General features: G+C 45.8%; 1 protein-coding gene across 3 annotated transcripts; it reads left to right on the forward strand.

The window, feature by feature from the left end:
• Nucleotides 1-88,008: 88,008 nt before the first annotated feature.
• On the forward strand, nucleotides 88,009-209,644 carry RNF24 (ring finger protein 24). Of its 3 annotated transcripts, none has more exons than XM_085642671.1 (6): nucleotides 88,009-88,465; nucleotides 160,860-161,009; nucleotides 188,966-189,008; nucleotides 193,062-193,103; nucleotides 203,705-203,784; nucleotides 208,800-209,644. In XM_085642671.1, exons 2-6 carry the CDS (start codon nucleotides 160,867-160,869, stop codon nucleotides 208,936-208,938), a joined length of 447 nt encoding a protein of 148 aa, XP_085498797.1. In that variant the 5' UTR covers nucleotides 88,009-88,465; nucleotides 160,860-160,866; the 3' UTR covers nucleotides 208,939-209,644. The 3 variants fall into 3 exon arrangements, with proteins under 3 accessions (XP_085498797.1, XP_085498795.1, XP_085498796.1); XM_085642669.1 differs by lacking the exon at nucleotides 88,009-88,465 and adding an exon at nucleotides 88,497-88,825; XM_085642670.1 differs by lacking the exon at nucleotides 88,009-88,465 and adding an exon at nucleotides 88,536-88,726.
• Nucleotides 209,645-288,358: the final 78,714 nt, after the last annotated feature.

The raw sequence follows: 288,358 nt of genomic DNA on the forward strand, positions 1-288,358 counted from the left end.
AGTTCCCTCAAACTCAACTCAGACAAGACTGAAGTCCTCATCCTGGAACTCACCCCTTCAGCATGGGATGACTCCTGGTGGCCCTCTGCATTGGGAACCCCAGACACCCCCACGGACCACGCATGAAACCTCAACATCATACTGGACTCTTCTCTCTCAATGAACCGTCTGATCAACACTGTCTCCTCATCTTACTTCCACATGCTTTGCCTGCTTCGAAATACATTTAGATGGATCCCCACTGAATCCAGAAAAACGGTCACCCACGCACTCATCAGCAGCAGACTCGACTCCAGCAACGCACTTTACGCCGGCATCACCAAGAAACTCCTCAGGAAACTACAGAGCATTCAAAGTGCTGCAGCCAGACTGGTCCTCGACATCTCCCGCCACAGCCATATCATCAAACACCTCCAAGAACTTCACTGGCTCCAGGTCAACAAAAGAATCACTTTCAATCTCCTCACACATGCCTACAAAGCTCTCCATGACGCAGGACCAGCATTCCTGAACCACCGCCTCTCATTCCACATACCCACCAGACACCTCTGCTCTGCCCAGCTGGCGCTGGCCACCATACCTCGGAATCATAAGACTAGAACCAGAGGAAAATCCTTCTCCTACGACCTGCAACACCATGACTCTCCACCTCAGACAATCCCCTTCGCTGTCCCAATTCAGTAAGGATCTCAAGACCTGGCTCTTCGAATAAACCCCAGCGCTCAGATAGTCCAGCAGCTCCCCCACCCCCCGCTTCACTCCCTCCCCAGCACCTTGAGACCCTCACGGGTGGGTAGCCACGCTTTACAAACCCTGATTGACTGAAAATTACTTATAGGCACCCGAGAACTCTAATTTCCTCCGAAAAAAAGATTATCTCAGTGCTGAGTCTCATGAAAGAGCTGTAGGCAACCACTTTTTGGCATCCAGCATGTTTTACAGAGATGGAGACAACCTGACCAAACACAAGACGTTATTCACAAGAATATGCTGAGAAAACACTAGCCCTTATTCAAAGGACAGCAGAAGGCAAGAATAAACCCACAGAACAAAAGATCCACCAACTTGAATATCTCTTAAAGGAATTGAACAATTGACAATTGCTTTTGATTACATTGTTTGTGTCTGGTTTTCCTAACAGGTTTTCTTATCACTGCAAAGGCCCTGATGAAGTGCATAGACGTGAAATGCTTTGCATAATAATTCAATTTGGAGAAAATAAAACATTTTTTGAAGTTACATTTTCATGGGGGTATGGAAATCCTATTTTCTCCAAAAATGTTATCTTCCTTACCACTGAATTGGCCTACAATAATTTTGAAAACAATATTTCAACCAGCAGCTATAAGAGGTGCAAGATGAATTTGGTAAACTATCCATATCACAAGCAGAGAAGGCACTACATACATCAATGGCTTAAAAAGGGGAGGGGAGGGAATAGACAATAAAGAGAAGAACTTAAGAAAGAGGCAAACTACATGTACCTTCTTGCCTCCAGCTTAATGGTGGACTTAAAAGGAAAATGCTGCTGTGCCGGATATGGAACAGGCTGTTTGCTTTCCCAAGCCAGAAAGCAGAGTGGGCACATATCACATAAGTATTGGCTGGTATCTCTCAAGATATTGACCAAGTGGATATTGAATTTCTAACCCTGTACTCCAGTCAAGGCACATAGTGGTAATCTTTACCATAATTTGCCCCATAGCTTACAAAAACCAATATGCCAATAAACTGTGCAAAATATATCGGTGGAGGAGGCATCAATTTTATAATCAACCTGATTACAGCTGGATAACCACCCAAAATGACACAGGGGCAGCATGTCACAAGTAAAACTGGCATTAGAAATTGGGTCTCTGGTTGGTAGAGGTATGCACCCTGTCCAAGCAGGAACCACAATACTAGTCAGGGTGAGTGTAGTACACACTAAAAGTTTACTTGTTCTTACCCTCTGGTAGCTTGGCACAAAGCAGTCAGGGTAAACTAAAGAGGCAATGTGTAAAGTATTTGTGCATGCACACATAGTAACACAGTGGAAACACCACAAAAGTACACCACACCAGTTCAGAAAAATAGCCACTATTTATCTGAGTAAAACAAGACCAAAAAGATAAAGATCCAACATACACAAGTCAAGTTATGAATTTTGCAAGATTAAATCAAAATGCGCTGTTTAGAAATTAATAGCTCCAACTGGGGCTGTCCGGTCACGCTTGACCGGGGAAATCCAAAAGTTCAGGCTGATGGCAATGGAGCACAAGCCAGATACAGGAGTCATGCAGAACTGTTGACAGTACCTTGGATGCATCGAAGATCGGGGATGATGAATGAAAAACGGAGGGATGCGTCGCTCACGAAGTCGGGCAACATCGTTGATGCTTCGATGTCAAGAGCCCCATGCATCAGTTTCGAGGTGTCGATTTCGAACAGAAGGGCTGTAGGCAATGCATTGGCATGAAGTTGCCTAGGACCGGGAATGCGTCGGAGTTAGGGACGGTGTGTCACAGATGTCAGCAATGTGGTGTCCAAGACTCACGCAGCTTCTGGGATTTGGAGACACTGTGTCGGCAAAGTCGGACTGCGTTTTAAGTAGAGGTCATTGCATCATGCTGTTAGCGAGTGGTGTCCACGGGTTTGGTGCTGGCAGCGGCAATGCAGCAATATCACACAGAAATGCGCCGGTTCCAAACGATGCTTCATTGTCAATGCGTTTGTTTCTTGTGTTGCAGACACCAAACACTCACTTCCAAGGGCCCAGGACTGGATTTGGCACCACTTGGCAGAGCAGGACACACAGCAGAGGAGCCCAGATTCAGTTGGAGTCTTTGATATCTCTGAGACTTCAGAAACAGGAGGCAAGCCAAACAAACCCTTGGAGAACCTTTAAAGATGCAGGATGTAGAGAGTCAAGTCCAAACCTCTCACTCCCAGGCAAAAAGCAGCAGGCAACAGACCAAAACAGCAAAGCAAAGTAGCAGTCCCTCCGGGCAGCTCATTTTCCAGAAGTGCTCTGAGTTTATGTTGTCAGAGGACAAGTACTTATACCCATTTTAGCCTTTGAAGTAGGGAGACTTCGAAGAAAGGTCTTTGTAGTGCACAAGACCCTGCTCTTCCCTGCCCTGGTTCCAGACGCACTACAGGGAGGTATGCAAGACTTTGTGTGGGGACAGGCTCAGCCCTATTCAGGTATAAGTGTCAGCTCCTCCCTCTCACTCTACAAGAGGAAGATGGGCCATCAATATCCCTTTCTGTTTAACTGTCTAGAGGGAATGCACAAATCCCAGTTATCACCCAACCCAGACATGGATTCCACAGACAATCAGAGGCACAGAATGGCTAAAGTAAGAATTGCCAACTTTCTAAAAGTGGCATTTTCAGACCTGCAATTTAAAAACCAACTTCACTAAAAGATGTGTTTTTAAATTGTGTCCAGAGACACCAAACCTACTCTTCCTATATTTTCCCAATTGGAAGTTACACTTGTAAAGTGTTATACAGTAGCTCCAATGCTAACCTATGGGAAAAAGAGGCCTTGCGGGAGTGAAAAACAAAATTAGCTACATATCACTACCAGGACATGTAACACTCAAAAGCACATGCCCTACCATATAAACACAGTGCACCCAGGCCATATGATCTACCTCAAGGGTAACATATGTAACAAAAATGGAAGGCTGGGGTCTGGCAAGTAGGAGAACTTGCCAGGTCAAAATGGCAGTTTAAAACTGCACACACACGCTCTGCAGTGGCAAGCATGAGACATGTTTGCAGGGTTACTCATGTGGGTGGCACAATCAGTGCTGCAGACCCACTAGTGGCATTTGATTTACAGGCCCTGGGCACATGTGCAAGGGTCATACCAGTAAATCAAATATGCCAATCATGGAGAAGCCAAATGCCTTTACATTTTAGACACAGAGCACCTGCACTTTAGCAATGGTCAGCAGTGAAAAAGTGCACAGTGTTTGAAAGCCAGCAAAAACGACGTTCAGCTCACAGCCAAAAACAGGAGGTCAGAAAGCAAAAGGTCAGGGAAAAACACGCTAAAAGAAGGCAGGTCTAACACCAGGGAACAGATAAATCCATTCCTGCTGGTTGATCTTTGACTTTGGAAGTTTTCCACAACCTCAGGTTAACCCTATTTTCTGATAGACATGGGATTTATCTTTATGTCCCAAGAATTGTATATTAAGGACACAAACACCAGTGTTCCACAAATATCATTTCTGATATGCATCTGTTAATATATTTATAAATTTTCATGACCAGTCCATTGGCTCCTTGACCACGATAAACAGTCAAGTCATTAGTTTAGCAACAGTTCAGCACCACTTTATATCTCAGACACAGGAATATGGGTGGAAGAAACAGATAGAACACCACGGTCTAAACCACAAGTGTTACGACTCCGCAAGCCCTACCACGCATGCCTTAACCACGCATATGCCTTAATCAAGCATATGCGTGGTTAAGGCAATGCGTGGTCTAGCTGTGGAACGGATGGACAGAAGTAGGAAGCAGGGAGCGGTGAGGTAAGTGGGGATGGGGGTGGGTTGGGGTACATTTGTGGGCTGGGGGCCCGGGGTAGTTTTGTCGTCTGAGGGTGGGTCGGTAATGCTTTGTGGGCTGGGAGGTCAGTCAGGGTTATTTTGTGTGCTAGGGGGTGGGTCGTGTAGTTGTGGGCTGGGGGTGGGTCGGGGTAGTTTTGTGGGTCGGGGGGTTGGGGTCATTTTCTGGGCTGCTGGGTGGGAGGTCGTTTTCATGGCTAGGAGGTGTTGGGGCTAGTTTTCAGGGCTGGGGGGGTCATAGGTAGTTGTAAGGGCTGGGTGGGTCAGAGTAGTTTTTAGGGCTTTGGGACGGTTGGGGTCGTTTTTTAAATTAGGGGTTTGGGTATTAGGCACAGGGGGAGGCGAATGGGTAGTCAGGGTAGTTTTTTGGGTTATGGGGAGGGTGGGGCAGTTTTTAGGGCTGAGTCAGGGCTGGGCAGGGACAGGTTAAGGGACAGGGTTAAGGGACAGGGTTTTAGGCATCAGGGCAGGAGGAGGGCACTGCGTAGATTGGCAGGGGTTGGAGGTACTTACACCTCAAGGCGGGAGAGGAGTGGGGGGAGTTTGTACCTTAGGGCGGTGGAGAGGGGGTGGCGACCTTAGCCACGCATGTCTCTTTACCATATATGCCTTTACCAAGAAAATGTGTGGTAAAGGCATGCGTGGTAAAGGAATGCGTGGTTAAGACGCAGTTGTTACTCAGACCGCGTTGTTTAGGCATGCAGGGTTGGGAAATTTGTGGTTGTATCATACAACCTGGGTGGAGGGGCCAGCTTAAACTTCAGATTGGGACTCTAGTTGGATATGTAGAAGGATTACATGATGGAGCTGATAATAAACCTAATAGTAGAAGCAATAAATAAGAAAGGTTCACACACTCCCTGCAAACAAAAAATCACTGACTGAGCGAGACATTTAAAGCTTAGCGGAACAACAACTCAAACAGGATTGGAAAATTATTACAGGTCAACATAAGGCATCCACCATCTTGAATAGGCAAGTCCAGGCAGAACGGCGGTGGAGAAGTTCCAATCTTCTCCACTGCCCCTCTGCCTGGACTTGCCTCTGTAGGCTGCTGGTCTCGTCAAAGGAGGTGCCATTGAGGGCTTCTGAAGCACAGACCCTTGATCCTTTAGAGTTGGACGCCTTGCTAGGACACTTGGCTCTTCCAACAAGCTGGAGAATTGAGAAATAGGACTGAGGCAATGTCTGACTGTGCTAGGGTTGAATAGCAATTGTGCATGTGTGGATATTTGAATTGGTGAGTAGTTGAATGTGAAAATGAGTGAAAGAGTTGATGAATGGATGGACTTGTGTATGTCGGGGGGAATTGGAATAGCATAACGGTCCCGCTCCGTTTGAGCACAACACTGTTGGTTACGAGGAAGCCAGTCCAAGCGGCCACATTGCTGTTCACGAACTTGCTTCATTCGAGATTAGGATCGTTTTGCTGCAATGTGAGTCTCCAGGATGCCAGGATACCAGGATACCTAGGTGCCAGAGTGGACTACTTGGAGCAAGGAAGCCCCGTTGCTCTTGACTCTTGACTCGGTGGGGTTCTCTGCCGTCTCATTGCGCCAGCGCCCATCCTTAGGTGGGGCTAAGTCCCGTAAACAGGATCGGTGCGGCTGAAAAGACTCTTAACGTTCTTAACGTAAACGATCCCCGCCAACTCAGCAGCCTCTGTGGCGCCATCTACCCGCCGCCACCCGTCCTGTACTTGCGTCAAGAGTGAGGCTTTGCTGCTGCTGTCTGGAGAAGCCTGGAGAAGCAGCGGTGCTGCAAGAACTGCTGAGTTGTAGAGATTGACCGATTGACCGAGCAGAGCGCGAGGAGCCGTGGTGTCGACTTGGCGTGGACCCCCGGGGCACTTTGCAAAGTCTGAAAACGGAACGGACGGAGCCCCCTGTGCTACGCATTACGGCAGCATTAGCAGCATTAGCAGTGCCAAATCGGAGGTGTATGGTGTTACGGTGCCGATTCTGTTTGTCTGCTCTGTAGCGGATACTGGAAAGGGTTAGCCGTGGATCACTGCTCTGAACATAAAGGTACGCTTTGAAAAAAGTAATGCACAGGTTGGGAAGTGTGCTTTTTTGCTGCCAGTGACAGGGATTTGATGATCGTTTGGGACTGGGAGCAGTGTTCATGACCATAGTAATCCCAGAGTTCATAATTTTTAACTCAATCTGGGCTGATTTGCAACTCCTAAATTCGTACAAGCAATCTCAATTAATGAAAACAACAAGTCACCGCATTTATTTCTAGTAAAAGCTTTCCTAATTGTGGAACTCTATACCTGCGCTAAACCTTCAATTTAGAAGGCAAAATAAATACCAATCCAGACCTTGCCAGCGGTCAAAAAAAAAAAACGCCCGTCTGATTTTCCTCATATCCTCAGAAACGGGCAAAGAGAGGGCTTAATGTGCCACTGCGTCCTGTGGAGTGCTGAGTTTGTGCCCATTACGTTTACGAGGAGGCCAGCGGGGGCTCGAGGGGACGCGCTTTCAGACATTGTCATGCTTGCCATTCATCGGAGCCCGCCGTGAGGGGAACGGCCAGCTTCAGGTCCTTACCTGCTACGATTTTCGCCAGCGTTTTACACCGCCGTGAGGGGAACGGCCTGGTAAACTACCACTCCCAGCATCCCTAGCGCCCGACGCCTGCCGCTGCTGTCATCAGGCAGCGCCGGGGCATTACTTGAGGCGGGGCCACCCCTCTAAGCTGTGCCATTCCATCATTGGTCTCCCCAAGGTACTGTGGACTTTGTTTTCTAACGATCCTTTGGCACCATCCCTGGTCGTTAACCCCGTTCTTTCCTGCTATAGATCTGCTGAGCACTGCGGCAGTCGGCCCCCCTATGCTAGTTTGTTCATCTTGTCCTTACCCAGACAGTGAAGCCATTGTCAATTGTCTATTGTGCAATAGGGTCAATTCTGAGAACTTGTAATTACCCCGGGTGTAGCCTGGGCTTGGCCTGTGCCTGCCTGTGTTTGGACAAGGCTGAGTTTGTCTACACCTTTTGGCCCTTCTTTCACATTTTATTGTGTTCTTTATCACCGCTGGCATCCACTTATTACTATAGTTCGGGCTTGATATAGGTATTGCTTGTATCTATTCCATTCTAACATGCCTCTAAGGTCAGGTAAAGACCGTACAGTCCAACTACAAACTTCCAAGGGAATAGTTTCTGGCCCACTAGATGCCTTTATAACTAGAGCTACCGGGATCCTAGAAAAAGAAATAGCATTGACCGAGAAAAGGCTCTCCCTAGATTTAGTCAGTGGTAAGCGTTCCTCCATAGGTGCCCTGGGTTCAATTTCTAGTCCTGCAGCCCAAGCCCCGTCTAATTATTTACATCCAATAACGACAGAGGCACTGATGCATGCTGTGGGAGATGGGGTGGATTCTCTACATTCGACAGACAATCTTGATTCGAGCTCCGATGTTACCCAGTTCAATGGGTCAAATGCTAGTGGCATGGACAGAGGGGACACAATTAATAATTCGGTGCCGAAGCCACCAGAAGTGTCTGACTCCGTTAAAAAAAAAACCTGTAAAAGGAAAAATACCCAAAGCAAACATGGGGGGAGAGTACAGAAGCTGCCTAAATTAAATGCTTCTAATAAAACCACTGCAGCTGCTCTACAGTCTCACAATGCTACACACCCCCCCTTGGTACATCCCAATGTATTGTGCCCCTCTCTAACCCCTATCGGTTCATCAGACCCTTGCCCCACTTGCTTTAACAGCGATGAAATCCTCCTGGTAAAAATGGAGGCCATGTTCAAAACCCTCCTGCGCCCCGTCTTGGAGCAAACAAGGTTGATGTCCATCAAAATCGAAGCCTTGGAATCTGTCGCAAACATGAACATGCGCCTACTCCATAAGCTAACTGCCCCCCCCTCAGTAGTGGGGGCCCCCACCTTTCAGGCAAACATAATCAACAACACAGACAATGTGAGCCTTGGTAAAACAATGGGGGTTGCAAAAACAACATCTATGGCACAGGTGGTCTCCAAGGATATAGATAGCACCGTTGGTGCTGACATCCTGGTCCAGGAATCTAGTAAGACCTCCTCCATGACAACAGTGCAACGAGCTCAAACTAGGAGAGTGGATGACAGGGCAAAAGTTGCACATAGCAACCCCTCCCAGCCCCCTTTAGGAAAGCCAACTACTATCCGTAACCCTACAATTCATAACGGGGGAAACATTGTTAAGGGCGTTTACCCCCGCACTGACCTACCCCCAGAATCTAATCAATATACCATTGTGTTAACTGGGGCAGCACCCATTAAGGAGGGTGTTAAAGAGACAGACAGGGACCTACGTAATAAAGTAGTATATTGGCTGAATAAAAATCGCCCTCTCCCGCCATCTATTTCAACTGAAATCCTATTAGTGAGGAGAGTTGATTGGGTGGGTTTCGGGACTAAAGATTTAGAGGGTGACTGCATTTTGGTATCGTTTAAGGATCCCTGGGTAGTAGAGTCTATTCGAAAGGAAGCAAGGTTTGCAAGAATGGGGGATGTGCAAACACTGGATCTTGCTTATTTTTACCCCGATAGACATTTTAAACTCACACCAGGCCCCCGTCCTAAGCGATTATTAGATAGGAGGCATTCGATTGTGAGAACACCTTATCACTCCCAACATCTTCAACTTTTCAATCGATACGGCCCCCTTTCTGATCTTGAGGCTGTCGATTGACTACATTTATCAAGTAAGGAGTACAGTATTGTGGAGAGCCATAGGAATGTAATATCTGTGCCCGGCAGGGTGGAATCTTCTATGGGGCATGTTGTTGGGGGTGGCCCATTGTTAAATCTTATGGAGGGGTCGGTTGAAGCAACTACTGAGGATATATCAGAGGAAATCATGGGGGCGGTTGGTGCTTGTATGACCCCAAGACTCGAGTTACGGGCTGAACCTGAGAAGGTAGTGGAGATCCCAGCCCCCACTGCGCCAACGATCCAATCATATAAAAGTAATGTAACACCTCCCCACGACATTCTAAAGGTAGCCTCCTGGAATGTGGCTGGGATCAAGGGCCGGCTACACTCAGAGGAGTGGCTGGAATTTATAGATTCCTTTGATATTATATTACTCCAGGAAACTTGGGCTACGGCCCCAATCCACAGGGTTGGGTTCATTAATTTTTCCAAACCTGCAATCAGAGGTAGCAAAGGGCGCGCTTTAGGGGGCCTACTGATCTGGGTGAAGCAATCCTTGGGAGTCCATTTAACGGAAATCTTTCTGGAACATCAAGATCTCATGGGCATCAAGTTGAGCAAAGCTGCCCACCGGGACCTGTTCATTATTAACATCTATGCACGAGGCCTACCTGGAGGCCGCTGCCCTGGCATTGTCGATGTAGTTGATAGGTATCTTGATAGTTCAGGAAGCGATAATCTTTTTGTCCTTGCGGGCGACTTGAACTGTACCTTTGAGCCGCTCCAGGCAGTTGGGGACAGTTGGGGGTCCTCAGAGGATGCAGTTTGGAACATTCCTGACCTATCAATAGATAAAATCGCCAAAGGGACTGAGGCAGCTTTGAATTGGATGGCCCTATGCTTGAACAGGGGCTTAAGGGCAGTTAATGGCCGCTCCTTATCAGATCAATGTGCCTGCAATACCTATGATAATGGTTTAAGGAAAAGCCGTATAGATTATATCTTGCTAAAGTTGGAACTCTGGCATTATATGATCGACATGGAAGTGGTATCCCGCCCAGAAAGTGACCACAACCCCCTGTCGCTCAGTTTAACGTTTCTGGGTTCTGATAGATTGAAGAACCCAGATAATCTTAGGACAGGAGATCTCACCTTGACCAATGACAGAAGAAGGCTGAAATGGTCTAGGATAGTGGGTGATGCCACCCTCCATGAAAGTATTACACAATTGGTTACCCACACGGTGAATGAACTTATGGCCACTGTGCCCGAGGGGGTTGGTCTCGATCATGTTACCAAGACCCACGAAGGTTGTTTTGAACAGCTTAAAATTCTTTTATCCAGTCCATACCTGGCAGGCCCGCCAAAAAAATTAGGTTCCCGTCAGAAATGGTATAACGGGAAATGTAGGGAGGCCTATAGCCAATTAGTTAAGGCGGTCAAGTCACGGGTTATGAGAGATGTCAAGTTAGCCAGGGTCCAGTATAAAAAAAACCAGTGGGAGGCTAAAAGAGAGTGGGAAGATAGGCATTGGTCCGATCGTCTGGATGCATCGACATCCAACAACCAGACGAAATTCTGGGAACTGGTCAAGTGGGGCAGGGACCCAGATTCGCAAATGCCTTCAAATCATGTCCCCCCCGGAACATGGGTGGATTTCTATGCTACCCAATTTAGGTCTGAGATCTCGGTATCCTCTACTTTGCTAAGTTACGAGCACACACTGTTGGACCACGGTGGGGTCCTGTTCTTTTCTGAACAAGAAACAGAATTAGCATTGGGTTTGACTGAGCGGGGGAAGGCTCCAGGGATGGACCTAATCCCCGTTGATCTGTTTAAATCCAACCAAGAACTTTGGATACCGTATATTACTAGGTTAGCCAATGCAATTGCCCAAGGAGCTAGAATCCCAATGAGCTGGAAGGGGGCTGAGATCCTCCCAATACATAAAAAAGGGGATCGGTCCAACCCGGGCAATTATCGCCCGATCAGCCTTATTGACTCTCTCCAAAAGGTCATCGCACGAATGATCTTAGGTAGAGTTCAGGGATGGATGGTTTCAGAGTGCATTTTGTCTCCCATGCAAGCAGGCTTTAGAGCTGGTATCAGCACCATCGACCAGGTGTTTAGATTTTGTCTGATATACTGGAAGGTGGTGCTGCTAGGCGGGGGAAAATTTTTCGCCGCTTTCATTGATCTAAAGGCTGCTTTTGACATGGTCCCGAGGGCTAAACTGTGGTGCATCTTGAGAGACCTAGGTTTACCCTTGGAACTCCTGGATTTAATTGTTAAATTGCATGAGGACAATTTTGCTAGGGTTCGGTGGGGCAGTCAAGGACAGGTGACGGACAGTTTCCCAGTAACACGCGGGGTTCGTCAGGGTTGTGTCCTGGCGCCCACTCTCTTCCTGCTATTTATTGACCAGGTAGCAAACTTTTTCAATACTTTTCCAACAGACGCTCCCTCCCTGGCTGGGAGGAAGTTCCCCATGCTCATCTTCGCTGATGACACTCTGCTCCTCTCTAAGACCAGAAGCGGTTTACAACGGGCATTGAACCGCTTTGAGGAGTTTTTCGTCATCAATGATTTGAAGGTAAACGTGAGCAAAACTAAGTTCATGGTATTCACAAGGAATACTTCGGTTCGGAGCTCGGTAATGATGGGTGGTGCTAACTTGGAACAAGTAGATCACATGTCCTACCTAGGGGTTACATTAGACTTTCGCCTGCGATGGAAGGAGCAGGTAGTCGAACAGCAGCTTAAACTGGCCCGCTTAACTGGCTGTCTCCTTAGGGAACAAAAGAGATCCATCACTAAACGAGTGCACCCCGCGCTAAAAATCTACGACGCAAAGATTAACGCTGCTATTTTATATGGAGCGGATCTTTGGGCGTACATGGATCTATCTAGTCTGTTTAAAGCACAGTGCACGTTCCTGCGGAATCTAGTGGAGCTTCCTCAATCAACTCCATCTATACCCCTTTGTCTGGACTTAGGGTGTAATCCAATTAACGAGATGGCGAGGTTCAGACTGGTCGCCTTTTGGAGACGGATTTGGTCTTCCCCTGACCTCGCCTTATTTGCTAAGGAGCTTGTGGAAGTCAGGTCCTTGGAGGGATCCGGGAGAATTCCATGGCTACGTACGGTTAGAACCATTTTGGTCCAAATGGGTCTGGAACAGCTGTGGTTGTCTCCTGGAACCAATGTGTTTCCCTCCAAACAAGAATTCAAAGCATTGTACTGGGCCTCGGTCCGACAAACCCTAGTGTCTGCTTCCAGCTCCACTAGTTTAACAGGCAGGTTCCTGGCTAACAAGCTGGACCCTTCCCGTGAGAACTACTGGGACATTATCACCAGGCCGCTGGATAAGAAACTCTACCATCAGTTTCGGGTGGGTTCTTTGCCCCTGAATACATTTGTTAAAAATTGGGGCACTGGAGTAACTGAATTTTGTAAATGGTGTCCTGGCCACAAGGAGTCAGAGGGCCACCTTTTATTTGCCTGCCCCAAGTACCACGACCCTCGTAAAAAATGGTTAAAACCTCTGTTTCAACGCCTTACTTGTGGTAGGTCCGCTGAGGCGATTCGGGCACTAAAGACCAATACTTCAGAGTTGTTTGTGGTGAGCACAGCGAAATTCTTGGGCTGGGTTTGGATTATTAGAGCCCATAAATAGCTAGAAATGTTTGATTATACGATTCGTACTTAAAAGTTTTAATCCAAAGTTGGATATTGCACAGTATTTTAAGATGGCTTTATTTATTGATTTTATGTTCTAAAAAGAAACTGTATACATAAACGGATCGTCTAAACATAAATGGGATGTTTAACAAGGATTATTTTTAATGTATAGTTTTTATTGTGTGTAAATTGGTCAGTATGTGGCGTTTGTAATGTATGGCCTCAACTGTTTGTGTAAATTCCGTTGTCTTTTATGATTTTATTATCGAAATAAAGACTTTAAAATCTGAATCTGACTTGTGTATGCCATCCTATGGGCTGATCTAAAATGTGAATGACACTTCCAGCAAGGGTTTGATCTTACATGAGCTCCGGCAGACAGCTATAGGTGTCTTTCTTCAGTCCTCACCAGACTATTAGCGCAAAAGTAGTCACTAGTAGGGGCTCAACTACCGACTCAGAGGGATTCTTCAGTTAGCCATAGGTATAATCCAAGCATCTTGGCCTGGTGTGTAGTCTGTGATTGTAGCCTTTTTACCACATCACTTTGCCTACAAAGCTTGACTTTCTTAGAAATTGGGATCTAATTTCCTCTTATACTCAGCCATCTTCTTCCTCGAACATAGCACATCATCCACATTATCGTGTGTTTATATTCAGGGATTGTTTTCTCAACCATTCTTTCACTTACCATAAAGGATTTCTGAGTGGATTTCTGAAATTAAACTCAAAATGATTTAGGCCTACACATTATAAGCTTTCCTCCTTTACGTAAACAGGGCTTGGGAAGGATGCATATGAGACCACGGTCTGGCTCAGCCTTGCGTCTGTGCACAGGCAGCGTGTTGCAAAATGGATGCTTCAGTGACTGCTGCTGACCTGGTAACAATAAACAATGTCTCAACAGGTAAATCACGTGGGGGGACTGTTCAAAAAACGATCAATCATATAGCACAAGGAAGAACAAGGGAGACCAAGGAGGATGGACAGGTTGTTATTTTTGCATATAGAAGCACAGAATTACAACTAAATTGCAGTAACCATAACAACCAAGGTGCACTGGAAGTGTAATAGTGAATAAACGGCGCAGTGACACATGTGGTGAAAGGACAACGTGAAGCAGCTCAAACAATAAGAGGAACGGTGAAGGTCAACAAAAATATTTTACATTCACAAACATAATTTCATCATTTGTGATTGACCATTTAGTATGCCGCAACTGGCGTTGTGGGGTCGACGGCATTTCGACCTCTCTAACTTGAGGTCATCATCAGGACGATGGTTACATAAATCAATAAGAGTGCTCTGGCGTCAATCAATGAGGGTGGGGGAAGGGGGTGTCAGAAGGTGGATCCGACACTTCTGGTAACCAAGGGCTGGTCAGGGTTACAAGGTGGTGGCCAATTTGAGGTCCAACATCCGGGGAGATGAGCGTGCGTGCAGGAGGACGGCAGCGCTCGAATGAAAAACGGGTTCGCGGGGTAGGGTTGAGTCCAAAACTGATCCAATCGTAAAGAATACGAGCGTCGGCGTTAGTCCAGACAGCTAGGAAAAGAGCGGTGAAGGCGGTACAATGTGAGTGGGCATCAATAGTGTGCCCAGGTATATCTGTAGTGATTACTGAAAAGTGTATGTGCTTCCCTGTATTATACACTGTTGGTGAAATCAGCACCAAACTACAGTTTCACCATCGTGAGGACTAGAGACTAGCATGACGCACTGATCATATGGTAAAAATGAACCTTGAGTGCAGATCCAGTGCCATGTTTGATATATTTGTGCTTGAGCTGGCACTAGTGGATTTGTCATAGTTCTCTGACTCATCTTCTAATGATGTTCCAGGCCTTTGTTTCCTTTGCTGTCCCATGTAAGTACTCTGCTGGCCAGCTGGAGGATCAAAGACCCCCCCAAAAGGTAAAGTCAATAGAGTTGGCTTTAATTTGACAAACAGTATTTGTGAATGCCTGAATTTACATGTGCTGACACATTAATGCCAGATCTTTTGGCTTTGCCAATGCTTGTTTAAGAGGAGACTGGTAGTATGATTCTTCCCTGCAATGGTTGAGCATTAAGTGTAAGAGAATTATGAATACGGAGAGCCATGGACTGGAGTGATAGGGTCACCGTAAAGGTGCTTTATCATATTCCTATTCCCTGGCTCACTCAAATGCCCATCCTTTGGGTACCACCAACAAGTAAATAGAATGTAGAGAGGAGGAGGAAGGTCATATCAGGCAGGTACTGAGTTATGCAAACAAGGCCTCTTGGTTAGCTTGCTTATTGGCTCGTGGGAAGCACTGAGCAGGTAATGCCTGCAAGAAGTGGAGTGGCCCACAGAGCCACCTTCCATATCTCTCAGAAGGAACTGGCTGGAAAGGGCTCTTAGATTAGCTGTGATTGAACATACAAGGACATTCGAGGAACCTTTGCAGGGTACAGAAGTGAAAGGTACAACAGGGAATACATCTTGCAGCAGCTGTTGTACAAGAAGCTTTCCCTCTATCCTTTCAGGTTTAGTGGAAATTCAGTCACAAGAATGGAGTTTCCTGATTCTGTCCAAACTTTTCATAATTTAGGGAAGTAGTGAAGAAACGCCTCTTTAAAGAACACTACATCACGATTCAGTAACAGCCCGTGTCTGCTCCCAGAACCCACTAACTCTTCAAGTATTATGTGGCTTTACTGATGACAATGTACAGGGCTGCAATGCTGTTGGCCAGCTTTGTGCTATACAAATACTGCAAGCTTGCATACCTACACACACACACACACATACATACATACATACATACATACATACACGCATACATACACCCATACATACATAAATACAAACACATTTACATACATAAAAAGAACAGCCAGACATTGATGTTGCATACAACTTCCTCAGCCCAGGAAGAGTGATGGCCACAAAGAACACTAGGGACACCAGAGGTTTGGACTAGCTAGGTAGAGGCTAGCTTCTGGGCTAGCTTGTAGACATATGTAGAGGGGCAGGGAGTGCCTGAGTGCTAGGGAAGTCACAGAAACTCCTTATTTTTTGTTTGTTTTCTTAATGAAGCATCCACTCTTGGGTCCTTTCTCCAGGCGGAGGAAGAAGCGCTGACCAGAAGGTTAGGACAAACAACACCTGTTTCCTTAAAAAAAAATAGCGAATTCCACCAGGGATTTCCTCCTGACTATGGCAGGTTTGCACTCAGCGGCGGTTTTACATAGGGGTATAGGGGCGTTGACCCCTTGACTGCAGCCATTACTTACAAGCAGCGATGCATCACACCATACATACAAACTGTATGTATGCCACCCCACGGAGCTGCCTCTCTCAGCAGACAGTAAGCGTGGCTTTATCACCGACCGTCAGCTAGGGCTGTTTGACTGAACTATGCACGTCAGGTTGGCCGGTATTTTGTTTATGGCCAACCCGACATGTGCAGTTTATGCTTCCTCAGACAAAGCTGTCAGGGAGCTGGGGAAGCATCGACACAGCCCCATCAGTCTCAGATGGAGCGCTGTTGTCACTTGTCCCAGCCAATCCTCGCACTTCTCTTATGCTGCTTACTGTTATAAACAGCATGAGAGAAGTGCTTTCATTGGCTGAGATGCATGGCGTTCTAGTTTCACTTTGCCCGCCCAGCATGCATTGCTCAGCTCTTCATGATGTGTGGATTTCGAAGAGTCTGGCAGCGGATGTAAAGAAGATCTGCTGAGGTAAGTTGATTGTTTATTTGTAAAAAAAAATTATAATACATCTTGTCTTGTGTCCTGTAATGGCAAAGCGCTCCAATACTGTTGGTAGAGTTCATGCTTAAAAACTGCAAAAGCTATGTTAAGGACAAGGTATCAGTAGCAAGTACCCTATGCCCCACCATTTTCGAGAGTTACTAGCCATCACTGTTTGCACTACTGGAACAAATTGTCCATTGAGGGATAAAATAGTTCGATCAACTGGTAAGTCAATAACCTTGTCCTGGACATCATGTTTTAATTCCAGAGACTTTAACCATGTTTATCACAACATGGAGGGACTGGTGTGAATGGACTCTAGTAGAGTTCATGTGAGACCTGGAAATATTCAGTCTTAACTCAGTTTCCTCCTTGCTGAGGCACAGCATAACCTTATACTGAATATTTATGAAAGAGAAAAGTCATGTCTTAAGATGCCTTCTAAACCAGAGAAGACCTTCTATTTCAGTGGAATGTCAAGGTAGCTTGAGGCATAGGAAAAGGATTTGCCACTGCATCTGGCTCTGTGTATTCTGTGCTCTGATACTAGCCTAATGTTGGCTGAGCGAAGCACCCTTCTGGGTACATACCATTGGAATTTGTGTCTGAGAAACAGAGGGCCGGGATTGTGCAGTGCCTTAGGTGCTATACACAGGACTTTCAACAGAATTGTTTTCCTGACAGGGAGCCAAACTCCTCAACTCCTACCAGACTGACTGGTTTTTCGGCATGCCGAGGATAAGCCGAGCTGCCGCATTCTGGGTCACCTGCAGTTTGTTAAGGCTGGGAAGCCTGATTGATCTTAAGATACAACACATTGCAGTAGTCCAGCCAAGAGGACACTGGTGTGAGGTCAACAGCTTTACACAGGTCCGTGGGAATAAAAAGTCAAACTTTTTTCAACGATCTAATACTATGAAAACAAGAGCTTGTAGTCCAGCACACTTTAAAAAATATATATATTTTTATTACGTTTTATAACACATCTCTACAAACCGATGTATATAAAAATATAGATGCAAGTAGCCTTAACTCAGAAGCTAGACATCAGTAGGCAAATAACATAATGAAGGGACAGTCATCAACAATATACCCTGCAGATATAGAACACCATCACTCAAAAGGGGCTAGAAGGACCACAGAAATGAAATATACAAGGTACTGAAATAGTCAAGCAAGACCGCCCCCTACTGAAATACACACCTTGTACAAATCCCAGAAGCTCCCACTTACATCAAGGGTGATTAAACAAAGCAAAGATGTAGAGGGAGGTGAAGGCCATTAAGGGGAGCCAGCCAGAGTCAACGCATCGGCTCCCCGGAGGCCGACATGGGGCTGCCAGAAGGGGAGCCAACTACAAGTACCCATCCCCCTCGATCCATCCATGGACAGGCCGACAAGATGTTATCCCATGTAGGTAAAATCGGCACCTTACGAACCCCGCAAGCCTCCTCCCTGCGGACCGCCTACCTTTCACAGTCTGCGCACATCATCAATTCTAACCACCAGCCAAGACGTCAGGACTGTTGACCACATTGACGTCAGGACCTTAGGCAGTTGATCAAATCATGGTCAACTGCCTACGGGCAAGGATTAAGGCCAATTGAAGGAACCTATCAGTAGCCTTCCTAGCTGTGAACACTCGTGGAGGCCCAGTAAGCAAACTGAAGGTCTCAGAGGAAAGTCTCTATATGTAGCTTTCCAAACCACCTGAAGGACCGTTGTCCAATATGGTAATAAGAGCAGTCAAGACCAAACCATGTGGAAAAAATCTGCGTCCTCAACGGCCCACAAGGGACATTCCGAGGTCGTGGCTGGGAACATAGCATGAAACGTCTGGAAGCCAAATAGGACCCATGCAGTTAAAAGAACTAAATAAGTTTGAAGCAGGCCTTTATAGATACTTTAGTACTCGCTCCTGTATGTTTCTCCAAGAGGCATCAGAGAGAGGCGTCCAGAGGTCCACCTCCCAATGTATCTGGAGGGAAATGAGAGCCAGTTGTGTCCCTTCCATCAAAGTCCTATAAAGTAACATAATCATTTTAATTCGGCACATAAGGAAGACATGACACATGCAGTCATTTTCCGAAGGTTCCTCAACACTGGCACCCTACCACTCCCAGGTTCAGGTTTCAAAGTCTTTATTTCGATTATTAGCAATCATAAAAGACATATTAAAAAAAAAGAAAATATAACTGGTTCATTTAAAATATCCAAAGGGAATCAATAAACATAATTATTATTTAGACACTCACAAAAATACATAAGTCCACAAAAAGAACATTTCTTAACAAGTGAGTAAACAGGATTGAATTTCAAAAAAAAAAAAAAAAAAAGCAAAAAAAATATTTAAAAAGTTAGGATTACAGTTCTAGATTGCGAACAATGAATGCAGTTAATAAGACATAGTCGTAGGGTCGTAGGGTGGTTTATTAGCAGGTGTATACTTAAACTAAACAGATTATGGCAAATAGCAGAACAACTTTTGCACTTAGCGCTAAGACGAGCGCTTTTTTAACCTAAGGAGCCAAGCCCAGCCCAAGTACTTTGCCAAGGCTACCACAAAAACCTCTGAGGTGTTAGTCCTGAGCACCTGTATAGCTTCCATTACTGTTTTATATGGTAAATTTTGGAACAGAGGTTTTAACCATTTTTTCCGAGGTGCTCCATACCTAGGACAGGCAAAAAGGAAGTGACCTTCTGACTCAATATGACCTAAGCAGCACATACAATAAGGTGATATCCCTGTGGACCATTTGTTCAGAGAGATGTTTAATGGCAAAGCGCCCACTCTAAACTGATGGTACAATTTCTTATCTAGCGGTCGGGAAATAACATCCCAGTATGGCTCTCTCAATAGGTCAATTTTGAATGTTAGAAACCTGCCGGTGAGGTCATTTTTATTGGACAGCATCACTCTTTTTAGGCGGGTAGTGGCCCAATATAAAGATTTGAATTCATCTTTAGGTGGGAAGGGATTAGATTGTGGGGATGACCAAAGATGTTCCAAGCCCATGTCTATCAGAATTGTTTTTACAGCAATGAGCCATGGTATTTTCCCTGAACCCCTGATGGACCTAACTTCTGACAATTCCTTTGCAAAAAGGAATAAGTCTGGGGATGTCCATATTCGTCTCCACATTGCCACTAACCTAAATCTTGCCATTTCATTTATGGGGGCGGTGCCGAGATCTAAGCAGAGAGGGAGCGAAGGTGTAGACTGTGGAAGGCCCACTAGATTTCGGAGGAATCTACATTGAGTTTTATACAAATTAGACAAGTCCATATGACCCCATAGATCTGCGCCATATAAGATGGCTGTAGAAATTTTAACATCATAGATCTTAAGGGCCGGCAGGACCCGTCGAGTGATTGATTCCTTCTGCTCTTTAACGAGACAGCCAGTAAGCCTGGCAAGTTTGAGTTGTTGCATATTGATCTGATCCTTCCATCTCAGACGACTATCAAGGGTGACCCCTAGATAGGTCATGGTATCAACCTGTTCAAGGTTTACTCCATTCATCTTCACTGAACTTCGGACTGGGTGGTTTTTTGTAAAGACCATAAATTTTGTTTTCCCCACGTTGACTACCAGGTTGTTGATGGCACAAAACTCCTCAAAGCGGTCCAAAGCCCGCTGTAGTCCGCTGCGTGTTTTAGAGAGGATTAGAGTGTCATCTGCAAAGATGAGTAGCGGGAACCTCATCCCTGCCAACATTGGGGCATCAGTGGTAGTATCCAAGAAAAATTTAACAACTTGGTTGATAAAAAGAAGAAACAGGGTAGGGGCCAGGACACACCCTTGGCGGACGCCTCGGGTTACGGGGAAAGTTTCTGTGACTTGTCCCTGACCCCCCCACCTCACCCTCGCAAAGTTGTCCTCGTGGAGTCTTATGATAAGGTCCAATAATTCGGGTGGGCATCCCAAGGTTACCAGTACACCCCACAACCTGTCCCTGGGCACCAGATCGAAGGCGGACTTCAGATCAATGAATGCAGCATAGATGTTACCACCACCTAGCCAAACCTCCTTCCAATAGATCAGGCAGAATCGAAAAACCTGATCTATGGTGCTCATTCCCGATCTGAAGCCCACCTGCATGGGGGACAGGATGTTCTCCATTTCTATCCAACCCAGGACCCTTCCCAAAACCATACGCGCCACTATCTTTTGGATCGAGTCGATTAAACTGATAGGGCGGTAGTTTGCTGGAATAGATTTATCACCCTTTTTATAGACTGGAACTATTTCTGCCCCTTTCCAGGATTTCGGGACTGTAGCTCCAAGTACCAGAGTATTAGCTATTCTAGTGATATACGGGAGCCACAAAGTGGGATTAGATTTAAAAAGATCCGCCGGGATTAGGTCCATACCTGGGGCTTTGCCTCGGAGAGTAAGTGCCAATGCCAACTCAACCTCAGCAACCGTAAAAATGAGTTTCCCGCTTTCTGGGGTCTGCGTGAATGGATTGCCTGAGGGATTTGAAGTATCATCGTCCCCAGCTCTAAATTGGGCCGAGTAAAATGATACCCAATCCTCGAGTGGCACATTATTTCCGGGTGTGGAAGAGTCAATGTTTTTGCCCCATTTAACCAACTCCCAAAACCTTTTCTGGTTATTAGAGGATGATGCCTCTAAAAGATCTGACCAGAACTCATCCTCCCACTCCCTTTTGGCTTTGCTAAGGGTTTTTTTGTAATGGAGTCTAGCAGTTCTCACTTTGACCATGTCCCGAAATTTAATGGCAGAGATGAGAGCTGTATGTGCCTCTCTACAGTCCTTGTTATACCATTTTTGGGGCAAGGGATTAGTTTTAGTAACAACTTTCCTATATGGTTTGGATAGCATTGATTTTAAGCTGTCAAAGCACTTAATATGAACACCCATCACACTATTTGCAGCTCCAATCTCCACCCCCGACATATCTATTTGCAACATTTCATTGAGTGCATTTCCTACTACAGTATTAATATTATTTAATAAGCATTCATCTTCTATAACCTGTGACCACTTCAATCTCCTCCTATCATTAGTAAGAAGGACATCCCCTGTATAAGTTGCAGATGGTTCCTCCCTTCTACTTAAATCCGGTGACTTCATCGATAGGGACAGAGGGTTATGATCGCTTTCCGGGCGCTCTAAAACTACCATATCAATTAAGAGAGCCCAATGCTCCATGTCCAGTAAAATATAATCAATGCAGCTTTGCCTATGGCCATTATCAAAAGTGCTTTTTCCCTTCGCATCAGAGGCAGAGCGGCCATTACATGCCCTAAACCCATTTTGTAAGCAAAAGGCTGTCCAAGACACTGCAGCCTCTGTAGCTTTAGCCATCTTCTCCACTTGTAAGTCTGGAATACCCCAAGCAGAATCATCTGCCATAGTCCATGTGTCTCCCATATCTAGCACAGGTTCTATAGTACAATTTAGGTCCCCAGCAATGATGGTAGTAATACCTCCGACCATTTTCGTTATCATGTGATCAACAAGGTTCAACAGGGGTGGGCATCGACCGCCAGAAAGGCCTCTAACATAGATGTTAATGATATTCATAGCTTGCTTGTTCCCTTTGTTCAAAACAATGGATAACAGATCCTGATTCTCCACTGGGAACTCTGTTGGATAAAAGCCCAGGGAATGTTTCACCCAGATTAACAGGCCACCTGCGGCCCGCCCTTTACCTCCTTTAATTGCGGGTTTAAAAAAGTTAGAATAGCCCAGCTTATGGACAGGTTCCGTTGCCCATGTTTCCTGCAGCAGGATAATATCGTAGTTGTCCATAAAACTTGACCAATCCGCAGACACAAGGCGTGCCTTAATACCCGCTATATTCCAGGACAAAATTTTTAGATGGTCATTCAAATTGCCTGGCAACATATAGTGTAAGTGCTGTACAGATCCATGAGCAGCCCCTGTACTATCATTATCCACTAGATGCTCAACACAGTCTACCGGGGCAATGATTTTCTCCTTGATCTGGGACCCCTGTATAACTACGTGTGGTCTAGGGCTGTTTGGCAGATATGTTCGGCCTCCCTCCCCGTCAACTAGATTGGTCGGTAGAATTAGGCATACCACATTATAATCACTGGGGACTTGGGCTATCACACTACCAGTCGGAGACTCGCTAAAGGGTTTGTTAAGTCAATCTATAGCTTCCAAGTCAGAAAGGGGGCCAAAATGATTAAAGAGAAAGGGGCGCTGGCAGTCAATCGGGGTCAATGCCATGGGATGTCTTGCAGCAGGACCTTTACGGAACAGAGGATAAGATTGGAAGGGTATATGCCTGCGCGGGTAGAAGTAGGATAAATCTAATGTTTGTACATCCCCCTGCCTTGCAAATCTGGGTACTCGTTTAATAGCATCTACTACCCATGAGTCTTTGAACGATATAAGGATACAGTCTCCTTCTAGATCTTTAGCCTCAGGCCCCACCCAATCAACTCTCCTCACATACAATATCTCTGTAGGAGTGGAGGGGGGTAGCGGACGATTTTTGTTCAGCCAAAAGGTGACTTTATTACGAAGGTCACCATATGATTCCCTAAATCCTGGTTTTAATGGTGCTACGCCTGTCAAGACGATGGTGTATAGAGCCGCTTCAGGTGGAAGATCAACACTGGGGATGTTCGGCCTTTTACGCCCCCCCTCCCTGCGACTGGTAGAAGCAATATTTTGAGTTCTTGAAGAGATTGGTGAAGGACAATTTATATTAGATTGTATTTGAGGACCCATGTGTTGACGCCCAACCATATTTTGTTTAGCCTCTATTTTCGTTTGGGGCTTTAATGTCTGAGTCTGAGAACTAACACCTGGTTTAAAAGAGATGGTAGAAGAGGTATTGGTTTTTTGACCCCCTTTAGCTATGGTGTTATTTATTCCTGTCATTTTATTGAGGGAATTTTTGCCGTTTTCCATATTTTTACTAGTAATCTTATTAGGTGCCTTACTTGGTGCTGGTACATTAACAGTGCCCTTATTATTTAAGCCACACAATGCTTGCAGCATCGCGTGGTTTGATTGGATCAGACCCTCCATACTATCGATCTTTGAGGTCATGAGCCTAGTCTGCTCCAGGACTGGTAAAAGTAGTGTTTTAAACATGGCCTCCATTTTTGCCAGCAGAGCCTCATCACTATTGAGGCACATGGGACATGTGGTGGAGGAACCCAAAGCCAAAAGTGAGGGGCATAGCATATTATTATTGTTAGGCACCGAAGGTTTTAGCAAGCTTAATTGGGGCTCGGGCCCCTGGCGCCATTCCCCTTGAACTGTATTTGCTTTATTGGATGTCATATTTCTTTCCCCTGACATTCTAGAATCCCGTTTTCTCTTTTTAGTATTGGGGGCAGAGTTGGATATAGGTGAATTAGCCTTTACAACAGGATTAGAGATATTGGATTGATTAAGAAGAGGAGTTCCGGATAATTGACTAAATTCCTGCTCCTCATTAATCACAGAGTCATTATCCTCCATCCCAATCTCCTGCGTATCTTTAGAGTCGTTAATACTAAGCCTTTTTTCCATTATTTTGTCTCTTGTGGACAGGCTATCCCCAATATTTTCTATATGAACTATTGCGTCCGTGGAGATGGTATGGACACAATTAAAGGCAGCATGGGGTACAGATGGTACAGGGGAGACAGATGTAGCTAAAGCCCCCAGCGAGGATCGTTTTCCACTAATCAGATCTATTGAGAGCCTTTTCTCAACCATGGCAATTTCCTTTTCTAAGATGCCAGTTGCCCGGGTGATAAAAGCGTCCAAGGGGCCAGAAACGACGCCATTAGATGTATTAATTTGTACAGTACGTACCTTCCCTGATCTTAATGGCATTTTTGGGTGCTCTTCAGAACGTCCAGAGGGAGTGGGCCTGGGCCGGACTCTGCCGTACTCGAACGGCCTCAAACGGCCCGCTCTTTGCCCGGTCTTTGCCCCGGCCGTTGCCCCGCGCGCGTCCCGCGTGCGCGTTGTCCACAAAAGCTATGAAGGAAAAAACAAGAGGAGGGGGCGGGAAGAGGACCAGCTGCGGCCGATCCACGCCGCTAGGAATGCTGGTCCTCGCAGTCCCGCCTCTACCCCTGTTGACCAAATGACAGCTTGCAAGGGGCGCGTTGGTGCTCAAAGCACATGAAGGGAGGCAGAAAGGATGTTCCCCAGAGAGAGTCTAAGCCTACGAGCGGCTCCCGCGAAGCGGGGGCCGCGAGGCGTGGCAAAGTGGCCAGACAGCAACAACACAGGAACAGCGCTCCTTTGCAGGAAGGGTCCCAAGGCTCACTCACTCCACACAGTTTTTGAAGAGGAGGAGGAGGGGGCGGGAAGAGGACCAGCTGCGGCCGATCCACGCCGCTAGAAATGCTGGTCCTCGCAGTCCCGCCTCTACCCCTGTTGACCAAATGACAGCTTGCAAGGGGCGCGTTGGTGCTCAAAGCACATGAAGGGAGGCAGAAAGGATGTTCCCCAGAGAGAGTCTAAGCCTACGAGCGGCACCCGCGAAGCGGGGGCCGCGAGGCGTGGCAAAGTGGCCAGACAGCAACAACACAGGAACAGCGCTTCTTTGCAGGAAGGGTCCCAAGGCTCACTCACTCCACACAGTTTTTGAAGAGGAGGAGGAGGGGGCGGGAAGAGGACCAGCTGCGGCCGATCCACGCCGCTAGGAATGCTGGTCCTCGCAGTCCCGCCTCTACCCCTGTTGACCAAATGACAGCTTGCAAGGGGCGCGTTGGTGCTCAAAGCACATGAAGGGAGGCAGAAAGGATGTTCCCCAGAGAGAGTCTAAGCCTACGAGCGGCTCCCGCGAAGCGGGGGCCGCGAGGCGTGGCAAAGTGGCCAGACAGCAACAACACAGGAACAGCGCTTCTTTGCAGGAAGGGTCCCAAGGCTCACTCACTCCACACAGTTTTTGAAGAGGAGGAGGAGGGGGCGGGAAGAGGACCAGCTGCGGCCGATCCACGCCGCTAGGAATGCTGGTCCTCGCAGTCCCGCCTCTACCCCTGTTGACCAAATGACAGCTTGCAAGGGGCGCGTTGGTGCTCAAAGCACATGAAGGGAGGCAGAAAGGATGTTCCCCAGAGAGAGTCTAAGCCTACGAGCGGCACCCGCGAAGCGGGGGCCGCGAGGCGTGGCAAAGTGGCCAGACAGCAACAACACAGGAACAGCGCTTCTTTGCAGGAAGGGTCCCAAGGCTCACTCACTCCACACAGTTTTTGAAGAGGAGGAGGAGGGGGCGGGAAGAGGACCAGCTGCGGCCGATCCACGCCGCTAGGAATGCTGGTCCTCGCAGTCCCGCCTCTACCCCTGTTGACCAAATGACAGCTTGCAAGGGGCGCGTTGGTGCTCAAAGCACATGAAGGGAGGCAGAAAGGATGTTCCCCAGAGAGAGTCTAAGCCTACGAGCGGCACCCGCGAAGCGGGGGCCGCGAGGCGTGGCAAAGTGGCCAGACAGCAACAACACAGGAACAGCGCTTCTTTGCAGGAAGGGTCCCAAGGCTCACTCACTCCACACAGTTTTTGAAGAGGAGGAGGAGGGGGCGGGAAGAGGACCAGCTGCGGCCGATCCACGCCGCTAGGAATGCTGGTCCTCGCAGTCCCGCCTCTACCCCTGTTGACCAAATGACAGCTTGCAAGGGGCGCGTTGGTGCTCAAAGCACATGAAGGGAGGCAGAAAGGATGTTCCCCAGAGAGAGTCTAAGCCTACGAGCGGCTCCCGCGAAGCGGGGGCCGCGAGGCGTGGCAAAGTGGCCAGACAGCAACAACACAGGAACAGCGCTTCTTTGCAGGAAGGGTCCCCTACCACTCCCATATCTTGCACATCAGGGCACCATGAAGTATGAAATATCCCACCAGCATATTATAGGACTCCTGGAGATCAGAAAAAGGACACAATTTTCCCCCTGCAAAATGATGACCCAGGACATCAATCCCACAGCCGGCCACTGACAGAGACCCAACCTACCCCCTGGAGACCACAACACCTAATTACCAAAAGAGAAGGGTCAGAGGAATACGGGATTGGCGTACAAGTCCACCATAGGGCACAAGCCCATACATAAAGCGCAAACCCCAATCAGGATAATCACAATTCACACTCTGGAAGCAGGTGTTGGCTTCAAAAGAAAACCCTGGAGGCAATTCTTGGAAGGAGAGACACACTCTGCTGCTCCCAAGCCATCCCATAGAAAGGGCCACCACTGTGCCACCCACTGAAGCTGCACCGCTATGTAATATAATTCCAAGTAGGGAGCAGCAAGGCCCCCCTTCAGTTATGGGCAAATGCAAGTTATTGAGGCCAACATGGCAACACAAAGTGCCCCAGTAAAGTGAGAGAAGACCATCCAACTCTCCAAAGAATTTCTGGGGCAACTCCAACAGGAGTGCTGTGAACAGATAGAGAAGACGTGGCAATACAATCATTTTGGAAGCGGCCACTGACCAATACAGATAAAGTAGTCCAGAAAGCAACTGAGCGATATAACCCAGCAAGCACACATCGAAAGTTCCCCTCATGCAACAATTCCAGGGCACGGTAAACAACCATTCCTATGTACCACACTGTATCATGCTCCCACCTCAATGTCGGGCCGTGGTGATAGGACCACACGCAGGAGCATCTCAAGTCAAGGGATAAACACATGACTTGTTCCAGTTGACCTGAAGTCCGACAGCGCTGCTACCACCTCCAGGAGGTTGTCTTCCCTCCCCCTCAGATACAATAACATGTCATCTGCGTACAGAGAGAGATAAGTACAGTTAGAGGCAATGTTCGGGCCCTGATAATGGAGTCCTCAGAGAACTATGCAAGGAAAGGCGTCCAAGGCTAATGCAAATAACAGAGGTGAAAAGAGGCAATTCTGCTGAGTACCGCGCTGCACTGCAAAGGTTTCCGATATCAAAGTTCCAGTATGGATCCTGGCCAGGGGGCCAGTGTAAAGAAGCTTTGTCCACTTGACAAAACGCAAACCCATGCTAAGAATAGTAGCATTTAGGAATTCTCAGTGGAGTGAGTCAAACACCTTCCGAATGTTGACAGAGATAACCAAGGCCTCCAGTGGGTAGTGCTCCTGATGATCTAACTCAAGGAACAATTGCCAGAAATTAGGCATAGTACTATGCGTAGGAATGAAGCCTGTTCGATCTGGATGGACTAAAGAGCTTATATGATGAAGCAACCGAGTCACCAGGATTTTACTTGAGATTTTGTAATCTGCATTAAGCATAGAAAGGGGGCAGTAAGAATCAAAAGAAACAGGGTCCTTATGTTTCTTAGCGCCCTACACCTATAAAGTCGATCAAGTCGAACCTCGAAATCATGTAGCCCAGAGTGGTAGGAGTACACACGAGCCCCTGGGCTGACAAACCCGCCAACAATCAATCAAATCCCACTGTCCAGAGCACAATCAAGGGTAATGGCTGATGAGACCGATCCAAACATAAATTCTCCACACAGTAAAAATTGCCACCACCACCCTCCAGTAGGGGAACAAAAGTGAAAGAAGAGGCACCAAGCTGGTAAGAAGCGCTGACTGATCCACATTTGGTGCATAAACATTTAAGAAGGCAACATCCCTACTATTTAGACTCCCCAACTCTAGAACATTATGACACTCCGGATCTGTGACTGCCCTATTCAAGCAGAAAGGGACCTTTAGGCCTTATCCAAATAAGAACACACAGCGAAAAGGCAAAATAAGAAGTAGCATAAAGTTGGCCCCTTCAGCGTCCCCGAAGGCGCACACCCAGTCTCCGTAAGATAGGTCTCTTGGAGAAACGCAACATGGACCCCCAGGAGCTTCAAGCAGACTGGACCCGTAGGCGAGCTGGGAAGATCAAGAAGTACACCAGCCCCATATTACGCAGCTTCTTCTTGACTCCCAGAAAGGATGCCCTCTGCAATTGTACCTGGAGAGTAAAGTCCGGGTACACAGATACCTTAGTGTATCCACCACAACTGGACCGTGAGCATGGGCCTGCGGCAGGAGTTGATCCAGGTTTCTGAAATGCAGTTGGCCAGCCACCATAGGTCATGGCAGAACCCCAGGACGGGGCTCTTACACCTGCACCCTGTGTGCATGTTCCAAGGTGTACATAGTGGAAAGACCTTCGGGGGCCACCACCTGCTGGAGCCAGGTCTCAAGGAAAGCCAACAGGAAACTCCCTTCAGCACGCTCAGGTAGCCCCATAATGTGAACGTTATTACGCCTAGCCGGACCCTCCTAGTCATCCAAATGGGCAGCCAAGCAGCGAGTCTGCATTTCCAGAGCTGAGAGGCAATGATCTGCCAACAGAACCACTGGCACCAGTGTCTGCACTGTGGTCTCCAAGGCAGTAACCCTTTCTGAAACCTTCTGTGAATCCTCATGGATAAGGCCTAGCTCAACGGAAAGAGATTCAATTTTGCCCTTAAATAGTTCCAGAGAAAGCATCATTGGCAGCCATCCATATACCCATGTCTCCGCCACCAGCGCCCTGCTTGATCCCCTGCAGGGAGACGCTTGCAGCAGCGTTGACTTTAGAGCGTTGAGTGCACCCCCATAATGGCACCAGTACAGAGCGTGGGCCCACAGAGAGCACAAATAGCTGAATGACAGGAAAGGTCACCCACCTCCGATGCCATAAGGGGGACAGATCAGCAGAAGACCAGGGCTTCGAAATGGAGGGTATGAGACCCAAAACTAGTCAGGAGACAAGACCAAAAGCAAGGAAGTAAGGTAGGCACCCACGAGGAAGCATGCCAGTGCCCCGCCTCCAAGCAAACCAAGTGCAACAGAGAAGAAAGAGCTCCAGATTCTTGTAAGATGTCTTGCAAAAGTCAATGCAAGTCCCCACAGTCTCTGTCCCCACAACAGCAGAACAGCATTGGGCATTGCTGCCCCTAATGCAGCAAACCACTGTAGTGAGGAGAAAGGGGGCAGCAACCAAACACTAGAGCTCAAGAATCACAAGGTGGTGGGACAAAGTGGCTGACCATTCCACAGCTCCCCCCCAGCAGAAATAAGAAAGGGGATCACCAGTAAAGGGCACCACTGTCTGTTAATCGGATACCGCATAGGACCCCGGATGGTAGCGGGAAGTAGCATGCAGTATTTTATGGTCACGAGCCATCTGCATATACAACGTAATAGTTATTACCTATTGTTCTTTTCATTATCCGGTACTCGACGCTATCAAGTTAGCTGTTTTCATGCTGTGAATTTGTATGTGTAGATGTGCAATTTTTGCAAATGTCAATTTGTTACACGATTTAAAAAGGAAAAATACCAATAAAGATATTTAAACAAAGAAAGGGGATCACCTGCTCCGTAAAACACAATGCCACGGCAACAGAGTTCCTGCAGAACGCGTCTGGCTCTTCCGGTAGTTCAGCTCACTTGTTTATTAAAGGAGAGCTTTTCAGCAAAAATCACCCCAAGATTGTTGCCCAGCTAACTGGGGAAGGAAAGTGGCCGAGTGCCTCAGGCCATCACAGAGGGAGTCAAATCCTAGGAGGCTGACTACAATGAATGCTGGGGGAATGCAATGATTGCCAGCTGTAATGTAATGTAATGTAAAAGAAACTTGTAAAGCGCAACTTACATCGGACGGTTTCTTGGCGCTGATCACTTGCTTAAGGGGAGGCACGGAAGGGGGGAGAAGAGTACTTAAGTATAAATGCTGCGGAAGAGGTGAGTTTTAAGAAGAGACCTAAAGTGTAGGTGAGAGGGGGAGAGTCTAAGTTCCAACGGGAGTGAATTCCAAAAGGAAGGAGCCAGGAAGGAGAATCTGAGTCCTCCATGTTTCTTGCGCCTAAATTTAGGCGTCTGTAAGAGCGCATGATGAGAAGACCGGAGGTGTCTGGGGGGAACATAAGGGTGCAGAAGGGAAGAGATGAAAGAAGGGCCTATGCCGGCCACAGATTTATGGATCAAGCAACCGAGTTTGAATTTGCAACGCTCTGAAACAGGGAGCCAACGGAGGGCTTTGAGCAGAGGGCGAGCGTGGAAATGTTTAGGTTGATGATAGATCAGGCGAGCTGCCTGATTCTGTATCAACTGTAGTCTCTTAGTTTGATATTGCGGGATGCCTACATACAGGGCGTTGGCATAGTCAATCCGAGAGATGACTAATGCCAGCAGTGCCAGGGTGAGGGCCTCGATGGTCAAAAAGTGAGCTATTTTCCGAATCTTCCTAAGCTGGAAGAAACAGGAGGACACAGTGGCACTAACCTGGTGTTTCATAGAGAGATCATGGGAGATGTAGACACCTAGGCTTTTTACTTTATCAACCGGACACGGAGAGGGGCCAAGGGAAGAGGGCCAAAAAGTAGATTTCCAGGGGTTGGATGGGCCTCCGACAAGAACAAGCTCCGTCTTGTCGGGGTTAAGTTTAAGATGGTGAGCGCCCATCCAATTACTGATATGACAGAGGGTGAGCTGAAAATCTTGAATCGCTTTGTCCGAGGAGTCAATATTGAAGACAAGCTGAATGTCATCTGCATAATTAAATGCAGTGACATTCCTTCCCCGGAGTGAGCGAATAAGGGGAGTGAGGTACAAATTAAATAGAAGCGGTGACAGGGACGAACCCTGTGGAACGCCGCAAGTAAGCTGCATTTTGTCGGCCGAAAACTGGGAGAGTCGGACAGATTGGTGGCGGTTCGTCAAGAAAGAACGAACCCAACTGAGGGCAGTCCCACTGATACCTGCTTCTTTGACACGGTCGACCAAGATGGTATGGTCGACCGTGTCAAAGGCCGTCGATAGATCTAAGAGAATCAAGGCTTGACTAGAGTTAGAATCTGCACCTTTACGAAGTTCCTCCATGACAGAGAGGATCACTGCCTCCGTCGAATGAGCAGGTCTAAACCCAGCTTGCTGGGAATCTAAGAAATTGGATTCTTCAATAAAAGAGCTGAGGACACTGGTCACATGTGTCTCGAGTACCTTACTCAAATAAGGGAGAAGGGAGATTGGGCGGAAGTTACCCATAACTGCGGGGTCGGCATTAGGTTTTTTTAGGATGGGAACCACCTCTGCGTTCTTGAACTGGCTGGGGACCACACCAAACAGAAGAGAATTGTTCAGGAGGGCTAGCGGAGGGGAGGGGCAGGCAGAAAAGGCAGCACGAAGAATCGCAGTGGGGCAGCAGTCCGTGGGAGAGCCGGAAGAAACTTTATTGAGCAAGGTGAGAAAATCTACTTCTTGTATGGGGGAAAGTGGGTCAGGGAATGGGGATTAGAAGAGGGGATGGTCTCTGTGGGGGGCATCACCAAGGATCCAGAGAGGATGCTCTTTTTAATTTTACTGATTTTTTCTATAAAAAAAAGGTTGAGAGAATCGCATAGAGCCTGAGAGGGAAGGGGCTTAAGAGTCACCCTGTCAGGATGTGAGAGCTCCTCCACAATGGCAAAAATTTCTTTGGATTTTTGAGCGGAATTAAGGATTTTTGTGGAGAAGTGAGCAGTTTTAGCGGCTGAGATAGCCTGTTTATATTCACCAGAAAGTTTTAGAAAAAGTAATTTATCTGAGTGGTCATATTTTCTACGCCAACGGCGCTCAGCTTGGCGGAGTCCCAGTTTTAAAGATTTAAGGCTGTCCGAGAACCATCGATGGGCGTCATGAGGGCGTTTAGTTCTGATAAGCTTGAGGGGGGCAACCTTATCACTGGCGGACTCTAGCCATTTGACAAGTGCGGCTTCTTGGGAGTCAATGGAGTCAATGGAGCCGGGGCTAGATGGAATCGAGGACGTTAAAAAGGTAAAAAATGAATTGAGGTCAACTTTATTCCAGTTACGGGCCAGGAGGCTGGGGCCTCGGCTGCGGGGAGGCGGTGGAGGGACCAGGAGAGAGAAAGAGATAAGGGAGTGATCTGACCAATGACAAGGTGAGACCACGAGCGACTTAATTCCCAGGTTGTAGGTCCACACTTGATCAAGAATGTGGCCCTTAGAGTGGGTGGCCGTGTGGACGTGTTGGAGGCCATTGAGCCCACTTAATAAGTCGGTGAATTCCAAGGAGAGAGAGCTTTCGTGGGCATCTGATGGCCAATAGTTGAAGTCTCCCAGAACCAGAAGTTTAGAATAGTTGATGGTAAGCTGGGAGAGTAAGTCGCCGAAGAGCGATGGAAAATTTGGCATAGGTTGGGGGGGACGGTAAACCAGAACGCAGGTAAGGGGAGATACCGAAGATTCAAGGCGAATGACCAGGTAATCAACCTGGGGGATATTGAATAGGGAGAGGGAAGTAAACCTAAGGGGGAGTTTAATAATGGCGGCAACGCCGCCACCAGGCTTCCCCGCGGGACGATTGGCTTGAAGGATATAATACCCAGGTGGAATGGCTGCCAAAATGTCAGGGGAAGAATCCTCATTCAGCCAAGTCTCTGTTATGAATAAAATATCGGGTCGGTTTGAGTCCAGGAGATGGCATATGTCAAGTTGATGGCTGACTAGCGACCGAGTGTTAAGATATATGATTGCTAATTCCGAGTTAGCAGGTACCTGAGTGGACAGAGATTTGGGAGGAGGGAGAATGACAGTGTGTTCAGGGATAAGAGAGGACGGCAGAGTCCTAAACTCGGGGAAGGTCCGGCGGGCTTGGAGAATGCCTAGTTGTTTTATTTTAAGATGACTGGTAGTAATCAGCGGCCAAGGCTTGTGTAGAGAAATTAGCTCCCTGGGGGAATAAGATGAATATTGGGCAGAGTGACAGGCCCCAGGCCCCGACCGGCCGCGGACGGGCGCAGACGGGCTTGCCTTTGGCGCGCCTTCGGCGCGCCCGCTGCACCTGCCCGCTGCGCCGTCTAGGGAACATAGTCATTTTATAGGGAGAGAGGAGGGTAGGAGGCAGCCGCAACTAGAGCGCTACCCCTGCCTTCTCCCAAGATGGCGGCCACCCTGAGCTTAACCCAATGGCAGGTGTCCCAAGCCAAGATGGAGTCCGGCCAGGCGGGAAGCTGAGATGGGAGTGAAGCGGGATGGCAGGGAAGTCGATAGTGCCAGGAGCACAGTGCGCAAGGTAAGGATTAAAAGCAAACAGAAAAGCGAGCGTGTGCAAGGTCACAGGAAGCGAACAGTGACAGGTCAGACAGTGCACAACACACGAGTAATTTAAAAATACAATACACAACGTTGCACTCACACCGCCCCCGGCTTTCCGCCTCAGGGGTATTCACACAAGTAGTCTGTGTGGGGAGTGAAGGAGCGAGGATTAAAGGATCAGAGCGAGCGTGTGCAAGATCACAAAAGCGAACAGTAACACACAAATGTTTAAAATACAATCGGATACACAGCGTTGCACTCACACAGCCCCCGGCTTCCGCCTCAGGGGTATCCACACAAGTAGTCTGTGCGGGAGTGAGAGAGCGAGGATTAAGTAGTCAGGGAGGGCGGGAGGCAGCCGCAACTAGAGCGCTACCCCTGCCTTCTCCCAAGATGGCGGCCACCCTGAGCTTAACCCAATGGCAGGTGTCCCAAGCCAAGATGGAGTCCGGCCAGGCGGGAAGCTGAGATGGGAGTGAAGCGGGATGGCAGGGAAGTCGATAGTGCCAGGAGCACAGTGCGCAAGGTAAGGATTAAAAGCAAACAGAAAAGCGAGCGTGTGCAAGGTCACAGGAAGCGAACAGTGACAGGTCAGACAGTGCACAACACACGAGTAATTTAAAAATACAATACACAACGTTGCACTCACACCGCCCCCGGCTTTCCGCCTCAGGGGTATTCACACAAGTAGTCTGTGTGGGGAGTGAAGGAGCGAGGATTAAAGGATCAGAGCGAGCGTGTGCAAGATCACAAAAGCGAACAGTAACACACAAATGTTTAATGTTTAAAATACAGCTAGTTTGGATTGGGTTCTGTTTACAATTTGCACATTTCTTATCTTTGTAATCCTTAACAACTATATTTATTACTATCCCTAACATATTGGTCATATGGTGAAATATGTAATGTGTTAATCAATAAAAAATAATAGACAACTTTAAAAATAAATCAAAGTAAAACTGAGCTCTTTACTGTCATCTATGACCCCCTCCCCCCCCACAGTGCCATTAGCAACAAAATGGCAGACTAAACTACAAGATGATCTTAGCTCTAAAATTATGCACAATGGCAAATCATTTGGCTTGTATTAGGCAAACTTAACCTAAGTGCACAAATAAATGCCATGGTGAGAAGTGCACACTATCACTAGAACTTATAAAACCTATTAAAAATGTCATGCCTACTGATGATCCAAACATACCATACAAGCATTAGTTAGCTCAGGGGTGGAACATCTTATACTCGCAAGTCTCCCTGCCATTTAAACTATCCCATTAAAAGCAGTGGGAAACAGCCTTACACCGCTGTCTTTACCACGCAATACTTTGACCACACAAGTAATTATTTGTGTCTTTACCATGCATGCCTTTACTGCGTATGGTAAGTATTGACCATGCATAGTCAAGGCATGTGTGCTAAAGGCACAAAAGAATACCTGTGTGGAAAAAGTATTGTGTGGTAAAGACAGCTTTGTAAGGTTGTCGCAGGCTGCTGAGTGTTGACCTCTCACAGTCAGTCTCACAAAGCGCTGTGTGTGCCTCTTGCCCTGGTTATTTGGTAGATGAAGATAGAACAGACTGCCAGAGAGGATCAGCATGTCACTGTGCATGGACAGCAATGGGCACTGCCCCCACCAAAGCTTTCTGCTGCAGCAGCATGGTGTGCCCCAAGCTGCACTGCCCTTGTGTGGTTTACCTATTGGGCCTCCTTACCATCTCTGCACGTGGACGTTGGTGATTGGACAACATGGTGAAAAGGGTTCCCAGATCCAATTCCAACACACAGACACATTTCAAAGGCTCAATTTAAACACATCCTAGGTGTGCAACCTCTGGGCCTTGCTGTCTCTCACGCTCACCCACTTTTGCAGTCAGCTGGTGCTGCCCCTGCCGTCTACTGTCCTATGCCAACTTCAAACCAGCAACTGTATTCTTGTGTGAAGAAGCACCCTCTTCTGAGACACAGGCCAAATGCCTCCCCCTCTTTTGAATGTCAGCCTGAAGAGGGGAGCTTAAAGCATAAGCGTCCTGCCAGAGACAAGAGTTCACAGTTTACATAGGCAAGGCAATCACAGAGGCTGAGTGGGTATGACATCTGGGTGAATATACTAAAACAACCACATTCCCCACCCCAGCATCAAAGCAATGAGACCACCAAATTTAGTTTTGAGAATTAAACATTCTCGTGCCGTATTTATTTTCCATACGACACATAAAGGACATTTTCTGTTTGAAATTTCTCAAAATCATATTTTGGGGGTGGGGGGGTGTTTATATAGCGCAAACTAGACCCGGAGGTATCAGTGCGCTTTACATGAGCACCAATTATGTTACAGACAGACACATTCATTTTTTTTTTGTTAGGCACGGGGAGATTAAGGTGCACATGCATCAAAATAGTCAAAAGCGATTCTTTAATTGCGATTTTTAAGGAATCGCAATTAAAGAATCATTATTGCCTATGCAAGTATGAATCGCAAAATAAATTGCGATTCCTACACATTCCTTAAGTGCGACTTGTAAATTGCGATGCGCAATTAAGGAATTGCTTCCCATTCAATCAATGGGAATTACATGGGCAATTGGCGAGTACCAAATAGGTACTCGCAAATTACGCGTGCAATTTCAAGGGTGCAAGGGTGCCAAAAGGACACCCTGTTGCACCCCTGAAATTTCAATGTGGCTGTGATACATGATATAACTCTACTCAATTTAAAGAGTGACCGAATATACCATAATCTATCTGGAATTGAAAAACAGGCTTTAAAAACTCTCCAAAATGAAGAAAATATTACCATCAAGCCCGCCGACAAAGGCGGAGCCATTGTCATCATGGACACTACCACCTACCGGGAAGAATGTTGGAGACAATTGAATGACACCAAATCATACCGGGTTCTTTCAGAGGATCCTACTACTAGACTGTCCCTAGAGATTCATAATCTTGTCAATGAAGCAAAAGAATCAGGTTGGATTACTTTGCAAGAATCTGAGTTTCTTACTACTAAATTTCCTGTCATGCCGTATTTTTACATTCTTCCGAAAATACATAAAACAACTAGACCACCACCCGGCCGTCCGATCATATCAGGCATCGGTTCTCTTCTAGAATCTTTGTCTACTTTCGTTGATTTCTTTCTACGGCCCATGGTTAAAGAAATGCCCACCTTTCTCCAGGACACCAAAGATGTCCTACGACTGTTACCAGAGATTGCCTTCAACATCGAGACTGACCTATTGGTCAGCTTTGATGTGGAATCACTCTATACGTGTATTCCTCAAGAAGAGACACTGGAAGCAATCAGGGGCCTTCTGGACAATAGAGATCGAGACACCATAACACCTACTCACTTTATTATGGAATGTGCCAGACTGGCGATGATGGAGAATTTCTTCAAATTTGAGGAAACCATATTTCTCCAAATCTCCGGAACATCTATGGGCAGCATTTTTGCGCCCAGTCTGGCCAACCTCTATGTTCATCTTTTTGAACAAAATAGTGTGTTAACTGATCATAATCCTTTTTGTGACCAAATTGCTATTTGGAAGAGATACATAGACGATATCTTGGTGGTCTGGCATGGCACTGTTGCTACTCTGCTGGATTTTCATTCTTGGCTCAACTCTCAAAATAACTTTTTGAAATTTACAGTAACACATGACAAAGCCAGACTACCTGTTGTATCTAAGGTTCTTGCTGCTTAGCCAGTATGTTTGTGTATGTGAATGGAATGATGGAATGCTTGAGGACTTTACGGAATGTTGGTGTGCCTGGCTGACTGGGAGGTATGACAGTTGGAGAGAGGGGCTGAGCAGCAGAGATGCAGTTCCTGGTGGGACCATATACCAACCTGATCTAACTCATCTACTATGTAACTACCATCCTGTAATCAACTAATAAACATCTATTTGGATCTATCACATTGATAACTTCTTTTCATTGCAACACTACCCTTCTTAGATATCTTGATTTACCCTACACTTGGAGTGTTGGGGAGTGAACTGTACAAGAAACCGCAGTCTAAGAACTCCCTGGTTAGCTTTCAGAGCCATCATCCCAAGTCTCTTCGACAAAATCTACCAGTTGGACAGTTCCTACGTATCCGGAGGAACTGCTCCACTAAGGATAGTTTTGACCTCCATGCTGACGTACTCTCAAAACAACTTAAAGCCAGGGAATACCCGACCCATTTGGTAAGACAAGCTTGTAAACGGGCGTTCAATAACAACAGAGACGCTCTCCTTGAACCTCCGACTCTCAAGGCACCACTGACAAGAATGACCGTTGTCACTACCTTTAGTACACTATCTAATAGTGTACAGAAATCAGTACGCAAACATTGGCACATTCTTAATGTAGGCAATGAAAACATTCCACTCCCTCTGTTCTCTTTCAAAAGAGGTACCAGCCTGCGTGATAATCTTGTTCACACAAGACCCAAAACTAAATTAGGCACGAAAATATCGACACTATGGGATCTACCACCCATACAGGGCCACTACCCATGTGGCTCATGTTCGGTATGCCCTCAAACGCAGCCAACAAAATCAGTCGATATTGGGCTAGAGAAACCATGGATTTTACGGAAACATACCAACTGTAATTCAGAGAAAGTCATCTCTCTGATTACATGTCCTTGTTCACTTAGATACGTAGGAATGACAACACGTAAGATCAAAGTCCGTATCAGTGAACACAAAAGTACCATCAGGCGAAACAAACAAGCCACCAGATTAACCAGTCATTTTCTATCTCTCAATCATAAACCAGAGGACCTGAGATGGCTTATCCTTGAACAACCTTTCATTCCATTGCATGTCACAGACATCAAAAAATTTATTTTCACAAGAGAACAGAAATGGGTCTACAAACTACAGAGTGACTGCCAAGAGTTGAATGATCAAATGCCATGGACATTGCTATGATAAACACTGATAGACAAGGTCATCTATCACTCTACGAGTCTATAACAGTCTATTTGTTCGTACTGTACTCCCATGTTTGTAGAGGAATATACCACCTCCACTACTTTTACGCAAACTGATGATTGGGCGTTTTTTTACTCTTTTTTCACCCTTCTAATATGGTTGTGGTTGGACATTTCCAGTTCTTTCACTTTCTATTGGACGGAGTCACTGCACAATATGTGACGCTTCTCAAAGCTAGTGATTAATATTTGAGTGTACCAAAGAAGAGTCCGGTCCATTACAATACGGACACTATCGACAGGGCTTAACCTTTTCACATTCAATCTAGGACGCCCTCTTTATAATGTCGCTGTCTCTGGATTTGACACGTCACACTGATCAAGTGCGCTTTAGTTTAAGACTATAATGCACAGATTGTAAGGGGTATTTACGCTACAGCACCATGACGATATCTTATGATATCGAACGGTGTTTAAAGATTTAACATGTCTCTAAAGACTACAAGCGTTACACCAAAGGACCACAATTCCCAGAAAAAACGGGCTTTCACGTCATAACGTCATGTTGTCATCAAATCGCGCCCTGTCTTTGACGCTGACCGCGCACAGGATACCCTTGCCATGACGGGTTTTGACTTTTAAAATATGGAGCCCCACCGACACTGATCACCTCCCCTTCTAGCTCAGCAGCAGCGAGAGGTACCGACGGAGAGGTGAGGATTGCATTCAGAATCGTGTCTTAGTTTTGTAACGATACGATAGACGCCTCGATCTAGGCACCCTTTCACCCATGCTAGTGGCAACTGCTATGAGAAATTGCTTTTAAACTATGACAGAACGAACCACGCCATAAGTCTTAATGATGCGGTAGATGTTCCGGTTTAGCTTATGCTTTGGATAAACCGTTTTTTCATACTTTGCTTTGCCTGTGATTAAGAGTAAGAGCACTACGCCTTTGGCTTTGATTAACCATCTTTGGCTTAGTTACTGTGATACAGATTGATACCACAGCAAAACTTGCATAGAAGCATGCTTCTTCGGTAGGAAGGCTCCTATGTACCCATTCTTCATGATTTTAAATGCGCGCTATGTATATTAAGTGTCTGACATTTAAAGAACCAGTGTTCAGGTTAAATAATGTTTTGCACCTATATTACTTCCTAGAGCGGTGCCTCCCAACCTGAGCAGTTGCCAGGTGAGGCGAGGTGCATACCCAGAACTTTTCGGGTAAGTGACACAAAAAAATTTTCATCACTTGATGTGATAGATTTATAGTCGTCTAAATACACTAATGGTATTTTGCATAATTGATAGATTCAATCTCTATGCGTGTTTTTGACCTAACTGTGACGCTACACTTTTGTGTTCTTCTTTTGAGGTTGTTCTGCTTCTATTTTCCGTAGGTACATTTTCCTGTACCAACAACAAGGTCCAGGTTGTACATATTTTTTGTGACATTTACACAATATACACCATTTTTGCAGTAGCTTTTTGGTCCTGACGAAAGCTGGGATAGAAATTATCCGTGAGCTGAAACATGTAGACCAGTTTTTTCCAACACAGTTATTTGTTTAAACTGTTATAGCACTGTTTTTATTTTTGGCATCAAGGTAGCACTTTAATAAAAATTCTCCTGTGCCTTGTTAGCCAATTTTAAAAAGCACTTTTTCTTTATCACTTGCACTGCATACATCACCCCGTATCATTTCTAATGCTGTCTCCTTCACTACAAACAACATACTGTTATACGCATCTGGGACACACATTGAACCAGTATCTACGTTAATCTGGTAGAGGATGGTTCTCTGGTTGAGTTCCGGGTTCCCAGATGATGAAGCGAGCCACTTCTAGTGGGTGATGGGAATCCTTTTCATGCATATATACACCCAGTGTGAGATATATACGGCAGCAGTCTGACTCAATTAAGTATTCATTGTGTAGTAGCGTTAAGGTTAAATACAACATTTGACTCACAGCACCACTAACACCACCACCCATAGGGGGCCTGTTGCCCATCACCCCTGCCACCCCCACTCACAGGGCTTATGTTGCCCATCACTCCTGCCACCCCCACTCACAGGCCTTATGTTGCCCATCACCCCTGCCACCCACACCCATAGGGGACCTGTTGCCCATCACCCCTGCCACCCCCACTGATAGGGCTTATGTTGCCCATCACCCCTGACACCCCCACTCACAGGGCTTATGTTGCCCATCACCCCTGCCACCTACACCCATAGGGGACCTGTTGCCCATCACCTCTGCCACACCCACTCACAGGGCTTATGTTGCACATCACCCCTGCCACCCCCACTCACAGGGCTTATGTTGCCCATCACCCCTGCCACCCACACTCACAGGGGACCTGTTGCCCATCACCCCTGCCACCCCCACTCACAGGGCGTATGTTGCCCATCGCCCCTGCCACCCCCACTCACAGGGCTTATATTGCCCATCACCCCTGCCACCCCCACCCATAGGGGACCTGTTGCCCATCAACCCTGCCACCCCCACTCACAGGGCTTATGTTGCCCATCACCCCTGCCACCCCCACTCACAGGGCTTATGTTTCCCATCACCCCTGCCACCCCCACTCACAGGGCTTATGTTGCCCATCACCCCCGACACCCCCACTCACAGGGCTTATGTTGCCCATCACCCCTGCCACCCACACCCATAGGGGACCTGTTGCCCATCACCCCTGCCACCCCCACTCACAGGGCTTATGTTGCACATCACCCCTGCCACCCCCACTCACAGAGCTTATGTTGCCCATCACCCCTGCCACCCCCACTCACAGGGCTTATGTTGCCCATCACCCCTGCCACCCACACCCATAGGGGACCTGTTGCCCATCACCCCTGCCACCCCCACTCACAGGGCTTATGTTGCCCATCACCCCTGCCACCCCCACTCACAGGGCTTATGTTTCCCATCACCCCTGCCACCCCCACTCACAGGGGACCTGTTGGCAATTACCCCTGCCACCCCCAGCCATAGGATGGGTGATGTGCAACACATCCAGCATACGCAAACATCAGGTATGTCCGCAAATTACATCTCCCACGACATCATGACAACAGTGTGTAGTCTGTGACAAATGCCCACAACAGTGAATATGGCTACGAGCATACAATGTAAGTAACAGCACATGTGTGACCAACACATGAGTGTGACATACACAAGGCAAGCATCACCATAGCACTGTGGCAATGTAAAAAGAACACCCCCTCACTGTGTAGAACAGAAGTCAAGTGGGGGCTCACAAAATGCAGCAGATGTGGAGCATTGTGGTGATGGGGACCAACCCCCCCTCAACACAGTGACCAAAAGGTAAGTGTCATCATGGTCAAAGCTGCAAATAACAAACAGCATGTATGATCCCTGCTCCCAACACATCAAACACTTCTGGGGCAAACTAGTGGTTGTGTTCCATACACACAGAGATGTGGTGAGGCAAACAGTGCTGTGAAAACATAACACTCTCGGCCATGTGCAGACAAGCACAACACATGGGGGCTGACAATGCACACAGCGTACAATGACACAACAGCAGAAGTGACCATCACCAAGCATGCACACATCTCGAAAGTAGACACACCAACCAAAACAACATGTGTAGACTGTAGGTGTCAGCTCACTAACTCACATTCCATGCCAGCAATGGCACCCAACAACCAGGATGAATGTACACAATGATATGAAATGACTCACAGGGACAGCATGCAAAGTCATAGAAACAGCATCCAGACAAAGGCCCACAACAGCAATACCAATGCACTGGTGCAGATGCACAAACACAAACAGGCAAACTCACACTGCACATCGGACACAACATGTGTGTGTGTGTGTGTGTGTGTGTGTGTGTGTGTGTGTGTGTGTGTCTCAGTGTCCCCAGGCAACTACACAACACATGAGGGGGGCTGAACCACAGTGACACAGATGTGGACCATCATTGGGATACCCTCAGTGGGCAATCAGGCGTTGGGAGATGAGAGGAAGCACAACAGACACATGTGACACTAGCTGGAAGGAACACCAACTAACACAGCAAGAGACTGACACACAACAGCACAATCCCCAGGGACAAGACATTGGTGTGACACAAGCATGCATGACAGCTCCACTGTGATGACAAAGGCAGATGTCGTACAAACTGGGAAAATCAGACATGTGTCCTGTGCCACAAACGTACATCACACATACACAAACACAAATCACTCTTCATGGGCACTCATCCATGGACAAACGGGAGCTAGGGGACCATCCATGCAAACATTCACATCAGTCCACCCTCAACACCACACACCTGAACTGCAACAATGTGTATCTGTGAAGCCCACATGGACAGGTGACATTGCACATGCCCACATGACAAACACAGGAATGTTGGCAGGAACTAAGGTGCACACACACATCACACAAGGACTGTTTACAACCCTGGGGAATGACAGACACACTGCACAGTATGCGGTACATGGCCATGACCTCAAAGCTCATGTGACCTTCACAATCCCTGCCACAGTCCCAGGACTATGCAGATGCCAAGGAGAAACACAAGGCACCCATGCTGACACCTGCCAGCATCGCTGCCGTGAACCCGACAAGTGGGAGTAGTCACACACACATACAAATGTTGCAATCACTGAAAACTACCACCTAGGGATAACTACATGATATTGCGAACAAACAAGTGCCTTGAGGAACCCTCACTGTGTCACATCTGTGTCTGACAACATCATCAACACTCAGAACTGACAAATCACAATGATGATACACCAATTAACAGTAGTGAGTCATGCACCCACACATCTGGTAGCCCTTTGGAAAAGTAGTGGGATGAACCCAGTACCACTCATCAAGCATCAACAACAGGAACATATCAAGGGAACACTGTCTGTGTATGAACAGGGATGTGGACACACACACATGCACATACAACACACACCATGGGCCCAGGCCATGTCACTGGACAACACACTAACTTGAGGGGACACAACTCCTGTGGGAGCCCAGCTGTACCAAACATATTCACCGCAAGTCCCACTCATGTCTGCAGAACACATGGTCAGTCAGCCATCAGTTACCGCACACTGAAGGCTCTGGTCACAACAGCCTGGGTACGGGAGTCACCCCTAAGTCAGCTGCACAAACCCCAAACATATGTCTAGCAAGTTGCACAGAGGACCCAGTTTCTCCTATTACAATGATGCCCACACCTGTAGGGCCAGTAGTGATGAGCTTGAAGTATGTGGAAGTGACAATTTGAACAATGGGAAGCACACCATATGTGCAGGGGTGCAAGCCACAGATGTGACCATGCCAATGAAATGCTCACAGAGAGATGTACACAAATAGTTGATCCAGACACACCCAGGTAGCTGCAAAGGATGACATGGATACCCACCAGAATAGGATACATATCTCATGGACCACAGGGAGTACCTCACATCAACACATCAGTATGCAACATGGTAAACCAAGCATTACAGGTGCAAGGGCATCTAAAACAACCTCAACATGATGTACAGCTAAATCAAGTTCACAGGGACAAAGTAAAAAGCTTTATTCAGCATATGAAAAGTGAAATGTCTGTTCCAACAAAAGGCCATTGGCCAGTACATGTCCAAAGGGCAAGGAGTGAACTAGAGTCACAAATGCAGTATACGAAATTCGAAACGTCTGTGCAAACAAAAGGCCAATGGCCAGTCCATGTCAAATTGCCAAGTAGTGAACTAGAGTCACAAATGCAGTATATGAAATTCAAAACGTCTGTGCAAACAAAAGGCCAATGGCCAGTCCATGTCAAATTGCCAAGGAGTGAACTACAGTGACAACTGTCACACCTTGCTTGCCTGCACTGCTACGGACCGGGGTCATCCCCTCGGTGGGGCATACATGGGGGCAGGCCAGGCACCGCAGGGACAGGATCAGGGCGCAGCAGAAGGAGGCAGTGAAGAGGTGGGGGATGCAGGCAAGACACTTGCAACTGCAGTGGAGATGACTGAAGTGGTGGGTGCTGTCACAACTGTGGGGCACAAGTCAGATGGGGTGGGGGCCGGCACAACTCCAGTGGGCAGGTCAAATGGAGCGGATTGGCTCACCACTGCAGTGCCCAAGTCAGACGGGGTGGGCGTGGACTCCAAAGCAGTGCCTACATCCATGGGAGCGGAATGGGGGACAGGTGAGGTCTGCAGGGCAGTGGGTGGTGACACGGTCCCCACATCAGTGGCAGCAACTGTCTGACCAGGTGTGGAGGAGCAAGTGCTAGGAGGGGATGGCCTTAGCATTTTGGGGATTGTGTATCTGTGTGTGGGGGAACCCGGGGCAGGGAGTGGCGGGGGAACCTCTGGAGTGGTGGCCTGGGGGATGGAGGACGGAGACTTTGCCTTGGAGCTGCTTGCTGGCAGGGGGGTCTTGCTCTTCTTGCACCGGGGGGACTTGCGGGTGGGCGTCTCGGTCTGACTGTGCCTTTGGGAGGGTGTCCGGGGGTGAGGGGCACTCCTGTGTGTGGGGACTTCCTCTTCCCCTTGTAATCAGGATCTGCTGGGTCAGTGGAGAAGAGGCCAAGGTCACAGAGGGAGAGCTTCTTGGAGGATGGGGTTGCAGGTGAGGCAAGGGAAGGGGGCTGGGAGGGAGAGATCACGGAGGACTGTGGAGTAGTTGTGGATGACTGTGTGTGTGTCAGCAAACCAGCCCCTGTGAGTGTGGAATCAGTCCCCTGCGCTTGCTTGTGTGCACGTCTAGACCTTTGTTTGGGTGTTTCTGTGCTTTGGACAGGTAGTGTGCTAGGAATTGTGGGTGCTGCAGGGGTAGGAGGGGTGTGGGACTGTTGGAGGAGGAACACTGCTGCCATCAGGGAGGAGGCCACGGACTGGTTGGTCCTCTGTAGGGCAGACATGCCCGAGGAAATGCCCTCCATGAATGACACCAGTTGTGTCAACAGACCTGTGTGTGCATGGAGGACCTTCACCATCGACGTCTGCCCCACATGCATCTGTCGAAGTAAGTCCACAGACTCCTCACTCAGGGAAGCAGGGCACACAGGGGCAGGGGGTGCGGTGCCTGGCACAAAGGAGACATGCTCACGAACACGGTAGCCCACAGGGACCTCTGGGATGGGAGCCAATGGGAGGGGGGTGGTGGTGTGTGGTGGTGGTGGTGGTGGTGGCGGAGACAGCCTCACTAGCTGGGGTTTGGTGGCTGCTGACACCCGCCTCCACAGGGGAGTCATCCTCAGAGCTGCTGTGGCCTTCACCTGGGTTGGATGGTACTGACGACTCCTCTGTGTGGCTCCACTCGCCCTCCGTGCCACTGGGTCCACCTGACTCCTCTCCTCCTGTCCCGGTAAGGCTCTGTGGCTCCTCCTGTTCCGTGGAGCTGTCCCCTCCTGTGGCCGTGGATGTATCTGGATAGGAATAGGAAGTAAGAGAACAACATCAGTCACCTGCACCGACTGCACACACCACAGTGAGTACATCACATCACAGGGCAAGCCCTGGCATCATCAGCTGAACACAGCTCAAAGTGCCAACACTGTTTAGAATAAGACAATTGTCATTTCCAACATCAACCATGGCACACATATCCCTCCTTGACTTGCACACATATGTCAGTTGCATGTTGGATGATAATACCCCAATGTGCCAACATGCACTACCCACACATTAGTTGTACATGCAAGTGAACATGTAGGAGTATGTCACTAGACCCACAGCACATCTCTTGCGACTGACTCAGCACAGGTGTCCAGATGAAGGGATGGGCAGAGACTCATTTCACATGCTTGGGATGCATGCCAGCAACACACACTATGATGTACTCATGTCTTGATGGGCAAGGCCACAATGGGGTGCATGGTGAACACTTGAACACAACGCAGGCTCACTCATAGCAAGTTCAATGCCATGGCGCTGGGATGCCCTGTAAGTCAGTCAACACTGTCTCCTGTCACATGGGCAGGGCATCCAGATAACAACAATATGCACTGACTCACAATCCTAGCTCAGGGGCAAATATGACTCTGCAGATGACCGGAGCACTTGCCCTTCCCATGCAAACAACATACCCAGGACCCAGAAGACCCCACATCATGAAAATCAGACATATGAGTCTCAGCAAACACAAATCCATGTACATTAACACATCACAGTCTGCCATGCATATAACCCAGCTGCATGAGGGACACAGTTGCATACACCATTGTGCGCTGTCAGATGCTCACACACCTTTATGTCACACAGGTCTTGTCTCCCACAGTCACATTGCAGATGTCATGCTGACCCTCGGAATCATGGACACCCCAGTTGTACGTAGCAACAAGCCACACCCTAATGACTCAGAGGCACACACCTGAGGGCACATGTCACGAAGCACAACCTGCAATTCCACACACAGGAGTGGGATTACAGAGTGTTTCTGAATGCCCTCGAGGGGGCAGGACTGGGCAGGACTAATTGAAACAGTGTTTTGCCCCGGACAGTAGTCAGGTGGCTAAGCAATTGTGGCATACTTGCTATACCTACTCCTGATGGCCAAAAATTGGAGTATCCTGCAGCATGGTTTTGTATTGAATACCAAAACAACAATTTTATAGGAGGGTCGGAAGCAAAAGGGGACTTGGTTTAAGGACTGAAGCACCTCCAATCCCCAATAGACACTATGAAACCAACAGAAGGTGCACAGTCCATTCAAAACAAAGATAGCAAACTAATAGTTATTGTAAGGGCGTATACGAGATCCTGCGAATAATTGAGACACCCCCCCGCAGGAGATAGGAGTCCATCAGCCCACCCTTACTGGCGGAGCATCGTCATCTGGAACTCCAAGGAATCACTGTCTGAGCCCGAGATCGCAGAACACCCAGGACTCTGCCTGGTGCACAGGCTAGTGAAACCCAGAAGGAAAATATACTCCTGCCAGGGTGTATACCCAAGTAGTCGAGGGCTCCTGTGAAGTGCAGTGCTAAAGAGTGATGTGAGGTTAAAAATGAATACTTGATCAAAAAATTTGTTTAATATGGATTAATCAAGTTTCATATCTAAAAGAACCTATAGTCTGATATGAATTTTGCAGGCTAATTCTTGGTTCGTGTAAAAAGTGTGGTCGACGTGTTTCAGCCGGAGCGGTCACTTGACCCGGCTTTCATCAGGACCGTAAAATTGAAAAAAAGCTACTGCCTAAAGTAATCACATAAAGTGAAAAAACAAATCCATGCAAACCAATTGTGAATGTAAGATATGTACGTGGCACTTGCCACCCTACCAGAAAAGCTCAAGCATTGAGCGTGAGGACAATGTCTTCATTCCCAGCTTTATGTGGGAGTAAAGCCTCACCTCACCCGGCTGACTGCTCGGAGAAGGAGGCACCGCTCTGTCCGTCGATACCTCAGACTGACTCACGAGCAGAGTCAGTCTGAGGTATCGACGGACAGAGCGGTGCCTCCTTCTCCGAGCAGTCAGCCGGGTGAGGTGAGGCTTTACTCCCACATAAAGCTGGGAATGAAGACATTGTCCTCACGCTCAATGCTTGAGCTTTTCTGGTAGGGTGGCAAGTGCCACGTACATATCTTACATTCACAATTGGTTTGCATGGATTTGTTTTTTCACTTTATGTGATTACTTTAGGCAGTAGCTTTTTTTCAATTTTACGGTCCTGATGAAAGCCGGGTCAAGTGACCGCTCCGGCTGAAACACGTCGACCACACTTTTTACACGAACCAAGAATTAGCCTGCAAAATTCATATCAGACTATAGGTTCTTTTAGATATGAAACTTGATTAATCCATATTAAACACATTTTTTGATCAAGTATTCATTTTTAACCTCACATCACTCTTTAGCACTGCACTTCACAGGAGCCCTCGACTACTTGGGTATACACCCTGGCAGGAGTATATTTTCCTTCTGGGTTTCACTAACCTGTGCACCAGGCAGAGTCCTGGGTGTTCTGCGATCTCGGGCTCAGACAGTGATTCCTTGGAGTTCCAGATGACGATGCTCCGCCAGTAAGGGTGGGCTGATGGACTCCTATCTCCTGCGGGGGGGTGTCTCAATTATTCGCAGGATCTCGTATACGCCCTTACAATAACTATTAGTTTGCTATCTTTGTTTTGAATGGACTGTGCACCTTCTGTTGGTTTCATAGTTTGTATTGAATACCCCAGAAACATGTTGCGAGTCAGACCAGCAATTGGTACACATCTCAAGGGCACACACAGTTCACATGTCAGATCTCAGGCATTGTGTAAACAATTGACCCACCCATGAAACACACAACAGAGTCATGGGAACTGATGCTGACTGGTACCTGATACATAGCTGACTGCAGGGACACAGTGCCCTAGTGACACAAGCAAAATACTCTAGGGGCCACACCTGTGGAACAGATGAGGAGGGTGCATCACACAGATGAGGGACCTGATTTTGGGACTACAAGACCTACGTAATGTGGAAGTGTGACCCAGACAAAAGACTGCTATTTGCATGTCAGACATAGTACACAGATCAGGCATGGACTTACCCCCTTCCTGCTGCTGTCTGGCCTTCAGATGCCTATCCAGGTCCGGGAAGACCACCACCAGTATCCGGAGCATGTGGGGAGTCAGGGTCCGGTGTCCGCCCCTCCTGCATGGAGGTGACAGCTTCAGCTGGACTCTAGCTATCCTCCGAGTCCAGCCCAGAAGGTCCTGCCACCTCTTCTGGCAGTTGCGGATGCGGCGCTTGTAGACCCCCACAGAACGAACAGCCCGGGCGATGGTCAGCCAGATCTCCTGCTTCTGGTGGGCATCAACCTGTGAGGAGGACAAAATGAAAAGTACATCAACACACATGCCCCAGATTTGTTCAGCACACAATTAGATATACATGTCATCATCACAAAGGGAAAATTATTACACAGGTTGTGCAACCCTGGGGAATGAAAACTCACATGCTTGTCTGACATGTTAACAATGCATGGATAGTTTACGCTGGCAAAAAATGCACTTTAGCAGCGGGAAAAATATTCAGTACATGTCCCTACACACTTTGGGAGATGAAAGTAGTCAGTGATAATGCTTGCCACTGCTGTACACACTGCTAGTGCTGCTAGTCAGACAACATGCTTAATTAGGAAGGCAGTGGACAGCACACTCACCTGCTCCCCTGGTGTCCCATAGAGCTTTCTGTACTCTGGAAGGAGCCCGTCCAGCAGGGCCTGGTTCTCCTCCTCAGTGAAGGCTGGGGCCCTCTCCAGTGTACGCGCTATAGCAGGAGCCAGAGGATGCATAGACAGCAGCAGTGGTAGCAGGGATGTGGTCCAGTAGCATGAAGTGCAGGCAAGTGAGCTCCCTGGGGGCCAGCCAGCCTTATATATGTGCTGCAGAGGCAGACTCTGTGCCATGTGTCCAAAGTGATAGTTCCAACACCGTTGCATTCTATGTATCTGGCCAATCCATTTAAAAGTACGATTCGTACACGCCTTCCGCATCGTTCAAATCTTCACCTTCATGGAACACTTGAAATTGCAACATTGTTGTAGGCATCCAACTGAATTTCCAGTGCACAACTCGTACAAGTTTTGAATCCGCATCCGTCTCCATGACAGTCCTGAGCCAATGGGTGCGCCCGGCTCGTTCAACTGACTGTACAACGCGTATTTTGAATGTACACATGCACCAGTCTCCATACGATTCAACGGCCAAGGCGTACGCACAGCTCGGACATGACCCGTTCAATGCGTACGCATTGTCACCCGCGTAGGACCTCATTGCATTCAATGCCAAGGCGTACGCACGGTTCAGACATGACCCGTGCAATGCGTACGCATTGTCACCTGCGTCGGACCTCATTGCATTCAATGACAAGGCGTACGCACGGCTCGGACATGACCCGTGCAATGCGTACGCATTGTCACCCGCGTCGGACCTCATTGCATTCAAAGACAAGGCGTACGCACGGCTCGGACATGACCCGTGCAATGCGTACGCATTGTCACCCGCGTCGGACCTCATTGCATTCAATGACAAGGCGTACGCACGGCTCGGACATGACCCGTGCAATGCGTACGCATTTTCACCCGCGTCGGACCTCATTGCATTCAATGACAAGGCGTACGCACGGCTCGGACATGACCCGTGCAATGCGTACGCATTGTCACCCGTGTCGGACCTCATTGCATTCAATGACAAGGCGTACGCACGGCTCGGACATGACCCGTGCAATGCGTACGCATTGTCACCCGTGTCGGACCTCATTGCATACAAAGACAAGGCGTACGCACGGCTCGGACATGACCCGTGCAATGCGTACGCATTGTCACCCGCATCGGACCTCATTGCATTCAATGACAAGGCATACGCACGGCTCGGACATGACCCGTGCAATGCGTACGCATTGTCACCCGCGTCGGACCTCATTGCATTCAATGACAAGGCGTACGCACGGCTCGGACATGACCCATGCAATGCGTACGGACCGCATTAGTGTGACTATTAGATGGATGCAACACACATATTCTCGCCATGGACACCTGCACACACCTGCCACATTATAGCATTGGCCACACAGTGTCCCATGGCATGTGAGGCTGCATTCCCTGGGTGTTTGAGGGGGCCACAGCAGTTTTTTTGTCTGGCACTTTGTGCAGCCACTCCCAGGCTGTTAACTTGTACATGGGGGCAGAGTCCTTTGTGTGTTGTGCACATTAGCACTGTGATGTGCAATTGGACAGTAATGGGCATGAGTGAAGGCCACAGTGTCAGGTTGGATATGTTTGGGGCATGTCACATACACACTGAGTCCTGGGGGTGATGGCATGTACGTCACAGTGAGACCTGTAGCCCCAATACTGATGTGCACCCAAAGTCTGTGTGCATGTTGTGTCTCAGATGTGTCAGATCACATGTTACCAATGGGTGACAGTCTCCACATCCATGTGGTATATGCATCAACCTTGATGGGGTGTGTGTCTAAGAGACGTACATGTAGGGCCGGCATGAACAACAGTGGCTACTACCTGTAGGACTTACGCTTGCCTTGTGGTGTGTACGTGCTACGCCATGTCCATTGCTGTGTTGATGTGGCAATACAGGGAGCCTTGGTTTCTGCATGGCAAAGATCTGTGATGCATGAGTCCTCATTAGTCACTGGGGTGGTTTTTTTAACGTTGCAGCCGCACATAGGTTGGGTGACACAGCCAGATGATTAGCCCATTGCACTACATGGGACTCATGTGGACATGTGGATATTGAGATGTGAGGTGGTGGTCTTGTAGGTGACATATGTGTCCATGACCAACAGCACACACCTCTGGACATTGTGTAATGTCATGAACTAGCATGTGATATTGATGGTGGTCATGGCCACATGGGTGGATGAACAGACAATCTTCCTTTGTGCATCTCTGTACTGCAGGGCACCAGCTGTGCATCGTCCGTTCCCAGACCTTGCAACCATGCAGGAACGCCACAGCATCAGACGGTACCGCTTCACCAGGCCACTGATTGAGGAGTTGGCGGAGCAGTTGGCGCCACATCAGCTACCTGGCCGGACATACCCTACAGCTCTGACCCCAGAGGTGAAGGTGATGGCAGCCCTGCACTTCTTTGCTACTGGTACCTTCCAGTACACTGTGGCTACTGCTGGTGGTATGTCGCAAACGATGTTTAGTTGGGTGCTACGTGATGTCTTGGAGGGGATGTTGCAAAACCTCGACCTGTATATCAAGTTCCCTAGCCAAGATGAACTCCCTGAAATTAAGGATGCCTTTTATACACTGGGGAGGATGCCAAACGTCATTGGATCCATTGACGGGACACATGTTGCCCTGATACCACCACAGGCACGTGAGCAGGCATACCGCAACAGGAAGCACTACCATTCGATCAATGCTCTGGTGGTCTGTCTTGCTGACATGTTGATCACACATGTGTGTGCACGGTTCCCTGGTTCGGCGCACGATGCCTACATAATGAGGAGTAGTCACATTGCAACGCTGATGTAACAGATGCCAGCTCAGCGTGCCTGGCTTGTAGGTGTGTACTGACTGTTTCTCATTGTGTGTGTTTGTCAGTGTTGTATTCCGCACTCCTACCAAAATCATCTACTTGTTCATTTTTGTGTGTGTAGGTGACTCCGGATACCCCAACATGCCGTGGTTGCTGACACCCCTCTGGAACCCTGTGACACCAGCCGAGCTGCGCTACAATGAGGCACATGGTTGGAGCAGGAGGGTGATTGAGCGGACATTCGGCCTCCTGAAAAGCCGCTTTCGCTGCCTGGACAAGACCGGAGGGGCCCTCCTATATGAGCCTGCAAAGGTGTGCAAAATAATACTGGTCTGCTGCATGCTACACAACATGGCGGTGCGGAAGGAGGTGCCTCTCATCCTGGATGAGGATGACGACGACCAATGTCCGGCACCTGTGGAGGATCCCGGCCTGGGCCAAGATGCCAGTGATGATGAAGATGATGGTGACGTCCGCTCCCAGCTCATCAACAACTTCTTCACCTGAAAGTGAGTTTCCAGGGTTGTTATGTGAATGTATGGAGGTAGCTAGGAATGTGTTGAGCCAGCTCTGTTGCTGTCTGAGTGTGACTGTGTGCCACTTGACTGGATGCGTACTGTGATGTGTCCATTCAGGTGGTGTGTACTCCACAATAGGGTAGTACTGCTAACTAGTGTTTGTGTAGGTGTTTTGCAACATGTTTTGTGCATGTGTATTGCATTTCTCTCCTGTTCGTCTGTGCTTTTGACTGTATCTTGTCAGTCCTTCCCAGGGCCCTTTGCCTGTTGTGTGGTCAACACTGACCCCCAACACCCAGAAGCCAACACCAGTGTGTAAGTTGACAATTCCCATCAACTGATGTACCACACACCCTTGGACTTCCATTCTCCAAAACATTGTGAGCGTGTGTCCACTGTTACGTAGAATTACCGTGCAACTATTGTGGAATAAACGTGTTGCTGAGGTGTAATGAACCTGTGCTATGCTTTGTTATGTGCGTTGTCTGTCTTCCCACATCTGAGTGCTATCTGCTTACCTCACCTGTGGACTTGTTACCACTGACTGTGCTTGGTGTTGTGTCTGTGCATGCCAATGTGTTTCAGGTCAACATCATTGTGTGTGATGAATCACATGGCCATGGTGAGTATGTTTTGTGTTGCCATAGTGGTGTGTCTCCCTCACATGTGTCACATCCCCATGACTGACCTTACGTTGATCACATTGTTGCAGTATTTGGCATGCACTGTGTTGTGTAGCAGGTCGACTTCGGCCTGAACATGACAAGTTTGAATCACAACAGAAGCAAGTATGGTGTACTGGTGAGTTTATTTACAAACATGTGTGTGTGAGGTGCACAGGATGGTGGGTGCTGTACAGTGGTTTGGGAATCCAAAGTTCACATTTGAGTTGGAAGTGCTGGTAGATGAAATGTCCAGAGTAAAGTCCACAGTCATCTGATATATTGGCCCAACATGAACCCTCCATGTCATGTGGGCGAGTTGTGTGCGATTGGACAAGGTGAACGGGTTGCGCACAAAGAACTTTGTCCAGAACAGGTTTAGAGTCCCTGGAGGATGTGCTGGGACATCTGCCTCTCACATGTCCTTCTTCGGACGACCCCTCTTCTTCCGGGGGGGATCCTCATGTGCAGGCCCCTGCGGTGCAGGGGACTCTCCGCCAGAGTCCTCCTCCCTCCCTGTGGCGCTGGCAGATGGTGTTGCGACAGATGTTGTGGGCACACAGGGGGGTGGGGACAGGTTGGTGTTGATCTGGCAGAGGCATTGTAGTATGTCCCGATGGACCGCAGTAAGGGCATCCCACTTTGCCTCCATGCGGGCATGGTGGGCGACCTGCTCCTGTTTTATGTCCTTGAGGATCCCCACTACCTGGCCAAATCCTCCGGTGCTATCCTGGTACGCATCTATGATGCGTGCCAGTTGGGGTCATCATGCAGTCCAGACCCCTCTGCAAGGCGTGCCCTGTGCCTCTCACCCCTCCCAGCACCCCTCTCCACACGGGCAGGACCAGCGGCGGTACGCACAGTTGACCCTGGGACTCCTTGGGTGGTGTTGCTGGTGGTGTTGGCTGTAGCTTCCGGGGGGTCCTGTGTCCCTGTGCTGTGGGTGTTGATTATCCTTGGTCTGTCCATGCTGGCGGGGGTGCCCTGTCGGTGTCCGGATGGTGGAGGCGTGGGTACAGGGGGGGCAGATGTTGCTGCTGCTGGTACTGCATGATGGCTCACACCGCAGGGGCCAGGTTGGTCGTCGTCATCCGAAGAGGACAGTGAGAAAGCCCAGAGAGCTCAGTGTCCAACACAGTCTGGGACTGGGTATCCTCGTCACTTGTCGGTGGGTGCCCAGCACGACCTGTGTTTGGAAGAGACACACAATGTGATTTATGTTTCTACATGCATCGTTGGTTCACAAACATGAAATTTTCTGCTTTTCTAAGAGATGCCTGCCTGTACACTGCTTTGTCCCAGCTTGTCACAGACAGAGTTTGATCTTGTTGTTGGCCATTTGCCAGCATGGCCTTGTGCTCCCCACAACAGAGCCCAGTGTCAGACATCTTGTCAGTCCCTTCCCACTCCCTGTGAGGTGGGTATGGTTCAGTTTGATCTTGCTGGGCCATGTGGGTGGGTGTAGGTTGTCTGTGACTGCGAGTCCCATCATACTCTTGGCTACACCCCCTTCCCAGCATGCCCATGCTTCCTCCCTCTTGACTCTGCTTCCCTGTGAGGGGGTGTGACAGCAATGGCAAGATGGCTGACTGTGAAATCCTGGTGTTTGTTTGGCTCGCAGTCCCAGCATGGCCTTGTGCTCCCCACAACAGAACCCAGTGTCAGACATCTTGTTGGTCCCTTCCCACTCCCTGTGAGGCAAGTATGGTTCAGGTTGATCTTGCTGGGCCATGTGGGTAGGTGTAGGCTGTCTGTGACTGCGAGTCCCATCATACTCTTGGCTACACCCCCCTTCCCAGCATGCCCATGCTTCCTCCCTCTTGACTCTGCTTCCCTGTGAGGGGGTGTGACAGCAATGGCAAGATGGCTGACTGTGTAGTCCTGATGTATGATGTTGGCCATTTGCCAGCATGGCCTTGTGCTCCCCACAACAGAGCCCAGTGTCAGACATCTTGTCGGTCCCTTCCCCTCCCTGTGAGGCGAGTATGGTTCAGGTTGATCTTGCTGGGCCATGTGGGCAGGTGTAGGCTGTCTGTGACTGCGAGTCCCATCATACTCTTGGCTACACCCCCTTCCCAGCATGCTCATGCTTCCTCCCTCTTGACTCTTCTTCCCTGTGAGGGGGTGTGACATCAATGGCAAGATGGCTGACTGTGAAATCCTGGTGTTTGTTTGGCTACAAGTCCCAAGTGAGCCCCTGTGCTTCACACAGCAGCACCCAGTACGAGGGATCTTTTGCTGATATTTCAATGAGGTGTGTGTCAATGCATTGCACCCGGTGAGCTGTGTGGAGTTTGTGTTGGGGGGGTCTCCCCATGCTGATTAGAATGGTCAGGGCTGACCGTCCTCCTTCCCATCATGACACGTGCTTCCATTGTAGGGCGTGCTAGTTGTCTTACAGGATGTCAGTCAGTGGTGTCCTGCTTCTGATTTGTGCACATGCCCTAGCAGGTCCTTGTGCTCCCCACAGCAGGACCCAGTGTCAGACATCTTGTCAGTCATTTTCCACTCCCTGTGATGTGGGCATGTTTCAGAGAGGTCTTGATGTGCCAATCAGGAGGGGGAGTATTATCTGAGACTCACTTCACCTGCATCCCCACTATTCCTTCCTGACAGTCAGCTGCACTGTGAGGTGGTGTGTTTGTGGTGGCAAACTGTCTTGCTGGATGTTTTTTTTGGCTAAGTGCCAGTGGCTTGCTCTATTTGTTTGTAGGTTGGTGCATGTCATGACACAGTTCTCAGTCACTATGAGATGGCAGGTATTGTGTTTGTGTGACTGGCATACACATCTTGGGTTGATTATCTATTGGTTAGTGTAGGTTTGCTTGGGGTGCATGGTTTCAATGTCCCCTTGCCACACAATCTTGGGTTTATTGTTTGTGTACTCACCAGTCTCTGGGATGTCTGTTAGGCCATGGACGCTCTCTGGTGGTAGGATGTCCCGCACCTTCTCCTCCCAGGTCCTGAAGTAGACTGGTTTGGCAGGAGGGCCACCGCCGGTGCGCTGACTCAAGGCGTGATCTTTCTCGATGGGTTTCTTGACCCTCCTGCGCACGTCATACCACCTGCTCTGGATATCGTCCTTTGTGCGCAACGTTGGTGCTTGTGCGTTCGCCTTGTCCACAATCCTCGCCCACATCTTGATTTTCTGTGAGATGGGGGTCCTTTGAACCAATGTACCAAACAAATGTGGCTCTACTCTGATGATCTCGTCTACCAGCACTTCTAACTCACTATCTGTGAACTTTGGATTCTTCTTTGGAGGCATGGTGATGGGTGGTGGTGGTGAGGGATGTGTGTGTGAGGGTGCAAGTGATGGTGGGTTGGTGTTGGTTTTGCTGTGTGTATGTGTGTTTGCTTTTGTATGATGTGCTGATGGTGTGTGAGTTGTATGATATGTGAGTTGTGAGTGTGTCTGTGGTTGCTGTGTACTGGTGTTTGCTGCTGGCTGTATCTCCTGTTTGCAAGGGATGATGGTAGTAATTGTAGTCCTTTATATAGTTGTAGTTGTAGGTGTGTCTTTGTCCAATTAATTTGTGTTGGGTATTTATTGGCTTAGTCATTGCTTGTTTGGTCCTTTTTTTGGGATTTTTCCTTTGTGTTTTGTGGGCATGAAGGAGACGTTCATGTGACGGAAACGGATGCTGCTGTTGTCTCGTGTGGGCTTCCAGCCTCGTTCACGCTGCCTGTCTTCTGTGTTTGGTAGGCGTCGTTCGTGGCGGTCTCTATTGCTTGTGTGCCGGGTTGTCTGTGCGTGTCGGTCTTGCGGCTTGGTCTCCGTGCGAGTCGGTCTGGTTTTACATGCATTGCATCGTACTGCGCTAATCGTACATAGCGAGTACAGGTCGGTCGGGTTGATTCCGGGTTCGTGTCGGTCGGTGAAAATAGCGTCGGTTTTTCCGGCCGGATCACTATTTTCCCTCCGGCTCGGTCGTACGGCTTGTATTCCTTATGTGTCGGTTGTAATTCACTCGCATTGCATCGTACTGCACGGGTCATACGGCGCTGGTCCGTGTCGGTCGGTATTCGGTCCGGGTCCGTGTCGGTCGGTTCGTTTTGCGGCCAGAATCGGAATCGGCCCCTTAAAGTAGACAAAACATTACAAAACCACCACATGAATCTCACACACACATACATGAATCCTCACACTATGCGGTAATGCGGTATTAATGGTGACTGCCTTACACACATACATGAGTTCTCACACTATGCGGTATTGCGGTATTGTTGGTGACTGACTTCCTGAAATGCAGAAAATACGAGAAAAGACTGATCTTAAATCATAATAAAAATATATATAATATTATAATTAGAGAGCAATACATACACTATTTGAAATGGTGGTCAGGCCCCATGAGCTTGCACCGAAGGGGAGGTTTCCTCAATTATAGTCACTGTTGGTAAAGCGAGAGATCGGGTAAAGGATTAACTGATCTCACCGTGAAGTTTGTAGGAACTAGTTAAATGGGGTGCATATGACTCCCAGCAGTGGCCTGCAATATGAGGGGTGGGTGCATATGACTACCAGTAGTATCCAGACATATGAGGGGTGGGTGCATATGACTACCAGCAGTGTCCAGACATATGAGGGGTGGGTGCATATGACTCCCAGCAGTGTCCAGACATATGAGGGGTGGGTGCATATGACTCCCAGCAGTGGACTGAGATATGGGGGTGGGTGCATATGACTCCCAGCAGTGGACAGAGATATGAGGGGTGGGTGCATGTGACTACCAGCAGTGTCCAGACATATGAGGGGTGGGTGCATATGACTACCAGCAGTGTCCAGACATATGAGGGGTGGGTGCATAGGACTCCCAGCAGAGGAGTGAGATATGAGGGTGGGTGCAGAGGACTACCAGCAGTGTCCGGACATATGAGGGGCGGGTGCATATGACTACCAGCAGTGTCCAGACATATGAGGGGTGGGTGCATATGACTGCCAGCAGTGGACTGAGATATGGGGGTGGGTGCATATGACTCCCAGCAGTGGACAGACATATGAGGGGTGGGTGCATATGACTCCCAGCAGTGGACAGACCTATGAGGGGTGGGTGCATATGACTCCCAGCAGTGGACAGACATATGAGGGGTGGGTGCAGAGGACTCGCAGCAGTGTCCAGACATATGAGGGGTGGGTGCATATGACTACCAGCAGTGTCCAGACATATGAGGGGTGGGTGCATATGACTCCCAGCAGTGGCCTGCAATATGAGGGTTGGGTGCATATGACTACCAGCAGTGTCCAGACATAGGAGGGGTGGGTGCATATGACTACCAGCAGTGTCCAGACATATGAGGGGTGGGTGCATATGACTCCCAGCAGTGGACTGAGATACGGGGGTGGGTGCATATGACTCCCAGCAGTGGACAGAGATATGAGGGGTGGGTGCATATGACTACCAGCAGTGTCCAGACATATGAGGGGTGGGTGCATATGACTACCAGCAGTGGACTGAGATATGGGGGTGGGTGCATATGACTCCCAGCAGTGGACAGAGATATGAGGGGTGGGTGCATATGACTACCAGCAGTGTCCAGACATATATGGGGTGGGTGCATATGACTACCAGCAGTGTCCAGACATATGAGGGGTGGGTGCAAAGGACTCCCAGCAGTGGAGTGAGATATGGGGGTGGGTGCAGAGGACTACCAGCAGTGTCCAGACATATGAGGGGTGGGTGCATATGACTACCAGCAGTGTCCAGACATATGAGGGGTGGGTGCATATGACTACCAGCAGTGGACTGAGATATGGGGGTGGGTGCATATGACTCCCAGCAGTGGCCTGAGATATGGGGGTGGGTGCATATGACTCCCAGCAGTGGACAGAGATATGAGGGGTGGGTGCATATGACTACCAGCAGTGTCCAGACATATGAGGGGTGGGTGCATATGACTACCTGCAGTGTCCGGACATATGAGGGGTGGGTGCATATGACTACCAGCAGTGTCCAGACATATGAGGGGTCGGTGCATATGACTCCCAGCAGTGGCCTGAGATATGGGGGTGGGTGCATATGACTCCCAGCAGTGGACCGAGATATGAGGGGTGGGTGCATATGACTACCAGCAGTGTCCAGACATGAGGGGTGGGTGCATATGACTACCAGCAGTGTCCAGATATATGAGGGGTGGGTGCATAGGACTCCCAGCAGTGGAGTGAGATATGGGGGTGGGTGCAGAGGACCACCAGCAGTGTCCAGACATATGAGGGGTGGGTGCTTATGACTACCAGCAGTGTCCAGACATATGAGGGGTGGGTGCATATGACTCCCAGCAGTGGACTGAGATATGGGGGTGGGTGCATATGACTCCCAGCAGTGGCCTGAGATATGGGGGTGGGTGCATATGACTCCCAGCAGTGGACAGAGATATGAGGGGTGGGTGCATATGACTACCAGCAGTGTCCAGACATATGAGGGGTGGGTGCATATGACTACCAGCAGTGTCCAGACATATCAGGGGTGGGTGCATATGACTCCCAGCAGTGGACAGAGATATGGGGGGGGGGGTGTACATCATTATCATATGACCACAACTACATGGTAGTATGGACGCATCCCTAACTTTGGACTATGATTTTAGTGCTACGACAACACATCACTGACAGCAGTGTCCCACTCCCAGGAGGATGGATGTCTTTCACACACTGCATGACACACCACATGTGGGTGTGAGGACATATAACACATGCATACCCACCCATGGCTGATGCAGCACAATACACACCCTGATTTCATGCCAACAGACTGTATAGTCATGTAACTGCATACAAAACTAAGATAGCCAAAGGGAACACACACTGTCACACACATCCCAGGAGTGATAGGAATGTTCAGGTGCTGGTCCAGCCACCAAGATGTTGTCTCTCATGGAAGGAATAGGGTTCAATTCCACCAGATACAATGCCCACAATTGTGAGTCAGGTGCCCAAATACCCTGCATAACAAGTACCATTTGTGTGGTAGGCCGTGATTACACACATGCATAGTGCTGAAAAGGGCCAATTTGTCCCTGAAGGCATTCCTACATACCCAAAACACAAGTACAGTGACTAGCAAGGATGGCACAGACGATTCAGCAGGAGACATCAGTGAGCAGGCATGGCCATTGTTGAAGGGATCCGTCACCAACAAAGGAAATGTGGACACGGGTCAGCACAACAATTGTGCAACTGTTTGCAGGGAAAATGTCAGGTGCAAACAGAGGAAGGAACACTCCTTGGGACAATGTCTCCAAACTAAATGAACACACACTACCAATGAATCTTTGCAGGGACATTGTGATGGCACACAGATACCATGGCACACCTCATGACCATCATACAAAAACATTTCTCAGAACCCTAACACATTACCAGAACACCAACTCCAGGACCCTCATCAACAACATCAAGTACCTGAAATGCAATAGTGTTGAAAGTAAAAGAAAAGGCTTTATTCAGCACCAACAAAAAATCAATTAAAAAGAGACTATGTACAAAGGCCAATGCCCAGTCCATTTCTCAAGTCCAAGGGTGGACGTAGGGGACCGCGTCCACCCCTACCTTGCCTGCACAAAGGAACCTCAAGGTTTGTCGACCGGGGGGGCATCATCTGTGGCAGGACCAGGCACCGCAGGGACAGGAGGGGGATGGGTAGGTGTGGTGGGTGCAGGGGTGGACGTCTCCACCACAGGGGGTGGGGCAGCGCCAAAGGTGGAGGTGAGCTTGGCGCTGCACACTGCTGCTAGGGCCTCCATCCTAACCCCTGCACCTGAAGATACCCTAGGGCCGACGGAGGGTGTGGTGGGCGAGGGATGGGGTGCAGCGCTCTTGGGGGAGGGGGTGGACATGGTGGGGGACTCAACTCCCGTGCCCGGGGACTTCCTCGCCCGCTTGTGGGGTGGTGGCTCAGTGGGGGCGAGGCCCAGCTCACCCATATAGGTGTCCTTGGGTGAGAGTTTGGCAGGGGAGCTAAGGGGAGTGGTTTTGGAGGTGTGCCTACATCCCCCTGAGTGTGCGTGCCAGGAGGTGTGCACTGTGCCTTACTTGGGGGTGTGCTGGATGTGTCTGGTGGGGTGCGTGCCCGTGGCTGTCTGGGTGTGCGTTGGGCAGGCATGGGAATGGGCAGTGTGGATGGGTCCGGGGAAGGGTGGGGATGGAGCGCTGCAGGAGAGAAACAGTTGCCGTCAGGGAAGAGTCCATGGACAGCAGAAACCTGCGTTGGTCAGACATCGCTGCTGACATGCCCTCCATGAACGACACTATCTGTGTGAGCAGTTTAGTGTGTCCATGGAGGACATTCAGCACCGATGCCTGCCCAACCTGCAACTGCTGCAGTATGTCCACAGACTCTTCACTGACGGCAGCAGGGGTGACAGGGGCAGGGGGTGCGGTGTCTGGGCCGAAGGAGACAAGGTGGGCCTCTGCACGGACAGAAGGGACGGGAGCAACTGGGAGGGCGGAGATGGTAATGGAGGAGGCGGGGACAGATGTGGGGATGATGCCAGTTGGTGTTGCAGCCTCCGCCTCCTCAGGAGGTCAGCCTCGGACCCGTCGGCGTCGTAGCTGCTCTCGCCTCCAGACAGGTCCTCCGACTGATTCCCCTCGTCCTCCGTGCCACTGGCTCCTTCTGACTCCCCAGCACTGGTGGCACTGTCGCTGGGTCTCTCCTCCAGGTCCATGCAGGTGTCTCTCTCGGTTGCGGATGATGATGCTGTGGGCAAGGAGAAGAAACCGAAATGCATCAGTCACCTGTATACATCTGACACATGAGCACAAGAACAATTGGTCACAGTGCATATCAGGCAATGCATCATGAGTAACAGCTAGATTACTTCACACATATGTAAGCCCTGTACTGCCCAGTTGGTAGACCCACTATGCCACTTGGACACCAGGAAAAAAAGAACACAAAAGGCCACAACTTGAATGAGAAATACACTGAGAAGCTAGTGTCTGTGAACCGGTAAGCACAGCAATACAATGAAGTCATGCCACCTCTTGTTTACCCAGAAAGAAACAGTAGTGGAGCACCCAAGGTAAACTAACACACCTCAATACTCAAGGTGTCACCACACTCGGAGACCTGTAAGTACTTTGGAACACAAAACGAAAAAATGTTGCTACCTTGGGACTCACAATACTTTACACAATCGACATGTTTTGAATGTGCCAATTCGCCTTTTCGTGAAAAGAACACTCATGTGCCTGCATGAAATATGTCGCACAAGGCAGTGCACACAAAAGTACATTTACACTGTCATTGAAGAAGCTGGCACCTTTTCTAAGAAGCCACTGTTAGAAATAAATGGTGTTGCATAAAGTACATATACATCGGCCCACGGAGGTCTTGATGTCTTGAGACTCGTTAGTTAGTATCACCAACAACAAAGGAGTCTCACAAAATCAAGACCACTGTGGGAACATGTATATGGAGAATCTGCAACACCATGTAATTTTACAGTGGCTTCTTTGAAAAGGTGCCAGCGTGTTCCATGAAAGTGAAAATGTCGTTTGGTGTGCACTTCCTTGGGAGACTTCTTTCATGCAGGCACATCAGTGTTCTTAACACAAATCATAAAATGTCCACATTTAAAACATGAAGAACTGTTGACAAGTGCTGTGAGTGCCAAGGTACAATTTTTTTTGAGTGACAACTTGAATTATGTCAGTTGTCACATGGCCATCCGTCACCTCATTACACAGTTGGCTACACATATGACCTACTGCCTGTCATCTGGAGTGGCACACATGTCCACACCCAGGACAATGCATAAGCTAATGGGCCTGCAATTGGGTTGAAAAATAGCCTAGCTGTACTGTGGGGACACCCTCATGGCAAGCCAGAATGTACACACAGATGTCAGCACACAAAGTCCAAACTGCGTTGCATCTGAACCACACACAGGTGCCAAAAATGTATGAGCAGGATTCATGTTTTAAAAAAACTGACACAGGCTGCAAAGCACGAACATTAAGCACTGGCCAGCATCACAGGGGCACTGCACGGTGATTCTTTGTACAGCCAAGTCTCACACACAAGTCAGACCTGGCAATGAAAATTCAGGGTTGCACATGTATGCCTCTCCCGCACCCCCCCCCCATACCTGAGTCAATGTGATTGATACAGATCAAGAAGTGACACCTCGTATTCAGGGTTACAATAACTGTGCAGGAAATATTGCTTCATTTACACAACATCACCTCGTGGGGCTGGCAACACATATTTGTGACAAACAACCATCAACAGATTGTTGTGAATAGCCACACAGGCACTGCCTAGTGTGAGTATGCACAAGCAAAATGGTGTATCTCTGTCCAGTGGACACATGTAGCAAACATTTGCAAAATAAAAACTAGGCCAGGGAACAATGCCACAGAGGGAGACCTATGCTGAACCCACAGAGAATGTGCACAGTGTTGGAGGACACACATGATTAGGAGGCCAGGGTGTCTCAGGGTACTGTAGTGGGCACACTGCTCCGTGGTCCTGGAATGATCTGACTGTACCATGTTCAAACGTCATGGCACTATGCATATCTCCCACTCATGCACATCATGTTTGAGGCCATAACATTGGTCATGCATTCTGCAAGGGTGTTCATTTGAAAGCTCACACTCCTATGTTGAGAATCATCATCAGTGACAACAAATATGGACCCCCAACATAGTGAACAGGTCATGGCACAGGCAAGGTACCAACACAAGTCACAGACCACCCTCCCACATGATGCATAAAGCAATGTGCACTTAGATTTACTGGCACCCTAGATGACCATGTGCAAATGTGATTACACACAAACCAGGAGACACATGTCAAGGAGGGGAAGGGTTGAAAAAGAGCACCAATTGACATTGGGGAACGGAAAATGCACTGCACATATAAACTCTGGGAGTGTATCCAGGCTACAGAGCACTTCCAAAAGCTGGCGACACATAACACGACAAACAGCCATGTACCTACCCCCCCCTTGCTGCAGTCTCTCCTGTAACTGCCTATCGAGCTCAGGGAAGACCACCGCCAGGACACGTCTCATGTGGGAGGTCAGGCGTCGGCTGCTGCCGTGGGGGCGAGGAGGGTCGAGCCCCAGCTGGACCCGGGCGATCCGCCGGGTCCAGCACCGGATGTCCTGCCACCTCTTGCGGACCTGTGGCAGCTGCCGACTACGCTCCCCCTCAGTTCTCACGGCCCTGACGATGTTGTTCCAGATCATTCCCTTCTCGTAGGCAGTTACCTGTCAGGATGACAAAGTGACACAACATCAATACACCTGCTCCATGTCCCAGAGACACACATTTGAACATCATTGAAATGTTGAACAGGGCATAGTATGCAGACAGAAATTACATCATACACAATAAGAAATTGGCCTGTGTGCAAGCCCCAATGCACTACATGGCATTGAAAGTCAACAGGTTGGCATGAGGGGTGCGACACACTCACTGATCATGCCACACACTGTGCAGCACATGCAATAGCAGGCTGATGGCCAGCACGTGCCAAGCAGTCACATGTCCCACTACACTGACGCACCAACAGCATACTAGACAGACACACCCAAGCACAGATCACTCACCTGTCATTGACAACAGCGGATACAACCCTCACTCTGCACATGTGCCACTTGCCAGTAGGGTGTCACAGGTGTCATGCTAGCTCTGCAAGTCAGACACACAGCACGGCTTACTTGTCACATCAGATGGGTTGATCTGTTGCCTCCTCCATGCAGCTGTGGTGCAACACTTCACATAGACACTCACCCACATGAAAAGGAACATTCACACACATCAATGTCCATGAGGTCGTACACATCATTTGGACACTCTCACCACAGGTCCACTCAACTCATACACATCTGTGGGTACAGTCACCTGTCACACCGGGGGGACCACTGAATCACCTCAGGACAATGGGAAAAAAAGCCACCAAGGATTTGCCAGGCTGAATGTGTCATGCACTATGCAGTGAAAGTCACAGTAAGCACAATGCAAGTGAGGAGTGCACACAGGAACTACATCATGCTCTGCATGAGAGACATCAGCATGTCCCCCCCCTAGGACCCACTCTAAACAACATTGCATGTCTGTCCCACATGGACACAATATTGACAGCCACACAACAGGTGCATAGGCAAAGATAGTGGACTCAGCACTCACCTGCTCCCCTGGTCTCCCATACAGCTTGGTGTACTGTGGGAGGAGGCAGTCCAGCAAGGCCTCATTCTCCTCCTGGGTGAATGGCTGGGCCCTCTCCACAGTACGTGACATGGTCCAGAGGAAGCAGAGACAGCAGCAGTGTGGTCGACTGGAAAGTTGTGCAGGCAAGTGCCCTCTCATGGGTTCTGGCTGCCTTATATCTGTGTTGCTGAGGGGCATTCATTTTGAGGAGTACATAGTGATTGGTCAGACTCATTAGCATTGTACGTTTACTCCAATCCCTTTAAACATACACCAATGACAGCATTCGCATCGTTCAAATTTTGAGCATCATGTCAAGTCAACAACCACTTTGCAACATTGTATTTTGTGACCAACTGACTGTTCCAGGACACCTAATCGACACTTTTCAACTTAAAACTCTGTCTCCATGACAACCAGCATGCATTTAGGGCCTAATACTTGTCCCTTATGTGTCCCCTATGTAATTTTGAAATCCACACACAGGTACAGTGCGTTTGACACGTACGGTACGCACTAGTTCACACGTATAGGTGCGCACTAGTAGTAAAGTGCGTTTAACATGTACGGGTACGCACTAGTTCACACGTACGGGTACGCACCAGTCCACACGTACGGGTATGTGTGAAATGCGTACCTCTACGTGTGAACTAGTGCGTACCCGTACGTGTCAAACGCACTGTACTACAAGTGCGTACCCGTACGTGTGAACTAGTGCATACCCGTACATGTCAAATGCACTTTACTACTAGTGCGTACCCGTATGTGTGAACTAGTGCGTACCCGTATGTGTCAAATGCACTGTACTACTAGTGCGTACCTGTACGTGTGAACTAGTGCGTACCCGTACGTGTCAAACGCACTGTACTACTAGTGAGTTCCCGTACGTGTGAACTAGTGCATTTGACACGTACGGGTATGCACCCGTCCACACGTACGGGTACGCACTAGTAGTAAAGTGCGTTTGACACGTACGGGTACGCACTAGTTCACACATATGGGTAGGCACTAGTAGTACAGTGCGCTTGACACGTACAGGTACGCACTAGTTCACACGTACGGGTACGCACTAGTAGTACAGTGCATTTGACACATACGGGTACGCACTAGTTCACAGGTACGAGTACGCACTAGTAGTACAGTGAGTTTGACACATACGGGTACGCACTAGTTCACACGTACGGGTACGCACTAGTAGTACAGTGCGTTTGACACGTACGGGTATGCACTTGTAGTACAGTGTGTTTGACACGTACGGGTACGCACTAGTTCACACGTACAGGTACGCATTTCACACGCTTACAATGGTAATACAGGCACACACATGCCAGGAATGGAGGGCTACAAGTCGCACAAGGATGTCCATCAAGTACTTGTCATTGCATACTGTCATGTGCAGGCCCTAGGTGTGCAGCCAGTGATATTGCACAGGTCATCTCATCTAGTTGCACAATTGATGTGTGATGACCTGTGGACACATGTCATGTGTGATGGGGCACTATGTGGCACACATCACCTTCACACTTGCCACATGTGTGTCTGTAGTCCAACTCTGTCATGCACAGCAGCAGTGGGATGGCACAGTCATCAACACCCGCACCTGTCTCCTGATGCCAGGGACAGGGACACTCTATCAACTGACATGTCACAATCAGCGTGCCCATTTGTGACTATGTCAGGTGTGTGTCATGTGTTCCCATGAGCTTGATGTCAGTGTTCCGTCAACTGCATCTGCTGTTTGTGCATCCAAAATGGGTCTGTGTGGAGATGGGCATGGAACACATCTACGCACACCATGCCACATGTGGATTCCCACAGCTGTAGGGTCTGTGTGCATTGGACATCATATTTTCCCAGGCATACATGTCTGCGTCGTCTGAATGGCTGTGTTTAATTGGTGTCACGTGTACCCCTTCATCGCAATGTGTGTCATATGTACATTTGACATTACATGTGACCTGTGTGTGTGCCTTGCAGTCAAATGTCTGGATGAGATGATATCCTTCCAATGCAGCTGTGTGGATGTGTGTCACTCCGGTGATATCTCTGGCTGTTCACTCAGACTTGCCACCAGCTCATTTCAGGGCATATCATGTAGACTTGACAATCAACAGGTGTATCTGGCTTTTTGTAGGAGTACCAGCAAGTTGGCATGTGTGTCCTGGATGTATTGCACACACCAGACTCCATAGTTACCTGATGTGTAGTAGCAGTTTAGCATGTGCTATGTTCATTGACATTGATGTTGGCAGACTCTCAATCTTCATTCTTCCAAACAATGTCTTGCAGGGCACCGCCTGTCCCAAGACCAATGCCAGACTTGGCTGCCATGAGGGAACGTGCCTGCATCCGACGTTACAGATTCACTCAACAGTTGATTGAGGACTTGACCGACAAGCTGGCACCACACCTCCAACCGCGACACAGGTATCCTACTGCGCTGACCCCCAAGATGAAGGTGAATGCAGCCCTACATTTTTTGCCACAGGTACGTTTCAATTGACCATAGCTGATGTTGGTGGGATGTCACAGACAATGTTCAGCTGTGTCCTGCATGATGTTTTGGCAGCCATGTTGGAGCACCTTGATGAATTCATCAAATTTCCTACTCCTGAGGAGTTGACAGAGGTCAAGGGTGATTTCTATGCCCTGGGAGGGATGCCCCATGTAATTGGGTCCATTGATGGGACACATGTGGCTTTGGTACCACCACAGGCACATGAGCAAGCCTATTGCAATAGAAAACATTACCACTCAATAAATGCCCTGTGTGTCTTGCTAACATGCTGATTTCCCATGTCTGTGCACGTTTTCCAGGATCAGCACACAATGGCTACATCATGAGGCGTAGCAGGGTGCCACAAATGATGCTGCGGCTGCACAACAAACGAGCATGTCTTGTTGGTGGGTATACTCTGTTTGTCCTGTGTGTTGCAGTATCTTTGGCTCTAACGGCATCTCCTGACCCACTTATTTACATGATGTTTCCATGTAGGGGACTCTGGATATCCCAACATGCCATGGCTAATGACACCTCTCCGCAACCCAAGAACAGCTGCAGATCAACGGTACAACAATGCACACGGGCAGACCAGGCGAGTGATTAAAAGGACGTTTGGACTCCTGAAGAGCCGATTCCGGTGCCTTGACAAGACAGGCGGGTCCCTCCCATATGCACTGGAGAAGGTCTGCCAAATCTTCATTGTGTGGTGCATGATGCACAACATGGCCGTTGAGAAGGCAGTGTCACTCATCCTGGATCCGGATGAGCAGGAACATCCACCCGTGGAGGATCCAGGGCTTGGTCACGAGGCAAGTGATGAGGAGGAGGAGGAGGATGATATCCGGAGTCAGCTCATACGCAACTTCTTCTCATAATGGTGAGTCACTGGGTATGAGTGTGCAAGCTTGTATCATTGAGTGGCATGTGTTGCAGTGTGTGTGTCCAGCTGACTGAATGCAAAGTGACTTTGATGTGTGTTCTGATGTGTCACTCTAGTGATGATGTCATGCAACACAGTTTTGCGGAGAGACTTTCTTTGAAATGTACATGTGTCAAACATTGTTCATGTTTTGTAAATGTCCATGTGTGCGGCGAGAATTGTTTTAGGTGACTTCTTGTGTGTCTGTCATTCCCAGGTTTTGGCGCCTGTTGTCTGCTCGTGTCATCGTTGTCCTCCTGCTAATCCTCATGAGGATTGCAACGTGTGCTAAATCAGCGTTACATGCATGGACATGTGGAAATGTCAGTTTAGGTAAGGATTGCAGCAAGGCTTTTTGGTGGTGGTACGTGTTGGGAATGTGTGGGCCTGCTTCTGTGCATGTTGTGGTAACTTGCATACATGTCTTCTCACCATGGAGCATATAACATGTAGCATCACTCCCATGACATGATAGTCACCCTTCTTGACAGTCATCTGTAGTGGAGTGTGGCGTCTGATGAAGGCCTCAATGTGTGTAAACCTTGCCTCTGAAACATTGCGGATGCTACGGGTGGACATAGTGTGGGACATCACAACAACAGGCTCTATGGGGAATTGCAGCCTCTCCGTGTGCAGCAGGATGTGTTTGGCTCATCCCCTTAACTTGTGTGCCAGTTCATTGAGATTGACATCATCCGTGTCGTGAAGGGGGGGTCCAGCGTATGTCCCACATGTTCTGTCAACTGACCTGTGAGTCTGTTCACATGGATGCATTTCCCTTTGTGTGTGTATGTGGAATAAAGGTGTTCAGCACAATCCAAAGTGCCTCATCTCTGTCAATGTAGCTCTCTTGCCAGTTTGCATTGGTCATCTATGGCATACTTGTCAAATATTGAGCAAATGTGTATGTGTACTTCAGCAACATGCATGCAGTTCTTCATGGCTAATAATATCTATTGTGCATGAAGTCCCTGGTTGTGTATGTATTTGTGCAGGTTGCTCCCCACAACGGGACGTGAACGCATGCTGATGTTGTGTCTCCTGTGCGCAGCTCCGCATTTTGTTGCCTGACCCTGTGGCCGTCATTTTTGGTGATTGTTCATACATTTTCTCGTAGTGACCCATTAGTAACCTGACACTCCTTCCTTTACATACACCTGTTGCACTGTGCCTTTCTGACCTCCTTGTCTTTGTGTGCTACTTTTTGCCTAATTTCTCACCCCTTCCACCTGCTGCTGCCTCACCTGCGGCACCGCCCCACCGAGTGGGACACTCAAAACAACACCACCGCCACACCCAGAAACCTCACGCGCTGGATCAGCAACTGATCCAACAATCTTGCCACATTGACGGACTTTCCTGTGATTTGCGTTACAACAAACAAATGATGGACGGAATGCTGACAATGCAGACATTCTCCCCCAGTCAAGAGATCTGGGTTAAATCCATCATTCTTTTGCCCACTACGCCACCCCAGTTTAGACATGGCCATATGCAAATCAGTCTTGACCCTGTGCCTCATGGGAACAGTCCAGCCCGAACTGCCAAGCCATGTCTTCCCTGGACCGGAATCAAGCATCCTAGGACCGGTTTCTGGCTATCAGCCGTCATCAGCCAGGATAGCTTGACTCCAGTGGCGTAGTGAGCACGGGTCCCACGTCTGGGAATACCCATCCCACTTAGGGCGAAAAGCCTTAAAACAAACAAATGATGGACGGAATGCTGACAATCTCCCCCAGTCAAGAGATCTGGGTTGAATCCATTGTTCTTTTGTCCACTACGCCACCCCAGTTTAGACATGGCCATATGCAAATCAGTCTTGACCCTGTGCCTCATGGGAACAGTCCAGCCCGAACTGCCAAGCCATGTCTTCCCTGGACCGGAATCAAGCATCCTAGGACCGGTTTCTGGCTATCAGCCGTCATCAGCCAGGATAGCTTGACTCCAGTGGCGTAGTGAGCACGGGTCCCACGTCTGGGAATACCCATCCCACTTAGGGCGAAAAGCGTTACAACAAACAAATGATGGACGGAATGCTGACACTGCAGACATTCTCCCCCAGTCAAGAGATCTGGGTTAAATCCATCGTTCTTTTGCCCACTACGCCACCCCAGTTTAGACATGGCCATATGCAAATCAGTCTTGACCCTGTGCCTCATGGGAACAGTCCAGCCCGAACTGCCAAGCCATGTCTTCCCTGGACCGGAATCAAGCATCCTAGGACCGGTTTCTGGCTATCAGCCGTCATCAGCCAGGATAGCTTGACTCCAGTGGCGTAGTGAGCACGGGTCCCACGTCTGGGAATACCCATCCCACTTAGGGCGAAAAGCGTTACAACAAACAAATGATGGACGGAATGCTGACAATGCAGACATTCTCCCCCAGTCAAGAGATCTGGGTTAAATCCATCGTTCTTTTGCCCACTACGCCACCCCAGTTTAGACATGGCCATATGCAAATCAGTCTTGACCCTGTGCCTCATGGGAACAGTCCAGCCCGAACTGCCAAGCCATGTCTTCCCTGGACCGGAATCAAGCATCCTAGGACCGGTTTCTGGCTATCAGCCGTCATCAGCCAGGATAGCTTGACTCCAGTGGCGTAGTGAGCACGGGTCCCACATCTGGGAATACCCATCCCACTTAGGGCGAAAAGCGTTACAACAAACAAATGATGGATGGAATGCTGACACTGCAGACATTCTCCCCCAGTCAAGAGATCTGGGTTAAATCCATCGTTCTTTTGCCCACTACGCCACCCCAGTTTAGACATGGCCATATGCAAATCAGTCTTGACCCTGTGCCTCATGGGAACAGTCCAGCCCGAACTGCCAAGCCATGTCTTCCCTGGACCGGAATCAAGCATCCTAGGACCGGTTTCTGGCTATCAGCCGTCATCAGCCAGGATAGCTTGACTCCAGTGGCGTAGTGAGCACGGGTCCCACGTCTGGGAATACCCATCCCACTTAGGGCGAAAAGCGTTACAACAAACAAATGATGGACGGAATGCTGACAATGCAGACATTCTCCCCCAGTCAAGAGATCTGGGTTAAACCCATCGTTCTTTTGCCCACTACGCCACCCCGGTTTAGACGTGGCCATATGCAAATTAGTCTTGACCCTGTGCCTCATGGGAACAGTCCAGCCCGAACTGCCAAGCCATGTCTTCCCTGGACCGGAATCAAGCATCCTAGGACCGGTTTCTGGCTATCAGCCGTCATCAGTCAGGATAGCTTGACTCCAGTGGCGTAGTGAGCACGGGTCCCACGTCTGGGAGTACCCATCCCACTTAGGGCGAAAAGCGTTACAACAAACAAATGATGGACGGAATGCTGACAATGCAGACATTCTCCCCCAGTCAAGAGATCTGGGTTAAATCCATCGTTCTTTTGCCCACTGCGCCACCCCAGTTTAGACATGGCCATATGCAAATCAGTCTTGACCCTGTGCCTCATGGGAACAGTCCAGCCCGAACTGCCAAGCCATGTCTTCCCTGGACCGGAATCAAGCATCCTAGGACCGGTTTCTGGCTATCAGCCGTCATCAGCCAGGATAGCTTGACTCCAGAGGCACAGGGTCAAGACTGATTTGCATATGGCCATGTCTAAACTGGGGTGGCGTGGTGGGCAAAAGAACGATGGATTTAACCCAGATCTCTTGACTGGGGGAGAATGACTGCATTGTCAGCATTCCGTCCATCATTTGTTTGTTGTAACGCTTTTCGCCCTAAGTGGGATGGGTATTCCCAGACGTGGGACCCGTGCTCACTACGCCACTGGAGTCAAGCTGTCCTGGCTGATGACGGCTGATAGCCAGTAACTGGTCCTAGGATGCTTGATTCCGGTCCAGGGAAGACATGGCTTGGCAGTTCGGGCTGGACTGTTCCCATGAGGCACAGGGTCAAGACTGATTTGCATATGGCCATGTCTAAACTGGGGTGGCGTAGTGGGCAAAAGAACGATGGATTTAACCCAGATCTCTTGACTGGGGGAGAATGTCTGCATTGTCAGCATTCCGTCCATCATTTGTTTGTTGTAACGCTTTTCGCCCTAAGTGGGATGGGTACTCCCAGACGTGGGACCCGTGCTCACTACGCCACTGGAGTCAAGCTATCCTGACTGATGACGGCTGATAGCCAGAAACCGGTCCTAGGATGCTTGATTCCGGTCCAGGGAAGACATGGCTTGGCAGTTCGGGCTGGACTGTTCCCATGAGGCACAGGGTCAAGACTAATTTGCATATGGCCATGTCTAAACTGGGGTGGCGTAGTGGGCAAAAGAACGATGGATTTAACCCAGATCTCTTGACTGGGGGAGAATGTCTGCATTGTCAGCATTCCGTCCATCATTTGTTTGTTGTAACGCTTTTCGCCCTAAGTGGGATGGGTATTCCCAGACGTGGGACCCGTGCTCACTACGCCACTGGAGTCAAGCTATCCTGGCTGATGACGGCTGATAGCCAGAAACCGGTCCTAGGATGCTTGATTCCGGTCCAGGGAAGACATGGCTTGGCAGTTCGGGCTGGACTGTTCCCATGAGGCACAGGGTCAAGACTGATTTGCATATGGCCATGTCTAAACTGGGGCGGCGTGGTGGGCAAAAGAACGATGGATTTAACCCAGATCTCTTGACTGGGGGAGAATGTCTGCATTGTCAGCATTCCGTCCATCATTTGTTTGTTGTAGGACTTTCCTGTGAAGCACAACAACAGTTAAGGCACCTGGGACAAGGCAGACCTACTGGACTCCTACAGACCTAGCCGGACTCTTGTGCAAACCTTGCAACACAAAGAGCCATCATTTACCTTACAGGCCTGGAAAAGACCACACACAGACATCACCATATCATCAGCAAGGACAAGTGGAGATCCTTCAGATAGTGCAGAGACACTAAAACACACGACATCAAGGAGCTCATCAGCATTGTGAGTGAACTGACAGCAGATCCCCATCCAAGACACCCCACCCCTGCAAGGCAGATCACGTCCCTTGCAACTTTTTGCTAGCTCATGGCCATACACAACCGCCTTGGCACACAGAGGCAGACAGCACTATTATCCGCAGGACAAACCCCCCTCAGGTTCTGGACTCCCGTCGGCAGCAAGTACACCACCTGGCTCATGTGCACCATCCACTCTGGCTCTCCATCAGGCCCCTTCCCACACAACATCTCAACCACATCATTCCCCATCCTTGAAGCCCACGTCCAGCGCGTCATGAATGTCTCCTTTGAGTTTGCCACATTCCATGGGTGCTGGAGGCATGCAGAGACCCAGGCCCTTCTTAAACAACGGACAGCAGTACCGCGGGATCTCCTGGTACATCACCCTGCTTCCCTACCCAGCAAATGTCATCAGGAAGACACTCAACAAGCAACTGACAAATTTCCTCCACGCAACCAGCTCCAGGCACCCGGCACCAGACCATCTTCCACAGTAATCACACCACTGCAACCGTCATCATTGCCACCGCCAATGACAACTTTGCCCTGCTCAACAATGGTGAGCCCACCCCCCTTGACCACTCAACGGCATTGTACACCATGTGCTAACACACTGTCAGCTCACACATCTCCAACACTGGTATCCAGAGGAGGGCCCAGGATTAAATCAGAAAGTAGCTCACCAGCAAGGCCCAGGGAGTCTGCCTCCACCCTGCAGCATGTAGTACACTGGGGTCATGTGGCACATGCCCCAGGGCTCTTCTCTCAGCGTGACGATATTCAATGTCTCCATGACCCCCCTCTCCACCATCACATGCGCACACGACCTCATCATCATCTCGTATGCCATTGACACCCAGCTGCTCCTCAACCTCACCAAAGACCCAGCCATTGCCAGATCCATCCTTCAAGAAGGCATGAGATCCGTTGATGAATGGCAGAACATCAGCCACCTGAGGCTGGACTTGGACAGGACTAAGGTCATCATCTGAGGATTGTCCCCTTACGGCTGGGTCAGCTCCTTGTGTCCCACTGGTCTGGGCACCGCACCAGCACCCAGTGGCCACGCACACAAGCTGGTGTTCATCATGGACCCATCGCTCACAATTACCATGCAACTCACCACCATCTGTACCTCATGCTGCAACACCCTCCGCATGCTGCAAATGATCCACAGATAGATCCACTCCAAGCCAAGACAGACCGTCCCCGAGGTCCACGACACCAGCCGGCTCAACTACAGCACCGCCCTCTACGTAGAACAACAGCAAAACTGCAGGAGAACTTGTCCACATCCAGGGTGCATCCGCACACCTCTTCTTCAACATCCCCCGCCCCAGCCACATCACCGTCCACCTTAGATAGCTACAATGGCTCACTGTCTGCTGCAGGATCACCTTCAGACTCCTCAACCACACTCAGGAGGCAGTCCACAACCCCAGACCCAAAACAAACCTTGGACGTCTGTCATCCAACACCCCGTTGGCCCAACTCCATGCAGCCCAGCTCGCCCTGGCCACCATTCATCACATCCACATAAAAACCTCATGCAGGAGATAGTTCTCACACCTCGCCAAACAGACCTGGGACTCCCTCCCCGGGCACGTCAACATAACCCATGACCTGTACACCTTCATGATACTCTTCCAAATTGGTGTGTCTGAGCAGTATTGCAAGCCACCCCCCCCCCCCTCAACAGCTTGAGGCCATCACGGGTGAGTATTGGGCTCAATGTCTGTATTTGGTGATACATTGAGACACATGTGTGTCCTCGACCGGACTCAGATCCAAGTGTATGGATGGCTGGACTTAGATCCACACTCAGGCATACTTTGACATATCTCCACACGTATGTTGTGGACTCATGCTAAATGACTGCAACATAAAATGTCACGGATTAATTTTTATTTATAGCTCTGTGCGTGATTTGTGCACTGAAAAAGGCGCAATGCAGTTAACATAGAATCCAAAGTTCACAGGGGGAGATGGGATCCTTGCCATTTGAAGTCATCAGAGTCCAGACCACATGTTTGGCATCATTGGTCAGACTGTGACCAGCAGGTCCATGTGGCAGATGATGTCAGTCAATGAGGTGATGCTGTCGCACATGAAGGCCAGGTGCCAGGCCAGGTGACCTGGAAGATGTGGATGGTCCGCTGCCTCTCACGGTCTTTTCCGTGGACAACCCACCTTCCTCTGGGGACCCTCAGATGCAGGCCTTGACAATGCTTGGGACGCTCCGTCGGACGAATCCTCCTCCTGCCTCCCTGTGGCTGGTGGTGGTCTTCGCCTGGTGGCACAGGGAGGATTGCCCATGTTGTCGGCGATCCGACGGAGTGAATGGCTTATGTCCCTTTGCACCGTCAGGAGCTCAACCAGTCTTGCCTCCATCCAACATTGGTGTTCTTGTTGACTGGCCTGTTGCTCGGCCTGCTGGTTCTTGATCTCTGTGAGGGTCACCACTGCCTGGCTGAACTCCCTGGTGTCACGCCGGTACGCATCCATGATGTTGTGTATGTGTGACATACCGGCCACTTCAGCTGGCTGGTCAGGTTCTCGCCTCCGGCTGCCTCCACTCCCACCACCCCTGCCCACACAAGCCTGGCCTGTCGTTGTGGGCACATCAGGTCTATGGGACCCCTGAGGGATGGCAGTGGCGGTGTTGTCTGCCTCCTCCTGGGTGCCCGCCGCACCTTGTCCCTCCTGGTCAGACTGGCTCAGTTGTTCACTGCGGGCAGGGCTCCTGGATGTCTCCTGTGATGTGCCAGGAATGGGGGCGGTGGTTGGCACAGATGGTCCTGGACCAGGTTCTGCAGGGGCTTGGACACCAGAGGGTCCAGGTCGGTCGGGGTCAACCGCAGAGTGTTGAGAGGCGCCGCTGCCGGTGGGATCAGGTTCCTCCCGGGCCAGGGACTGTGAATCTTCATCACGTTGCCCTGTGTGCGAGAGACAGACAATGTTAATGCTGTTTCATTGAACATGCATGTTTCATACACGTTCAAGTTGGCAGTGTTCCTCCAGGTAGTTTTATGTGCCTAGCATTCTCCTCAATGTTCACTTGTGGATGGGTATGTTGCGGGGGACAGATTGATATGTTCTCCTGAGTCTTTGACATGTAGATTTTTGGCTTGGATGCTTCTTCGGCTATGTATTGGTCTTGTTGTGTTACATGTCCATTGTGACAGTGGGTAAATCCATTGCCTGTCCCGGGGGTGTCTGCTTGTGTAAGGGGTGTGTGTGACAGGGCCTGCTGGTGTGTGTAGTGTGATTTGGCCCTGGGGCTCCCAGGTGATGTAGCTGTCCCCCCATGGAGCATGCTGTCATGACAGTGAGTGTGAGTTCCTGACCTAGATATCTGACCTTGTTGTCTTGGTGTTTGTGTTTGCACTGGTCACAGGAGGGCCTTTGCTGCCTACACCCGGGCCGAGTGTGAGCTATCTTGTCAGTACTTTCCCAATCCCTGTGCATTGCGCATGGTGCATGGGTATGTACCTGGGCCATATGGGATGAGGGCAATTGTGTCTGATTTGGAGTTCAACAATGTGTTTTGTGCCACCCACCCTCCCAGCATACCGGACATCCAATCTTGGGTTGGTGCTTGTGTAGCATGGGACATAGCATGGCCTTGCTTTCTCAATGGGGCTTACACATGTTAGTGGCATTAGCGTTATTTTTGACTGTGGTTCTGGCCGGTGAGGGCTTGTGGGTAGTTGCGTGCATTTGGTGTAGTTGGGGTGTGGATGCCATTACCCCCATGTTACCTATGTTGTTTGTGTACTCACCAGGCTCTGGAAGTCCTTGCAGTCCATGTACTCCCACCGGCGGAAGCAGGGCCATCACCTTCTCCTCCCAGGGATGGAAATGTACTGGTCTGCGGGGCCCACCACCTCCAGTGATGTTGCTCTGGGCGTAGTCATCATTCATTTTGCGCTTTACCGCCCTCCGCAGATCGTACCACCTGGCTTGGCATTCATTCCTGGTCCTTCTGATGGGTGCAACAGCATTCACCCTATCGACGATCCTCTGCCACAGGCGTGGTTTTTCAGCTAAGCTGGTCTGTCTGACCAATGTTCCAAACAGCTGTGGCTCGACTCTGATGACTTCATTGACAAGTATGTCCAGCAGCTCCCTTGTGAAGTTTGGATTCTTGTCTGTGGGCATGGTGTGGGGTGAGGGTGTGGATGGTTGTGGGTGTGTGGGTCTGAATGTGACGGTGTGGGTCTGAATGTGAAGAGGGGGTATGTGTGAAGGAGGTTGTGTGAAGGTGTATATGTTAAGGTAGATGGGTGCAGTTGTTGGTGTGTGCTCTCTAGCTGCAGTGAGTCTATTGCAAAGGCTCATGGTTTGTGTGTGTGGGCACTTTTTATTGGTCCATTTGTGGGTGGGCCTCAGTTTGAATTTTTGGTGGGTGTGTTAAAAGGGGTGGTTGTGAGTGTGGCCCTCTGTTTGCCTGTTTGGATGTGTCCAGGTCAGTCATTTCCATTTTTTGTTCACTGTAGACGTGTTTTGTGGTGTTGTGCGAGTCGAATAGACCCTCCTTGTGCTGTTTTACAGTGTCTGTGGTTCAGTACGGTACAGGGGTACGAGTCGTACAGGCACACACCCCCATGCGTTGTGTATGTACGGTGCGTACATGGACATTGCTATGTACAGTGCGTACACCGCCATTGCTATGTACGGTGCGTTCACCGCCATTGCGTATGTACGGTGCGTACACCGCCATTGCTATGTACAGTGCGTACATCGCCATTGCTATGTACGGTGCGTACACCGCCATTGCTATGTACGGTGCGTACACAGACATTGCGTATGTACGGTGCGTACACCGCCATTGCTATGTACTGTGCGTACACAGACATTGCGTATGTACGGTGCGTACACTGCCATTGCGTATGTACGGTGCGTACACCGCCATTGCGTATGTACGGTGCGTACACCGCCATTGCTATGTACGGTGCGTACACCGACATTGCTATGTACGGTGCGTACACCGACATTGCTATGTACGGTGCGTAATACAACATTGGTGCGTACAACAACATTGCGTATGTACGGTGCGTACACAGCCATTGCTATGTACGGTGCATAATACAAAATTGGTGCGTACAACAACATTGCGTATATACGGTGCGTACACCGACATTGCATATGTACAAGGCATTCCCCGTGTACGGGACGTTTTCCGTACGATTCGTAAATCGGAAAGCCGGTCCGGATCGTACTTGTACGGTCGGACTGTATTTTTAGGCTTCGTACGGAAGAGTGTCCGGGTCCGTCTCGTACACCTTTTCCAGATACGATTCGTACGGATCGGGCAGATCTGTATGTTTTTTTCCCGTACGAATCATACTTCACAGGTCGGACGTGACTTGTACGATTCGTAAAGAATAAATTACGGATACGATTCATACGGGACAAAAAAATACAGGATCGGAATCGACCCCTAAATGTGTTATTTTTACTGTTTTATCATTGTTGCAAGCTGTTTTGGCGTCCAGGAGATCGAGACTTGATAAATTGATGTATTGTTTTAGTTGGATGGGTTATTCACGTTTTGATGATTATTAGCTTATGTACATTTTTGCAATGATTTTTATAATGATGATGCTGTTTATTTTCTTGTATGGCTGTTTTATCAATTGGATAAAGATTTTATGATGATGGTCATAAAGCCACAGCTAAGTCCCTGCATACATAGGGACAAAGCCCTGCATAGATAGAGCAGAATGTATGCACAGATGGAACTGAGCTCCTACAGATATTCTGTTAAGTTTCTTCACAGACAGTTTATTTCTTGCACTGAACCAGAGCAGAGTTCCTGTTTTAGAAATGAGGTTTCTGGTTGGTTAGGGAATAAACTTAAGCCAGGCAGACCCACCACTCTAGTCAGGGCAAGTAAGTTACACACCAAAGATAATCTATGCTCACCCCCTTGGTAGCTTGACAGAGGCAATGTGTAACAAATGTTTACACTCATACACACAGTAACACATTGAAAACACTACAAAATGACTCCACACCAGTTTAGAAAAATAGCCTATATTTATCTGAATCATACAAGAGCAAAACGACAAAAATCAAACATATACAAATCAAGATATCCTTTTTTTAAATTAAATTGAGTATAGCTCTTAGAAATCAACAATAGCTCCAACTGGGGCTATTTAGTCGTGATCAATGGCTCGACAAAGTCAGTCTGACCTCGATGGAGCTAGGGCCAGTTACAGAGTCAGGCAGACCCCATTACAGTACCTTGGAGGCGTTGTGAAAAACAAAGACGATGCAAAAAACAGAGGACGAGAGGCATCATGGAGGCCGGAGTAGTGTCTGTTTCTTACTGTTTCAGGGGAGGTGATGCGTCAATCCCTTATTGCCAGCAGTGGAGGTGATGCGTTGCTTCCTTACTGCTGCAGGGGAGGTGACGCTGTGGTTGCTGGTGCGGTACCTCGGTTCCTTACTGTGGAGCGGCGATGATGAGGTGTTGAGAGTCAAGCTACAAAGCTAAGGCTTCCACGGCGTTGATGTTGGACCCGGCCACAGGGGTCAGAGTGGCGCGCCAAGGACTTCAGTGGTACATTGCTTGAGACTCGTGTAGTGGCGGAGCTTCTAAGGTGCTGCATTGTCGTTGGAGCCTGCGGTGCAAGTCACAGTCGGTGTGTTGAGCGGGACCATGGCTCCGGTACAGGCAGCGGCACGGTGTCAGAGTTGCAGACAGGTGCCAGTTACGAAGTCGATCGTGTCGATGCCTTGAGTTCTTCTTAGTAGCACCCCAAATCCACTTCCAAAGGCCCTGGAACTGGATTTGGCACCACTTGGCAAGTAGGACACCTCAGCAGAGGGATCCAGGGGTTGCAGGTGAAGTCATTGATGGCCCTGAGACTTCTTAACAGGAGGTAAGCTCAACTCAAGCCCTTGGAGAACCTTGGAAACAGGATGTAGAAAGCAAAGTCCAGTCCTTTCACTCACAAGACAAAAGCAACAAGCAGCAGGCCAACGCAGCAAAACAAACAGAAAAGTGGCAGTCCTTCCTGACAGCTATCCATCTCTTCTTCCTGGCAGAATGTCCTCAACCCAGAAGTGTTCTGAGTATATGGTGCCAGAGGTCCAGTACTTATACCCATTTCAGTCTTTGAAGTAGGCAAACTTCAAAGTGAAGTATTTTTCTAATGTGCAAGACTCTGCCTCTCCCTACCCTGGCTCCAGATACACTACAGGGGGTGGATACTTCTTTGTGTGAGGACGTGCACAGACCTATTCAGCTGTCAGTGTCAACTCCTCCCACCACTCTAGCTCAGGAAGGCACATCAGCCTGGTGATGGGCCATCAGGATATGCATGGCATACCTCAGTTCCCTTTGTGTGACCGTCTAGAGTGAATGCACAAACAGCCCCACTGTCATCCTGACCCAGACGTGTATTTAGAGACAGACAGAGGCACAGAATGGTTAAAGTAAGAAAATGCCCACTTTCTAAAAGTGGTATTTTCAGACCTGCAATTTGAAACCGCCTTTACTAAAAGATGTATTTTATAATTGTGAGTCCATTTACACCAAACTCCAAGGGCCCGATTCACAGAACTAACTTAATACAAAATCCTAAACTTACTACCATTTTCATATTCACAGAAGGCACTTACTCACTTCGGTATTCACAGAAGTTAGGAGTCCTAACTTTAGGACTCCTAAATGCCTTTTAAAATTAGGATTTTTCTCAGTTTAGGTGTCCTAAAGTTAGGACTCCTAACTTTACTACTACTAAACTGAGAAAAATCCTAATTTCAAGGCTTTCGGTATTCACAGAAGGCATTTAGGAGTCCTAAAGTTAGGAGTCCTAACTTTACTACTACTAAATTGAGAAAAATCCTAATTTTAAGACTTTCGGTATTCACAGAAGGCATTTAGGAGTCCTGAAGTTAGAAGTCCGAACTATACTACTGCTAAACTGAGAAAAATCCTAATTTTAAGACTTTCGGTATTCACAGAAGGCATTTAGGAGTCCTAAAGTTAGGACTCATAACTTCTGTGAATACCGAAATGAGTAAGTGCCTTCTGTGAATACCAAAAGGAGTAAGTGCCTTCTGTGAATACCAAAATGGTAGTAAGTTTAGGATTTTGTCTTAAGTTAGTTCTGTGAATCGGGCCCCAACTTTCTATCATCTCCCAATTGGCAGGTACATTTGTAAGATGTTAAAAGACAGCTCCAATGCTTATGTGTGGGAAATATAGGCATTGCTGTAGTGAAGAACGAAATTAGCAGTATTTCACTACCAGGACATGAAAATCACAAAAGTGCATGTCCTACCTTTTAAATACACTGCACTCTGCCCATGGGGCTACCTTGGGTCTACCTTAGGGTTGCCTTATAAGTAATAAAAAAATAAGGTTTGGGCCTGGCAAGTGGGTGCACTTGCCAAGTCGACATGGCCGTATAAAACTGAACACACAGACACAGCAGTGACAGGCTTGACACATGTTTGCAGGGCTACTCATGTGGGTGGCGCAATCAGTACAGCACGCCCACTAGCAGCATTTGATTTACGGGCCCGGGACACACATGGTGCACTGTACTAGGGACTTATTAGTAAATCAAATAGGCCAATCATGGAGGAACCAAATATCATTACATTATAGAGAGGGAGCACTTGCACTTTAATACTGGTCAGACAGGGGAAACCACGCCAAAATGTGCAAGGTCTAACGCCCTTTATACATAGAGCTCAGCCTCTGCACAGCATGAGACGTGCTGAGTCATAGATTGTGTTGAGCCAGTTCACAGGCAGAGTTCAGCTCTTTCAATATACTTTACTACAATGTAAAATCTGAACTTCTGTGGGGACTGAGATACCAGTGACCAGCTTCTAATCTGTGGGAGTACAACAGGTCTCTCAACCAGGTTAGTCTCTGACATAGCCTGTCTCTGATAGGAAGTTCGGAGGTAAAGGTGGGAGAGAGGATGAGGATGAGAGAGAAGGGATTGAGGAAAGAAATTTTAGAGACAGATAGACGAGATAGAGAATAGCGACAGAAAAGAGAGAAAATGTGTGAGAGAATATGGAGGGAAGAAAGAGAATGTGACTGGGATAGAAAAAGGGAGAGAAAGTGTGAGAAACTGGAGATGGCAGAGTGGGTGACGTGCCAACATGCAGCTAGCAATGATACTAAGGCAAACTTTACTGCACATTTTGCCTAATAATTGTGTTCTGTTCTTCGCTAGACATCTGACTCTCACCTTGTGAGCAGGCAATGCCACTGCTGGTTGTGAATGTTGCAGGTACAAAAAAACATTTTGGATAACACCTATAATTTTTTTTATTTTTTTTTCAAACCAAGCACTGGGCGGTGGCGAAGGTGTTGCCCACAAAACATAGTCACTTAGCAGCCATTTTTTAGAACTTTAGAAGGTGGTATAACAACTTTTGAAACACTGTTTCACATGGGACATTAAGCATTAACCTTTTGCATATTTTGGGGAGTTCCGTCTTTATTGAGATCATTTCTAAAAATAAACATTGACAAACCAATGTTTGGGGCTTTTGTAAGGACAAATTATTAGAAGGATCACTAAAGCATACCACAGGCGCATAGTCACATGGGCAGTATCCCTAGCACAAAGAATAGGTCCTGTACATGTGGCCGTAGAAGGTGCGGTCAAACAGAGAAGGTATAAAAAGAGCAGCAATTGTGAAAGCTTCCCTGCAGAACAGGTAGAAGATGAGCCTCAGCAGAAATGTGTCTCTCCTTCACAGAACAGGTACAGATGGGACAACTGCAGCGCAAGCTTTGCTTCCTTATAGCGCAGGTGCAATTTAGGTGACAGCAGTGAGAGCATCCCTTTTATACAGAACATTCATGTCCTGGACAGCAGCAACGTAAGTTTCACTTCATATCGGCCCCTATAGTGCAAGCTTTCTTTCCTCACAGAACAGGTACTCCTTAACAGCAGCAGGGGAGAGGATGTGGCGCAGTGGCCAGAGCTGCCGACTCGGGCACTGATGATTTGAGTCTCGACATTGGTGCAATATCCTGTGATTCTGGGCAAATCACTTAATCTCCCCATGCCCCTGGACGGCGCCTGGATACCTTCACGGGTGATAAGCTGCGCTATATAAATCTACAAACTAAACAGCAACAAACATCCTTCTCTCGCTCACAGTAGGTACCAGAAGTGCAATCTCAATATCCATTTAGAACAAACGCAACATGAGAGCTGCAGTGCAAACTTTTATCCTGAGAGGACTGTAAGGCAGAGGATGTATGTTACACACACTTCTTTGAAGCAGATGTAAAATCCACTGAAATGGGTATACTGGTGAAAGTGTGAGTGCTAGCGCCACTCTCACCGCGGTGGCATTCTGACAGTAGTTGTGTAGTCACACTCATTTACTTAAGATGCTGTTAGAGGTGCTTCTGACATATCCTGAAACTTCTGGATCTGTCCCATGGAGTCCTGCTGCTGCCTCAACTCCTACTTGTTCATGTCCTGGAGCCTCGCTGCTGTCGCTGAATCTTGCTTTCAGGTCTCAATGCTGACAGGCTCTGCAACTCATGCTCTTGCCCCTCAAGTTTGTGCTGCTGCTATCGCAGACAAACCAGTTACTGCTGCTGTCTCTCCGAATACTGCTGCTAGTGGATATAACCAATGCCCTGCTTCTTCAGGCCATCATGAACAAGGCTGTAACTCACCAGTGAGCCAGCTGTCGGTCCTTCTGCTATCACCCCTCTGGGCTCGATGGCAGCAGGCAAACACTAAACTCAGTAGATGGATGTGTGTAGAATAAAGCCTGTGAGCGCGGGTCAGACTCAAGGGTACATTCAGCAGCCTCGGGCTCCATTCATAGTTTCCTCAGCAGACAAAAGGTCTAAGCACTCCCCTAGACTGCAAGCTGTAACTTCGATCTTTCTGTGAGAGATCAGTGGGCACCTGCACAGGTGGAGGAACATGACCTCAACCCTGGCTGGTGGTGCAGGTGGTGTCCACCAGTTGAAGCTACAGGATTCCTGTGCAAGGGGACAGCAGTTTCAAGGGCATTCTCACACCTTCCCCCATACATGGTCTATGCCTAGGCCTCCCTCTGGTTATCTCACGATCTCTTTGTCTAATCATGCAGCAGTGCCTTGTGCTGTGGATGTTCACTATAACAAGATATAATGTCATGTTTACACAGTTTCAGCTCATTCATAAACATGACTGACAACATTATTCACCATTATGAATTTTCCAGTGCACCATGCATACATTTAAATGTTGGCATCTCAAGCCAACCCTCTTTCATGTAATTTATTATTGCTTTTGAAAATCTCTTATTTCATATAGGTATTTTCGGTTATGGACATTTTTTTCTGTATTGTCTGTATATGTTCATTATTATGAAAATTCAATAAAACATTTTGAACTCAAAAAAGCTAATGTGACTGAGTGCAAGTTTGGCTTGGGCATGTGTCTGTATTTTTTTTTAAAGATATTTAACCCACAGCTCACAAACAGAAACTGGCTTTACTGGTTGTAATTTGCAATATTGACACTTTCCTGTCACAGCAGCGCATAGCCATTCAAAGAAAGGATTGAAGGACCAGGGACTGAAACAAGATTCATCAACCCTTTGCATACTATTTTATAGTAATTCCACAGTAAAAAAAAGAGATGTACGCGTCATCTGGACCACGATCTCTGTTCCACCCTGATGGGTACACTGGCGATAAATCACTGTTAATAAATCATTAGATCATTGAGAAAAACGTAAATATTAATGTTATGTACTATGTTACACTTTAACCCATAGTTCATATGCACATAGACAAACCTGAAACTTAAACAACAGACAATGTAATAAAGGTGCTACCTCTGTATATTACCTATATACTACAATAATTGGCATTCCGTCTACTCACTAGACAGCATGGGAAACACAGCACAATATCTATGAAAAATGTCAAAAGAATATACGTGTCCACAAGGATTTGTGAAGGTGAACGTTTGGAGCATTTTCAACTCTTAACCTTTTTTTGAATGCTTTATTACACCAACTAAGGAAGAAGCTGTGGTGTTGTGACTGAGTCAACCTGGGGACCAGGCTTTGAATCCAGCTTTCTGCATTTATCTGTAGAAATGAGAAAAACTGGGAGCCACACCCATATCATACAAAGCTCTGTTGCTCCCCAGATAAGTCTTTGCTGTAACAATATAAGCTCATACGTGTTTTTACATTGTGAAGTTATCCTGCTTATTCCACTCTGTGGATGCCCCTTCCTTTTAGGCTTTTTGTGAACACCCCTCATTTTGTGACTTTTACATAGAAGCTCTATATAAGTTTTTTTATCCCAATACATGCGCCACACCTTTAAGAGGGTTGATATAAGTCTGCTTCTCGATGTCTGATAGAGCACTTTCTTGTTTGTTAGGAAATCCCCCCAATAGACATCTTCTTGTTCCCTGAAGCATTTATTATGTGTCTCATGTTACTTTTAGTACGAAAAAACACCTTTACAATAAGGCTTTCTTTTCTGAATGTCAGGTGTGCACACAGGCACAAGATTAGCTTGGTACGAAACATCTTGCAGACACTTGATACTCGAATGTCTGGCGGATACTCTCGAAACTCCAGCAGTGCTTACTGTCTGAGTGGAAATTATTGTCAAAGCCAGTAGATCTTGCTCTTATGTGTGAAAATACAAAGCAAAACCAAAGGGGATGATGGACGGAGTGTTGAACATTGCAAGCACTGACCCCCAGTCAACTGATCTGGGTTTAATCCATCATCATTCTTTAGCTCACTCCACCACCCCAGTTCAGACATGGCCATATGCAAATCAGTCTGACCCTTTGCCTCATGGGAACAGTCCAGCCCGAACTGCCAAGCCATGTCTTCCCTGGCCCGGAAACAAGCATCCTGGGACCGGTGTTTGGCTAATCAGGCGCCATCAGCCAGGCTAGCTTGAATCCAGTGGCAAAGTGAGCAAGGGACCCACGTCTGGGCATACCCTGCCAACTTAGAGCGAACAAAGCAAAACCAAAGGGGATGAAAATACAGGCATGCCTGGCATGGCTGGATACATACAGAAAATATCATGCTTTATGTTGAATGCTCTATGTTATACTTGCAAATAACAGTGAATGTGATGCTCATGATCCCCATACACACTAATAGACCTGGCTTCATTTTAGCTCTCTCCAGCCTAAAATTACCTCTGATTCAATGTCAGTATGCAAACTTCATCCCCCTATATTTTTTCAAAATCTCCCATTTTCCAGTTTTAAAATGCTGTCCTGTATGTATCCCCCTGCGTCAGTGTTTCCTATATGCGTAATGCACGCAGTTGAAAACAGCAATAACCAATAGCTGTGCAGTGTTGGGCTGAGAGTTAAAAGAACTTTATAATGAAGCAAACCGATGAACGTACGATTTTTTTTTACACAATAAAGCTAATTTTTCCTGAGACTATAGCCTATGATTGATAACTTGAATATGGCATCCAAGTGCGAGTGCATCTTCACTAGTGACATAAATATAGAACTAAATTGTATATGGCATCGAAGTGCATGTTTATTGGTGACATAAATATAGAAGCACTATGCTCGTTTTAAAGGAGGACCGGCGCCTTCTACGAGCAACGTGATAACTCCTCGACTGGGCGCTTTTGGTTTCATTTCCTCCCGCCCGCGGTCGCGCCACGCTCGGAGCCCCAGAACGCTTCCGCCCGTGTGCGCGGGAGGGAGACGATAACCCAGAGATTGCAGCCGCGCGAGCGGTAGGCTCGGCAGCTCGCGCGGGGTGTGAGTGGCTGCGGATGTTCCTCCGGCTGTCCCCCGTCTCTCCCTCCCACTCTGGCCCGGCCCTCCCTCCTGCCCCTCCTTCCCTGGGCGGCCGCCTCTCTCGCTGAGCTGAGTGCGGGAGGAGGTGGGTCCCCAGCCGTGCTCTGCGTGCTACACACCCACTAGAAAACCTACAGCCTGCCTGCAGCCCGCGGGAGTCCGGACCTAGCTCGTGGCCGCTGCAGGGACGTCGGAGCGCTCTTGTCCTCACTGAAGCGATCAGCTGGCGGGGTGACCTCGTGCATGCCCCCCATCTGCGTCGTGGCGCTTCTCCCCTTCATTGTCTGGCTCCTCGTGCTCCCGCCCTCTCCGCCGCAACACAGCGGGACTCTTCTGGCTCCGGTGCAACAGGATCTGGCTCCGGGGGCGGGGAGTGTGCTGGCATCCGCGGGTGACCAGGGTATGTATAGCTGGGCTATTCCGGGGTACGAGGGGGTGGTGGGCGGCCTCCTCTCAGGGAAGGGTCACGCATGGAAGGGAGACGCCGCAGGGTGGTCGGCCATTCGGTGGGCTTCCTGCAGGAGTGCCTTGGAGGATGCACTGTGCTCGAGCCCTGCTTCTGGAGCACACAGTATGCCTTCTGCAGGGCTACCGGGCCTGTAGTGCCGTGAAGAGTGCACACCTCAAAGGGTTCTGTGCCCTGTGGTGCTGTTCACACACAGTGCGTCCTGCACGGAGGACTGGATCGGTTGCCTGTGGTGCTTGTCGTGCAGTGTTTCATATGCACGATTCATTCTACAGTATAGTCCGTCTCAGAAGCGTATGTTTTCCATGCATGATGCATTCTACTGGGAGGCTGGGTCTGTTGTCTGTATCCACCAATGCATGATTAATTCTGCAAAACAGTCAGACTCTGTGTCTTGTGTTATTTCTTGCATGATACACGATGGCTGCGGCAGTGCGCTTTAGCGTGGCATAGTATGCAGGGATGTCTGTTCTTTCAGTCTCCTGTGCACTCCATGAAGGATGGTGGATTGGATTGTTTACACCCATGATGCCTTCTGCAGGGGTGGCTGGTTGAGTGGCTTGCATAGTCCCCACCCATGATGCGTTATGCAGGGATATCTGGTTCAGTTTTGTTTCCATCCATAATGATTTCTGCTGTGGTGTTTTCTACAGTGCCTTGTATTGTTTCCACCCGTGATGCATCATGCAGTGGTGTCGGCCTCAGTAACTTGTGTTGTTTCCACCCGTGATGCATCATGCAGTGGTGTCTGCCTCAGTGGCTTTTATTGTTTCCAATAATGATATAATGCATTCTGCAGGGGTTTCTGCTTCAGTGGCTTAAATCGTTTCCACCCAGGATGCATTCATCAGGGATGTCGGGCTTAGTGGCTGTTATGATTTCTACCCATGATGCCTTTTGCAGAGGCGACTAGCTCAGTAACTTGTTTCCACCCATGATGCAATCTGCAGGGGTGTGTGGCTCAGTGGCTTGTGTCCACCCATGATGCATTCTGCAGGGGTGTGTGGCTCAGTGGGTTGTGTCCACCCTTGATGCATTCTGCAGGGGTGTGTGGCTCAGTGGCTTGTTTCCACCCATGATGCATTCTGCAGGAATGTCTGGCACAGTAGTTTGTATTTTTCACGCGCTTGATGTAGTCTGCAGAGCGATCTGGGATTTGTTTCTTACAGTATGGAATGCATTTTGCTGGTAGGTCTGGTTATCCAGGCCATGCTGCTCGCCTCCCACCCTCTCCTCTAATGAATGTCTTGCGCTTTTTAGCAGGGTATGGTGTGCAGGGATATCTGTTCTTTCAGCCTCCAGTGCATTCCATGAAGGATTTCCACCCCAACACATTGGGGGTCTTTTTAAGAAGCCGCAATAAATACTTCGCCTACGGCAAGCCATACAGTTAGCTGTCTGGGTGTGTTCTCATTAACTACGATTTAGCGGGGATGCCAGCGCCATAGCTTCGTCTACAAACCGCGCCGTGCTTCCCAGACAGGGCCTTCCATCGCTCTGTGATGGAGGGAGGGGCCGCAGGGGGATAACATTATGCACTCACCATGGCAGCTGTGCGCACATGGCATATTTAATAAACCTTTGTTTTGAATACATGCATTGCATGTGGGGGAGGGAGGAAGTCAGATTTTGTACCAGCATTGTCATCAATGTCCTTGCATGACCCTTCTCTGGATGGGCCTTCTCTAGAGCAGGGATCTACAAAGTCGGTCCTGGAGGGCAGGAATCATGCCAGATTTTAGCATATCCCCATTCAGATAAATGTAGTTATTTTAAAAATCTGGGACACTACCCGAAAGGCCCTTCCCCTGAACTCCTTGCCTCGTGACCATTCTCTAGAGAAGCCTTCTCCAGAGCACGGGTCACTGTCCCCACACATCCCTTTTCTAGCCAAAGGTTGGGTCCGTATCCCCACATGGCAGTTCCGCGTTACTCTGCCCTTGTGACCCTTCTCCAGAGAGACCATCTCCAGAGCACGGGTCATTGTCTCCACACGTCCCAACTCCAGAGAGACTGTCTCCAGAGCATGGCTCATTGGCCCCACATGTCCCTTCTCCAGAGCATGGCTCATTGTCCCCACACGCCCCTTCTCTAGTCCGGGTGGATCAGTGTCCCCACATGGGCCATCCCCTGAACTGTGACCTTTCTCTAAAGAGGCCTCCTCAAGAGCTTAGGTCAGTGTCCCCACAACTCTGTTGTCTACACAGAGGTTGGGCCCCCATGACCCTTCCATGGAGGTCTCCCCTAGGGACCCATCTCTAGAGGTCTTCTCCAAAGCTTGAGCCAGTGTCTATAGAGGCCTGGCATAAACCCCCGTAAACTCCGTCCTCACTTTCTCCATGTACCAAATCCTGACCTCAGGCTACTGTCACATATGGACATTCTTCTGATCTCAGACTATTGTTCAGATATGGCTGGTGTCCAAACTTCTGACAAATCGCTCCTCCCCCTTCAAGTTTACTAATGGCCCTCTCCAGACCTCGACCTTCATTGTGCCATTCCATACCTCAGGTTAATGTATGTCTATGTGGCCCTACGCCTGCCTGCCTTATCTTCCCTAGGACAACAGATACATTAATGTATGTCATGATCCCTTAGGTAAATGTCTGCCAAGATTCTAGGTAAATGCCTGCCTGCATGACTTTCCCAGCGTCCTAGGTAAATATCTGCCAAGATCTCAGGTACATGTCTGCCTGCATGACTTTCCCAGAGTCCTAGGTAAATATCTGCCAAGATCTCAGGTACATGTCTGCCTGCATGACTTTCCCCAGGGCCCCAGGTAAATGGATGCCAAGTAAATGTCTGCCAAGCTTGTTGGTGAATGTCTGCCTGCATGACTTTTCCCAGAGTCCCGGTAAATGCCAAGATCTCAGTTAAATATCTGCCTGGTTGGCCCACCCAAGGACCTCTGTAAATGTCTGCCCACGGATAAATCTCTGCCTGGAAAGAGTTCAAGTAATTCTCTGCCTGCAGGTCAAGGTCTACCTGCATGCATGTCCCTTCCGTGGCTTGAGGTAAATGTTTGTCTGCCTGGCCCTTCTTCCGGCTACAGACATATTCCTGCCTGCCTATATGACCCTCATGCTACTGTGCCCTCCATTGCCCTTCTACAGAAGTCCACAAATGTCCAGATTTGCCCTATGACCAGAGGTCCCGCAGGTGTCCTCACGTTACCCAACCCTGGAGCTGGGATCTCCCTATTTGGCCAATCCACCAAGCCATCCTTCTCCTCTGGTTGTCCCCAGACCGCCTATCTCCACTGGCTAAGATCCAGTGTTTACATCCCCAGGGCTGGGGCTTAGTGTCACAGCCACTGATTCCATCCCTCCTTGTGCCAGGCTCCACAGCTGAGACTCCCTCCCACCTCCCAATATACTTGATCCAGAGGCAGGAACACTGTGTTCTCCGCTTAACCTGCAGGCCCCTGATCCAGTTTTGCACATGCCCACTATTTAGTGCCAGCAGTTCAGTATATTTCGGGGCGGGGTTAACCATTTTTTTAAGGGTTGGGCATAGAAGAATTAAAGACCACTGACTTAAGGTCACCCCTTTTGTAGCAAGGCTGGGCTTTCCTGTGCAGTTTAGCAGTAATTGGTGTTGGGTCAAAACTGATTTGCATATGCCTGGGTCCAAACTAAGGTGGCATTGGGAGCAAAAGAATGCCAGTGGTTAGACTTATTGCATGCAGCCTCCCACCACCTTTTGTGTTTTTTAAACAACAGCAGCTGCAGGCAGTGGAAATTGGTGAGGCAGGGCGGGGGCCCGGGGGGGTGAATAAAAACAAACAAAACATACCTGCTGTCTGACATCCTCCGCATCTTCAGCTCCAATGCTCACAGGCTCCCAGACTCCCCTGCACCAATCCAGATGCTGCTTTCATGCTGGTATTAACCAGCAAGAGAGAGGCGTAGGGATTGGGCAGAACGGGCTGGTTCCACGCTCCAGCAGAGACTGGGAGCCTGTCCTCCTGACCCTACCTTTATCTCCAAGCAATAGCCTGGAGATATCCAATGCATGTTGGTTTGGTCGGCTCTGGACGGACGGCCAAACCGACGTGCCGACTGAGCCCAGCACTCCTCCCGCTTCTGATAGCCCCACCCTCAAGCCACCCTCAAGACTCGGTTGCGGGAGTAAAATAAAATGATAATAAAGCAGTTTTATAACTGCTTAATAATTTTATTTTTCATACGTCTGCTGGTTCCAGCAGTGGGGCGGCGCTTCTCCGCCATAATGGAGGAGCCGCCCCTGGTTTCATGTACTGCCCTACGTGGCTGGGTATGCCCACTGTGTCACGGGAACCAAGCTGTACCTCACTGATGAGCCCATAACTAGGGTGAAACCGGTCCAGGATTGCTTGTGTTCCGGTTCAGGGAAGACCTGGCTTGGCAGTTTGGGCTGGACTGTTTCCATGAAGAGCAGGGTCAAGACTGATTTGCATATGACTGGGTTGAATCTGAGGTGAGCAAAAGAATAATGGGTTGGAATGCTACGCCAAGCGATTGACAGTGGTTAGACTTATCACAAACCGCCTCCCAGCCATCCCCTTTTGTGTGCTTCCTGTCCAGACAGCTCACTGTCGTAATGTTGACTTTAAGGAACGCCTTGCAACTTCCGCGAAATTAACAAAGTACAGAAAATGTTGGGGTTTACCCAAAACAAAATCTGTTTTTGAATCAACATCAGACAAGAACTTCCTCGACGCGAGTGGCACTAGCATATTGACAAAGTAGAAGTGTTCAAGTAAACTGAAAGCAAAACATTGGGGATGAAGACAATTTTAATTTTCCATTAATTTAAGTTGCTATATGACAGTGGGGCTAACGTGTCGTTATGGTGGTTTTGGACACGTGGCTTTTCGGCAGTGTTGCTAATTTTGGATGTAACAGAACTAGGTTCTGCCCCCAGGTTTCTCTGTGTGAACGAACCTTATGATCCTGGGCACATTACTTAAATTCAATTTTCGTGGGTCTTTAACGAGTAGCTAAAACGGTCAGGCAGAAACCAGGTTAATGGAGGCACGCACACGCAATGAACGGTGTGAGTGAAGTTGCGGTGGTTTGCAGCTGAAGAGGGACCCGTTGTGAGCTTCGTGTTCTTGTCCTGGGCAGGCCTGGGCCGTGCTGTGCATCACGCAGAGTTAGGACTACCAGGGACCACGCTACTGAACGGAAGCTCGAGGGCTTTTGCGGAGTTAAAGCTGTGAATTCTAGGCTGTTTTCTTTTGGCCAGTTCAACCATTTGCATTTACACACCCGAAAAAAACGTATAGTCAAAGCGAGGACTATAACAAAAAAAGTTTTTTATGACTGTGCCAGACCAATTTTCCAGTCCCGCGGCCCTTTTATACATCAGTCATCGGGTGTGTTGTCCAATTGAGAACGGATCAGAACTGCAGCTCCCAGAATGTTTGGATGTGTGAAAAGAAAGTTCGAGTCTAGAACAAGGCTTTCATAGTGAAATGATGAAATGTACGTGCGTGCCAAGCATGTGTAACACAATACAACGGTGTAGTTTAGTGATCCCCTTACAACTCGCGACTTCTGTATGAAGTGGAGGAGCGCACGGACCTGCAGCTCGGGGTCTGCAGCCACTGGGACGAGCACATCTGGCGCGGGAAGGCGTAGAAGCTTCCAGAGCTGAGCTCGGCCCTGCTCCACAGCCCCCGCCGCCCTCCACCCTCGTGCTGTTAGTAAACACGGCAGACACGTGGGCCCGCCGGGAGGGGGGCGGGTCTGGCACGGACGGATGGGGGAAGCGCGCGCAACTGCTCTTCCCAAGGACGACGAGGAGGAGGAGGGCCCATAGACCAGTGGCTTGGTGCGTGGAAGCAGAGGGCTTAGATATCGGTGCAGCAGGTGCAGTAGCACCGAGGGTACAGGGCACGCGATTACTGTCATGGGGACACATGCTCCAGTCATTTGATTGTTTACTTGCATAATGCATTGTGGGAGATGTAGTCCAGGTTCGCCTCAAGTGAACCAATCGAGTCAACTTTACAGATGACAGAGGTGTTGTAGAAGGAAAATCAGGAAAGTAAAATAGCGTACTCCCGTGTTTTTATACCCAATTTGGTGTTTGGCAACCACATTTCCCTTGTTGCTCCAGGGCCCCTTTACTCCACTGTCATCTGTCAGTAGATATTAAAATATGAGCAATAAGTTGTACATTATTAGGCGTCTTGATCCAATTGCTTCATTAGAGGCACTCTGAGACCGCAGTACCCAGAAGGCTTTTGTGGTCCGAATGAAAGCGTAGGACTGTAAACGTGGTGACCGGACGACGTGAGGTCACCACCCCATCACTTCAAGGGTTTGGCAAAGAAGCGGGCGATTTAGAAATTCGTGGGAGATTAATTTCAACCTTTATTTACGTTGAGGTGAAACACTATCTAAGCGGAAAAAAAAAGGCTAAAATAAATTCAATTTTCACTCATTCATTGAAGTCTCTATGGGCTATGTGGCCTTTACCCTGTTCTCCCATAGTAGACAGGGCTGCCCCTCGCAAGAAGTGAGCTTACAATGCCGAGGTTTTGCTGTTAATAATTGCAATATTTTTGTTTTGTGATGAATGCTTATTTTAATTCAGGGAGTCCACCCCCGCCACTGTTGAAATGTCCGAAAGTGCAGTCCAGGTTTTTAGCAACACTGCCGTCCAAGCCACCACTGAACGACCAAACCGCAGTGCCAGCATTTTCCATTTCTATATAACCGCTGTGCTGCGTTGCAAAGGCCTAGAATGTGCTTTGAGTGCATCAGCAATGACCACGTTTATGTAAAGGTCGGGCACTGAGTTGCAGACAAAGATATATTTTTATATTGGCCAGCAAAATGTTTAAACCAGCAAAATGTTCAAACCAATGCGTACGTTTATGGTTCTTTTAACTTTAAGTATCAGTTACCTTCGTGTTGCCCCTCGAAGTATCTACAGAAAATTGTATTCTGGTCTGTTTTTTTCGACTGATTAAGGTGAGCTTATCGTGAGAATATGGCACCTGTTAAAGTCTGAGCCAAGCTTCAACTTGTCTGAGCCAAGCTTCAACTTGAATTAAGTGCTGAGAGCTTACCCGCCTCCTAGCGACATTTCGCACCACCCACTCTCGGTACGCTAAGACTTTGGAGTCCATGGATACAGTATCACATGAAACTAAAACTCCCAGAAGTCTATGTGCTGCTGACTAAAAAGCCATGATTCAATGAATGTGTTAACACCTTGGTTCACTAGGAAGTAATGTATTTTACTATCCAAATGGGGGATTTATAGTCCTAACTGCTAAGCATAAACGTAAATGGTTAAGTCACTGCACAACACAGTCTGTTAAATTCACAGAAGCATTTATGAGTATGGAAATAGATTTGCAGGAGTACCCTTTTACGTACGCTTACGTGCCTTTGTGAATAAGACATGAAACGCCAAACTCCTTATTAGTAAAAGCAGGGGTGGCTCCTCTGTAATTGCAAAGGAGCATCGCCCCACTCGTCCGAGTCAGTCATCATTTTATTTTTATTTTTCTGTGACCGGCTGGCATGCCTGTATTATGTGGAACAGTGCCAGGCCATGAAAGGGAGCAGTGGTGGGCACTTAGAAGTGCACATTTAAGTTTGGCCATCCGTCTTAGGCCGGCCAAACAGACGTGCACTTTTATTTCTGCAGTCCAGCTGTGTGGAGAAAAGTCGTAGGCTCCCAGGCAGTGTCTGAGCGGCAGACCAGGCCACTCAGACCAATCCTGGCACAGCTCTCATAGCATGAGAGCAGCGTGTTGATTGGGTGGGGAGCCTGTACCTTCCTAGAGACTACTGGAATTAAAGGATCGAGGCTGCCTTCCTGCACAGGAGGCAGTTGCAGCAAAAGGTAAGGTTTTTTTTCTTTCTAATCAGTATTTTCACCTAAATTCTCCGTCGCTCCCGCCCGTCTTGTTGCGTGCATTTTTTTTCTGTGTTAAACATTCTCTAAACAAGTGACAACAGAAGAAAGATGGAGTCTGCAGCATGCACGTTATCCAGTGGAAAGGCCATAGTGTGTAGATAGTTAGTTCCATTGGTTCAGCTGGTCTGGTATTTTAATAAAGCGCCCCCGAGATGAGGCCAGTTTATAAAACGGAAACTGCGAAACTACACAGCCAAGAATGTCCAGTGATGTTGCTAAAAGCGCGAGGTGTCTCGTATTACTTGAAAAAGAGAACCAATATTTTGGAAGACTAAACACTCACCAATAGGCTTGCAAGAGATTAGAGCATGAGTAGATTGTGGGAGTAGGGCGGACAACTCGCGGCACTGTTTTCAAGAACTCTGCTTTTAATGTGATGACATCATGTATGCTGGTGATGTCGTCAGGATGTAGTCCAATTGGAGCAAGTAAACTGACATAGCTGCTAGTGACGAATTTTAGGTTGAAACCCATGGCCTGGAAGCAGTGTTCCCTATGAAATGCTCAGTTGGGGACACAGGTCCTCTAGAAGTAGACACCCTGGCATCTTTAATCCGGGTACTTTATCAGCGGGATGCAGGGTCTGCCCATCCTAGGACAGGTACCATCCTCTCCCTGGGTGGACGCGCACAAGTGAACATCTCCTGGTCAGATGGTGCGGCTTACTCCGACAGTAACACATGCTGCAATTGGAGCCCTCTGGACATGAAAATGCCTACTAATCCCTTCTGATTGGCAGGGCCAGATGTTTAACTCCTCTAGCTGGTGGGGGGGGGGGGGCGGTGTGTTTCTAGTAGCTGCTGTTTCTACTGCAGAAATGCTGGATCTCTCTTATTCTTGCAGGGTCACCACCAGTTTTACCTAGGAGCCTGTCAGAAACAAGAAGCGACCAGATATGTTACAGACGTTTGGACTTGGTTTTTACGCATTAAACAGTAATTAATAAAACTAGTTGCTGCTGTTGGTTCTCTGACGCCTTATTAATGCAGTGCTAATTACAAAGGGCTGATCCACTGCATCCGTGACAGAGGCAGACTCTTTCAATGGGGAGGGCCTTACTAAAACTGCTCCAGTAACGCTGAGGCTCTGGGAAGCAGGTCAGACTCCTTACAGTTCCAGTTCTTGCTGTTTTCCTGTACTGCAGAAGGACTTGACCTTCACCGTATAGTCCACAGCCTTCCTGTGTGCACTTCCCACCTGCTCTTAACCCCACCATCAGGGGTGGAGTGGCCATTAACCAGGATTGACTTGGGGGATTCTTAATTTTCCTGGACAATCTCTGTATTTGCATACCTATCCCAACACTATTCTGTATGTGTCCTGGTTTTTGAGACTGGAAATCCACAATTTTGCAGCCACCGCATGTCCGCATAATTGTTTTTGCTGCATTTACCTCATAATGCATAACCTGCTGCATAATCTGCAGATTTTAACATAAAAACATGGTTTCTGGCTCAAGCGGATCAAAAGTTAATACAAATGTGCCGACTCGTGTTGGCGCGCAGTGGAAAACCCTCACAAAGGTTGATTGGTCACATTTCTGTTGCTTATTGCTGTATTTTGGTGCCAAATTGCTAATAATGAGGTGAAGCGTTTGCCCAGATCGTGTTAATATGTGTAAAAATGACAATACTATCACAAAATGTGTTCCAATATGCGGTATAATCTGTGTTTTATTGGCGCATAAATTGATCAACCGTGCCATATAGTTTGTTTTTTCCTTGCCACACAATCTCAGGGCCCTGGACCTAGGGAGGGTCAAGCTAGCCTACTTTTAGCATGCTTACCCTTCCGCTGCCCACCACCACAGGCCGCTTGCCCTTTCTCTCCATCTCCCGTTTTTCCTATGAGTACATTTACCACCATGGCAGAGAGGTTTTAACAGCAGTACGGTGATGATTGAAAAAAGGTGGTAGAGCAACTTCTAGTGTGGAACTGTGTTAATTATTTGTGGTTTTTTATTGATAAATTTGGATCATCTTTATATTGCTGGTGCTTTTAAAACCCCACCAGTGGTGGTCTTCCAACCTAGAAAAATAATATCAAGCAAGCTATGCAGAGGGATTTTTTATATTACATTCCTTATAATTATGATTTCACAAGTCGTAACATTTTGGTGTCAATAATATCCAAAACCAGAATTTAATATTGTCCCGAATGGGTTGATTTACAGTATTGATCCGATCATGGTGTGTTATAAACAGCAGCCGGCATGTGTTTTGCTCCGAGGCAGTTGGCCAGGGGACCACTTTCAGGATTTACACAGTCACTGGTGGTAGGGAGATATCATATATGTGTATCAGTCAACAGGCTACTTTTTAGGTGAGCTGGTCATTAGTCATGTCTGGCGTGCCCACTGTACTGCCTCACTTGGTAGATGGCAGCAGTGCCAGTCAGGTGCTCCAATGGACCCTGGGACCCCGATGTGCAGCGGCCTTAAGTGGCCCAATATGTGTGCCGTGTGGCATCCAAGTCTGACCCAGGATAAGTTCAGAGAGGAAAACTAGATTGAATTGAATAGTTGTACCACCTATATTGTATTTTAATGGTGTCCGGCGATGCTCACACGTACTTTGGATTCCTCGATCATCGCCATGGTGCCTGTTTACCACCCCTGCCCAATAGGCCTTTGACGGCCAAACTGCATTGTTGTTTTATGTATCAGATGGAGATTCTTTTAACTGTGTTTGCTCTACTTTTATGGTTTTGCTTCGTATAAACCAAATAAAGTATTGACTGACTGACTGAATAGTTTAGATTCCAATTTATCTGTGCAATTACTGCAGATTGCTGCCCTGTGACCTCTACGTGAGCTGCCCTGGTGTTGTTTATCTTTTTTGGTTTTTTTTTTTCTTTTTTTTTTTTTGCTGTGGTCTTACTGTAACCAAAATAGATGTCGAATGTTAGTCTCACTTCTCTCTAGTCTAGGGCCTGTCTTTCTTTAATTTTTTTTAGTGGTTTTTGAGCTGTCGGCCTTCATTATCCTTGCAACCAAAGAAGCTAAAGTATTTCTTTTTTGGCATCTGGCCAGCTGTGCCCAGTAGCAGGCAGGGTATTTATTTAGAAATTGGGCTTCAGCCACATCCTGCCCATGCTGCTGTTTGACTTCCTCTCTGCCCCTCCACATTGGCATCATGAAGTCCTAGAACTTGCAAAAAGTATCGTCCAAGGAGTTGGCAGTGTGTAGGGTATTAGGGACGGGTAGCAGCAGGGGTGGGTCTGGATGTTTCAAAACGATGGGGCTGAGTTTAGAATTTTCCATTACTGTTTTTTCCAAATTTTTGTAAAGAGATTTTAGAAACCATTTAAAATGGCAATTCTTGACATAATCCGGTACTTGGTGTTTTTTGTCCAGTGCACTGAGACCTGCCAGAGCACCCACTCTCATTGCTTTCCATTTAGAGTCTCAGAAGCAATCTGCACACCAGCTAATGAGCCACCCGAACCCTTTGCACTACATGTAAGCACCACTCCGGTTGCAAAAATGAAAATCGGGCGCTTTCCCCGACTCTTGCCATGCATACATTTCCTGATCAATGACGCGCAGGCTCGTCACTGCACCCTGGCACAGCGTGATGTAAGGGTGGGGCACGGCGAACTTGGCAGGGAATTTAATAGCCTGTGTGACTTACGACCCAGGAGCTATGATAGATGCGGGCGAGAATGTCTGTCCTGTTTATAGACTGACTGCTCCTTCACCTGATCTCGGGGCCGGCCGATTGGGTTTCCCCCTGGTGCACGTGGCACACGGCCCTCCAAAACCGCGGTCTGTCGCATTAGGGACACACCAAGAGCCTCGTCGACACCACTTACATAGAGGGTGGGTGAGCCAACAGATTTACAGGGAGCACCGCGCCAAGAGCCCGGCTCGGCTCTTAGAGCCCGTGCACGAGCCGAGCCCTGAAAATGCTTGCTATGCAAACCACACAACAGACATCACGTGAAATGTCATCAAGTCGTTTTCAAAATTCAAAAAAGTGTAGTTCTTTAACATATGAAGCTTTGACATGTCACAACATAGCACTGCGAAGTACTTTTTAAAAATGATAGTTTTAAACATAAACCATTAGTGCACTAAAAGGCAAGACCATTGTCCTGTAAACCCTGTTGGTGTCCCAGATTAGTACAGAGCAACATTATAGTCGATTAAATCAAGCGCACTGGGTTGGTGCAGCTGGTATTCTGTACTCACGTTTTTGAAGATGCTTCATACGCGGTAACGAAGAAAAGAGTTTTGGTGAAATATAATTTTTGCCTTAGATCTCACAATTTAAGTGGGGAAGCTGCAATGTATCCAGGTTTTCTCAATTCACTTTGCAAAAATCAGCCAGGAAATGGGTATCTAGTTGTCTTTCCTTCTAGTAAGGCTTTGTTTTGACCTCTTTGTGCATTTTTCTGTTATTTTTAATAGTGTGAACTCGGCCAGAAAGCTGTAGAGAGCTTTACATGAGCACCAGTTACATTACACAAGGCCACATGCATTGTTTATAGGGACGGGAAGATTTGTGTTTATTCAGGATGTTGACCCGAGGCACAGACTTGTGCCTGGTTGTCCAGTTCCAAGGTCCACAGCTCTGTCCGTAATGCCACATCCTGGCTGCAGGGAGGGCAGCAGGCAGAAGCCACATGAAGGCTCGACTCGTAATGGGCTCGAAGTTCCATCAGGACCTCCGGCTGAGCCTGAACCAGGCTTCAAACTGTCGAGCTTGGATCAAGCTTTCAGTGGTAAGCCCACCTCCACACTTTCATTCAGGCCAAAATTGAGAGAAAGTTAAGCGGGCGATTGAGGAAAGTAATTGTGGGCTCAGGAGTTCTGCAGTTTCCCTGATAATGGCTGGCACAGGCCTTCCAAACCAACATTCCAATGTTTGTCTTTCTGTTTCTCCTTTTTTTTAATTTTTTTTTTATTTTTTTTATTAACATAGCTCAATAGACCATATATGACAATAAGCATTTCCAATAGTGCACAAGAAGGCAGGCACAGTACTTCATCAACAGTATGTTTACAGGGTGCTTTCAGGCAGTGGAGGCCCCCAATACCGTTCAGTCCCCCAAGCTCATTCCTCTGTACTTTTGCCAGGGTGCCCATATCTTTTCCCACTTTATAACACACCCCCTGCTTTTGTAGACCTTTTCTTCAGCGCCCTGGCACCAATCAAGGTCCTGTCTCCAGTCCTCCAACGTCGGAGGCAGCAGCGCTCCCCAACCCCGGCGATGTTTCTCTTCGCTATCCCTGCAGCCAAGGCCAACCAGTTTCCCTCGTATCTGGACCAGTCCTAGTCACCTTTTATCATCAGAAGCAACCATTTTGCATCCATTGGAACCACCCTCCCCACAATCCTGGACATAGTGTCCGTGACTTTATACCAGTATCTAGCAATCTCTGGGCATTCCCACAAAATGTGCATGAAGGTTCCCTCGCCCTGGCATCCCCGCACACATAGCGCTGTAGAGGTCCTGCCCCACGTGTATAGGTGGGTCCTTGGGTAGTAGGTGCGATGTAGTACCTTAAGTTGCACTAGTCTAAATCTGGAGCGGACTGCTATTTCTCTTGGGCTCTGAATTGCTTCCTGCCACCCCTCGTCATCTATGGGTCCCAGGTCCTGTTTCTCCCTTTTTGATTTACATTTTTTTACCCTCCGTGGGCATAATGTTTCAATTCAGGGTCACAGCCCTTCTGCCTCGAGCTATTCTGGGTATTAATGTCCCTCTAACTCATTATACCCCCTCACCTGAGGGATGGGCCTATAACTCTGGTCCAGGGCCTTTAACAACTGGTATAGCCATTTTCAGTGGGCTATAATTGGGGTCACTAGAATTATGTGGTTGGGAAGGACCAATTTATGCATGTGATTTACTAAATTATGCGGCATTTTGTGGTACTATTACTGTGTCATTTCTTTCATATGTGGACACTGTCTGGGCAAAGGTTTCACCTCATTAGTACCAGTTTAACATCCAAGTACAGTAATAAGAAACTGAAAGATGACCGGTCAACCTCTGTGAATGGCCTTCTACTGGGCAGCAACTAGTCACCACGATATTAGTAACTTTTGATCTGTTGGAGGTAGAAATACATTTTTTGTTTAATTTTGAAGATTTTGTAGTTCAAATTCGACCCAAAGGAATTGGAGTGTTTATTATGAGCACCAGTTGCCACGAGGAGGAAACAGTTCTGGTTTCAGCCCTTTCTCTTGGGAGTAACAAAAACAGTACTGTGTACATTAGCAAATGTGTAAATAAATAAATGCTGCGCCTCTCGAAGAAGTTTACTTGACCTTATAAACATTTCCAGAAAATGACCATTCGCTCTGCCAACAGTCTTTTATCCGTTATTGGACCTATTTCTTTTCTGACAGTTCAAAAGTTCAGTTTATCCTGCTTTTTTTTTTGATCCCAAAAAGTCTGCAAGGTTGGTCAATTAGTTAACCGCTCACTCCTGACATTTGGCTTGATTAGCAGGTCAAACCTTGAAAGAGGCAGGGCCAACCCAGCCTTTCATCCTTCCTTGTTTGGCAATCTGAGTGCCATTAAACAAGACAATACTAACATCCATTATTCACAATGCTTAGAAACACCAACAGCTGCAGAAAAATAACAGCTGTACAAATAACCAGTTATAATAGAGAAGACAAAATTAACACCAGGCAGCGCAGTTCATCTTTTAGGGCCTAGACTGTGCCTGTTCCATTCATTATTTTCATGGTCATTTATAGCGTGATTTTATAAAGCGCAGCGCCTCTCCTTTTGGTTACTTCAGGTCGCTTCACCCCCAAGTTTGTGTTTTTGTAAGCTGCTTATATTATCTCCAAAATCAGGCCTTGACATAAATGGCTTGGTTGGTGACCTGGATGCGGTCAGAAACAATGATGCCCCTCGCTTGTCAACTGGGCGGGTGCCTGCTCTGATGTTCGCGGATGACACCCTGTTGTTATCGCGGACATCAACAGGCATCCAGAGGGTTTTGGATGGATTTGTAACATTCTGCGCTCTGAGGGGACTTGAAATGAACTTAGATAAGACAAAGTACATGATTTTCGGCCCACCAAAGCGCACCCGCCCCTGCCCATCTCTGAATGGCACCCCGCTTGAAAGGGTCAGAACTTTTGTTTACCTGGGTGTCACCCTGACCGAAGATTTCGGCTGGGGCCCCCAGGTGGCCAAATCTGCCCTAAAGTTAACGCAGATAGCGGGTGGCATTAATAAGTTTCATAGGAAAACGCAATTCAAACCAGTTTCCCCAGCCCTCGAAATGTACAGGGTTCAAGCCAGACCTACCGCCACATACGGCGCAGAACTCTGGGGCCACACTCGTGTATCACCCCTTTCAAAGGCTGAACACACATTCGTTAGAAACTTGCTAGGGCTCCCCCAGAGTACACCTCTTATACCTATGAGGCTAGACTTAGACCTGGAACCCATTTCTGAATTCCTATCAAACCGACCCCTCCTATACTGGAGAAGGTTATGGACAGCGCCTGAGCTCAACGACTATAGAGCTGAATTTTTAGCAATCTGGGACCAACTGAAGGCCAAAAATATACCCTGGCTATCCCATCTTAAAGCCTTAACACATCAGATAGGCCTGCCACAACTCTGGGAGTCTCCAGGGGTGAGCTGTATAGCGGTACAGAAGAAGGAGTTGCTAGCCCTACTCAAACAGCATAAACTAGCTCTGTTATACCGCTCACAGTCCATGGGTAGGTTGACTACAGACTTCCTGCAAGTTAAGATGGTACCCAGTAGGGAGGAGTTCCTAGACCAAATTCAGCCCCCGATTGCTAAAAAGTTATATATTCAGCTAAGGTATGGCTGCCTTCCAATCGGGGACCTGACCTGCAAATGGGTAGGGAGAAGTGAGGTACTTTGTCCGGGTTGTAACGCAATTAAAGAAGATTTAGCTCATATCTTATTCTTCTGCCCTGCCTACAAAGAAATACGCAGATCTTGGCTTGTGCCACTATGTAGAAACTTAGGCTTAAAACAATGTGCACAAGCATGCAGGATATTGCGTTATGATACCTCACCCCCAATTGTGTTCACCGTTTCCCGTTTTTTACATAGTATGTGGCGGAGGAGGTCCGCCCTTATTAATCAAATTAACGATGTGTAAATTTCATCTTTGATAACCCTTGTTTAATAATTTTTTACCTGTATGTATAAATATTTATGTTTTATCTTGTATGTACATATTTTACCCGTGCTTTTATGGTCAACGACCGAAATAAAGCTATCAAAGTGAAGTGACTTCAGGTCGCTTCACCCCCAAGTTTGTGTTTTTGTAAGCTGCTTATATTATCTCCAAAAACAGGTTGGGGGGGTCTTGAGGGGAGGCGTTAGTGCCCGCGGACAAGTCTTGCTTTCAAAGCCTTCATTGTCGGGCCCAAAGTCGGCAGATTAGCCACATTTCGAGTCGAGTATTTTGAGCTCAAGAGGGCGCGATGTTTGGAAGCAAGGGCAGATTAGGCGCTAGAGGAGGTAATATAAGCGCTGTGTTTGAAAATGTCATCAGCACCGATTTAAAACCAGAATAGAGACACGGAAAGCGATGGTGAGTCCCGCGTTACTGAACTGCTGGTGAAAACGCCCCCAGAGACCATCTTCAAGCAGAGACAGGCTAGCAGACAGTGGCTATCAGATCACTTACTGAAACATTTCAAACTTTTATCTTTTGCAAATCCCGCGTTTAGATACCTGGATCTGTTCGAGGAGAATGCCCCCCCCCCCTGTTTGGATTCCAGTAAGGATCGACAGCTTTCGAGCATGCGCCGTTGGGGCAGGCCCGGCCTTTCTGTATTTGCGAACAGTTTCTCATTCCTGCCGCATTTCAGAGATGGTTAGGATGTATTGTGTAATATTTTGAAAGTACATTTTTTCACTGCCCAATTCTGTGGAGCAAATGCTGAAAAATGCACAACATACCGCTGGATCTTTAAAAATATGCACCCCCTCACCCCCCCAGTCATTTAATTAAAAAAAAAAGGCACACAAGTTGTCCTAGAAGTCCAAAATGAAGGCCATGAAATCGAGAAATTCCACGTGCATTGCCCAATAGTTTTACAGGCCTTTGCCACAAATGTCACTCCGACATGGCAGCTCGCTCTGTTATGCAACATGTCTAAAAAAAATATATTGACAAAAGCCAGTACATTTGGCACATTCGAAACCTATTGGGTTTGCTTATTCTTGTTTAACTTGCGATGACGTTAGAACATCATAGAGTGTACCCTCTAACATAACGCCTCCTCTGTGTTTGCATGACTGCTCGTCGGATGGCCTCAGGCTAGCGTCTGCTCATTGGTGCCTGAACGTCTGCTAGTCTGTGTGCACCGAGTGTATTTTTGTCTGGTAAGATTATTCAGTGAATTAAGTGCCCCATACTGACTGTGTGGCGTGCAGGTAACGTGCGAGACCCAGCACGGCCAACTTTGCCTTTTATCCCTCAGATGTCAAGTCAGTGCAATGAGTACCAAAGAACTGGGCAGCAGTAATACTGTTATGTACAGCGTTTAGAAAAGGTAAAACTGCCATCAAGCGCTATGCACCAATCCTACTCCAAAATTCCATTCGTGTATTTCTTTTGTGCCCAGTGCTGCCAGACGGATCACATCCCTCCGTTGAGTCCCCATCAGTGCCCCGCATCGGTGAGAGCTCGTCCGCCACACAGGCGCGTGACACGGGCCACCAGGCAGCCTTCCAGCCCCTTCCACAGCTCTCTGTTCAGGGGTATTGTTTGGTGCTGATCTGGCAGAAGCGCGTGCTGTGCAGTGCTCATCAAGCGCCTGGAATGCTCTCGTGGCACATGCTTTCCCCCGCCCTGCCTGTGCTCCAGGTGAATGCTCCACAGGGTGCACCGCGGGCCCTGCCAGCCGGGGCGGTGCGAATGCAAATGTCGGAGGTTTAGTCTGGGAATATTCTGGTAGGATTGCTCTCCTCGCCCTTTTCAGAGGCTGCAGCGGGGCGGGCATTACCACACCCTGTCACGCTCCCTACAGGTGAAGTCCCGGGTAACTGGGTTAAAGGTGTGCGTTTTTCCAGTCCTACAGGTGCTTATGTAACAGGCTTGGCAGTGGCGCCTGGCTGCTCCCAGGTCCTCGAGGCGCATTCCGGCTGCCGTCCCAGTTCTGGCATGACTGCCGTGTATTGCTGCCAACCTGCGCCGTGTGGCCTGAGCTGCTGAGCGCACCTTTACATAGGTGGCGTCGACAAGTGGTTACATTCAAGCAGAATCCAAAAGAACGCGTTACAGGCCCGGAGATGTCCAAGTTGTACGTAAACTTAGTCTGTTCTTGTTATACTCTTTGGCATGACCTCAGGGAAACCCAGAGAACACACCAGGGACTGGCAGGTGCAACCGATAGGCTGTGCTTATTATTATGTGCGTTATTTTTTTATAGCACCCTGTGCCACCCGTAGGTGACGGCAAAGCACGGGGGGAACAGAAGGAAAAGAGGGACCAGGAGAAACAAAATGTATTCTTATTTTGTTTAATAGGCAGTGCAGGATGGTTCGAAGTTGGCAAAAAATCTTAAGGAATTCAGAGCTGTTACAACTCGAGATGCCAAGGTGAAGACTTGGTTTTGCAGGTTTGCTCACCAAACAGCCCATCCCTCTGACCCCCACTTCAAGCTTCAGAGCCTGTCGTCATGCCTCTGCCCTGCCATTTTGTCCTGACGCCCACCTCGTCCTCAGGTTACCTCTCCTGTCAACTGTCCGTTCTTCTTTGTCCGTAAACCAGTATCTTTCCTCATGGGTCCGTCTTGGCCCTTTCGTCTTCTCCCCTGGCCCGACCGCTCGCTCTTCTGGGCGGACCCTCCTCTCCCGCTCATATCCCTGCCATGAGCCTCCTCTCTTTGTCCCTTACCCACTTTTTTCTGCTCGCCCACCTAATCTTTCCTGACCACCCTCCATGTTCGCTGGACCAAACACAAGAAGCAGTCCTTGCCGTGGGACGGTGGAGGGGCGTTGTAGCCGCTGGTAGGAGTGGACCATTACTGAGGTGTTTGTACCTCACTTGGCGCTATCGCTGCGGCGACTCAGCCGTCACTCCTAGTCGGCCAGATCTGGACCATGTGTGGAAGCCCAGTCTGGCCCAGGCCTGCTTCTGGCTGTTAGGCCTCCATTGCAACCTTGGTGGGCTGGGGTAGGGGGTCTCAGTTCGGCTTGATCGGAGGTCTCTGGCAGTCACTGAAGACCGTCTCGTTCTCATACTCTCTTTGCTGGAAGTTCTTCCAACAGTGTGGGTGCGCAGGACACTGCTCTCAGTTGTTGAAGACGCCCCCAGGGGCAGGAGCCTTGGCATATATCTATCTGCTCGATTAGTACAGGCCAGTCAGTCAGTCAAATCACTTTTCAATACTTAAAATTATTAGATCATAAAAGTACAGAAAACACAATATAAAAAGTACATTCTAAAAATACAGCTTTCACAATTCAAATGGTGACCATTGTTTGTTTACGACAGTGAGTACATGCGATGTAAGCCTCGGTATAGGGTTATGAGGGCTAAGTGGGTATGCAGTATACATGACCGGCAACCCTCCTCCATCATCTTAAAGAACCAGCCAGGCTTGTAGATGCGAGGTCTACTTCCCAGGGCTGAGTTGCATGGAAAAATCCAGTGCGCAATGAGGCTCAGTTGAGCAGTTCGCTTCTTTTCAATATTGTGACTTTGGAGGTAAAGTTGAGCCGTACCTCATAGACCTCTTTGTCTACCTCTGAGTTCCAGGTTGGAGGGTTGCGTGCCAGAGAGAAGCTTCGAGGTGGATTTTGTCGGCCATTACTGTGATCTTCCTGCTGTGTTCTAGGTATTTTGATCTGATTACATCTTTGCTTGGTCACCACTCTACTTTAGATCCCTAATTTATATACCAGAAATAATTTTGTTGAGGTTGCATATAGTGAGCATCAAGGGCGTGCAAGGGCTCTTCAGAAAGTGAAAATGTAAACCAGCCAACCGGCTTGCACAGAAAGTAGATCAAATATAGGGCGTGAAGTCTGGGTGTGTAGGAAACATGACCTTAACTCTATTACACTGTGAAAGGCGCACCCACTGTTGACCACATAGTAAGGCGAGATTATAGCAGCCAGGCCTGCATGCTCAGATACAGCAATGCAAGCACTCCATATCCTTTACAGTGTTAATATTTACCACGCAGCCCCTTTCACAGGCTCTCGGGTCTTGAAATTGATGACGCTAAGTGGCAGCGAAAGAGTATGACTTGCCTCAGATCACACTTTGTGGTGGAGCCTATAAAAGCGAGTATTAAGGTGGCTCCAGTCCTTGTTTCCCAGTTCATATATCAGTCACAAATCCTGCATTCTGGACACATTTGTTTGTGTGTCGACTGAAGAAGCTCCACCCCTCTTGCAAAGCACTCTTTACAAATCCAGGGAAAACATAATGCAGTTTTCAGTTGTGGGCTTTCCTATTACAGATCACTTGTGCCAGGTGCAATAGTTAATTTAGTTTAGTGGCAGTGAACTGACTTCAACTCCCAGTTGTTGCCTACCAACATGGAGTGAGTTGGCAACAGTAGTAACACAACAGGTGTGCCTTGTTGTGCCCCAGAGGGGCGGGGCCTCTATGGCAGTGTCCATAAACATCTGTCACCCTGGGGCAGAAGCCTCTGTGCCTTTGCTAAGGAGATAAACTGACTAATTGGAGAAAAAGAAACTTATTATGGCACTGCCCCTTCCATCTGCCACCGAAGGCTGCCAGTGCCAAACTGATGTGCAGCCTTTCAACTTGAGAGTTTGAAAACAAAAACCCAGGGCAGCCCACAAGCATGGAAGTAGAACTACCATTCTGCATCAACCTAGGGGCACAGAATGTCTTAACAGCATACAAAACACAGACCTGGAGCCACTCAGAGGATATTAAATAGAAGTTTTTCATATAATATCATCTGTGGTAATTAGATTGCTTTCATCAAAGGGTTGCTAACCAATCAAACACTGGAACACACAAATATGCTTTCGTCTGTTGAGACAATTTTCTCTGAAAACCTCGAAATTTGCCAAATTTACTGAAATTTGCCAGGCTTGAAGGTTAAAAAATCGTGACTGTGCATATCAAGAATGCCTCTCATGGTGTCGCCCTGAGAATGTTTATACAATTTAGAGTTAAGAGCTAGTTACGCATCGTTTAAGTGTAGTGGCGGCTGACACAATTGAGAGGTAGCGAGGTGGGTGAGAGGGTGCGGGAGGTGAGTGCGGAGTTTAGTAATAAAAAAAAACACTCACCTGAAGCTGCCGGCAACATTCTTCCTGTCCCAGAAGACACTGGGGCAGCAGCAGACACTCCCTGTGCAATCCCTGTGGTGCTCTCATGCTATGAGAGCGCCGCAGGGATTGGCCTGAGCAGGCTGGTTTGAAGCTCCACTCAGGCACAGGGAGTCTGTGCTGTTTCTCCATCCCGACTGTTCAATACAGCTGGGTTGGAGAAACCTAACTGAGCATGTCTGTTTGGCCAGCCTACGATGGCCGTTCAAAAAGACATGCAGACTTAGAAGTGCACTTCACTTCTCCCTTCCGTGGCCCGGCCCTGCCCCTCCCCACACACGCAGGCTCAGCCAGCAGGTGAAAAATAAAACAATAATAAAATACTGTTTTCTTTTTTAGCTGATGCCTCTGAGCCAGTGCGGCCATTGGCCATTGCGGAGGAGCGGCCGCTGGTTAAATGTTTTTTTTTTCCCTCCTGCCATTAATCGTCATTCCGGCCTCTGCCTTGTCTTTTGACTGAGGTCAATTGCCTTTGAAGTGAAATAAGTGACGATGATTTCAAAGGCCGGCTTTGTGCCGGCCCCGCCTGTGGCACCGTGGCTACAAGTGTGTTTGCTTTGGGATTAATGGTGCTCTGCAAGTGGATTTCCCCCTTGCTTTATATGAATTGTGTGCAGCCAAGCAGCGGAATACCTTGCAATCACAGTCTATTTAAGAGCTTCTGTTAGCCCCATTTGTTATATGAACAGAGCCCACCGTGGGGCTCTTTGTGTCAAGCTGGAATCCTCTTGCGCAAATCGGAGGAAACCCACACACAATGTATTATTAGCAGCCCACTGGTAAGTTCTCATTTGGGTTGCATGCAACAGACCATGAGACTGAATTGGTTGATGTTGCTGGTGTGTATTTTCCTCCAATACAAATGCAAATGACAGTGTGACTCATAACACCCAGTGCTTAAGTGTGTGCATGAACATTAAAATAAATATACAAAAGACACTGTAAATGCCCCTTGGTTTTTAAGCCAAGTTGTTCAAATATACATGTGTATATACTGTAGCACAATGCAGATCACGACTGACCCTGACCCAAGCGGCTACAGAGGGTAGTCCTTGTGATATTATACCGCCCCATGTGGCCACCCAGTCAACCCATTCTTTCCCTTCTGTGGTTTGGTGCCACATACAGTTCTATTCACCAGTTCTATTCACCAGTTGTAATTTGCACAGCACCTATTTCTAAACTTTTGCCTGGAGAGTGTATTAACTCGGATGAAGTTGATTTGTGGCTTCTCTTTCAGACCATCAGCTCTGATCCCTCAGCTTTCCATAGTTGTTCGCTTTTTAGGTCTCGCCTGACCCAGCACATGCGCTGGTCTGGCGAGACTTATTGAGAGGGCTCCAAAAAGTGCTACCAGGCCAGCCTGGAGCTACAGAGCATGTGCGCGAGTGTGTGCGCCGCGTTTTACCGCGATTACTTTCACTTTAGCGGCCGCACGGCCGCTTTGATGTTTGATCGTGATCGCAATCACTTTTACTTTCGCGACCGCACGGCCGCTTTGCATAGCCAATAGGCCTCGCTTTTGGGACCTTATAAGTATTTAGTTATGCAACTGTTGCATGGCTAAACACTTATAAGGTCCCAAAGGCAAGACCTATTGGCTATGCCAATGCTTTTTATTACATGCCCACAGGTAGCTTTCGTAACCTGTTACTTAATATGTTTTCATTGTGAATTGCAAATCCAGTTTCAGATTTATTTTCCTTTTACCTTTGGATGACCCCCTCCGTTCTTTTAAATATAGTGCTTTTATTATAACTTTGTTTATTTTAATTTTATGTGGCCGTGCAACTAATGCCCCTCAGTTGAATTTCAATTTGAACAATAACATTTTTTGTAGATTTCTTTGTAATGTAGATGTTGAATGCACGAGGCTTGCACACGTTGCACCCTCTCCCCACATTAGGTCCTTCAAAAAAATTCTCTTGTTTTCATGTTGTTAATGTTCATGTGAGTCTGACAGTATTTTCTATATTATTTTGTATTCCCTACTTTTGTCCCCCCTACAATAAACATTTCTGAAAAAAAACTTCCCATTGATTTTCATCGCCCTCCCTGTGGTGTTTTTCTCTAGCCCTCAACACTGTGGTGCCACTCCTCTGCTGATATTTTCTCATCCATCCCTCTGTTTAATATCCATGCCATGATGTTTCTTCTCTTTTTCAAAAGAAACTGATAATTGTGAATGGTGGGTGCATGCAGTGCAACACGCATGCGCAGTGTGGAGATAAGCTTGGGGGCTAGTTGACAGAATGTGCTCAGGACACGTATATGCGACTCCGATCATGTGCTTCAGTACTGGGAGGCTGTTTCCTCTCCTAATAGCCAGTATTCCCCTGTACTACTTTAAGACCGCATCCAGTTGCTCACTGAGCAAGAAACTGGGGGTTCCATCACTGTGGCCTGACTGAACATGCATAGTTCATAATCCAAGCAGAGGTAGTTTTTACCCAATTACACCTTTTTAGGTCGAGCCTACGACAGCACATGCGCTACATGCACTGTTGCTTGTTTACAATAAAGGGCTTGTAGACCGCCCAATGCTTACAATTTGTTGGCTTCAGTATCACTTTTCTTTGCTGCCTCCTAATTGCCCAGCACAGGCCAAGCGTCACTTCCATTCTTTTCTGTGGAGCATGAAGCAAGCACAGATTAATTTTGCTTAATTTGTGCCCGTCCGCTGCTCCAGATGCGATTGATATACTATTTATTCTTCCCCTCGTTGTGTGGGGCTTCTTTCTCCTTCCACCATCCCTTCTCTGTTTTGTTGCCCCCGCCCGGTGCTCACTCCATCCTTCCTCCCTACATCTCCCTCATTTTGCTTTTCCCTTCTCCTGTTGTTGCTGTTACCACCCTCCTCCCATGCGACCTCCCTCGAGTTGCTTCCCCCCCTTATATTTTTTAACATATCGCACTGCAGCATGGGCTGCTGTGCAACAGGGCTAAAAAAAAGTGCCTTGACCGGTCAATGCTGGCCGCGTCATGGCTCATTTTTTTCTTTACTTTAAGCCATGTTGCACAACAGCTCGCACTGCTATGCAACATGTCTATAAAATATTCACAAAGCAAATAGATCTCACATAGGCAAGACCTATGGGCTTTGCCAGTGCTTGTTCAGTAGAGTAGCCAAGGGGAAGTAACTTTACATCAAGTATTGGCAGTTTCCCTTGAAGTGGGGCATTGCTTTACTCTTACTGCGGATGTAGTACCACTGAGTGGGCATAATACTGTGAGCCAAGTTAACATGTTGGTCATTAGCTAAATAATTGTTGGCTTTCCTATAGTGCGAGGAATCTTGAATACTTTAGAAACTAGGTATCTTTTAATTACATTCAACATCTAACAAGGAAGGTCCAATATTGGTTATGTTGATTGGCTTTTTAATCACTGTCCTGTATTGTTAAAGCCCGTTTATGTTCTTCTCTAAATCCTCTTGGGTGCTTTGGTGGTTTAGGAAATTTTGGGTGTCCGTGATGCTGCTATCACTCTGTCCTCGGTTCCATTCTCTTCTCCGTCTTTAGTATAGATACTGATTTACTTCCATTGCCAGGAGTCACCTCCTTTACATTTGTTCAGCTGTGGATGTTTTACAATATTTTCCCGAGTTAACCCTTTGCAGATATATTTGATCAATATTTAAACTTTTTCCCTTTCCTTGTCCCTTTAGTTGTTCAAGTCACAAACATGATATGATCATATGTGTTTACCTCATGTAATCCTTGTAATTGTATCTTTTTCCCACTGCTCAGATCTGCTCAACAGCCACCTGTTAGCTAATTTGCCCTGCCCAATGTTAGTGGCCCATCCCTAACTAGTCCGTAAGACTCGCTCATCCCTGTGAGGTTTGGTGCTTTAGAGCAGCTAGCAGCATGAAAGGCTATTTGATGTGTGCTCCTGCAGCCCACAGGATCATGAAAACCTGAAGGAGCCTTAAGGCTATGTGCTTGGATCCCTGTTGAATCAAGTGTCTAGAAATAGAATCTTGCACCCCCCTAAATCCTTGTGATCGGAACGGTGTGCGAGATCCACCATCCCTTCTTTTAGATGTTCCAGATATTGCCCTTACTGAAGACCAAGGATGCCAGTGCCACACAATTTTCATAAAATGTGGAAACTGGTAACCTTGATGTGGACAATCCAATCCACCATACTGCACAATTGATGCGGGCGCTGTTCGTATGGGAGAACCACTGCTGGATGCTGCAGGCTCTTCTGAAAAATTGTCCCACATGCTACCGCACAGCTGGAATGTGAGCCTGGTGTCCTAGACTCCCCATAGGCCACACAGAGCTTGCATTTTTTGGCTTTTTCGTGAATGCTCCTATTTTGAGATAGTTTATATGAATTCTGCAACATAAATTGGCTTGGTGAGTTGAAAGATGTAGAAATTGCAGAGGACGTCTGAAATCTCTTCCTTTCAGTCATAAACCGCTTAGCCGATAACTTTTAAGATGTGTTTCTCAAAAGACCTTGTTCAGGACTTTGTCTCCACTTTCATTGTAAACGACTCCGAGAGCAGAGGATAAACAAAAGAGTTACATAGATACCTTTGTGAGGAAGCTATCTGCGTAGGAGACGACACCAAGACGGGTGTGTGGTCTCGGACAGAGATAGGTGAGCGAACAAAGTTTTTTTACTCGGTATGTGCTGCATGCCCCCCACAAACACAAAATGCCTGTACAAGATTAAAAGTTAAATTGCAAAAATATAACAGAATTTAATTTCAATATTCTTGCATTATTTAGAAAGTCTGCTATTCTGAACATTTAGGGGTCTCCAACCTTTTCTGTAGTGAGAACTACTTCTGATCAGTGAAAATCATTGTGAGTTTCTGAAGGCCAAGCAACTTGTGCATTGTCACCCGACACTTCCATGTTGAGCTTCATTGACTTTATTAAGCCTAATGTCCAGAGAGCCAGATACTATGTTTTGAACAAAATACCTTGACTAGGGGCACTATGAAAGGGCTGTTGTGAGTGCCAGTGAGAGCATGTCCTTTCGAAATGTATGAACATGTATGCGTGTGTGAAAGAAGGGGATATATGTGTATGGGTGACTGAGAACCTGTGTCGTAGGTACATTAGGCACAGGTCAGACCTTTCGCTATATGTGGCACCGTTACATGTGTAAACATACAACCATTTTGTTTTTTAAATGGGAGAAATTGAAAGTGCAGAAAAATGTTCAGCAAAAATTTTCATATTATGGATCATTTTTCAACACTTTAAACTAAATTTTTTCCAGTTATAATAATGGCTGTGTTTTTCAGTTATAAATATGGCCCTGTGTCTACCCTCCTCTGAGCAAGATGCCTTCTGTGTGTAAAGGCATCACTTTGAAATGGGAAAAGATTCATCTGAAGAGTTAGCTTTGTTTATATGGATTCCGTAAAACTCATCATTTAAATGTGTTCCCATTTAAAAGTGTCATAGTTACAAACAGCAGGCATCCTGCTCCTAGTGACTTGTAGAAACGGTGCCATATTTATAACAGAAAAATACAGCCATTTGTTTAAATGGGAGGAATGTAAAGTGAAGAAACATGCTTCATAAAACTTTAAGATGTAATTGGCCTAACCAGGGCCAGCTTTAGCGCTGGTGGTGCCCGATGCGACTGTCTTTTTTTTGGCGGCCCCCAAACCCACTGACCTCCTTCTAAATGAATTCTCTCACTACCACTTGCTAACAGTGCCCCTCATCTTTCCAAAGGCCCTATCTGACAAACATTTAATTTTTATACTGCTACTCATAATTAGGGCTCCTGGTTTTATGGTATTTATTTTTTGGACATTTCCGTCTATATTTATCCATATTAATTTTTTGATAATTCTATCTGTATTTATCCATATTTATTTTGGGTTTTGTGAAAAAATGAAGCTGAAATTAGTGTATTTCCACATTTATGCCTGGCAGGCTCTCATGCTTGAATGCCAGCCCGGTTTCAATGCTGTGAACACCCGCTGACGATAAATCAATGCACTTTTATGAAAATGTGCAAACTTCAGTATCAACCATGTGTATATTTATCTACCACTGTTAAAGCCTCTTTACTAAAATCGCTTTCTTTTCAACCCCTTTACCTATCAATCCACACCTATTGACTTTGCTGTTATAACAGACTATTTAGAATTACTTAAAAAGCAACCTAATTTCCGTTTGCATCCGCATTTAAAAATAAATACAGGCACGAAAATGTTTTCTGTCTGTAGTTATCTGTAAAAACGGAAAACAAGGAGCCTTACTCATAATTCGCTCATTCTCACTGTGATCTGCACGGTACATGCTATTTGCAGCAGGCACATTGATCCTCTGTCCTACTTTATAATGAGTCAAAACTGCCACCAGACAAAATACAGATCTCTCACCACCAGCAAGAACATTATTTATCAATTATTTTGAAACAAATGTTGTTGCTTGAAAAATGCTGCACACACAAGGGAGTTCACGTGCTTTTAAACCCATATATTATTTTTAAACACAGTGACACCCAGCGCCAGGTTCAGCAGCACTAGTCGCACTGCTCTACTGCCAACCCGGGGCCTAATTGAAAGTGGAGATAAACATTTAGGGGCTCATTAGTATGGCGGACGGACTTTGTCCGCCCGCCATAGGCCCAGGAAATGGGACCACCCGCTATGTATGCGGCAGTCTCGCATTAGGATGCCCCTGCCATACTGGCAGGCGCATCCCGCATTCCTGACATTGCGGCGGGGCGGTGCTTTCAGCAGCACCCTCTGCGATGCCAGAAATGCATGTTGTGCATTTGCATGCGCAACGTGGCAGGCACCGTGCGGTGCCTGCCAGCTTTTGCATGCAAATGCAAGGGGGTACCATAGGAACCCCCCCATGTGCCCCTCCACCCCCACAACAGCCCCCAACTTCAAACTTCGCATGCCGTTGCTGCCACGGAAAGGCTGCCTCCCGCCTGCATCCTGATATGGATGGCGGTGTCTAGCAGACACCGCCACCATATTAAACCCGAGTCGACCGGGCGGAAAAGCGGCGGACGGTCTTCCCGTCCGCCGCGGTACTCCCCACCATACTAATATGGCAGGGGGTAAATGGGTGATGAGCAGGGAAGGATGTAGGGCGCGGTGGCGATCCGCCCTACATCCTAATGGACTGCTAAGACTTAATTTTTACAGACATTTTTCTCTTTACTTTAAAATGTCTCCCATTGAAACTAAAAGACTATATTTTAGAGTGATAAATATGGCAATTCAAATAAAAACAGATGCACCTGCAGGGCCTGACAAAGCCTCCAAGGGGACCACACAAGGCACTTCAAGCTCTTCAAAAGGTGTGCGCCCGAACGCAAACGCAAAGTATTCCTCTGTAAAATGTTTTCGTTGTGGGAACACAGGACATTTGGCTAATTTCAAAGACTGTCCTGGGTGGAAAACTATTTGCTCTGTTTGTAAAAGGAAAGGTCATTTTTCAAAATGTTGTAGATCCAATAGGAATCAAAAGAGTGTGAGGGAGGTTGATCTTTATGAACAAGAAGGGGAAGATGTAATTGTTTCTCAGATTTGCTGCCAAGTGAAGGATGGTCCTATGGAAGAAGTGTTAATTAATGACAAGTGTGTTAAAATGTTGTTCGACTCTGGAGCAAAGATCACTTTAATTCCCAAAGATTTTTATGAGAAATATTTACTCACAAAAGTGAAGTTATTTAAACCAGATATTGTGCCAAGGGGTTATGGGGGACAAATAATAAATCTCTTAGGATACTTTGAAGGAACAATTGATTACAAAGGTAGGGTCTCTGCAGGCAAGATTTATGTTTCCATGAAGGGAGATTCTTTGATAAGTTGGTCTCATCAAAGGGATCTTGGTGTTTATTTAGATCCTAATCAAACGCCTTCAGTGTGTCTGAGAGATCTCTCGACTATAGCCTCAATCTCTGACCGCAACAATTGGATCAATAAATTTCCACAAGTCTTTGATAAAAAACTTGGTTGTCTAAAAAAGTACCAACATCTAATTAAGTTAAAGGATAATTCTGTCCCTGTAGTAGCCAAAGTCAGAAATGTTCCCCTGTTAGTCAGAGACAAAATGAAAGAAGAATTGAACAAGCTACTGGATAATGGCATTATCAAAGAGGTAGAAGCTACGGAGTGGGTTTCTCCGGTTGTGATGGCTCGAAAATCCAACGGTGAGGCCAGGCTGTGTATCGACTTTAGGGAACTGAACAAGGCAGTGGTGGTGGATCACTATCCTCTCCCGAACATAACAGAAATGTTATCCTCATTAGGTAGTGCCACGCATTTTTCAACATTAGACTTGTCTTCTGCCTACCACCAGGTCAGACTACACCCCTCCTGCCAAGAATTGACCACTTTTATAACACCTTTTGGAACATACAAATTTCTAAGGATGCCGTTTGGTCTTATATCAGCTGCATCTGTGTTCCAAAGAGTCATGGAGAACATACTAAACGGGATTGGTGGGGTCAAAGTCTACCAAGATGATGTTCTTGTTTATGGTTGTAGCTTGCAATAGCATGATGAGAGAATGGGTCTTATACTCTCTAGATTGCAAGATCATGGCCTTACTCTTAGATTGGATAAATGTAAGTTTGATGTTAAGGAGATTGAATATCTGGGTCATTCAATCTCTGGCTCTGGGATCAAACCCAAGCCTTCTTTAGTTGAAGCCATTTCCAACCTCAATTATCCGGCAAGCAAAGATGAACTTACTAAATTTTTGGGTATGGCAGAATTCTACAATAAGTTTGTTCCTGGTTTCGCTAAAAAAACTGAAAATCTAAGATCCTTATTAAAAAAAGGGAGCGAGTTTGTTTGGAATAAATCGTGTAGTGAGGAATTTGATTTAATTAAGGACTGTCTAAACAAAGCACCCAATCTCTCTAGTTTTGATCCCAAGAAGAAGTCCTTTGTCATGACAGATGCTAGTGGTAAAGGATTAGGTGCCGTACTGTTGCAACCAGGGGAACATGTAGACAATACGGTTTTGTTCATCTCAAGACCACTTAGGGGAGCTGAATGCAACTACTCAGTTGTAGAAAAGGAAGCTTTGGCTGTCTATTGGGCAATTCGCAAGCTCAAGAAATTTTTGTGGGGTAAAGCTTTCTCAGTGATTTCTGATCACAAACCCTTGAAGGAAGTATTTGGGAATAAAGGGATTGATCGGGTATCACATAGAATAAGGAGATGGGTGGTTGCTTTGCAAGATTTTGAATTTTCTGTCTCTTATTTGCCGGGGGCTAGCAACATTCTGGCAGACTGCTTGTCGAGACTTGGTAATTCTTCTGGCTCCGATGGTGAAGAGGATGATTCTTTTCTTGGGAAAGACTTTGGAGAAGACATACAAGTGTGTTTAGTCACTCAAGGTGTGATCACTGAAGAGGAATGGAGTGTGGCCTTAGGTAATGATTCTGTTTTGCAACAGGTTGTTTCCTATATTCGTGATGGTTGGTGTGAGAAACGGTTGTGTGATGAGGAGGTTAAAGGGTTCTGGTCTATCAAGGAGGAGTTATCGATTTCCAGTGATCTTCTTTTTAGAGGAAGCAGATTGATTGTTCCTTTGGTGTTGCGTAAAAAACTGGTTGATAATGCACATGCTAGTCACATGGGCATTGCCAAAACCAAAGAGAGGCTTAGGGAAAACTATTGGTGGCCCGCGATGGATACTTTTGTAGAAAGATTGGTACGTGATTGTCCTCTGTGTGCCAGTAGTGATAAAGTTTTAAGATGTAGAACTCAACCGATGCTGGTGAGGAAGCAGGCTACTGGTCCATGGATCGATATTGCTGTTGATATTTTAGGCCCTGTCAAGGTAAAGTCACAAGATCGGTATGTCCTAGTTTGTCTGGACATGTTTTCCAGGTGGCCATCTATCAAGATAGTGAATAGTGTTGACTCCTCATCGGTCATCAATTTTTTTGATGAATTGTTTGCAAATGAAGGGTTGCCAAATTCGGTGTTGACTGATAATGGGGTACAATTTGTCTCCAGAGTGGTTGAAGAGTTTCTGAGTGAGAGAAGTATCACGCATAAGCGTGCGGCTCTTTATCATCCTGAATGCAATGGAGTAGTTGAGAGATGTGTGAGGGTGTTGAAGGAGGCCATGCAATTAGCCGTCACTTCTTATTATAACTGGGAGGAAGCTATCAAGAAGAAGGTGTTTGAGTATAGGTTCACTCCACATTCTTCTACGGGTGTTACTCCTTTTACTTTGTTTAAAGGAAGGATTGCAAGCACTCAAGTAAGTCCTCTTTGGGTTTCCTCTAAGAGGTTGGAAGTGGGTGGTGTAACTGATAAAAAAGCTGATTGGAAAAACCAGGAGTTAAAGAAAATGTTGAGGAGAAAAGAGATTTTTGATACGAGAAAATCTGTCAAAAGAACTGTCATTCAAGTGGGTGACATGGTCAGGATAAAACTCCCTGAAAGAAGGTGTGGTGAATCCAAGTTTAGTCAACCAATCAGAGTTAACAAGCTTCTGGGCAATGCAGTGAGGACACAGGATCATAGAGTCTGGAATCTCAATAGAATTGTGAAGTGTCCCTCTATGTGTGGCCAGAAGGCTATCTCTGGGAATCCAAATAACCTTTCACACTCTGTAGGTATGAGACCAATCAGACTAAAGAAAGTTCCTCTTCGATTTCAAGATTGATGTTATGGTGCTGGCCAGTAGGTCTTTCTATTACGTATACTTTGGTTTTTTTTTATTTGTTTTAGTTTGATTGATGAAAAGGGGAAGGTAATGTAGTGTTCTTAGTTAATGGATCTGAGCATCCATGTCAAGATGATGATGTCAGCTGCTGTGGGTGTTCTTTTGAAGAATGTTTGGTGAAGAGAATGTTATGGGTTGAAGCTATTGTCAGTTGCACTGGCTTGGCTGGAGGATGAGGTCTCAAGATTACTCTCTGCATTAAAGAGTTCACAACCCATCTACTGTTTCCTGCTTATTCAATTCATCACCCACACCTCACAGTGTTTATTGGCCATTGGGAGCAAGAGGCCTGTTTTATGTAAACGCAACACTTTGAAATGGGAGAACATTAAAATAGTTGGCTTAATCATTAAGGTAACTTTTCATTTTAATTTTCTCCCATTTAAAAGCATTCAGAAACGTCATTTTGTTCTCTTGATCCAATTTGGAGTTGACAAAGACTCTTATTTAATAGTTAAATACCTCAGTGTGTCAGTTCTTCACCTCTGTGTCCCAGCCCAGGTCATAAATCTGACTAAGCACTGCTCATTATCTGACCTGCTATCTGCAGCCTGATGATAATACAACAAAAAAACACAGCCTTCCCTTAACTTCAAAAGGAAAATGTGACCTTGTGCTTATTTAAAAATGAACTTAATGTGAGCTACTGGAAGATCCCGATCAGCTGGTTGGAGACATCTGATTTAGCATCTACCTCCCACCACACATCACTTCCCGGGTTTCTGTGTGTTGATGCCTCGTACTCCTCTCCGCAGCCCTACGCTTTTGCAAGAGGAGCATTTGGTCTCTTGAGTTTCATAGTGGGACATATTAGGTATTTTATGTGCTAGCTGGTAGGAGTGAGCCTTCACCGGCAAATGAATCACTTGGGCTGTGTCCCTTCCACAATTAAGACTGACAGTATGGGTGTTCCTGGTCATCTCCGCCTCCAGCTCACCTGAGCTGTCATTACAACAAATAGGTATCGTCTAAAGCGTGGATCAAACATCCTCTACACATAAGTGCCTCCTCCTCACCTCTTGAATTCTGCAAGAAACTGAAGACCTGGCTTTTTGAGTAGTCACAATAGGTCTTGGGTTTGGGTAGTCTCGCATCTGCTCAGCACCAGGATACCCTCTCGGGTAATAGTGCGCTCATGAATCTGCATAACATAACATTCTGTGCCGGCTGACGCTCACTGCTGTGTTCGTTCCCTACCTCATCCTACAACTCAAGTGAGCTACTATTACAATAAATAATTTGGTGCCCAGAGAGACTCCTTGTTAGTGGCAGCTGCCCAGCTCAGCCTGCGTCTCCACCGAGCAGCTGCTACAATGGTACTTCAGCCACTGTTGGCTGAGTTGCTGAACTATTTTGGTAGCTGTCTTTGCTGCTCCGTCTCCTCGGCTCCGCATTTCATTCTTTTTGATAAATCTGCCAGTGGATTCCCATTGAAAAATTCAATATGCCCTGGTAGAAAATTTGTACAATTTCAAAAATTTACTTTCAAGAAACGATCTTCATTTTTCCTCATAAGAAATTACACCACAGATTTGAACTGTACCTAGAATTGCGTTTCACTTTTCAGGTTGTTTTTCCCGTGTTCTTTATTTTCGAGATTGTTCTCTGTGTAATGTGCTTCTGCTGAGTTTGCCCATATCTCAAACTTGGAGAGAGTGGAGCAGAATGTAAATAAAACATCTGTATAGTGGCTCTTTATATAGAAAGATCAGTGTAAATCTCTTTCCCCTCATGCATAGTTTCCACCTCTATGGTCTGAGTGGTTGAAGCTTATGCGTTTCAGTTCCCTAGAGACCTTTTATTGAAATTCCCTTCCTGAAGTCTTTATAGGCCTGTCGATTCGTGAGAGCTATCCGCTAGCCTGTTATTTAACCTCTTCAGTGTCTCGTCATGGAGCACGGTCGCGCTGTGCCCATGACGAGACTATCTCGTCATGAACCCCGCCCGCTAATAAAACGCCCGGCACAGGAGGGGGAAAGGGCGTGGCACAGAAGGGGTTAATAATACAGATTTATGGCGCACACAGCTGCCCTGCTGCGTCCTAGTGCTAAAATGTGTAAGAGGGTTAAAAAGGTAGGTTTTCATCTCAGTTGATTTCAGGGAAAACCTGATCAACTTGTAATTGAAAAACAAAATCAAAGAACAACAAATCGAAGGAACCCGTCTAATCAGAAGTATGAGGGACGGTAGGTTCAGGATTGGGGTTAAGGAAAAGATTAGGTTTAGGTGTAAAGTTAGGTAAAGTTTAAAGTCAAGGTAGGCGTAGGGTAAGTGAGAAGGTTGGCATTAGGGTCCAGACAAGAGTAGATTATGGTTAGGTTACGGGTCAAGTTTAGGGACTGAGTAAGGATCTGGTTACTGTTAAGAGGAAATGTCAAGGGAGGGGCTAAGGTCATGGGACCCCAAACCCAAATGTTCTGGTTTTCTCCAGGCGCCACACTGTTTGCAACTTAACCGTCAGCGCCATGTCACCGCGGTACCATGCAAGCTTTCTCAGGGAAGCTTACATGGTACTGCGGTACCTATATGGTAAAATTGAATGGTGGATTCTGCAGGACTACCACACTATCTCACAGGAGGGCTGTGCTAGGTCCCACAGGAGGGTATCCCTACTCTGTGCCTTGAAAATATTAAAAATAATAAGGTATTACGGGCTAAGACCAAGTCCTGTAATGGCGGCTGCAATATTTTCTTCTCGTTTGTGGCCAGCCAATCAGATCACTTGGGAAACTGTTCCAGTCCCACAGTGCTGAAATGGCAAAGGTAGAAAGCCACTACCACTGTACTCCCATGGGCCCAAGCATCTGGATGTACCCAGCTTTTTGACCCTTTCAAGCAATTCTGCTTTACAGTCACAAAAGAGAGGCTCTGTTTCTCAAATAAATAATACATTATGTATTGGCTGCGCTCTCTACTGTCATCCACCAAGATTTCTGCATTTGCCCTGGAAATTAAAATCAACCCTCAAATTTAAAAATAAATTCTGTTTTACCACTTTGTGTCAACCAGTCACAAGATATTGTCTGCGCTCTCTACTGTCATCCACCAAGATTTCTGCATTTGCCCTGGAAATTAAAATCAACCCTCAAATTTAAAAATAAATTCTGTTTTAGCACTTTGTGTCAACCAGTCACAAGATTTTAGGGAAGTACAGTTTGCATGAGGTCAGTATCCGGTTACTGGAAAGGGCATGACCGCATTAACAGGAAAAGTATTTGTGTGCATATAGGTGTGGTTTCCTGAGTGACTACATAGTCATTTGCTTTCAGTTTTGTTTGTATGAATGTTTGTTTTTGATGGTGAATTCTTGTCTTAAATGAGTTTTCAATACAAGCGCCTTATCTTTCAGTTTCGACACTGATGTGTATTTTTATTATTCCGATGCCTGATCTTTTAATGTGCTTAAAGTTTAGGCTTTTATGGGTTAGAAGACACTTTAGGGAATATTTGTGTTGAAGATACCCTGGCCATATAAAACTAGTGTCTAGATTCAGGTTACCCAGTGGCAAGTGTTTTCTTCTGTATTCGGGTACTGGCGTATGGGCTTTTGCGCATCTGCTGTTTTGCTGTAGATAACTTTCTTGTAACTCGTTTTCTATGCCTGGTGGTGTCTACTTCATCTGTGTAGTTTTTTTAAAAGGTAAATAGTATTTTTTTTTATGCTTGACATGTATATTCCAGTGTTTAAAAACCTATGTGCTATCACTGGATTCAGTAAAAAAAAAAATTTGCCAATGGTTACCAATAATTTTTCATTTGTGGGAATTTGTTGTGCTGTGTTGAATTGAGGTTAGATTTATAATGGGTTTGGAATGACAGGTTGCATTGCAGTAGATTTTGCTGCTATGTGGTTTTGTCTGTACTGCTTATTGCCGCTATAGCTGCAAAAAATGTTCTGGCTTGACTTTTGCAGGAGAGCAACTCCCTGTTGTTACTTGTGCCTGACGATCTGAGTTTAAAAACATGAATGGTTCAGCTTTGCAAGCAAGCTTCTTTACATGGGGTCAGTGAGTGCATCTTTCCACAACATGGCGGATGGGTCTTCAGTGGGCGTTGCCTCCAGGAGTCGAGTTGTGGGTGCGGCAATGATGTCGCGGTTTATACATCTGAGGATTCTGCACAGGAGCTGTGCTCCATGAAGCTACCAAAGCCACAAGCCTCATCGAGGGCTTCCAGGATCAGGACCACCAGAAGGTTTTTGTTGTCAGGGATTGTTGTTATTTAGAATGACTTTTGTGATGTCCTGAGTATTAGTGTTTCTCCCTGAAGTTATCCTGCTGGCTTGCTGCCGCATTGTCTGAAATGTCTGTATCTGAGAAGTCACATGGCCACATGCTTTGAGCAACTGGTCAGAACTTCTGAGCAGTTGAGTAGCCCATATGGCTTAATTTTGGCCTGGTTTAGAAAGATTGCAAAGCTCTTACCCGCTGAATTGTTACTCCGGGTGTGTTACTTGGTATTACCATGCCAGATTGTGTTACTGCTGTGTCACTTCGTTATACTACCACGCAGTATGAATATAGTTGGGTCAGTCTGTCATTCTGGAAGTTAGTTTAGGATATGCAACAATGGTCATTTTTACCGGTGGACAGTCGTGGTTTTATAACGGACCATTTTTCTTAGTTTTATGTTTTTTGCTTGATTTTACTTTTCCCTGCAGCTGTATTAGCTCTACTCCTTAGAAGATAAGTTACATTTTAACCACGGGCCAATTCTAATCTCTTGTAATGACGTTAGCATAAAAAGCACAGCTGTATCAATAAAATTGGGGGCTATGATGACCGTATTTCTGTTGTAACATTGGATGGGCGGATTGTCTCCGCCAGGGATTCATACTGGTTTCATGGCATGTACAGAAATTCTTGTTCGGTTTTGGCGTTAATCTTGTTAGGGAGATTAGTTTCCATTAATTTGTTTTACAAGGATGAATAGATGCGGATTATAAAATTGACTGACAGCACCTCCAGAGAGCGTACACCACCCACCCGTGTGTCTCTTGAAATTAAGAACCAATCTGTATTCACCACTGCAGTTAACCAACCGCATGCAGACAGACCTCTGACTGGGTGCTCCAGCCGTCTCTTTCAAACAACGATGTATGGCCAAATACCTTTGACTTTTTTCCAAATGAGGGCATCTTTAATTAATTTAATAAAACATTTTCCATTTATTGTGCACATATGAGAAACGGAGTCGCTTGATGTTTAAAAACTATTGGATGTTATGCACATAGCCGTTTTACTGAGCACTGAAGAATGCCACGCCAAATCAGGAGCTAGCTCTTCAGCTTTTCTACACAAACAAAAATTGTATCTAACTGAAAATGCAATAAAAATCAATTAACATTAAAATTATTATTTTGGTATGTTATACGCAAGGAAAATGGAGAGATCAGTAGTCCAGGACGTAAAACTATAGCAGAGACTTGCATGGTGTATTGTAAGGACGAGGCTAGCAGAGCAACAAGATGAATTAAGCATTATTTGTGACTTCCATTTTCGGACAGGGCAGAAGTGTGCCTATTGCGAGCTGCTGTACAGTTGCAGAGTTCTTTGTGGATCATTTTGTCTTCAGGTTACTGTTGAAAGCCATTTTTGTGCCCTGGGCACCCACCATTTTTTTGCTGACATGTACTGTGGTAACTGACTCTGACTGACACTTAGAATACTGTGAAAACACCTACATACACTAGGGCAAACTATGGGTTATGGCACCACTATGATTGGCATGACTTCCTCTATAAGTCCCTGGTACATAATAGGGCAGGGGGATCAAAACTACCTTTAAGTCCCTATTATATAATAGAGCATGGCAGTTTAGAGGCCAGCAGCCCTTTCTGCATTTGCATGTGGGCACTGCTCAGTCCTGAGGTTAGTTTAAAAGCAGCCCTGTGTTGTAGTACCGCTTTTAAAATGCAAATTGTGCCCATACTCTACTTTGGTATTTGGGGCACTTAAAATTAATAAACTGCAATGTTTTGGCATATTAGGTAGGGGTGGGGGGGGTCAGGTACTTATAAGGAGGACCCTTATAAAATAGGTTTTATATGCCTTGGGTTTAGTGAAATTGCACATTTCACTCCCCACATTGTAGTAAAGTGCTTCCCAAAATTGACCTTTGTGCTAGGAGCACTGTGGAGTGAGGATTTGCAATATTTTCACATATTCAGAACCCCTAAAGTCTTCCCTAGGTTTCCCAGGGGTGTGGTGTACTGTAGATACAGGCAGGGGTCATTATAAAATATGTTTTATAAGGCCTGATGTTGGAGAGATTTCTGCTCCATAGGAATGCTAGAGCAAAGGGAAGGGGTCATAAACAATCTTCAATAGCAGTAGGAGATAGGCAGGAGAAAACACTTTCATTTACCTCCCTACTCTTTGAACCCAGCCAGATGGTAGGCTTAAGGAAGGAATGTGCTGATGCCAGGGAGGAAGGAGACTATGGAGCTTAGCCATCCTGGAGGTTGGTTTAGACAGCTCTTGTCTCTCTGCTAAGACTGCAGCCATATTACGTTTTGGAGAAATAGTGCTCTCAGGGAGACCATTGTGCCACACTTTGGAGGAAATGGTCGTGCTCTGGGGTGTTGTCCTGTACCTCAATGGACAGGAGTTCCCTCCTGTGTGACCATAGGAAACACTGAATAAGTATAGGAGAGGGGCAGTGCCTCTCAGCTCTGCTGCTTGAAACTGAGAGAAGGATTGCCAAGCTGGAAACTTAATTTGTATCATTAGGTCCTGCACGACGAAAAGAATGCGTCTGCTGCCTTATCTGGAACTACAGCCCTCTGGATATACCTTGCTTCACGAGGAATAAAGCGGGAATGCCAAGCTGGAAACTTGATTTGCACCATCAGGCCCTTCATTCTGACCTACGGCTGCCTTATCTGGAACTACAGCCATATGGATATACCTTGTTTCAAGAGGAATAAAGAGTGGGCTCCCTGCAAGCTACAGGTTAACATAGCTCACCTGCATCCACTCCACCAAGTGTCCCCTGTTTGGAATGTATCCAGTGGACTTTTAAAGGTGTTGTCCAGGTGCATTGTGGGAATTGTGGTCCCAACCTTTCAAGGATCATCTTGGTGATTCCAGACCCTTGGATTGTGTTTTCGACACTTTGAACACTCAAGAGGAACTTCAGGAAGAAGTTCCAGAAGTTTAGTGAACTTTTGTGAAAAAAGCTCCATAGAGTGACCAGACTCTCTCAGAAAGGCAATCCGGTGACCCTCACCGAATCTGGCCTGCTGAAGGAGGCTGCATGATATCTGGTGAGAAATCCTCCAGAAAATGTTTGAAGCGTGAAGGTAAATGCTTGACCGGGGTCTCCCGGTTAGTGTATCCGACCAGGGCTCCATCGCAGTCGGCCTCAAACTTTGACTTTGTCCCTGTCAGAGGCGTCCAGAAGTGGCATTATTGGCTTCTAAGCACTACAAAGTGTTCAAAAAAATATCTCTAGTTCCCACTGTGGATCTTTTTCATTTTGGTGTCATTTTAAAGATACAAATATTTCCTATTTTTATAAATTGGTGTTGGATTTTTATTGTGCATTCAGTCTTAATTATTTACTGAATTGGTGTTTTTAAATGCTTTACATACCTGTCTCTGAAGTTAAGCCTGCCTGCTCGCTATCAAGGGTTGAGCATGGGAATCATTTTCTGAGACCTATTCTGAGCCCTAGACTGCGTTAGTGGCCTTATTGCCAGTAGCAGAGGCATATTTGCCACTGCTAATAATCCTCTTTCCTACAGTTACAATTTGGAAACCTCTTGGTAGCCATTTTGTTTGTAGCTGGAATGCACCATCGCACTCTTTAACATGCTATGATGGAAATAGAAGAGCTACTGACTCCATCAGTGTCTCTTAGCGTGGTTGTAGATGGCCTGGCATGCAGATGCACTCGGCCCCAAGATGACCCATTGTAATTCCTGATGGAGTGAAGAGAGAGGATCAGGAAGCTAGTGTTCCTACTGATCCCATGCAGCATTTAATGGGATGCCTTCAAAAGGAGCTTCGAACTGTACCTCTAGAGCACATCATTGTACAAGACAAATATAGAGATGGTGGATTTTAAAAGTAGTTTCATAAATTATACTCTTCCAGCTGAACCAGTCTTTCTTAGAAGATTCATTCTTAGAGGTTGCTTCAGTACTTTATATGGGAGTTGTGATGAAAAAGGCTGGTCGTTGGCAGTGGCCCGAGGAGCCATACCAACGCAGGTATGTGCTGCTGTTGAGGAATGCAAAATTGCATAATTTTTTCTGTGCGTAATTCAAATATTTTTACCAAATTTATGCCTGAGCAGTGGTCTGCATGAAACTTGTACATGTATTGAGCAGTCTTCAGTGTGAAATGTTCTACTCAAACCAGTGTCTTGGATGATAAAGTTGTGTGAAATGTGTAAGATAGAGCAAAAATTATGTAAAATATGTCAAAACTAATAATTGGAATGTAAGCAAGTTTGCGTTTAAATACAAAATCACAAGCATTGGTCCAGCTGCTGTTCGATAAGCTTACATGTACTTTCCTAGGAGCAACATCCCTTTTAACTAATGACTTCCTGTTTAGACATTGATGGCAAGTACAGAGTTTTCAGAGAATAACACGACCATTTGGCCTGTGTTTCAGTACCCCGAGCTCTGTGCTTATTACATTCAAGGACCAAGCAACAAACCTTCTCTTTCCGATTGATTTAAGTGGTCAGAGTGTATGAGGAAGGGATGGATTGCACAGGAACATTAAAGGCAGAGAGGATACTGCCACTGCATAGTTTCACTCATTCTTTGATTAAACCATTGTCAACCCATTGGAAGGCCTCCTGTCTTCTCTCACAGGATTATTCTAGGGATATAATTCAACAGCAAAGAGGTGGTAAAACAAATCTTAAACTTTTTCTTTCTGGGACCAGTCAAGAAACTGTGCAGTTGTAAATTCAAGCTCTCGGCTCTTACTCTGCTAATATGCTGCTTACGGCTCATGGTATTTCCAGTGAGATATGTTTATGTATGTGTGTGTGTATATATGTGTGTGTGTGTGTGTGTGTGTGTGTGTGTATATATATATCTATCACTTTGTACTCCGTAGAGAGCATCGACCTCAACAGGGCAGCCTCGGCGTGTGGGGACGGAGCGCTCCACCTAAATTCATCACTACCTCCTTTGTAAACTTTTCAAAGAAGCACGCCGCACACCAGACCTCCAACAATAAGGTGCTTTATTCCTGCATAAAAATGAGGACAGTTTGCTTTAAACTCCAACAGTCCGATGCGTTTCGGCCTCCATTCAGCCTTGATCACAGGTGTGTTATCATGTGACTGCTGCGTAACTTCCTGCTTTTATATGCCAATTGTGACTACTCGATCTCCGTGTGGTCTCTTAAAAACTACAGTCCCCAGAATGCACCTTGACAGTCTCTTTGTTTTAGTCTTCAGTATGCAAAACATTTTCCAATAATTAATTGTGGGGACTATAGGCTGAAATGCGTCAGGACTGTTGGAGTTTAAAGCAAGCAGTCCTCGTTTTTATGCAGGAATAAGGCACCTTATTGTTGGAGGTCTAGTGTGCGGCGTGCTTCTTTGAAAAGTTTACAAAGGAGGTAGTGATTGCTATATATATATATATATATATATATATATATATATATATAGCAATCAAGACCGTACCATTATGCAAAATGGGAAGCAGGGAACTTAGGGTAGATCCCACGTTTAGGTGGAGAGTAGCTCCTTTCCACAGAGCACCCTACAACACCACCGACACTCTGAATCTGCTCATCTCAAAAGTCTGTTTCTCTAGCAGAGTTTTTAAGCATAGGATTAGCAAGTGCCATCCGCGCTGAGCTGTAAAATGACAAACTCCTTTTACCACTCGAGGCACAGTCTTATAGCTTTGGATTGGTAAAATAGCATGCAGGACTCTACATTCTTTTTTTTCTTCAGTCTCTGATCCATGTGCACTGGTTCCTGCTGCAGAAAGCTGTCTGAAGCATCACTTGCCCTCAAAATCTCTTGATATTGAGCTCTTTTGATTGAAATTTGTCAATATTCCTTGTGTTTGAGAACCGTCAAGATCAGCATTTCCTTTTAGCTCGCTTCTATACTTCTCGCTCTGTACATCCCAGCACACATGCAGCGGATCAACGTGTACCACATTTGGAGATTCGACTATTTATATCGTGCCATGTGTTCCTGTAAAGTACAGCGTGTCTCCTCTGCTAAGGCGAGAGTCTCGCGAGTCTGAGATTGGCAAGTGGAGGATAGGAAGGGACAAAAGCACAGCAAGCACTTCCTCCTTCACCGTTACTTTTTACTCCACCTCTGTTAGTGTCCTCAGATGCACACACAGTGCAGGATGAGCTGTTGTACTAGCAAATGGCCGCTATCAGCGAATGGATAAATGGTACAATTTGACCATGTGCTGATCTAGGTCCACTTAAGCACATCATACGCTCTCTTGACCAAGTGAAGACTGTTTGCACGCTGGTTGTCCTTATTAGGCGTCAGTTCCTGGACCCTTGATGGCCTTCCAATAAAAAAAGCGCCCTTCTTTCCTTGTGTGTGGGTTATATATATTACCAACTTGGTGCTGTTGGGAGTATTGTATCCGTGCCGCTGCTTTGCAGAAAAGATTACTTTTGCCATTCTTGTAGGAACCAGGAAGTAGGGATGAAGAGGGGGGCAGCAGGGCGGGGGTAGGAGGCATTGATAGTTGAGGCACATATATCGTTTTTGCCAAAAGGTATGTGCGCTGTTACACACTTGTCTCCGTGGCCGTGTTTGCAGAATTGTTGCGTCTGTCTTCATAACTCTGCAGTTGCCACTACAAGGAATCTGGATGCTCAGAAGAATGTGTACTTCAGTAACTGAATCAGGAATAGATGTACAAGATAGGATCCTCAGCATACCATAATACAGTATTGACATTAACATTACCTTTATGTATAGGTGCAGTATTATTTATTTATTTATTAAGAAGTTTTATCTAGCGCTAGCCTGACCCGAGGGTATCGGAGCGCTTCACAACAGTTTTTTAGCAAGATTCATACAATAAGCAGTATTCAACATATACGTTCGGCAGTCCAAGTGTGCTAAGCAGCATTGAGGTAGTACATGAGACCTGAGATAACCTCATAGAGTGCACGTTGTCTTGGGCTTGGTACAATAAAGCAGGGTTCTACATAATAGGTTCTGAAGTGCAAGTGTGCTGAGCAGCATTGAGTTAGTCTGTGGGTCTTGAGATACCTCCTAGAGTGCACGTTGTCTTGGCGTTGAACCAATTAAGGGGTGGGGGGAGGAGCAGCTGGGGGTCGAATAGCAGGCAGGAGGTACGTTTTTGAGTTACAATGTCAGGAAGAGACGACGAGCAGGGGATACCATTTTGATGGCGGCTATCCATTCGGGAGGGAGTGGTTGAGGAAAAGGACTTTAAGTTGTTTTTTTAATTTTGTGAAGGACGGGATAGTCCTTATACCGGCTGGGATGGCGTTCTAGATTTTGGGTGCGTTTCTGGCGAAGGACCGTGCAGCAGTTTTTTGTTTGCGTGTTTCTCGGGGAGCTGTTAATGATCTTGCACCAGAACGGGGCTATGGAGAGACTCCGTTTTTTGGTCAGTCCGGTGGGAATCGGGTCAAGGACGTGAGAGGCTGGTTTGGAGGTGGAGATCAGTTTGAGGATCTCTGTTTCCGGGATGGGGTTGAAGGACTTCCAGGTTTTTGTGGGGTGCTTGGGCGAGCTATCTACTGTCACTGGAGGCAGGTTTTTGCAGACGAGGTTGACGTTTATGTCCAGTGAGATTTCAATCTTGGTGATTTTCTCTTCGAAGAAGTTGGCGAAGTTTTCACACAAGTCTTTGGAGGCCTGTAGGGAGGATTCCTGGGGGTTTGGAGGTTTGTTGTCTGATGATTTTGAACAGTTCGTTGGGCCTGTTTTTTGTGTTGTCCAGGGCGGCGCAGAAGAAGGTGGATTTTTCGCTGCTGATGTGTTGTTTGTATTTCCTTCGGGCTGCTTTTAGTTGTTTGAGGAGGGGTTGCTATTAGAAAACATATTACAGGGAAAGGAATATATGTGATGCTAGCAATGCTGCCAAAGTAGTGACAAACCAAGTAAATGATGCTCTTGGAGAGTGGGGCATGCTGGTCTTGCTACCTTTCTGTGGTGCCTAGAGTTCTGGTGATGAGTTGCGGCACAGTTCATGTCATCAAGCCTTCATCTGTCCATGATGTGACTCGCTTTCGCACCTTCATTTTGTTGTTACTCACTTTCCGGGTTTCCTCGCTTCCCAGAAATAGCAACCCATTATAAGAAACTTTATTGTGTAGAAATCCTTGGCAGTTTTACAAATGCCTTTATTGTCCCAGGACACTTGCCAGTTTCATTTTAGTCATTCTGTAACCATCTGCATGCTTCATTTACTTTCATTTTCAGATGAAATATTTTTTTAAGTTATCCAACAAGCTGATAAAGAATCAGAGCTGTAAATGTGTTGTTAAATTAAACTAGAGCAGGTATTTGTTTGCCTCAAATTGCCTTTCTATCCTTGCCGTCAATCGTTGATGAGAGGTAGAACCTACTATAATACTTGGGAACACATGGCTACGAAAGATTAAAAATGGCCTTCATGGCTTGTCTTTTCGCAGAGATCAGTTTGTGCCAGTGCCCACCTGTATAGCGAGTGATTGCTTTCTTTCTCAAGTAACATGTTAAGAATGATTGCTCGCAGTTTTAGCTGTTAGCCACAATAGTTAATGATTTTTGTAGTCTGGCACCCTTAATGGACTTCACTTACTAACCATCCATTTCAATTAAGACCGACTGTGCCTCTGTATGCACAGGCTACTCCCAGAAGCTTGGCCCACTGGGAGACATTAATTAATCCAAGCAACCCTGGAGCCTTTGGCCACCGTCACGTGACCTCTGTGGAGGGATGCTTGGCTAGCGAGACGCAGAGCTCTGATTGGAGCACAGAGAGGTTAAAGTCGCATTAGTGTTATTGATTTATCTATTTCACTGCCAATATTCACTAACACAGGATATGTTTTGGTTTTTTTCCTCCTTCGGAATGGATTTGCACAAGTAAGCATAGCTAGGGTCTCTGGAACTTATCAACTATTTGTATCAAACTTGCTGCAGTGCATATTTTATTTTAAAAGAGTTTTAAATCTGGCCTCATGAAAAGCGACTGAGCTAATACCCGCGCTCTTCACCGCAGGGCGGTGATACGTTATCGAGGACTCCGCAGAGTTGGCCTGAGTCTAAGCAATGGTCCTGTTTCCTGAGTCCTTTCCCTCGAAGGTGTAGACAACTTGTGTGGCTGATGGTATAAAGCAAGGAAGGCGGCCCGTCACATCGTGACATAATGTAAAGCATCGTTAATATGATGGATGCTTTACTTGCGATTAAGGCAGGATAAACGACGGGCCTGATTATGGTCTTGGCGGAGGGGTTACTCCGTCACAATGGGAATGGATATCCCAGCCGCCGAAATATAAATCCCATAGAATATCTGCCGAAATATAAATCCCATAGGATATAATAGGATTTATATTTTGGCGGACAGGATAACTATCACCGTTGTGACGAAGTAACCCCTCTGTCAAGATCGTAATCGGGCCCCAAGGCTGCTCACTTGTCTTATGGAAAGGACAACTGAAAATCCAGGACCTGGGGTAACTATTGGCAAATACTTTTGATTCGGTCTAGTGTTTCCTTATTGGGTGCGCCCGGTACAGATTAGGAGTACATGCCTGATGAGCAAAAAAAAAAAAGCATTGGCAAAGCCAACAGGTCGCGCTTTTTATAATGCGAGAACCGAGCTGTTTGTTGGCATTGCCAATGTTTATCTGCAAAGTATTCTTTCAAAAAAATTAAAGAAAAAACATGTAAATCCTACAGGACAGGCAAACGTATATTTCACAGGATCTCAGAACTGTACGTTGTGTTTAGTGTTTTCAATCTTTATATATAGCATGGTTTATTTTTCAAATGCTTCTGACTCTTGGGAGCTCTAATGTTTCATACTAAGTACTCTGCGTTAGACTCCAGTTCAGTGAGTTCAGCTGATGGCCCTTCCCCCAGAGCCATAATAGCCTTGTCTTTCAAAGCTTGTGCTTTCTTGCAATATGTAGGTTGCAGGAACTAAAACTCAAACCGCCCTTCAATTCTGCTCTTCAACCGTACCCCAGTAAAATATCCGTGTTGCTTTGCTTTTAGAGACAAGCTGGGATTAGTGGGGAGCAACACTGCGTGGGGACGGTTTGCGGGGGAAGCGGCACATGAGGGGGAAAGCTAGAAAACCATGCACTCTGAAGGAGTGCTGAATGAAAAAGGAATTCCCTAAATTCGAGCAATGAATGATTCGAGTCAGCCAATCAAAAGGATTGTAAATAGCCTACACTTCAGTGGAGGTACAAACACGAGGAGATGAAGGCAAGCCGATGAGTTAAAAACATGCAAATGAGAATGACAATAAAGCCAACCAGTGGTAAGCAGTGGACTGGCTTATATACGGTCTCCACTGCACGCACTGGTTTACAGAGTTGGGACACACGCTGAAGAGAACCGAGTCTGGTGGCTCAGTGGACTAATGCCTCCACTGCAGGGTCCTGTGTTTGACCTCATGGTCACAGGTTCAAATCTTGGCGGGTCCACTCTGCCTTTCATCCATCTGAGGTCGATAAAATGAGCATTGAGTTGGGTAATAAGAAACATCAGTTATTCAGCACTAAGATACCTCTGGGTAAATGTGCGCTTTACAAATACACATGTTATGTTATGTTATGAGAACACAACCGAGAAACACAGCACTGTGGTTTCAAACTGCCCCTCCAGTATTTCTCTGCAGTAAGGCACTCTTCTGCCTGAAGAGAGTCCTGAAGACTCACGAGGACAAGTGCAGTCCCGGTAATCTGCTTGGTTATATATGGTGGAAGTGTGCAAAAGCACAATGATGTATCTTCTTTGTAATCTCCATAGTGAACATATTTTTTTTCTCTAAGGAAAAATCACCTTCCTTCAACACTCCCTGGGAGGGTTGTCAAATGTAGACCCTGGAGTGATGAATCTATGCAGAATTTTAAGGACATACATTGACTATGTACATTAATTCGTTATAGCTTAATTGTAAACCACTTTTGCAAATTTTGCGATTTAGAATATCTGGCCCTTCTGGACTTATGCCGACACTCCTACCCTGAAATATCGCTGTTCCTCCATCCTCCAACCTCCTATCAAAGTACTTTCTAAATACCAACGTCCTTCCAAATTTGCAGACATAAATTAACTTTTTTGCTAGACAGACAAATGCCCGCTAACCTGCTCCTTGTCAGAGTTTTACTTTAGCGGATAATCCGCATAATTTATGAATTGTTGCAGAAGTACAAATAAAAAAATGTAATTTAATTTTGAAGCAGAGTCCCAAGATGGCTGCCTCTTTCTGCTAGTTGGTTTTTAACTTGCCTCTTTCTGTTTGTTTCTGACCTTAATTCTGCCTCTTTCTGCTCATTTCGACCTTTATTCTGCCTCTTTCTGCTCGTTTCTCGCCTTTTTTTGCCTCTTTCTCCTCGTTGCTGACCTTTATTCTGCCTCTCTATGCTCGTTTCTCACCTTTGTCATGCCTCTTTCTGCTTGTTTCTGACTTTCAATCTGCCTCTTTCTACTCCTTTTTGTCTGTTCCCCTGAGACCGCAGGGTAGTCTCAAGGCCCCTGTGGTCCCATCTGGCTCTCCACCTCCTTTGGAAGCTGGCATTGCTGCTGCTGGAAATGCAGCTCCCTATGTGCAGGAGCAATTGTTTCATCTCTTTCCCTGCATGCATGTCTACGGGCAGGGAAAGAGATGAAACCTCTGCTTCCAGCGGGCAGGAGCACTTTGACAGCGGCCATCAGCTGGAACCGGAGTATTTGCTTTAGCTTGGCGGGAGCTGTCACAGCTCCTGCCAAGCAAACAGCTATGTCCCGAGGTTGAGCACCTCAAGACATAGCAGGAGGCAGCCCTTTGGGGTGGCGGTCCCCAGGGCCATTATTGGCTCCAAGAGGGCTGCCTCGCGGGCACCCCGCCTTTGATTTTCAAGGGCCTTCCCTGGGGAGGTATTGGTCCCTGGGGTCGAACGGCTCCCGCTCTCCATTTTTTAAAGTGTTTGGCCCTGGGGAGGTGGTGGTCCCCTACCCCCTCATTAGATGTTTTTAGACCCGGGGAGGTGGTGGTCCACGGGCTCGGTAGGGGTGGAGGGTCGGCGTGGCACCCCATCTGTGTTTCAATAGCCCGGCAAGATGATGGTCCCCGGGGCTTATGGAACTCATGGAGGCCACCTCCCCCCCCCCCCCCCCCCCCCTGTGTGCTCCTTCCCTTTAAAAAAAAAATTTTTAATATAAATAAAACCCCGGGGGAGAGGCTGGGCTCCATGATCCGTGGGAGGAGGGGGCCCTATCCCCTTCTCCTTTAATCAATGCCCCAGGGACCTGGTCCACCCAGGGGCTTTTTCCGAAACCGCACCTGTTTTTATTATTTTTTATTTCCGCTGCAGTAGTGGATCCGCAGAGATTCTAGGAGACCATCCAAAAAAAGCATTTTTGCCCTGGCAGGGCCCCTCTAGGACCTCCGCACCAGAGCTAACGGATCAGGGTATTCCTAGCTTGCCCCCTTTTTTTCTTTTTTAAATCTTTTTTCAGGGTCTCTGCTGAAGCAGAGTCCCAAGATGGCTGCCAACACTTCTGGTTGAAGTATTGGCATCCAATCAGATCTTAGCACGAGATCGGGAGGGTTTGCAGAGCCTTCACATCCCTAGATATCCAAATTAGCTTTTTCTTTAATATCTCCCAAACTACTGAACGGATCTGCACCACTTTACAAAAAGGTCGCTTTCTGGACCAACAGCTACTTCTCTGCCAAATTTGGTGTAATTCCGTTCAGCGGTTCGGGCTATAGTCGTGTCCAAAATTCCTATGACAATTAACATGGGAAATGCACTCTTTTGTACCCCCCTTTTTCTCAGTCCTCCACTTGACGGATTGCCCGGAAACTCTGCATGCTCTACTAGAATCACCGGCATACGTTTTTGGGAAAATGGTGTGAAGCTTCGTTAAACGGCGCCAAAGATTTAGGAAGGTAAAAAAACGCTTTTTCTCTAGAATCTTGTACTAACTATCTGCCGATCGCTAGTAGGTAATATATTTATAAACATTTAAGTAAAAGGTCTTGGCTAATGCCAGACCTAACAAGAACGTTATGGTGCATTTTGAATCCCATTTTTCCCCCCCAACATATTAGCTAAAAAGCATAAATAGTTCTGGTCTGCAGCTCACTAAATAATGCAATTCTTTGTCAAAAGGAGGATTCCACGTGAGGACTCCAGGCCCCTATTTCACCGTCCCACTACTGTTATTCACAGTAATTCATGTGGGTCCTTCTCTATGCTATGATGCACTCCTAGTATGCTTTGTGTTTCCTGCAGGGCTCCGTCTCTTAACCGCTCTGTTCCTTCCAACCGTTAATGACAGAGGTGTGACACAGTGGCCAAATAAAAGCTACAACTGGTCAGCCAGAGACCAAAGTTTGGTTTGATGAAGGAGGCAAGTAAATGCTCTCTCAGACCATTATATTTGCCATGCCTACCTACCTAACTGCTATCCTGGCCTACCAAAGCTTACCTCCCATACTTACAATGCCTAAACTACCATAAATTGCTTAACATGCCAAACCTGCCTTCATCTCTGCAGTGGATATATCTTATGCCTGCCATTAGATGCAATTTTTGGGGGGGGAAAGGGCATGGATTTCTAGCACAGGCCTAAGCAAGTGGTTCTTAACCTTTTGACTTTTGTGGACCCACACTTAATCCTTACTGGAACTGGGGACCCCCACTGCTCGATTAATGGAAGCAAGGGACCCTGGTCTAAGCATTTTCGATGATTTGACCCACAAAAAATACTCAAATGATTAAACCTTTTATTTAATTCACAAACAAATATGAAGAAATCTAAATTCTATTTTTTTTAAAGAAAGTTGGAGCCTTGATAAATTCAGTTGCGGTGACTTATTGTCCATACAATATTCTGTTTGATGCACTTGCTCTGCACCAATGAATTGATTTGAGTATACTAACTTAGGGGGCAGATTTACAAGCCCCTTGCGGCACTTTTGTGACTCCGCAGCGGCGTAAACAATGCGGACAATTTACAACGTGACGCATCTAGGGAGATGGGTCACGTTGTAAAACCCTGTGTCACATTATACCTGCGTCGGGTAAAATGTATGCAGGGTGGGCGTTCCCATGCAGGAAAGTCTGGTAAAAGTGACGCTGTGAAATCTACAATATACACTTCCAGGACGCAATTGTATGGGATGAGAGGCAATGCATAAGAAACAAGCATCTAAATGCATACAAATTTCTAGAAAACAAGTTACACATAAGTAAATTCAAAGTGTCTTTATTCTTTATTGTACTTCATGAGAAATCAACCAGCCAACGTGTTTCGCCCAAGCATGGGCTTCTTTAGGGCAATAAGATATTGTGAGAGAACACAATGGGTAGCAAGTTGAATCAATAGAGACGTCAAAGTGGAATCCTGAATATCACTAGTGTGAAAAAAAGTTAAAACTCATGAAGAGTAAGTCTTTGTAGAGTTTCATCAAATAGGGAAAAGGAAGCCAGGAAAAAAACGATACTGTTCCAAGATTTTAAGTCCAAAACGAATTACGTTATGCTGGCTGAGTAATGGCCACTAACAAAGCAGAGATTGCTTAGAGCTTGCGATACGGTATTAGCCACGTGTGACAGTCCAAATCCTTTCCGCGTTAATGGCGTCCCTATGCCCAGAGGGTATTAGCGAGAGACTTCTAGGACGCCACCGCGTCAACACCTGACGCCTGCTTGAAGCAGGTGTAAGGAGTGACACAGTACAATAAGTATAGGCTTCAACATGCATTGATGGAGTTGCGTCGTGCTTGCGACACAACTCCAGCAGTGCGTGACTTTTGGCCCAACAGATGCGTCAGAATTTCTGACGCATCTGTCTGGTGCGCCGTATTGTAAATACAGCGCATGCTGGCACAAGGGTATCACAGGCTGGCGCAGGGAAACTGACACATCTCTACATATGCGTCAGTTTCTTGTAAATCTGCCCCTTAATTTTTATCCTCCAGTTTCAAAACCCTTCATATTTACAGGACGCTTTAAAAAATGTTATATCCACTTCATTAATCCGTAATTATTATTTCCTTTTCCAAGCAGTCGCTGACTCCCCGAGTATGCTGCGTTGGTCCCCATGGGTCCCTAGGTAAAGAACACCTGCCTGTGGTACCGCATTTTGCAGAGGACAGCGCTGTTTACAGATTTTAAAATGCTTGAAAATGTGAATGCAAGTGCGTCTACAAAATTGTCGGGACCGTGTTTATTCTTTCAGAGCAATCCATGTGAACAGCTTCTTATAGAAAGGGCCTAGAATGTTCCATACGCCATTCTGCCCCGGGACACTGCGTAATTCTATGGCATAAGCGCTTCACGTGGAGAGGAGGGTCTGCGTGATTTTTTTTTTTAATTGGCTCCGGTGCAGAATTGGGCCGCGCGCAACATTGGACCGCAGCTCCCCTGTGCCTTGCTGGCTGTGGATGAAACCGGCGCGCGGTGCAGAACTGCTGCGCAAGCCTGACGTCATTTCAAGTCGTGTAAGCAAGTTGGCACCAAGAAAGGGCCGTCTTGAGAAGGTTTCTGCGGTGCTTTCATCGCACAGACGTCACCATCGGCTTCAGGCTGCGCAGCGGGGACGAAGTGGCGCGGGAGCTTTGCAGCACAGCAGTAAACGCAGGTGCTCGCAGGTACCCCTGTCATACCTGTCACCTGCACAGGCGTGGGCTAAAAATGGCACCTACAAATGGAACGCTTTGTTTCATTATTAAATCGAATTTTATTAAAAAGACACCTCGTACTAAAACCGCTATCCATACAGCACGCCTTATTCTAAATGTGTGTCTTATTGGGTTTTGTAGGAGTAGCTCTGCTATGACGTCGGCAGCAGGGTAGCCGCCATTAACTGAACAGTGGGTTCGAAGAGTGTCCCACTGGCGATCCGTATTAACTCTAGTTGTGCATCTTTCTGCTTGGTTTCCAATAAGTATTTTCTTTCTTATAGGAGACCAAAGGATGACTTCTTTTTAGGTTTTCACTTTTAAAATGGATATACTATGATTTCCCCCTCTCCAGCTCTAGAGCCATCATGGGCGCTTGCCTCTGCTCGCAGCCTATGTTTTCACGGTAGTACTTCTTGTAAAAGGGACGAAGGAACCCGGATGTGGATCACTTATCTGTATTTCCGGGTCAAGTTGGTCGCTGCCACCTGCCCCACGAATTTCGAGTAAGGTGCACAACATGGACTACCCTGCTCCTGGGCACCAGGACCCTTGGCATCAAAGGCGAAAAACGAAAATAGTCAAGAGAAGCTGTGTTCTTTTCATTAATGAAAGTAAACTAGTAATATTTTACCTTTAAAAACTCTAGCTGCAGTTGTTGTCCTCCTGTTATTAACAATGGAAAATACCTTTTCTCCTCACTTCTCCATCCTCCAATACTGGTAAAGTTACCCAAGTAGAGCTTGCAGGCCTCCAGTATCCAATTTCAAGATGCAGCTAGACTCTTGGAATGTTCTGGAATGGTTAGTGGCCGCCTAGAAAACATTGTGCCAACAACTAGACCCAGGTGGTTAGGAGTGTAGAGTTGTTAAACTATTTCTCACAGCCTCCTGTAATTTCCACTCCTTTTAGTTTGTGTTGCCTCTCGTCTTGTGCTCTTTAATGGTGAAAGTCTGTGCTTTGCTCAGACACTCTACCAGTCATCGGGCATGCACAGGCCGCGTGCCCTCGTGGCATGATCTTCGCGCGGCTATTTATTCTCCCTTAGTGATGAAACCTGAGGGAAGTTTGAGACTGTGCTTGTCCCGGAAGGCAGTGCGGCATCTATCTTGAAACTCTATACACGTTCTTGCCATTCTAAGTGGCATGGTCAAACTCATCGGCTTCTTCAAAAGCATTGAAACTTTTCACTGATGCCAAAAAACAGAGCAAATCCATATGCACCATTTTTTTCGGGTTGATTATTATTTACTATTTGCTCTGTTTACATATTTAAAGTGTTGACAATATATATCATCTAATTTAGAAAGATGGCGATACTGTTGACTTAAATTTAGGTACCCTCTTTTTGATGTTGCCTTTTCCGGTCTTTCATTTTACATAATTGTGTTGGTTACAAAACAATCTTATTGTTTACAAAATTATCAAAAATAATACAAAACCAATACCTTGCGGGACCAATGTTGGTAAAGATGGGTTATAGCACTGAGGCCGGATGCATGAGGGGATGCGGACAGGAGGGCACTTTTGTGCACGTAATCTGGGAATGTATGGTTATTCAGAGGTACTGGTCTGGATTGGCGGAGTATATGGAGCAAGTAATGGGCAACAAGATTGATTGTAACATCAAGCTATGCCTCCTGAACATTTGGGGCCCTACAGATTTAAACACTAAAGAGAGAATATGGGTGACACTTGGAATGATAATTGCTAAAAGGAATATTGCAAGATTGTGGAGGCGCAGGAACCACCAACACTGGGTGGTAGGGAAAAGACATGGACTGGTGCATGGTGACGGAGAGGACTGTGTACGAATCCAGGGGATGTCCCATTAAATGGACATACATTTGGGACAAATGGAATGAGTACATGGGGAGGAATTTGTGATCCTCCGCAGCCTAGACGGAGTAGTGAACCTGGGTAGACCTGCCATAATTTGATCCAATGTAAACTGTGTGCAATAGGCTATGGACTCAGGTTTGTAGTTAACTTTGTGCCAGCACAGCACCTTTAGACACATGTGTCTGTATTGTGTCTATTTTGTATAACCTAGTCCTTAATAAAAAGTTTTTACAAATGTTAAAAATAATAGAAAACCAATCTGCTCTATTTCTTTAAAAGGGCTATTGAAGGATCGGGATTTATTTGATAGCGCCATTCCAGTGAGAGAGTGAGAGAGAGAGAGATCAAACCGTTCTTGTTTTAAAACTATAGACACTCAATGGTCATTACATTATGCATGGCACAACTACCACCAGTGGGTTTTACCTTTTTCACGAAATTTTAGACACAGATGCAAATACATTTTATATAGTACATGTGTTCAGAAAAAAAGACTGTCACCAAAGGTGTCTTGAGATGTATAGTACATAAAGAAATAGGGAATGTATTGGTCCAGCACATTCATGTACTGAAATAAAAACATTTGACATTTTCATGTGTTGTATAGTACATTAAGTGTTTTATGGAGAACCTTGTGGATAACCATAAAATCATTTTGAATTTCTCAGCTGCGCATTTTGCCCTAGTCAGCTAGCCTTTTAAGAGATACTGACCATTACTTCATCTGTTTTAGTGCGGTATTGACCATGGGTATTTGCGTGTGACCACACACTAGTAAACGGTCATCTTATTCTTGTTTTACTCACTTATGTAATATGTACATTTAACGTGACTTCTTTAATTAAACATCGGAATGCATCATATATGCGCTCTGCACTGAAAGATGCTGAAAAAGACTTTGTGTTGTAATCTTTTAAAATTGTAGCATATTGTATTTCTTCCAAGTGGCCAAAAAAGATTCTTTCATGTGTGTCAGTCAGTATCATATGATATTTGCATGCATTTCATCCATGTACCTTTTCATTCGGTTCACCAAAACCATGCCAAAGTTGCCACAATTATTCAAGTTCCAAGGTTGTGAAGGTCATGCAAAACAGTCTCTAATTTAAATGAGTACCAATAATTCCTCTTCTGTATTTAATCCCTCTGGTATGAATTATTCCAAGTCAATTATATAGTTTAATTCTAGGCATCTTGGCTTTAATCTCCTATTACCTTCTATGTTACTGTCCCGCCTAATATATTCCCTGGTATGATTGTACCTTCTCATTCTCTTCATTCTTGTGGAAGTGTCTAGCATTAGGGTAACTCATGTCTTTGTCATTTATCACTCGCTGGTACTGCTGTATTAATTATTTAACTTCGAAGATTGCCATTTCAACATAGTACTTGTCGCATGTTCTTTCTAGAATACACATTTTATAGTCCGAGTGATGTGACATGCATGCGATGGATTAAAAAGAAAGGAGCCATAAGGTGACAGTGAGTACCCTGGCTCAGGTCGAGAGTGCCCAATAGGACCAAAGAAGAAATCTTTTTGTATATGTTTTGTAGGTTTGTCATAGGGTTTGCACACCTAGAGTGCCTCTGAAGTTCACGAACCCTGGTTTGGCTCCATGAACCTATGGCAAAAAGATTGGATCCAGTTCCGAGTTGAGTGACCCAGGGCTGGGTTTGCAAACCACAGAGTGATCCCAGAAAGGGTCTGTGTGTGTATATATATATATATATATATATATAGGATATCACAACTCCCATTGGATCCATAAACAAAATTTAAAAATTAAATGGGTCCAGCCTTCTGCTTGACTGTCCCAAGCGGGAGTTGGCTACCTGTGGTGTGTTAGGCGCAGTCAGGCCCTGTGGACAACACTGGCTGTGCATGTCCGAAGACTATAACTGTGTTAACATGGCAAACAGATGAAACGTGATTTACAGGTAATAAATCAGTGATAGATGTTTAAAAAGCTTCGGTAATCTAGTTTCTGTTGAATCGCCCCCCGTGCAAAAACCTTTTTTAATAAGGACTGAAGCAAAACATGTCTGCTCCATTCCAGTTACTTCCGCTGCACACTAGTAGGAAATGTGTTGATATTTTTTTTTTACTACTGTGAAGTTTCTGTGATATGGCCACTGGTTTACTGAAAAAAGACCTGGAGGACAAGGGATACCCAGGCGTCCCCAGAAGGGATTGATTTTTGCCTCGACTGCTAATTGTTTTCTGCTAATTAATTTCTGCAGGGATCAAAAAGAGGGCACACAAGTGCACCAGAGTTGAGAAAATGTAAATGCCTGGCTGCACTGGGTGGTCGCTGTAAAATTAGATGAACGCTGTTGGTTTGAAATTCCAAATGGGAAGCCAGAAATAGCCTACCCGAGTGTGCTGCTGTAGCTGATTTGATGTTGTGGTGGTTTGTATTACTCTTCAGCACCGTTAATTGATAGTGTGCGGTCTGCTGCTCTGCAGAGTTCATGCGCCTCTGCAGAGGGTGCCCAGGGGAAGAAAGGCCGCTTTGTCTTCCCTCAGGGACGTTTGGCAAATGGTGTGTATCTGGCAAGTGGCCCCATGTGAAATGTGATACTGCCAGCCAGCCCTGGTATATTTACAGATATTTTTTTGAAACCTTTATTACAAATTTCAATAGATCTACAGGTATGGGCCTACAACCTCCGGGCCGGCCGCTAGTAAACAATAAGGTCATAAACATATAGGTATAAACACAAGCAGCAAGCAGTGTAAGTCCCAAGGATCCGAAATATCAGTTGCGGCTATAGGCCTTGACATCCCAAATGACGGTTTCATTTTAAACAAACAAAAACAAGAAACAAACCCACAAGGCGGCAAAAGTCCGGGTGACATTATGCGCTCCCCTCGGGAGGGACCTACCAAACTACAATGGAAGGAGGGGGGGGGGAAGGGCAGGGGGCAGAGACAAAGCTATCCCGATAACACAGAATCATGGGAATGCGCAGACTAGGGAGACAGGGCCTCAGCAGGGTCACGCGTTAGGGGCGGAGCGCAAATCCCGCCACGATAGGAGTTCCAGGGGCCCCACACCTTTACCCATTTCCCAGGCTTGCCTCTCGCCACATACACAGTCTTTTCTCGGAACATACACCAATCCATATTTTCCTTCCACACCGAAACCGTGGGGCATGCTTGAATATTTAACGACCTATTTAAAATTAGGAAAGGTGAAAGTCCTATGATGCAAAGTGCTGTGGGTTGAAACTCCAAGCTCCTTGGCATCTTTGATGTGGTGGCGATAGAACATAGTGACCGCTTTCTGGGGCTTGCGCATTCTTTGTGTTGGCCAGCGTTTGGTCGGTACACACCTGATATGCAGTAGACTAGAGTGTTGTAGTCTTGTCTGTTTTGACCAAGGTTACACAGTCCACTGGGTGGCTTCTTGGCATTGGTTGGAGGGTTGGAGAAAGGCCAGAGTGGCTTGTGAGGGGTTAGCTTTGCCAAAGAGAGGCTGGAATGAGTTGCGGGCACAGTTCTGTATGTGAGTTGTCGTGGGAGATGTGTTAGTGTCTCTATAGTCCGCCCTGGGTGGGTTTACAAACGTCGTCTCTGTTTTTGGCTGTATTTTTGGGATTTTGGGTTAGAAATTGTCACCTGAGTTGTCATCTATTGGACCAGTCTGTGGAGAGCCAGGTGCAGTCAGGGGCAACAAGCATCATGCAGGGGCAAGCGTGATGGGAGAGGCAATGCCAACAGCTGGCGTTCGGAAGGATGCTAGGTGCTAATGCACAAAGCTCACTGCTGGGCTCAGTGGAATTGAGAATTATGGGACTAGTTTAAAGGCATTGAGATAAAGGTCTACTCCAACCTGCGTCCGGTAGAAACGGGCCTGGGACTAGGGGCATGAAGTATAGCAGTGGTCCCTGCTGTGTAGGGTGATAGTCCGGACTTGGGATGTCGGCTTTACATGAGTGGCAGTGACTCAATTTCGATGGTGGCGTTCATTGTGGACCAAACTGGTTGAATGATGTGCACATTGTGAAAAGAACGTGGGGCGAGATGTTACACTTTGGCCTTGCAGACCTGGTAGTGTAATCCCTTGGAATGGATAAAACTGGAGTTGAGGGCAATGGGTTATTAATCAGAAAAATGGTTGCAGAAAGAAATGTGACAAAGGGCGGCGACTTGGGGGTGGACACTGTAGACTGGTACTGGGGGTGTGGTGAGCCCTCGGTGGCCTTGGGAAATTGAGAGTTCTCAAGCCTCACGCGTTCGGGCACAGAGGACACGATCATTCAGTGGAAGACCTGTAACAGTGGAGGGTAGCTCAGCCACTTTGATGCTTGACGAGTTGGGTTGTCTATGTGCCTCCACCCCAAACAAAGGAGAAAGTAGCTGATCAATGTACCCCTCTTCTCCCAAGAGATGAGTCGGTACTAAAGAATAGGTAGGAAAAATAACTCGAGAGAGAGAGGTTGTGGTGTAGAGTGTCCAGTTCTTCCTCCACCAGGACAAAGAGACCGCAGACTCTGTAGTGGACAAAGGTGACTGGAATGTAGTGGTCCACAGATGGTTGTGTTAAAAACGATACAGTTGCGTTGATGGAAAAGGGATGGGGAAAAAGGGTCCCATGAGGTTAATAGCAACAAATGAGAAGCGGGTTAGTTAGCTGGGTAGATTAGTTTGGTAGAACCTTAACTTTAGTTAAGGATAGTCTGAGTCTTTAAATAACTGAACTTTGGATTGCTATAGTGCAAGGATGACCATGAATGAGACCTGGTCAAGGCAGTTGGGTGGGTCGAGTTAATGGGGGATTATTCAGTTCACTGTTGTGGTTTAGTGGAGAGAGATGCTAAGGTTTTTCATTGGGCTTTCGGCCTAAAGGCAACTCTACGTTTTTCATATATTTCACTATATATTCAATCATAATGACTACAGAGGGGCACCCAATCGGAAAGTGAATGTATACAACTGTATATTTTACATTTATTTAAATTTACATAGATACCTCAGTAAGTCATGGTTATTAATGCTATGGTCAGTGTCTATAGGATGTGCACGACCCCAAGCCTACTACCCTGAAGGTACCCCATTCAGACGAGATGGCAATTTTGAAGAAGGATAGTCAGCAAACGTGGGTCCCTCTTATCAACGTGTTTAAGGATTGAAGTGACATCATGGGTCCTACGCTTAGGAAATCCGGTATCTCCTGTTACGATATGGTTTGTTAGGAGTCCCACAAACATTGGAATTGATGCATTACCAGATAGAGGATACTGGGTGTAACGATCGTAAAAGTTGCTAGAAAGATATATTTTTTACTCGCCTTATGTGCCAAATGGCTACATCTCCAAATGTGAGTTGTATGCAGAAATGCCGGCAGCTGTTATGGGAGGGCTTAGGCATGGTAGAGTGTAAATCGAGGGAGGAGAAGCTAGTAATGCCAAGGGATGTAGCCTAGATACAAGGAAAATGTTTTAAGACCCACATTACTGTGTTGGATGGAAAGCCAGTAGTTCACTCCTCTAGACCAAACCTTGCTATGGGGAAGGCAGCTACCTCTGGCAGTAGTAAGTAGTCGCTGTGGTCTGATAGTTCTTTAATAGCCTTGATGCTGTTCCTCTTAAGCGAGCTCTAGGGTATTAAACCCCGCTGTCCACTTGGTCATTATCCCCAATAAGCCAGTCATGGTATCAGAGTGCAGCATGGCTGCATTGACATGCAGTGTTTGCATCATACACCGCAAATCTTTTAAAGGGACTAAGAGCGGGCGGTCCTCGGAGTGGAAGCAAATTGAAGGATCCTTCTGAGTCTAGACGGTTGGTTTGCTCAGAGCAGTATTACATCTGTGGTCCGGCCACTTTCACAGTGACACTTGCTGGAATGGTAGGACTTGGTTGTCTCATCAAGCAGAAGGTATTATTCCAGTCAACGTAACAACTTTCCATATGTTGTGTGGGCTTCTCGAGTGCATTCCACTGTGTTGGAAAGAAATTGTGGGCATGAGTGCCAGTTTTTGTTTTTTTAATCATGAAGAGGGCTAATCGTACATACTGTTGATGTAAACTTGTTCAGATGAAGGTACCTATTGCTTGCAAAGGGCTTGACCTAGGGAAATTTAGATCCAGAAAACGCTTGCCCCACTGAGATGCGGGTTATTAATGGTACTAAGGCCTGTGGAGGGTTAACTGTTATGGGTTTAAGCAACAATGGATACTCGGATGGATGATTGGAAATTAATGCGCTGGAATAAATTGAGACCCTTGTACAAAAGTGATCTCTGAGAAAGTCACCTGGACTTTACCTTTGTTAAAGGTAGTGATGTAATAAAAGGAATACTCTCTTGGCTCCTGTAAATGCAGTGCTAAACCGGTGTTTAATATATGAAGGGTGTCTTGGGATGTAATACATACTTTGGGTAAGGTTGGTTGCTTCACATTTTGGCTTTCATCTTAAAATTGTGGCTATAAAAATGAAAAATGTCAGTAACAGCCAAATGACAGAGGCGGTGCCTTGCTGGTTAATGAATGCTTCTGAGCTCCGAACCACCACTCTGCCCAATCAGGCGTGCATCATAGGCCTACATATTGCAACTCGAGGTGGTAGCTAATGGCTTCATAAAAGGTTTAGTTATGTATTACTCGGCGCTTAACTACCGACTTGTGTGAACTGCACTGAATGTCCCACCTGGTCGATGACCTCCTGTGCACTGTTACTGTCTGTAGCTGTCTTGTGCGTCTTTCTGCATGGGCGCCCAGGTGTATTATGCACATCCCCGGTGCACTGCACTAGATTCATTCATGCCACCTCTTGGGAACGCTGCTTTAGGAGTTCCAACAGAAACCAAAGTGTGCAACTCTTTTTGATTGCATGTGTTGACAAAAAAATAAAAGTAAAACAATGCAGGCTATTCACGGCCAGACCTATTCGCATTGACCATGCTATCTATTCTAATGCTGTGGTTGCTAGGTTAGAATTTCTCATTTGTTTTGAAATAAAACCTATTTTTAGTGCTAAACTTTCTTGTTAACCTCGTCCCCCAGAATAGCATGTTGATGGTTTGTGCGGCTCCCTGGTTCACCGCTAAACCCTGTTACTGGTGCCACACAGCCAGGTCACGTCCCGGGGTCAGGTTTGGGAAATCATGGCTGCCGTCATTCCCCTTGAGTAGGCAAAAGAACCAGACACAGATGTCTTTAGTATATCCTGCAGGACGCCTCCGTGAGTACTGGCTGGCCTCTGAGCTGATCTGCAGGTTTTGAGTTCGAATCCAAGCAGGGCCGACTCAGCCCTTTATCCTTCAAAGTAATTGGAGTACCATAACATTGGTGAACTATTGTTCACGCGTTAAGCGCTGAGAAACGGCAAGAGTGCCACACTTTGCTGCTTTTTTTGTCAGACTGTTTTTATTTAAATGAAGGGTTACAGTACATACATACGCTGGCAATGTCCTGTCCCCCCCCCCCCCCCCCCCCCCCCCCCCAAACCAACGGCAATGGCGTGCTAATGACGGTTCCAGATTATCGACTATAGTTGGCTAATCTCAAAGATAATGTACATTGCAGTGAAGTCAAAGGAGCACGTCCTAAGCATTAGTATTCATAGAGAAACGAAACCGTTTTTGACCCTGCATGTCTTGTAAGAATAAAAATGAAACCACGCAGATACTCGCCACACCTCCACCCTTCAAGCCACCATGACCACCTCCTCGCCTCTCTAAAGGGTCATTCAGATTCTTTTCAAACCTCGTTCGTGCCTGCATGAGGGGTACGTTTTTAATAGCAATAACCCACTGTCATTCTGGTGGTCGCTCGCCCCAGCCCTCACCCGTTCTCTAAATGTTTTATAAATTAGTGTCTTATTCCAGCTCTCCGGGCATGTCCAGACATGCGTCTTTTCTCAGCGTCAGCAATTTCCTGTGATTGTCCCGGGGTTTTGGGGGGTTTTTGTGCTCTCCCAGAGGACATATGAAACCGGCCATAAAAAGAGCGCTGGGTCTGTCGGGAAATTCCTTTCAGCCTCTTCCTTGGCAGCCAGAGGCGTTTCATCCAGTGGCCAAGTGTTGGATGCAGCTGCGCGAGCGGGTCCAGCGTTCATGCCATTGGAATGCAGCTCCAAGTTCACGTCCACCGAGCAGGGAGCCGGGGGTCAGGCCGTCTGTCTGCTGTGGAATTCTTCCTCGCCTCTGCTTCGGTGATGAGATGCTGTGAAACCTGTCTGGAGGCAGTACACACGAATCCCAGCGGGGATTGGCTGGCCAGCGACAGTGTGTGGTGATGTCACCGGGCATTGAGTTTTCACTTCATCTTTTTATCTTGATCCCTTCCATTTTCCGTGCGATGCAGGGCGGGGCAGATTATCTTCCTGTCAGTAAATGTCAACTGGAGAAAAAAAGCAACGCAGCATTTATGCTATTAATTGACATAAATGGATTTTAAAAAAAACACATTATTTGAAATAGTATTTGGAGGAAAGGTGATTAAATTGAATGTTTTCTTAAAATGGTTTCTCGTCGAATCCGGAAAAGGGAGTTAAATATTTAAATATATGCAGAAAAAATGCACAGTTCTGTAAAAGGCAAAGCAATGCCAATACTTGTTTATATTCTAGGAAGCGTAAATATTATTAGATATATATTTTAAAAATAAACATGGCTGACAAACAGCTGTATGGGTGCTTTTGTCGTTTTGAACTGGAGCATATCGACCATTGAATGCGTAAATAATATTGCTGAATATTTTTTAACGGACATTGTTTGCTGACGGATATGTGAGTGGAGGTTGGCTTTGTGCTTGTAAGAGGCAACAAATGTTGTCGATGAGTCTCTTGGGAGGCAGGTGGTGGTCAGTTGTGTTGGGGGGGGGGGGGGGCTGGTGATGTGCCTGTAGTATTTATTGCTCTATACCAGCATCGTTAATAGTGAACTGAGTAAGGTGTAAGTCTAACCCTGTCTGAATTCTGTGGTGGTCTTTGAAGGTCAGTGATGTGGTTATTGGCACTAGGGGGAAATATGTTTTACAATATGCACTGTGTGTCCCTGTACAAAAAGAAAATAATCTGTGATTCTAGGGTTTGTCCGCACTCTTTGTTCAAGATCTTTGCTCCACATTTGATCTGAACGAAAAAGAAAAGAGAGAGAGAGAGAGAGAGAGAGTATATACACAAATAGATGGATAGATACATATTATGATTTAAAATTCAGATCAATATATAATTTAATATATATTGATATAGTGTTACGTATAATGTTATTTTGTTGTAAAATAGTGGATATATGAAAAAAGAGCATCCATTTTTAAAGTCCTGAGCCACATACAATACAATTCAATCAATAAAAGACGAACTGTGGTTTTTAGACCCAGGCAGCTCTACTCTTAGTGTAACGTGTGGAATGAGTGGGCATGCTCCACGTGGAATAATGAACCTAGAGTAACCTTTGCCCTTTCACACTGGGTTTCACCCTTTGGAGGGGAGGTACCGATTACCTGCAAGAGGCCAAGCCAGGGATTGGATGTTGAATTCGAAAACAGATGAGGCAGTACCAGTTCTCCTGTGTGTGACACGTGTGATGTTTTTCACTGAAGGAAGCAATGCTGTAATTCAACTTGTGAAATAGTTTGGTAATTGTTTGCTGGAGTGTGCTAATCTAGGAATAGACTGTGTGAAAGTGTGAACTTTGTCTTGACTGCCCGGGTCACAGCATGTGTTCGCAATGTTTTTTCATCATCGGTCTGAAATTCTCCTCTGCTAAAAACATTTTATGTTCCTTAAATGCCCCCAAGTATACTGGTGTCATTCTTGTCGTTATTGACTGAAAAAATAAGTAGCCTAGACTTGTGAGTAGTATCTCAACTTTACATGATTGTACCACATTCATCGAAAGAGTTGCTATGTAGCACTGCTTGTCATTATTGCCCAAGATGTTTTAATAAAGCCTTAGAGCTCGATGTAGCAGGCTCTACCGGCCATTAAAGGCCCACCCCAGCGTTAAAGGCCCGAGTCAAAGGCGAGGCCCTTTAACAAGGTAGTGGGCCTATAATAGCCGGTAGAGCTCGCCATGGAGGGCTCTAAGGCTATTGGAACATTCCACCCCTAGAGGGCAGAATGTTCTAATTTGTAAAACAAAGGCTCCCCGAACCCAAGGGGGTTTAAATCCCCTCGGGCTCCCTGAGGCCTTTGTTCACAGCAACAGCTGTAAGCAGACATTGCAGTGTTGATGCTCTGGGCTTCTACCAGGTATTAGAAGCCCAAGGCACTCCATTGTCTTCAGTGGAGAGCTCAACATTTCAATGTTCTTAATAGTCACCATTCACGTAGTTGCTCCTTCCATGCTAAGGGGGATAAAGCACAGGTTCTGAAATAAAGATGTTCGCACATATTCCTAGGAAGCCATTGTGCATTGTTGTCGACTGCTTTGACTTTGCACAAGTATGACCAAATAGAATATAAATAGGCATGCTGTCACAGGACCTGCAACTGTCTTGAACTGTCTCCAAATGGCCGCCAAAAGCAAAGAAGTGTGGGGGAAAAGGATGTGCTAGTAGCTCCCCTCTTGTTAATGTGGGTGAGTGATGCAGCATCATTTCCTCCTGTTCTAAATACACCCATTGGAATAGAGGAGACGGATAGTATGCATAGTCGCTTCCTGCTCCCAGCCCCAATTTCCGTAAGTAGGGGAAGAATGGCCATGCAAGGCAGATGCTTTGTCACTCCGTGGAAGCTGTGACTGAGGGAGTTGTACAAGAATGGAATGCTGTTCAATTTTGCTTTTTTATGTAGGTGGGATAGAAAATGCTGATGGGTGCACTGAACGTAGGGAGCGAGGAGGTGGCACGGAGGGGCGGAACTCATCCAGGAATACATTTATGTATTGGTGGCAATGCTGAGAGAAGTGGTAAGGGTGTGGTATAAACACATCTGCACGCCCTACGTTTTTTAAAATCTTGCAGAGGCTTAATAAAAGTCTGATAGGTTGACGACGGACAAATTTAAGTGCTTCGAAATTCTGGATCCCACATTTACCTTAGATAAATAGAACAAGTTTAGGCAGATATTCTTTGTCCGGTGGAGCCCATTGGGACACATATGTCTCCTCAGAAGGAGCAAACTCAGCCATGAAGCATGCCACCACTAGGGAGTGAGGGTTCCACGTCCTTAAGAATGAATGTCTGGAGTGGCCTTGTAAAAGCAATCCTTCAAGGTTATGTTGGTTTGCTTCACTAAGTTTTTGTTTGATGTGGTTTGGAAGTGTTTGGTGAACCTCTTGCCCTTTTTAGGTCTCGCCTGAGACAGCGCTTTAGCGCTGCTCTGGCGAGACTTATAGTAAGCGCTTTTGGAAGTGGAAACGGGTGCATTTCAGGCCGCCAACTACAGTGCATGTGCTCCGGGCGCCCGCACCATTTGGCAGCCTGAAAGCATTTGTTTTCTTTAACTTTCGCGGCCGCACGGCCGCCCGCGAAAAGTGCTCACCATTTGCCAGCCTGCATTGCCTCACTCCCCTACCCCCTCCCTTATCCCACTTCCTGCGAGAGATTTACTCGATAGCCCGCCGCAGTGCCGCCCCTCTGAAGCTTTGTTCCATTCTGGAGACGGGTGTTGCTGTCTCCAGGCACGCAGAGCGTTACCATTTACTTTCGTGGCGGGGGGCTTGTGTCTATGAAAGGAAGGAGCCGAGCTCCTCTGTTCACATTCCAGAGCTATTGGCCGTCTCCCTTGAAGCGGCGCAATGGCTGGCTCGCGGCCCTCTCAGCTGCTCGACACCTCCGCCCAGGCTGCCTCGCCTCCGACTCCAAGACGTGCACAGGAACTCAGGAACTCATTCAGCACTTCTCGTTATCTCTAAGATTACATAATATATTTGAGTAATATTAACACCGGACTAACCTTCCCATGTGCATCGTAATAATACAAGAACGGTTTATGTACCTCACACTTCAGGCCCTATCGAGAAACCTAGTGAGGCCGTGCGAGAAGAAGATTATGCCACGTTCTGCTTGTGCTAAAAACAGCTTTAACCAAACATATATCTATTCACACGTCGGACACTGGTCTTTGTCACCCCACTTTGTGTGCTGTGGTTTGGTGGTTTTGTGATGTATGGCTTCACTGTAGCGTGAATAACCAGATTCTAACCCTGGGTATTCATTCACTGCTGTGACGCAGTCAAAGTAGAAAACCGGAGCTGTTTCCCACTGTCGCTATATCATAAAATAATTCCGGGCAGCGCTGACGGGACTCTCTCTCTCTGACAGCCCGTCAGCACAGAGAGCACAGGTTCAGGTGGGGCGCGGGGAATGCACAGAGGGTGACTGGCGAGGGGAGCAGGAGGAGACCAGGGTATTTTGTGTTTGGGACTCGAGTCCATGTCCCCGTTATTTCAACTCTAAGGTTTCTCCTACGGAAGAAAGTATCGCTTACACTGTTGAAAGCGCCTGGAACCTCCCACCCCCACATCTTATAGGAAGGAATGTGCAGCTATCCAACTTTTCACCTTCTTGGAGATGTACGGGTTACCGGCCTCGTAAGAAACTGCCAGCAGAATGACTCAGGGCCGGCTTTAGGGTGGTGCGACCGGTGCCACCGCACCGGGTGATGGCTTCCTGGGGGCGCCGTGTATTAAATTTTTTAAAGCTTTTGAAGCACCTGCTGCAGCGTTTCTTTCCACCTGCAATTACCAGGCCTCACATTAATGTCAAGAAAACTCGTGTGATTAGTTATCTTCCTGGAGAGAGATCACGGTTTTGTAAAGTTTAGGTTTTGACTTTGGTGAAGCTAGTGCAGAGGGTTAATATGCCTGCTGCAAAGAACGTGTAGCAAGCAGATTACAGAGTGCATATGATGTAAACAGGTCAGCAGATTACTGCTTTCAAAATTGACATCTTTTTTGTTACTTGCAATTTATAACTTAAAGTCCTAATATAGAATAGTGAGCTATTAACTTTCATCATAGAACTGCATACACACTGCAAAGTATACATTAGAACATTGATTAATGTTGCAAAAAGGGTTAATTTGGCTAGAAATCGATTTTTTTTATTAAAGAAAACTCTCAATTATGCTGTTTCTTTTTCGACTCGGAGTTTGTTCTTCTCCACACCAAACTATACTGCCTACCGGTATGGATGACATGTGACGCCTACACTTTCAGGCCACCCACTGCTGCACACGTAACACTGCTACACGCCACACACTGATGCAGGCCACACACTGCTGCAGTTAACACAACAAGCGTACTGCCAATGCTGCACTGGATTTAAAGAAGATGCTTTTGACCATGGACTGAACAAAACAGTTCCACTATAAACCACTTTTTCCGTTTGATTTTAATCAACAATTGAATTCAGTGCTACATTGACTCATTATTTAGCACGGTTTCATTTCGACAAATAGAACAAATTCGACAAAATAGTAGAAAAAACAATACATCGTTAATATTTACATTACATAGACATATGCACACGACACTACCACTGACATACAAAAATCAATCAAACCACACATACACACTACTCAATCATACTGTGAGACACTTCAGATAAATATTCAATGACAATTTGGAATGACAATTTTGAAAAGGAGGCTATCAAAAATTGGTTTGCAACAAAATAGTAGTAGTTGAAAGTCATTGAATTAGATTGTTAAATGTACGATTAGCCCAAAACGAAGAGGTCTACGCGTTTCAAATCCCTCAAGTTGTGGGGATTCTCATCAGGACCAAACGCTCTCTGTCAACCAATGACAACCAAGGAGAGACTTGAAAATATTGAGAATCAACCTTTCAAAAAAACCTTGTCAGCCTAACGTAGTGTAATCGTCGTGTATCTCTCTGCCGGCGGGAGGGGTTCTTGCGGACAGGATCGTCTGGAAAAAATCTCGGCTATTTCAGATAATGATGTGTTCTAACTTCGGAAGGAGCTCAGTTGTGGTCTTCCGGTATGATTGGTAAAGTTTTACGGGGAACCCTCAGTCCATGCGTGTTGCGCCATTGCAGGTATTGTTCCAACACACTGCTGCAGGCCACACACTGCTGCATGCCGCACACTGCTGCACGCTGCACAATGCTGCACACCGCACACTGCTACATGAAACACTGCTGCAGGCCCCACACAGCAGCACACCGCACACTGCTGCACGCCACACACTGCTGCATGCCGCTGCACGCCACACACTGCTGCACGCCGCACACTGCTGCACGCCTCACACTGCTGCACGCCGCACACTGCTGCACGCCGCACACTGCTGCACGCCGCACACTGCTGCACGCCGCACACTGCAGCAAGCCACACACTGCAGCACGCCACACACTGCTGCATGACGCTGCACGCCGCACACTGCTGCACGACGCACACTGCTGCACGCCGCACACATCTGCTGCACGCCGCACACATCTGCTGCACGCCGCACACATCTGCTGCACGCCGCACAATGCTGCACTCCACACACTGCTTTTATGCGAGTTTATGCTACTGACATTTTAAATGACAATGCCTTTTGTTTGTTTAAAGACAAAAACATAAATAAAAGGAATTGTAATTTTACAATGCCAATAGCTCAAACTCTTATAATTGCGAGACCTATTGCATTGCAAATGCTTGTTCTCCATCCTTTTTATTAGGTCGAGCATTCGAGACCTCTTGTATATACTTTAGTATATACTTGTATGTGTATGTACTTTGTGGGCTCTGGAGATCAGCTCTAGGACTTGTCTGCTTCCGCTTAGGGACTTTTTTTTCAGTTCAACTGCCTCTATTTAACTGTCCTGATAGAAAACGACCAGTAGAGGTCAGTAAGATACCAGAATTGCTTTTTGCTTGGGGACTTTCTTTTTTATTTTTCTGGCAACTGTCTCTATTTAACTTTCATGATAGAAAACGACCAGCAAAGGTCAGTAAAATACCAGAATCACTTTAACATTCTCTAGATTCCAGCCCATAGAAATTGTCTTCCACGAACACCGGTAGACAAAAATCTTTTTTTCAAATCTTGTATTTTCAGTGATATGACCACCGAAGGCCCTGATTTTATAGTAAAAACAGAGCTTTGGACTATACCATTTCCCGCTGAAAGGCAATATTTCTCTCCATGTGTTCCCATACCTGGCGTGTCACGCAGTTTGGTGCCTACTTTCCCTCCATGTTAAAGAACAGTAGATGTTTCAGCACCCAGGCTCATGTGCTGCATAGCTAAATACATATAAGGTCCCAAAGGCGAGACCGATTGCATTGTAAATGCTTGTTTGGGTTGGTTGTCTTGTAGGGTAGGGCACTATATAAGACAGTAGAGACATATGACTGCTGAATGATGCGTCTTATGGCCCTTCCTTTCCGTGTTCATAAGGACAGCACGAGCCTGAGGAAGGGATGTGGAAGGGCGGATGAACAACAAGGAGATGCCTTCCATCTCTGACATCAGGCTGACCTAGCTAGCTCCAGCATCGCTTTACAGGTCTATATTGTCACGTGGACCTCACCGGCAGTAAATATCTTTATTCTTCCTGTATCCAATTCTTTGGTTACTGGTGCAGGGCGCTGTTGCTCTGTTTCAAGTTGAACAGTTTGATTCTTTGGGGAGGACAGGATTTCTGGGAGTCTTCTTTCGGATAGTCCACAAGGTGGTTTGGTTGAGGTTGGAAGGAGAGGGCTGCAGGAGCTGCTGCTGTGAACCTCTTCACTTGGAGAGCAGTATTAAAAGCCCAGCGCCTCCAGTCCAGCACAGGAAGCCTCTGAAAGGCCTTTGGACCGCAGTCAAATATGTAGCGCACTTGAAACTTTCCAGTGGGAATTTCCATGGAGAGAAGAAATGGCCATTGATAGTGAAACCGGGCCTGCGCTGTGGGCATCTGCTGTGACAAGGCTACCTCTGAGCTCAGAAGCACATGAAGGGGAAGTCCCCAAGCCTCCTTGCTGGGACTTGCAAGGGGGTCTTCTGAGGGTGCCATACAGGTTAAAAGCGAAACATGCTTGGCGGCAACCCCAAACTTGAACGCATGTTTTAGGGAACACGGTGCTCTGTACTCCATCTCCGGATGCACTTTTGAAACTATACTGTGAGTATTGGACTACCAGCAATATATGCATTTATATGTTTACCTAGTATCTCACAAAACCTGTTTTACAGAGTTACATTACCAGTAGTAGCAAGAATAAACATTGCTTGGGAGGGCAGATGACGAGTGTGACGTGGCCAGACCATACAAGCGTCTACACTGAACTTCTTTTTCATACATTTTATGTACGAAGTAGGTGGAATATGCATAGTTGTGTGGGTGGGGGTGACAGGCGCACTCTCCAGACGTAGGACGTGTTGTATAAGCAGGGTCACTGGAATTGTGCAGCAGGAGAGGGCCATATTATGTGGCAGGGTTGAGTAAATTATGCAGCAAGAAAAGCAAATTGTGTGACGTAATGTGGCACATTTTGTGATAATATTACTTCATTATATTGTAATTTTACACTTGTTAACACGATCTTGGCATTGGTTATACCTCATTAGTACCAGTTTAACACCCAAACACAGTAATAAGCAACAGAAAGGTGACCTGCCCAGCTTTGCAAAGGGCCTACGACTGCACAGCAACACGCGTCACTGCGTTTTTAGTAGCTTTTGAACTGTTTGAGCTAGAAACTTTTTTTTGGGGTGAAAATCTGCTTATTATGCAGCAGATGATGGTTTATGTGGCTAATCTATAACTATGCAAAAAACGCCGCAGCCGCACAATCGCATAATTCCACTGGGCCTGTCCATAAGTCTATAGTAAAAGTGGTCAGAGAAGTTGCTACGCATTTAACAGCACTGGATCTGGCGCTGATGTTTCAGGGTTGCTGAGGCAGAGTTAAGTTGCAAGTGAGATTACCGTCGCAAGTTGTTTATGAACTTTTGAGTTGAAGCTTGAGCTGGACTGCTAGATGTCTGGTATCGGTGGCTCCTGGAACGGTAGCCAGGGTGCAGCTCTCAATTTTGAGTGCTTTGTCAAAGGAGTGAATGCCCGGCGGGAGCTGGCAAGGAGGAGCTTGTTGAAGTGCTTTTGCTTCTTGAGGATTAGTAATTTGTACTTTTTATTTATATAGCTCTTATGAGATGCTGAAGCACTACTCCAGAACCCAAGGTGGATTCGTGGTGTATTAGAGGCAAAATGTAAAGTGTTATTGGCAGTGGTGGACATGTCTGCCTGTTAGTTGGATGAATAGGATAAAGGGGGGAAGGGTTTGGAGAGGCTTATTGGGAAGTCCATAGTAGTTTGAGAGGTTTGGGATCAGTCAAATTAGGTGGATAATATTTAAATATAGATAAATGCGCACACATAAGATATAGATACTTGGAGATGTTAACATATTACAGATATGCAAGATATTCTAGAAGTATAAAATTGCATGGATAAATAATTTACAAACTCTGACATTCCGTTTTTTTGCTGCTGATAAAGTTCTCAATTACCCCCTCTCCTCCCAATATTTCACTAGACGAGCACTTCTAGATCTATTTCCTATAATCCTATTTACACTGTGACCAATGTGTTATCATAGAATAATAAACCTATAAGTATACACCTTATATGTTATTGATATACTGACTTACTTTTTTAAGGATAAAGATATATATGTATGTATTTATTTATTTCTAGTGCTTTAATCAGGGTCTTTGCGTAGTGAAAGCTAAGAAGTAAGTAGAATTTGCAGATGTTGACCACGAGTTCCTGTAGCGGTGCCGAAGATAGCTCGAAGAGAGGTGCTGGACATGAGCATTGAAATTTAAGCTGAGGGTCACTGCATTCTGGTGGCATAGGGATCGAAGATGGAAAGAGTTTGAGTGCTATGGGAAAGAGATCTTGGTCATGGCTGAACGATGCGTTTAACAGCATGTAAACGTCCGAGAACTGAGTTGGTTAGGGAAGATAACATTACGGTGCCATTGACTGTGAGTAGGTGATAGGAGAAATTGACTTTAGAGACCTCTCCGTGGGATTCGCTGGAGAACAATCGGCTGAGGGACAAGAGTAGGGAGACTTGGAGGCCACCCACTGGTAGATCGGTGTGCTTGAGGAACAACATGGCAGGCTTCCACTGTCCAGTTGTCCGCTGGGCTTCCATTGTCCAGTTGTCCACTGGACTTCCAATGTCCAGTTGTCTGCCGGGCTCCCACTGTAAAGGTGTCCGCCGGGTGTCCACTGTATAGTTGTCCGCCGACCGCTTTGTTGAATAATAGACCGTAGATGGTACTCTTTGTCCGACACTTGCCTACAGTTCACTACGTTGCATCTGATGGGCACCTCCCTTGCATCGATGTCCTCCAATCACATTGATGTGGAGCAGACCTAGGCAGTAACCTTTTTTGTAGTCCCCTTTTTAGTGTGGCATCAGCATTGCTGTCCTTCCACAGCATTGCTGTCCTTCCACTATGTTGCTATAGAGTGAACCCAGGGCTTTGACCTTTTTTGTAGACTCTTGCAATGCAAATCATGTCTTCCCCCATGGTGTGATTCCAGTACAGAGATGTCCTGACACTGCCTTTTTGTGGCCCCTAAGCTGCACCCTGACATATAGACTATTTCCACTTGCGATGTGTTGAATCTGACTTGTCTTGCTCCCCTTAACTAGCTGTCACCATTTCACAATTGGACAATTTTCTGTTTTACGTTGTCCTTACGAGTGCGTCATTGCGGAGCAGTGAGGGCCTCGTCAAAGAATTGTAAAGCACTAAATCTGTAATCTCACTGCTGTTCAGCACTAACCTCTTTTGCTATTTTTTTACGCTATTTTTTTACCTTCTATTTTCTCTCCTCTCTTACAGCCTATCCATGACCTCAGACCTGCACAGCTGCAGCCTTACCATGCCTAACATCGGGTTCCAGAACCTGCCCCTCAACATATACATCGTGGTGTTTGGTACCGCCATATTCGTCTTCATCCTCAGCCTACTCTTCTGCTGCTACTTAATCAGGTAAAATGTCCCCCTCCCCTTTCTTTTTGCCCCCCAGTCACATTGGTGAATTGCAGTGCACACTGCGGTTTTAGGGGGGAATGCCCCAAACGGGACCTTCCTTCCGCTGCCCCATTACCTTCAACCCAAACCTTCTGCATTGATGTCCTCAAGCTGACTTTGCAAAGCTTTTGAAAACGAACTGTCTTCTTTTTACCTAAATATTTGTCCTCTTTTGCTTGTGGCAATGTCTGAAAATTACTCATAATTTGGATGAATAAGGAGTGTACACAAAATGGCGGCGTATTGACTGCTTCTCCACGTACACGATTGACAAGATGCTTTTGACTGTTTTATCACAGGCTGTACTTATTTTTGGGTGCGGCTCATGTGTAAACACTTGGTTGTATAAGAATGGCCATTGTATGACACACATGTGACTACCACGGAGGATAAATGTAGCGATTTTGAACTTGATAGTATACAAAGTAATGGACGTTGCTTTCTAACAAGGTTTGACCTGATGTTCCAGATTAGCATAGCGTTGTGCCAGGAAAGTGCGTGGATTTAGTTTAAAAGTTGGATTAAGGACTTTAAGAAAGTTTGTAAAGGCCTTTTTTTCTGTATTGGAATTGTGAAAGTCAAGCACTACAATCTCTTATGTACTGCTCTCTTTAGCAGGACCCTTAAGGCATCTATAAAATATGTAAAAGCAAAAAAGCGGCACTTCACATGGATTTTAGGAGCACTTGTATCTCTTTGCTGACCGCTCTCTTAGTCTTGTGTACTCTTTCTAAAAGCTCCCACCATTTCGAGGTAGTGCATTACACGGTGCTTTACAGATATTCAATCTTCCTGCTGAGTCACAGCCTCACTTCCACCAGAAATAGGTACCCTCGTCCTCTTTTGGGAGCAGCATTTCTATGAGCGTCAGTGGCTGGATCTCTTTTTCTTAGCATGCAGGTAAAGGCTGAACCAATGCATCCTGCATATGCTACTGCCTCCCACTCATCGAAAGGTAGCAGCCCCTGTATCATTAGATCTCAAAGCTTTTCGCGATTCAGTTCACAACTATCAGAAAGGGGTAAAAACAGGGTAAGTGTGTGATGAAGCGATAAAGAGAAATAGGGAGGCAGGGAAAAAACAGACAGAAGGGTGAGAGCACAAAAATCTTTCACAGCAGGGTAGGATGCATGTGGTGGTGGTGGTGGGGAGTAGGGCCTGGCCAGTGGCACGCACTGCAGCCAACTTCCGGTGCAAATTATCCAAACCGATGCACAGGAGGGATTGGCTACCTGTAGTGGGTTGGACGTTGGGGCCTGGCCTTGGCCATGCACAGCAGGGGTTGGGAATAAAGTGTATTATCAAAACGAATCTTTAAAATTCAACGAAAAACAGTTAAAATTGAGTTATGGTTCTGGTTCAAATGCGTAAACCCACTTTGTCACTGATGGATTGCAATTCACACAGTGCACATCATTACTGTTCTCAACTCACCGTTGCCAAAATATTCATTTGCAAACGGCGCAGGAAAAAAAAGGCAGGCTAACAGAAATGAAACTTGCCGAATGATGTTAGTTATGTATGGTATGGTTCGGTCTCGAATGCTTAAAATCACTGACATTTGCCAGAAATTGAGTGAAACCTAAATTTATAGCTCTTGTCCAGCCAGTTGTGTTTCTTAAAAAAATCAAAATGTGGTTGACAGAAATTGAGTGTTAGTACTCTCCACAGCCAGAGCAATAGAAAAGCTGGTTTGGCAACTTTCAAAACACTAATATCTCAAAAACTACTGAATGAATTTACACGAAACCACACCAGCACGCTTTCTGAGTAAAATTCTAATTTCCTGCCAAGTTTGGTGTAAATCTGTTCAGTGATTGGGGCTGTAGGTGAGAGCAAAACTTCCTATGCAAACTCACTTTTATTTTTTCACTTAGCTCCCTCCCACACATTTCGCCTTCTTTTTAGGTCTCGCCTGACCCAGCGCAAGCGCTGGTCTGGCGAGACTTATTGAGAGGGCTCCAAAAAGTGCTACCAGGCCAGCCTAGAGCTACAGAGCATGTGCGCGGGCGCGCGCACCGCGCTTTACCGCGATTACTTTCACTTTTACGGCCGCTTTGGTGTTTGATCGTGATCGCGATCACTTTCACTTTCGCGGTCGCACGGCCGCTTTGCATAGCCAATAGGTCTCGCTTTTGGGACCTTATAAGTATTTAGTTATGCAACTGTTGCATGGCTAAACACTTATAAGGTCCCAAAGGCGAGACCTATTGGCTATGCCAATGCTTGTATATTGTGTTCCCCAGCTCAGATATGCACGGAAATTGCCATGTTGGACCTTAGCTGACCAAGCAAGTGAATTACTGGATTTTGTGCAAATCTGCTAATGGTCAAAATTCTAGGCACGTCCTGAAGTCCTTTTCAATAAAAAGTGTGTCTTCACCGTTGCTACACTGTGATGACTGCAGCTGTTTAAAAAATACATTATTTACATGAATTTATATCTATAACGTCTATAGATATTGCACAGTCTGTATCTGTGTTTAATTTTTGATGCTGGAAGATAAACTGATAAAAAGGGCTGCAAGATTTTTTTCCCTAAATGTCATTTTTTTTCAAATATTTGTGTAATCTGACAGTGCCAACTTTTAGCGCTGGTGGCGCCCGGTGCGACAGTGTTTCTTGGCACCCCACCACCCCCAACCGTGGTGGAGGTGGTGACCCCCTCAACCAAGGATTCCCTCACCACCACCTATTAACAGTGCCGCTCAAGTCTCCATAACCACTCACTTTCAGATGCATTAAATTAGTTATATAGTGCTACTGGGTGTCAGAGCGCTTTGCATCACACACACACTACAGAGACAATCAGTCATACATGTGTAAATCAGTGTATAGGAAATGCTACATAAGCCAGAGGACTATAAGGTTTAGGAGTGACATGTCATCCATACTGGTAGGCAGTATAGTTTGAGTGCTTGGTCTGGAGAAGCACAAACTCAGAATTGAAAACTGAACACCATATTTGGGGTTCTCTTTAGTAATAAGAACCGATTTCTATCCAATTGAACCCTTTTTGCAACATTAATCTAAGCTCTAATCTATACTTTGTCGTGTGATTGCTGTTCTTTGATGACAGTTAATAATTCACTCTTCTGTATTTGGATTTTAACTTATAAATTGCAAGTAGCAAAAGGATCTCTCTTAGAAAAGCAGTAACCCACTGACCTATTTACATTATATGCACTTTTTGATCTACATGGTACACCTTCTTTGCAGCAGGCTTATCAATATTCTGTGCTATTTTATGATCAGTTAAGACCTCAACTAGTCAAAACTCCGATCTCTTCACAGGAAGAACATTAATCATCAGAGTTTTCTTGACATTTGTATTGTTGCCTTAAAATGGCTGTAGGCATGGAACACAGCAGCAGGTGCTTTCAAAACCAAAATAAAATGCGTCAGCAGATGCTTTTAGAACCAAAATAACCTTGCAAACATGGCACCACCTGAAGGTATCACCCAGTGTGATGGCACCAGTCGCACCGCCCTAGAGTCAGCCCTGTAATCTGACATTGCACGCCATTCACAACATTTAATATCACTTTTAAGAAATGGGGTATATAACATGGTGTGATTTTAACATATTCTAATCCTACCATCCCCTTTAGAACTAGTAGGTTTCGTTTGTTAATCCTTCAGTTTAACCCTGGGTAGCTGTGGCTCCGAGTTTACACAAAGGAACAAGCGTAAAGCATTTAAACAGTACTAAAACAATTAAAGAAGAAATAGACGAGACACTCCAGAAATCCAACTGCGGTTTATAAAAATAGAGTAGATTTAGACACCACAATGAAAAAGATCCACCGGAGGGCTCTGGACATATAGAATTGACAAGGCATAGTAAATCACAGCATTTCACTCAACCACGAACAAGCATTAGCAACTTCAGTGTTTTGACAATTAGCAACTTTTTCATCAAAATGTTGAGCTAATTGAACCGCGGTCACTTAGTCACTTTAGGCGACCAACTCCAGTAGGGAGCCAGACAGGGAGACCAGCAATGTCCTCAGACACAGTTACCTTAGCAGGTGTAGCAATCTTTAGTCCATTCAAGGCTCTTTAATCCGTTGCATTGATTTCCTATGGAAGGGTCCTGATGCAAGGGATATATGATGCTGAAAATGCTCTAGGATGCTGTGAATGCGGCCAATAGGAGTCTTCCTGAGGCTAATCATCGGCCGACAAAGAGGGTGAGTCATCCTTGTTCACATGGTTGACGTCTCTGGAAGGTGGACTGGCAGAAGTCCCATCTCCACTGGGCTACAAGTCACCCAATATCACGATCACAGCCAAATCCTTCCCTGAACGATAATTCAGCCTCTGGGTGGCCAGGCTGAACTCCGATGGCTCTCCCGAAGTGAACCTGGGGGCAACTTTGAGCGCCAGGTCTTCGTCTCTGGTGCAGTTAGCAGCTGTCTGAAGACTCTTGGCTACCAAATTGCCCCAGCAGGCTTCTCAGCTATTGTGGCCCCGTACTGTGAAGGAGGTAAACCAACTGACCTTTGTTGTCTCTTTGCCTTGGCTAGGCTCCAGGAATGACTTCTCCATGGGCAGGAAAGAGCAGACCTAGCCCCTCTTCTTACAAGCCACCAGGTTCAGCAGGTGCAGTCCACTCTGCCCTTCTCCCTATTGTTCTCCATGTTATCTTTGAAGGCGCTTTAGGTTTGAAGCTCGACTTTTAGGCCAACACCAGTATGGCTTCCTGTGGGAGGGAGGTTACCCCTTGCTCTAGTGCAGGCCACTGTTGTCTTCTATCCTGGGAGTCATTATCACGTCTACTTAAGAGGGCATAAAGCTTTCTCGAGTTCAAGCTCCTTCTGTAATCGTTAAGGGCACAGGAGATTGGAAGCAGTGGAAAAGTTGCACACCACGACTAATTAAATTGATTCCGACTAGAGAATGTAGTTGTCTCAATGTAAGGAGTTGTTTGAGACCTTGAAGTTTCCACTTTGGTCACAGGCTTCAGCAGTTAGCACAGCTGAGGGGTCAGCGTGTAACCCTCTGCTTGCAAATGGGACGGCCAAGCCTTTTCACAATAAGAACAGTCTGCACTTTTCTACTGACAGAACATGTAAAATACATATTCTGCTTGTGAAATATGCTGCACCCTGCCATAGGGCTCTGCAGACCTGCCATAGGCGTGACTTACACATATGGTAAAGTCGGGCTAGCAGTCGGGCTAGCAGTGTAAAACTGCTTTTACAGTCTGCAGTGGCGGACTGGGAGACTCGTTTTACCCTTGTCACACCTAGGGAGGCGCAACCAGTTCTGCAATCCCTGTGGTGACGCTTAACCTTGCATGACCTGGGTACCATATATTAGGGACTTATAGGTAAGCTAGTTTATGCCAATTGGGTATAAACCAGTGTAACATACACTTTTTAGGATCGGGACACTGGTTTTGAGGTCTGGTTGGCAGGCCTCAGTGCACTCTCAGAGTCACAAAACCAGCAGCATCAGTCCAAAAACGTGGGCGTGACACTACAAAAAGAGGTATTTCCTTACAACCACTATTAGTGATCCAATACTTACGAGATGAGAGAAAGCTTTTGCATTTTCGTCAGAACCCACTCAAAATTTTTGATTACATTTTTTTTACTTATGTTGTTTTGATATAGAATGCCACGAATATCATTTCTTTTGATATAGTGACTACTATAAACTCTCAAAACTAGACATAAAATTGTCCTTTTCTTATGTATGGATTAGAAAATAGGAAACATTACAAAATATTAAATTGCATCCCTTAGGGACTGGAAATGTTATCTTGGGATGAGGCTATCATAAGCAATTTTTTTTTCTCTTAAAGCTCCCTAAGCGAGTACACGATGCCACATGTTCTTAAAGAGACCATAGAAAAAAATATATAATGTTAAAGCTATTTTTAATCCTTGTTCCATTATCTACCACTTAGCAGCTTTGAAAAGGTTTTGTTTGTGCCATTTTTGACGTCCTGAAACAGTATTTTTTCTTCACCCTAAAAATGCTTTGCCTCTTCAGGAATAGGCGCTACTGTGCCGCTTAGAAAACGCAAGAAAGTTAATCACCCTAGCATGCTACATTAAGTAAGGCAACGTTTTGAGTGTCACCAGTCATTTACCTTATTGGGTTCTGCTACACTTGTTTATTGCGCACCCTGCTACGACTTTGTAAGCAGAGTTCTACCAGTTTGACGAAAGCTGTTATGCAGGAAGAATTGTCTACTTGAATAAGTGACTTTTGTTACATATTACGTGCTTTGGTCTGTCAGTACTTGCTAGATTTTATGTGCCAGCTCTGGACCATATGAACAAAGCCCTTTTGCAGTCATAAGCCATGCAGTTTTCACTTGACCGGATTTGTGACCACAAAAGGCCCGGTGTATCAAAGGGTTTTACCCATTCTGTGTCTACGGGAAAATGTGTTTGTACTTCGGGCCCTTTTTTCTTTGTGTTAAACCCATTTTACAAGTTGGGGATAGCATTTCCGAGATTTGCAGAATGAGTTTTGCGATCTATTCATTTGATCTTTATTCCTCTTTAGTTACTTAAAACATTGCATATTTTAAATACAGAGTGTGCCGTGCATAATGTCTTACGTTAAAAACAGGAAAAGCGAGTCCTCAAAACGTTTTACAAACTAAAGTGACACAGCAAATATCTTCCCAATTCAATGGCTGGATTGCAATCCAAGAGTGTTCCTTACTCAGATGTTTATACCATTAGCTTCTTTTCTGCCAGCCTCAAAAATGTCACCAAACGTGTTTAAAATGGGATAGTTAAGATTTAATGCATGTAGAACACTTTGCCGGCATGTTCGAATACACCTTAGGTCGGACAGTTGCCATAAAAGGCTCAGACTTTCTCTCAAGAGGCATTGGCAAATGCAAGTTAGATTAACCCAAGAGATAGCTGATATATTACATTAACTGCACAGCTTATTTTCCCTTTCATTGGACCTTCTTGAAGATTGGGCAGGGATAACCTAAGCGATATTGCTTAAATTTATGTTTTATTTAACCTGAGTAGTTCATCCCAAAAATATGGTTGGCTACGCTATGCTGTATAAGTATTTACCACAGTCCATGCACGAGACCATGTAGGTAATATCGGTTGGTCCTGGGAGCTTCACAGTATTCTCATATTCTGTTGATATACTTCTTAAAAACTTGAAAAGTGACCGGTGCATTTCAAGGATCCCACGCTGTGATTAATTTATCTATACCTACCTACACACACTTCCTTTGCAACCATTTAGTTAACTTGTATTAACTCTTAATTTTAAATTCTCGCCTATAATTTACACACCATTATGGTTCGATGAAACCAGTGCAATCAGCAAAAGACTGCACATATTGCAGAAAAGGCTGCACCGAAAAGTGATGTGTTGCGCTATGCAAAACTCAAAATAAATAAATGAGCTCTTTTCTTACTGAAAAGCTGTATCTGGCTTCATTGTCTTATAAGTGGCCTTTCAGAGCGCTCTAGCAGTATGCCAAATGCTATTTCCCCATAGGTGATCCACCCTCTTTTTAGCTCCAGGCCTCTCCATCTTCCAAGACAGGCAGGCCTCCAGGACCTTCTTTACTGCTGCTACCTGTGCAAGAACTCAGCAGCTAACTAACCCTCACCCTCGCTCCTCCCCATGAGCACCACTACACGTTACTTACTAGTTAATTGCTGGAATGAACCATCTGTTCAACGTACCGCTGAGCGGAGGCCTTACTATCTCTGGGCCCAGATTCTCAGCATTCATTATATAGTATAAGGTGACTATATTTGATTGTTTTTCTTGGTGCTCGAGTAATCTAACTTTTTCTTTCTTTCTAGTTTCTTTCTAGTTGCCCCCTTTATTGATATCTCCCAATCATTGGGCCTACCTGAGGGGTGCCTTACATGTAAGAAAAGGGAATGTTAGGGCCTGGTAAGTGGGTGTACTTGCCAGGTGGACATGGCAGTCCAAGACTGCGCGCAGACACTGCAGTGGCAGTCTTGAGACAAGTTTACAAAGCTATTTATTGAGGGTGGCACAATAGGTGCCGCAGGCCGACTAGTAGCATTTGATTGACAGGCCTTGCACACTCAGTGCACTTTACTAGGGAGTTACCAGTAAATCAAATAAGACAATCCTGGAAAACGAATCAGAATCACAATGTACACAGGGAGCTAATCACAAGCGTTAACAGTGCTTGTGAATCTCTTTCCATGTCTCCTTTGTTTCTATTTTTGCTGGTGTTCTGTAATGGTTTAAAGATATATATATATCAGGCGCGCAACACCCATTGGACTCACAGGGCTTCACCCCCCCCCCCCATAGCACAGAATTTGGTAACTGTGGTTTAGTGGCGCCTTATGAGACAGAGTCCTTTATCCTCGATTTATTTTGTAAACTTGAGACCTTGTTGTGGCCCAGTCCCGTCAAAATGTAGAAACCCCCGTCACAAGCGAGCTCCTACACCGACTGGTCACATTAGTGAACCCAGAGAGTAATCCTCGGAGAGAGAGAGTCGTTACAAGTAATTTAAACTGTCCTACTCGTTAATTTGTGTTTCTTGTTGCTCTTAACGTCAGAGGGCTTCCATAATGCACGACTCCTTTTCAGCGGTGTTTAAAGATTTCAGTGGCCTTTCGAGTGACCTGCGTCGACCCTGTCGATGACGCACTCTCCCCGCAGCCCGACTGACAGAGTAACCTATTGGTTTGTGCTCTGTGCATTGGTGCACGCTCGCAGGCGTGTTTGTGTCCGCCTCGCGCTGACGTACGTGCAGCAGGGCTCCCGCGCGCGCTGCCTCGTGTTGCTCGTCTGTGGTAAACAGTTGCCTCCCCCTCGTCAGGGGCGACACAAGGCAACAGTCGGGAATGTTGTCCTTCGTCAGCGTTTTGCTGCAGCAGCAGACACAGATGGATGCTGCCCCCCCCCCCCCCCCATTGGTCAGAGACAAAGCGCCTCTTTGTGTCCAAACAACCACACCCACGCCCACCGCTTGGCACTCACTGCGTGCAGGAGGGCGGGAGCTTTCGAGGCGCATGTCCCCGCCACGCTCTGCATCCCTGTTACTGCTTTGAATAGTTGGGGGCTTACCGTGCAGCTAAGGTCGCAAAAGTTGTACACGTCCATCTACATTTGGTCTAGATCATTAGCGCACCTGTCACGTGCCTTATTGTTACCAACTCTTTTAACTGTGCATAGAGTGGACTTTGGTTCCACCCCGAGGAGAATGTTTCTCCTCTCTTGCCCCTATACTTTGGCAGTTTTTATGTATCATTACACTTCCTATAAAAGTATTTGCATTGCAGTGTGTGGGGGACTATTTTCCATCTGAAAAGCGCACTGAATCATCACAGGTTAAATTCTTTATCTCATACATGCAGTGCAGGCAGAAAGAAATAATCTTTGGTTTCGATTTTTTTTCTCCAATGCAGTAGGCTTTTTTATGTAATGGTCTAATAACACTCGGCGTGAAAGCCAGACCTGAGCTTTCTTTTTAATATCTGCCTTCAGGCCTTTAGAATAAAAGTCGATCAAAATCGCTGGGTGCCTGTTGCCTCCCAGCACCCAGGTTGGTATGCTTCTGCCCTTTTCCTTCCAGTACGTCATCAAAGACTTCCACAGACCTATTTGCGTCACTGCTGGTACCTCCACGAAGATTACAAATTCATAACTTAACGTGTATTTGTAAAGTGCAAGTTCACCGCGACGGGTATCTTGGTGCTGAATAACAGATGTTTATTTTTAACCAACTCAATGGTGCTCATGTTATCAACCTCAGAAGGATGAAAAGCTGAGTCGACCCTCCAGGATTTGAACCTGTGACCAAGAGGTCAAACATTGGCTGCACCAGTACACTGAGCCACCAGACCTGGCTTTACATTAATGCTTTATCAGGTCAGAGGGTGCAGTCACAGCCGACATCTGTGCACAAGGCCGCTTTAATAAAACAGGTCTGTGATAGCATCAGTGAAACCTCCTAGCATCTTACTGCATACAAATGTTGTCACGTTTATACATAAATAATCTAACGCCCAACTCCCATTAAGTGCCTTCCATTCTGGACGTAAAGGCAGACACATCTTCAAACTCTTCTTACGCCCTCAAACAAAACCGCTGTCCACCTAGTCTCCCTGAAGCTCTGCTCCCTCGTCACTAGGTCTCTACTCATCCTTGTGCACCTACCTCGTGAAATCTACCTAATTACATGTCCTTGTCAACATTAGATAATGAGGGGTTGGTGGTACCAAGTATACTAGATATATAGTCCTTGTTCGAGGCCGTGTTGGGGGTTGGGGATACCAAGGTTTTTTTGCACCCTGACCGTGAGTGTGTGGGCCCTATCCCCGCTCCTTCTCCTTGTGCACTACCTAGTACGTAACCTAGTCGTGCATAGCTGTCCTTTGTTTAGTAGCTAATTATGTGTCATGTATAAGTTGTATGTATAGAGAGCCACTACCAAATAAGGTGCGAGACTGGGTTAGGCTTAACCAGAATTATTTCTCTGAAAAGTATGAACTTGTCTTTGATAGGAGTGACCACAGAGTAAAGTCACCCCTTCAGATACTCGAGGCCCTTTCCTTCTGCCTGCGTCAAACTCTAAAATAACCCCCTCTCCTGCCTGTGCCATTTGAAGTCCATGGTTTTCAGCATCTTCTTCGTACGTGGAACAATCACTGGACTTTGCACCTCTTTTGCACCAACCCAAAGGTGCAACTTATTGAAGATGTGGCTTGCGTCAGAAAGTGTAATAAATCCTCTTATACACCATGCCTAGGTTACTGTGGTTCTAACCTTATTGTGGCTTTACTGGCTAACCGTAGATGTTGCAGTGAGGTTCACAACTTTTGAGGTCGTTGTCTTTGAAGCTGCACAAAAACCATAACCTGCACGCAGCCTCTGTGGAGGGTTAGGCCAAAAGCAGACTGAACCAAGTGAGCTCGCTTAGCTCAGTAAATATGAGTTTGTCCATCACGACCCTGGATCAAGTTCTTTTACCAGGTGAAGGTAAATGGATGCTGATGATATGCATCCCACCAGTCACTCCATTGATGTCTAAAGCGCCTGACTGCTGAAAAAGAGTTTCCCGTCGCTGATAGTGAAGGAAGGGACCCTTAAATATAATGGGGTTGCCCTCAGAACCTGGGTATACACTTACAACTTACAAAGAGTTCTCTCGGGGGACACAATTCTTCACCAAAAATTGTAAGCCATGCTGACCATTTAATATTGGGTTCGAAGGGTCAAGGAATGATCCCTTCCAGGGAGAGTATCAACGTTCTTGAAAAGGTAAATCACACCAGTAAAGGTTTCTCTTTCTAGTTTGATTTTTTTTTTTTTTTTTAAAGTTGATATTCTCTTTAGAAGGGATCATTTCTTGTGGAATGCTCAGCATTGTTCACTATTCTTGGTGAAGAATTGTGTCACCCAGGCAGAACTCTTTGTAGTTTGTAAGTGAAGGAATGAACATCAGGAAACTTAGACGAGCCAGATGTTGCTCCATCTGCGGTAGTCCAGAAAAGAAATACAAGCTCTAATTTCTAAAGAGAGAGAGTTCCATAGAGAAGGACCAAGACCGATAAAGACCCGCCTCCCTGCCTTACACATTTATAGCTAGGTCTGATAGTTAAGATCAGATTTCTATGGCGAAGAGAACACTCCAGGTGGTGAGGAGTGAATACAATTACCCTAGTCCCCTAAGATAAGGAGAGCCACCACCATACAAAGTCTTCTACATAAGCACAATGGTTTGAAATGAATGTGGTCCTCGACAGTCAGTCAATGAATGGAACAAAGATGAGTGACAACAGAGGGCTGCCCGGGGACATGGCAGAGCAGACGTGCTGCAGAGTTTTGTTCGATCGTCCCACGTGGAAATGACTACTCTTGTTTCCACCACATATTCAGGATGAATTCTACAACAAAGAACGTTTACAAGGCGACACTTGTGCATCATCATCCATTTCTAAATATTACACACTGCAGCATTCGGTTTCTCGCCTCTCTTTGTCCTCCAGTAGGGATTGGTGACAAAACAAAAAGGCTTTGGAGATTTCTGAACTCCACCCAAAGCTGACCTCTATTTAATTGAAGGATATGTTTTGCTAACACTTGTCATAGTTGTCCGCTTATCACTGGCATGCAGGTGTGATCAAAATAGGGCTATTCCTTCTAACCTGTGTTTCTCATTCCATTACACCCACATGTGTGAAGGTCACCCCAGAGACACTCTCTCTCTACGAAAACGAAACTTCAGAAGATCATTAAACTGAATGAGCTTGGATGCCATCATTAACTTCTGGTCCTCAGAGGATAAACCCTTTTCTTTAAAAAAAAAAAAAAAGAAAATAATAGTTCATGTCTTCTCTTGTGTTACAACTCTGCTTTTAGAAATGGTTCTAGGCCATGGTGTTATCTGTGGCTAGTCCTGCACAATTGAAATGACGGCATTAGTGCCATAAATTCTTTGACGCTTCATGTCGTTATGTAGCTTTACAGGAAAAGCTGGTCACTTGCTTTGCTGTCCAAGTCAGGTGTGAGGTTTCTAAGTGCGTTCCACGACTGTTCAGCAAAGCTCTCCACACCAGGCAACTTTACACCAAATAGCTGTAATGGGCTGCAGTGTTTTATGTTCATACTAAATACGCTGCAAGACCAATCCTTTCTTTGAGGTCGAAGAAAACAATTGTGTAGATGCATCTAAAATGGCCTACCTTTTGATCTTCATTGAGCTGAAGGCTTTGACAAATCAAATGTCTTCTCAGGGTATCTCCTTTTATTTTTTCACTAAACGGAGAGGTGGGCTAAATGGATACTTACGCCTCAAGCAGAGAGCCTATTCAAGTTTTGAGCAGATCCGCCTCAGATCTTACCTCAAGCACTAATAACAGTGACACATGTCGGCAGATTCGAAGAGGGGAAGAAATAACCGGGTAGGAGCTCTGTTCTGAATTAGCTGAGTTAAAAGCTGTATGCTTTTAAAGCATTCTTCTTTTACAAGCAAAGCTTGGACAGTATTTTACGGCCCTTGAAGGATGTCCATGGTCAGCTACTTTGGGCTGTGCAAGGTAGTCGCTGATTTGGAACCTACTGTAACTGTTCATGATTTGATGTAATGTCTTGAGACGAAGGCTACACTTCCACATCTGTCAGCTTGGCTGCTGGTAAGCATCACTTTGTACCCTTTAAAAAGCAGGCATGATCTTCGTTAAAGTTACTAGACCATGTTCTTCACAGAACCAGTACCTACTGAAATAGCGGTAGCTAAGTAAGACATCCCCCTCAGACCACGCCAAAAACCTCGGCATCGTACTCGATTCATCACTCACCATGGACCGACAGGTCTACGCCGTCACCTCCAGCTGCTTCAACACCCTCCGCATCCTTCAAAAGACCTTCAAATGTATCCCCCCGGAGGCGAGAAAGACAGTCACCCACGCACTCATCACCAGCAGACTGGACTATGGAAACTCACTCTACGCCGGCATCAACAAGTCCCTACTCTACAAACTCCAAACGATACAGAACGCCGCGGCCAGACTCGTCCTCGGCATCCCCCGGTACGAACACATCAGCCAACACCTGCGGAGACTCCACTGGCTCCCCTTCAAGATCTCACTCATGCCTACAAATACCTACACAACAGCGGACCCAAATACCTCAACAACAGAATAAACTTCCACGTACCTAAAAGAAACCTCCGATCTGCCAACCTCGCACTAGCTGAAACCCCGCGTATCCATGGAGCCAGAGCAGGCGGAAGAACGTCCTCTCACATTGCAGCCAAGACCTGGAAGAAGCGGCCTACAGACATCAGTCGTGCCCCCCTTGAGACCCTCACGGGTGAGTAGCATGCTTACAATTCCCTGATTGATTGTTTGATTGACATCAAGACTTCTGCCTTAGGGTTAATAATCATATTATTCTTGAATGCTGCCATTTCAAGGACTCTAAAATCCTAATGTCTAAATCTTTGTGTCACATAGGGCATACAACTCTCTATAAAACCTAAAGGCATTAAATGGTTACCAGACCAATGTAGAGATATCGAATCCATATCGATTGAGATTGTATCTAGAACTTTAATTTAGTTCCTTTAAATTATTGTCATGGACGCCATGTCAGCAAATTGATCCCGTGGCTGTCCATGTCATCTTTTTTTCAGTAAGCTTGACTTAAAAAGTAAATGTATATTATATATTTTTCCCTAAAACTGACACTGCAAAAAATGGCTTTGCAGCTGTGCAAGTGTTTATATGCTTGTCTCGCCAGCCTTTCTCATCACTATAGGTGGCCAGCGATTTCCGTTACTTCTTGTTTGCATTTGACACCCTGAGAACCACTGGAAAGCACCTGGTGTCTTTCTGCTACAAACGCAACTACCATGATTGAAGAAATTTGAGAGACAAATTCTGCTCTTCTTATGCTTTTATTCTGTTTATTCTTTACTTTTATTCTGTTTTTCCTATACATTTTCTATATTTTTTGTAAACGCTGTTATAACGTTTATTGATCCCGCTTGGTTAGGCTATTTTAGATCCTCTTATGCCGGCATACTTGCCTAAATTGATCTCTCGAAGGGTGGCAAGCGTTTAGCATGCTACTGCAGTCTTCGCCTAGGGAGACTGGCCAATGTGGGCGGGTGGACCTGGCTGGTGGGCACCGCCACTCGTTCTTTGGGACCAGGACATCATCTAACTTTGATCCAGAGCAAAAGAGACAAAGGCAGAAAAGTGAGAAAACAGGAGGAATTGAAACATAGGAAACAAGTGACCAAGGGAGAAACAGGGATGTTAACAAATCCCTGCAAGAATCAGAGTCAGGAAGGGTAGGTTGGTGGAAGGAAGAGGCATCAGTTGGAATCAAGACTAGGCAGCTCTGGTGTTCGGCAACCCCAGCATTCAGCAGCGGGCTTCTGAGAAAAACTTTTGTCTCTCTTCACATATTGTTTCTCAAATGAATCGCTGGATGCCAGTGGGTAGATCCTTACTCATAACGTAGATTCTCATAATGGATTCTCACGGGCCATCACCACATAACTAGATTTTACATCTGAGTGATCATTGGTTCTGAATAGCTGGATGGTCGTTTGTAGTGTCACACTGCAGTAGGACAGTGCCATTTGTGCTATGGAGAGGAGTGTGCATAAGCGCCACGGTGTGTATTTATATCCCATATTTCAAAGTGTTTGCAGGGTGGGGATGTGATGACTGACAGAATTGTATATGAAGTGTGCACTAGTGTACTTCTCTGCATAACTTTATTTTGTCCTCAAATACAAACCCATGACTTAAGACTGCAGACCAGACTATGGGGTTGAATGTCTAACAGCATTCTCAAAATAAGTAGATTTATTTAAAATATAAGATATTCTTATTTATGTTCTGCATAATAGGAAATCTCAACCATCATTACCTATGTGTGGCCTCACTTCACCCCTTTTCCTAACAGTTGGTTTATTCAGCTTGGTGTGTGAAGTGATATCTCTTTGTGCTCTTAGCTTCAGCTTGGTTTCCTGTCTTTTTATAATTACTCCTTTCTGCACTCAGATTTTTATCGATTAGACAAGAATATTTTTTTCCTAATTTCAATCCCGTTTATTTTGCCAAATATAAGGGCATTTTATTTGCAGTTTGTCTTTATGACTGCGTCTCTTTGCTCTGCATATTTTTGTTCTGAACAATTAATGGCAGCAGAACTGTCTACTAAAACTGCATTATTGCCACCCGCAATTAAAATGTTTTCATACAGCTGTAAAGAAGGCTTGGGATGATAGTATGCCCCCAGTCGCTTGACGATGCAAGATGCTCATCGCAAGGGGGCCAAAAGTAGTACCAAGGAGGAGGTAAGAAAATACTTTTTTTAATGAAAAATATTTTAATATACTCCGAAATATAGGGTTTGGAAAATGTTCATTCTGTGTTAATTATCAAAATTCCTATTTCATCTCCTGGGCATCACTGGGGGTAAGGTTGGCCAACCACTAGGTAATTTCTCTTTGTTATTGTTTTCACATTATATTTGACACATCATGGCTGTGGCCTCCGGGAGGTAGGGTTTTAAAATCTTGATTATTTTGTTGAGAATGCCTGGCACGCAAGCTATTGCAACAAAAAAAATGTAAACAAGATTGTAAAATTGTCTGTTGCAGAAATACCTCAATTTGTAGCTTGCTTGCAAATGGTTGCAGAGACTGGAAACATATAATATTTAACAGCCTGAATTCAGCAGCCTCAATCTGATAAACAACAAATACCTCGACATATAAGCTGAGAATGTTACTTAATGGAGACATCTATGGGGTTTTGTAGATCCAGTATAGCCCTCCTCAAGACTTGCAGAATTGTGAACTAATATCTCCTAAAAAACATCATCAGTTTAGTTAGTGTCTTAAAACCCCAATGAAATATAGTGCCCAAATGTGTAATATAGTTTTGCAGCCTCCGCAGTCTAAAAGTATGGTTAAACTTTAAACCTTCAAAATGTCTGTACTATCGGTTTTAGTATGAAGCAGAGCATGATCAAACCAGCAGACTAGCTATGCTTTTTGTTGTTGTTGGAAGTCTTTTGGTAACTATGTTATCCTGATGACTGAATCCGTGCTTGTGACAGCCCTAAATGACTTGAGAAGGCGTGCTGATGGACGCAGTCTTCCAGCTTTGGTGCTGTTCGACCTTGCATGCGCATTTAACACTGTTGACCGTCTCATAGACTCCTTTCGATCGGTATGCAAAAACGTCCTTTGCTTAGCTACGGTTTCCATCGATTTTGAATCATCTAGGAGAGCTCTATCTAACCATCTTGGTGGAAAATAACACAAAACTTTTTGTGAAGGGAGGTATGACCATGAGAATTTATGGCGTCATGTACGATACATAGGATCTTTTTCACCCTTGGATGGAAAACGAGGATTCTCATACTAGGTGAAATAGTATATTGGCCACCACACATTGAAGCTGTTGTTGTAGGTGGCATAGGCTATATTTGGGCAACCCTATATAGACACTACTAGAGTTTTCTGCTTTATATAACCCCATTGCCGCGATAATGTAAAAGTGCACGAGTTGAAAGACCTTACTCGGGGTTTAAGTCACAGTAACCCTAACTGTATTACACCTAACAAATTCTAGGGTGGGTGAGGGACATATATGGACTAAAGTGTGTCTGTGATTACTCAGAAAATTTTAATCTATTATACTGGAAAAGCTCACGCCTCCGGTGCTCATGCCAGGCCTCATCATGGAGCAGATTGGTACATGTGCCAAATGTACATTTTCCGTGGACGCTTTCAATCATTTTGAAAAGTTGTATACAATTGAGATCCCTATATTTTATGGTTGTTGGTTGATTTCTGGATGTTGATCCTTTTGTAAGGGATCTCTCTGAAAGAAATGTTTGGACCATCAGCCCGCCATGCGTTTAAGTCTGTAATCTCGTTGATGATCTTGTGCTACATGCTGAAGGTTACCTTACCAGGGTTCACCTCAGGGAGGGAAACTCTATTTTGTATTTCAGTAGTATTCCTTAGAAGGATCAACTGATGCTTTGGGGAAAATAGAGTGCCGGGATGACAGAAGGCTGAAAGTTTATCCCAGTCCAAGAGTTGCTTATTGGAGCTTTTCTTCACCTCCCATGGTAAGTATCCTGTCGTAGTTTTCCCTTGTGGATATTCACTACCTGTTACGTCACTCTTACAGTCCTCTCAATTTTTGTCATAGAGGGTTGGATAAAATAAATGATACAGTTTGAATGTCAAGGAAACCAATGAGAGGCTCTTGGGCTTCCAAGATGCCAAAGGCCCCCTGCTGCAATGGTGCAGGGTAACAGTAGTGCCTCTTATCACTACCAAGGACATCTCTTTTGTAATTTAGGCTGAATAAATGTTCACTATTAACACACTTGGTACCTTCTGACCAATAAACCTTACAGTATGTTAAGGAGCTTGGTGCGGCGGTAGCTCTCTCCCAGCTAATCAACAAATGTCCATTATTTCCTTTGAAATTCTTGAACAAGTTTAACCTGCTAATTTTCGCTCCACATTTCCACATAATGTGGTCATTCAGTTGATTTGTGGATGGTCTACCAAGTTTTTAAACTTTTGACTCACTGGTCCACGTTCTTCCCCATGCCCCCAGTGTAGTCTTGTCGAGCAGTCTGTCTGTTGTCCATAGGGCAGTCTCTGTTGGTTGCTCATAGAGCAGTCTCGGCCGGTTGCTCATCTAGAGTCGTGAAATCCAAATATTTTCTCTAGTCAGGGCAGGAGTATTGAATCTCTGATCCCTGTGCTTGGCCGCCCCGTGTGTAGAGATGCTCATGGTAGGGTGAATGTCTTCCAAACGTTTTGAAATCCTTGGTGGTAAGTGCTGTATAAAATGTATCGCGATTTGCTAACTCATCTTGGGTTAGATACACAGGAATCCTACCCTCATCCCAGCTAATGCAAATGGAAACTTGTCACCTAATTTGTTGTAATAATCCATTAGTGAACAATTTGGCAATAATTTGAGTGCAAAGGAAATTTTTACTGATGTGAGAGCACATGATCTCTTGCACACTGAAAATTCAGAAAGACTGTATCTGCCGTTAATTATTTTTTATTAAACTTTTATCGTATTCCAGTTTACAAAACATACATAGTACGTATCTGCTGTGTTTTTTTGGTTTTGTTATTAACTTTGCCTGAGCTCGCAGAGTTTGGATGGTCACCACTGATGTCCCATAAAGGCCCCTGAACAAAGAAGTACAATTGGCTGGAAGGTAAGGAACGCCTGCTTGTTAACCTTGGACATTGCCCATGGAGAGCGAGTCTGCACAACACCAGACCTCACTTCAAAACCGATTGCTCAAAACTGAAATGACCAAAGTAGAACAATGTTTTAAATACATTGCATCCAGTGATTCCACGTGAAATCTTACCTGTACATATCTTACATTTTTGGATCTGAAAGCGTATACTATTGTCTAAATTTATAAAACGGCCTTTGATGTACGATACGTCACTGAACATGTATATTACAACTCTTTAAAAAGTCACAACAACATGAACAGATTATCCAGTGAGCTCTGAGATCTATTGATCAAAGCCCTTTTCCAAAGCACTCTCAAAATAGTTACTGTTTTGACTCAGAAACATAGGCATATAAATATAATTATATTGCATCAGTTTGTTTTCTCAAGCTTAATAAATCTTAAAGCAAAACTACTATGTTGACATGTGGTTGAAGAGACGTAACGGGTCTATAGATGGAAAATTCAAACAAGCAGCAGGCCCGTATGGCAAGCTTAAAATGTCAAAATCAACTGACGTGCTGTGTTAATCCTACAGGTTCTAAGTATGTCTCTTAATATATACGTAAAGCAAATAATTTTTTAGACCAGAAATAACCCCGCATCACATTTAACAAGTGATATTCAAAGCATAATTGAAAGTGTCACTTGATGGACCAGTGTAAAGTTAACTAGTATGCCAGAGATTCAAAAGATATATATTCAGAGTGGAAGAGTTATATTGACTCTGTGGTTCCCTTACCAGTACCATTTCTGCAAACTTGCATCGATTGTGGAAAATACTTTAGAAGGGTACATTGCCATCACCAGAGAGTCCTGGCCTACGCAACCGACATACGCATCTGATCTCCATCCTCCTAAAGGGTTTGACTGTATATAAGAGGTGTCCAATCTGTGTTTATATTTTGTGATTGGATATTTTAATCCTATACACTCTTCAGTACATCTACTAACAGATATCACCTACTTAGTGTCCTTCTGGTCGGTCACGTTGTGCATTGAATGTCGTACGCAGCATTATTTGATGTGTAGTATGCCCCATGAACCCACCTATTGCTCAGTTCTATGCGGTTTTATGGATTATTTTGTAATTTCTTGTATTTTCAGTGGAAATATGCCTCACTTATGGGACTGTGCCAGATTTTCCATGTGCTTATAAGCAATAATGGGATTTCGATGAGAATTTATTTTCATTTCTCGTCACTGATCAATATCACTGTAGGCCCTTAATTACTTTCTTTAGTTCTGTCCGAGGGGGGTGATATGTGGCTACCAAAGATACTTATCTGTAGATTTGTATTGTAGCATTTCTGTTTGGAGACCAAATTTCCGACTGGATATCTCAGATCATGGCCATGCAAAGTCCTAATCGGGAAAGCCTCCAACATCTTCCACACAGTCCATGCAAGTGTGTGCTTTATTGAAGGATATCATTTTTGTATGAGATACGATTTAGCTCAGATGAAAAAAGGTCCTTATTGTCATTTGAAAATGCAGGGGGAAGGATGCAGTGTCTCTCTCTCTTGCTCCACATGCTGAGCACCGCTCAAGAGAGCTGATGGTGCCATAAGGTCATTTTTACATTTAAAAACCTCAACATTTAAGGGTGGACTCACAAACACATTTTTTATACTTTGCGAAAGACTAGCAGGCTGCATTCTGAGTCCAGCATTATCCGCCCTATAACATTTCAGAGCTGAGGGATGCAAGGCACAAGTTAAGATAGTGCCTGTAACCAGTCTCAAGCAGCAAAGTGATCCCGTGATCCAATTGTGAACAGGTGCCTGAGGAAACTGTGTACCTGGTTTTGAAGAAATCGCACTGTGTATAGCGGAAGTGGGCTGCGTAGTTCAGAAATACGGAGAAGATGGTAACATGTCCCCTCCAGAGCTCATGTGCTAACTTGTGGCGTTACCAAGTTGTCCATGTGCTGTAGACGCCCAGATGGCAAAAACGGGTGTGCGCGTCTCATGCACCAGCACGTAATGGGATCATGATGGGACGCCTGGTGCTTTCCAATGGTGGGCATTATTTGGACTGAAGGGTACCACAGTACAAAAAGAGTGGTACTCAGACAGCCGGCACAGAGAAAGAGACACTGCATCTTTTAAATGATATCCTGTTGTTTACATGTGAGACTTTGATGAGGTTTTGTCTTCTAGACTGTGCGGCCTGTTTTACAGATTTCAGTCATGCGTCGCCGAGAGTCTAAGGTTTCTAATAACTGAGGTAAATCTACTGAATGTTATTTGGCCCCCCAGACCCATCCCCCATATTTAATAATGCTGTTGTAAGCTGTTACTGTGAAAGGGTACTTATTTTGTGATAAGCCACCAGTTTTAATTCTGCAGACTAATACTTTTCCCTTCAACATACTATTTATACAATTTTTGCGTGATTCCGCAGTTCTACCTGAGTATGATTAAATTCCTTACAATTAAAGTGTGTTTATAAAACAGTGTAAATGTATATTTTGTAACCTAATCTTGACACAAAAAACTGCTAGCATATTGAGCCTAATGTTGAAATCCGTACTTGTTTGACTGTCGACGTGATCCAGTATTAATTTTGTCTTTAGCTTGCAGCACAGACCTGCAAACAAGCTTCAAAGGGTGGAATACCCGCCTCCCCCTCCCAATCTTTATTTGGACGAGCAGAAATGTCCCAGAGTGTTCATTTCTTTCATGTTCTCAAAGGGTAACTAGGCTAGATTTTGTATCTCCATACTCAAAAAGTGGAAGGGAGAATGGAACAGCCTGCTTTTTAATTACCTGTTTGGGGATCTGATCCATAAAAAGCCAAGAAAAAAAAAAGAAAAAATCTACGGATTCTCGATGCTGTTTTGATTTTTGTTTAGCTTTTTAACATTTAGGTCTTCAAATATATCCGGCAGAACAAATGGAAATCTCAAAGAATCATAGATTTCCATGCATACAATCGCACATCGTCTACTTTTTGGTTTTGACCTGAAACAATTCTTTCAGGTGGAATATCCTATTCCTAAAGAAAGTCCTTGTCAATTATAGGGACGTTTGAGTGTTTTTAGCACTCAAAACGCCCACTTACTCCAACATTAAATGGCACTAAATATACCAGCTCCTGTTCCCTTTTTTACACCTGCCATATGACTACCGAAAATCTGCATATTTGCTGACGGTGCCCAGAGGTATGTTCCGATGGCAAACATTAAAGTTTGACATTTACACACACTAATGGCTCTTTATCCAATCTTAAATGTCACTCTGCTACTAAAACTGTTCAGTAAAAAGATTCAAGGTATTTCGTTGTTAAACTTACATGCTTTGTATATCAGCGCTACTTCGTAGATAGAGAATGTGTAAAAATATCTGAAGTGGGCTGGCACCCATACCTCTCCTCTGATTCCACAAGTGAGCAGTTTCAGGCCCTTCTTCTGCTCCAAGGATCCACAAAGATTGATCCGAAGCGGACAATGACACTCTATGTAGGGCCTTTACGACTACTTATGATTGCTGCTGACCACTTGATTGTTGTGCCTGAGATGTCAAGCAACCTATCCCATTCGACTCCTGAGCCCGCGTCCCAGATGTGTCCTAATGCAGCTTAAGCACCTGTATGGAGAACTCACTCTTTAATATACAATACCTCAACTCTTGGTCGTACGAGGCAGCGAAAAAGTACCACCTTTAAGTTCCAGTGGCTAGACAGGCACTCTAAGCGAAGCTCCACGCTAAAAAATTCAACACTTTTATTGGGACTTAGTGCCTATCCAGCCAGACCTGTGCGGGGAACATGTTCTAAAAGCAAGATCACGCAAGTGAGGTGATGTTTAGAGCATTGAGCCTGTGTAAGCATGTCTTCAAATCGCTGACGATTAGACCCTATTGGTAGGGGGATGTTTTAAACTTCTTTCTTAAGTGTAAAGCGATGGGGCAATCCTGATTTGAGGAATGATGTTTGTGCAGATCGTGGGTGCACGGATTGAGAAGACTGGTCTACTGGATTTTCCCTTCAGAAATCTACAATTTCAAGTTCTCAAGTTGCTTTAGCCTCCTTAGATAGTTCATGTAATGCATTTACTGTGTTTTAAACCTCCAAATGTAATCCTTCCCAGAACAGGCCCAAGGCGGTGGGGAGAACACTACTTTCTTTGCACAAAGTGAGCAACTATATCTCACATGAAGGTTGGGCTACTTCTATACAATAGTGTGCACTTTTTTCAAAGAGCACAACTTCCATGCGTCTGCGGATGTGTTGGACCTAGACAAAAATAATTATGCATTGGCTCCCTATGAGTAAATGTTTAAAATGTAACCTCTGATATAGTGGCTATTTCATAACTTCCAGTGTCGCTTCTAAATCCTCATTTTGTTACTGATGTTGTTGCAGTATTCAGTAAACGCGCAAGTAATCGTGCGGGATCCTTCTATCGTAGACTTTTATGTAAGCTGGTGAATTTTCCGGGGAAACTGTGTTGATGTCAAGTTTAGTTTTGGTCCAAGAATATCACTTCTCGACCATGAAATAGGTAATTATTTCTTTGTGGCTGCAGAGAACAGCCCAGAGTTGGACAAATCCCAAACATGCCATGGGATCTCTTCGTCTGCCTTTAGACGTTCCTCTGTTGCACATTCTAGGAAAAGAGGCAAAGGGCTTTTACCCAAATTTTTAGGTTACCCTATTTTCAATTTACAAGACATTCAAGATGGGATTTAAGGTTGCAGTGAAAATGACTATCAATATGTTATTCACTAACACAGTATCTTAAAGGGGACCTCAGACCTTTTAATACGTTTTGGAGCCTGAATAGTGTTTGACTGCTAAAGAAAGGAGATGTCTAGGTCCTGTGTTGAGGTTCAGTTCGACTGACCCGCAGACTACTTTTTCCGTTGAAGCAGTTTTCACTCATCCAGGTGATGATGATTTTGCTCTATAAAAGTGGCTATGACTGGGCGTACCTTTCTTCAGTGGACATCACACACCACCCCTGTTCAGAGGTATGCATTTGAAGATCATATCTCTTTTCAATAAAGTCCCTAAAAATCCTCTGGTAAGGTTTTTCTGGCTTTTAGTTAATACATTTATTTTCAATTTTCCTAAAGTAGTTTGGACTGTTTATTCTTTGCTTTTTTGCTTTATTTTCCCTACTTACCAAGTGTTTCCTTGGAGTTAGACTGTAACCTTGGCCTGTGCGAATGGAAGACATTTTTTTTGTTTACTCATATAGAGTACCAATTGTAAGGTTTTTAGGCAAAACTAGCGTTAGTGGTGAAATACCAGCATCTGCCTACTGGCCCGTTTCCTAGCCCAGCAAGAAGAATTATAAGAGATGTTTTGCCAGGCATGGAGGTGAGCTTGTTGTTATTGTCTTGTAGGGGATTCAGCAGGCCTTGAAGCCGTTGAGCAGGGTGGGCTGCCAGTACAGTTTCCAATGTGGTGATACTTTAGTCTTTCGATGAGGTTGGTAGTGGCATGCAAAAAGACTCTTATCTGTTCAGTGCAGCTAGAGTGGAATTGGGACTCTGGCAGGTGGCCCACTGGCATGGACCATTTCTTCGATGCCTCCTTTGAAGTTCAAGCCTGAGTAGGCAAGAGGTCTGGTATAGATTGTATAAGAATTCTTTGGCACATGAAAAGTCAGAATCGGAATGGTTGTACATTTTTGAGTTGTGAACCAGACCAGATTAATGTCTGACTACAGTCACTTGATCTGGGTTTGTTTAATTGGTATGAGGAGAAGAGTCATACATAAAGAATAAGCTGTTCTCGCACCCCATCCTGGCAATGATTTCCCTTGGTGACAGTGTAATAAGTAGATTATGTTGAATGAAAGGGCAGACTGGTTACTTTTGAAACCCACAAGATTTAAGGTCTAGTTTCATGCATTTCCCTCAAATTGAGGCCCTTAAGGTTGTCATCTGAATATTTTGACCTGCGCCTGTAGATTTCAGGAGTGCGCATAACAAGTGCATTCATGGCGAGTATTTAATGAGCTACAAAACTGTTGTCACAGATAAGTAACTTGTCCTTTTTAGGTCTCGCTTACGAAGCTCATGCACACTGTCCATTTGAGGCATGCTGTATCTACAATATGGGCTTCAAGCACCTCCCATCTGTTTCATTGGTTCCTCTTACTGTCCTTTTAAATTCTGGCTCTCAATTGGTGAAATGGCTTACTAGTCCCTCCTTTTGCAATTCTGTAACCTTCCATACAGACTGCCCCTGTTAAATGTACTCTTACTCTTCATGTTATTTACGATACTTTCGGAGCACTCTTTCTTTTTTTTTTTGGCCTGTGTCTGCTCACGTAGTGAGAATTGTTCATGTTTACTTCATGTGTCGACTTGTTTTGTTTACGACTATAACGCACTTATGTGTGCTCATGCGATCGTTTTTTAAATATTGTACAGTAGGTGCTTTCAACATGGCTATTTACGCGTATGTGCGCTCATGCAATTCTTTTTTTCAATGTTCCTTCGGCGGGTGCTTTGAACGTGGCTGTTTATAGAGCATCGCTCTTGTTGTTCTTATTCAGGCGTCCGCATGCCGGACACTTCAGCTCTACAACTCAAAAAATAACTAGTCCACTCCCTAAATTGTGCATGCTTACCTCTAATGCAACCGGATTTATTCTAGGTTCCACAGTGGGTGCTTTGAATGTGGCTCTAGCGAGCCGCCTGTGCAATTGAACAGTGTTGGGTGCATAAAACTGACTGCAGACAGCAGACTGTGTCCTCTGGCTTGGAATACGTCACTGCTACAATGCCATCAGGGAAGTGATGCCTATGCCTCAACTTCAGAGGACTATCGTTTTTCTTACAACTGGCCAGGCTGCATTCTTGCTAGGTCTAGCATTCAAAATCAAGCGACATACCCTGCTGTCCTCCTCACCTCTGTGCTCTGTGCTCCCCCCTTCTACATTCATCTCTGTATTTCTGCTCTTCCTTTTGTGCACCCATTCATTGTCCCCTGCTCCTCCTCCACTCCCGTTCATGTTTCATCACTGACCTCAGGGCAACTCGTTCCTCCTTTTCTCCATTCCCCTCAGTACTTTTACCCACAGAACTTTCAGCATTCGACGCTACCTTTGCTTGCTTTACAGCAGACCTGCAGCTGCCCGGGGCCAGCAAGTGAAGTGAACTGCTGTAGTGCGGCCTTTCGTGAAGTGTGCTTGCCAATCCGGCTGTTTTGTTAAGTCTCTTTAAAGTCCAGCATCTTCTTGGCATAAACAAAAAAGTAATTTTGCATGCCGAATTCCTCTGTCTTTAAAGTATTTTTATCTCCGTAATAAAAGCAAAGCTGCATATTGCACAATGTAATGAGAAAACATAGACTGGATGACCTTCTCACACGTGGACTTCAAGGAACTCGAGAGCTCTGAAACATTGCGTCGGCATTGTTACTGTGCTAGAGATGTGCAGCGGGTCAAGAGGGGGTTTACCGCACACACCACAAAATAGTGTTTTAGGTTTTGAGAGACTGCACTTTATTTACCCACATTTTCATCTGCATTAACTCATGATTTCAATGGTAATTTGACATTTTAGCAACTGACAAATCATCTTGGAAATCTTTAACGACTTTCCTAATAAACATAAGCAACTGCATTCAAGCAAAATTGCTTTTTAAAGACCATATGAGCCACATCTCTGGATCTAATTATATTTTTCTAATATTATGCTATTTTAGAGATCCCTGAGTAGTCCTCTCTTGTAAGTGGCATAACATGCCTCATGCAGCCTCGGTGTCACTTTTTGTAAACATTGACAAAACCAATAGCTCTGGCTAAGGTTCCAAAAGGCGAGACCTATTGGCTATGCCAATGCTTGTTTACGTGTAGGAGTGTATTTAAACAACAATAGGCAGATAAGTTGGCAAAATAGTACGTTCTCTTGCTGTAGTTTATGGACCATGACCTTAGGAAAACAGCTGAACATGGTGGATGCCAGTAAAAGGATCAACGTCGTACGTATCTGTAACACTCCTTTTAGTTAACTCGGTTGAGAGGGCTGGTTTTCAGGACTAAATCATGCAGCCAGTCTCCTCACCTGGAGCATACATACGTGTGTCGTTTGTAAAATGGATGCTGCTGAAAACATTGAGCTCTGTAACTAAATCCATTGAATGCATGGGGTGGACTAGTACTTCTGGTGTGGCACCTAGATACACTTTACAGATGGATGGTTCGGTCTGCACCATCATTTTCTAACATCACTCAGATAAAGCGAGAAACCTAGAAATAAGAGTGGACTTGGTTGCTAAACTTAAGGAACGTTTTGATGATGAGGTGGCCACGATCTCACTAGTTGCACACTGCCAGCAAAGCTTTGAACACGTTTTTTGAATCCCTGAAGATATCAGTAACGGGGCTTGTCCAGTAGAGCTCTCGATGGAAGACTGGGCCAGAAAAAGGAGAGGGCGATGCAATGGAAGCCAGCAGCTGTGCTCGAAGTTATGGTCATGTAGATGCCTCCAAAAAGCACCAGCTCTAAACCTTGCTCTCAACCATTCCTTCATCTATCTGGCCAAACATGTATCTAAGTGGTCTTCAAATTCTGGGATTGTTCCCCTTTTTTTGGCGGGAGTGAAGGCTGTTCAAGGGGTGCAAGACTCGTAAAAGCAGTGGATTGTCTGTTATTTTATGTGGTGGGCCGATCAAACTGGATTTTTTTCCCTCAATGGTAGTTCGGCAGGAAAAGTTTGAAGACCACTGGCGTACAAAATGAGGAAGATTCCCTTGTGGGTGCATCTATCGCAAAGCTTACACTGCCCTCTCCATACACATGACATTCGTTCTGGAATTGCATTTATGTTTTTTTTCTGTTTGTTGGATTTTGTAAACCACTGACTCGGCAAAGCCTTGCATTAAAATTGCATTTGAATGTAAAAAAATAAAAATAAGCAGAGGCGTGGTTTGCTGCTAGGTATTTTTTCCACAGTTTTCCAAGCACGCCATGCCATGCGACCTCCTTTGTGGTTATTTTATTTCCACACGCAAATAAAATAACTTTTGTTAACCCTGTACTTTATGCTGGCATCACCTTGGGATACGGTCTTACAGCTAATTATATGTATCATATAGTAAGGGTGATTGTTAGTTATCTACTGTGATCCCCTCTAATCGCAGACGCTCAGGATCTCCACACCTAGTAATTGTTTGTACTTTCTTTATCTTTCAGACTAAGACATCAGGCGCACAAAGAATTGTATGCGTACAAGCAGGTAAGGCTATGCATTTCAACTACCTAGTTTTGCCTCCTGGAAATACAGCTGTGCCATTACTGTCAACTTGTAGTGGCATGTTACAAAGCCTTCAGCACCCAAAATACCTGGATTAACTGACAGCAGTTTGACAGTTGTCTCCCAGATCTTGCCCTACCGGAAGTTCAGTTGGCAGTTTTTTTCTTTTTTTTTTTTTTTTTACCGGTTCCAGTTGCAGGAAATGGGATTCGAGGTACTTTTGAATTATTGTTTAATCTAAATACCACCAGAAACCAATTGGACCCCTGAGAGATGTGCAAAGTTCACCATTCACAAAAATTGTGACATTCAAAGTGCCCCATTATACAGTTGTAAGTGTCTCACCAAGAGGCGTATTCCGCTTGAGCCATTCAATTTTGGGTATCATGTGCGACATTGTTACTCGTCACGAGGTCTCCCTTGTATGAAAATACCAGCAAACAAAAATAGCATGAATTTGAACACTCCTAAAACCAATGTGGCGATTTCGACACTAGTTTATACCATTACAGGCCAGTTCCAAAATGTGACTAGAAGGGACTGGAATTTCTTCAAAAGGGTAAGATTATTCTTATGAGTCTCATCTCCATTTTTAATTTTTTTTTATACACCACCAAAAAGTACAGTTGGTTTTGAAAGCTAGACCTAACGTCGTAGACAAAAATATTTCAATTTCAGAACTTTATTCCAATTTCTTCTAAGTGCTTTCACTTCAGAGCCCTCGTTGGACCTGTTAGCAAACAAAGAAGAAAAAACAAAATCTTCCTTTCTGTCTCCGAAGAGTTTTTAACGTCTGACGACAGACTGCTAACAAGACGGCCATTTTGTACGCTCTTTAATGGTGCTTAACACCTGCCTACTCAAAACTGGACAGGGGCCAGCAAACATGAGAAAAGACCTATGTGTCAACAGCAGATTATTTACTGACTAAACCAATGGGATGTGAACTGCGGCATGTGATACACTTTTTTCATTGGTATTTCAAACTTTTTTTTAAAATACTCTGCTCTTAACCACTTATGTTTGTGCCTGTTGATAGGCAGCAGGCTCCAGACACAAATGTTCAGCGAATCCACTTGTGGCAGAGTTCTAACTACACATTAATGAAGTGGCTGCATATGCGTGCCATTCTGTTTCTAGAATCTTCAAGCAATGTTTTGCTTTTAAGACCTAAAGTCAGGGCTTTAAGTGTGCTAGGTCTCACCGGGTCTGAGCACTGGCAGTTTTTTAAAGGAGGCTTCGAAACGGGTCTCTATCGGGCTCTGTTTTGTACCCTGGCCAGGCGGTCTGTTTTTTCCGGACTACAGTGTGAGCACGCACATATAGATGTGCGGTGCTCGCGTCTCACTAGTGAAGAAGTTACGGCATGACGTCATGCCAGGTGAGCGTTGTAGGGGAAGGGAAATCCTTTAAAGAGCGTCATTTTCTCTCTGGATCTCCCTTCTCCTATTGAAACTCAGGAGCAGCGACATTGCCGTGGTGTCACCAGGGCTTTAAGTGGAAGGTTTTTCAATATTATATACAAGCCATAGTTGCTGCTTATTTATCTTATGCAACTAACAACCATTGACAAAGTCAATAGTCCTGACTTGTTGTAGGTGTGATGTTACTTGTTGTATCATATATCTGGATGCAATGGCAGAAACAGCAAAATACAAGTCGGGCGGCACACTATGCTAAGCACAGATTTTTAGCTTACGTGTTTTAACCCACACCCCTAATTACATTGGCCACGCCCCTTTGAGAGACCCCATCGTTTTTTCGTCCCTGCATAAAGTAACAATAGTTTCTCTCATAAACATGCTGATTGAATCGGAGTTGCAATTGTCAGTGCTGTGTTTATATTACTTCATTGAATGCGATCCCTTCCTAAGGTGACTAGATGGCTCCATTTCAGCGGGACCACCATTTTTCCATTTCTGGCTTTTACCCATCATTATCAGGTGTGCCGGTCCATTGAGTTCCATTAAAATGGACCTAAACTACAACTACTAGAATGAGGAGAACCATCACACCTTCCACACATAAATCATCAATGGAAACTTTAGATCTGGGTACATCATCTCCATGAACAATTACAGCCAGTCCCAGACTACTAACTGCTCATCCTCCTCACCAGAAACAACATTAACTCTTTGACGTCTCTTTTCACGTGAATTACGACACACTATCGAAATTTCCAATTACAACACACTTCATACAACCTTCCTTTGTAGCAGGGCACATCTTAAAAGAAGCAATATGGTTTACTGACCCACACCGAAAACATGCGCCATCACAACCAAGGACACTTTTCTTCCTAGATATGAACACTTTGTCACCCTTGCTGTTATTGGTCACACAGTCTCTTTTTCTTCCTGCGAGTTATTTAATACTTTAGCAAAACCATCAATGCTCCAAGATAAGCATCAAGAGCCCCAAACCATTCTTTACATCTAATTGGAGGTTCACCTAGAAATTGTGAAAATGGAGTTGGTGGATTTATGGGCTGCATGTGGTCACTCGAAGTCTCCTGAAAAAGCAAATAACACAGGCTTCAATAATGAGACAACGCTCTATGTACTATAGAGATAATGCTATTAAGGTATACTCCTTACCTTTCCTAGGTCGCTCTTCTGTACTGACCTTGAGACATAATGCTGAAAGCTCATTTTATGGGGCAGAGCCATAACTTTTGTTCAGTGGTTCTTTCTAAGTTCCTCCAATTTTTATCAGGCTACGTACAGGAAATGTGGATTGACGAACATACTTATGCATTTTAGTTCATCCTGGAGTTTCACAGATAGTGGCGGAACTTTACTAGAACGAAAATCAACAGCTAAATGAAATGTACATTTACATTTTTGACGCTGCACAGTGGGACAGAATGAACCTGTCCTTTGATGATTTCTGAGTTATTCGTTAGGGGAACATTTTGTATTTTTAATTTCCAAAGATGAGCTTTGTCAGCTGGAGAGGAAATGTAAACATCAGCTGCGGCCTATTTTTTCATCCTTTACTGAGTCTTGTAGATTATTACCCCAGCTCTTTCTGCAATTGTATAAAGTGGCAAAGTTGGTGTTCCCTTTGGGCAAGATGTGGTCTATAATTAATGCAGGCAGGACTGTTCCTGCTGGATAAACAGACCAAAATGCCATTAATGTTTTTTTATTGATTTAAACTGAGATCATATAGTTTTCGTGTAAATATGTATAAACGCCTCAAGTAGCTGTAAAGAAACTGATTGAACTGATTCATAATTGCCCATCTTTTCTACACTGCCAGCTCTGAAGTGGTATGCTCAACATATTAAGGCGAATGCCCCCTATCACATCAAGCATCTTTGTCAGTAAGTTAAGTTATACCACTTACCTATTCACAAGATAGAACTGAAATCAAGAGAGAGTGACAATAACCTCAGCATGCATCCATTATTATAGCCAAATAGCCCATTGTCGAGAGCGATACAGGTCGTTAAAGGCCCTGAACCAGAGTTATAGGCCTGAACGCAACCAGTATAGCACGAGGCAGAAGGGCTATAAGGCTGTTAGAACATTCCGCCCACTAAGGGTAGTAGAATGTTCTACATTTAAAAGGGAGAAACCCAAACATTAGAATGTTAGAGCAGAAGGCTTGTACCAGCCATTGTAGGCCCGAAGCCACTCCATTGTCTTAAATTGGAGCGCTCAACATTTCAGTGTTGTAATAAAAATACATAGATACACTACACACAACGTGATTTAAAAACAAAGAAAGGTAAAAGTGCTTGAGGGCATAGGGGTTCGCACATGGAGAAAAAAAACACCATTCTTCTATATGATAGTGATATTGACCACAAGAAGGATTTTTCTGTGGAAGTATCTCTTTTTTCATAAAATAAAAAAGCCTTATGTTTAGTTCTTGCCTATGTTATCTAATTTCAACTCCTGTGCACCCTATATTGTTAAACTGTTTTATGCATTTTACAATCAAAGTTTAAGCATGTGCTCTGATGGCAATCGTGAGTATGGCTAAAATATAGAGCTCGAACTAACACTTTGTCTGCTTCTGTTGTAGGTTATACTAAAAGAAAAAGTGAAAGAACTAAACCTTCATGAGGTAGGACTTTCTCAAATCTTATCTTTCTTCTGCTCATATTGAATATCTTGTTTATTTTGAGAGAACTGGGTACATTTTACTAATATTGTAATGCATGTGTAAAAAAGCGTAATTTGTAAGCATGTTCCTCAACAGAAATGACATCAGAATGATAAACTCTTTATAGCAGCAAATTACCTTTTAGGTGGCTGTGTTTGTGGGCCACATTCTGGTGGGTTAAACAGAAAAACACAGTCAACTCCAAAAACTCTGAAGTTTGTGTATATTTATCAACCTTGACAGTGCTCATGGATTTACCCCTGTCTAGGGAGGGTGGGATCCATAGGTGATTTACTAAAGCATACATGAGTATCGGAAGTAGTACTCTTTTAATTACATTTTTATTTTACGTGCCTTTTTTTTTACATTATATTTTATTTTACGTGCCTTTGTGAATTGGCCCGAAAAGTTCTACTTCCTATTAGTAAAAGTGCAAAGAGGGCTCAGTCCTTTACATTTGTACCAATTGTATATGAGTATTCTCTGAATTTCCAATTTCATTTCCATTTTAGATGTTTTGGGGTCAATTCACGGTATGTAGAAGAGCACTAGAGCTTACACTTTGTGTGCTTTAACCACATGGGTGCTCAGGACGGCTCCCGGCCGTCATGAGTCGCGGTAGTCGTGTGCTCATGACGGCCGGTAGCGGTCCGACCGTTGCCGCTCTGCCCACGCGCGGCAAATTCCCCGCCTGTGCGGGCGAAATAATTAGTGGGCGGAGTTCGGACGGCTCCCGGCCGTCATGAGCACACGCCCACCGTGATATATGACAGCCGGGAGCCGTCCAGGGTACCTGAGCGCCACGCCCAGCCCCGCCCCCCCTCGCACCGCGGCAGAATTTGCCGCACGGCGAAGGGGTTAAACTACCTTTGTGATGATTCCTCAATCTTTTTTATGGTCTGTCTTGACAGCACAGCTGTCACCAGACAATTATGTGAGCATCACTAGAGAGGGGCTTTGGCTCCGCCCACATGTTGCGATCCAGGAGTGCATGTTTTTATTGGGCAGAGGTTGTGTGCTTCCAAAAAAAAGTGCTTGCCCTCCACCAGCTGTGATCATTTTGCTTATTTATTCAGCTGCCAAAGCTTCAACTTGCAAGGGCACACACATGGCATGGGAAAGCTATTAATGTGTCTTAGATAAGTAGATAATTTATGTTCTTCTTCTGTGGCAGCAGCACAGATAGGAGGAGGGCGGTCATTAACTTACATGGATTTTTAGGTCTGGCTTGACAGTGCAACTGTCAACTGACATTTTAACCCACACCAATATTATTCTACAGTTCTTTGCTTCCACGTAAATACCTGTCCATAACCATGCAATTGACTTGTAATGCATCACATCACCATACAACATTCCTTTAGAGCCAGACCTATTGGCATTGCCAATGCTTTATTAAGATGGGACTGGTGAGGGCAAATCCCAGAAATCAGAGGGAATGTCAGGGTAAATATTTTATTATTGTAGAAAAAAATCAAGTGTAAATGAACTTTTGAAATCCATTTGAGGATATAGAAATGCACAGCAGCATCTACTTGTATTTACTTAGCAGAAATAGTTATTAATGTGGGTGACCCGGCATAATTGGTGACATTGGCAGAATCCAAGGAGTTGCCTTAGCAATTCTTTTTACAATTCTAACAAGTCAAACATTTAGTTCATAAATAGGGGTATGCCTCTTTATTTAACTTAGAAAGGAGATGAAATAGAGAATACGTTTTGTATTCCATCACTGAAGGATCAGGACAGGCATGTTCTCTTACTGGGTATTATTCCACTATATAATAGGTTGAAACGTTTATTGCGAGATATGTGGCAGATGCATGAAAAATAACCCGCTTTATGTGTACAAAGCATGCTACCACAGTTGAGGAACTGATAATGCTAGTGGTTTTTCACCGAGCATTTAAAACTTAGTCTAATGCTTACATTACAAGTATTGCTTTACAAAGAGCTATGCTATGAACAGTGGGTGCTCAGATAATAGCTCGGTTACCGATTAGCAGCTAAACTGTAATAGTTTCACAGGGCAACTCCATGTTTAACTTTAAAGGGGTTTTGTATTTGTTTGTGTTTCTATCATTATACACCTAACTCAGAGGCCCAAGTTCAACAGAAGTATAATGTCTAACCCAGTGGTGTGAAAACATAAGTTGATGTTTGAATAGTTGGTGGGAGGAGAATTTTTCAGGATTTGAAGAGGCTTTGAAAGCTATCTTTATAGCCTGCAAAATGTTATGTCCATCTATTTCAGTAGTTGAGTTGCTTTTACTTGTGTGTTGTTGGGGTCATCTTGGCTTTGTTGTTAATCAGCTGGCAAAGATGGCAACAAACTCTTGACATTAGTTATGGCCAACTTCAAATCTCCTGCAGTAGAATAAAAACTAATCATAACTCTCTAATCCTTTTACTCTAAGTGAAACTGTGAACTCCTTCACCTTCCTTTGTTTGAAGCCAATAACTTCCCAAGGATCACCGGCACAGCAAAAGTAAAAAGAGCACGTGAAATACAAGGGTGAAAGAAAAATGAAGTAAATCACCTGAAAAACATTTAACAAATTGCTAATTGATCAGCATGCCCAGCTGAAACTACAGGCACGGAAAAGGGATTTGAGTGGCTCTTCGACAATTCGATCCCTCATAGCCAAGCAAATCCCCGAAGCTTCTAGTAGTGAGGTATGAGAACACACATGTTGAGGGAAAGTGAACCAAGATTGTAATCCAGAACCTTGGTCATTAGTGGAGGTTTGAAGGTGAAGATGGGGAAACCCTGGACTATGTGGAAAAATATATTTCTCGTCATGCTATTTTTTGCACGGATTATTAACTGCAAATGTTCAATATTGAAGCCAATTTTTCTGAAGCCATGTGGAAAGAGTATCTCACCAGAATATTTAGTGGCCCTTTTTTATTTATAGACTATGGAAAGCACATGATATAGACTAGCAAGGAATAATAGAGTGCTCCCTGGGTAGAATGAGAGCAGGATCTTTTCACAGAAAATAACACCCAAGTTGCATTAGATCAATTCGCAGCAGGAGAGTCAACCCTTTTTAGATTCCAAGGAAGATCCACTACCGTGAGCACTGTGGTGTTGCTGTGTTTACCTGTCTGTTGACCACCCTGGAACGAAACAGCAAATGGTCATTTCTGGACTACTCAGCAAATCTTGTCATTTTGGTAAATTATTTAGCCCACCTATGGTAGGAAGTATTTTTGTCTATCGGACGTGGGGTAATGTAAGACGGTAAGTGGTAGGGGAGAGGAGTTGGCCTAGCGGCTAGGGCGGTCGACCTCGGATCTGGGGAACTGGGTTCGAGTCTCGGCAATGACGCTGGACATCCTGTGATTCTGGGCAAACCACTTAATCTCCCCATGCCGAACTAAAAAAAACAAGCATTTGCAATGCAATCGGTCTCGCCTTTGGGACCTTATAAGTATTTATCCATGCAGCCATAGACTGAATACAGCATTTCTAACGGACAGTGTCTACAAAAATGCACCAATAAAAAGGAAGGGAAAACTGCAAGATCATTTCAAGGGGCCTGAAAGACAGATGACTAACCAGAATTCCTAAGATTGAGAGACCTTTCTGATCGTAGCAAATCCTCTCGAATGGCCAGATTAATTGAATGTAGACTCTTCATAGGAGCCTTTCCAAGTCGTCTAAGGTATTGGAACTACCCTCCTCCCCCTCAAAGAAAGGACAGGGGTCCTTCGCATACGGTTTCATCACAGCTGAAGAAGATCTGATCGTTTGGACATTGGGGCAAACAGCGAACAACCTTTATGGACGTGACAACGAAGGAAAATAATTATTCACACGGAGAGAGTACACATTTATCAACACACAGAAGGATTGTAGTGAAGCAAAATCCACTCCTTTAACCCCGGAGGCCCAAAACCTGCTTTTAAATCATCAAAAGCATTTGTGACAGTCATGGCGCTCCGTAGTTTGTTACATTTTATAAATCCCTAGAGGCTAAACAATAAGCGAGCGCAGACCCATACAAATGATCAGTAACATATGACATAACTTTAAATGGAACTGTAGTGACACGCTAGATGTATTGACTCTGTACTGTTGTTACCTGTGCTGCTTGCATTCTCATTGTTATTAAAACATCCTTAATCAAACAGTTGACAAGAAACATTTCACACTGCTTCACAAACAAAATATGGTAATGTGACACCGGGGTAACCCGGCTAAATACCTGCAAACATAATTTTCCTTCCAAAGGGCACATAGTCTTTAGCCTCAGTTGCTGAAAGTAGGGAGCAGTGCAGAACAGTCGAGTCAATGACTATTGTGCTGGCATTGTGAGAGCGCAATATGGCAGCTTGTGGTTACTTTGAGGCCTTTTCTTCAGGAGTCAATTGCCGCCTTTGCGCAAGGCGTATTAAGTGCTAATCGAAGAATGAGGCAGCGCAGAAGAAGCAATTAGCCTCTTTGTTTCTCTCATTCCCAGATAAAGGGAAAAGGGTTCCATCCCGTCCCCTGTGGGCGCACCTGCACCCTAATCAGAAGATGAGCACTCAGCCTTTCATCCCGCATGGCTAGATGCGGGATGAAAGGCTAGATGGCTAGATGCGAGGGGAAGATGCGCACGATGCTGCTTGTATGATGCTGCAATGATGGAAATGAGGTTTCATGTGGGGTATTCTAGGCAATATTTTAAGCAATATCACACTGAGGCTGTATATGGGAGGCAGGAAGACTGGACCCTGGACTATAGGAGTTAGAAGAGCTACACGGCTGCTTCAAAATGAGAGCACCACTGAAGCTTTCCGAGAGGAAGTACAGATGGGGGTGGGAGGGGGTCAGAGGCTAAAAGACGAGGTAGATCCTGACCAGAAAAAAACAGACTGTGTTCAACTGTGTCCTGTGTGTCTGAAGCTGCCAAATGGGATACTGAGTCATGGACACAGAAAGGGGACTTTTTTTTGTGAGCAGAGGCGTTATACAACCTCACAGAAGTGGGTGCCATATTGTGGGGAAAAAGTATTCCCACATTAGTCCAACTCACGTTACGAGATGATTATGGCTCGGTATCACATTTCAAATACGAAAAAAAAGACAACAACATTTTCGGTTTCAGTGAAAACATGTTTTCCAAATCAGTATATTATTGAAAAATCGAAGTTACTTGATTCATTTTCACCCCGTCTACCATAATCCACATAAAACAAAGGCATTGAGGTATCAGAAGCATTTGCATAAAAAAACACTATTGCTTAATATTTGGAGCTGCCGGTTTAATCAAGATTATTACTAACCCAGCAATGTGAGACGAGTCCTTTTCTATTTCTATACTCCTGGGCTCTAGACCTGATGGAGGCCAGTGCATTCATTGACGGCGCCTCATTCTCGTTGATTACTAAATATAACGGGAAGCAGCATGAACGTGCTCATTGTGCAAATACAGCAAAATATTGTCTTTTGACTTACAATACAAGCGAATGTTAGCTTCTCAACCATCACGTCTTAACTATTTGGAGCGTTGCGTAACATGTAATTAAAAAGGAAATTGTAGACAATTTTCTTGTTACAATAAAACACATAAAATGAGCAGCTTGGAACCCCGCCCCAAAAGAGGGGAGGTGCAGCGACCACAGAAGACACTGCAAATGAGCTGCGATGGACGGGAAGTGGTGTTAGGGGTCGGGGCGGCTCAGGGAGATTAAGTGGACTGGCAGCAGCCTGGTGGGCCGTATAAACACTCACCGAAGACACGAGCAGCTGCAAGCAGCGCCGTGCACCAAAGAATTAAATAAATAATGCGCTGAAAGTTGGCTAAATAGACATTGTTGTCCTCAGATTTCCAAAATAGTGTTCTCTGAATAAAAAGCCTTTTTTTCGAGGTGTGGATTTTAAACTGAGAACAAGAGTTTGTGTTCTGATATAGCGCTTCCAACTGCAGTTGTCACATCATAGTACTGTCAATTGTAATTGGTAGTGATTTCTCAGTTTGATGGGACATTTGTTATCGATCTTACAAAGGGTGAAAGGCTGAGCAGACCTTGCCAGTGTTTGCCCCTTTGGCCTCCAGGGTGCGCATTTTCACTTGCAGAGTTGTTTCCTGAAAGCTTTTGCTGTCTACCGGATCAAGAAACGAGCGCTGGAGGCTGTGAAGCCCATCTTGCCACCAGCCCCTCGGTGTGGGCGAAATTGCCACAAAGAACATCTCCAACCCCCGGAGCTCGGAACCCGATTACAATTCTGCGAGGATCCCGGCGCCGCCTCGCACCCGAGCGGTGAATGGCCACAGGAGGCAGTGAAGCTTAAGTGGACGGGGGCATTCTCCTCCTAATAAGATTGTAATTCGTGGAGTGAGTTCGGCGACGTGCCTGTGTGGGCTGTTCAAAGTCAAACAAGCATTGGCGCGAGACCTATTGCATTGCAAATGGCAATGCGTGCGGGCGAAGAGGCACGGGGGCGGTGAGAAGTCATCGGACTGCAGGAGGGGGGGCACGGGAAGAAAGTAGTCTGTGCTGTGAAGGGGCCAGTAGCCGTGGCAGGACACAAATGACTGACATGGCTGTTATGGGGAGGGACTAACAAGCTTAAAACCAATCGAAGGGCAGCATTTATAGCCTAAACCAATGAAGAAGATGGGCCAGAGAGTGGGTGGAGCTTTCACGATGCTTCCCCACTATATTGTATACTGCATGCCTCGCAAAGCGATGGCAGTGCATTCGCACTGCAACGCTAGCGAGACCTAAAAAAGAATGTGTCCTCATGTAATGCAACTGGTGCTATGTAAAGCGCTCTGATAACCGATTCGGGTCTAGTTTGCGCTATATAAAACTCTGTTAAGAAAAAAAAGTGGTAGTCTATTAGTTGTGGTTTTCAGTTGGTTTCTAATTTCCAGATGTAAAGGTGGGTCAGTAGTGAACGGGTGCCACAGTATTTTAGATTTGGGAGTGTTGTGGACCATCATTGACTCCTATTGGAGGTTAAACGGATGGCCTAGGCCCAGGTGGGTTGCAGTGTTTTCAGTTTCCTGATTTCTCAGTTTCTGTTATGTGTGCCCAGTGCCAGCATCGCAGTCCTACCCCCGAAGGTTCTATTACCAGCAGTACTTTAAATGGGCCGGTACTGTCCGGTACGGAGTACCGGCACTTTTTTATTTTGAGGAGGAGAGTACCGACACTTCTCTAGAGAAATGCAATACCTTTAATTGGAGAGTACCGGCACTTCTCAGAAACAAGTAGGTACTCTGCTACAGAGTACCAGCACTTTTATTTTTCCATTTCAAGCACTGCTTATCCGCAGGGCTTTAAGTGGGATGGAAAACTTGGGAGTCTCTCAAAGGGGCGTTGCCGATGCAATTAGGGCGTGGCTTAAAACACGTCAGCTAAAAATCCGTGCTTAGCATAGTGTGCCACCTGACTGGTAATTTGCTGCCTCTGTCATTGCATCCAGGTATATAATTCAGCAAGTAACGTTACACCTACAACAAGCCAGGAGTATTGGCTTTGCCAATGGTTATTAGTTGCATAAGATAAATAAGCAACAACTATGGCTTCGTTAATATAGAATATTTAAAATGCTTCAAGTCTAAAATGGAACTATAAGAAGTGAGGGCAAAAACGGAGAGCCCGAAAGGGACCCGGCACAGCACCTGCTTTTTAGAACCCCGGCCCACTTCAAGCCCCTCTTATCCGTGACGAGAGGAACCTCTCCGAAGAGACGGGCGCGCCAGAAGAGAGTTCGGTCAGGAGGCTCCCTTCGTCTGATTTCTGCCCGCTTCTCATTCCCGTTGATATTGACAGACAGACAGAGAGCCCTCCTGTTTGGAAGGCACGCCTGGCTGCGGCTAGATTGAACCCAGCAGCCCCGTGTGGGCCGAGCGAGGCTCCAAGCAGCCCTCGTGTTCGATCCTTGGCACACACGGGCGCCTCACAAGGGGCCATGTGTCTTCGGATCTAGAAGGGAACGCCGTCGTCCTGTGTTGTGGGTTTCGGCGCGAGGGGGCGCGCGGATGCGGGGGTGTCATTTTAGGGGTTAGCTGATGTTTGCTGCTCTTGGCCTTCTGTTGCTGCTTCTAACCACAATGGACTACTTTAGCACGTTCGTCTTATTACAGAGATTTTAAAAGTTAATATAGCTTTAGTTCTAGCGGACTTTAATGCCTGTGTTGGTGCCGTTAGACGTATTTAATTTTCAGCAACCTTCAGGTTTCGAAAAACCTAAAGTGACATGTTCTGTGTGTCGGAAGTAGCGTTATGTTTTCAGTAAACCGGAAACCTGTGATGTCACTTCTTGTGATGTCATCACGGTGCTACAGACCTATGACATCACTTCTCGAAACAGACTGCTTTTTACCAAGTTACCTCACACAGCAATCCTTAGTTTCCCACTTATTCTATGTTATTCCGTCTACAAACTAAGAGCAGTAGAGCGACGTGAAGTAACGTATTTCTAGGTTGTGTTCTCAAATGATGGGTGGCCTCTGAGAGAGGAGGCATGGAGGCTTTCTGTATTCAATGTGATAGGGTCATCGGATAGCTTGCCTTTCACTCTTATCACCATAGGAAGCACTAGGCAGCACCAGTAGGTGAGCTCTGCCACAATCCTTTACGATGACTCAAGTCACCATCTTTGTATGTACCGGAACCTCTTGTGCTACAGTTTCAATAGCACATTTTTAGTGCATCTATTTACATTGAATATAAGGTGGTGTAATCTCTTGCTAAAGTTAAACAGTCGTTTTGTGATGTGTTGGTTTGTGTGTATACGTGTGATGTGTGTGTGTGTGTGTTTGAGTGATCTATTTTCTACTGCACTTAGCTCATTCACAATTTCCCCAAAAACTAAATAGCATTGAAGTTGACCCATGGCAAGTGTGCCACTTTCAGTTAATACTAGCTTTTTAGACAACCGTGTTTTACAATTTGTGGTTTTTAATCCCATATTTATGATGTTAAAGCCGAACAACAAGTCCCAAAATGGAAAGGTCTGTTGGCTATAACATCACATCTAACACAGGGTGAAATACACCACACAGGGGCATTTCTCTGTCCTGTTCTGTTGGTACTTATTGAGAGCTATGACCATAAACTATTCCTAAATGTTCACCAGTTAGTGATAGGAAACCCTCAACCTCCATACTAGGAACAGGTTTTGCTACTTTCTCCGCACCCGTTTTCCTGCCAACAAAGTACCTGCTCCAATCAACCTGGCAAATTTGCGCCGCGACCTACAGAAACGAACCCCAGGGGTAACTAGCAGGAATATTCTGTGGTCTATTCCTGCGTTTTGTAACCTGGGGTCCGAGAATCCCTGGGAGTCCGCAGTGCCTATTAAGGTGGTCTGAAACCGTCTGGAATATTAAATCATATTAGCAGATTTACAAAGTATATATTCATAGAAAAGAAACATTTTAAATTTTAGAATGACCTCGAAATGTGACCAAATTTGAAACGAGGCTAAAAATTAATTTGGTATACTTAGCTCGATTTGTGGGAGCCGTGCAAACATAGCAAACAGAATCTATTTCAGATGGTTGACGACCTCAAATGTAGCTCTGGAATGTGGCAACAGAAAGACAGAATGCCTTAGAGCAAAAAAAGTCCGTGATTATGTTAAACTCAAGCATACTGCTTCGTCTTTTGAAAATTGAATAACGTTTTGAAAAGCTCCAACCTTCACATCCAAATTAAAATTTAATTTTTGTCTATTGTTTTGTCTATTTTTTGATGTGCAAATTAAACACAATATACATAATATATATATAAAATATAACTTGTGTACTTGTTTGATGTAAACTTGTTTCTCTATTATGTGTATTGTTTTGAGGTTCAAAATGTAGAACTTGCCTAGGGTGGGGGGTCCTTGGTTTTAAGATGTGATTCAGTGGGGGCCCGCAGAAGTAAAAGGGTTAAGACCGCCGGTGTTGGTTATACATTCAAGAGGTTTTATTGCTGGATGACTGCTATGTGAGAGTCTTACTATTACTGACTCTAGCTGTGGTATTCAAGACAATCGATGTCTCTGTGCATTGTGAGTGTGAGGGGATGTGATCACAAGGTATCCAAAGAGCTCCTGAAGCAAAGGCTTGGCAGAACAAAAGTTGTGATATTTGGAACCCAACATTGGATGCCAAGCAACTGCCCAGGCTGTGAATCTGCAGAACTGGCAGCTGCAAGCCTATTGCTACAGGTGTAAATAACATTTTCCTCACAGAGGGCACGAATGTATGGGCGGTCATCCTGGATTGATCAACAATCAGTGTACAGAGCATACAGAACTATGAGGCTGTTTGCTGCACAAAACCTGCAAATAAATACACACTTGAGGTGTCATTGCGCTGCAATTTTCCTTCCTGTTCATCTGAAGTATCCGGCTTTGTGGTGATGGAAGCTGTGTGGATTCTAGAGCAACATGCCAATAAAAGACTTGTCTGGCATGGTTTCTGCTTGGATGAATTTTATGCTCCATTGTAGGAGCCCTATTTTGAGTGCAACTTCAGTAGTGTATTAGAAGTGATTAATATAAAAACAGAATATATTTTCATCATCCGCCATTAAAAAATATTTTTTCACTTTTAATTTCCTAGATTTGTGCAGTCTGTTTGGAGGAGTTCAAGCCCAAAGATGAGTTGGGCATCTGTCCGTGCAAACACGCCTTCCACAGGAAGTAAGTGATATGTGTATAATTTACAACTTAATGTACAGTTTTTTTTCCCATGATTGTTTTTTGATATTTATCCATCATCATCTTTGTAGTTTTATAGCACAAATTACCCATAGACAGCAAAGCAATTTGGAAACATCAATAACTCCCTCCAGAAGTTAAACAAGCATTTGCAATGCAATCGGTCTCGGCTTTGGGACCTTATATGTATTTCTATGCAGCACATTAGCCTGGGTGCTGAAACATCCACTGTTCTTTAACATGGAGGGAAAGTAAGCACCAAACTGCGTGACACCCCAGGTATGGGAACACATGGAGAGAAATATTGCCTTTCAGCGGGAAATGGTATAGTCCAAAGCTCTATTTTTAATGTAAAAGCAGGGTCTTCGGTGGTCATATCACTGAAAATACAAGATTTGCAAAATATATTATTGTCTTCGGGTGCTCATGGAAGACAATTTCTATGGACTGTAGTCTAGCGAATGCTAAAGTGATTCTGGTATTTTACTAACCTCTGCTGGTCGTTTTCTATCAAGAAAGTTAAATAGAGGCAGTTGCCAGAAAAATTAAGAAAAGAAAGTCACTCAGCAGAAAGCAATTCTGCTATTTTACTGACCTCTGCTGGTCGTGTTCTATAAAGACAGTTAAATAGAGGCAGTTAAACAGGAAAAAAAAGTCCTTAAGCGGAAGCAGACAAGTCCTAGGGCTGATCTCCAGAGCCCACAAAGTACATAAGCATATAAGTATATACAAGAGGTCTCGAATGCTAGACCTTAAAAGGGAAGACCGTAAGCACCTTTCACAAAGGGAGTAGCTCTTCAGTCCGGTTTAGTTATTCCTGCAGTGCATTCCACACTAATCTGGCTCGGGAGGGAAAGGCACTTTCATCTGTTCCTGCACTACATACATTTTTTGGGTGTTGGGAGGGGAGATAGTAAGTAGTTTCAAGATGGAGTGCAATGTTCTCTAGTCTGATTGATAGAAATACATTTTTAGTATACTCTGACAGACCCAAAATGATTTTTAGGCTAGCTAAAGAACTTTACAATTGACATCTGGCAGGCATTGGCTCCAAAAGAAAAAGTAGGTCCTATTCATTTCCGGCAATCAATCAAATATCTCTAGAGAACATGCGAGATTGTGAATACATAATACCATAAAAAGTCCATCCTGCAAGAGTGTGATGGTTATTCAGTCAAGTGGTTTTATTGGCAGTTCGATTTAATATCGTCGAATGACTGCTAGGTCAGAGACGATCGGTGACTGAATCTGTCAGTGTCAGTGGTGAGGGACAGAGATAATGCTGGTAATTCTGTGAAGTGGACAGCAAGCCTTTTCACATCCTTTACTTCTGTCTAAAACCAAGGATCTATATATAGAGCCCCTAGCGAGAGCCTTAAGTTTCAACCAATGTATTCAGTATATACCCATTCCACTGACCAATCGGGAGTATGGCTTCGTAGCCATCAACACAGCAGGGTCATTTCAGGAACGTCTGCAAGACAGTAGGTTACCAGCACGTTTAGGATATGAGTCCTCCTTAAGTAATAAGTCCACATCTTCTGTCAACAGGGAACCAAGTACCCCTTTGTAGCAGTTGACTCATGTTCAGGCCTCTAAATTTATCAATTCTTAGGGGCCCTGATTTTTACTGCTCTCCCTCCTCACACATGACCGGTCTCCTCTCCCTCCTCAGACATGACTGGTCTCCTGTCTGGGTGCCTGGCATTTCTGTTGTGCCTGAAGCCTTTTGCCGCAGCACCTCGAGGACCTCAAGTCGCAGTGCTCTCCGTACCTGCGCCCTCCAGGTCCCACAGTTTCCTTGGGCCACTTGCATAGCCCGTCTAGGTCAGCGGAAATGAGGAGCCCCGCTCTTGGAGGTCACCTCCGGCAGGACCAGTCCACAGAAGATCCCAGGGAACCCTCTAGTGTCACCTGGTGGCAGGTCCATCTATCTACTGTCCCCAGATTGTGTAGAGGAGGCAGCACCACTGGCCCTGGAGAAACCAGTCCTAGCCCCTAAGTGCCAACTGAAGTACGAAGTTATTGAGTCTGCCTTTGAAGTGGGGCCAGGCATCCCCCATCCTCTCGCTGAACATTCTCCAGTGTCGCTTACCCCAGGTCCAGACTTTTTTTCTTAAAGTCTCTCCCTTGTGCAAGGGTTGTTTTTGGAGGGTAGGGAGAGTTCCAGAAGCTAGGCACATTTTCCCAATCCTAGAATGACACATCATTCCACCCCTGAACCAATCCATCTGCATCACATTTGGGAATTTCCAAGATGGTGCCTTCAAGTATCCCGTTGACGGCCTAAGTCCTCCTCCTAACTGCCACAGCTGCCTGGTCCTTTCCCTTCAAACTTAAAAAAAGCAGCCCCCCTGTTACTGGCTCCAGAGGTCTAGCTGGCCTCCTTGGTGTTTCTGTGGGGTGTTGAAAGATTACAAAAAAAGTCTTCCCGCCAGAATATTACGATTGGCATCTGGATGAATCCATGCTATCTTGAGTCCAACAAGATGCGATATACACTCTCTGTTCTGTTTTAGTGAAATCAAGTTATCGATAAGGTAAATGACCTCTATGTCTTGTCTATTCTTGGCATGATCATGCTTTTTCCGTACACCCGGCAAACCCTGTGTATGCCAGTTCAGCCAACTGAGGCCTACCTACCTGCTTGGTTGGGCTGGAACTGGACTTCTCTCGTACATCACCAAGCCATAAACAACTTTGGAGGGTAGAATGTTACGTGGGCAGCAGGCCAGTGTGGACCGGGTGCAGGCCGGTCTCCACCTGGCCACACCAGAGGTACACCACACCAGTTACCTTCTACAGAGCAGGCAGTGCAAAGGGCTTTACTCGTGTGAATGTTACATTAAGGCGCAAACCAGACAGGCCAACATTATTTCTGTTCAGCTGCTCTTTTGTGTCGGACCCTGTCACAGTTTCTTCGAGGTCGTCGACCCAGCAGCCACAGCATGCAGCACACGACAGTGACAGGTTTATTTGTTTTGTATGTATAAACAAAGCAAATGTAGGGACTAAATATAGGAGATATAGGCGCAAATTTACTGCATTGATTTTCAGGATTCCAACTCCAGAATCTGACGAGGATTAGAAAGAAGCCCTCTGTGGTGTGTTGCACAAAGTCACTGTGACCCGGCTTTTAATAGCGCTCCCAGGCTCTCAGCTGTTCTATTTTTGGCCATGTTCCGGGCAGCTGTTGAGGGGACTCCAGTGAGGTGTCAAGTTGAAGGCCTGTTGGGTAAAACATGGTCAGGTGTAACACACGCCTACAGGGCCAGTCTGTGCTTCTCCGATCTTAAATTCCCGACGATACCTTTTCCTATGAACCTTGTTCAATCCATTTTCGTTATCTTTGTCTGCATTCTCTGCTTTTATAAAACATTCATACAGAAAGAAATTAAATATTCAGATGCTAAGGAAATCTAAAAAAGACACATGGGCCAAAGAGACTGACATACTGCTCAACATAACCGAGACTAAAATGGCATTTAACTCTTTAGTGCACTAACTCCTTTTTAGTTCATTCAGGCTACGGTCTTTTTGCACATTCTCTGTATCCATGAAGCTCCCCAATTTTATCAAGAGCCAGTGTCCCCTTTAATGCCACCGCGCTCTGTGCTGCAGTGGATTTCAGTATCAATGCTTGTTGTGACGCTTAAAAGGGAAAATTACAGCCTACACTTTCAAAATCCCAGCTTTCCATCGACTGGCTGTATTTTTTTCCCTTTTTTTCCAGCTTGGAGAGCTGAGAGTTGGCACCTGACAGTGGCCATCTGTCTCTCTCCTTCCTATTCTAGGACAAACTTCAGTTGGAAGAGAGATACGCGTTGCTTTGTTACTCATACACACAGGTGTTTGTTGCATCCTGCCTTCGTTACATCAGCACATTTGATGCATTATGCGTGGTGGTTGCTTTCTGCTAGTATGTTTAATCATGACTTTTAAAATCATCCTGGTCATTTCAGATACCACACTCTTTTCTTTTCTGAAACATAATTCCCTGATCGATTGTGATCGAGGGTCTGCAGCACGTTTTCTGGGTTTGTCGGGCTCACTGCATGTATGTTGTTTAGGTAAATCATGGCTTTACGGATGGAATGTTGGACACACAGGCTGATGAAAAGCAAGAGGTCTGGGGTTATTAAGCAGCCTGGCTGGGCCAGAACAACCGGCTCAGAGATACGTTTTTGCACCCTGTTGAGCGCTCTCAGTTGCAAACATGAACAGCAACCCGAACCATTGCCTTCATGGTGAGGCTACGCTTAACACGCACATCTAGCCGACATAGTTGTGCGCTGGGAGAATGTTGGGAAGCGGAGACATTGTATTGTATTTTACCCTGAACTGAAACTTTGTATCGTAAATCAAAGGTGTCCAACAATGGTGCTTGAGAGCTAGCGCAATGCCAGAATTTTAGGCTGTCCTTGTGAGACTAATTTACAAAAACTGGATTTAAATCGAAGTCATTTACATAGATGGAGGAAATCTGTGAATCAACATGACGTCTGCTATCTTATACCAACTTAGGGCAATGCTACCATAAGTGAGTTGGCAAAGTCACCTGTCGGGTACATGCATACGTCACAATACCGGATGGCTATGCTGAGCGTGTTCATATGGAGTTTGTATGGATGCTTTGGTTTGCTTCACTGTCATGCACTTCATCGCTATGTTTTGGTTTTAACTGGTAGCCAAAACAGTGCCTCCATTGAGGTAAACATTAACTACTTGATCACTTTAATCGCCATCGTATGCCATTTATCAGCTAAAAGTTGTCTAGGTAAGCAGGGTGCTGTAAAAGTTAAATACCAACTATGTACATGTTTTTAACCGTAAAAGAACGACTGAAAGTTCTGATGCAGTGGTGGTTCTTTGAGTGTAGAAGTTAAGACGCTTTAGGACATGCTGTATGTGATGTCCAAGTTGTAGGCAAACACCAGTAACTGAGATGAAGGGTGGAAGGATGCACTGTTAATGTTCTGTTTCATTTCTTGTTCCAGGTGCCTCATCAAGTGGTTGGAAGTCCGGAAGGTGTGCCCGCTGTGTAACATGCCCGTTCTCCAGCTAGCGCAGCTGCACAGTAACCAGGACCATGGACCTCCGCAAGGACCCCTCCCCGGGGCTGAGAACATTGTGTAGTCTACTGCATTGACCTCCGATCGGGGAAGCAAATAAGACAGTGGTTCGCCTGTGCTGAGAATTGCTGCCGCCGACTTCTTTGATACATCTCACGATGGCTGCGGTGGAGTTTTATAGAACGTAAATGTGAAAATGGATTTACAGTCTTTAGGGCAATGGCATGGCGACCCAAGGACGTAAGACGGGCTTGGAGGAGCACTGTGAAGTATTTTACCGCCTTCACCCTTCGATGACACTTGAAAAAGGATTAATAGCACAGGAACTTCTAAGTGCATACGAACATCTGTCGAGCTGGATGGATAACGTTACCCATAATTCTTTTTTACAGTGAACAAACTCAAAAACTATTAACAAATTCGCCAAAGCCTGGAGTGGCAGAAGTGAATTGCTATGCAAACAACTCTCTGTGCCAGTGCACCTCTTGCACTGATGAAAAAATACCCTTGATCACGTTTCCACTGTCCAACAAAATCTAGTATTGCCAGTGACTTCCATGGAATCCACTGGGCCACTGCAAAACAAGGCTCTCGTGCCAAATTTTCTGAGACTTTGTATCCCGCAGAATCCGACTGATGACAATTTTGTTTCTTGTATAAAGTGTTTCAGTTAACAGAGGTGAAGTGTTAACAATTGAAAGAGCACTTATTTTGTACTAAGCTATATGTATATCTAAATATATATTAATTAAAAGAACTATTTCATATCTCCCCTATGTGATATTTAAAATGCATAAACTGCAAGCAGATAACGTGGGAGTTCAGATGCAGCTCCACGCCGAACCCAATGCTTCAGGTGCTCATTTTATACATGGGGTCTTCACTTGTGTTCTGTTGTCAGCACTTAACATTTAGCGTGTGCAAAACTGAGGTGCTTCTAGCAGACATCACCTGTAGTTTTCAGGTGTGCATCAACTATACCAGAGGGTTTTCCTGTTAACCATTTTTATTTTTGATGACAAAGGGCTCTAAGTTGCACATTCTTCAATCCCCTGCTGTTTTGTGCTCACAAGCCACAATTATGTGCATCTCAGTCCACATATAGGCCACTTAGATTTGCCAGAGCACCGTGGCAAGATGTGCAGCAGTTTTATCAATTTTTTGTACGTGGCATTATAGCCTTTATGCTAGATTTTTCCACTGAATTGTTAAACTCTATAGTAATGTGTGCAACTGTTAAACTCTATAGTAATGTATGCATTTAAAAAAAAAAAACAATCTTAGGGTGAGAGGGGGTAACATAAGTGTTACACTTTTAATATAAATGTTGGTATAGTGCCTGCATTTTGCCTATTTTAGAGTTGATGTGCTAAAATATGTGTTCTTTCTGTGAAAGAGAGACAAATACATCATTATTGAACACAGGGAGCTGGGTGCAGTAGCCAATGACGCTCTCCATTTCTTTGGGTTTAAAACATTCTTTTGGGTCTACAGACACTTATTCTTCTGCATGTGGCGTTCACCGAAAGAAACAGAGGAAAGCACACAAAGTGGAAAGACGGAGGATGATGGAAAGAACTGTCTCCAAGGGATAAAGCAGGAACCAGCAAACGTGAGATAAAGAGGCAGGGAGTGTCTGGTAGTGGGTTAAAGAGGTTGAGGTTGAATCAACCTTACACAGCCTTGCTATGCAGTGCGTCAGCATTCAATAGGACCACCTGTGGGCTGCTGAGCAGAGCTTTATTCTTTAACAAGACCATTTATTTTGTCTTGCATTATGGTTCATTGGGTCCCTCTCTTAGCATTAACCCCTTCGATGCGCATGACGGAGCGGTTCCGTCATGCACGTCGGTTGCGCTGTGCGCATGACGGAACCGCTCTGTCATGGCCCCGCCCGCGCACAGAACCTTCAGCACAGCGCGGAATCCGCGCTGAAGGGGTTAAGGATAAAGTGCATGGTGGGAAAGAGTGGAGAAAAGGTGGGTAGGATTGGGCGCAGCCATGCCGCTAGCAAGTGCTTATCCTGGAATTTGTGTTGCATCCCCGCTCCAAAAGCTTTTCTACTACTTTAAAGTGGTGGCTATCGCAGCAGTTTTTGTGCTGCTAGTTTTTTGGACTTTCAAGCCGCAACCTGTTCTGTTTAAAGGAAGTGGGCTTCCAGAAGGAGTGATGAAGTACTCCAGTGGTCTTCTGAATGAAGTAATCAAAGTTTTTGCCAGTGTCTTTCTACTCTTCGAAAACTATTCACACTCTAGGAGAATGTATGCAATGCTTTAGGTTGATTTTCCCTTGCAAAGGTATTCTGGCTGAAATGTCTTTTTTCATCTGTGACGTCATGTGCTCAAGTCCAACAGGTTGAATCTTGACAAAGCGAAGTTTCTACAACCGTCCCTGCATTGCAAAGTACAGATGTATGTTTACTCGTGTGGATGCGTCTTTTAGACCTCCATCTCCTTAATCCATGAATTCCTTTGATCAGATCTACGTTCTCCTGCCATTTTGATTGTAAAATTGAATGCAATACCTTTTGTGTATAGTTTTGCGAGCCACCGAGCTTGAAGAAAATCTGCAAGAAAGAAACATCTGGAGCGGTAAGAAACAGAAAGAAGTCTGTTACCTCAGTGCTAATCAATATGTGGGTTCCTGTTTGGTCACCTGATTACTCTATGCCAGAAAGACCACTTCTCATCTGCGATTCTGTGGGGGAATTAATTTGTTTTGAAGAAACAAAAAGGTTAACAAACTCAGAAAAGAGACGTTCAAGCAATCCCCCTCACGATGTATGCAATGACCACCCACAACACTCTATGTAGGAGCAGTAAACTGTATTAAGCAATGTAAGGCAAACAATGCACAAACCACATAAGGGTGTTCCACAATGTGAAAAACGGCACAGTGCACATGAAAGTTAAGGTGAGGGCACAATGCAACTTATAAACACCATATATTAATTTCCCCCGTAGCAGTCCATATACATCAAGTTCATAGAAAATTCAATGTTGATGTTTCTAAGCGCATGTGTAAAATTTTCAGACCCATGTCTTTCCTCAGAACAGGAGGGGATACACCCTGAACAACGGTAACAAATTAAATATGCATGTAAGTGAATGTGACAAGTATATCACTTCTTAAGGTGCTTTATCAAGAGCACCTGTTACTTCGAAACCACAAAATGAAGAGTGAAAGGACCTTTGGCAAACATAAATAAAACCTACAGGAAAAGCTTCAGGGTTATGCATGTTCCTGTATCTCATAGGATTGCCTCTGAAGGCCGGTCTTACTTAACATCCACTTTTACTGGTATCTGGGTGAATGGACCTTGAAGATACGCTGTGAATGAAAATTTAAATCATAACATAGAGAACCTGATTGCCTCTACATCACCCTTATCTACTGTACTCGGCGGTTTTCAGAATTTCCGTGGTGTCACAAATGGTTTGTCAACTTACACAACGGTTCAAGTATTGACAAATATCTTAATATGACGGTCCTGCTTGGTAGATCCATTATCTGTTTATGTATTTTGGGTAACGTCGGTTGGGGTGCGTACATGGCTCTCAGTAAGCTTGTTAATTAAGAAATTGTATAGCAAGTATGCAGGCTGTGCAGAGCAAACTTTCATTCCTGGTGAGTTTTAGGTCTCACCTACTGGACAGTACATGCTTATAGGCAGGCTTAGAGCCCATTCATTGCTTACCAATCATTGGCTTCATTGTCACTTTAATATGCTTGCTTCTTATTCATTAGCATGCATGGGCTTTCCTTCCTCTGCTTGTGTTTGTCTCTCCCCTGGACCATTGACAATTAACAGTGTCCTTCCACTGCTCCCTTTTCATATGCTACTGTTTAGGTCTCGCCGGTGTGAGCATGCGCTAGTGCATTCACTTTCGCTTGCTAGAGATATTTTATTGAACATGGGGCTCTAAGCGCGCCCATTGCTTACCATTTATGTGCTACATTGTCACTGTAATTTGCTACTTTCTAATTGGCCAGTACAAGCTGTTTTAACTTATTCAATTGGCTGGAGCACGGGCCAAATACTGATTGCTTCATCTGGATTAGGGTCCTTCTGTTGCTGTGATTGAGGTACTATTTTTTGCATTTCTTGCTTCTTCCCCTCCAAATCTGTATCCTCTACCCCTACATTCCCTCCTGCCAGCCAGGTTGGGAGTCTTCCTTTATTCATTAACTAAAAAATGCCCTCTTTATGTGCTTCTGACTTTTTCTGCGGAGGAATATAAATCTTTAAGTTCTTTTAATGTGTATTTAAAGTTAAGCACCATAAATAGCTGCCACCAAGAGAGCCTTTACTATCAGGGGGTCTGCAAAAAACACATTGTGGAAGGTCAAGACAAAGGACGCATAATACCAGAATGCATGTACTTCTTCCCCTCTCACCTCTGCCCGTGTTGCTTCTTTCCCTCCTACCCCCTTCCATGTTGCTTCTTCACCTCCCACCCCCTCAGTGTTGCTTCTTCCCTTTCCAACCCCCTCTTTTCTTCCTAACCTTGTTTCTTCCCCTCCTACTCCCGCTGTGTTGCTTCGCAGACCCTTCCTATGCCTCCCCTGTTGCTTCTTCCCTTCCCATCCCATCTGTTTCTTATTTGCCTCCCACCAACCGCATCATGTTTCTTTTTTTCTTTCCCCTCCCACTTGCCCCCATCTATTTCTTATTCCCCTCCCCACAAACAACAGAAGTAAAAAAGCTCTATGACGCAGCCAGCACTGACCACTTCATGGCGCTTTTTTTGCCCTCCCTTTCTCCACTATCAGCCACCCTCCTGTACTCCACTCCCACCCAGCAGCCTATCTCTACTAATTCTCCACTACCTCCCGCCCATTCTCCACTACCTCCTGCCTTCCTGTTCTCCAGTCACCCGCCCTCCCATTCTTTGCTGTCACCTCCCCTCCCGTTCTCCACTGTCACCCGCCCTCCCGTTCTCCACTGTCACCCGTTCTTCACTGTCACCCGCCATCCGGTTCTCCACTCCCACCTGCCCTTCCACTCCCACATACCCTCCCATGTGCCACTCGCACCCATAATCCCTCCCTTTCTACATACTCTCCCGTAATCCCTCCCTTTCTACACTCGCACCCGTAATTCCTCCCGTTCCACGCTCACACCCGCCCTCCCTCCCGTTCTACACTCTCCCACCCGCCCTCCCTCCTTTTCTGCGCTCACACCGCCCTCCCTCCGATCTACGCTCACACCCGCCCTTCCTCCCGTTCTACGCTCACACCCGGCCTCCCTCCCGTTCCACGCTCACACCCGCCCTCCCTCCCGTTCTACACTCTCACACCCGCCCTCCCTCCTTTTCTGCGCTCACACCCGCCCTTCCTCCCGTTCTACGCTCACACCCGGCCTCCCTCCCGTTCTACGCTCACACCCAGCCTCCCTCCTGTTCTACACTCACACCTGCTCTCCCTCCTTTTCTGCGCTCACACCCGCCCTCCCTCCGTTCTACACTCACACCAGCCCTCCCTCCCGTTCTACGCTCACACCCGCCCTCCCTCCCGTTCTACGCTCACACCCGCCCTCCCTCCCGTTCTACGCTCACACCCGCCCTCCCTCCCGTTCTACGCTCCCACCCACCCTCCCTCCCGTTCTACGCTCACACCCGGCCTCCCTCCCGTTCTACACTCCCATCCGCCATTCCTCCCATTCTACACTCCCATCCTCTCTCCCATTCACCACCATCACCCACCTGGGTCTGGCATTGTTTCTTCTCGCTCTTTTTTCCTCTCATTGGGTGTCGTCAACCAACATCTTGTGGTAAGTCCTTCCCCCGTGTGAGGTCAGACATACACCCTGGAAGTTTCTGTGTGTGGTCACCATCATCAGATCTGCTGTTGGGTCGGTAAACACAATGAAGGAGCTTCAAAAAATTCCATAAATCAACAGAAAACACCGTGGGTTGTTTCCCACCGAAAACACCAGAGATCACCGGCGACCATGATTTATCGAACAACAGAGGAGTGGACACTACTCGACCTCAACAGGAGACCACGCCAGTGAACTCCACGTTATCGGGGAATGCTAAGGAGGTAAACAGCAATGGGACATGAAGAACACTCTTTTAAAATTCTTCCATAAAAAGTTCCTTCAGAGAGACCCCCATAAGGTTTGTAACTTGTACCTCCTAAAAAGACCGCAGTACTGAAGACAACCAGGTCTGTACTGAATCTGTCTCAAGGACACTGAAGGCGAGACTCAAACAGCGTCTGGCCCAGCACACAATGGTGACACTCGGAGGACACAAGAGTCCCTGAAGGACCTGGGCTTCTCCAGCAAGGAAGAACAGGAGAACATCGAGCAAGTTGAGCTGGCAGAGGGCGAAGAGTCTTATGCCAAAGAATGTGTCATCGATGTCGAAAATCTGGAGGACATGAGAAGGGTGGCGGCGAGAGATACCGAAAAGAAGAAGCAGCAAAAGGTAACGAAGACGCAGGAAGGCACAGCCTCTAAGTCCTCAACGGCCTTGCTGATGTCAAAACCCTCGATAGTTGAAGGTCAGCATAAAAAGAGCTGCACGGGTCCGGAACAAAGGACACCGATAGGGGAAAGTCTTCTAACCAACAACAGGTGCATGAGAGGGGATGAAGGACCTCGAAGACTAAGTTGTCATTGATGGTTGAAGCTGAGCAATGAGCATTCGAGCTCATGCAGAGGAAACGATGGCTTGAAGCTGAAATGGAGGCACTCCTACAAAAGAAGAGTTTGACTCCTTAAGGGAGTTTCGCATCCTAATGAAACCCTGGGAGCAGAGAGAAACTGGAGCTGATCAACCAGACATTGAGGTACCCTTGATGCTGGAGCCACATGAAGAAGAGCAGGATGAGTTCTTTGATTACGACAAAAACAAATCCACTACACTCGAGAGCCAACACAACAGCATGTGGGAGGATCTCAATCCCAAATCACCCCAGGAGATTGTCAACAACGAATCCTCGAGACCCTCACCACTGGTTGATCTGTCAATGAACAACAGACCATGAAGATGGCGGCGGACACATGGGGTCCAACTGGAGAAGGAGGACCCGTTTTTCCTCTTACAAAACACTCATATCATGACCGAAAGTAAATCTGTACCTGTCTATGCTACCCATATGCTGGACCATTGTAAGGAGGCCTTTTGGAAGCCAGCCACCACAATGGCTGTAACCTTCAGAGTGGAAAAGAAATATAAACATTCCATACAAGACTATCAATACATCAAGAGAAATGTGACCGCAGATTCCATTATTGTGGCAACTGCCAGGAAATGGGAAAATGCACCAACATCAAACGGGCCACCTCCAGAGAAGAGAGCAAGAGGATAGACCTGGTGGGCAGGAAGATGGAGTGAGACGTGGCTACAAAATAGAAAATTGGCTACTCCAACGCCCTCAACCTGTATGACCCCCGGAACTGGGATGAAATAGCGGGTCTCATGCAACACCAACCAAAGGAGTTTAAGAAGAGAGGGGAGGCAGTCATCCAAGATTGCAGGAATGTTGCTAATGCCTGCTTAAAGTCAGCAATGGACGAGGCGGACACAGCTGTAGGCAGATGTGCATGGGCACAACGCTCAGGAGGCACACTGGCTAAGGATCTCACGGTTCAAGGTGGAGGTGTAGGCGTAAGTAATCAGCATCACCTTTACAGGAGAAGTACTCTTCAGACTGGCTGTAGACGGGCACTACAACAAATTAAAAAAGATAAAACGGAAAAGGCAATGGGTGTATTGCAGTTCAGGGGCTCCTTCAAAATAGGAGGCATGCACACCAGGAGGCCAGTAGGCAGTGGAGAGGATTCCCACCTGTCTGTCCAACAAAATGGTAAGGTTATAGCCAGCACGCTACGCACCAGGCCACCCAACAGCAGTGGCAGCACCCGGCAAAACAGTCCTTTTGTGGAAAGCTAAGAGGGAGTGGCCAACCGACAGGAAGGGGGTCCTGGCAAATAAGTGACCAGAACACCAGTGGGTGGAACAATAAGGGGATTGCACCAGGAGTGAACGTCCATCACCTCAGACAATTGGATACTGAACATAATAAAGCACGGTTACTATATAGAACACATCAAGAAACTGCCTTCCCCCCAAAGAGAAGACCATTATGGGAGCAAGACCTCAACTGCGGCAGAATGTCAAAGAGGTCGTCAATAAAAGGAGCCATAGACATAGCCCCATAACGAGAGGCTGGGAAGTGAATCTACTGAGTTTCCTTCCAAGTACCAAAGCAGGATCTATCACTGAGACCAATGGTAGACCTTAAATATTTTAGCAAATTCATATAAACACAGCACTTCAAGATGACAACGCTGCAAGAGGTAATCCCACTCCCTAAGGAAGGGTGTCTACAGGGCCACCATAGACCTAAAGGATGCCTACCCACACATACCAATGAACCGAGGGCACCAGCAGTACCCCAGTTTTGTCTTACACAAGATACACTACCAGTTCAAGTTGCTACCCTTAGGTTCAAAATCGGGACTAAGGGTATTCACATACTGCCTAGCGGCAGTAGCTGCTCACTTGAGGAGGCAGGGCAGACAGATCAACTCATACTTAGATGACTGACTAGCAAAGGCAAGTTTGAGACAGAAGTGCCTGCAGAAAATGCAAACATCATATCCACACTACAAAAGCTAGAATTCACCATAAATGATAAGAATTCATCTACATCTCCCACACCCAGAGTAGGAGAAAGTATTCCAGGGAGTGTCACTGAATTCAAAGACTGCACATGCCTTCCCAGCGCTAGAGAGGATGAATACTATAACAGCAAGTTTGCCGCTACCAGAAGGGTAAGACTAACAGCAAGGAATGTTATTAAACTAATGGGCATGATGGCATCTTGCATCCCACTCAAATCACAGGCAAAACTGCACATGCAACCCATTCAGGAATGGCTCTGCAACTAATGGTTACAAGCCACGGGGGAGTTGGAAGGATCTAGTGGTTGCCACTGCAACGTTTCAGAAAGAATTAAAATGGTTGAAGGAATGTAACCATAAAAAGACCCTTTAAGTTACTGACTTTCAGGCCAACCATAACAGCAGATGCATTCCACAAAGGATGGAGCGCACATGAACAACTTTAGAGGTCAGGGGTCTCTGGAGGCCTGCACACCTCCAGCTGTTTCTCAAAGATATACAATGGTTTTTTTTGGTTTGCCAGGTTTATCACAACCTGCTTTAATAAGGTATGTAATATGGTTCTACCGAAATTCATTCTTTCCATGACCATATTTAAACAGTTTTTCCTCTTCAAACATTGCGTCCCGGTTTATTGGCAGAGAGGTAACACGCCTTTGAGGACTGTATTGATAGACTGGTTATGGGAGTTTAAGTATGCTTTTCCTCACATTCCCCTGATACCATTGGTCATAATTAAGCTGTTTTACAGCAGAACCAGGATGATTCTCATATTTCTGGAGTGCCCACATCATTGGCAGTTTCCCAACCTTCTATAGCTATTTGAGTGAGTGCACTGGAAGCTGCTATGCAGTCCAAATTTCCACCATGAGTCTTCTCCTGCAACTAAATCAGTCATATCTACAATACTACATCCCCAATCTGCCTCCAGATTGTAACTGCCTTTGGAGCCAGCCAGGCCTTTTAGACCATTCAACGCAACTATTCCTCAATCCCACATCTGCCAAATTTGCACCTGCTAAGCTGCTAAAAGGCATGTTTCTGGACAAGACCCTCTGGGCCCGAGTCACAGAATTAACTTAAGACAAAATACTAAACTTACTACATTTGGTATTCACAGAATGCACTTACTACTTTTGGTATTCACAGAATGGATTTACGACTACTAATTTTACGTCGGCACTTGGGTCGGCGATTCCGGCCCGAGGCGGAGATTCAGGCCCAGAGGTGGGGATTCCTGCCCAGAGGTGGGGATTCTGGCCGGTGGCTGAGATTTAGCCATGGCACTCTGCAATTGGATTTAAAAGCCGGCATGGGGGTGCGGCCAGGGCCATGGCCTAGAGGCTGAGCATGAGTCAGCACTTGAAATCTAAAAACAATTGGGCAAACGTAAGCGACAAACCGGAGTCCAGCAACTCCTGGATTCAGGCTTCCCTGAATCAGGTGCCTACTGGTAATGGAAAAAATATGAAACCATAAATTTAAACTAACCAGGTCTAGCCCATATCCTACAGCAGAGTGTACCTCCTATAAAGTAAACACTTAAGTGTCTTATTACAAGGAAATAAAAGTTGAACAAAACTCAGGATTCCTCAACTGCAGACGCTGCACAAACGTGCTCTGCAACTGGATTTACAGTCCGGCATGGGGGCGTGGCCGGGGGCATGGCCTTCGGCTGAGCGTGAGTCAGCGCTTGAAATCTTACAACAATTGGGCAAATATAAGCAACAAACCAGGGTCCAGCAACCCCGACACCTGGATTTAGGTCCATAAGTTTTAAAATAACAGGGTGTAGCCCATTTCATACAGCAGAGTGGTTATGGAGCCAGGCACCTCCCATAAAGTAGACACTCAAGTGTCTATTACAAGGAAATAATTAGGGGTTTGAACCCTCCCCATCTTGAATAGCTAAGGCCTATTGTAATAAACTCTCTGGAGAATCTTAAATTGAATGAGCTTCAGACTCCTTTTGATCGCCACCTACCACGGATGCATCATAGCCGCGCCCCGGTCTATATCTTCTATCTGACCTAGATCTGTCTCCCACCAGGACCTGAGAGGGTGCAGTGTATCTGGTCTGTTTGTGTGTACAAAATGTTTGTAAAATGGCCTTCCTGGTCATCTCCACCGAGTATCCTGCATTCAGTGGGATTGCTTTGTTCTAGCCTCTCCCACTCTGACGCCCACCTGTAAGGTGTGTTTCACTTGCAAATATTTAAATCTTGGGTGTTGTGCAACTGATATTCATTTTGGGAGGCCTAGAAGGACAAGACATTTCATTAACATATTTTTTTCAGAACCCCATACTTCCCAGCAAAGAGATCTTTTCACATTCTAGATGTTGAGGGAGTATTGAAGTTCTCTTTAGACCAGACTAAGGACCTTAGATGGTTATAGCGCGTATTTAACTATGGAACTAGTGTAACAGGTTTACCTGCAACAAAATCATCCATTTGTACATGGGCAATTGTATTTTACATAGTTACAAGTTAGTTACTGTTAGACCTGGCATCCTTGGTGTGGTTTCCCACTAACTTTTTGCCTTCAGACCTCCTGTGTTTGCGGAATTTGTTTGCTAACCAGTGCTAAAGTGCATGTTCTCTCTGCTTGTAATATGCTAACATTGGCTTATACCCAGTTGGCATATTTAATTTGCTTATAAGTCCCTGGTAAAGTGCACTACATTGGCCCAGAGCCTGTAAATTAAATGCTACTAGAGGGGCTGCAGCACTGATTGTGCTACCTATTTAAGTAGCCCTTTAAACATGTCCTAAGCCTGCCATTGCAGAGTATGTGTGTGCAGTTATAATCTGCCACGCCAACCTGGCAAAATAAACCTTTTGCCAGGCCCAAACCTTTTTTTTAAAAAAAATGCATAGACATCACCCCCAAAAGTAGGCCCTTGATAGCCCAAGGGCAGGGTGCAGTGTATTTAAAAAGTTGGGCATGTACTTTTAAGTTTTACGTGTCCAGGTAGTGAACTACTGAAAGTCCTCTCTTTCCCGTAGGATAACATTGAAGTTGCCTTATAAGATTTTATAGCTGTAATTTCCAAATGGGAAGAACAAACTGGGTCATGTTTGGTCTCTCTGGAATTCTAATTTACATTTCTAACTTATAGTGAAGTTGGGTTTTGAATACAATTCTGAAAATGACATTTGTAGAAAGTTGCCGTTTTCTTGCTGTAGCAATTTGGTACCTGCAGCCTGGCTCTAGTCAGATGACTGGGTTTAGTTGGCAGTTGAGCCTTGTATAGTCCTCATAGATAGCCATACACAATAGGAGATTAGGTGTGACTAGATGGGCCATCACTTTCAGGATGGGAGAGTGGAGCTGGAATGGAAAATGTTGCGCAATCTGATTCTGATGATGACCTTGTAATTATGTGTGTGGACAAGGTCTCTGCATAACATGATGTGATTTCCAAGGAATGAGAGAGTTTGCATGTTTCTCAGGTTGAGTCTGGGGTTGTTAAAAGACCTTATTGTCTAATACATATCACAGGAGTACCCATTACTATGATGGTGGATTCTGGTTTGTTTTTCACATTAATCGGACTTAAGGAGTGGGAGAAGTTATCCAGCACTACATTGAGAAGTTCCAGTGTTCAACCTGTGGCGTATGTAGGCAAACCCATTGAAGTCATGAGGGAGTGTGATGCTATTTTAAGTTTCAAAGGGAATTGTGCTAAAGGTACTTGTGCTTGTGGTCAAGATTGGCTCATATCTTTTGGGGTGGGTGGAACATCGGAGTTTGGGAATAATTTTGGATCCAAAGAGTTCAGAATAAGGGTTGTTGAGGAAAGAGTGTGGGTCTGTCATGACGGTGGATTAGTGCACATAGGTAAAGATGTTATCCTAGGTGTTTGTTGAAAAATTGGGTAAAATTAAGGGTTTTACTCATCAAATCAAAGTCCAAAGCTCATCCAGTTGTGCGCAAAGTACGTCATGTGTCCATATCAATGGGTGATGAGTTAAAAAGCAGTATTGGAAAGTTTATGTGAGCAAGGGATTATCAAACCCACTGAGAGTTTGGAATGGTTATCTCCGGTTGTGTTGGCTAGGAAACTAAATGGGTCTTTGAGGATGTGCATTTATTTGAGGGATCTTAATGAGAGACTTTGTATTTACTGGCATCCATTGCAAAGCATTTCTGAAATGCTTGCCTCTCTGAAGGAGGTTAAGGGTTTTTCTACTTTGGACATGACGTTGACATACCACCAGATAGTTTTGCATTGAGATTCCCAACATTTGATGTCTTTTGTTACTCCAAGACGCATGCCTTTCGGATTGGCGCCAGCATTATCTGGTTTTGAACGTGTTGTTGAGGCCTTATTCAATGGTTTTTCAAATATGAAGTGCATTCAAGATGATATTCTGGTATATAAGAAGGATGTGGATGCTCATGATAGGGCTTTGGTTAGAGTGTTATCCATTTTGAAAAAGAGAAATGTAACTTTGAAGCTGAGAAAATGTAAATTTGCAGTAGACCATGTGAATGATTTGGAATATAAATTGTCTGGTCAGGGAGTTGAGCCTAAGGAAAGTTTGATGGAAGCTATAGCTGAGTTTCCAACACCTGTGGATAAAGGTCAGTTGGAGTCATTTTTTGGGATGTTGGAGTTTTATTCTCTGTTTATTCCAACGTCTGCCAAGAAAACTCACAACAAGCGTGCTCTACTAAAAAAGAATGCTAAATTTCTGTGGTCCAAGGAAGTCGAAGAGGAGGAATAGATTGCAGGAATTTCAATATCATTTATAACATATTCCTGGTGCGAAGAATATTCGAGTAGATTTCTGAAGTTCATATCTCCTGAGGCGGAAGCCGGGAGACACAGGCAACGAGCACTCTAATTTTAATCTTTGAGAGTCACAACAGTAATTACTTTGTTTTTTAAAATCGAAAGGAAAATCACGAGTGAATGTGTGTGTGTTGAACTAAAGAACCTCACCGTTCCTCATTTCAAGCCTCCTGCCCACAGCCTCGCAGCAGATCTTAGCGCTGCCGAGGACACTATCGATTCTAACATTGCCGCCATTTCCCGCCGCACCCTAAGGCCACGCCCACTTTTACGAGGCCACGCCCCCTGGACTATAAAAGACGCGAAAACCCAGCGTCCTGACAGAAGTTCATATCTCCTGAGGCGGAAGCCGGGAGCCACAGGCAACGAGCACTCTAATTTTAATCTTTGAAAGTCACAACAGTAATTACTTTGTTTTTTAAAATCGAAAGGAAAATCACGAGTGAATGTGTGTGTGTTGAACTAAAGAACCTCACCGTTCCTCATTTCAAGCCTCCTGCCCACAGCCTCGCAGCAGATCTTAGCGCTGCCGAGGACACTCTATCGATTCTAACATTGCCGCCATTTCCCGCCGCACCCTAAGGCCACGCCCACTTTTACGAGGCCACGCCCCCTGGACTATAAAAGACGCGAAAACCCAGCGTCCTGACAGAAGTTCATATCTCCTGAGGCGGAAGCCGGGAGCCACAGGCAACGAGCGCTCTAATTTTAATCTTTGAAAGTCACAACAGTAATTACTTTGTTTTTTAAAATCGAAAGGAAAATCACGAGTGAATGTGTGTGTGTTGAACTAAAGAACCTCACCGTTCCTCATTTCAAGCCTCCTGCCCACAGCCTCGCAGCAGATCTTAGCGCTGCCGAGGACACTCTATCGATTCTAACATTGCCGCCATTTCCTGCCGCACCCTAAGGCCACGCCCACTTTTACGAGGCCACACCCCTCTCCCCCGTCAGCCTCCCACTATAAATTATGTGTATATTTCGGACGCGCAGCGGGCGGGTGCGACGATTGCGCGCCGAAGGCGCGCCTAAGGCAAGCCCAAGGCGCGCCTAAGGCAAGCCCGTCTGCGCCCGTCCGCGCCAGCTCCGGGCCTAGGGCCAACCATAATGTTAGTCCTCATCCCGCTCAGAGTCTAACCTGGACCAGATCACAGCTCCTAGACCTAGGTAAGACATCCTGCTCGTCTCCCACCTCCTGCAACCTCCCCCTACCCAGCCCTTTCCTGCACAAATGCCTAAATTGCCCTTTCTCCCTATGCCCCGACCGGACTCGCCCCCGCAAACCCGCAACCAATAAGCCCCCTCCGGCAAAAACCTATTTCATGGGTTTAGCGAACTGCCGCTCCCTATCCTGTCACGCCAATGACATCTGGCTTCTACTGTCCTCCACATCCTGGGATGCATTATTCTTAACTGAGACCTGGATTAAAGACTCCTCCAACCCAGACATCGCCCTAGCTGTAGCAACCGGTTACAGCTTTACCGGACTAATCCGTGAAGGCACCAAAACGGGTGGAGGAATCGCTGTGATCCTAAAGAATCACCTGAAAATTACATCCTGGAAAATCTCTAACATCAGGCCTATAGAAGCTCTATACTTCTCAATCACAGACTCCTCCACCGCCATCTCCTCAGGGATCTTGGTTTATAACCCCCCCAACCTGCCATTTCAGAGCTATTGGCAATCACGGCAGATCTCTCTCTTAAACATACCCACTTCATGGTATTAGGAGATTTCAACCATCATGTGGATGTAAGCAACTGCAACCGCGCCTCTCAGCTCCTGGAATCTATGCAAAATTTAAATTTGTCACAAAAGGTTATAGGCCCCACTCATTCCGCAGGACACACCCTCGACCTTATTTTTTTGAACTGCGAGAATCTTAAAACCCTCCCCCCCTTACCTCTAACTTGGTCTGACCATCACTTAATACCTTTCGAGGTCCCCTTGGCCCAAATTGTCAAACAGGAGTCCGCCATTAGAACACAAGGCAGGAAATGGCACAAGCTCTCATTAACTACCTTAGAGCAAAAATACCTCAACAGTCTAAACCCCCTACTGGACGATCTCGACGTAGCGGTACGTATATTTGACAACGACCTCACGTCCGCCATAGAGAAAATTGCCCCTTTACAAACCCTTACCTCCCGCAGACAAAAACCTTCTGCCCCATGGTTCACTCAAGATCTCAGGGCATACAAAAGCAAGTGCAAAAAGATGGAACGACTTTGGAGGCAGCACTATGACCCGGAAGCCAAGGCCCTTTACCGACAAGGCCTTAAAGAGTTTCGCAAACTCAAACGCATCTCCATGTGCACCTACTTTTCAGATACTATTGCCAAGGCAAAAAACTCGACCAAGTCCCTTTTTAATATAGTAAAAGATTTCACTCATCCCAGTGGATTGTCCTCCCCTGTTCCTATGTCCCAAGCCCTGAGTGAAAAACTTTCAAACTTCTTTGAAGAAAAAATTGCCAATATTGCGGCAACTATCCTTCAGAATGGCTCCAACATTACCGAAGACCCCGCCTCTAACTGCAATCATGAATTCACAGCATTCCAACCACTAACTAAGGAACTTGCCCTGAAGATTTTTCTGGAATGTAAATCAGGCTCTACCCTGGACCCAGCCCCGGCATTAATTATGAATGAAATCGCCCCCCTGATCATCAATCCCCTTCTCGAAATCTGGAACTCCTCTTTAATCTCCGGTGTTGTGCCCTCCGCCTGGAAACATGCATTACTAATCCCAATCCAAAAAAAAAACAGGCTTAGACCCTTCCTGCCTAAACAACTACCGGCCGATCTCACTTTTACCCAAACCCGCCAAAGTACTTGAGAAAGCTGTTCAAAAACAACTATCACACTACCTAGAATCAAACTCCCTGCTCCACGATACCCAATCGGGGTTCAGACCGGACTACAGTACTGAATCGGCTCTACTTGAAGTTTCCGAGTCGATCCGAGAATGCACGGATAGGGAAGAGGAGACCATGCTGGTCATCCTCGACCTATCCGCGGCATTTGATACCATCTCTCATGACAAACTACTGACTCGCCTACAAGAGAGAGGTATCGGCGGACCTCCCCTCTCATGGGTAAAATCTTTTCTCACGAACAGAACCCAACAAGTTATGTTGGGACCCTTTCTCTCCTCCAAAAAAACACTGATCTGGGGCGTTCCGCAGGGCTCCTCCCTTAGCCCGCTCCTTTTCAATGTGTACCTCCTTCCACTGGCAAAAGTTGTTGAATCCTGTGGCGTCAAAGTAACCTTCTACGCTGACGACACCCAACTGGTGTTCTCTTTCAAAGACCACTCTGAAAAATCATTCGACAACTTTCGCCACTGCATGCTGAATATCGCCTCATGGATGTCTGCAAATAATCTAAAACTCAATACAAATAAGACAGAAGTCTTATTATTCAATCAGGAAACTCCCTTACCCTCCAATCTCTGGTGGCCGTCTAAACTCAACCCTCCTCCGGAACCAGTCCAAGCCGCCCGAAACCTAGGCTTCCAATTCGACACCTCCCTCTCTTGTAAAACCCAAGTCAACAAAGCCACCTCAGCCTGTTTCGGGAAGCTACGAATGTTTAAAAAAATCATCCCCTTTCTACCGCTGGACTCTCGAAAAATAGTAGTCCATGCCCTCATCACCTCCCACCTGGACTACGCTAACAGCCTGTATGTAGGTGCTCCTACCTACATCATTAACCAACTACAGAGAGTCCAAAACGCAGCAGCCAAGCTGATATGCAATATCCCTTACCGCCATTCCATCTCACACCACTTGATCAAACTCCACTGGCTCCCAATCAGACTGCGCATCCAATTTAAAGCCTTAACTCTGGCTTTTAGAGCTCTCAATGACCGAGGCCCCACATACCTATGGCGCAGATTGAGGTTTTCACAAGCCCCACGAAACCTCAGATCTAACCATCTCCGCCTCATGGTATGCCCCCGTTATCGTCTTGCACGCATGGGAGGAAGGGCCCTTGCAGTTAATACATCCAAACTCTGGAACCAACTGCCCACAGAGTTAAGATTTCTGACATCAGAACCCCTATTCCGAAAAAAACTGAAGACCTGTTTTTTTCCCCAGATCTAATACTAAAATCCACCTCTCACACTCCCCTTACTCCTTAGAGATTATGTCTTCAGCGCCGGGACACCTCCGTCGGAGGTAGCTGTGCGCACTACAAAATACTAAATAAAATAAATAAAATTATCCAGGTTACCGTTACACAGATCAAAGCAGGAGCAAGAGGTTCAGGATGAGGTTTACTGCATGGTTGGTCTCACTGGTAATTTGTGGTAAGAGAGTATCACAGAAGTTGAATGGAAATCAGCTGTGTCAGGTGAAGTATTGTTTCAAGAGGTTATGACGCTTTTAAGCAAAGGATGGCCAGTGGGTTGCTAGATGCTTACAAACATGTATTTAATTAGCTGAATATGGTTGATGGCATTCTTAGAAGGTCTGATATAGTGGTGGTTCATTCTCAGTTGCGTATCAAAAGTTTGTAATTGGGAGATGAAGGCCACATAGTTATGAAAGCAATAAAAAAGGCAGTTAAAGGATAGATTTTTTTTGGCCAGGTTTAGATAAGAATTTTGAACATTATGTGAGCGACTGTGTGGCTTGTGCTATGAGTGAAAAATCACAAGTCTCTGTTCCTACTCCTGTTGAGACTGTTCCAGTTTCAGAGAAGAAGCTAGGTTTGTATGTCGTTGGACCCATGAAGGTATTGAGAGAGAGTTGCAGGTTTGGCATGGTGGTATTGGATTACTATTCGTGTTGGTCTGACGTTCGTTATCTCAGAAATGCTGGTGCGACTGAGATAATTGAATTTCTTCAAAAACGATTTTTTAGGGATGGTGCTCTTGATGAATTGGTGACAGACAATGGTGTAAACCTTTCCTCCTGTGATTTTGGTTAGTTCTTGGCACATTGGGGAATCAAGCATGCAATCATGTCTTTGTACCGCATTATCTCTTAAAAGGATTCAGGCCTTCTACCAAATATGTGTGATCATGGATGGGCTAGAAAGGTGGTTTGAACAAAAAACTGTTCTCTGTTAAGTGTAAACGAGAATTAGCACAAAAGAAATATGGGGTATGAATTATGGGTGTGCTACTGTCAGTTGAAGGTCAAAGTTGGAGATTGGGTCGAGATCAAGATATCAGGTTTTGTTGCCAAGGGGCAATCTAAGTGTTCTGTTGCAAGGAAAATAGTGCAAGCCAAAGAGTGTGTGGTGAAATTAGAAGATTAGAAATGGTGGAACAAAGAGAAATTGTCAGTACAAAGGCATGTCCTGGTACCAAGAAGCCATGGTATGTATAACAACACTTAAACCAAAAGAGGACACTGTTCCTAAGGCTGGCTATCGGAAGTTAGCCAATAGCCATAGCCAGGAAAGAACAAGAGGGGAGAGAAAGACCTAGGTATAAAAGGGACCCACTAACAAAGAGGAATAACTAGTCATGCCTCATGTTGCCCTCACACACCCAAAAGGATGTCATGCTTCATCATCGGGCATTGGCTCCTCGTAGGGCCCGGCGCTGCAATGCCCTACGGGTCTCCCGGAGGGTCACTTTGGCGGAGCTCTTTTAAAAAAAAATGCCGTATGATGCCTGAGGGTATGCGGGTGTGGGTCCAAATAAAGAGGGGAAAAGGTGCGTGCAAAATTAAGTAAAAATTTGATCAGGGGTTGCTAAAGCCAAAGCTAAAAATGGGAATAGCGGCCGTTAAAAACAAATTAGAACCCCATGGGTAAACAATGACCCCAACAGGCATAGATATACCTGTAGTAGATCGACATGTTTCGCGCCCCTATTGCCACAAGGGTCGTATGGCGCTTCTTCAGGATCAAAAGCAGAATGTGGTGAAGTGCACGTGAAGTGAGTAATTAAAAAACATATACCCTCATACTCAATCAGGGCGAGCCAGCTTCCTGTTTCCCATACAGGGCGGCGGTAGATTGCAAATGCTCCTGATAGGTACCTAGGATAGAAAAACAGGATAGATTACACACAGTATGTGCATCAGTGCAACTTGATGCATCAAAACGTGCCACAATCGTGTGCATGACCTGCCACAATAAAACTCACACAAGACAGAACCTCGGGACATACCCAGAGTTATCCATTTACCATCTTACCCCTCCCGGGATTCAATAACTCAAAAGGACTAAACCCTATCGAATGTGCGTGTGCCCATCAATACTAAAATCACATAGTTTGGTCGGTATGGCGAAAAAGCACTATGTCAAATGGAGAGCCGGAGCATCTAAAAGATGAACAAAATCCTTGCCCCCAGAGTGGCTGTACATAGGACCGGTCATAAATGGTTACCTAATCACGTCATGCAAGGTTACCTAATTCTATAATAATCATCACAGAACGGGACTCATAACTAAGCAAAAAGGTAGTTACAACAGAAAGTCCTTACCCAGCATAATCAGGAGAATACCTGCTGTGGTCAAAGACGCTGGACTCCCACACCTACTAGGACTGTAATGGGGAGTAATAATAAAAGGGAGCATAAACAACAGAGCCCAAAAACTCTGCAGAAGCCGAGCTCAATATGCCTCGAAATGCCCTTTCCCAAACAGGCACTCGCCTTTACTTACAATAGTCTCCGGGTGCTGGTTACAAAATACCTGCCCCGTCCATGCGTCTGCCACGTAGAGTTCACAAGGAACAAGGCGTAGATTAAATATTCCCAATGGAGATGCCTGGGCGGCAACTACTTCCGCGACTTAAATCTTGGGATACGTCCGGATGCCTGCGCAGGTGTGAGCTCCTAGGGCGCATGCATATACTGGGAGGACTACTCACCCGCACATGCGCGTTGCTCTGAATACAGAGTTAAAGTGTTATAATAGGAACTCTACCCAGGGTGAGTCAGACGTGTACTATGAGGTGACGCCAGCCAAGGCAATAGTGTCAATGAAAACAATAGATATTAAAGAAAGCCAAAGGTGGGGAGAGGGGGGGGTTAGGGACACTAGCCCCACCCCAATGACAAGTCACCACAGGGGCAGGAGGTATCGAATCATAGCCCTGACAAGGGCATAAAAAAAGGGGGGTTACAAGGAATACCCCGGTATAGAGAAGGTACTGGCTTGTGTGTGAAAAAGAAATAAGTAAGAAGAAAAGATAGAAGGGATAGAAAAGGCGTAGGTCCCTCGACTGAACCGCCGTGCTACAACTGAATCAAAAAGAAGGGGGGGGGGGACCGAGGAGCGAATTACGGTCCAGTGTCCTTGCTCCTCTTTCATGATACTTAAACCAAAAGAGGACACTGTTCCTAAAGCTGGCTATCGGAAGTTAGCCAATAGCCATAGCCAGGAAAGAACAAGAGGGGAGAGAAAGACCTAGGTATAAAAGGGACCCACTAACAAAGAGGAAGAACTAGTCTTGCCTCATGTTGCCCTCACACACCCAAAAGGAACAAAAAACAAACATAACAGGGAACACAAGGAGAGTAGGTGTCCAAGGACCCCAGCTGGCAAGAAACCTCCTAAGAGACTGAGATATTATGGCTATGAGTGAGCTAATCTTTCACGTCTTCTCTCGGTATTGTGTTTGAAGTTTTTCTCTTCCTAGGTATTGCACTTATTATTATTTTATGTTTGTATGCATTATTAACATTTGATGTTTAGTGTTGGGTTGGTTTGTGTCAGGAGGAAGATGTGTTGGATATTGGTTCTAGAGTGTTGGGAGTTGTGTGAGTTTTTCACGACGGCAAGGCCTAGCTCTCCCATGGGCTAACATTGGCATTACCTTGTTACATTTTATAAGTGTAATTTCCAATTGGGAAAATATAGATATTTTGAGTTTGGTGTCCCTAGACTCCCAATTTAAAATCACAACTGACGGTGAAGTTAGATTTGAAGTTGCAAGTCTAAAATGCCACTATTAGAAAGTAGGCATTTTCCTTTCTTAAACCATTCTGTGCATTTTGCCTAATTTCTCTACACTTCTGGAGTGGGTGACAGCTGGGCGTTGTGCATTCCCTCTAGACAGCTACACACAAAGGGAGCTTAGGTGGACCTAATGGGTCATTCACTTCCTGATGGCCCATCACCTGGCTGATGGCTCTTCCTGGGCTGGATGTGAGGGAGGAGCTTACACTTGCACCTGAAAGCGCTGTGCCTGTCACCACACAAAGAACTGCATACCCTCCTGTAGTGAGGCTAGAGGAAGGGTAGGAACCTTGGGCACTTCATAACTTTTCTTTGAAGTCTCCCCCACTTCAAAGGCACAACTGGGTATAAGTACTGGACTCCTGACACCACCATTTCAGTACGCTCCTGGACCTGTGTCTACTCTGCCAGGAGGACGCACTGCTTAACTGCTGAAAGGACTGTCACTCTGCTGCTTTGCTGAACTCTGAATTGCTATGCACTTGTCTGCTTTTCTCCTCCTTAGGTGAAAAGGTCTGGAACTGCATCATTTGAGCCCGGAGTGACTCAAGGTGCCTAAGTCTCAGGGACATAAAAGACTTGGAACCCTCCCGTTCCAACCCTTGGGATTCATCTGCTTGTGAGTCTGTCCTGCCAAGTGGTGCTACCCCAGTCCTGAACCCTTGGAATTGGACCTAAGGGTTTGCTCCAGTGGAACCGATGCATCCTCTGCTTCGAGAGCAGAATCTACGCATCAACGCTGTAGCGGGAACCGGCCCGGTGCATCGCACTCAGAACTGCCACAACACATCTGGAACCAACACATCACCACCAACGAGAAGTACACATTAATACAGTCATTAAATAAACTCATACTCACCAAAGATCTCACCCAACATTGCTAGGGACAAACGCACAACATAGGCTCTACCCAAGATGCTAGCATAGCCAAAAATGAAATAAGTATCAACAACATTCTCTCAATCGAATGGTCAGACCACCACATCATTCTGTTTAACATTAACCGAACTGCAGCGCCACCAGTCAGAGCCCAAATTACCCATCAATGGTACAGAAAGCTCATTCCTATCCCTCTCTCTGTCCTAGAAGAAAAATATCATTCCTACTCCCGCCCACCACAGACATCCTCAATACGGACAACCTCACTACCCTCTACAACACGCAAGTCAAAGCCACCCTTGACCAACTAGCCCCCATGAAACACAAAAGGGTCAAAGATACCCCATCTAGAGCTTGGTTCAACAAAGACCTCAACTCCGAAAGAAGACAGGTAAGAGCCGCTGAAAGACTCTGGAGAGCAAACCCATCCACAACCAACCCCTTCCAGCTCTGAAGAGAACGCAGGAATTACAAAAAAACACATCCTCAAGGAGAAAGCCACCTTCTTCTGGAGAGCCCAGAACAAAGCTAAAAACCGCCACAAAGAGCTCTTCAACATCATCTGAAATCAGACCTCCAAGCCTGCCAAGGAAAATCCCCCTGCTTCAGAACTACAGTGTGACATTGTAGCTAAATTCTTCAATGTGAAATTCACCAAAATTGAGCCCTCCCCAGACTATCACCTTAATCCCAACCCAGCACCGCCTCACCTAATACGAAGATAAACCCAACCCCAGTTCACTCCATGATCTCCAAAACCGAGACTCCTCCCCTATTAACCGCCAAAATAAGCCCATACCCAAGACCCTCCTCTTCAGACCCAAGAGCTTGAAGGACTTCAAACCTCTCACAGAAGAGGACATGTCCATGGTGATTTCAAAATCCAAACCCTCCGCCCACTACGCAGACCCACTACCTGCCTCCCTGGCTAAAAACCTCAACCTCACCTTAACCATTTCTATGGACAAAGATCATCAACAGCTCCTTTAAACAATGGGCTGATTCCTGACTGCCTTAAACAAGACCAAGTCACCCCTCTGCTAGAAAAAAAAACACGAATGCTGATCCGAACAATGCCAAAACTTATAGACCCATCACCAACCTTCCTTTCCTAGCAAAAATCCTCGAGAAATGTGCTCTCCTAACTCAACCAACATCTGGGCTCATACAACCTACTTGACTCACACAATCAGGTTTCAGAGAAGATGTAACAAATGTGCTGAGTATAACAGATGTCATTCACAACTCCCTTGACTTAAACAAATGCTGCCTACTTGTCGTCCTTGACCTATTGGCAGCCTTTGATACAGTGGATTACAAGTTACTTTCAGATGCCCTACAAAAGTGTATAGGAACTGATGGCACTGTTCTGAAATGGTTCTCCTCATTTCTACATAACCGATCACAACTAAAAAAAATCAAAAATTTGATGTCCGACATCTCACCCACAACTCGAGGTGTCCCACAAGGCTCAGTCCTCTCTCTTCAACATCTACATGGAACCCCTCACTACCATCCAAAAACAAGTAAATATCTATTATCCCCTCTATGCTGATGACACCCAGCTCTACCTAGAAATTTTCCCTCCATGACATTCACCGACTCAACCCCACACTTCTAAAAGTAGAACATTCAAACCTCAATCAAGAAAAAAACGAAATTCTTGTCTTCTCCTATCATGATCAATCCCCTCAGGTGTAAGAATGGATTAACAACTTAGACTCCCTAAACTGCAAGCTTACCCCAGCAAACTCAGCTCAATCTCTGGGGATCTCTCTGGACTCAAGACTAAACATGAACTTTCACTTAAGCTCCACTGCAAAGGGAGCCTTCCACAGCTTAAAACTGCTCACCAAATCAAGCCTTTCCTACCCCCCAATGATATAAAAATTGCGAGCACAATCTCTAGTTCTGTCCAGGCTTGACTATGGAAATGCCACACTAACTGGAGCAGCTAAAACACACATTATCCCCTTGAGAGCCACCCTAAATGCAGCCGCAAGAATGGTCACAGGATCCAAAAAACAGACCACATCACCCCTGTGTGCAAAACTTAAAATGGCTACCAATCGAAGCAGGCTGCGGTTTCAAAATGGTCTGTCTTAAACATAAAACCCTTCACACTGGCAAACCAGATTATCTCGCAGCCAAACTCACTAAAGCAGGACTATCGGGAAGCCTAAGAAGTTCCAACACGCTCCTTCTCATCTCACCCAAAAGACATAAAAATCCCTCTCCCGCTCTTTTTTAGGCAACGCCCCCCAAATCTGGAACTCTCTCCCAATTCATATCAGAACGAACTCCTCCTTCACGAGCTTCAAGAGACAATTAAAAGAATTTCTCCTCAACCTGCATCTCTATCACTCTGTACAATAGCCACTCTTTGTTCCTCGTAATCCCCTACTAAGGACGGTCACCACTGCCACAAAGCCTCTTGATGATCTGACCCTCAACTCCGCATCTGAACTCCTCTACTCTCCCTGGAAAGGAACTTTTTAACATAATAATGAACTGAGAACCAGCCAGAATCTAGGTTTATTATTGTACTGTGACTGTTTATGTTTCTATTCATGTACGTTGATATAAAGGGCTCTGATATCCCTCGGGGTGTGTAAGCACTATCTAAAACTCGTAAAATAAAATAAAGATGATTGACACATCGCTTCTTCAATGCGTAGAAACGTGGCGCATCACATTCGGAACCACTGCACTTCGGAACTGATGCTTCGCAAATGGGCCTAACGCATCCGCGCAGTTGCATGGAGAACTCCGGCACAACACCCCAACTACGTGGGGATCATCAATGCATTGCTTGCTTGCTCAGTGGGCTATGTGTGGGTCCTGTAGCCGGCCTATGCTCCATCGTGGGCCTCCTGAACTCTTGACTTTGTCCCAGTCCAGCGCAACCAATCAACTCTTTGAGCGCTATTTGCTTCTAAGCGCTGTTTTTGATTTTTTTTTTTTTAATTCCTATCCCGACTTCTACTGGTTGGATTTTTGTAGTTTTGGTCTTGTTTTAATCATAATATCATACTATTTTTTTCAAACCTGGTGTGGAGTCTTTTTGTGGGGTTTTCACTGTGTTACTAGTGTTCAGAGTGGTTAGAACTATCTGCAAGCCACTCCAACCTGTTAGTTTCATGTTGTGGCTACCTTTTAGGGCAGCCTAGGTATAGATAGCTAGTCCACCACTTTGGCTGCCATAATGGCTTCTTTTGATGCAGGAACTGTGTAGTTGATGTATCCTGGGATCGTTGGGAGTTTTTTTTATCCATGTCCCGTGTAGCATGATTATCTGGAAGCATCTCATTGTCTTCTAGTTTATCTAACACGCAATTGATGTTCCATGAACACATTTGGAGCTTACCTGCCTGAACGGACAGTGCTGGTGGTGTAAGACATATTCATGCTTGGCTTTTTGGTTGACTCAAGACCCTTGAGAGCCAACTCCAGTCATTACTTTGGAGAAATCCTCCAGTGACTTTCACAGGCTGCAGGGGAACATGACCCAATGACCACCATGGACAAGTTTCAAAGCTGCATGAAAGACGTGGCCCCCTTGATGAACAACAACTGTCTCAAACTCAGCACCGACAAGACAGAAGTACTCATCTTTGGAAAAGACAAGGAAACCCTCTGGAATAATGAATGATGGCCACCTGAGCTAGGCCCAACTCTCAAACCCACCGAACACACCCGCAACCTAGGCCTCATCCTCGACAGCCAGCTCTCCATGAAGAAGTAGGTCAGCGCCCTATCCTCCACCTGCTTCCTCACCCTCCGAATGCTCAGAAAAGTCTTCAGATGGCTCCCACCCAACACCAGGCGAACTGTCACACAAGCTCTCGTCACCAGTAGACAAGACTACGGCAACTCCCTCTACGTTGGAACCACCACCCAACTTATGACAAAACTCTATACTATCCAGAAACTGCAGCCAGACTCATCCTCGACCTCCCGAGGAAGACTCACATCACCCCTCATCCCCGGAAACTCCACCGGCTACCAGTCACGAAGAGATGCCAGTTCAAGATCCTAACCCACGCTTACAAGGCACTACACAACGAAGGACCGGTGTACCTCAACACTCAAATGAATTTACACCGACCTACGAGCAAACTCTGCTTTGAATCCCTCTTCCTAGCAGCCACACGTCGCATCTACCAGACCAACAGCAGAGGACGCTCTTTTTCCCACCTGGCAGCTAAGACCTGGAACAACCTGCACCTCACAGCATCACCTTCGCTCCAGCAGTTCACGAAGGACCTCAAGACCTGTATGTTCAACCAATAGGAGAACCGGGTGATCTTTTCTCCCAGCTCCTCAAGACCTCATGAATGATGCAGCCGCGCTCTACAAATCCGTTGGATTGATTGAAAAGTAGGGGGCATTGGAGATTTGCTGCGTGCCCTCCGTAAGATCGAACTAAAGCCATTGTATGGGATGATGGGTGCCTGGTTCTGCTTGTGCGTGAGTAGGATAGTAGCAGCTTTCAAAGTGTCAAAAGCCTTCTGACACTCTGGGGCCAATCCAACTTCTTGGGCCTGTTCTTAGAAGTCAGTTCTGTTGGGGGTCCAACAATGGTCTCATCATTTTGAACGACCTTTCTATAGTACCCAGTCAGTCCAAGCTATGCCCTGACCTGAGTCTGGGTAACAGGAGCTGACCAATCCAAAATAGTTTGAATTTTGGCTTGGAGAAGCTGTACATAGCCTCCACCTACCAAATGGCCCAAGTACACCTTGTCTTGCCTTATTTGGCACTTACTTGCCTTAATAGGCAGGCCTGCCTGCTACATGGCCTAAAGCACTTCCCTCGGGTGGCTTAAGTGATCCTTCCAGGTAGAACTGTATACAGCAATATCGTCCAGATAAGCTGCACTGAACTGCTCCATCCCAGACAAGACCCTGTTCACAACCTTTGGATTGTGGCAGGTGCATTCATTAAGCCAAAGGGCATTAATTTAATTTGAACTGATAACGTCCCTCTGGTGTGGAGAATGCTGATCTCTCCTTTGCTCCATCTGTGAAGGCAATCTGCCAGTAGCATGAAGTCATGTCAAATGTACTTGCATATTTGGCAGCCCCTATCCTGTCGATGAGCTCATCAGCTCTAGGTATAGGGTGAGCATCAGTCTTTGTGATTGCATTCAATCCTTTGTAGCCCATACAGAACCTTAACTCCTTTGGTCCCGCCTGGGGATTAGGTTTAAGGACCAGGACCAGTGGGCTGGCCCATGGACTTTCCGATGATTCAATTATCCCCAACAAGAGCATCTTAGCTACCTCTACCTTAATGCTAGCTCTGACATGGTCAGACAACCTGTACAGTTTGTTTTTGACAGGTAGGCTGTCACCAGTGTCAATGTGGGGCACACACCACTCAGTGATGCCTGGGGTCAAAGAGAACAGGTCATCAAACTGCTCCAGTACCTGGTGCTGCTGGTCTGTCAATTTGGGATAGAGTACAAGCCCCTCCACTGACCCATCTTTCACATTATTGGAGAGGAGGTCAGGCAGTGGCTCAGTTTCCTCCTCCAGTCCCTCATCAGTGACCAGTAACATGGTCATATCTGCCCTGTCATGGTAGGGTTTCAATCTATTCACATGCAGGACCCTATGAGGGTTCCTGGGGGTGCCAATGTCAACCTGATAGGTAACCTTACCTTTCTTTTCTAAGACTGGATAAGGCCTACTCCATTTGTCATGGAGGGGCCTGGGAGCCAAATGTCCTAGAGTATACTCAGGCATAGTAGCCTTTTGATCATACCAGTGTTTCATGAGCTCCTGGCTAGCCTCCGGTTTCCTGCTTGCTTTGTTACATCTGCCAATTTGCCATTCTTAACCTCGAGCCTATTACATAATCACGCACATTTTCCTATGCTCCTTTGAGAGGCTTCTCCACACACTCTCTCAGCAGGCACAATGCCCCCTCACAGGGTGTTCAAACAACAACTCAAAGGTACTGAAACCAACTCCCTTCTGTGGAACCTCCCTGTATGCAAACAGTCGGCATAGGAGGAGAACATACCATCTCCTCCTGAGTTTCTCAGACAACCCATTGACCATGCCCTTCAGGATCTTATTGAACCTTGTGGAGATTTCTTTCTTCCATTGTAGAACTTGGTCATGAAATAGAATGACATCACTGAGTAGTTCTAGGAAAGGGAGTCAGTTGGAGAAGCTGGAGGGATCCGAACCCACACGTGCAACGCACAAAGGATTAGCAATCCATATTGTGTTTGCATCGCGTCGTTTACAGGGTACAGAGAGATCTTATTCTGTCATTGAAAAAGAAGCCTTGGGTTGGTGTTGGGCGATTAATTATTTTAGATTTTATTTATGGGGCTTGCCTTTCGTTCTTAGAACAGATCACAAGCCATTGCTACATATTTTTAAAGGTGGTAAGGGTCTTGAAGGGAATGTGATTCCCAGAATATCTCGATGGTTGTTGTTTGTGTTGGATTTGAATTTTTCAATCGATTTTGTCAGAGGTAAAAGGAATGTCATAGCCGATTGCTTGTCGCGTATGCCAATTGACAACACATCTTTCGAAAAACCCACTCTGGTGAGCACACCAAGCAGTGCTCTAGCCACTGCAGGAGCATCTATAGTTTTAGGAGGGATTGCTTCAGGGTACCTGGTGGCATGGTCCACTACCACCAAGATATACCTATTCCCTGATGCAGTAGGTGGGTCCAGGGGACCAACAATGTCCATCCCCACCCTTTCAAATGGAACCCCAACCACTGGCAGCGGTATCAAGGGAGCCTTTTTCTTGCCCCCTGCCTTGCCACTGGCCTGACAGGTGACACAGGAGCTGCAAAACTCCTTAACCTTTTCAGACCTATGGGGCCAGTAGAAATGGTTCACCAACGCGTTCCATGTCTTTGTCTGTCCCAAAAGGGGATATCATGACGCTAGGTCAGGATGAACTCTCTGTGCTTCTGTGACACCACCAACCTCCTGGTGCCCCCCTCCCTGCGGTTTCTGGCCTCAGTATAAAGCAGTCCATCTTCCCATTAGATTCTGTGAAATCCACTGTCATATCCCTCCTCTTGCAAAGAGGTGATCCACCTTAAGCTATCCAGGGTGGGTCAGTCTCTCTGTCCCTTACAACACTCCTCTCTAGAGGGTCCACCTACTCCTATCAGTTCTGCCAAATCTGACAGCTCTGGCAGGAATGGAGTCCCTAACTCAGAGGTCAGATCATCCCCATCAGCAGCAGATTCTTGCTGCACCGCTGGAGTTCCCTGGGCTGGCTCGCCAGACCCAGTGTCCTTGTTGTTGGATGCATGGCCCTTTTTTCCAGGGTCCTAGTGTCCAGCCTTTCCCTTCTGGATAATCTGTGACCAAGTCACAGCACACACCAACTCAGGGAGCTCCAATATTTTCATATGGAGACCTCTCTCCACTTCTGACCACTCAGATGCTTCGAGATCATTGCCCAGAAACACTGGACTATGAGCACAGGAGACACAGATACCTTCATAGAGCCTGTCACACCTCCCCATTCCAAATCCACCATAGCCATAGGATGGAGTTTGGTAAGGCTGTCTGCATAGGTAACCTGGTGAAACTCACAAGGTAGCAGTCTCCTTTGAGGCACTAGCCTGTCCAGGATCACAGTTACACAAGCCACTGTGTCTCTGATAGTCTCCATCTCGGCCCCATTAACTTTAGGCCACTGCCTGTACTTATTCATGTTTGGAGGTAAGGCAGCAAGGGTTGCAATATTCACTCCTCCCATGGACACTAAGGTTGCTTCTACCACTTGCCTACCCCTCTCTGGTACACTCTCCACCCCCACACGTACACTGGCAATCCCTAGGGATGGCCCCTTAGTGGGGGGCTTCTCGGTGCAGACAGCATCTCCCCTTTTGTGCCCTTGCTGATTACATTGAAAGCACTTACCCACCTTTGAGGGTGTCAAAGAACCTTCTATTCTTTCTCTGATACCCCCTCCCTTTGCATTTTGGTTGACTTGCAGCCCCTCCTCCTTGTTCATGTTTTTGTGGGTCTTTGGAGGAGTCGTTCTGTTTTTGACCTTCTTTTCCCTGGGCTTTCCCCTGGGGAGGGACCTGTCCTCCTTTCTTCTGGTCACCCCTCTGGTGCTGATTGGAAACCCTGGTTCTCACCCATTTATCAGCTTCTTCCCCAACTGTCTGGGGTCTGTTAGCTTAGAGTCCACTAGATACTGGCGTAACTTTTCTTCAGCACAATGAGTCAAAATATGTTCTTTCAAAAACAAATTATACAATCCGTCATATGTGACAACTTTATTACCAACAATACAGCCTTCCAGTGCCTTCACTGACACGTCCACAAAGTCTACCCAAGACTTTGAACTCACTTTCTGGGTGTCTCTGAACTTCCCCCTGTACTACTCTGGAGTCAGACCAAATCTCTTGACCAAGGTATGATTCTGTATCCTCCCCTCTCAGGGTCAGGAGCCTGTCCCTCCCAGCTACTAGAATCAACTCCCACAAGAGTGCACCCCAATACTTAGAGTGGATCCTACTCATTATAAGGTTCCTCTCAAAGGCTGCTAGCCACTTATCAATGTCATCCCCCTCTTTGTACTTGGGTACTATACCCTTGGGAAGTTTGTGGTCAAATCCACCACCCCTGGACATTTCTATCTCTTCTTCAATTATGCGGTCGCCTTTCCTTCTCTCCTCCTCCCTCTGCCACTTCTACTCTGCTAATGCCAGTTTCCTCTCCTCTATGGCTAACTCCCTCTCTCTTAGGGTTTGTATGGACTCTGGTGTGGGGAACCGAGCCCTCCTCCCACCAAGTGGAATAAGGAATCTGGTGCTAGAAGCAATGGAGGAGTTATCATTTTTACGCTCTTCCTGTGTGATGTCGAGGAGGTTATCCCTTCCCTCCTCTCCTACCTCTTCAGGAGCCTCCTTAGCTTCAGATGTGACCTCACCTAGCTGACTCACTGCTCAGGTTGTCAGGGACTTCACTAACTCTGGCTTCCTAATTCTATTAGTAGCAGCTAGCCCCCCTCTCCATACACTGCATCCTCAGGTCAGCCACTAGGAGTTTGTTCATTTTAGCCATGTCCAGCTCAATGGTTCCCTAGTTTTGGGTCACAACACTATCAACACAGAATTAGAACAATTTTGGAAAAATCAAAACAATGGATTAAAACAGTTTAGCTCAAATTCCAAAAAATCAAACTCTAAAGTTTTGTTCTAAGGCAATTCAGAGGATTTTCAAAATCTTAATTCACTTTACTGAAAGGTGTACTTTGTAAATACAAGTCCTCATCCACACCACTGAACACCAAAAATGTTGGAATGTGGACTATTAGTAATGGTGAAAATATATCTACCACTGGCAAAAAGGTCACTAACATAATATAGGTCTCAGAATAGGTTTCAGAAAATTATTCCCATTCTCAACCCTTGGTAGCTTGGCTGCGAGAAGGCAGGTTTAACCTCAGAGACATGTATGTAAAGCAAATAAAACACCAATTCAGTAAATAAATAAGGCACAACACACAATAAAAATCCAACACCAATTTATAAAAAATAGGAAATATTTTTATGTTTATAATGACACCAAAACTAACAATCTAATGTAGTGAACCAGTGATATGAAGTTATAAAAATGTGGCGCTATATAGCACATAAAACCTGTGGCGCCTATTGGAACATCTGGTCGCAATAGACTGGGACAAAGTCAAAGTTTCAGGCCAACCGTGATGGAGCCCTGCGCAGCTACCCCTCGCGGTAGGCCTCGGTCAAAGTTTTATACCTTCTGAGCTTTTTCTCCCGGGGTCCCAGGAAGCCCTCCACCAGTCTGTATTCGGTGAGGGTTCGCAGCTTGCCTTGCAACGAGCTCCCGGTCAACCCTATGGAAGACAGACCTCTGGAGTTTTCACCTGGATGAACCAGAGATCCAGGCCGGTTCATGGTTGAAAGTGGGTGGCTTGACTTTCACAGTTGGTCCCAGTCACCTCTTCTACCTTCAGGCTTAGAAACGCTTCCGGAGCTTTTCAGTGGGACGAACCTGGAAGGCAGGCTGGCTCGCGGTTCAGAGTCGCCAGCTTGGCTGACCAGGTAGATTCTGTCCACTTATAGAGCTTTTTTCAAAAGTTGCTCCAAACTTCTGGAAATTCTTCCTGAAGTTCCTTTGAGTGTCCCAAAGTGTCTAAAACTTACTCCAAGGGTCTGGGAGCTCCAAGATGGTCCTTGAAAGTTTAGAACTTCAATTCCCACAATCATCTTGGACAAAACCCTTACAAATCCACTGGAGTCACTCCAGGCTGGGGTTTCTTGATAGTGATGGTCAAGGTGTGCTCTGTTACCCAGTAGTTTGCTGGCAGTCCACTCTTTAGACCTTTTGAAGCAGGTTTTGATCCACAGCTCTGTAGTTCCAGATTGTGCAGCAGGTGCATTCAGTCAGTGTGCAGGACTTGTTGGTGCAAATCAAACTTTCAGCATGGTCCCTTCTTCTTCTGTAGTTAGTTTCAAGCAGCAGATCTGTCTCAGATACTTTTTCAGTGTTCTCTGGGGTCACACAGGAGAACACTCCTGTCATAGAGGTGCAAGGCAACACCCCAGAGCATGACCATTTCCTCAAGTGTGGCACAGGTCTCCCAGAAGGCAGAATTTCCGCAAAATTCAATATGGTTGAAATCTCAGCAGAGAGGCAAGAGCTAGCTAAACCATCCTCCAGGATGGCTCATCTCAAGAATCTACCTCACCCTGGCATCTGCACATTCCTTCCTTAATCCTGCCATCTGGCTGGGTTCAGAGGGGGTTGACATAGATGGCCTTGGCTTTTTCTGCCTGTCCCCCTGGGCCTTTGAAGCTCATGGTTATCGACCCCTCCCCCTTTCTCTGGCATTCCTGTGCAGTAGAACCCTCTCCTCCCAGAATGGTTCTTCACCCCAGTTGCCCCTTATCACTTCATAAAATCAGCCTGGCTAATCCACTTAACTCTGACCAATCAGAGCAGACCACTAGAAGGCTACATTTTGGCTTACAAACAAGAAAGTCTTATAACTTATTTTCTGTACATTTTAGGATACATTCAACAACAGCATGTTGTTGGATTCATCAATACCATTCTAACGAGTCTTTGAATTATATTTTCTGCAAAGCCTAGCATTAGTTGTTAATTAATAATTGAATGCCATGTTAACCTATGTGGCTGGGGATCAGCAAGGGGGAAAATGAAATGGGCAATTTCTTCAACACCAGGGCTTATAAAACATATTTTATAAGGACCCTGCCCATATCTTCAGGACCCCACACCCCTGGAACCCCTAGGAGAGAGTTTAGGGGTTCTGAATATGTATAAATATTGCAAATCCTCACTCCACAGTGCTCCTAGCACAAAAGTCGATTTTGGGAAGCACTTTACTACAATGAGGGAAGTGAAATGTGCAACTTCAATATCCCCAGGGCATATAAAACCTATTTTATAAGGATCCTCCTTTTAAGTACCTGATCCTCCACCCCTGGGACACCTAGGGGAGACCCTGGGGGTACCTAATATGTCACAATATAGTAGGTTGTCAATTTTTAAGTGCTCCAAACACCAAAGTCGAGTTAGGGCAACATTGACATTTTAAAAGCAGTCCTCCAACACAGGGCTGCTTTTAAACTGACCTCAGGCTCTCGGCAGTGCCCACGTGCAAGTGCAGAAAGGTCTGTTGGCCTCTAAACTGCCATGCCCTATTATATACAAGGGACTTAAAGGCAGTTTTAACCCCCTGTCCTATTATATACTAGGGCCTTATAGGGGAGTTCATGCCAATCATAGGGGTATCCTAAACCCATAGAGTATCCTGGTGTATGTAGGTGTTTCACTGTATTATACGTGTTTTCAGCATAGCACTGGACATCTGAGCAACACTACGGCGAACATTCAACTGTGGTTCCTCAGTTCAACATTCCCCACATTCAAATCCAGAACACAGTGACATCAGAAACCCATGATGACCCTAGCGCATATATAATGAGAAGCCAGTGCAAAGACGTAGCACTGACTACTACAGATATTTAACTGTTTGGTTGATGTTTTGTGTTCTTTAAGAAATCTGTATTCTAGTGTTGTGACATCAGTTAGAGAGGGAACACCTTTTGGTAGTGTTAACCTCCCACTTGATCAAAGTATCATTCTTCTGCACACTTCAAAAGATGAACTTTGTACAATCAATGTGGTGCCTCAGTGGACTAATGCATACAATGCAAGAATCTTTGCTGTACCATGTGGCCAAACTTTCAAATTCTGGTAGTTCTCGTAGCCTTGGACGCTTTTTAAGGGTGATATGATGAGGATCATTGAGAGTTGAGTAGCCATAGCTCTGTCATTAGCATCAAGCCACCACTTAAATGTTTAACGTCCGCTTTTCAAATAAATACGTTATGTTATATGGTAATCTTTGGTCACACACCAAGGTAGACGAACAGCTATTTAGAGTCTGCAATTGAGAGTACCTATATCCTGCCAGCTGAACATCTGCCCAGATGTCATTTGGATGCAGCAAATGTTCTGCTCATTCAGAACTCAAGTCTAACAGTACCTATAGAATGAGATGTAGTGAAAGGTCTGATGGCTCAGCCATCAAATGTGCTTCTGTGCAATTGTCCATGTTAAAGATGGATCTTTAGGGTAGACAGTACGCTGTTGTTTGTGGGTTCTTTCATTAGAAGCAAGGCCATCACCTAGTGGCTATCGCTAAGCAAACTTGTCAATATCACTAGAAATAAAAGTCCCTAAGTTTACCTAAATATATATTTTTTTTAACTTGTTATTGATCAGTAGACCATAGTATGACATTTCCTTGTATATATGGGGGTGCCTGGCTCCCATCTGGCTCCTTGTCTCATTTGAGTCATTTATTTTTAGGACCTTTCTTTCTCACTATTGTTCTAAGTACTGTGTCTTTCCTTGTAGTGTGTGGAGGCAAGGCAAGCGAGCTTGACCTCCCATATAGGATCTGCTGGGGTTCAGTTTGTTTTTTACTTTCCCCCATTGTTTTTAATCGTTTCCCTACCAGCACATAAGTGCTCCAGATTTTCTTGCTGCACCCCCTGCCGTGATGGAGGTCCTCAAAAAGGATGCCACTGCATGTCTGTGCCACTTGCGCACATAAGGCATGCCAAAAGCAAGCCCATTTGCACCTGTCGGTGCCTGGACCGCGCCCAGCTCCACCGTTCTAAATCAGACTCAATGTATTATTCGAGAAAGGTACTGCTTGCATTGCAGCCTAAGGGTAAGTGCCAACCTACGGATAATATTTTGAATCTTAAACAGTTTATCTGCCTGCTAAGTCACTCAGTTTGGAATGATCCTCCCTCCCTCGCTCGATCATGATCTTCCCAAGTCTACCAGCACAGACAAGCTGCTCAGACTCTACCTTATTAATGTTACGTCTGTATCCAGACATCCAGACATAAGTTTGAGCACAATGAGCTCATTAATGACCTGAATCCAGATGCCATATTCCTCTTGGAAACTTGGCTTAATGATCGCTCGCACCTGAAACAGCAGACTCTATTCCACCCAGTTTCCCACTATGTCATCTTAATTAGGAAGAGCGGATTAGCGGTGGTTTGGCCATTATTTTTACACAACCCTATGTTTATTTGATCATCACTTTCCATGACAATACATAAACCTTAATTTTCTGACTACAATTCACCCCTACTTAGACTTTTTCAGGAGCTCAAATGTATAGGCCTTTTAGCTATGATATCTCCTTTGCCCAAAAACGTGGCAGATTCATTAACGCCATACTTAAATAGAGCATCTAATTTCACCATTCTTGGTGATTTCAACTATGATATGGATAACAAATCTAAAATTGTCTATAATTTTACCCATTCTGCAGGGCATATCCTGGATCGTATCTTTACTAACGCTGCTAACCTTAATTGTGCAAAACCGATCCGCTTATTTGATCACCAAGTTGTTCACTTATCTCCAAAAATTTCAACTACAAAAAATCAGGGTGCTCCACCTCCTGAATGGTATAGACCATGACGGCTGGTTACAGAACCAACTTTCAATGCAGCCCTAATGGCCAATCTGCCAATACTGGTTGGAGATACTGAGGTAGATTTCAAATTATATCGGAATTGGCTAGCGTCCTTTTTTTAATACGATAGCCCTCACTTAAGCAGATAAAAAGTGTATGGAGAAACGAGTCGTGTCACTGGTGCAAGCAAAAGCTCATATCCCCTAAAGGAAAGTACTGTCAATTAGAGAGGAAATGGCGCAACCCTTCTGACGAGGCCGATGAAATCAGACCTCGTTTAGCTATTAAAACCTACCACAGAGAGATTCAACTAATGAAATCTATTTTTTATGATGGTAAGATTCTTCTTCTAAACATTCCACAAAGGAATTATTTTCTAAAGTGAAATCATTGCCTTACCCAGGTTCCATGAATCAGCAGATACCACACCCTCAAACTTAATGTGATTTAGTAACAGGTTATTTTAAAAATAAAATCCGGAATTTCCAATGTTCTTTCATGACTCGTGAAAGTAATCCCCCTTATTCCACAACGACCTGAGAACTCTTCGAGTGGTAAAGAATTTCCATCTATCTCACCCTTGGAAATGCAGGAACTTAATGCAAATCTGGCACACCAATGCATCCCTTTCCCCCTTCAATCTTGAAAGTGGGATTCTTCACGATTTTCCTGATGGCACACACTATTCTCAACTCATCTAGCTATTCTGCCAGTCTACCTGATTCATGGAAACTGGCTTTACCCCAATTCTCAAGAATGCTAATGCCGATACATTGATACTAGCAAATTATAGGCCTATTTCACTTCTCCCTGCACCCATGAAATCCTGTAAATGCACATAAATCAACAACTTTCTGAGTATCTCAAGTCTAATAATTTATTGGATCCATCTTAATTGGGTTTCTGTGCCTCCGATAGCACAGAGTCTTTACGTCTATCAACATCCAAGTGTCTCAATCATTCACTTGATAGGAGAGACGCTGCTGATCCTATTTTATTAGACTTGTTAGAATCCTTTGACACAATTAGGCATACCATCCTCATTCAGAGACTAGGAGAAATAGGTGTCAAAGGTCCTGTTCTAACTTGGATTTGAAATTTCTCGACCATCAGATCCCAGTCGCTCTTGGATCCTACTCTCTTGGACTGCGTAGTACTGCAGGGGTCATTGTTGAGTCCAAAGCTCTTTAATATTAAATGACCCCTGACTACCCTTATCCAAGGCTTCAGGTTTTGAGGTACTCTCCTATGCGGACGATACACAATTGATGGTATCATGAAAGAGCAACATGGTTTCCAACCAAGATAGGTTCAGGAAATGTCTTCTCTCTGTTTCCTCTTGGATGAATGAAAAACAAGCATTGGCATAGCCAATAGGTCTTGCTTTTGGGATCTTATAAGTATTTAGTTATGCAGCACAACATCCTTGGTGCAACAACATTAAGTGTTGCATGGTTAATCACTTATAAGGTCCCAAAGGCGAGACCTATTGGCTGTGCCAATGCTTGTTTCCTCTTCCCCTTGGTCACCTGACAAGGCTGAGAGGAATGCGAGCAATGCTACCCAGACACAAATCTTTGACATTAAAAATGGACTACATGGTAAAAAGTGGAAACTAAGGTAGGACAAGATGAGGCCCAACACATTCCAAATACATATCTAAAGCTAAATTATCGAACAGCACACTTCTCTTAATATGTTTGAAAATGCTGATGAAAATAAAAAGATACGTTTAAGGGCTAGCGTAGTAAGACGTGTATTATTATTTAAATCATTGTTTACTCTAGCGCTGAATCACAAAGTACACATTTCAAAATGGCCGCACAATAGCTTCAAAGCTATGGCCTTTCTCATCAAAATGAGGACCATGTTGTAATGTATAAACCCTTTCATTATTGATTGGGGGAAATCAAAAGTTTGAATTCGTTTGATAAGCATTCTGAAATCTTTTCTAAACACAAATTATTCCTAATTATAGTTTGCGCATTATTGTTTTTCAATTGAAAAGAGCATATTTGTATACTTTATTTGTAATACTAGGCAATGCGCAGTTCTCAAATATTTATACAGTTTACTGTTTCTGATGTAGATCAGGAAACGTGTTTTTTTTTTTAGTAAGGAGCTCTCTTAAAAAACAACCTTCTTAAAAGCAAACGTACTATTTAGCTCTAGGCGACCGTAGGCTCGTTGGATGTATTTTTTAATCACCTTAAAACAAACATCGCGGCCATTTCAGAATTGGAACATCTTCTTTTTTCGTGAAAGAGAAGAAATAACAATTATGCCTTTTACAGTACAAGAAAGAAGCTTATCTCGGGCTAAAAAGGAAACGCTAACGGTAAATAAGCAAAACCAAAAACGGAATAGAGCATCCAGGGAAACATAAGAGGAGCAGAAGGGTGAAGATAAAGATCACAATAATTTTACTGGAGCACAGTAAGGAAGGACAGGGTATCGGTAATGGTGCCGCAGACGAGAGAGCTAAGAACTTCATCCCAGCAGGCGGCCAAGCGTAGTGAAAGCAACTTGGGCTGAGTGGGTGCCTGTGCCTTTTGCTGCCTCACTCCAAGCACACGGAAAGGGAGGGGATGGGTGTGGGAAACGCTGAGTTTGTTTTCGGAGGGTAGAGGATGGCTCCAAACGTGAAGCGGGAGGGAGATACCTAAAAATACTAATGAAGTACATGAAATGAAGTGATCTAAAATAAAAAGAGTGCAATGCACTGAGCTGTATATACAATGCTGTGAATCATATCCCGCATTGCACGTTAGGCTGCACAGGATTGTGAAAGTGCAATTCAAAACACACAGTTTCACTGCAAGTTACGAGAACAGAAGTTTTGTCAGCATCCAATGCAAACGAGCATGAATAGCGTGAAGCGAGCGCTGCAAGAGGCTCGGAGGTAGCAGCCACCATTTTGCGGGAACACCAGCTGCAATGCCAGCTGCAATGAAGCAAACAAGCATTTAAAATGAATGCTGCTCCCGGAGGGAGAGGTTATGGTTCAGCGGTGAGAGCTGCCGACTCGGGAGCTGAGGACCAGTGTTCGAGCCTTGTTGTCGGCTCAACATACGCAATTATTAGCAAATACTTGATATTAACAAGAAAATTATATGTGTGCGCTTGCCTTGAAGTACAGGAATTACAAATAAATGGACGGAATTATTAGCAAACACAAAAAATATACGTGCGCGCGCTTGCCTTGAAGTACGGGAAACACAAAGTCTGTCAATATCAGCACTCGGAAAAAAATGAAGCTGACGAGGAAGGAGTGGGAGGGGAGTCACGGGAGGGGGGAGTGAGAGCAGAGAGAGAGAGGGGGTGGAGAAGCATTGTAAGACTTAATGGGCCATTACAAAAGCCAGATGGCTCATGTGCACGTTCACGCGTGCGTTGCCGCAGGCTGGAGGCCAAGAAAAGCCTTTGGTTGCACTTTTAAAAGCCAGTTACTAAATGTCTCTCCGAGCAGCGCATGCGCTGGCTCAGCTGAGCCCTAAAAACTAAAGTTTATTATGAATAAGACTGAATTGATGATAGTTGGGGAAAAACAAACATCTTTGAAGTGATCTTTGGTAGCTGTCGGAATTCGGCTCAATTTTAAGTCGCTACGTACCTATACGGGAAGTTTGACTGTCAGCTCTCCTATAAACAGCAGATCTTGTCAGTTTCATTCTCCAGTTTCTGGTTATATAAAAAGTACTTCGCAAAGGTGGTAGATGTATATCCTCTCGAGGATAGAAAGACGTTGATCAATGCCTTAATAACATCTTGGCTTGACTACATAAATGACATATACCATGGCCTTCCCAAAAAACTCACCACTAAACTTCAGCAGGTGCAGAATTGGGCAGCTGGGCCACTTCCTCATTTTCCCAGACACTGTTCGGTGTCATCAAAACTAAGAGGGTGCAATTTAAGATCTTGGCACATAAATACAATGCTGTCTTTCAATTGGTCCCACTAAGCCTCCAGAAATTGCTCAAATATCACACCGTGCTAGATTACTCAGATCATCAAACTCTTATAAAATCTTGCCCCCACCCGGCAAAATATCACACACCTAGATGGAGGTACAGCAGTGGTTGCAGGAACCAAAACCTTACAATGCTCTTCCCTATCCCTTTGTAATGAATCTAATGGAGCAAAGTTCACTAAGAACCTGAAATAGTGATCTTACCAAAAAAGGAATTCTTTACCACCTATTACTATATGAATTGCTACTTCATGCTCTTGTGCTTGTGATTCCAACACATCGAAGCTCTGTTATGTTGTTATGTTATTTAAATTTGTAGGGCCCACAACTACCCCAAGGGGTTTCCCGGTGCCAGCCTGGTAGGAGGCAACAAGGGAACAGAAACGTTACATATTGAACAGCCATGTTTTCAAACATTTGCGAAATCTCTCATAAACCGTTTCCTTTCGAAGTGAAATGGGGAGAGAGTTCCATAAGGATGGTCCTAAGTAAGAAAAGGACCGACTGCCTTCGCATACGTTTGATTCTGGAGACAGTGAACTTAGCCTGTATGGCAGAGCGCAGGGGACGTGAAGGCGTATAGGATTGAGCTAAAGATTGCATATATTGTTGAGCCAGACCAGTTTTACATATATGTTGCAAAGTCATCCTGTGCCCTGGGCACCCCCCAACGTTTTGCTGTCTGATACTTGTGGTAACTGACTCTGACTGACCCTGGGCTCTGCCTAACCAGGCCCAGGGCCAGGGCTATGCTGAAAGAGACACATTAGAATACAGTTAAAACACCTACATACACTAGGGTACACAATGGTATGGTGGGGGTACCCATGTGATTGGCATGACCTACCCTACAAGCCCCTGGTATATAATAGGGGAGCCGCTTCGCCCTCTGTGTTGTTGTGGGGAGCCGCTTCGCCCTCTGTGTTGTTGTTGGGAGCCGCTTCGCCCTCTGTGTTGTTGTGGGGAGCTGCTTCGCCCTCTGTGTTGTTGTGGGGAGCCGCTTCGCCATCTGTGTTGTTGTTGGAGTCTGCTGAGTGCTACGTGGGACTCGAAGTCCCAGGATCCCCTCTGGGTACATTCATCTTCCTCACCGGTGCCGGGGGCTATTTCAGGACCTCGCCGCTCCCGCTGCGCGGGACGCGCGTGGGCGCAGCCTGGGCCAAGGGCGGGCCCGTCTGAGCCCATCAGAGGCCGAAGGAGGTCGGATTTGGCCACCCCTCCAACGCCGGCGTGGTGAACTGGTGGCGTCCCTTATAGTTTAAATTTATTATTTGCATCTTGGTCTCTCTATTCTTGTATCTTCTATTTACTTTTGTTGTGATTTGTTCTATAATGATTAAGAGGGATATGAAAAAGGTTGCCCCGTTTTCGGGGGGAGGGGTGGCGGGTACCCTTGATCAATTCATAATAAGAGCAACCTCAGTGTTGGAAAAAGAGATTGCTAACACGGAGCGACGGTTATCTCTGGAATCATTGCAGAACAAGAGATCTTCCTTGGGCTCACTAGCTACATCTCGCACCCCCGATCACGTCTCCTCACATGCTTCGCAGAAGGAGGCTATCGAAACATCGGGCATCCAATCCCATAGCCTTAGAGAGGTAGCGGAGAACTCTACTAATTCTCCCTCCCCCGAACAGGTAGTGGTTTGTAGTAAAAAGCAAAGAGCCCCTGCCAGAGCTGTAGCCGTTAATAAGATCAAGCCCCCTGAAGTTATTTCTGATACCACAGTTAAAAGGAAGAGGGGTGGTGGTTCACAAAGACCCTCCGTTGCAAAAGTTCCGAGGCTTAACACCCAAGCCAACACTGCGACACTAGATCTGGGTAATGGACAGGGCCTCCCTTCAACTATATTCCCCGATCCGAGCCCTCCAGCCATAGGAGATTTTAGCCCTCGAGGTGGAGAAGAAATGTGGCCTAGACTAGAGAACCTTATGTCTACTTTATTAACCCCCATCACCTATAGATTGAATAAAATAGAGGAACACTTAAATCAGTTTTTTAAGATAGCTAACCTCGGAAACAAGGATCCCTTTGCCAAAAACGGCCAACAGGCCACTTTACAGACCTTCACTAATCTTAGTAATGACAGGCATGATAGCATTCTTCCATACCAGACCTCAATAGACCCCTCAAGAACATCTGCTATGGATCCAAGAACAAGGGGGGAGGGCACCGTTAAGACCCCAGTTTTACTTTATAGGCCAACACCGCCACTTAGGAATCTGGTCGACCAGGGCAATACGTCAGGCGAATTTGCACAAACACCTATGTGCACCTCTGTGGAGTTTAAACCTACCGCAGTCAAGCAGACCAATGGTCAAGCACACAATGGCAGTAGTGGTTCAAATAGTAACCCCCAAACTAGGGTAAGAACTCCCTTACAAGCTTATGAGGATGGTGATGGGGTAAACAAGGACCTTGGATAAATAGTAGATCTCTCCATCTACCGCCGGCTGCAGTACCCTTAGTGGTGATTCTGAGCAATGTGCCCCAGAGTTAGAATGGACACCTCGAATCCACTGGGCAACTTCTTTCTAAAACCAGACATTGGCTTAACTCTAAATTAAAGGGAGCCGGATTCTGGGATGAAGATATTCTCAATCACATGATCATGGCCAGACGCATACCGTGGGTAGGCCCTTTAAGGAAGGAGTTGAAGGGTGACTGCGTGATAGTCAATTTCGATAACACACAGTCACTTGCCCATCAACCTCTGTGACTGGCTATAATCGGTAGCACCAGAACCTAAAATGTGTTTACTAAATATATGGGAGCCCAATGATCTAAACCACCCGGCACAGGACTGGGCAACTTTGGGAATGATGGTCGCCAAAAGAAATATAGCTAGGTTGTGGGGATCCGGATGCCCACCGACGATCAAGGCATGGTGTAAGGACATGGATGAAGCCATGGTAGCAGAGAAGACTACATATATAAACCGAGGTTGTCCACAGAAATGGGGGAAGGTACGGGGAGCCTGGAACAAATACAGGGGCTATATCTGCGAACCACCGGAGTTGCCGAGTGAGGACATCTCCACCTGAAACGGGGAGGGGGTGAAGCGATATATATGGTTTCATAGGTGTGATCTGTCCAGTATTACGATGTAACAGTGCTATGGACGTTGACTTAAGAAAATGTACCAGCAAACTGCAAATGTATGTTCATTTATGTGATTTTGTCATGCCCTAACTTTAATAAAAAATAAAATTAAAAAAAAGTAGAAATTGTACATCTAACAAAATTGGAGTAGAACATGGCTAGTTTCATATACATATCCTATGTCTCGTGCTCACCTCTAACTAAAGACCCACAATCAAATCATTTCATGCCCAAATGATCTAGGTTTAAATGGGAGGCCCTTACCTTTTTTTTTTAACCTTATACTGCATTTTATGAAATGTTGCCTGCACCTTTGTTTTATATGTTTTGTCCCAATCCCTTGTGGACCTGTCTGAACAAAAGTTAGGCAGTCCTTCCCCTGTATGTATTTAGCTTTTTCTTGCTCTGGTGTGCTTCTTGGCAGGATCTAAAGTCCTTGTCACAGTAGTCATGTGCCACCTTGCTCCTCCTTTCAACATTCTTGAAGACCTGGTGTGTTTTCCTATCCAGTAGATTTGTGCCACAAATTCCATGGAAAGTCCACTGCATCACATCATTTTTATCTTTTGTCCAAGCTGAGGTCTAGACTACTCTACACAGCAGTGATCCACCCAAAGGGGATTTTCCTTTAACATGGGTGTGCCCCCACCCCATATTCAGGCTGTGGTGGCCACCGTCGGTGGCATCCGATTAGTAAACTCTGGATATAGAACTTTTTACTGCACCCCAAGTTGGAAAGACTTCCTACTAGTTCTCCCCGGTAAAATCCATACTGTGTGCCACGACTGCCGCCCACTGAGCCCCGGGAAATGAGAGTGCGTATTAAAGGTACTGTATAAGACGCCCCAAAGAATCCGTGAACTCAAAAATGAAGCTGTCTCCCCTTTTGTACAAGTGCAGCTCCAGCTGCTGTTACTTCCCTTCTCTTTTCAGCTGCCATTTCAGATTAGGTGTGAATTCAGTGCTTTAACCCCTTCAGTGCCCCGCCCTTTCTCCGCCCTGTGCCGGGCGTTGCATTAGCGGGCGGGGTTCATGACGAGATAGTCTCGTCATGGGCACAGCGCAACCGTGCTCCATGACGAGACTATCTCGTCATGGGCACTGAAGAGGTTAAATGGGCCGGTACTGTCCGGTACGGAGTACTGGCCCTTTTTAGGTCTCGGCTGCGAAGGCTGCGCTTGCGCAGTCTAGCTCCGAGATTTAATGACTTGGAGAAGAGGGGCTTGAACCCGCCCCTCTTCTCCCCTGTTCTCCATTGGCTGGCCTCTTGAATGCTGGCCAGCCATTGGAGAAGAGGTCAGTCATTAAGATTAGGCCCCGTCCTTTTCGGATCGGGGGGCGTGTTTTTTGCAAGAAGTCTCAAGGAGGAGATAACAGCAAAACACGCCCCCGAATCCGAAAACGACATTGCCTTTCTCCGAGGCATTTCTGTTTTGCCTCGGAGAAAGGCTGTGGTGTTCCTGGCCCTCAACTCGCCCACTTCCAACCCCTCGTTCGCTTCCGCACTTCCTCCGGGTCTCTGCGCCTTCGCCAGGACCTCACTCGCTCTTGCCACCAGAAGAGGCCCTTTATAGACGAAGCCAAGCGCCTGCGGGCCACGCACATGAAGGATTACCCGGACTACAAGTACAAGCCCCGGCGCAAGAGCAAGGCTGCCCTCAAGAAGGACTCGGCCAAGTACGCGCTGTCCTCCGGGGCCATGATGGGCCACGGGCCTACACCTGGGCACACAATGCCGCTTATGCCCCCATGCAGGGCGACTCAATGGCCTACCAGCAGCAGTACCACCGCTACGACCTGGCCAGCCTGCAGTACCCCCCTGGCATGGGGCCGGGGCAGAACTACCTGAACGGAGGCGGAGCCTATAGGTGAGTGCGCCTTGAAGCCTGGGTCTGGGGTGGAGGTATGGCGTTGTAGGAAGAGGTGTTTACAAGTGAGTACACATTGCAGCTGGGGTGGCTTCACAGAGTCGCGGCACCTACAGGCGAGTGCGCCTTTAAGCCTGTACGCGGGGTGAAAGTATGACGTTGGATGTGCTTTCAAGTGCGTGTACCTTGCAGCCGGGGTAAAGAGGGGCTACAGGTGAGTGCGCATTGAAGCCTGGCCTTGGGGTGGAGGAATCGCGTTCATGGAGGAGCCGTGTCTGCAGGTGAGTGCTACTCGAAGCCGGGGCTTAGGGAATGAAGGGGTGCTGTCCGAGGACGCGGCAGAAACTGGGGTAGGGCCCTCTTGTGGCGGCCCCTACACTCCCACCTCTCTACTCCTCCCCCCACCCCCTTTACTTCCTCATCTCCGTCCCCAGGGACCGGGCGCGCAACACCAATTGGACTCAAAGGGCTCCATCCCCCTCCCCCCCCCTCGTGTGTGGCAGCCCGGGATGAGACAGCTTCCCAGTGCCCACACAGCCGCACCCGAGCACTTCACAGGTCTTTGAAAGACCATTTGCATGTTAATGAGGCCTCGCTGGTGTATCACCCCTTCTAAGAGCCCCTGCAGCTCCACTTTGCCTATTGCTTAAAGATTCAGCCCAGCACCCCCCCCCCCCCCGCGAAACAAGCATTTACAATGCAACGGTCTCGGCATTGTTAAAGTTAGAGCTATTGGCATTGCTCATGACAATGCCGTTTCTTTAAATGTTTTAAAAACAAAAACATAAACAAAAATAATGTCATGAGCAATGCCAATAGCTCTAACTTTACCAATGCCGAGACCATTGCATTGTAAATGCTTGTTTATTTTGAGAGGGGAGTACCGGCACTTCTCAAGAGTGACGTAATACTTTTAATTGGAGAGTACCAGCACTTCTCAGAAACAAGCAGGTACTCTGGTACAGAGTACCTGCACTTCTATTTTTCCATTTAAAGCACTGGGTGTGACTCTGTTTCTAAATTCACATCCTCCTCAATTGGATAGGATGGCTTTGTTGTGCTCTAATCAGCTTAGCAGGTCAGCTAGTGGCCTAAAAGAAGAGATCCTCGAACAAAGGGACTATGGCCCAGAGCCTGGCTACTCCAAAATAGCCCATAAAGGTAGCTGGGCTGCCCGTCCAACCCCCACATCCTCTGCCCAGCCCAGCACCATGCACACTGGCTGAACTAGGCTCTGAGTCACACACACACCCAGTGGACAAACAGGGAGGCCGGCCCACCATCGCCATGGCAACCGGAGTGACCGTGTACCCTCTGGAATGCTGGTTTGCTTGGAGGGGCACTTTACCTGCCACTCTTGCTATGTAAGCAAGATAGACCGGTTCATCCTTTGACTCTCTACTTCAAAGAGCTTTAAGGACTGAGCCTCAAAAACAAACCTTTGACGCTTCTCTCGTTTGTCAGAGATTTATAGCAAGCTGAATTGCAAGTAACTATTCCGAAAATGCTTCTGTTTTACCTTTTTGTAAATGAGACTTTGGTTATCTTGAAAGTGGTTCATTCATACTCATTTACAGCAGCCTCGCTATCCTTTGAACTTCTTCTGAAGTTTGGTCCTGTTACCAAAATCACAGAAGATTGTTCTGCTATTTTGAGAAGGAAAAAGATACGTCAGTCGAACAACCCTGTTCGGATCATGCGCTTTGCTGCATGATCCCCCCACAATGGAAAGACCTTGGGGCAGTGTGAAAGAGAATACTGTAAACATCACATGGAAATACTTTTCTCTCCAAAATTTCCCATTGCAGAAACAGGGGAATTCCAGGTCATGATGTAACCGGCGGAAACTTTGCTTTTCAAGCAGTTGCCTATAGGAGAGCAGCGCCGGGTTTCTACAATGCCGCCTCTGCTGTGAAATCCCCCAAGTAGGACTCTGTAGCGGTATTTGCCATTTCTAGCCAGTCTCTTACCTTTCCTTGGAGTGATTTAACATTGCATATCTGAGGCCTGATTCACAAAACATTTGAAAAAATGTGAAAGTTTGCTTGAATTATTTTAACAATATATACAGACAATGCAGAAAGACAGTCTTCTTAGGTTTCACTCTAAGCCAGGCTTCTATTTCGGATTTTTAGGGGATTCACAGAAATTCCTGGAAGTTTGCAAGGGAATTTACATGTCGATTTTCCTTTATGCTCCTACTTACACCTATTGTTTGCCGCGAGGTGAACAAGCCACAGAAGTACGTTTTTCTGATATCTAATTCTTCAAATAATAAGTATTTATTATTTTTATTTTTCAACGAGAAAATATCCTTTACCAAATAAAGGGGTAATGCAGAAAATGTCACCAGACCTTTTAAAACACAAAATGAGTGTAACAATCAATTCGGAGAATGACTACGGGTATCCACGTGTTTCGACTTCCACTCAAAAGTGAGCCCTAGTGTGAATTTTCGGGGCTCATATGTTCCATCTTCAGGTGTAAAGTCAAGTTTTCTTGCAAATTAAGTGATTCTCAGTTAAAAAAAAGTTGTTTGTAAATTGTGCTCACGGCTGCCTTTTATTCGCCCTGTTTTTTCTTGGTATCGATTTTAAATTGACTAGGTAATGCTTCTGAAATTGCAGCCAAAGTCACTTTTACTTCCTTCTAATAATATAGGCTATAGTTAGTATTGCTGCTGAGGCAGACAGCGTAAAAAATGTTAACTTTTAGAATTAATGCATTGTTCTGTGGGTGATGCCCACAGAATTGTATCTTACTTTGTCCAGTCATAGTGTTCCACCCTGGGTGTGTTCACAAGTCTGGGTGTCTAGAAATGGCAGGATAGCTGGTCTCTGGCCAAGCAGTAAACAGTTGTGGCTTGTGTTTTTCGTTCTGACCATCCATGTTCTTGACTCTAAATCCCCTGTAATTGTATGTAAGTCTTTAATGACCAATGATGCCAAAGCGTTCCATATGCTGCATATAGGCTCAAGTTCTTCACTTAAGAGAATAGTTCTCAACCACAGTGCACACATGCATGCATCTGGATTGCTTGAAGTACATTTTTTTTCCACCTGTTAACCCTGGAACTTCCACGAAGGCAGGACTTTAAGTTTCCAGTTCTGCACTTTAATGTAGCAAATTTTGCCATGGTACGTGTCAAATCAATGAAGGGAAAGTGACATTACTACTCCCAGAAGTCATTAGGTTTTCGTGTGACATTCCAAGACAGAAACATGGTACCTTGCCAACTTGAAGCAAGCTGGCTGTAGTGATAGAATATTAGACTTTCGTCTCTTTCAACCAGCAACCTTGCAATGGTACCTGTATTGTATGTATTTGTAGTAAACTCCATGTTGTGCATGCCTTCGCCATGGTTGCCAACACCACTTTCTCCAATTGGAGTTGGGGACTGATGGAGAGAGGGCCTACAGGACGTGGGCTTCTTTACCTGGAATAAAGAAGAATACTTGTTTTGTACCTCATTATTCCATCCTGGTTCTTTGGGGGTACAACACACACTTCACTTCACCCCTAATTCTAGAGATTAAGGGGATCATTACGATGTCAGGCGGAAAGCCTACTCCAGGCAGTCGGAACCTCCTCGACCGCATCTGAGCCCTTCCAACCGACTTTGTCATTTTCATTTTGACTGCCCGATTACAATGTCAGCTGTCGGAATGAAAACCATGCGGTCATTCCAAATCGATTCAGACAGACTCGCCGAGTATTTGTGTCAGTCGAAACCGCATCATACAACCCTACGGACAGCTTTTCCACCCTCAAGATTGCGATGTCTATTTCCAACAGCCTTTCCGCATTGGCCTGTTCGACACGGAAAGGCTGTCTGAAAGTAACTTTGTGGGCCCCTAGCAGGGCCCCCTAGTCTGTGTGCCCTATGGTTGATGGCCGAGGGGATAGCAGAGGGACCCGCCTGTAAAACCTTGCACTGTGTGGCAGGCACCATGTGTGCCTGCGACAGGGTGCAGGGTTTCCATACACACCCTATTTCCCCATAGAAGCTTGTGGGAGCTTGTGTTACGCTTGTCGTAACACAACAGGTTACGACGGGTTTCCCGATTCCTCTGCTGAAGGGCTTCTTCTTTACTGCAGTGTTCGGATGGTTGTCGGGCGTAACACGAGCTCCCATAGGAAACAATGGGAATCTGACTGAACAGTGTTCAGTCGCATCATAATCTGGCGGTCGGAACCATCGACCGCAAGTCCGTTGGTCCCAAGTCGGTGTCTGGGGAGGCTTGCCGCCTGACATCGTATTGAGCCCCATATTTTAAAATTAGATAGAATGCTCATGCCCCATCCAATCGGAAATCAGATCCAAGTTAATACAGTCTTGAAGAATATGTGTTGTGATTTGAGTGCCCAGGGCTTGCTGAAGATGCAAGAGTCACTCTCGCACTTCATACCATTTTTAGCTTGTAAGCCATCAGTGCTTTTCCAAGAATGTATACCCCTAGAATAATAATCTGAGCCCCCCAATCTGCTGAATTTTCTCTCTGGCAGTGGTGGAATAGTGCAGGACGCTGAAAGTGTGTTGTCAAGCACACTTCATCTGTCATTGTAGGGGCAGCAGGACTGCAACAAAGCAGCAGGTATGGTCTGTGTATTTTACTGCTTGAAGCTAAAAAGTGATGAAAGAAGTTATTGAGTTATCATCAGCCACTAGCAATGATTGATTCTGGGCTGTATTCCATTTCTGATAGAGACTTTTAGCCGCAGATTCCTCACCTTTTAAATATCCCCCTAGGTGTCAGACTGGATCTGGAAACTATTCAGCAGTACCTTTGTGTGCCATAAGGTGGCACCATGTGGCTCTGCACTGATGGCGTTGCGCTCCGGAAATGATGTGTGGAGTCTATATAGGTGCCATTGCCATGCGCTGACGTCAGTTCCTTTCTTTCCGCGCAACTAGATGTGGATCCTCTCTTTGAGACCCTTTTACCTTGGAAGATTCTTCTAAACATAGTAATGGAAATGTCACCTCCCAAAATTACAGGTTTTAAACCTTGCAAGGTCTGTCGCAAACAAATGTCTATGACAGATTCTCAACGGGTCCGCCGTGGTGCTTGTGGGCGAGTCACGACCCCAAGGCCTGCAGTGATTGCGCATCAATGAATTTCGAAAACCATGCGAGACCACTTGGCAAAAATGTACATCACCAAAAACCAAAAGACTCCTCAACAATGCCAATCCAAGTTGAAAGGTCGGTCCAGTTCCAGATCCCGAAGTTTCCGAAGTCATTCTAGAAGTTGGTCTTCATCCTCTGGTAAATCTAAGAACAAACACAAGACTTCTAAAACGGGAATCAACCCCTTTCCACCACTCACATTTCCCTAAGAAGGTGCAAGGGTGACACCACACATCTTCATCTCACTCCACTTCAGAGCCTATCCCACAGCTTCTATCAGCAGAGCCCACATTTCTGGGACTGTCAGCAGCTCCCAAACAGATCAAAGCAAACACAAGGAGATGATGGACGGAGCGCTGAGGCCATGCTCCGACTCTGACAAGGAAGACTCTGCTCTCAAGCGGATTAAATAGAACAGGGCTGCGGCACGCTGCCTGGGCATATCTGCCCACATCACCAGTCATATCAGCTCGACCACTCCATTGGTGGCTTTGGCAGGAGTACCCCATACCACCAACCAATCCAGTCTCCACAAGGCACTCAGCAGTTTAGTACTTGAGATCTTGGAGCCCACTGCTCCTGCGGTCAAGTTCACCAGACCGCCCAGTCCACTACCCTTCCATCCCCTGCTGCAGCCACGCTTGTCAAACCCCTTTAGCATAACCTTAGTGGAGACAACTTCCCAGTGGGAAGCAGGATCTGACAATTCTTACCAGGTTGGCAGACCATTATATCTGACAGGTTGAAACTGCAGGTTGATCAGCATGGATATGCCCTACCTTTTGTTCTCTCGCTGCTACTGATTCCACACCCGCCCCCCTTGACTGACTAGGTTCTCTTAATTTTGCAGAAGAAAGTGCAAGCCCTTTTGGCTTAAGGGGCTATCAAGAGGATGCCAGCCAGAAGTGGGATGTGGCTGTTATTCCCACTACTTTTTGGTGCCCAAAAAGGACAAAAGCCTTTGTCCTATTTCAGACCTTCCGCAAGAAGGAGAAATACAAAATGCTCACCCTGACCCGGGTCGTGTCTACCCTGGGTCCTTGAGACTGTATTGTAGCATTGGACGGGCAAGACGCCTATCTCCATATACCCATCCTGCAGGCCCACAGGGACTCATGTATGCCTTTCAGCCAATACCACTTCTGTCCCGAGTTCTCAAGTAGATCAGGAACGATCAGGCCCAAGTCCTCCTAGTGGCTCCGGATTGGGCATGGAATGTACAAGAAATTGCAATTCAGGTTGAGGGCAAAACCCTGCTCAAACAGCAACTGCAATCCTTTTCAGGGTGACGTCACAAGCACACTCTAAATTAACCTCTGCTCGACCCTCCAGTATCTTGGCACAGAGCAGTAAGGCTTAATTCAGAGCAATGTGTAAAGTATTTGTGCACCCCTTTAACCAGTAAAAAGTGAAAACACATCACAACTGTGGCTATCTGGGAGTGGCGGACTGGGACAAAGTCAAAAGTTCAGGATGACCGCGATAGAGCACTGGCCAGCTACAGAGAAACAGTTAGACCTGCTGAACAAGAGTACCTTAAATACTGGTGGTGGAGTTTTGTGAGATCCCGTATTGAGGATGTGTTGCATAGCTGAGGCAATGTTTCGGTTTCGGGGAGCTGTGAGGCTGCGATGCAAGGTCCTGCGTCATTGTTGAGGAGGACATCAATGAGGAAAGCTTGCAATGCGAGGTCCTGCGCAAAGGATGTGTCGCGCACCAGCTGATTCTGTAGAGACTGTAGTGCATTTGGCTTGAAGTCCTGCATCGTTATCGAGCTACCGTCGATGAGAGGTTTGCGATGCAAGGGCCTGCATCAGGGATATGCTGCGCAGTGGCAGTTCTGATGCAGTTGAGGGCTGTGAGGTCAATCCACAGTCCTTGCGCTAGAAGAATCCTTGCAGCAAAGGTGATGCGTTTATCCCGTGTGGGCCCACGCCACTCAGTAGAGGTGAAGCTTTGGGTCTGCTGGATCCACAGGTGGGCTGGTAGAGCACCTTAAAGCCTGCTTCCAAGGGTCCAGGTCTGGGGTGACATCACTTGGCAGTGTAGGGCTCACAGTTGCTGAGTTCGGGTGGTAGTTATAAGAGTCACTCTGGTGATCGTGGATTGAGGTTACAGGTCCAGTCCTTCTCATCCAGACAAGAGGGTGGCAGGCAATAGGTCAGCACAGCAGGCAGCAATCCTTCAGGGCAGCAGTTCAGCAGAATGGCAGTCCTTTCGGCAGCACAGCAGGTCTTCTTCTTGGCAAAGTCTTCCACAGGTCGTGAAGTGTACTGCAGAGGTGGTGTCTGAGGATCAATATTTATACCTGGTGCCTCCTTTGAAGTGGGAGATGCTTCTAGAGGTTTCTCTGTGAAGTGCACAGATTTCCTGTCTCCCCTACCCTGACTCCTGACTAACTACAGGGGGTATTGTTGTGAGGATTAAACTGGCCTTGTTGAGTTGAGTATCTTTATTTACAAGTAAACCTGAAGAGAAATTCAGCAGAAGGGCAGGACACGTCTTCCGCCATCACTTTAACTGCCTCCCGCTGACCTCATATAGATTCCAAGTACATCACACCCCATTATTACCCACAAATAATTCAAACCCGAGCAAAAAAAACCACAACAAATCCCCCTCTTTTATTACCAACTAGAACCAACTTAAAAAACAAAAGACAAATTTATAAAGAAGTTAAGAAAAAAATACCACATACAAAAGTATACAATTAGCAAAAATGAAATATTACATTACAGAAGAATTTCACATATTTCTCATAGACTTAAATTACCATGCACATTATCTTCTAACCACTTATGTGGTTTCCTGCTTCCATAGATTCTTCCACAAAATAACAACTTCCCTAGAGACAGCTCTATCAAATGCCACCACACCGCCCCCTCCTTCATCAGAAACATCAGATCCAGACACCTGATTACCTGTACTATCAGATAATTCCTTAGGTGAATTTGACACAGAGACTCCTCAACATCACATGGTATATCCGCTAGTGGATTCTAAATCCATTTATAACACTTATTTTGAGTATTCTTCCACATACCAGTAGGTATCAAAGCTACAGGATTTACACAATCATGCACAAATGCTACTTGGAATTAATTCCATGACTCAGCCTCACACTCTCCCAAATGTTTTGGCATTCTCAATAAAAAAAAATCTTCTACAACATTATCCTTCCCTGGCACATCAACAATTGGTAGTTGTAATCCTGCATGTGCATGGACAACCAGGCAATCTTTGCTGAAGCATTCACTGAACCATCTGTTGTTAACAGTTTAACAAGGATTTCTGATCAAAGCATAAAGTACAAGATTTTCCTCCCACAAAATCATTAAAATGATTTAAGGCCCACGCACAAGCTAATGCTTCACACTCAATGATCGGATACTTTTCTTCAGTCGGAGACAATGATCTAGAAGCATAGGCAATTACTCTTTCCTTGTTATCTTCATCCTTCTGAGAAAGAACAGCACCTAACCCTTTGCTGCTAGCATCTGTAGTAATGATAATAACCACATTTGGATTAAAAACATTAAGGGAGATGCTTATGCAAAATTAGTGTTAGTAGTGCAAAAGGGAAGAGGTGTGGTGCCAGGGCGAATCTGGGGATCACGGTTCGATCCCCGGCAGCAGATTAGCCCAGCACCATGTGACTCTGGGCAATAGCTTGCTTAATTTTCCCCACAGCCCCCAGCGCCTAGAGACCCTTAAAGGTGATTGTTTGCGCTTTACAAATGTGGATTATTATTATTATCATTACAATTTTGTGTCCGCTTAAATTTATTTCTGCTTTTTAATAACTGTCTCAAATGGTATGCTTTTTGTGCAAATTTAGGGCTATACTTAGAACAATATTCTGCCAATCTCATAAAGGAGAGGACATCATCTCTACATGTAGGTCAAGATGCTTCCTCAGAAGCTTTAATGAGGGCAGGCTTTGGTTTGACTCCACCTTCACCAATAACATGACCTGGTAAACAACACTATTTTCAGCAAATTAACTTTTTTCAAATTCTGCCATTTGACCCTTTGAATGCAGAATTTTTTAAACCTTTTTCCAGTCCTACATCATATTCTTGTCTAGTTTTTCCAAGAATCAAGATGTCATCTTGGAAAAACTGGTAAGTGTAATGGGCAACCCAATCTACCCTTGAGGGCTCGGGCAAAATGAATAAACGAGTAAGTGTGCCTTCAAGGGATTTATTTGAGTACTCAGTTAAATTATTCGTAATCACAGTTGGGGTGCAAGTTTTTTCATGTACTTGCCAATTGATTTCTTTCATCAACTTATTCTCTCACAGCTCAATTTCTTTGTACTTGGAAGTAGATCACAGAAAAATTCATATCAAGCAGAATACATATCAAATAGTTAGAAGTACAGCAAACAATCAAACAAACACGGGTGTATATACAAGTATTCAATTTTTTATCTTAAGATTTCATCGAGGGTACTCATAGATAACACATACAATGACACAAGAAGGTACCGATTTGATATTTCAAACTTCACTGTAGCAAATGTAGACACTTTTTCACAGTAATAATCAAGAAGTATCTGAGAAAGAAGTGTACAAGTCGACGTTTCGGTCTCTAGGTTTTCATCGATGAGACCATCTTCAGGACTGAAATGTTTTAAAGTTGTTGACCCCTGAATTCCACTGTGAAGCAATAAATCATATGCGTCAGCCGTATATTTTTCGGCAATGGCGTAAGACCTGAAGCAAATTAATCTTGCTTTTAAAAGGGGGCACGTCTATACAGTATGTATCGTGCTGGCTCTGTTTTATTTCAAAGCCCTTTCCGATAGACTGGCGTTGTTAGTTCTCAGATGAATATTCTGACTTTTCTGTTTTGAATCTGTAGTCTCCTTTCATAGTTTAAATGCTGGGGAACACTCGATGCGTCCCACCACACCATCTCCCACCACACACTCATCAAATGACTACACCAAATGGAAATCGAAGATGATGCCATTAGATGGATGGCATCTTTTCTCACAGTGCAATCCCAAAGAATCCATCTCCCCCTTCACTTCACAACCCAAATGCACCATCAGCTGCATCCCTCAAGGTTCATCCCTCAGTCCTCCCTTCTTCAACATCTACATGGCGCCACTAGCAGACATCTCCAGAGCGCATGACATCAACATCATTGACTGGGGGGTGAATGTCTAAAAAGTTTCTTTGCTCCGTCCATCATCTCGCTGCTAGCGCGGGGACACTTCCGTTGGAGGTAGCCGTGCGCTCTATAAGTTGCAATAATAATAATAATCTTCTTGTGTTTGCATCAACATCATTTCCTACACTGACGACACTCAGCTCGTCCTCTTGCTCTCAGACAATACAGAATGCAGCAAGCAGACTGATCCTCAACCTGCCGAAAAGGACCCACATCATCCAGCACATGAGAGGCCTCCACTGGCTCCTCATCCAAAAGAGATGTCAGTTCAAGCAATTGACCCATGCCTACTAGACACTCCACGACCAGGGACCTGCATTCATAAACCCCTGCCTGAACTTCCACCAACCAACCAGAAACCTCTGTTCTGCCCACATCACCCTCACACAGACCCTGCGTCCTCCACCTCCGAGAATCACCCACTCTGACAGACATCGGGAAGAAACTCAAGACTTGGCTTTTCGATTGAATACCGCAGCCCAGCACCAGGACTCACTCATGGGTGATAAGCCAAGCTATACAAGTACCTGATTGGTTAATTGAACCCTAGTATATTTCTTGGATTCTGGGGATGAGTAAATGTGATGGAAGGCTGACTGTAGGTCAAGAGTTGAACACCATTTAGCATTCCCAACACGTCACCATCTCGTTTATTTTAGGTAAGGGGAATTGATCAACAATAATGTTGTTATTAAGGTGGTGCAGATCAATACAGAACCTGCTTTTACCATTCTTACACCTGGCGATAACTAGAGGGGAAACCCAATCAGGAAGCACAAGCTGGTTCAATAACTCCCAGTAAAACCAGTCTTTTCAACACTATAGAAAGTTAATCACAAACCATAAAAAGGTATTCTTCTCACTTCATGGACCCTGGATTTTGTATTGTCCTTCACGAGAATTATATGTTCAAAACCTATTAAATTACCAAGATTCTCACTAAACACATCAGAAAATCTACTTAGCATATAAATTCCTACTTGAACATCACCATCCACCACCAGCACCTGATCTTTACTGCTCAGATCAAGCACTGATATGCACCTTCTTCTGGTCAAACCACCCTAAAACCAGGATAATCTTTTTGCCTCATGCAATTTTCCACATGTACACCTATTCTTAAATCTGAAAGTAAGCCAACGGAACCCAAGCATGTCTATTTGTACATCAGTGTACCCTTCAGATTTATATCAGGCGTCCACCTACTTTATCCACAAACTGATTCCTTGGTAACACTTCATTAACAATAGTAAATGGTGAACCTGAGTCTGCAAAGAGTTTTAAAGGTACAGTCCTCCAACATTCAGGTTTGCTTTTAATCATCTTACTGTCGATGTTCAGAACAAAATTGTTACACAAAGTTGCAACACTGGTGCCACAAACACTCTCACCTTGAACAGGCTTCCCCAATTTGCTATTCATGTATTCTTGATCCCACTTGATATCACTCTTTTTCTTCCTGCATACTTCCGCAGATGCCACAATTGCTTCATTTTTGTTTGGCAGCAGGGCAATTCTTGCTAAAAGCCAAATGTTCTTTACTGTCACAATGATAACATCTTGCCTGATCACTGAACTTCCTCCTTTCTTTCCCTTTTTAGATTCTATTATTCCTCTTAAACTGAAGTTTACAAACGTTATCACTTTCTTTCATTTCCTGCTTGAGAACCACAGCACATCTGCTCTAAATTTCAGCCGTACTCACTATAGTTAGTACACCATCCAACAGAGTATCTACAATTACCCACAGACGCTCCTAAATAGCAGGATTCCTAGCATGCATTACTAATCAGTCCCATATGAGATCATCCTGCAAATGACCACATTTACAATTAATCAAAAGTTTTTTAAAATCAGCAATATAATCATCAACAGATTCTTCCTTCCCTTGTTTATGCTGGAAACATTTAAACCTGGTTATGCCAGTGCAAACTTTGGGTTTACAATTTATATATAAATCATGGATAGGTGCATTGAAAACATTAAGCAGTAGCTTTTGACATTTGAGAATACCCTTTCAAGCCTTGAGGTCCAAGAGAATGCAATAATACTATTTTCTTTTGTACAGCAGACATAGAACTTGGTTCATCCACAGCAGCCATGTAATTTAAAAAATACTCTTTCCACTCCCCCCATTTTAAAGTAGGCTCAGAACCAGATGACCAGAATGGTTGGGGAGGACTGATGGTAAAATTCTATGTACACACCTTTTTTAATTGTGGTCTTGTTCACAGTGTCCAGTCTTCACCCAAGTAGGACTAGTGCACTGTCCTTTCTTCACCACAAGGTCTACCACAATCCAATGTGGTATAGCTGCAACATGATGCTATATCAGGTAAAGATATACTCCAGTCAGGATGTTCAGCCAAAACAATATTAATGTGGTGGGCCTATAACAATTTGAATCCAAACACAATTGGCTGATCAATTTTCTTTTGTATATTGCACTGAAACTTTTCATTAAAATAATTTTTGCACGCAACACACCTGATGTCGACCGGTGTTTATCCATTACTAAGAATCTGTCCGACTCCTTCTGGCATTTACTGAATACATACAGGACCAGCCAATTACCCATACGTGTGCACAGGATCTCATTTTCACAATTGACCACACCTTGATAAACCTCACCTTAACAGGATTTGTTTTAAGTAAATCAACTAATCCTGACGGAAAAAATAAGTGTATACAACAAGGACCTGTTCACACTGTGAACGATTATTTCATACATCCGTTGCGGTTGTCATAGACATTGGACACTCTTTACAGCTTGCGATTTTATCGTCTAAGCTACTCACTCCTTTTCACTCCTTTTCTCACAACATTTGGGTGGCGGAGACACAAGGTTATTACACATTGATAGTCAGTTTGACTTACCTCGTACGCAAAATTTCTTTTCTTTCTTTCTTTTTTAGTGAACTACACCGTTGAGTAGCTTAGACGATAAAATCGCAAGCTGTAAAGAGTGTCCAATGTCTATGACAACCGCAACGGATGTATGAAATAATCGTTCACAGTGTGAACAGGTCCTTGTTGTATACAGTGTATTGAGTGGGGGATGACCTGTTCTCTGCCCCTTCAGCTCCTTATTGTAGACTGGAAAAAATAAGTGGCCAGGAGCGTAGTGATCATTGACTAAAGGTGGCGTTGAGCGAAAGCAAGTCAACGACTGCAATTTTGCTGTAGTAGACAATATTAGAAAGAAGTGACTCCTTTTAAGATGATGCTACTCAAGGTCACGCTGCATGACCTCATGCAATGATGTCAGAAGCACCAAGTAAGAATCATCTCTACGTGTCAGCATCTGCAAAGTCCTGTCATCACGAGCACAGCGCTGTTTGAATCCTGTGCCGCAAGCTGAAAGAAACGGATACATTGCCACTGCTGCGTGCAAACAGTAATTTAATGGAAGAAACCATAAAAATTAGCATCAACTTACCATAAAATGGGGCTGTGAGTCAAAAATCCATAGACACTGCATAGGCAAACGTGGTAATAGTAGGAATCTTTCAGCGTGGGTTCCTCTTCGGGTCAGCAGCTCGTTGCCACTCGTTGCAAGGATGAAACTGGCCATGTTGAGTATCTTTATTTACAAATAAACCTAAAGAAAAATTCAGCAGCAGGGCAGCGCACATCTTCCACCTTCACAAGCTTCCTTCAACTGCCTACCTCTGACCTCATATGAAATCCCTGTGCATCACACCCCATTATTACCGTAGGAAAGTGGGGTATTATGTAGTGAGGCTGGTTAGGCTTCACTATGCAATTTCTTCATGTTACCCCAAATAGGTACTTTGGTTTCACACTAAAAAATTCCTAGCTCAGTCCTGGTATTGTGGCACAGAGCAGGCAGGCTTTACTGGACTTTATTGTGTTTTGCATTTCAAAGTACCAACATGGAGGATAAGTAATTGACACGACTCAAAAGAAATCCAACACCAATTTATAACAATAGAGCAGATTTTTATCATTTTAGAGACCAGAATAAAGAGAATCGAATGAGTTTAACCAGAGTTATGAATTTTTAAAGGAAAATAAATCGGTGCATTTAACTCTTGCAAAGAGATAATATTGCAGTCAATGGGAAAGCACACTAATGGCACGAGGTCACTTGCAGGTCGATTCCAGTGGAAACCACTGGGGGGTGGGGGGGTAAGGTGAGGTGGGTCCCAGGACCAGGCTCTGACAGTCAGTTGAATTTTAATTGGCTCGTAGATCCCGGGTGCAGTGATGTCCTGGCGGTCCCTGATGCTGAATGTGGGAGCCGCGCGTGCCGATTTTGCTGCTTGGACGGTGAGGGTGAGGAGAGGGATGCAAAATCACAACAGCAGGGTCGCTGAGGCAGCTGGCTGAGGATGCTGCAGGATTCCCTTGAGGTGCAGTAGTGAACAAAGGTAGTAGTAACCCGACTGGTCACCAACAAGCCATGGCAGTTGCAAGCACAGCTTACAGTTACTTCGACGTCTTGGAGTCCGGGGGAAAATAGTAGGCTCCTGAAACTTATGGGCGGTCAGAACTATATTTCCCACAATGCAGAGGTACTGATTAAAAGTTTGCATATACAGTCTGACGCCTGGGGAATATTCACAGAGCTGAGGAATCTGCGGCTAGATAGAGTCTCTACCAGAACGAAAGTTACCGAAGGTAAGTAGTTCGTTAAACAATGTAAAGGCAGAGAAGACCTCATGTGGGTTGCAGAGGCATGTTTAAAAGTAGTTTGTGGCTTACCAATATATGTAAAAAAGGCCAAAGCTAATCTTGATAATACATTATCCTATGGTGGATAAATAGACATGTGCCCATGGTAAATACAACCCGGTCATAATAAGAATGAAAAAAAACCCAGAAATTATTTTGTCACGTGTAGGTGCTATTAATGATTGCAGTGTGCTTTACTGTAAACAATGCCCACATTAATAAAGTGCAGCTACTTATTGACACAGACAGGCACGAATAGTACAGCATAACTTTACGTCATAACGTTAGACATACTCCATCATTCCATCCCGATATCATGTATTTTAAACCTTATTTCTCATCTCCACATGCAGTACCTTCCCCATTTCAACTAAAATGTACCCGTCTTTTTTAACTTCCACACTCTCACTCATCTCTCTCTTTTTCGTTCTCATGATCATTCTCACATTTACTCGCTCCTCAGGTCTTACTTCCCCCTCCTCTGTCTAAAATGAAAAAAGAATGCAAGGTAAACTCATCTGTGGGAAATTTGTTGCGCTGAGAGAAAACTCAGTTGGCTGATTTGATCACTTCAGATGTCTAAGTCTGTAGCCGAAGGGTCACTGATTTGAATCCTTGTTGGTGCACTAGGGGAATAGTGACTTGTATTTATGGTGCTATGAGGGCACAGCCTGTGACAGAAAGCACAGAGTATGTATGCAATTAATTTAAATGTTTTATTACACACAGTATAAAGTAGTTTGTCACCTGGAGGATGTCAGTGACACGTTGTTTGCAACACTCATGTGAGACGCATTCATTAACACACTTGAACAAAACACTGTTGCTGCACAATGTGTGTGTAATGTAAAGTTCTCTGACGCCCTACATAGGGATGAGTAGCACTATAAAAGAAATTAAATAAATGTGAGAAAGAGGCTATGGAGAGATGAAGGGCATTAGTGAGGGAATCTGTGAACAAGGAAGACATTGGAGGCTATCAACAGAGATTGTTATGCCACCTGCCACCAACGCTAAAAAGCGGCCCTGCAGCCGAGTGACATTTTCATCATTCTGAAAACGATGCCACACTCCGGAAACAAAGCAATGAACTTTAAAGATGAAAGCTACACCAAATAAATTTACACCTGCTTCCAAGCCAGCCATACCGTGCCATGCACCCTCGCTCCCTTGCGGCAACTAAAGATACCAACCAAACCTATTCTCGATTTCACTGCTGCTGAAAGATGTCCTTGGTCGGAGGTAGTTGGGATTGGAGCCATGTGAAAAGAACTCTTGTGGGGTAATGTTCAGGGGCAGTTCTGTCACTAAACACCAGAAGACGTTTACTCATTATCACTACAGCCGGCTCATTTGGTGATACAGTAGGCCATCGTAAATGCAGTTTTTTCTACATCACAGTAAGTGTGATTAAGATATATATGCCACGTCAGATTTGAGGGTCAGAATCCGCAGTCCTGTGACTTGAATTTTGAATCTCATTTCCTGACAGTAAATCTGATGGCCACATTATGTGGCACTGGTATTCATGTGGGCACAGCTCCTTTTACTGCCACATTGTCCATTGATGTGTATTCTCTGAAGCCTGGTAATCCTGACTGCCTCCAAATATTACCACTACCCTCACCTCATGGTCAAATTTCGGGCACAAATATTTCTCAAATGTATCATTAGGAGAACCCGTTTAGCTCTTACCTCAGGCTCTCCTGTGTGGACTCCACAGTAGTGGCAGGGCCCGTACCGTAGGGGCTGGTTCTGCTTTTTTTGCTCTCTATATAATGCCCTCTATTTTTTAATTTTGATCCTGTCCTTGGATTTGATAGCGTCTATCAGATCTCGCTTGGTCTCCCAGCAACTACCGTCAAACCAAGATCGGTGGCCTTTTTATTCCCCCTAGAAATATCCTTTTGGAAAAAATATTTCAGCCAAGTTAGATGTCAATGCTGTATGGAGCTCTGGAACTCTGATTAAAGGGGGAAAAGTGCCATCAGTGGTTATGATCTTTTCCAATTCCAGTAGGGTCGGATGATGGTTGCATATAGGGAGGCCAGTTTATCAGGATAATGTTGGATTACAGACCACAGTATTCTTCTCCTGTTGTTGGTAAGTGTTAGTCTATCATCTGGTGGTGTATTTGAGGTCAGGTTGTTCCCAGGGACCAACAGCTCTATTTCCATAGTCAGAGTGTTGTGATCACTGTCATGTCGAGGCAAGACAGCAAAATCAACGGCCCTTTGCCACATCCTGGTTTCATTCAGGCTGTAATCTCAGAAAGAGGATTGACCAACTCTGTTGAATGTTTGCTTCCCTGGAGAGTCAGATGTGGTGCGACCATTACAAGCTCTTAGAGAATGGTTTAGTGTAAGTGATTTGAACTGGAGTGCCAACGGAGTCCAGGCCTTAACTGGCAGAATTTATGGTTCAGGGATTACCCAGCGCAGATCTTCTTCACAAGAAGTTGCACCATTACGATCAATAAGGTGGTCAAATTGGCAGTTAAAATCGCCACCTACAACCATCCATTGTGGTGATTGTAGGAATAAAGAGTGCCAGATGATCAATGGTCAGAGATTCTTGGCTGAGTCTTACAAGCCTGGAGTACACATTAATCAATGCAATACTGATCTTTGGTGCAAAGGTAAGTAGGATGCACTGGAAATCATTGGAGGAAAACTCCAGCTGCTCAACCGTGCAGCCCAAATGTGTGCCTAACCATATGCAAAGGCCCCCAGATGGCCTACCCTTTCCCCTGGTAGTAGCAGCTACATTAAATTACGCAAACCCCATCCGCAATACGTCCTCCCTTATCCATGTTTCCTGGAACATACACACATCATATTGGTCCACAAAGGATCCCCAGTCAGGGCAGTTCAATTTACTTTGCAGGCCAGCAACGTTCCAAGATAATTCCCTCAACTTGGTTATTTCCTTGTGTTTTTCTGGTATGCCTACATGGATGTCGGTGTTGGGGGACTGATTTTCCCTCAGGAGAACACTAGAGTACTTCCCCTAGGGCCTTATTTGGACTCCTCCATACAGTGTGGTATTAACTATAGGAAGGGGGCTTGGAGCTACTGATGTTCCTAGTACAATGGTCTGAGCTCTGGTTACAGGGAAGCGTATAAACGACCCCCTAGTATGTTCAATTTGAAACAGACACGTAACCATAGACGCTTCCACTGCACCTCCCTTATCCTTGACTTTTTGTTTTGCTTCGGGCGCATCTTCGCTACTTCGACTCCTATCCCTTGGGTGGTGCTCGGGTTACGCTGGTCGCTATTAAATACTCCTGTATCCCTTAGAACCCCTTGGTGATTAGTCACCTGGCCTGTATTTTGAGTTTTTATTTATCAATCTACTTCTTCCAGAACTCCAAATCTGTTAACTACAGGTAGATTGAATAGCAAAGGTCTGGGTGGTTGGTGCCATTGTCCCGGGTGCTGTTGGTTTTGAATCCACAAATCCAGCACAGAGCTCTTCTGTACCCTAATTGGTGTTATTTGGCTTGGTATTTAAAAATAGACCAACGGAGAGGGCCTAATCACCAGGCCCATATCCTGGCTAAGATAATTCTTGCATAAGAGGCTGTGGACAGTCAAGGTTTTTTTTTAAATTGATAACTACAAAATCCCCGTCCATGTCTTTTGGTCTATTACCCACCCAGCTGACCCTACAAGTCATGAGGATTTCCCCTGCATTTCATAGGCAAACTGCCTATGCCTCGCCAGCCAAAACAAACATTTGTTCTTTAATTCTAGTTGGGTTCCCTCTGCCCTCTTTTAATTTCGGGTATACCTGTCAGTACAATTACATACGGAGATGATGCGGGAGTAGATTTATGACAGGAAGGTTGTCCCTTTCATCCCTACCCTCTGTGCCAGTCTCATGTCCCATCCATTCTCTACTCCTCTAGGGCCCATGTATGTACATACTAAATTTTTTTTGTAGCCCTGCTGGATTGTACAGGCTCATCACTGTTGGCACTCCCAGTATCCGTAATGGAGGAAACATTTTGGACATGTGGTGAAACTGATTTTTCTATGGATATTAAACTAACATTGTCAGTCTGATAGCTGATATCAGTTCCCCTCACTATGGCCAGGGCATGCCTTTCACTGTCATTTCTAGTTCTGGTATCACACAGTTCAACCATTTAATCTATGCGATCAGCCAGGGGAGCAAGCTCTTCTCTCACAATAGATCTAAACTGACTCTGTAAGTCCACCATCAGGTTCGCCACCCAGGCTGGATAATCCAGATCCGTTTGCATACTACAACCCGTGTCCAGGTCCTGTTTGTCAGGGCATTCTATACTTTTTGAATACCCATCATTGAATTTCTTTCTTTTTGCCCCCGCCCTTGTCATTTGTTTGTGTTTTCCACTCTTAGCTGGGCCAGTGGTTGCACCCTCTTCCGTATGTGTGTCTTGGGTACAGCTCCTTCCTCTATGCGTACAACTTGCAGAAATGTCAGGGGAATGGTTTCCATGGCAGGGGTGGCTAGGGCGGCTAGGGGGGAGGTGAGTCAGTCGGGGAGCAGTGGAGGTCTGGAGTTAGTAAACACAAGCAGATGATGGATGGAGCGCTGAAACTTTTCAGATACTCACCCCCAGTCACAGATCTGGGTTGAATCCATCATCATTCTTTAGCCATCTCAGTTCAGACCCAGCTATATGCAAATCAGTCTTGACCCTGTTCCTCATGGGAACAGTCGAGCACCGAACTGCCAAATAAGGTCTTCCCTGACACGGAAACAAGCATCCTGGGACCGGTTTCTGGGTAACACCCTTCATCAGCCAGGCTGGCTTGAATCCAGCGGCAAAGTGAGCAAGGAACCCATCTCTGGGCATACCCTGCCAACTTAGGGCAAACAAAGCAAACACAAGGAGATGATGGAGGGAGGGCTGAAACTTTTCAGACACGCACCCCCAGTCACAGATCTGGGTTGAATCCATCATCATTCTTTAACTTACTTAGCCACCTCAGTTCAGACCCAGCTATATGCAAATCAGTCTTGACCCTGTGCCTCATGGGAACAGTCCAGCCCGAACTGCCAAGCCAGGTCTTCCCTGAACCAGAAACAAGCATCCTGGGACCGGTTTCTGGGTAGCACTCTTCATCAGCCAAGCTAGCTTGAATCCAGTGGCAAAGTGAGCAAGGGACCCATGTCTGGGCATACCCTGCCAACTTAGGATGAACAAAGCAAACACAAGGAGATGATGGACGGAGCGTTTAAACTTTTCAATCACTCACCCCCAGTCACAGATCTGGGTTGAATCCATCATAATTCTTTAGCTCACTTCACCACCTCAGTTCAGACCCAGCTATATGCAAATCGGTCTTGACCCTGTGACTCATGGGAACTGTCCAGCCCACACTGCCAAACCAGGTCTTCCCTGAACCAAAAACAAGCATCCAGGAAATTAGTGACAGAGTACTTTGTCTAAGTTCTATTTCAGTGACTACCAGGCCTATTGCCCTCTGCAACATCTTGTCAATTGAAGTTGTTGGTAAAGAGGTGGATAGTGTCTGGGGCAGAACTTATTGTTTCCTGTGGCAGGTCCATTTCCCAATAATTGCTAGTTGGTTGGCAGTGCACAATGGGCTCCCCCTAAATGCTGACCAACAAAGGCACTATCTAGTTAAAAACAAATGGAACCAAAAGTAATGCTTTACTAACCGATCTTAGCGTCCTCTGCTGCAGTTACAACCTGACCTAATCCTTAACAGTTTGGCTGGTAGGTTTTGTAGATGTGGTGGATTAGATGGAGAAAAAGGGCTTCCCAGAGCAAAATGCCAAGTGGGGGGGGCCCGGCCCAGCCTCATCCGGTCTCAGATGGGCTAAGACGGGCCCCTGCTGTGTTTTATGGTGCTCCAGTGCCTTGGAGATGTGTCACGCCCCCTCCTCTGGGCTGCGGAAAGCAGCAAGACCCAGTGCGGCAAACGGTATGGCTCCCGTGCCGCGGGATGCCCTGCTGTGTTTGATGACGCTCCCGCACCTTGGAGAAGCATCACGCCCCCTCCTTTGGGCTGCAGAAAGCATCAAAACCTGTTGCGGCAAGCAGTGGAATCCCTCGCTTTGGGACACCCTGCTGGGTCTTATGGCTCTCCGGAGTCTTGGAGATGTGCCACGCCCCCTCCTCTGGGCTGCAGAAAGCAGCAAAACCTCGTGAGGCAAATGGTGGGGCTCCTGCGATGTGGGACGCCATGCTGTGTTTGATGGCATTGCGGCACCTTGGAGATACGTCACACCACCTCCTCCGGGCTGCAGAAAGCAGTAAGACTTGGTGCGGCAAACAGTGGGGCTTCCGTGCTGCGGGACGCCCAGCTGTGTTTTATGGCACTCCGGCACCTTGGAGATGCATCACGCCCCCTCCTCCGGCCCGCAGAAAGCAGCAAGACCTGGTGTGGTAAACGGAGGAGCTATATATAAAGTTTTCACCACAGTTGTCTGGTTAATGAGCTGAAAAGACAGTAATGAATTCTGCTACTTTTAATAATTTGAAGATGTTGGATTAATTGTAAATGAAAGTTATAACAATAACAAGAATTTTTAAGTTTAAACTTGGTTTGTATAGGGAACATACGTTTTCCTAACTAAAACTAAGCTTTAACCTTTGTTTCTGCTCATTGAATTTCAATGTTTTTTTTATTTTTTAATAATAATGTGTTTTAAATCATAGAGTCCAGTGTCATATGGCTATGTGGAGTGTTGTACAGCACAGTGGGGAGAGTGTTTTAAACACTATTGTCATAGACTGCAGTACTGTAGATTGGAATCAAGTGGAGTAGAGTGGAGTGTAGTAGCGTATCGTACAGTGTAGCAAAGTAGTGTAGTGGCCTGGTGTCTCATATAGTGTAGTCAAGTATCGTAGACTGGAGCAGCGAGTTGTACAGTGGAATAGCGTGTCGGACCGTAGAGTAGGGTGTTGTAGAGTGCTTTAGAGTGGAGTAGGGTGAAGTAGAGTGTCATCTAGTCGTCTAGTGGAGTGTCATAGAGTACAGTGGAGGAGAGTGTCATAGAGTGGAGTCCCATGTCATATAGTGGAGTGGCGTATCACTGAGAGAAGTTGAGTGGCATGTCCTACAGTGTAGAACAGTGGCATAGAGTGGTTGGGCATAGTGTGGAGTAGATTGTCATAGAGAGTAGAACAGTGTAGAGTGGAGATGCATACAGTAGAGTACAGTAAAGTAGAGTAGGGTGTCAGATAGTGGAGTGGTGTAGAGTGGTATATAGTACAGTGGCATAGAGTGGGATAAAGTGTAGTAGAGTGGAGAATACTGGAGTGGAGTACACTGGAGTGGGGTAGAGTAAAGTGTCATAGAGTGGAGTGGAGTGGCGTGTCATAGAATAGACTTTAGTGGTGTGGAGGGAGTGCAGTACAGTGGAGTGGGTTAGCATAGAGTCGAGTAAAGGGTCATAAATTTGAGTACCATGTTGTACACCAGATGTAGTGGGGTGTCATATAGTATTGGAAAGTGATGTAAACTACAATAGAGTAGAGTGGCATACAGTGTAGTTGATTTTTGGAGAGAGGAGGGGTGTACAGTACAGTGTTGCACAACGTGGTTGAGTGGTTTTGCATACAGTGTTATAGAGTACAATGGCATTGAGTGGCGTAGATTGGAGTGGGTTACGGTGGGGTAGATTGGAGTACTGTGTCAGAGTTGAGTAAAGCAAGTGCAGTGGCATACAAAGAGTTGCGTACAGTGCTGTATAGTGGACTAGAGTATCGTAGAGTGAAGTAGAGTGTTGTACAGTGGCATACAGTGTTGTACAGTGGAGTGAAGGGGAATAGGCAGGATTAAAGTGTCAGAGGGTAGCATACAGTGTAGTAGAGTGGAGTGCATAGAGTACAGTAACGTGTGAAACAGTGGAGCTGTGTAGAGTGGATTGTTTAATACATAGAGTGAGGTAAAGTCTCATATAGTGGAGTAGAGTTGAGTGCAGTGGTGTAACGTAGCATGGAGTAAAGTACAATGGAGTGTATTGGTGTGTCATTGGGTAGAGTGGCATGGAGTGGAGTGTACTACTATAGCATAGGGAGGAAACTGTTATAAATTGGAGTGGGGTCTCGTACAGTAGAGCGGAGTGCTGTGTCGTATAGAAAAGTCTTGTATAGTGCTATAGAGTGTAGTACATTGGTGTGTATGGGCATAGAGTGGAGTAGAATGTCATAGAGGGCCATGTAGTGTGGTAGACTCTTATAGTGCGGAGTTACATAGAGTCGAAAATCTACATGACATTACCACAGAATGTGTGTTGAAATTGAGCCCACATTAAACACACAAAAAGAAATGGGAGGAATACTTGCAATTTTCCTAACCACTGGCAATCGCTCTGGGTAGCATCCCAACCCATCGTTTTTTTGCCCACCATGCCACCTCAGTTTGGACCCAGCCATATGCAAATCAACCCTGACCCTGTTCCTCATAAGCACTGTTTAGGTACCAACTGCCAGGTCAGGTCCTCACCAAACCTGAACACAAATAAGCTAGAATAGGTTTCACCCTGATTAGGGCTCATCAGCCAGGTATAGATTGGTTCCAGTGGCACAGTGAGCACAAGACTTCCTTCTGTGCATACCCTTGCCACGTAAGGCCGTACATTAAACACACAAAAGGTGATGAAAAGAATGCTTACAATTTGTCTAACCACCGGCAATCACTCATGGTAGCATCCCAACCCACCATTCTTTTGCCCACCATACCACCTCTGTTTGCTTTCACTATAAAGGTCACTGTGCTTAGTTTTTAGGTCTCACCTGAGACAGCACATGCGGTGATCTATTGTTCCTAAAAAATAGAAAACTCTCAAAAGGGCCGAATGCCCCTCCCCATTAAATATGGTGCTGGGTCCCACAGGTTGCATGTGAGGTTTAGCGTAGAGATGTCATCTCATCATGTCACCAGGAACATCTTTAGCCAATCCTACTTTTAAGCCTACTATACTGTGCTTGCCCATACATGCAGTGGCAGCCGGCACAGGCAAGCGTGGTGAGGTGTGGCGGGGGAAGCCGACAAACGACGGAATAGGTATTATTTATTTATTTAATTATACCTATTCCATCGTCTGTCGACTTTCCCCGCCCCACGTGCCCCACTTCCCTCCCCCGTTTACCTGTGCCGGCCGCCGCTGCATACATGTGATGGAAAAACACAGATCTTCAAGTCCCAGCATGCAAAGTGCTGCTAACCTAAAGGCTATGAATGGCGATAGGCACTCCTATTGACATGAGGATAGTTGACAGCTCTGACAACTGAAGTCACCAAAAGCAAGGCAGACTTCCACATCTATGCATAGTGCCCAAACCCACTCTGGTGGGTGAGTTCAAATTTTCATTAGTCCTTGCCCTCCAAAGAGACGACCAACTGTTGGATGTCTCTTTGGAGGGCAAGGACTAATGAAAATGTGTACTGATTGGCACGGGTTTATAGGCTAAGTAGGAGTATGTGGATTGGAGTAATACAGGGTCAAGAGATGCACCATGCCACAGGGGTGGAGAAACACTTGCCTGCGGAAGGGAGTGCGGCGCAGAAGCATCAAGTGAGAAGTGGCAGCTTTGTGACAGGATACATCTGCTGTGAACTGGGAAATCTACATATCTTGCTTTGTTTACAGCATTTCCGTTCCAAATCCCTTGACCTTGAACATGAGACCAGCCACATTGCTCAATTCCCGGAGTGGGTATGTCTCAATGTGCCTCATTGTTTCCTTTAAGTGAAGCTTGCTTCAGGCCCTAGACGAGGCAATCTGTTGAAGTGTCTGGGAATAAAAGATTCTGACTTCCCTCTTTAAATATAAAAAAGCTAATTAGTAGGATTTTTGAAATGTGAAACATTATTTACTATTAATTAAACAAAGTCACGAATTGTCACTTAAAGTGATGCAATATCCAACCTAGCAGCAGAGGCTTTTCAAGCCACAGATTGGACCAAGATTGGATCCATTCATTTTTTGACAAAAGTTCAGAAACTTAGATTGCTGTTCCTATTTAAGTGGGATACATTGCAGTTTTCATACACTCTTGTTGAAAGTGTTACATCTGGCCCTGTAATATAATGTTCCACTATAACCCACAAGTCAAATTACGCATCATAGTAAGAAGCCACTTATATCATGGATGTCGCCAGTCCAGGCATTGAACACTTCCACTTTGGAATAATCTGTCCAGAAGAAGCCCCTGCACAATCTAGACCAGTGTTCTGATTGGGCCGAAACACGTCTTTGTGCTATTGAGATTGGACGCACATCTTCACCATTGGATGTATGTTGTGAGATACTTTAATATAAACGTGGGCTTGAATAAAAGATGACAACTATGGTTTATGTGGAAGCACAAGAAAGGGATGCTGTGGTAAGAAACGTTTAGCAAATACCACAGCCTCACATTCCATAGTGCTTGATGTCTGCCTTGAAAGAAGCTGAATAATAGGTGACGTCGATCTCCTGATCCCCTGTACCATTGTGAAAAGTACAAGGACCACCTCGATACTCTCTGCCCCTAAGATGGTTGAGTGTTTTGGCAGGTCACTAGTGTTAAGCTACCTCTTCTCCCTGCTGCAAAGAAACAGGATTATCTGTGCAGGGCATAGGGACTGGACCAGATGTCACCTCCCTAGCTCCAAGGGATACTACTACTACCTCCATAAGCATCCAGACACATTCTAGGCATGACCTACAGCCTAGCCAGCCTCATGTTTTCAAAAATAAAATAAAAAAATACATTCATGAAAGAGGGGCTTTCGGGCTTCTTGATATAATGATCTGTTCAAGTGTCACATTTTACCAAGGTCAACATACAGTATAGAGCAATGGGGCAACCGCTTCAGCCATTGGCTGTCTTTATTACGAGTGATGGTATTTCACTTTTACAGATCTGTACATCCTCCTAAACCTTAGTCCAGTTCAGTGCCAGGGCTGGTAGGTCACGTTCTGCTATGATTTACTTGTTTTTGTAGTTATTTCTTTCTACAGCAGTACACTTGTTACTTAATGTTTCTTGCAAACTTACATGCCACCTGTAGATAACAACTTTTAATATCTACTGTATATGTTTGCAAAAAATGCAGGCTTACCAAGGCCAGACCTATTGGCTTTGCCAATGCTTATTTATGCTAGTTGCTGCACCTGAGACTGTGCTGCTGATGCAGACTAAAAATCCCTACAATCACTTATCAGTTGGCACAGTGATCTCAGCCTGTCATCTCCCTGCCTACCCGTTGAAGGAAGGGATTCAGCTGGCCTTCAAGCGCTGCATGCCGCCGTTTAGCACTATGGCCTTCATGGGAGGGAAATAGGCTGCTCCATTCAAGATCACCATGCTTCACGTGCCAGCATGTTGTTGGTATTAGCCATTTGGCTAGCGGGATTCAGTGATAGATACTAGATATTAAAAGGGGAAACACAAAGGGGCAGATTTACAAGCCTCTTGCGCCACTTTTGCGTCACTTTTCCCATGTTAAAAGTGACGCAAAAGTGGAGCAACGGGCTTGTAAATCTGCCCCACACTGTTTAGGGACAAGCAAAGTTCCAAGAGCCACTGGGGCATATAATGTTCCTACAATGAAAGTTAATTGATACCAAATGTGGGGTCATTTATCGTGTTAATAGCTGTTTGGGGATGAAAGTTTCTATTGCAGAGGGCACCGACTGGATCACCACTATAATCCGTGATACACTGTCGGGATATGGACAACCAGCTAACAGAGCACACCCGAGAATGAAGGGTAATGGAGAGAAATCATTATGCTTCTCTTAGGCTAAACCAATTGCAGTGTGAGCTTCCACAAAGTGAACCGGTATGTTGAAGCACAGACTCGGCAAAAGGAGCATCTGTTAGAGATGGGGTCTCTGATTGGCAGAGGTATGCACCCTGTCCAAGTAGGGACCACCACTCTAGTAAGTGTAAGTCAGATACACAACCTAAATTAACCTGTGCTCACTCTCTGATTGCTTGGCACGGAGCAGTCAGGCTTAATTTAAGAGCCAATGTGTAAAGTATTTGTGTACACTTTAATTAAGTAACTCAATGAAAACACCACAAAAAGACTCCATACTCAGAACAATAGAGAATATTTATCTGATTCAAACAAGACCAAAACGACAAAAATCCAATAAGTAAAACTCAAGATATGAATTTTTAAAGATCAAATGTGAAAACAGTGTTTGGAAGTCACTGGCGGTCAAAAGGTTATATGAGGCTACGAGGGACCAGTTAAAATCCAAATTTCAGGCTGACTGTGAATTTACAGGCCCTGGGCACATATAGTGCACTTTACTAGGGATGTACAAGTAAATTAAAAATGCCAATTGTGGATAAGCCAATGTTACCATGTTTTAGATTACAGAGTATATGTACTTTGGCACTGGTTAGTGGTAAAGTGCAACCAACAACAGGAGATTACCTGCCAAAAAGATTCAAGGAGGCCTTTGGGAAGGGTCCTGATACTTACAAACACACACCGGTGCGGACAGAGGCAAATATCAGAATGATCCAACAATATGATTATTTAATCAAAGTAATTTATCATTTTTATTTTCATGTTATCAAAAACATTTTATCAACTTTTTGCGAAATACATACATTACAAAGCGATATTCAATATCAGATTTATACAATAGCCATGTCCCACACACCTCATTCAAATAACACAGTCATACTATCACACATTCCAGATAACATCATCATTTATACAACACAAAACATTTTCATCACATCAACAGGTACATCAAGATGGTAAAGCTGCAAGATGATGGATGGATGACAGGTTCACAGTTATCATCCAAGGAGTAAGGGTAGGGACAATCCAGATACCCACAACAATAAAAACGCCAACGCGCGTTTCGGTGTCTAACCCCAGCCGGGGCTACACCTTCATCAGGGCGAGGATGGACAAGTGGTGTGGGACAGACACACCTGATAGTAAGAAACGTGGAAAAAAACACATTTTTCCAAATACTGTATAGGCTCCAGGATGGATGAATAAACTCCAATGTAAATCAAGCAAGGTCCGGTTTGGCCCGGACCAATAATTTAATGCAATAGAGGTCCGCGAAAGAGAGGAGGTAGTTGGGACTGCCGAACCAGGAGATACTATCCGGGGCTACGGCCGGAGATTCGGGCTTGGTACCAGTCTCTAAAACAAGTAGAGAAGATATCTGGATACAAGGATACCTTCTATCAGGAGATAATTCTTCCGGGCTACAGCGTGACAGCCATCCTAGAGTAGCATTGGTAAAGTGCCCAGAATCCTAAAGCCAATGAAAACGAATTTAACAAAAAGGAGAGGAGGAAGGCAAAAGTTTGGGGTAACCCTGCAGAAAGGGCCATTTCTAACACCATCAAGCTTGTCAACTGGGCGTCAGATTCTTGCAAATTTTGGACCAGTTATCTTCATCGAGTCATTCTCCTCACGGGTGTCAGTCAGTTTGTGATCGTGTGGAGGCTCCAGCATCTTGTCTTTCAGCCTTGGTCCCTAGTATCCATGGCCATAGCAACTTATATTTCCTGATTCTGGTCTGAGATCTCTCCCAGCTGGTCCTGCAGAGCCTCCTTTGCTATCCAGATGAATAACATCTACTTCATCCGAAGGGCGATAAGTTATGGAAAAATGGGGGCTCCTGTAAGAACTCAGAAGCAATCACAAAGTCTGTCATGTGCAAGCTCGCCTGAAATGGAAGGTTTCCGTGCTGAAAGAGATACTTAGCAGTGTAGGAGATACTAAGCACAAAAATGTGCATTGTATCATCCTGAAACAAATGGGATGCTGGGAAGATTGAATTGGCCCTTTAAAGAGCGCATCCAGTACCCCAGGGTTGCTCGGAGAAGTTGACGAGAAGTTGAAGTTGTACAGGTTGTCTCCCCACTCCACTTCGGGCCTATAAGGGGATGCAACTGTGCAACCTAGACTGTACAACAGAAGCAAAGGGTACATTGATGCTGGAACAAAGAAAGGCTTACTGTAGCAAGAAGGATTTGACGTGATGATAATCCTATTGCAAACACTTCCTGGCATAAAGGAGTGAGCTTTAAGAGATTTCATGCAATAAAACACTTGACAGAAAGAGGTGGGTGCCAGAAGCCATTTAGGGTCCTTCAGCAAGCAGGGGTGACAGGGCACCAGGGCCTGACCTACTATGGCCCTAAAACTGAATACTACATACACCGGATGAGCAGTAAAGTAAAATAGAGTGGTGAGTACAGGATTAGACAAAAGTTATCAGTATCCATCAATAATGATTGTACAATCCAGTGCAAATCGTTAATTAAAAAAAATAAGTACTTTATTCTACCAATACAAAATACCACACAAAAGAAAATGACATGTGGGTTTCAGCGTTCTATAGCTGTTACTACATGTATTAGGGATAGAATAATTTCACAGGTGCAGGCTCACTGTGATTAGTGTAAACAGATTTATGTGTCAGTGCCCAGTAGGCCAGTCCTTCATTGCCCCAGTCACTGGCAACACCACCAAAGCTTTTCTAAAAGCCAAAGATGTCCCACTGTTTGATGAGTTACCTCAGCAATAGCATCAGTGTGGTCCCCATTATGAGGTCCTCATTTATAAGTGCCTGTGCGATGGCCCTACTGTCCTCCAAGCGGACCGTGACTGGTCAGCGGGTGTGGCTTTAGGCTCCATCAGGAGAACATGTCCCAAACAAAAGTCCTCCTCCGAAACAAGTGAGGAGCCCACCCTTCCCTGCTGAGGATGGCATGGTTATCCTCCACTCCCTGGGCGAGTCACCAAACAGCATCATTTGTAGGGCTGGTATTAAATTGCTGATCCGTACAGGTTTCAAAGCACTTTATTCAGTAACTGAACCACCGACTACTCAGCTCGCCAGCTAGCCGTGGGATAACCGGTCTCCCACTTTCCCATGGAGACCATGACATTCCAAGCTCGAGCTGGCACACTTAAAGGCATAGCAAGTGACAACAAATCCCCTTTACAACAAAAATAATAGAGCAAGAAAAAAAACAATAACAAAAGAAAAAGAAAAGAAACTTACAATAAGGGGAGAAACTATGCATACATTAGCATGTGACTTTGTGAAGAATATAATCTCTAAATTTGGCAGGCAATCTTTTACATCTATTTGAGGAGGGTCTACACAGTCCGTCAGTTCCACAACCGGTGCCTTCAGGAACATTTACATTAGAAAACCCTCCGACAAATTTGACAAGTCTTGACATACTCCAAGTACTAGAAAAACGTGGATGAATCCACTGATGAATCCTCATGCCAGGGTGACTCAATTCCGAGTGTTGAAATGCAGAAAAACCCATTGGTGTTTAAGAAGAACCCTCACCCACCAACCTAGTTGGTGGCATGCTTCATCATTGGGTTCCCAGCTGGGTTGCCAAATGCAACCCAGCTGTGCTTCGAAGCCTGTGTTACAGCGGAGCGGGTTTTTGATGTTTTATATGTGAAGTGTGTTCAGAGTGGTGATATTAAAAATGTCTCTGGGATCCTCTGCTGAAAAAGTTTTATTCCTGGGGTCCTGGGACACAATAAAAACAGTGCGGGATAATATGAAAGTAAAAATTGGTCATCGTTATCCCTTTAGGTGTTCGTCGACATGTTTCAGCCGTCTCAAAAATGATTATGAGGCTTTCTTCAGGACTATGTGAAGTGAATTGTGATGTAGCAAAAAGGAAGCCACGTGAATTATTTACAGCACACTCTATAAGGTGTGCTGTGCATGCTGTGGTGTAGCCGTACTTACGGACCCACTGGCCGGTAAAACGTTAAAGACAAAACACAACATAACATGAAGGACGTACACAACATATAGAGCAGCTTCACTGTGACTCATGTCTAGCTTCGTTAGCCTTTCGTCTGTGCTGACTTTTCTTATTCAAGTGCACTCCGTGAGTCAGATAAAAGGATTCATTATATGCATTCATTCACACCTAGACATGTGACATACACCTAGTGTATGCAAATTCGTGCATTTGTGGATGGTGCTGGCATGCATGTCTTGTAGTGAACATTTGTAATTAAGATTGAGTAGTCAAATATCTATGTGATCATGATTTTGAGCAAAATATCTTTGTTTGGACTTTCATTTATGGAGTAAATGGTATTCAAGGTAACTCTTACCTCTTAAAAAAAATGGCCAGTGTATTAGGTCAGAAACAAATTATGTTTTCATATGAAGCATGCATGCTGTAAAAGGCATACAAATTAAAAAAAAAATTGTCATAGAAGGAGCAATAGAAAGTGGGTGAGAACTGCCTGCAATATCTTACATTAGCTATGAGGTTTGCGTATCTTTAATGTGTCCCGGAAGGGGGTGAATTCCTGTAGTCAAACACTGGTGAAACAAATGTGGCATTTTAGATTTAGCGAACCTTGAATATAACAAAGGAATTATGGCTGGGTGATGCCATGGTCGGCCTAGATATTGGTTGTAAGAACACTTACTTCATCAAGGTTGACCGCCCGCCGATCCTACCTATTACGGTCTTCTCGGGATCCTGTAGGTGACCGTGGACAGCGGTTGTGGTCCTTTGAATTATTCCCAGCAGTGGCTGGGGGCGTGGCCACATGTGAGAACATGACCACGTGATTCCGGGTACGTGAAATGTGCGGAATCACTAGACCGTCTCACATGTTGTGCTGCATACACTGGTATTGTGCACTACACTGGTATGTATAAATACTGAGTATAACGAGTGGACCGTCACAATGTGACGTGCTCATGAAAAGTAATTGTCAATGATGGTGTTCCTATGGGCCATTCCTGCCGCAGCTGCAGTGGGATGTGGGCCACCTGCCCCATCGTCACCATCATCGTCCGGTACTTCTGGAACTGGGATCCATGGGGCATTGGTGCGTACACAGATGTTGTGCAACACACAACATGTAACGATCATCTTGCACATGATGTCCGGGCGGTACAGGAGCTTCCCACCTGTGCTGTCCAGGCACCTGAAACGTGATTTCAACACTCCAAATGTGCGTTCAACGAGGCCCCTGGTGTGTATGGGGGCCGCATTGTACTGCCTCTGGGCGGGTGTGTTCGGGTCTCGGAGGTGTGTCATCATCCAAGGGCAGAGTGCATATCCTGTGACAGTGCAGGGAGAAAAGAGTCAATACTTGGTTCGGCAGGATGTGATGGCAGGCCCACTAATCCAGTGATGCCTGTGCTAACTGTGTGTGGGGTGAGTGTAAGCCAGCCCTCAGGGAGTAGCTGGTGCTGGCAACAAATCCAACAGTCATAAGGCACTCAGAAATGCAATGTTAGAACAACAAGGGGGTGACTTGAGTCACACAGGGTTAGTGGCCCCGGATGCACAGCGGCCGACACGGGCCCACCCCCACGGGACACTGACCTGCGGGAGACTGGGGTAGGGTCATGAGGGCAGAGCAGGGTTTCGTATGTGTCATAGGGGCCTTCCACGGAGTGTCTCGGGGGAGAATGGGAGGTCTACCCCCAGGGCATGATGCAGAGGGTACATGCCAGCTGTGTCCGGAAACATGGCGGATATGAATGCCACAGACTCATGCCAAACACCAAGTCCGTACCTGCCCGTTGCTGATGACAACCCCCAGGCCTCAGGCTCAGACACCAACGATGTTCCGCCAGAGGCTGACGGTCACTCACGGCGCACAGGGTTAGTGGCACCATGTGTCGCAGGCCTGCGATGAGGAATTATGCTTTACTGATCGAAGGGAGTCTGGTGCTGTGGCTGCTGCCACGGACTTGAGGTCACTGCCATTCAGGACTCCGGACACAGTTCCACATGTGGGACCTACTGGGACGAAGAGGACGCCGGTGGAGTATGACAATGAGAAAGGAGTAATGTGGGCCAGGGTCGTTGAGGCCAGCGATGGTCTGCGGAGGCTGCAGAGGTCGCAGGACCGGGGCTTGGAGCTTGCACCGGCACGTGGTGGGCCCTTTTTGACACACAACGGTGTCGGCAGGTGAGCAGTGCAGCATTGGAGCGCTGGGGCGGGCAGGCCTGGTCTGGGTATCAGCGTCCTGGTGTGCAGCAGGCGCACTGGGTCGCAGGCCCCGCTGCTTACGCCGTCGGCCTCATGGTGGACTGCGAGGCGCCGCCCTGTCAGTGACGTTGGCTTTTCCGGGAGAGAACCACGCTCTGCGCCACGGGGTTTTTGTCCACACACCTGCACAGCCCTGCCGTACTCAGGGCCAACCCACTATGCTCACGCACACAGGAGGGAACGCAGCGAGCAACATTTCCGCTATTTGACCCACGGCCTGGGGTGACATGGTTGCCTCCACTGTTCACTACTCTCCAGTCACCAGCAGTTGTGGTCTGCATGGACATATCTGTGGTTTTCATACCCATGTCTGTCCTGCACATACACACCTCACTTGTCGTTGTGTACATTCCCATTCACGGGTCACTTGCATTGTTCGCACATGGCTGCATTCTGCATCTCCACACGTTCAGCTGTTGTGTGGCTGTGGTGCCATGATATAGCTGTATTGTGTACAGGGGTAGCCCAGGATCACCATGGAGTAGTGTTGTCGTGTCTGGTAGGTGGTCATGTTGATTGACATGTTGTATGTGGTTTGGTCACGTGTGCATTCCCACAGTTGTGCGTTGTGTGATGGTGGCTTTGAGGTGTGTGGTGAGTGGATTTGGCACTTACCAACGAGCAGTCTGTTTCCATATGTGCCATCCTGGAAGGGCTGGTTGATGATGGACTGTCTGAAGATGTAGGAATCGTGCACACTGCCGGGGTAGTTTGCGACGACATTATTGAACATTCCCCAATGGTCCACTATTGCCTGCACATTGATGGAATGCGTGTGTTTTCTGTTGTGGTAGTGGTGTGGAGTATCTGCAGGGGGCACAAGTGGGACATGTGTGCAGTCTATTGCTACCAATACTGCCTGGAATCCACCTATGGCGTAGAAGCCATGCTTGGTCGCCTGCTGTTCCTGCGCAGTGTGGGGGAAGTGAAGGTACTGGGGTATGAAGCTGATGATGGCATCCAGGACAGGTGTGGTGAACTTTGATAGGGCTGGCTGTGAGACTCTCCGACTCTGGCAGTTGTTGGTTGGAAGGAATCAGAGGCCAACAGGTGCAGCACAGCCAGCAGCTTTGTCTGCGGACGGATGTTGGTTCTCTGCTGTGTTGGGACCGTCAACCTGTAGGCAATGTGGGTCATGATGCGGATGATGGTTGACCTTTTGAGCCTGTAGTGGGCAATGACTTCCTTGGGCGTTAGGTCTGTGAGAGTGGTGCGTTTTTGGTAGGTCCACTGTCTTACTCTGCACTGCCTCTGTGGTGGTC

Source organism: Triturus cristatus, chromosome 2_2, assembly GCF_964204655.1.
Source record: "Triturus cristatus chromosome 2_2, aTriCri1.1, whole genome shotgun sequence".
In the NCBI taxonomy this organism is placed as follows: Eukaryota; Metazoa; Chordata; class Amphibia; order Caudata; family Salamandridae; genus Triturus; species Triturus cristatus.

Excerpts from the sequence above, each read along its gene's own strand:
- RNF24 (XM_085642671.1), top strand. The coding sequence starts at position 160,867 with ATGACCTCAGACCTGCACAGCTGCAGCCTTACCATGCCTAACATCGGG. Across the intron at positions 161,010-188,965 it reads TTCTGCTGCTACTTAATCAG|ACTAAGACATCAGGCGCACA; the intron begins GTAAAATGTCCC and ends TTTATCTTTCAG. Across the intron at positions 189,009-193,061 it reads AATTGTATGCGTACAAGCAG|GTTATACTAAAAGAAAAAGT; the intron begins GTAAGGCTATGC and ends CTTCTGTTGTAG.